The sequence below is a fragment of the Panthera onca genome, chromosome D4, assembly GCF_046562875.1.
Source record: "Panthera onca isolate mPanOnc1 chromosome D4, mPanOnc1 haplotype 2, whole genome shotgun sequence".
Taxonomy (NCBI): Eukaryota; Metazoa; Chordata; class Mammalia; order Carnivora; family Felidae; genus Panthera; species Panthera onca.
Genome location: NC_138351.1, coordinates 41,027,013 through 41,274,581, shown reverse-complemented (window position 1 = coordinate 41,274,581; position 247,569 = coordinate 41,027,013). Strand labels below are relative to the sequence as shown.

Genomic DNA, 247,569 nt, shown 5'->3' with positions numbered 1-247,569 from the left:
ACCAGTTGGGTTTGGCCAGGCTGACATACTAGCAGCAAAACAGAGAGGACGTTCTAGGCCTTTCTCCCCTGCTGCCTCCCAGCACTGGCATTGTGCCATTGGCAGTGCTTGCACCCTCCCAGGACTACGCTACGTCCAAGCGGTTCCTTTTTTATAACCTCAGCTCTCTCTGGGTTCTCGTGCTATACTCTTTCCTTGTCCTCTCACGTCCGGAGCGGAAACGGCTTTCCAGTGTGACATCATCTCTTCCATTAGCACTCCGCACACCTCTATCATCAGCCCCTTTCTTGGCGTCTTCTTGAACCATCTAGGGCAAATGCTCTTTTCCGTAGGACCTTGACTGATCAGAGGTCTCACAGAACTCGTAAAAGCGCCCGCTAGAGGAAGGTAAAGTTTTCACTGGCAGTTCCAAAGAGTGCTAGTTAAGCATAATAACGCAAGTAATAATTTCCCTGCTCCCTAAAAATTTTTCTGGAAACATTAGAAACACAGGTAGTGAGTTAGGGGTGGACTAGTCAAGCCCAAAGTGGGAGAAAAAGAGAAGCTCCTGCTGTCTGGCCATGAGCCAGAGCTGGAGTGATGGGAGGAGAGGCTCCAGCTCAACGTGAAGTTCAAAGCCTGAACTGCGACGTGAAATTGATAGGTTCCAAACGGGCCAGGGGACCTTGCATTTTCTGAGAATAATTAGAAAAGCCACAGAGCCTGCTTCCAGGGGGGAGAGGAGGAATAGCCCCAACAAATCTATTTCAAAGGGGAGTGGAAGATAGATTTACTTTATTCTGGGATACCGGGGCACGCTATTCGATACAATGCGCCCTTAGTTTCAGCGGTAGGAGCGATAGTTACAGCTCTAGAAAGGCTTGTTTGCACAGCATAGGTCACGGGGTGGAGCCCAACTGAGAGTTCAGCTGCACGCAGGCCTACCTAGCTCTGGCCTGGTTACCAAATCATTAACCTTGCCCTACTGGGATGGCAACGAACCTGTTGTCCTTATTTTAGGACCCGAGAGTCTTTTCCTTCCCGTTTCTTTGCCCTGTATCCTGTGCGAGTGTCACACCGACTTGCAGATGTGTTTATACATTTATATGCCGCCGCAGAACCAATCAGCACAACTTCCTTAGTTTAACTTTGGTCTGTACTCTCTGGTTAGAGAGAAAGAGAAGCCGAGTGCTTTTTCTGTTTAGGTGGCATGCAGAAATCCGGGATGGATTTACAGGAGAGACATGGAACCAGAGAAGCGTTACTCAGAGGAGGACTGTTGTCACCCTAATCTTACTTCACGTGGTGCCGGTGTTTTATGCCACTTTCCAGGGGATGATACTTAGCTTTTTAGGCTCTTAACTTCTATTGTTAGGGCATCCCAAGGTGTTTGGGTCTGGGAGCCTGACTCTCTTTGACCAAAACCATATATATAAACCTAAAATGCCTGTTTGTTAATTAATGAATTAATTGTTCATATATTAAGTAGATCTGTAATTATCATGACCAAATAGTTGTGTCCCTAACCGATACATTTTTTTTTTTAAATGTTGATTTATTTTTGAGAGAAAGAGAGCACAAGAGGGGGAGGAGCTGTCAGCACGGAGCCTGACACGGGGCTCAAACTCACCAACCGTGAGAGCGTGACCCGAGCTGAAGTCAGATGTTTAACCGACTGAGCCACCCAGGCGCCCCGGTACATTTTTGTCCTATTTGCAAAATCTATGTGGGAAGCCAGATTCCAGTAGGATTACTTGGTGAGCACAGAAGTGGCACAAAGGGAATCAGTTGGACGACTTGAATGGCTGATGTCACGTAGGTATGATCTATAGCAGGAGTCTGGCTGTGTCAGGTTATCTTGGTCCGTGGGCCAGGTGCCCCCTGGCCTGGCTCTGTGCTAGAGTTACCAAGTCAGAGTCGGTGTCTCTGATTCTTGTTCATGCTTCAATTCCCAACCCAACTACAACCTGACAGATCCTCTTTCTTGAGGAGTGTTAACAAAGATGCTTCAAGGTACGGTTCCCTTTTGCTGGCCTGGGAATCTCTCATTGCCTACCTCTGATATAACTCTTCATTTACATGATTATCCTCGGAGAGGGCAGATTTTCCTTTTATCTCCATCGCCTTAGAGAATCCTGATTGTGGGTCATGTCTACCACCTGTGGGTAACAGATGGGAACGTGTGATGATCTCTAAGACTAGTTCTTGCTGAGTGCAATACTTTTCCTTTAATTTAATCTCTTTTTTTTTTTTTAAAGTAAATTCTATGCCCATCGTGGGGCTCGAACTCACGACCTCGAGATCAAGAACCACATACTGACTGAACAAGCCAAGTGCCCCCGAATGCTAGTTTGGCTCCTTGGGAGTGCAGGGCAGGTACAAAATGGTAGGAGAGCCTGAAGCTGCCTGGTGAGAGAGTCATTAAAGTGATAGTCCATCAGGCCACAGATTAGATAAGAAAGGAAACAAGGCCAGGACCGGTAGGTATTTCAGAAACTCCGGCTTCTGAGCCGTTTCTCTAAATGGTTTTTGTCCTCTGCACCTCATATCAAAGGTTATTGTTTTTTAATGGTCACGTCTTGGATGGACCTAACTCTACCTCAAAAATCTAAAACTCTAAAAGCCCACACTGAGTCCACAAACCCTTATCCTTCTAGCTCTTGTTCTTTTACTTCCTTTTTTTTTTTTAAGTTTATTTATTTATTTTGAGAGAGAGAGAGAGCGTGGGAGGGCCCGGGAAAGAGGGGGAGAGAGAGAATCCCAAGCAGGCTTCACACTGATGCAAGGCTCTAACCCACGAACAGGGAGATCATGACCGGAGCTGAAAAATCAAGAGTCGGATGCTCAACCAACCGAGCCACCCAGGCACCCTTGCTCTTCTACTTCTACGACCTTTAACCCTCAACCTCGGAGGAACTCTGAAATATCTGAATCCCTCTATCTCCCCGTCCGGGCCACATTTCCTTTCTTATCTAATCTGTGGCTTTCTGCACTATCACTCTGACGACACTCTTACCTGCCAGCTCAGGCTCTCGTCTGCTATTGTCTGTACCTGCCCCGCACACCCAAGGAGCCACACCTGCTTTTGCCTGTTTGCTTCCGCACCTGGGCAGCAGAAGGAGAAACAATCAGCCGATCAGAACCACAGCAGATCAGAACCACTTTGGACGTAAACTCTTCAATCATGACTGCACCCATCTTGTAATATATGTGTATTTTTTCTTAACCTGGTGGTGGTCAGCTCCTCTTCCGTTTAGCAGGTAGAGAATTACACCCCTCTCGGCAAGGCCTCTCTCTCATTGACCCCTAAGAAAATTAATAAAAGGAAAGCTGGTTTAAAACAGAGTCAGGAGCCAGCAGGGGGCGGGGAACTCTCACGCCCCGCCACCCTTGGTTAATTGCAGACCCAATGGGAAGAGGGGTAGCTTGCGAGCTGGTACCGCTTTAGCTTCTACTTTACTATCCCAGCAGGAGGAAGAAGGTTTTATTTCCGCACCCGCAACAGCCCAGCCAATGGGATTCTGTCACAGCTCAGCCAAGGAAAGGCCCCTATACTTGGAACTCCCAGTTTATTCCAATGGACTTTTTGCCTAGAACAGCCCTCCCTGCTCCCTCCTTTTCCTCCGTAAAAGAGCAGTCCGTTCCTTACCTTTGTCCTCTGGATTTGTCTGCGGTTTTGCCACAGCTTGCTTGTCCCAGATTGCAGTTATCTGCTATTCCAAATAAACCTGTTTTTGCTGGTAAAATAACTGGCAGTTTTATTTTTAGGGTTAGCACCCAAGCTCTGCTTCCTTCCGTTTTTCTTGCATATCCACTTCATAGATAAAATAAAAGCCGTCCAATAGACACCACCTGGACTTCCCAACATAAACATTTATATGCAGCCATATATATATATATATATATATATATTTTTTTTTTTTTTTTTTTTTTCCTCCTCTCTCAGAGAAGCCGTATCTCTGCTTACAGCATTTTGAGGTTAAACTTTCCACGTGGGCTCTGATTAGGTTATGGTTTTTTAAAATCATCTGTTTACTTTCTAACCATGGCAACCCTTTTCTGCTAGCTCCTTCTTAGCCTAAAATGTGCTCAATTCGCTTTTATCTTAAAACATAAAACCATAGCCCTTCCATTCACAGTTAAGCTCCTTAATAGTCTACACTGATTCTGTCTTCATCTTACTACCATCTGTCTCTTGCCTCTAGTGTTCCAGTGAAACGATTCTGGAAAATGTTACCAGTGGCTTTCAAGTTGTAAAACTCAACGGACTCTGATTTGAACCCAGTGCAGAAGTTACCAGTGTTGGCCATGCTTTCATTAGTAAGCTTTTGTCATCCTTTTGAATGCCCATCATAGGACCCTCTTCTTCTTCTTTTTTTTTTTAATGTTTGTTTATTTTTGAGAGAGTCAGAGTGTGAGTGGGTGAGGTATAGAGAATGAGGGAGACACAGAATCCGAAGCAGGCTCCAGGCTCCGAGCTATCAGCACAGACAGGGGCTCAAACTCACAAGCTGTGAAATCACGACCCGAGCCAAAGTTGGACGCCCAACTGACTGAGCCGGCGCCCCAGGACCCTTTTCTTCTGCTGAATGATCCCTCTCATTTCTATGAGTCTTGGGGGAGGCAGATACTACATCTCACTTGGGGAGCTAAAAACAGTCATTGCCAGCGTCCTCTGCAGATAGGGCACTGCCCATGACTCAGGCTTGGTCATTCTGGTGCATCTGCCCCAGACAGTGAATCCATAGCTGAATCCATTCTTTGGCAAAGAATCTGGGTGAGCAAACTTCCCTCTGCTATTGGAGAAACATGTTGACAGCTTTCAGTTTCTCCTTGTTCAGGCAATACAAACAGTCTGGTCCTCAGAGACCGCAACTGTTGTAGCCTCCCCCAACCAATTCTGTGGTGTAATTTGTGGTTACGATTCTTATTGCATAGACTCTGGGTCCTCCAGGTGATTCAGTGAGCTACCCAATCAGTAGCCTTACATCCCCCCCCCCCCCTTTATGTTTAAATCAACCAGAGTTGGTTTCTGCTGTTTGCAATGAAGAACTCTGACCAATACAACTTCATTTTTGAAATATCATCTTTGACCACCTTTGATGGATTAATTCTCCACTCCCATTTCCTTCTTTAACCAGCAATCATTCCAATGTATTAACATGCCTCTGCGAACTTGAATGTATTCTCATATAATATGTGGTGTTTTGTGTGTTGCTTTTCTATTTTTATTTTTTTAATGTTTATTTTTTTGACACACACACACACACACACACACACATACACACACACACACACACACAGAGTGTGTGTGAGTGGGGGAGGGGCAGAGGGAGGGAGACACAGAATCTGAAGCAGCCTCCAGGCTCTGAGCCATCAGTGCAGGACCCAGCGTGGGACTCGAACTCAGATGGTGAGATCATGACCTCAGCCGAAGCTGGACACTTCACTGACTGAGCCACCCAGTGGTCTTTTGTCAGAAACCTTTCTCTTTTCTAACTTTTTTTTTTTAAAATAAATTCTTGTTCATTTTTGAGAGAAAGAGAGAGCACTCGAGTGGCGGGGGGGGGGGGGGGGGGGGCAGGACAGAGGATCTGAAGCAGGCTCTATACTGACAGCAGGGAGCCCGGGCTCTAACTCAGAAACTGTGAGATCATGACCTGAGCTGAAGTCGGACACTCAACCGACTAGAGTCACCCAGGTGCCCCTCTTTTCTAACTTTTTAAAAAATCAGCACTAAGTTTTAAAAATCTGCGTTGTTGGGGCACCACTCCCAGAATGGTCACAAGAGTTGCCAGCAAAGGGGAGGAAAAGTTTTCCTTCACCCTCTCAGGATGCCCGAAAAAAAAACTGACAAAGACAGATTAACAGGAGGAAAGGATACACATTTGACTGGATTTTTACATGTATGTGAGAGTCTTCACAGGAGAACAAAGACCCAAAGTGGTGACTAGAGCAGGAAGCTTTTTCTACCTTTTAGACTAATAAACAATTAATTTGTGAAGAATGGACGAGACAAAGGGGTTGGGGGGCGTCTGGGTGGCTCAGTGCGGTGAGTATCCCCCTCTTGATTTCAGCTCAGGTCATGATCTCACAGGTTGTGAGTTCAAGTCCCTCACTGGGCTCTGCTGACAGCAGTGGAGCTCTGCTTGGGATTCTCCTCCCTCTCTCTACCTCTCTTCTGTGCTCTCTCTCTCTCTCAAAATAAATAAACATTAAAAAAAAAAAAAAAAGACAAAGGGGTGGGGGCCAAAAGGAGTAAGTCATGAAGAAATAACTGGAAGATAAGGATTAATTTAAAAAGATTTGTTTGGGGGCGCCTGGGTGGCTCAGTCGGTTAAGCATCTGACTTCGGCTCAGGTCATGATCTCACGGTTCGTGGGTTCCAGCCCCGAGTCTGGCTCTGTGCTGACAGCTCAGAGCCTGGAGCCTGCTTCGGATTCTGTATCTCCCTCTCTCTCTGCCCCTGCCCTGCTCACACTCTGTCTCTGTTTCTCAAAAACTGAATAAACATTAAAAAAAGTAGGGGCGCCTGGGTGGCGCAGTCGGTTAAGCGTCCGACTTCAGCCAGGTCACGATCTCGCGGTCCGTGAGTTCGAGCCCCGCGTCAGGCTCTGGGCTGATGGCTCGGAGCCTGGAGCCTGTTTCCGATTCTGTGTCTCCCTCTCTCTCTGCCCCTCCCCTGTTCATGCTCTGTCTCTCTCTGTCCCAAAAATAAATAAAAAACGTTGAAAAAAAAAAATTAAAAAAAAAAAAAAAAGTACTTAAAGCGGTTTGTTTGTACATATTTCTCAGCCCCAAATTCCCTGTGTGTGGTGATAAGAACGTCTTCCTTCTCCTAGTACAGAGAAGGCAGCTTTCACGTGGGAATTTCGTTGACCTGTTTCAAGGGACAGGGTATGTGGGTGACACCTTTCTGCATTTGCTATTTTCTCAAATTCCTTTTGCTTAAGATATTCCATATGCCATATTTTGGGGTAGCATGTCCTAAACCCCATCACTACTAACAATGTACTCATTCCTCACATTTTTGCCAATATAATATATAATATATATATTACATATAATATATAATATGCAATATATAATATATATTACATATAATATATATTACATATAATATATAATATGCAATATGTAATATATAATATGTAATATGATAATATATAATATGTAATATATATTATTATATATTATATATGTATGTATTATGTAATATATTATATTAGTATTTTTAACCTAAGTATATCTATATCTATATCTATATCTATATCTATATCTATATCTATATCTATGTCTATGTCTATATCTGTATCTATATCTATCTACATATTTTTTTAACCTAAGTATACATTTGTGAAACCACCATTTGGAGCATAGAGTTTGGAGGTGTTTTCCCTCAGCGGGATGGTGGGGGGAGCAGTGGAAGTGCCCTGAGGCAGATTCTCTGACAGCAGAGGCTTCAACAGCAGATGTATTTGAAGTGAGCCAGAGCAGAATGGAGGTAATGACTGATGCTAGTAGGGTTCCTGAAATAACTGGGACACTTTGCCAGGAGATGGTTGACACTGTGAAGATGACCTCCATTTGATTCAATTCTGGGTGGGCTGGTGGGCTGGGGAACATGTAATTCCTTTCTGCCTACCCCCAGACTATATAGCCTAAGACCTAGATCTTACACATGGAACATTTCCACGTAGAATATTTCCTGGCCAAGAGTAAGCACTCACTAAATGTTTGTTGAATAAAGAGCTACATTCTCTTGACTTATTCTCTTCTAGCTTCAAAATGAAGAGGTTTGCCTTGTGCTGAAATAATATTTGTTTTGCTTTTTACCTCAAAGTCTCAGCCAGCCCTTCATTCTAAATTTCACCACCAGGGCGCCTGGCTAGCTCAGTCAGTGAAGCAATGACTCTTGATTTCGGCTCACGTCATGACCTCATGGTTTGTGAGTGCCAGCCCTGCATCAGGCTCTGCGCTGACAACGCAGAACCTGTTTGGGATTCTCTCTCCCTCTCTCTTTCTCTCTCTCAAAATAAATAAATACATTTTTAAAAGTTTTTTTAATTAATTAATTATTTATTTTTTAATCTTTATTTTTGAGACAGAGAGCATGAGCAGGGAAGGGGTGGAGAGAGAGGGAGACACAGAATCTGAAACAGGCTCCAGGCTCTGAGCTGTCAGCACAGAGCCCGACGCGGGGCTCGAACTCACGAACTGTGAGATCATGACCTGAGCTGAAGTCGACGCTTAACCGATTGAGCCACCCAGGCGCCCCAATAAATACATTTTTAAAAAGACTTTAAAAAAATAATAATAATAATAAAAACTTCACCACCAACCTTGGCTAAGTAGTGTTCACCTTTTGATATCTCAGTTTCAATAAAACCTCCACAACTTGGTCCCCGTCTTCTCCATCCCGGTCTCATAGTACTTTATAATGTGCACCTGTGTGTACCTGCAATGTTTGAGCACAATATTGATGTCACAGGCCCCTGGGCTTTGTGAGTGGTTCCTTTAATACCTTTCCCTGAATAACACCTCTTCTACACCTCTACGCCCTCGGGATGCCTTCTCACCCTTTGAGCTCCAGATCAGATATCACCTCTATGGCACAACTTCTTCGATTACGCCAAGGCAAAATGAGTCATCTCCTTTTTGATTTCCACAGCAATTTATTCTCATGCGAATAGCCCTTACCTTAAGATGTCATAATTTTTCTCTTACCGTGTTTCTTCTGCAGTGAAGGGAGACTGTCTCATCAATAGGTGTATCTAGATCCTCATTAATTAGCACAGCGCCTGGCGCACAATACGGCTTGTGTTAGGGTTCTCCAGAGAAACAGGCCAACAAGATAGCTAAATAGATAGCTAAATTGATAGCGGGTGGATTTATTTTAAGGAATCATCGGCTCAGCTGATTGTGAAGGCTGGCAGGTCTGAAATTTGTAGGCTGGAAATTCAGGTAACAGGGATATTGCAGTCCTGAGTCTGAAATCCACAGGGCTGGCCAGCAGGCTGGAAACTCAGGCAGTGTTCCTATGTTGCAGTCTCGAGGCCGAATTGCTTCAGTCTTTGCTCTTAAGGCTCTCAAACTAATTGGATGAGACTTTCTCAAGGTAATCTGCTTTCCATAAAGCCAACTGATTATAAATGTTATTCCTATCCCAAATACCTTCCAGCAACATCTAGGTAAACCTCTGACCAGTGGGCACCATAGTCTTGCCAAGTTGAAACATGAAGTTAACCATCACAGTGCTCAATAAATTTTGCAGCAATGAGTAGATGTCTAATAAATATTCCAGAAGTTCAGAGAAGAGAACAATGGATTTCCAAACTTACAATCATCTTGACAAATAGTAGAATAATTACATTTTGTTCATCCAGCAGCTAACCATGAGAACCCTAGAGAGAGAGAGAGAGAGAGAGAATATATTTGTGAATCAGACAAATCTAGATACATGAACACATGCAATATATCCATACCAAATTACTTTTAATCTAGGTGGGGGTAGTATGGCATTAGTAAACTTTGGTCAAAGGTCTTTTTTTTTTTTTAGGGGCACCTGGGTGGCTCAGTGGGTTAAGCGTCCAACTTCAGCTCAGGTCATGATCTCACGGTTTGTGGGTTTGAGCCCCGCGTCGGGCTCTGTGCTGACAGCTCGGAGCCTGGAGCCTGCTTTGGAATCTGTGTCTCCCTCTCTCTGCCCCTCTCCCGCTTGTACCCTGTCTCTTTCTGTCTCAAAAAGAAATAAAACATTAAATTTTTTTTTCAATTATTATTATTTTTTACCTTTAATTGTTGTGGCACTAGCAAAAACACCTAAAGAGGCAAACAAGAATGCTTTGAAGTAGTTGTTTGTTCAGACAGAGAATGGCTTATTCAGGGGTGTTGTTTCCAGGGTTTGACTCAGCTGTGAGACCAGCAGGGTACAGGGGGAGCAGGACCACGGGACAGTGGTTTGGGGGTAAAGTGGTGGGAACGGGCACTCCTGTACAGAGCCTCCCTTTATAAAATGTTTCCCAGACTGGACCGTTTCCTTCAAGTGGCTCAGGAGGCGAGAGCAGAAAGATTCAGGGCTTTTGCAGGGAAAAAGTTTCCTCATTTATAAAATAGACGTACACATAATGACAAATATAAGATTGAGCTGTATGAGATTACCGCTTTGCAACCACTTTTGGTTTGCAGAAATGGCAACGTCTTTCCAATGATTCAGCCAACTCACTTAGATATGAAGTTAGAAGTAAACGGGATGTAGGTAGTTGTAGGTTAATCAATCAGTTAACTGCTGGCTACCGTCAGATTTAGGCTTGGGCTAGAGGCTGAAGCTACCCTGACCCAGGAGGGGCCAAATGTAGCCCTGAGGTTTTTAACTCAACTTCCCCTCTCCTCCCTCCCCTCCCCCCAGAGGTCCCGAGGGCAGCTCCAGCTCCTGGCTCCAGTTGGTGGAACTGCCTCTTTAACAAGACGTTGTTGTTGTTGTTGTTGTTGTTGTTGTTGTTGTTGTTTCCCCAGCCAATATCCTGGTTCAGTACACTGAATAAAAAGAATCTCAGCGACTTGAAAAAAACTGGGAGATCAGGGACAAGTGAAACTGGGAGCTCATGGATAAAAGTCCTCATTTGTTCAATAATCTTCCCTAATCTGCTATTGCCAAAGTGGAAGCAAAATTGACCGATTTTCCTACTCTCATCCCCCTATCTGCACACATAGATGGAGAAGTTAAAGGGATTGAAGTTCTCAGGGCTGACAGTAGGGGGAAAATATGAGAAGCAAAAGGGTGGGGAGATGCCCTATTTAATCAGCTCCCCAGCACTCACATCGGAATGAAATTATTACCAGTTAAATGCATAACTTGAATATTTCATTCCATTCTTCTAAAACCTCTCTTGGTGTTACTGTCCCTGCTTTACAGAGAAGGAAGCGGAAGGGAGGAGTGCTAGACATTTCTTTAAAAGGATCCCAAATAAAGTTAAGAGCGATTTCCCACCAGTGGTTAGGAATGCCCACTAGTGTGGGGATTGCTAGCTTTCAGCACATTTCTTCTCTTGAATTAAAAAATTCTCTTGTAGGGGTGCCTGGCTGGCTCAGTTAGTGGAGTGTGAGACTCTTGATCTTGGGGGTTGTAAGGTCAAGCCCCACGTGGAGTGTACAGATTACTTGAAAATAACATCTTTGGGGTACCTGACTGGCTCTGTTGGAAGAGTACGTGATTCTTGACCTCGGTGGGGTTACAGGTTCGAGCCCCACATTAGGTGTCGCGATTACTTAAAAAAATAAAATCTAAAAAAAAAAAATCTCTTGTAATAAAAAATGCCTGCTGGGGCAGTCTTGCAAAAGTACATTCTGTTTCACGTTGACGTATGTTTAGTTTCTCCAGGATACTGTGTAAGAGCTACTTCTCAGACTGACTTACCTTCTTACTGCCAGCTGCTTCTTCTGGTCTTAGACTTTTATTTATTATTTTAGAGACAGTGTGTGTGTGTGAGAGGACGAGAGGGGCAGAGGGCGAGAGAGAATCTCAAGCAGGCTCCATGCTCAGCGTGGAGCTCCTCGTGGGGCTTGATTCCATGACCTTAGGATCATGATCTGAGCCACAATCAAGAATTGGATGCCCAACTGACTGAGCCACTGAGGTGCCCCTGGACTTTTTTTTTTTCAGAGAGAGACAGAGACAGCCCAAGTAGGGGAGGGGCAGAGACAGAGGGAGAGAGAGAACCCACAAAGCCGTAAAATCATGACCTGGGCTGAAACCAAGAGTCAGACGTTTAATTGACTGAGCCACCCAGGCGCCCCTAAACTTTTTGTTTTTAATTGTCTGACTTAGATTATTTAGATTATGTTCGCAATGTCTAAAACATTCCATTTAACAAGGGCACAAAATGGAGGAAGCAACTCTTTGGCACTGAGGAGTTTAGGATCGAATCATCATGTTAGCGGTGTTGATAAATGCAAGCTGCTGGCATATCCATTTTTCCACCCAGAAAGGAAATAATAGAAATGTCTAATAGTTTGAATTGGGTTTTTATAAATGTGAAAGGAAACCAGAGTTTCCTCTCTTGTTATTTATTTATTTTGAGAAAGACAGCACGTGTGCAAGCAGAGGAGGGGCAGAGAGAGGGAGAGAGGGTCCCAAGCAGACTCCATGCTGTCAATGCAGAGCCTGGACCCACAAACCATGAGATCATGACCCGAGCCCAAATCAAGAGTTGGATGCTTAATTTGAGCCACCCAGTCTCCCTTCCTCTCTTTTTAAAAAACAGCATCTTTTGGGGCACCCGGGTAGCTCAGTTGGTTAAGCATCTGACTTCGGCTCAGGTCATGATCTCACGGGTTCGTGGATTCAAGCCCCGAGTCTGGCTCTGTGCTGACAGCTCAGAGCCTGGAGCCTGCTTCGGATTCTGTGTCTCCCTCTCTCTCTGCCCCTCCCCTGCTTGCGCTCTGTCTGTCTGTCTGTCTCTCTCTCAAAAATAAATAAACATTAAAAAAATTAAAAAACAAAACAGCATGCAGTCTCACTATGGAAACTTTGGAAGTTATGGGAAAGTCTAAGGAAGAAATAATGATTCATAATCTTTCCTCCATGAGAGAGCCACTGTGAACCTTAGTGTATGTTTCCCTTTAGGCTGGAAAAGGGATTTTTTTTCAGATGTAAAAAATCCTGATGCAAAATAATTCGATTGTGAAGTGATTGCCCAAAACTCGAGGGAGAAAGGAAACAGGCTGGGAAATTTTTTAATGCTTTCTGCCCTCGCTCTGATATAATCATTTCTCAGTAACAGAGGACAGTGTGGACTTTGAGATTGCTCCAAAATGCTTTCGGGCTCTCGCAGACATAACCTTTCCACTAGGGTTACTACATTAACCAGCAATACTGGTCCAGTGTCAACTTCATCTGATCTTTTCACAATCAGGCATTCTCCTCAATCCTTGTAGTTCAGGTCCCAGAATTTGGAATTTCACAGGGGTTTTTGGATAATTTTGATTTAAGTGCAACCGACTTCCATAAATGCTTCTCCTGGTGCAAACATTTGGGGACAGAGAAAATCAACTGAAAGATGACTTAGTAATCGAAGAGAGGCATTTTGAAGTGATTGAAGAGAGGGACCTAAGACGTGGCTGGCTCCCCTCAGTGGGTTAAGCTGGAGGCTGGAGGAGCTAATTCCTTAGAGACGTCAAGGTCACGAGGCCCCGGTGCTTCAGGACCTGATGCCAGAGGATGGCACAGAGTGGGGCCGGAGGTCCCCAGGGTTAGATCTGGGAGATAGTACGTTGGGGTTGGCTTTGGAGGGCTCCCAAGATGCCATTTGCAGTGGCAGTGGCAGTTGGGGGGGGGGGTCCTCTGGGTGACCTAACATAAGGTGGCTGTCCACAGGGGAAGACAGACAAGAGGAAGAACCCGGAGTCGGTTGCTGCATGTGAAGCTTCCTCGTGAGGAGTCCCAGAAGATCAGAGAAGAGGTGGCTGGGGGATTTCGCAAAGAAGGTTAGAGATCCTGGCTGAGGAAAAAGCACACAGCTGGTCACCAGGCGTACTCTTTAGGAGCTGCGTTTGGCTGCTGATACAAAGGTCTTCAACGACAGAGCCTTAAGCGACGTAGGCTGGAGAACTGCATGGTGCCATTCCGGCTGCGGTCTAACTCTCCACTGCACAATCTTACAAGAGCACAAGGGCTTTCTTGGTTTCAGGATGGCTTTTGCAGCTGCCTCCATCACATCTACTTGAAGGCGGGAAGGATAGGCGTATTCCTTTGCTGGGGCTACCATAACAAAGTTCCACAGACTTGGTGGCTTCAACAACAGTAATTTAGGGGCACCAGCGTGGCTCAGTCGGTTAAGCGCCCGACTTTGGCTCAGGTCATGGTCTCATGGTTCATGGGTTCGAGCCCCGTGTCGGGCTCTGTGCTGGCAGCTCAGAGCCTGGAGCCTGCTTCGGATTCTGTGTCTCCCTCTCTCCCTGCCCCTCCCCCACTCGTGCTCTGCCCGTCTCTATCAAAAATAAATAAACATTAAAAAAATTTAAAACAAAATAAAAGAAATTATTTTATCACAGTTCCGGGGGCCAGAAGTCAGAGAGCAGGGTGTGGGCAGGGTTAAGTTTCTTCTGAGGCTTCTTTTTTTGTTTATGTTTTCATTTTATTTTTGAGAGAGAGAGAGACAGTGCATGAGAGCGAGGAAGGGGCAGAGAGAGAGAGGCAGACACAGAATCTGAAGCAGGCTCCAGGCTCTGAGCTGTCGGCACAGAGCCTGATCTGGGGCTCGAACTCACAGATGGTGAGATCGTGACCTGAGCCGAAGTCAGATGCTTAACTGACTGACCCCCCCCCCCACCCCAGGTGCCCTTCTGAGGCTTCTTTCCTTGGGTTCTAGTTGACCGGCTTCTTCCTGTGTCCTCACGTGGTCCTTCCCTCTTCATCCCTCTTTGTGTCCTAATCTCCTCTTCTTCTAAAAACACCAGCCATACTGGATCAGGGGCCACCCTGACAATCCTCATTTTAACTTAATTACCATTTTAAGGCCCTATGCCCCAATACAATTTTAGGAATTAGAACTTCAACATATGAAGGGGGCACAATTCAACCCATAGTAAAGGGGAAAAGGCAAAAGGATATGTCACATCTTAGTTGATCAGCCCGCTTTAATGGGCTTTTCCTGAAGCCTCAACCCACAATCATCACATCTCACCGCTCTTCCTTGGCGAAGAGGTAGGACACGTAGTTGTCTGTACCTTGACACATCGCTGCACTTACTAAACCCGGGTGTGGCTGGTGAAGAAGAAAGGGAAATGGGTCTGTGAAGGACCTAGCCGGACAGGAGTATTGAAGTTAACGTGTCTTCATTAGTAGCCACAGACAAGGATGGGCTTGTGTCCGCCAAGAAGGCACGTCTCTTCACTACGGACATCTATTCACCAGGCGTTCATCTCGCGGCCTGCGCTAGAAGGTATGGAGCTTGGCGGCTGGCCATCCACCACAGGCCTGAGCGTCTCCCTTGGGGTGAAAGGTGCATGTCTGCGTTTGTGAGGGCACCGAGGCTCAGGCTGGGGAGAAGGGCAGCGAAGGGGAAGAGAAAGAAAAATGAACAGAAGCCTGGGAGCAGGGGAGGGAATGAAGACAAGAGGCAATGATAGGCCGTGGTGAGGAAAGAGCAGGTCCCGTCTCCAGACACCGCAGCGCCCCCCGCCCAGCGCCAACCGGGAACATTCCTGAAAGCCCGGCAAGCTTGCTGCGGAAGCCCCAGCCCTGTGACTTCTTTGGAGAAGAAGTACCCGTTTGGTCCTAACCCCCGCTTATCCACGAGCTTCCTGATTTCTGAGTCATCGATTTCCCGTGCTCCTAAAAGGTGTCGCGATGCGAAAAAATGGGCGTGATCAACACTGGGCTAAGTCTGCTCATTTCCCATCAAGGCCACTGCCCGCGCTCCCCGTGGCTCTAGTGCTTCTGCATGAGTCAGTCACTGGGGTGTAGGCTGGCAAGTGTGTTTGATTTCCGATGCAGATGTAGCCGTGCCCGCAGCTGAGGCGGGCACAGCTCCCTGGAGGGAAGGAGGGACAGCATCACCACGGTAATGAGATGACTGGCTGGGCACTGAGCTAAGCGCCTTCCTCCAGAAGGGCAGGAAGACGTTGTTCCTCCCTCTGTTCCCCGGTGAGTCATGGCTGACTTGCACAACCCCCTCCTTCCCCAGGAACAGCTGGCATCTCCTACTTAGCAGGAAAGTAAGAACGAAGGTCAAGGTGGGAAGCGATTGTTCTTCTACCAACACCGTGTAGGTTCTGTGGTTTTATCCTTCTAATTAAGATATAGGTCTCTGCTGAGGGCGTGTGTAATCTGGTTAAACTTTTTTTTAAAGAAGCTCTGGCTGGTTTTATTAAACAATTTTTTTTGCACGATTTACTTTTCACTAGTCTGCTCTGGCATGCTTCTTTTTCTCCTTCTCCTTCTTCTTCTTCAAATAGGTTTTTTAATCAATCAATTGATTTTTGAAAGATAGAACACGGGCGGGCACACGAGGGGTTGAGGGGCATAGAGAGAGGGAGACAGAATCCCAGGGTTGCACAGCACAGTCAACCTTTTAAACTTGTGTGAGAATATATGTACTTCCTAGGGGCACCTGGGTGCTCAGTCATGGCACGGTCCATGAGTTTGAGCCCTGCAGCGGGCTCTGTGCTGACAGCTCAGAGCCTGGAGCCTGCTTCAGATTCTGTGGCTCCCTCTCTTTCTGCCTCTCTCCCACTCATGATCTGTCTCTGTCTCAAAAATAAATAAAACATTAAAAAATTTTTTTAAATAAAGGGAGATTCATCAAGGAATAATTTGTGTATAGGAAAGTAGTCAGTCTATTGAATGTACCGATTGATGAGTTTTGACAAATGCATACAGTCACCTAACCACAATCAAGGTATAGAGCTGTTCCATCACCCCAACAAATTTGCTATTGCTTCTTTATTGTCAATCCCACTCCCAACTCCAGGCCCTGGCAACCACTGACCCGTTTTCCATTCTCACAGTTTTGCCTTTTCCAGAATTTCAATTAAATAGACGCACATAGGCTTTTGAAACTGGCTTCTTTTGCTCTAAAAAGAAAAAGAGATAAGGGCTGATGTTGCAGTCCGAGATCTTCAGGGCATGCTGGTGGGCAGGAGACACAAGGAGGGTCTCTGTGATTCAGTCTTAGAGCAGAATTACTTCTTCAGGAAACTCAGCCTTTATTCTTGAGACCTTCAACTGATCAGACAAGGCCCACCGCACTCAAAATCTGATTTTAAAGCAGCACCTGGGTGGCTCAGTTGGTTGGGCATCCAACTTCGGCTCAGGCCATAATCTCACAGTTTGTGAGTTCAGGCCCTGCATCAGGCTGGCTGCTGTCAACGCAAAGCCTGCTTTAGATCCTCTGTCCCCCTCTCTTTTTCCCTCCCCTGTCTCAAAAATAAATAAACATTAAATATATATATAATGATTATTAATCAATCTAAAAATATATATTTGCAATAATATCTAGACTGGTGTTTGACCAAACAACTGGGCACCATAACCTAGCCAAGGTGACTGTGAGATTAATTATCACATATGGTAAGTGTATGTTTAACTACCAAACTGTTTTCCAAAGTGGCTGCACCCTTTTCTATTCCCACCAGCAATTCATGAGTGTTCACGTGAGTGATTTTTAAAAACCTTCATTTATTCAATATGTATTACATACGTACTATTTGCCACAAGCCCTGGGGATGCAAAGAAAATAAATCAAAACTACCCTCAGGAATTTGTAAACATCCAAAGGAATATTTTCCTCCTCTAAGTATCAACCTCTGAAGGAAGTACATATATTCTTTTTTTTTAAATTTTTTTTATGTTTATTTATTTTTGAGAGAGACAGACAGACAGAGTGTGAGCAGGGAGGAGCAGAGAGAGAGGGAGACACAGAATCTGAAGCAGGCTCCAGGCTCTGAGGCATCAGCACAGAGCTCGAACTCACAACGGTGAGATCATGACCTGAGCCAAAGTCAGACACTTAAACAACTGAGCCACCCAGGTGCCCCGATGAATCTGACTTTAAGAACAATCAGTCTGGGGCACCTGGGTGGCTTAGTTGATTAAATGTCTGATTCTTGATTTCGGCTCAGGCCACGATCTCAAGGTCGTGAAATGGAGCCCCACATTGGGCTCTGCACTAACAGCATGGAGACTGCTTGCGATTCTCTCTCTCCCTCTTTCTCTGTCCCTCCCCCATTCATGCTTTCTCTCTCTCTTTCTCTCTCAAAATTAATAAACTTAAGAAAAAACAGTCTTTTTGTGGTCACTCTTATAATCTCTTATTCTGTTGAAAGACATGGTAAAGAAATTAATTCTAATACATCACTGCTTTTTCTAGGAAGGTTGAAGTGTTAGATGAGCTATAACATAAAACAAAAATTTGGGGGGGGGCGTGGACAAAAACATTCTGTGAACTAGAGATTCTCACTTATTTGAGATTTGTTTATAAATTATTTTAGAGTAGGAACATTTTATAACTATTTAATGTAGTGGAAAAAAAATATATGGATGTTAGGTTATAGTCAAGCTTAATTGCAGTTATGTTTAACAAACAGTGATTTGCTTTTAAAATAGCTTTACCCTAGTGATACCTAGTGATTTTATACTTAATAATTAATATATTTGAAGAAAATAACTAGATTGGGATGTTTGGGTGGCTCAGTTAAGCACCAGACGTTGGCTCAGGTCATGATCTCGCGGTTCGTGGGTTCCAGCCCTGAGTCGGGCTCTGTGCTGACAGCTCAGAGCCTGGAGCCTCCTGCTTCAGTTTCTGTGTCTCCCTCTCTCTCTGCCCCTACCCCACTCACTCTCTCTCTCTCAAAAATAAATAAACATTACAAAAAAATTTTAAAAGAAAATAACTAGATTGGCTATTTTCAAAAGGACAAAAAATAACGAGTGTTGGCAAGGATGCAGAAAAAAGGGAACCCTCATGCACTGTTGGTGGGAATGTATATAGTTGCCATGGAAAAAAGTATGGAAGTTTCTGAAAAAACTAAAAATAGAAATACCAAATAATTCAGCAATTCCACTTCTGGGTATTTATCCAAAGAAAACAAAAACAAAAACAATTTGAAGAGATATATGCCCTGCTATGTTCATTGCAGCATTATTTACAATAGCCAAGATATGGAAGCAGTCTCAGTGCCATCAACAGATGAATGAATAAAGAAGACATGTGAAGAGAGGGGAAAATGGGTGATGGGCATTGAGGAGGGCACTTGTTGGGATGAGCACTGGGTGTTGTATGTAAGCAATGAACCACGGGAATCTACCCCAAAAACCAAGAGCACACTTTCCACACTGTATGTTAGCCAATTTGACAATAAATCATATAAAAAAATATGTGTGAAATATTACAAGGGAATATTACTCAGCCATAGAAAGAATGAAATCTTGCCCTTTGCCACAACATAGATGGACCTCGGTGGTATTATGCTAAGTGAACAAGTCAGACAAAGACTCGTACCATGCTATTTCACTTATGTGTGGAATGTAAAAAATAAAACAAATGAATAAACAAACAAAAAACCCCAAACAGATTCATAGATACAGGAAACAAACTGTTGATTACCAGCGGGAAGAGAGTTAGGGGTGAAATAGATGAAAGGGATTAAGAGATACAAACTTCAGTTATAACGTAAAGAAGTCACAGGGATGGAGTCATGGGGTGCAGCACAGGGAATATTTATAGTCAATACTAGTGTAATCACTTTGTACTGTGATAGATGGTGAGCAGTCTTATTGTGGGGGTCATTTTACAATGTATAAGAAGATCAAGTATCTATGCTGTACACCTGAAACTAACAGGATATTGTATGTCAAATATACGTCAAGAAAAACAAGAGGAAGTAACAAGACAAGAGCAAGAAACATTCGTGGAAATATTTTTTACAGTCGTGAAAAACGGGAGATCGCCTAAGTCAATAGAAGATTGGTGATATCAATGATGTTGTATCCCCTGAAAAGCTATAGGTCTATATTTATTAACCTAGAAAAAAGACTGTGACAAAAGATTACAAAACAGAATACATGCTAGGATTTCTTTAAAAAAAAAAAAATGCATGTGAGCGTGTATACTTTGTGAGTATATTTAGAAAAAAGCTTGAAAGCCTAGAACAACAAGATGTGAAGAGTCATAAATTATTTATAGAATTACAGAGCCAAGTTTCCGTATTGTCTCATTTTAAAAATTAAAGTATTTAACTTTATAATTAGAGACAAAATTTATTTCCACTTCGTAAAAGAAAACAAGACTTGTCTACTATTCCCCCACCCATCATCAAATCATTAAAAACCTGATAATAATTATGTGGGTATCCTGGTAATGCAAAAAAAAAAAAAAAAAAAAAAAAAAAAAAAGAAAAGAAAAAGAAAATGGCTTCATTCATGTTAACATAGCGAATCCAGGTAGTTCAGCCTTTATAAATATGAAGTGTGTAGCAGTGAAAGAAAAAATTGGAGAGAGGTGCAAGTTTTCATGCCATGCAACAAACATATGTGGAAAATAATGCAATGGCTCAGTGGTAGCTCATCTCAGAAAGTGCTAGCACAACCTACTTTCTGAAAGCAATTACTGCAAATCGCTGGGCCAGGGAAACTCAACTCGTTCCATACTGAGTGACAAAAACAGCAGCAAAACTGACCAGATGCGATAACAACAAAAAATAATGACGAAAATAGTCACCAAACATTTTGCGATAAATTTTTTTTAAATATAAGAAATTGCTCCTCCTGGGGCGCCTGGGTGGCTCAGTCGGTTGAGCATCGGACTTTGGCTCAGGTCATGATCTCACAGTCAGTGAGTTCGAGCCCCGCGTCGGGCTCTGTGCTGACAGCTCGGAGCCTGGAGCCCGCTTGGAATTCTGTGTCTCCGTCTCTCTGCCCCTAACCCACTTGCGTTCTGTCTCTGTCTCTCTCAAAAAATAAACATTAAAAAAAAAAAGAAATTGCTCCTCTAAAAGAAGAGCGAAAGCAGAAATAGACGAACTTAGAAGGAGATGGTGAGGAAAAGGAGGCTATGGCCAGAAAGCAGGAGGAAATGAAATATGGGCTGGAGCTTATTCTAGAAATTTCGATATTGCTTACATTTTAATAGGTTTCATTATATTAATTTGAGGAGGAAATTATATAATTACCTCTGTAGGTGCTGAAAATAAATGCATTTGACCAAATTAAAAAACTCTGCTTGATGGAAAATACTGAATAAAATAGACATAGATAGATATTTCCTTAACATGGCAAAACAGATTGATCTCAGTTCAAAACCCAACCTCGAGCTTAATGGCAGAACTTAGAAACATTTCCAATAAAGCCAGGAACAAGATAAGGCTGTCCGTTGCCACCACTATTATGTAAGAGAGTGCCAACGATTTTAACTAAGGCACGTAGACAATAGAAAGAAATTAGAGGTATAAAAATTGGAAAGGAGAAAGTAAAGCTATCACTGTTTGCAGAGGTTATGGTTGTAAACTTGAGTAACCCAAGAGAAATGAACAAGAAACTACTCAATAAATAAGTAGGCACAAGCTTAGTAGCTTTACATATATATACACATCACAACCAGACAAAAGGAAGAAAAAGCCCATTTATAATAGCAACAGCAACAAAGTTAAAATACCTAGGAATAAACTAAACAAAAAATGTCCAAGACCCATAGGCAGAAAACTTGAAAAAATTCTTAAAGATGCAAAAGAAGGCTTGGAACCACAAATATAATTCTCCCTGAAGTAGTTTATAAATTTAATTCAGTCCCAACAAACATTTCAATAAGTTTATTTATTTTTTTAATATTTATTTCTTTTTGAGAGAGAGAAAGAGCGCGAACTGCAGAGGGGCAGAGGGGGACAGAGGATCCAAAGCGGGCTCCGTGTGGACAGCAGACAGCCCCATGTGGGGCTTGAACTCACGAACCATGAGATCATGACCTGAGCCGAAGTTGGATGCTTAACCAACTGAGCTATCCAGGCACCCTGGTTTTTTGTTGTTGTTCATTTTGTTTTTGTTTTTTTTATTGTTTTAATGTTTATTTATTTGTTTTGGAAGAAAGGGAGGAGAGAGACTCAAGTTTATTTTGTTGAAAATGTTTTAGTTTTGAAAATTAAAAAGAAATTTCTTTTTAGTGCTTATTCATTTTTGAGAGACGGAGAGAGACAGAGCGTGAGTGGGGGAGGAGCAGAGAGAGAGGGAGACACAGAATCTGAAGCAGGCTCCAGGCTCTGAGCTGTCAGCACAGAGCCTGACACGGGGCTCGAACTCACTCACTGTGAGATCATGACCTGAGCTGAAGTCCAATGCTTAAGTGACCAAGCCACCCAGGTGCCCCACAGTTTTGAAAATTTGATCCTAAATTGTATATTTAAAAAATAGTAAGGGGCGCCTGCGTGGCTCAGTCGGTTGAGCGTCCGGCTCTTCATTTTGGCTCAGGTCATGATCTCGCGGTTATGGGATGGAGCCCTGTGCTGGGTGTGCAGCCTGCTTAAGATATTCTCTCTCTCTCTCTCTCTCTCCCTCTGCCCCTCCCCTGGTTGTGCATGCACTCTCTCTCTCAAAAAAAAAAAAAAAAAAAGTAAGAAAAACCTGAAGATAAAAGCAATGATAAAAAAAATAGTAATATGGGATATTAAACATTATAAAGACTCATAATACTGGCATCTGAAAAATATGAAGTTAGCACCATACCTCACACCTTATCTCAGGATAAACTCCTGGATATAATATTTAATGGATATAATATTTAAATGTGAAAAATGAAACCATAAATGTCCTTGAAGGGAATCCTTTAAAACCTTGGGGTGAGAAAGGCCCTTTGACCTGTGACTTGAAATCCAGAAACCATAAAAGAAAAGGTGGATAAATTGATTACACAAAAGCAAAGTTTGCATGAAAATTAAAGCAAAAGCAAAAGCAAAATTATGTGACCTGAAAAGACAGACAACTGGGGCATAACATTTGCAACCCATATCATACACAAGGGACTGGTCTTCATGGTAAATAAAGAGCTCCTAGAAACCGAGAAGACAAAGACTAGGAATCCAACAGAGGAAGGAGTGAAGAATGTCAACATCTGGAAAACTGGCAGAACTCCCAAAGTTTGATACCGCGTTCTGTGGGTGCAGCTGTGTGGAAATGGCATTCCGGTATACTGCTCGTGGGAGTATAATCTGGTTCAATGCCTATGGGGGGATTTGGGAACATTTGCCAAGATGGCTAACACACACAGCCTTTGACCCAGCATTTCTACTTCTGGAACTGTATGCTACAAGTGTTCTGACCCACGGGAAGAAGACGTCTCTACAAGGATCATTATGCAGCAATCTTTGCTTAAGCAAAGGGTTGAAAAGGACCAAAGGTCTATCGGTGGCGGGCTGGCTAAACACGCGCATACATACATACATATACACATATGTCAAATAAAATGAAATGTGAAAGCAATCAGGACATTGGCTATGTGTTGATGTGCATAGAGCTGTAAAATATACTGTACATGAAGAAAAAAGGCAGAGGACACCTTTTGGAGTTAAAAAAAAAAGTGAAAAATATGACCCATATTTATATTTGTTATACATGCAGAAAGAGATTCTGTAAAGATACCTAAGAAATTGAGAAAAAACCTATGGAGGGGAGGAACCTGGGAAGATGGGGATATGGGAGGGAAACTGTGTATTTTTTTCTTTTAATTTTCTAGTTTTTGAACCATGTGACTGTATCATCTATGCAAAAACAGAAATTGAGAAATGTCTATAGTTCAGAGAAATAGAACAAATAAATTTCCTGCCACTGAATTTGAGGAAGGAAAGGATAGATTAGCAAGCCATCTGTAAAGACCTCTTTCAATGACAATAAATAGCCAATCTTCTGGCATTCTGTAGAAACAATTGGTAATACCTGCTGTAACATAAAACTCCAGGCTGTAAACTGACCATAGCAATTGCTTCCCTTATCAAAACAATGCTTTTAATGTTCTTTGAAGAAGAAGAGAGAATTTGTCCCTGTGATGTCTGAAATTTTATTTATTTATTTATTTAACTTATTTTGAGAGAAAGAGAGAGGAAGAGAGAGCACAAGTGGGGGAGGGGCAGAGAATCCCAAGCAGACTCTGTGCCATCAGCATACAGACCAATGTGGGGCTTGAACTCATGAACAGTGAGATGCTGACCCGAGCTGAGATCAAGAGTCGGGTGCTTAACTGACTAGGCCACCCCTGTATGCAGTCTTATTTTGAAGCTATAATAGTAAGAAAGTGCGATATTGGTACCAAGATGGACTGTTTGACCAACAGAATGGAATGCAAGGCTAGAAATAGATCCATTTGCATGTGACAGAGTTAGTGTCGTAGATCATCGAGCTGTCCCAGAAATATTGCTGGAATAATTCATTATGTATGTGGTAGAAAATAAGATCCTTTCACTTCACACCACAAGCAGGTAAATTGTAGATGGACTGAAGATTTCATTGTTAAGTGCAAAACTTAGACGTTAATACGGGAGAATATATTTATGTCCCACAGGGTAGTAAAGGATTTCTTAGATGAGACACAATAAGCATCAAACATACAGGAAAAGACTGAACATTTTGAATATTTTTTAAAGTTTCTATTTAGTGATTCAGCAATTCCATGCAACACCCGGTGCTCATCACAAGTGCCCTTCTTCATCCCATCACCTATTTCACTCATCCCCCTATCTCCCCCCTCTGGTAACCATCAGTTTTGAGCATTATGAATATTAAAATTACAACTTCCGGACAAAAAAGACTCAAATATGAATGAAAAGAGAAGTCACAAATAGGACAAAGATATTGAAAACTCACACACAATTGAGAAAGCGATAGATAGTATCCAGAATATGTGTTGAACTTCTACAAATCAATTAAAAAAAGGGAAAGAAATCCTATATACAAATGAGCATGCAAATAGGTGATTCCTGAAAGAGAAAGCAAGAGAAGCAAATCAATGTATGAAAAGAGGACAAGCTTCTCTTGTAAACAGGAAGTGCAAAAAAAAAAAAAAAAAAGAAAAAGACAAAACCCAAAAAACTGATACTGTTTCATAGACAACATTTTTTAAAGTTTATTTGTTTATTTATAATTTTTTTAATGGGGCGTCTGGGTGGCTCAGTCGGTTAAGTGTCCGACTTCAGCTCAGGTCACGATCTTGCGATCTCGCAGTCCATGACTTCGAGCCCCGCGTCAGGCTCTGGGCTGATGGCTTGGAGCCTGGAGCCTGCTTCCGATTCTGTGTCTCCCTCTCTCTCTGCTCCTCCCCCGTTCATGCTCTGTCTCTCTCTCTGTCTCAAAAATAAATAAACGTTAAAAAAAAATTAAAAAAAAAATGTTTATTTATTTTTGAGAGACAGAGACAGAGTGCAAGCAGGGGAGGGGCAGAGAGGGAGGGAGACAGAATCCAAAGCAGGCTCCAGGCTCTGAGCTGTCAGTACAGAGCCCGATGTGGGGCTTGAACTCACAAACCATGAGATTGTGACCTGATCGAAGTCAGACACTCAACCGACTGAGCCACCCAGACACTCCTTAAGTTTATTTATTTGTTTTGTGAGAGAGAGAGAGAGAGGGAGAGAAACTCCAAGCAGGCTCTAGGCTGACACGGGGTTCAATCTGATCATGACCTAAGCTGAAACCAAGAGTCAGATGCTTAACCAACTGAGCCACCCAGGTACCCCTCATGGGCAACACTTTCAAAGAGGCCTAATTAGACAAAAATTTTAAAGATTGGTAACTTGCATTGAAACATTAAGTATTCTCACACAGTGCTTGTGCAAATGTAAAGTTGTATGACCATTTTGGAGAGTAATTTGGCAAAGTCTAGTGAAGTTGAAGGGTTTATATATTTCAACACACACAAAAAATCCATTTCTAGGCACAAATCATAGAAAGAAACTCTCTGTGCTCAAGGACACATGTGCATAAACGTGCATTAACGGGTTGCTTGTAATCACAAAAACCTGGAAACAATCTGTAAACATTTTCATTAACAGGAAAATGGATAGATCATAATACAGTCACATAAAAGAATACTGAACAGTGATGAAATGAATGGCCTATAGCTTCATGTATCAACATGGATAAATCTCAAAACAGTGTTATGAGGGACGCAGCAAAGGCAGTCAGAATAGGAAAGTATATAGCAATCCAGGCCTCCTAAAGAAGAAAGAAAGGTCTCAGATACACAACCTAAACTTTCACCTTAAAAGGCTGGAAAAAGAACAGCAAATAAAACCCCAAATCAGGAGAAGACAGGAAATAATAAAGATTAGAGCAGAAATCAATGTTATTGAAACCAAAAAAACAAAACAAAACAAAACAACAACAAAAAACCAAACAACCAGTAGAACAGATCAATGACACCAGAAGCTGGTTCTTTGAAAGAATTAACAAAATTGATAAACCACTAGCCAGTTTGATCAAAAAGAAAAAGGAAAGGACCCAAATAAATAAAAATAGGAATGGAAGAGGAGAGATCACAACCAACACAGCAGAAATAAAAACAACAATAAGTGACAGTTATGAGCAATTATACACCAATAAAATGGGCAATCTGGAAGAAATGGACAAATTCCTAGAAACATATACACTACCAAACTGAAACAGGAAGAAATAGAAAATTTGAAAAAAAAAAAAAACAGTAAAGAAATCAAATTAGTAATCAAAAATTGGCCAAAAAACAAGAGTCCAGGGCCAAATAGCTTTCCAGAGGAATTCTACCAAACATTGAAGGAAGAGTTAACACCTATTCTCTTGAAGCTGTTCCAAAAAATAGAAATGGAAGGAAAACTTCCAAACTCATTCTATGAAGCCAGCATTACCTTGATTCCAAAACCAAAGACCCCACTAAAAAGGAGAACTATAGACCAATTTTCCTGATGAACATGGATGCAAAAATCTTCAACCAGATATTAGTCAACCGGCTCCAACAATACATTAAAAAAATTAATCACCACAACCAAGTGGGATTTATACCTGGAACGCAGGGCTGGTTCAATATCCACAAAATAATCAATGTGATTCATCACATGAATAAAAGAAAGGACAAGAACAATATGATCCTCTCAATAGATGCAGAGAATCTCAATAGATGCATTTGACAAAATACAGCATCCTTTCTTAATAAAAACCCTCATGAAAGTAGGGATAGAAGGATTATACTTCGAGATCATAAAAGCCATATACAAAAGACCCAATGCTAACAATCATCTTCAATGGGGAAAAACTGAGAGCTTTTCCCCTAAGGTTAGGAACAAGACAAGGATGTCAACTCTCACCACTGTTGTTCAACATAGTATTGGAAGTCTTAGCCTCTGCAATCAGACAACACAAACATATAAAAGGCATCCAAATTGGCCAGGAGGAGGTCAAACTTTCACTCTTCGCAGATGACATGATACTCTATATGGAAAACCCTAAAGATTCCACCAAAAAACTGCTAGGACTGATTCATGAATTCAGCAGAGTTGCAGGATATAAAATCATTGCACAGAAATCGGTTGAATTCCTATTCACCAACAATGAAGCAACAGAAACAGAAATCAAGGAACCGATCCCATTTACAGTTGCACCAAAACCCATAAAACACCTAGGAATAAATCTAACCAAAGAGGTGAAAAATCTATACACCGAAAACTATAGAAACTTATGAAAGAAACTGAAGAAGACACACAAAAAAATGGAAACATATTCCATGCTCCTGGGGAGGAAGAACAAATATTGTTAAAATGTCAATACTACCCAAAGCAATCTGCATATTCAATGCAATCCCTATCAAAATAACACCAGCATTTTTCACAGAGCTAGAACAAATAATCCTAAAATTTGTGTGGAACCAGAAAAAACCCTGAATAGCAAAAGCAATCTTGAAAAAGAAAACCAAAGCAGGAGGCATCACAATCCCAGACTTCAAGCTATACTACATAGCTGCAATCATCAAGCCAGTATGGTACTGGCACAAGAACAGACAGTCAGATCAATGAAACAGAATAGAGAACCCAGAAATGGACCCACAAACGTATGGCCAACTAATCTTTGACAAAGCAGAAAAGAATATCCAATGGAATAAAGACAGTCTCTTCAGCAATTGGTGCTGGGAAAACTGGACAGCGACATGCAGAAGAATGAACCTGGACCACTTTCTTACACCAGACACAAAAATAAACTCAAAATGGATGAAAGACCTAAACGTAAGACGGGAAGCCATCAAAAGCCTCGAGGAGAAAGCAGGCAAAAACCTCTTTGATCTTGGCCACAGCAACTTCTTACTCAACACATCTCCAGAGGCAAGGGAAACAAAAGCAAAAATGAACTCCTGGGACCTCATCAAAATAAAAAGCTTCCGTACAGCAAGGAAACAATCAGCAAAACTAAAAGGCAACCAATGGAATGGGAGAAGATATTTGCAAATGACATATCAGATAAAGGGTTAGCGTCCAAAATCTATAGATAGCTTATCAAACTCAACACCCAAAAAACAAATAATCCGGTGAAGAAATGGGCAAAAGACATGAATAGACACTTCTCCAAAGAAGACATCCAGATGGCCAACTGACACATGAAAAAATGTTCAGCATCACTCATCAGGGAAATACAAATCAAAACCACCGTGAGATACCACCTCACACCTGTCAGAATGGCTAACATTAACACCTCAGGCAACAACAGATGTTGGCAAGGATGCGGAGAAAGAGGATCTCTTTTGCATTGTTGGTGGGAATGCAAACTGGTGCAGCCACTCTGGAAAACAGTATGGAGGTTCCTCAAACAACTAAAAATAGAACTACCCTATGACCCAGCAATTGTACTACTAGGCATTTATCCACGGGATACAGGTGTGCAGTTTCGAAGGGACACATGCACCCCCATGTTTATAGCAGCACTATCAACAACAGCCAAAGTATGGAAAGAGCCCAAATGTCTATCAATAGATGAATGGATAAAGAAGATGTGGTTTATATATACAATGGAGTATTACTCGGGAATCAAAAAGAATGAAATCTTGCCATTTGCAACTACATGGATGGAACTGGAAGGTATTATGCTAAGCGAAAGTAGTCAGAGAAAGACAAATATCATAACTTCACTCATATGAGGACGTTAAGACACAGAACAAATGAACACAAGGGAAGGGAAGCAAAAATAATATAAAAACAGGGAGGGGGACAAAACATAGACTCTTAAATATGGAGAACAAACAGAGGGTTCCTGGAGGGGTTGTGGGAGGGAGGATGGGCTAAATGGGTAAGGGGCATTAAGGAATCTACCCCTGAAATCACTGTTGCACTATATGCAAACTAACTGAAATGTAAATTAAAAAAATAAATAAGAATAAACAAACAAACAAATAAATAAATAAAAAAGTGTTATGAAAATCATGTACATGTGGCACACAATACCATTTACATAAAGTTTAAAAGTTACAAAATAATACCAAACATTGTTTATGGATACATCAACAATAGTGAATATAAACAAACAAATAGTAAAAGTATAAGAACCCTCCCAAGAAGTTCAAATTTATTTTTTTTCAACTTTTTTTTTTTTTTTTTTAAATTTATTTTTGGGACAGAGAGAGACAGAGCATGAATGGGGGAGGGGCAGAGAGAGAGGGAGACACAGAATCGGAAACAGGCTCCAGGCTCCGAGCCATCAGCCCAGAGCCTGACGCGGGGCTCGAACTCACGGACCGCGAGATCGTGACCTGGCTGAAGTCGGACGCTTAACCGACTGCGCCACCCAGGCGCCCCAAGAAGTTCAAATTTATGATGGTGGTTATATTCTGTATGTTTGGAAACCTCATAAAAGGTAAGTGCATTTTTAAAAACTTTGTATAATATCTTCCTTCTAGTCCACTGTCCCTAGAAATGATCATTCCTCCTCATTTACCGATTGGGAGCCTCCCCAGCATAAGAACAGCTCGAACAACTGTTATTCCCACTGATTGATGTGTCATGAGTTGAAGTCTTTTTTGTCAACCGGGCTGCATACACTGTTCACTCTGGTTGTATTAAATCACATTGGAGAATCTATAAAGCATCCAATTTAGACCTGTCCCCAACCCCCCATGCAGACCTCCAGGGCCCCTTTATTAAAAACGCTTGGAGAAACAAATATTACATGGATTGGTTTTGCTTTTGCAAGAATGACAGATGGTTAAAATGACTTTTAAATGGGGGTACCATTGACCAATTTTTTTCCCTTCCTATTTAAGTTAACAGCTATTCTGTTTTGTAAGTGAGGCGTTTCAACTCTGGCTGCTTTTTGATAGTTACCCAAAATAGCCAAAGCTAGTTCTAACCCAGGTCAATTGAACCAGAATGTCTGAGATGGAATCAATATTGGCCTTTTTTCCCATGTCCCCTAAAAACCTCCCCCTTCCTCTTCTTCTTTCCTTTCATGGAGCTTAAGAAATAAAAATTAATGATGTATCTGAAGCTCCTTACATAACCTTCCTACTCGTATAAAGGTAACCACTATCTTGATTTTCTTTTTAATGTTTATTTTTGAGAGAGAGACAGAGCGCATGCATGCATGCACACACACATGCACACGTTTGAGTGGGGTGGGGGTGGGACAGAGGATCCAAAGCAGGCCCTGAGCTGACAGCAGAGAGCCTAATGTGGGGCTCGAACTCAAGAACTCTGAGATCATGACCTGAGCCGAAGTCGGAAGCTTAACTGACTGAACCACCCAGGCGAGCCAGGTTTCTTTTTAACTTAGATTTTTATAAGCTTTTTGGTTTATGAGACTTGTTCTCCTTTTGGCCACTCTCCAAGGACACCTTTAATGCTGCCAATTTACAGAGAAGCTGTAAAGAGACTTCTTATTTTGAGCGATGTCCATGGACAAACGATCGTTGTAATTTGGAGCTGTTGCTGCGACTAAAATTTACTTACAAACTGATTTGCTACGTGCAAATTCAACCCAGGCTAGACTTGTTATTTTGTCCTTCGTAGCTATTTTTGTGCCATAATACTTTGTAGTAGAAATGAAACTAAATGAAGGTATTTTGAGAGGAAAAAAAAAAAAAGGCTATTGAGAATTGTCGACATAGCATGGAGTTTCCCAATTCAAGTTATATCTCTGTCCTACATGGTTTATAAAAACCAAGGTGTGGTCACAGTGGGAGTGTGACACATCCTGGTTGTTCAGGGTTGTTCTAGCTCCTGTGGTGAATGGACACGCATAATTGATAGGAGGAATTGAGTTCCATGAGTAATTGATATTTGAATGAAGGAATATACAATTCTGTGTGAAATTAACCTCAAGACCCTGGACACTTTGAAAAAAGACAGTTTAGATGAAAAGCAAAGGTCTGTAGCCAACATAAATGATTGAAAGAAAACAGGGAACTTTTAAAAGGGGGATAGAAAGATGTCTATGACATTGTAGAAAGCTGCTCTCTAAGGTTCAGTGTGTTCAAACGGATGATTAATTATGAGAGTGAAAGGGTTCAAAGTATGTCACCCCCAAATATGTCACCTTTGCATATTTATTCTGAGCCGAAGACAGCTGAGAGTCAATAGATGCAGAAAAAAGCCTTCCTGTGTATAAGCAGAAACTTCTGAGAAATGAGGACTGCCCCAAATCCTCTCTCCTGGGGAAGTTTTACAGCCATCAGGGGTTGGAAAGTGGGCACCAAGATGGGCTTGCACAAACAAATCTTAGGAAAATACCCTTATCTTCCATTAGTTTCCTCATATATTTACCTTTCCACAATTTACTGCCCCTAGAAGCTAATTTTTTTTTCATTGCTTTCTCTCTTCTTCAAAAATGTATTGCCCTTTGTTACAATGGTATATAAGTGTCCAGTGCTGAGCACCTCTTTGGGGTTTTCATTCCACTTCATTCCATTCCATTCCATTCCATTTCATTCCATGACCCCTACCCATATGCATACATAATCAATCTTTTTCTCCTGTCAATCTATTTTTTTTTTTTCAGTCTAATTTGCAGGGCCCGATTTACTGAACCCAGTAGAGGGAAAAGGTATTTTTTTCCTCTCCTGCAAGAGTGAACACTAAATAATTATATGTTTAAAATGAACCGTAAGAGCTAAATGCAAAGAAACTTTTTTTTTTTTGGAAAAAAGAAAAAAAACTTTGGGAAAATATTTTCGTCAAGATTTTGACTCTCAGTTGAGTGATAAACAGAGCAGCCAAGAATATCCTTCTCTTATTTTAAAGGAAATTGGGGAAAAAAGGGGATTTTTAAAATTGCTTATTTATTTATTTATTTATTTATTTTATTTTTTAACGTTTATTTATTTTTGAGACAGGGAGAGACAGAGCATGAACGGGGGAGGGTCAGAGAGAGAGGGAGACACAGAATCTGAAACAGGCTCCAGGCTCTGAGCGGTCAGCACAGAGCCCGACGCGGGGCTCGAATTCACGGACCGCGAGATCATGACCTGAGCCGAAGTCGGCCGCTTAACCGACTAAACCACCCAGGTGCCCCTTAAATTGCTTTTTTAAACAGTAGGCAGTAAGTAGGCTTGAGTTTTCTGCCATGACCTGGAAAAAAAAGTACTGAAGTCTGTGGAAGAACACTGTTCCAAACTCCCAAGGTATCAAACTCATAGGCAGAATCCATGTTTAAAAGCAAGACTTCATCCTAGGGGCGCCTGGGTGGCTCAGTCTGTTAAGCATCCAGCTTCAGCTCAGGTCATGATCTCAAGGTTCGTGTGTTCAAGCCCCATGTTGGGCTCTGTGCTGACAGCTCAGAGCCTGGAGCCTGCTTTGGATTCTGTGTCTCCCTCTCTTTCTGCCCCTCCCCCACTTGTGCTCTCTCGCTCTCTCTCAAAAAGAAACAAACACTAAAAAGTTAAAAAAAAAAAAAAAAGAATTCATCCTGGAAGCACAGGAAATTAGACCAGACCATCTTGTCTAATTGACCCGCTTTTTTGGTGTGTGGCTCTCTGAAACTTTTTGGACCCTCCCAGGATTTTCTAAAGTCAGCTACAAGTAACTTTTGGCTATTTCCAAAATGAATAATCCTGACGTTATGAAATAAGAGACAAAATCTGAAGAGAATTACCATGAAGAAGAGTTATTACTAAAAGTATATGTGGACCAGTGATAACATTATGAGAAATGGTGCATTGTCTCCTAAAACAAACATTTTGGCTACTATTCATTGAACACTTATTGGGTGTCTACTCTATGCCACAAATTGCAAAGTTTAGAAGAGACACCCATTTGGATGTCTCTTAGCCACTAGTATGTAGTGAAACTGGTTTTGGGACTCATAGCTGCCATGACATGTAAGCCAGGACTAGGTTCCTGGCACATTCATTGCTGGATCTTGTCCCCAGTGTTTTTTGACAAACATTTCTTGTCTATGTCGGTCAGCAGTATATCTCTATCCCTGTCTCAGCAGTCGACCAATGAGCAAGAAGTCCAATGACATCAAGGGTATTTTTCTCTTCTTGCTTTACTTATCTGTTTTTCCAGATTTTTCTATAATGCAAAACATTGCTTTTGTCATAAGAAAAAGAGTCATTTTAATTTTAAGAACCGAATGAGAGAAGAGCAATGTTTAATCCACTTGACAGTGATTTGTAGGCATGAAAAGAGCCCCATGTCCAGTGAAGGAGCTGAAAAGGAGACTCTTATCACTGAGTTTTTTTTATCTGGGTTTACTTGTTTCCATAATAGCAACCAGGGCATCTAAGAGTGGGTAGGTTGACTTTTCTGTTGAATATGCACTCATTATCTTGTAAATTAAATTCCTGCCCTATTTGGCTATAGGGCACCAATGACAGGGAGAGCTGGGACGCAATAAAGAGTACCCTAAGAACAAAACAATCAAGGCCAAAATATGGAAAAGTTTGTTTAAAAATCCCTCTGTAAATAATTATACATTATGCCTCCAGTTTGTCCAAGCAAAAAGAGATTCAAAACGTTATCATGGATATTTCCCAGAATAGATGGTCCTATTGCATCTAGTTTTTTATCTGTTTATATAACTAAGAGATGATCTACTAACATCTAGTGAGTTTTATCTTGTTAAAATTTAAATTACTCCTCAACACTTTTAGTAAGTTATAAAACACTGGTTCACACTCAGCTTTTAGGGATGTTCATGAGAGAAGTAAGCATGTGGAGTTGGTTAAAGTAAATCTACTTAACTGGAATATGTTTATCTTTTAACTGTCTGCCTTTGGTGCCCATATGCCCAGGGCAAGCTGAAGTTTTTTTCTTCATTCACTCAGTGACTGTTAACCGGGAGCTTCCTAAATGCAAGATTAAATGCCTGTTGAATACTAATAATGGAGTAAGCCCTGTATTCATCATGCTCGTACATTTAAAGCAGGTCAGAAGGAATCTGATTCTGACTCAGTTTCACAAGTGTGTGACTAGACAATTTAGGACTTTTCCTAATCAAAGTGAATCATGAACCCTTAACCTCATTTGTTAAAGGCTGTGAAACAATGTCAGCTTTTTGGGGACAACTCTATAATTTACCTTTCCTTTCTTCCTTCTATAGAAAAGTGTCCTTTTTTCTCCTCATTCACACCGGATCCCTGCACTTCTGATCTCTTAATAGTAATCAGTCCAGTGAATTTTCATTTATATCCATCACACTTAACATAATACATGCTATGGGTTTCATGCTTTGGCTGATGGTGGGGTTCAAAGACAGCAGCAAACTCCACCCCAGTATCTCATACAGGTTTGGCACGTGTGATGACAAATGTAAATCAGAAATAATTGGGAGGAACAGTCAATAGGGAAGAAGGGACATCAGGGAAGAGTTCCTAGAGGAAGACTGGATTGCTATATATCAGGTTCTTATATCTGATTTTTGTAGAGATTTCAGGAAGGAGATATAAAGTACTTCAAAATTAACAAACCTCAAACTGAACTCATGAACTTCCTCCCCAAATCTGTCCTCCTGTGTTTCCCCACTGGGAGCCATCATCTCTTGTCACCTCCACCCACGTAATCATCCAAGACAGAAACCAGGGCACCAGACTCGGTTCCCTTTCTTCCTTCTCCCTGACCTACTTCAGGAACTGGAGCCAGCCTGCTGGGGTCACCATGTGAGGGTGGCACCTTGGGAGGGGATCTCCCCCTGTTTTCCCATGGTGACACATCGAGGCGGAGAGAGAGATTCTGTCAAGAGAAGTTTGCAGCTGGCAAAACAGGATTGAGCGCTGAGGCCGAGGCTCAACACAATGATGAAAACTGCAAACAAGGATTGGGGTTGTTGTCTGGGAGGTCTGCAACCAAGATAGTCTAAGGGGTGAACAGCAGGCTGAGAAGGGTGGATCATAAGTGAGATTTTAAAAAAATGTTTATTTATTTGTTTGTTTATTTGGGGGGAAGGGGCAGAGAGACAGCAGAGAGATGGAGAGAATCTCAAGCAGGCTCCTTGCTGTCAGCGCAAAGCCCAAGGCGGGGCTCGATCCCACACACTGTGAGATCATGTCCTGAGCTGAAGTCAAGTACTCTCATCCGCTCTCTTGGTTGACCATCCCCTTAATATCTACCATCACAAGGTTCTCTTAGATAGTGCTGATTGTCATCTAAACTCCAAAATGCCATGGAAAGGCTCAAATCTTCCATCAGTCTTTCATGCTTATTGTAAGAGAACTCATACCGATAGTACTGCTTATAGACCTATCCTATAGCAGCTGTTCCTATGTCACTGCATTTGCATATGCTAGTCCCTCAGTGGAATACCATTTCCATCGAAGAGCGCCTGGTGAATTCCTCCTTCTCAATCCTTTATAATCGAATACAGTTAACAACTCTCCTTGTCTTTCCTTTCTCCTTGGCATAAGATAGTTGCTTTGTCCTCCTTGTCCCAGTAGCGCCAGGCACATATTCTACAAAAGCACCTTCTACATTCTCTCTTCTTTGATAGACTGAGTTCATGAGGTCAAGAACCACCCATCTTCCTCTTGCTTGTAGTGAACCCAATTCCTGGCACATAATAAGTTCTTGATCAAGGTTTGTTGAGTAAATACTGTCTTACAATAGCTTTTTAAGCATGTGTATACTTAGTGCAAGACTAAGCTTTATCTCCTGTAACAACCCAGACACTCTCTTGATTTATTGAGTAAATATAGAGAGGGGTAGCCATGTGTTTGCTGGTCCTATTCCGTATTATTTTTCCCCCAACTTCCTTCTATGGTTATTTCATGATGCAATATTTTGTTCTGTCTAAATGATATCACATGCGGGGAGACAGATTTCCCACCCTCACCTAATAATTTGACTGGCTAAAATGGATTTCCCATTCATGTATATAGGTAAATCAGTTATTTGAAACCGTGGCTATATATAAGTCATATGAGGAACTTGAGCATTTTTAGTGCCTGGGGCCCATGTCAGACCAAATAAATCAGAACCTCTGGAGTGGATTCAGGCATGAATAAATATACGTATGCTTTATGGGGCGCCTGGGTGGCTCAGTCGGTTAAGCGTCCGACTTCGGCTCAGGTCACGATCTCGCGGTCTGTGGCTTCGAGCCCTGCGTCGGGCTCTGGGCTGATGGCTCAGAGCCTGGAGCCTGCTTCCGATTCTGTGTTTCCCTCTCTCTCTGCTCCTCCCCCGTTCATGCTGTGTCTCTCTCTGTCTGAAAAATAAATACACGTTAAAAAAAAAATTAAAAAAAAATATATGTATGCTTTTTCAGGCATCAATATTTTCAAAAAGGTTCCCAGGTGATTCCTTTTGCCAAGATGACAAAGCACTGAGTTATATCCTTTTTAGACCTTGTCATTATCCAGCTCTAAACGATCTTTTCTTAGTTAACTGCATCCAGAACACGATGGTAGAACATATCAACTGGCTCTTATTCCCAGCAAAGGTTAGCTTCTTCACTGGCTATTTTTTGCCTGAGTAGTGGCAGTCGGAGAAAATGGCAAAGGTTAGCATCTATATGTTTGGTACCTTTTTTTTTTTTTTTTTTAATTTATTTTAGAGAGAGAGTGCAAGCGGGGGAGGGGCCAGAAGGAGAGAGAAAGAGAGAGAGAGAGAGAAAGAGAATCTTAAGCAGGCTCCACTTTTCAGCATGGAGCCTGATGTGGGCTCTATCTCATGACCCTGGAATCATGACCTGAGCCAAAATCAAGAGTCAGATGCTCAATGGACTGAGCCACCCAGGTGCCCCTGTATGTTTGGTATCTTTGATGAAAGAGGAATTAAGATCAAATTTAAAAAAATGTTTATTTATTGGGAATGCAAGCTGGTGCAGCCACTCTGGAAAACAGTATGGAGGTTCCTCAAAAAACTAAAAATAGAACTACCCTATGACCCAGCAATTGCACCACTGGGCATTTATCCAAGGGATACAGGTGTGCTGTTTCGAAGGGACACATGCACCCCCATGTTTATAGAAGCACTATCAACAATAGCCAAAATGTGGAAAGAGCCCAATTGTCCATCAATGGGTGAATGGATAAAGAAGAGGTGGTTTATATATACAATGGAGTATTACTCGGCAATCGAAAAGAATGAAATCTTGCCATTTGCAACTACGTGGGTGGAACTGGAGGGTATTATGCTAAGTGAAATTAGTCAGAGAAAGACAAAAATCATATGACTTCACTCATATGAGGACTTTAAGAGACAAAACAGATGAATGTAAGGGAAGGGAAACAAAAATAATATAAAAAGAGGGAGGGGGACAAAACTGAAGAGACTCACAAATATGGAGAATAAATGGAGGGTTACTGGAGAGGTTGAAGGAGGGGGGATGGGCTAAATGGGTCGGGGGCACTAAGGAATCTACTCCTGAAATCATTGTTGCACTAGGTGCTAACTAATTTGGATGTATATTAAAAAAAAAAAAAAAGACTATGGAAAAAGTAATGGAAAAAATTACAGTCACCTGTCCAGATGCTATCACTGTGGGACTCCTAATGCCTTGTGAATGAGACACGTATCAGTATTGTCTTTGTTATAAAGCTAAAACATTTCCAACAACAACAGCAAACCATCTACTGACCACAGGATAATTATTATACCCTCTGGAGTAGTTACTGTGAAAACATGTGTGCATTTTGCTGAGAAAGCAAAAGAGGATCTTTGCCAACGCTTCTCCTATCTTTCTTTTTTTTTTTTTTTACGGCCTCAGAGCTCCACTGTGAACCTGGGGATTTTCAACTCTGCTAGCTGTGTTGGAGCAAGCAAACTGCGCTAACGAGCATTGTGCCACAGTATTTCCAGCCCTCACAAATACGAGGGCATACCTGAAGGAAATGACTGCAAGCAAGGGCTCTGAAATCAGATGGCTCGAGTTTTAAAGCTGCACTCTTTACTCGCTGGCCAAGTGACCTTGGCCAGTGTACTTAAATGACGTCTTTCTCAAAAACCTTATGGGGAAAACGGGGACAAATTAGTATGCAATTCCTTAAGGCTTTCGTGAGGATTAAATGCCATAATCTACCCAAAGTAAAAAAAACAAAACAAAACAAAACAAAACAAAAAAAAACATTATTTATTTATTTTGAAAGAGAGAGAGAGAGAGAGAGAAAGAGAGAGCATGCACAAGCAGGGGAGGGCAGAGACGGAGAGAAAGAATCCCAAGCAGGCTCCACATTCAGCATGGAGCCCAATGCCGGGCTTCATCCCAGGAGCTGTGAGATCATGGTGTGAGCTGAAATCACGAGTTGGACGCTCAGCTGACTGAGCCAAGGTGAAGGTCAAATTCGAGAAGAGTTTCAATCTACCAAATTGACCATTGATAATACTTACATGTCCCTGCTACCTGCTCACCAGTGCCTCAGACTCGGGGAGAGCAGAAGCAGTAGAGATGTGGTCTTTGTGCACCAGGAAGAGAGGTGAAGGGGAGAGAACAAATCGGGAGAAGTACTCCCGTGTTCCAGGCATGATAGTAGGCACTTCCTATGTGACGTCTCTTGTAAGCCTCATGACAACCTGGCCAGTTAGAGGAGGCTGTCATCACTTTACATATATGAAAACTGATCCTCTCAATTCCTTCATCTACAAAATGGGAATGTTAATTGTATTTACCTCCTTTCTTGAAGGTTAAATGAATTAATACCTTTTAAACCCTCAGCGTCTCTGGAACATACTAAGCACTCAATAAATGTGAGCAATTATTGTTATTGCTTAAGTTCCCCCAGATAGCAAGTGGCAAGAGAGATTAAACCCCAAGACTGTCTAATTTCAGAACTCAGGTGCTTTTCTCTCTGCCTTGCAGCCCAAGTGGGGATTTAAGAATAATGCTATGAAACTGCGGGCTAAAGTTATAGTAGACACAGCACTTAAGTATCAAAGGCAGGTAGAGGAAAGATCATGAGTTCTACACACTTGTACTCAGTGAAGGAAGCCATTGAGTGTGGGGCACAGGATGTAGGAATAAAAAGTCTTTATGTTTGGGTGGTGGCCCATGGAGGGCAAGGCAGCTTGGACGGCACCCTGGCACCCTGCGCCCCGATGCTGCAGCCTACATGCCGGCCATTAAGCATGTGGTGACGGGAGCAATAGGTAAAACTTGCCTATTGATCGGTGACACAACTAATGCATTTTCTGGAGACCACAGCCTCACCGTCTTTGACAACTGTTCTGCCAATGTTATGGTGGATGCAAAACTGGCGAATCGGGGCTTGTGGACACAGCTGGGCAAGAAGATGACAGATGACGCCCCCATCCTCTACTCAAAGGGATGTATTCTCAGTTGGCTTTTCTCTGGTGAGTCCTGCATCTTTGGAAAATGTCTGTGTACAGAGGTATCCTGAAGTGTGCCACCATTGTCTCAAGGCTCCCATCATCTCAGTTGGAACTCAATGTGATCTCAGGGGTGGTGAAGATAAGGCTGAGGAACTGAAGGCAAAGAGGCTGATTGCTGATGCCTATCTTTGAGGTTTAGCCAAGGCCAAAGACATCTGTGCTCTAAAGTACACGCAGCACTTGGCTCTCACACAGTGAGCCTCTAGATGTGTTTGATAAAGCTCTTCTTCTTCAGTGGTTCTCTCCCACCTCCTGTCAAGAAGAGGAAGAGAAGATGCCTGCTGTTGTAAATGTCCGAGACTCTCTCTTTTTTTTTGTCCTGTCCCCCTTTATCCCTTTGTACAATTTGTTCAAAACCAGCGATGTCTTCACACTCCACGCCTAGATTTTGTTACAGATTAGTTTTTCTGTAAAACCATTTTGAACCAGTGGATAATTTTAAGGCTTTGCTTATTTAAAGTGTAAGAGTTCAGGGATGCCTGTGTGGCTCAGTCGCTTCAGCATCCAAATCTTGATCTTGGCTCAGGTCACGATCTTGTGATTGTGAGATCAAGCCCCACTTTGGGCTCTGAGTTGACGGCATGGAGCCTCCTTGGGATTTTCTCTCTCCCTCTCTCTCTTTGCCTCTCCCTCTCTTACTCTTGCCCTCTCTCTTAAGAACCTTAAGAAAAATTAAAAAAATAAAATGTAAGAGTTCAAACTGTCACATCCGATTAAAATTTAGCCCTAAAGTGGATAAAAAAATCTGAATTCAAGTCCTGTCTTTGCCATGTATTAGCAAACTGACTTTAGGTTAATTATATCTGTATGCTTATTTCAATGTCTACACTTGTATAAAATGGTAATAACAATAGTACCTGTTTAATGGTTTCTTTTTTGCAAAAATGAAATATGATCATCTATATTAAAGGCTTATACTAATTAAATTATTTTTAGTTAGGTAGAGGAAAGAATTTGGGGCTAGGACTTAAGACACACAGTTTCTAGGGGCGCCTGGGTGGCTCAGTCAGTTAAGCATCCAACTCTTGATTTCGGCTCAGCTCATGATCTCACAGACATGGGACTGAGTCCTGTGTTGGGCTCCATGCCGGGTATGGAGCTTGTTTGGGGTTCTTTCTCCCTCTCCCTTTGCCCCTCCCCCACTTTCTCTCTTTCTCTTTCTCTCTGTCTCTCAAAAAAGAAAAAAAAAGGGCATACAGTTTCTAATGTTAGGTCTGCCATGACCTAGCTATGTCACTTTGAGTAAATTCCTGGACATCCTTGCTTTCAGTTTACCCATTATTACATAAGGTAGGTAGGCAAGTAGCAGCATGGTTGGCATTCAGCAAATGTTATGTCATCTCTTTCTTTCCAGTTGCTCAGAAAATGACATAATTGGAACGAGTTACTGCTTCACAACTGTGGCTGGGTGTCCCAATCATCTGCGGGCCTTAATAAAGAAAGAAATGACAAATCAGAACATGGGCATTGAGAGCCGTGAACTAGGTGATCTATGAGATTCCCTCATGGTCCAATAATTGATTACCTTTAGCTTCATGAAGAAAATAGGACTTGTGTTTAATTTTACATTATTGTTTTAGTCTCCTTTTTCTACAAATCATCGGAGTCCATTTATAACATGTAACACTAAAAGGGAAAACACGAGGATCAGGGCACCATGAAGGGTTATTGTGATGGGGAACCGCTCTCAGGCAGGGTGGCGCTTCGCACAGTGCCTGGCCCAGGTGAGGCCCTATGAACCGCAGCTGAATGGATGAATGGATGAATGGATCAACCATAGCTCTCCCCAAACTTCAGTTCATAAAATGGGTTTGGAGAAACACTGGACAGTTGACTGATGTGTTCTCTAGAACACAAGTGTCTGTGTTATTGATTAAAGGCAGCCGAAGGGAGTAGGGAATAGTGCGGGGAAGGGTTTCCAGGAGAAGGGACAATTTGGGTGGGAACTCCCGGGTTGGACTTGGAGTGTTCAAGGTAGTGGGAGATGCATCTGAGGAGGTAGTAAGGTCAGATTACAGAGGCTCTTGAAGGCTGAATAGAGAATTGTACATTTGGTGTTAGAAAGGGAAGTGTTGAAGCTTCAGTTGCTGACTTCCTGGCCATGGCCAGCTCTCCTATATTCATGAGACCATCTTGTACTTGCAAAGCAATTTTAAGGACATAACGTGCAGGAGCTGGGAAAGAGGAGACACCAGGAGGTAGCCCCATCTTTGTTTTCTTCTGGGAAAAGACAGTAAAGTATTCAGGACAGTGTTGTCCTCTGACACAGTGTGTGCCTCTAAAGGGTGTGATGAAAATTGTTAGTCATACATTCCTTCTGTGAAATCATATTGTTGACAAACCCTAATGCCCACCCCCAAGTCTTCCCAGAATCCCGGGAGCCCATCTAGCTCTCTAATGGACACTAGATCCAGGTGCCTGTCCTCCTGCAAAAAACAATTGTAAGTTATATCTTACAAGTTACAAGCTGTAACTTACAACCGAGTAATTGTAAGTTACATCAAGCAAGCTACTGGGAAGAATTTCACTGCTCTATCAGGGAACCTGTTGGGACTTGTGACAAACTTCCACCTTGGCTTGGTTGTCCTTACCTTTAGAATGGCATCTTGTAGGGGTGCCTGGGTGGCTCAATCGGTTGAGCATCCCACTTCAGCTCAGGTCATGATGTCATGGTCTGGGAGTTCAGTTGTCAGCGTAGAGCCCACTTCAGATCCCCTGTGCCCCTCTCTATCTGCCCCTCCCCTTCTCATGCTCTCTCTTTCTCAAAAATGAAGAAAACGTTTTTAAAAATGCCGTCCTTTAGTAATAATTTGTATTGCTTTAACTCCAGCTATTTTCAGATTATCCGTGTAGTCTATAGCTACACCCAAATGTACATTTAGGAGAGGATCCCCTGGGCTTTTCTCCTCCCCGTCTTGCCTCTTGGATTCCCATCAGTGTTCAAGAGCCATGAGGTCAAGGGACTGGGCTTCACTTTCCTTTGTCTGCCACTGCACCTGCCACCATGCTGGCCATCACACTTGGCCCTGACTGTGTATATAAAGCCAATCACTGCCTCCCTCCCTTGGGATGTCAAAGCAGGCTCGATTTCATGCAAAACAGACAAAACATACTGCCTTGCCTTTTGTAATGAGCCCTGAACTCTGTTTAGAGAGGGAGAGTCAATCCAAGTTATCAGCCAAATGTTTGTCCTGCAGGGTGATGGTTGTGCTTTTTCTTCTTTTTAAGAGATGGCTCAGAATGATGCTTTTCTCCAACTATTCCAAATTCCATTCAACAAATCTGTGTAAAAATCTAAGAACTGCAAAATGAATGAGTGTGTAAGTATGGGTGAGTCATATGTATGGGTGTATAGCATTCCATGTTTCCTAGTTAAGAGTTTGCAGTTGTGCTGGTATTTTGTGAGTGTGTGGGTCAGAGGGAAGATCAAAACACTTAACTGAAAAGACTCGTCTAGTCATACCACGGTCATTCTAAGCCTTAATTACAGATATAAATTGAAGTGGCACTAAACATTGTAAATCATATTCAGGGATTTTTTTTCTTTTTTTTTTAAATTTTATTTATTATTTTTTTTAAATTTACATCCAAATTAGTTAGCATGTAGTGCAACAATGATTTCAGGAGTAGATTCCTTCGTGCCTCTTACCCGTTTAGTCCATCCCCCTTCCCACAATCCTTCCAGTGACCCCCAGTTTGTTCTCCATATTTATGAGTCTCTTCTGTTTTGTCCCCCTCCCTCTTTTTATATTATTTTTGTTTCTCTTCCCTTATGTTCATCTCTTTTGTCTCTTAAAGTCCTCATATGAGTGAAGTCATATGATTTTTGTCTTTCTCTGACTACTTTCACTTAGCATAATACCCTCCAGTTCCATCCACATAGTTGCAAATGGCAAGATTTCATTCTTTTTGATAGCCAAGTAATACTCCATTGTATATATAAACCACCTCTTCTTTATCCATTCACCCATCGATGGATATTTAGGCTCTTTCCACACTTTGGCTGTTGTTGATAGTGCTGCTATAAACATGGGGGTGCATGTGTCCCTTCGAAACTGCACACCTGTATCCCGTGGATAAATGCCTAGTAGTGCAATTGCTGGGTCATAGGGTAGTTCTATTTTTAGTTGTTTGAGGAACCTCCATACTGTTTTCCAGAGTGGCTGCACCAGTTTGCATTCCCACCAACAATGCAAAAGAGATCCTCTTTCTCCGCATCCTTGCCAACATCTGTTGTTGCCTGAGGTGTTAATGTTAGCCATTCTGACAGGTGTGAGGTGGTATCTCACGGTGGTTTTGACTTGTATTTCCCTGATGAATGATGTTGAACATTTTTTCATGTGTCAGTTGGCCATCTGGATGTCTTCTTTGGAGAAGTGTCTATTCATGTCTTTTGCCCATTTCTTCACTGGATTATTTGTTTTTTGGGTGTTGAGTTTGATAAGCTATCTATAGATTTTGGACGCTAACCCTTTATCTGATATGTCATTTGCAAATATCTTCTCCCATTCCATTGGTTGCCTTTTAGTTTTGCTGATTGTTTCCTTGCTGTACGGAAGCTTTTTATTTTGATGAGGTCCCAGGAGTTCATTTTTGCTTTTGTTTCCCTTGCCTCTGGAGATGTGTTGAGTAAGAAGTTGCTGTGGCCAAGATCAAAGAGGTTTTTGCCTGCTTTCTCCTCGAGGATTTTGATGGCTTCCCGTCTTACGTTCAGGTCTTTCATCCATTTTGAGTTTATTTTTGTGTCTGGTGTAAGAAAGTGGTCCAGGTTCATTCTTCTGCATGTTGCTGTCCAGTTTTCCCAGCACCAATTGCTGAAGAGACTGTCTTTATTCCATTGTATATTCTTTCCTGCCTTGTCAAAGATTAGTTGGCCATACGTTTGTGGGTCCATTTCTGGGTTCTCTATTCTGTTTCATTGATCTGAGTGTCTGTTTTTGTGCCAAGGATTTTTTTTTTTTTCTAAAACCAGTTCAATTTGTTTCTCATATCTTTAGGAAGAGTTCTTCTTGAGGAGAAAACACAATGTGTCCTCTATTATGTTACCCTTGGTCAGTTTTTGTTATTTCTAGTACAGGCAGTCTCTACTTTTGTACATAACATACTTTTGGAAATGTGTTTGTAGTTTGAGTACCTGAAAGTCCAGTAACAGTCTCACATGTGATAAAGAGCATTTCATTCCTAGAGACCTAGAATATATCAGGTTTATGCAGGGCCTTCTTTCCTTGCAAACAGGTGACTTGTCATGAGAGAGAGGTTTCAAAGGCACCTTACTCTGGGGTGAGGTTAAGGGAAGCAGGAAGGTGAAAGGGGGTGCTGGGCTCAGTCGAAGAATGCTAGATGGACTCCCCACAGCGTGGTGGGGTGGGGGGTAAGGAGAGGAGAAAGCTCCAGGTCTCCAGATGCCAGGCACTGTGATGTATGTTGTCCCTCTAGGTAAGATAGGGACACCAGTGTGGCCATGTTAAGACCTGGAGGAGTGATGTCTCTGCTGACCTGAATGGTGACGCCACGGCTGAAACAAACAACTTTCCCCTACACCTTGCCAAAGACTGATGCCCCACAGGGACAGTGGCTTACAGATGACATCATCATGTGAGAACTTGAAATTATCATTGGCCAGCTGAAGTAGGAAGACTAAATCCAGGCATATGCTTTAGCAGTGTGAGTATATTGAAATTGAAGACAGTCGAAGGCTTCTGTCTTGGTCTGTCGGGGCTGCTACAACAAAATACCACAGACTGGTGGCTATAAACAGCAGAAATTCATTCCTCACAGTTCTGGAAGCTGGAAGTCTGAGATCAAGATGACAGCATGGTTGGGTGAGGGTCGCCTTTGGACTGTTGACTTTCGTTATATACTCACATGGTGGACAGGGCAAGTGACCTCCGTAGAGCCTCTTTTATAAATACACTAAGCTCATTTGTGAAAGTTCCTCCTCTCAAAGGCAACCCCTTCCTAACACCATCCCACTGGGTATTAGGATTTCAACATATGAATTTTGAGGAAACATAAACATTGAGACCATAGCAGCTGCCTGTAGTAGAGTTCCCTCCCATAATTAAACATCAATCTTGCTACATGTAAAGAAACACACAAGTAAACTGAAATATAATCCGTAATTTGTGACATTTTGCTTCTATAGATCCCTGGATGAAGTTGCATGGTGAAACAATTCAGAAAATAGCAACCCAAAGGTAAGTGTATCCTAGGATTTGAGGTCATTCATGGAAGGATATAGTGTCGCCGTGGTCAGTTACAGGCGTGCTTTGCTTTATGCAACAGATGTTTTCCAAGTTAGTCAATTTTTTAAATGGAATCATGTCTTTAAAGTATTAAGCATTTATTATTTAAAGGAAAGTTTTAGTGAATGCTTGCATTCTTTTCTCATCATTTCTCTTCTGGTTATTTTAATTTTCTTAAATGTTGAGTCCAGTAGCCAACTCCACAATGGCTCCCAGTGATCTTTGCCTTTTGGTTCAATCTTACTTTGTCCCTCTCACACTGAATCAGCGTTGGCCCTATTTGACTAACAGACTAAATGCAAAAGCGATGTATGTGACTTCTGAGGCTGGGTAGTAGCAGGCATTGTGTCTTCTGCCTGAATCTCTTGGACCACTGGCTTAGCAGAAAGCCAGCCCCCATGTGACAAGGACACTCAAATAGCCTTGAGGAGAGGGCAGGAACTGAGGAACTGAGGAACTGAGGCTCCCGAACAATAGTCAACATTGACTTGCCAGTCATGTGAGTGAACCCTGTCAAGGTTTCAGATAATTCCGCCCAGCTCTCATCTGATTATAACCTCATGGGACACCGAACCACAGCTGCCTCGTGAGCTCCTTCTGAGTTCCTGACTCATAGAATTGTGAGAGAAAATAAACTATTATTGTTTTATGCCACTAAATTCTGGGATGATTTGGTAATTAGTGATAAATAATTAATACATTAAGCTTCTGGAAGTAGAGGATATCTGTCTTATTCAGTTAAACCACGAAAGGTTTGTTATTTTTGTGATGGGCGATGGTTAAACTTCTTGGATCTGTGGGTTTATACTTTTCACTAACTTTGGAAAAATTTTGGTAATTTCTTCAAGTATTTTTTTCTATTCTCCCCTCCATTTCCTCTCTTTGAGTGACTCCCTTATACATATTTTAGGGTGCTTGAAGTTATCCCACAGCTCACTAATGCTCTATTTATTTACTTTTTGTCTTTTTATTTTTGTGTTTATTCTGGATTATTTCTGTTGCTGTATCTTCAAATTCATGAATATATTCTGCAGTATCTAATTTACTGTTACTACTATTTAGTTTTCATCTCAAACATTGCATTTTTCACCTTTAGAAGTTCATGTTGCATCTTTTGTTATGTCTTTAATTTTTTTTTTTAATGTTCATTTTTGAGAGACAGAGTGCGTGCAAACAGGAAAGGGGCAGGGAGAGAGAGGGACAGAGGATCCAAAGTGGGCTCTACACTGACAGCAGAGAGCTTGATGTGGGGCTTGAACTAATGATCCATGAGATCATGACCTGAGCCAAAGTCAGATGCTTAACCGACTGAGCCACCCAGGTGCCTCTTTAATGTGCTTTTGTTTGTTTGTTTCTTTTGGTTTTAAAATTTTTTAATGTTTACTTATTTTTTAAGAGAGAGAGAGAGAGAGAGAGAGAGAGAGAGAGAGAGAGTGTGTGTGTGTGTGTGTGTGTGTGTGTGTGTGAGTGGGGGAGGACAGAGAGAGAGGGAGGGAGACACAAAATCCAAAGCAGGCTCCAGGCTCTGAGCTGTCAGCACAGAGCCCAACATGGGGCTCAAACCCAGGAATCATGAGATCAGGACCTGAGCCGAACCGAAGTCAGACACCTAACCCACTGAATGAGCCAGGGGTTCCTAATGTGTCTGTTTAATATGCTTGGTCTTTACTTTCTTGGATATATGGAATATCATAATTATTGTTTTAGTGTTCTTATTTATTCATTCTTTCATATATGTCAGTTCTGAATCTGTTTCTATTGGTTGGTTTTTTTTTTTCTTCTCATACGGGTCATTTTTTCCTACTTCTCTGCATGCCTGATAATCTTCAGTTGAATGTCAGACTTTGTATCTTTAATCTTGTTGAGTGCTATATATTTTCAGATTTTTATAAATACTCTTGAGCTTTATTCTGGGACAACCGTTAAGTTACTTGGAAACATTGGTTTACTTCTGGGTCTTGCTTTTAAGCTTGGTTAAGGAGGATCAGAACAGCATTTGGTCAAGGGCTAATTTTGGCTCACTACTAAGGCAATTCCCTTCTGAGTGTTCTACTTGATGTCCTATAAATTATGCTATTTCCCACTCCTTCTGGTGGACTATTAACTCTTACTGGCACTGCATGATCTCCTAGGATCGTTCCTTCTAATCACTGATGTGCTGATGATTCATTAGCCGAGACTCAAGGGGGAATCTCCTGCAGATTTCCAGATTTCTCTCTGCCACTCTCCCTTCTCTAAGACTGCCCTGTGAGCTCCCTCTGTCTCCCTGGGATTTCATTTGCTTCCTCCATTCAGGGGGACTATTGGGCTTTATCTAATTTTTGCCCCCCTAAGCTACAGCATGGAAACTCTTTCCAGGTAGTAAATATGGGTAGTTATCAGGCTTATTGGGTTTGTGTCCTATCTCTCAGTCACTGTTATCCTGCACTGCCTGATGTACAATGTCTGAAAAAGATTGCTTCTACCCACAATTACTACGCACACTGTTTTGTTGTCATTTCAGGCAGATAGATAAATCTGAGCCTTGTTACTCCATCTTGCTGAGAAGCAGAAGTTGCTTTCTTTTATCTCTGAGATTGGCATAAATAATGGAACTGCTCCGTTGAAGCTGCAATGTCTGTGTATTTTTGTGTTTGTTGATGAGTGTGTATGACAAGGGCAAGTGATGGGGAAGGTCACAGGGATCAAGGTCATTTCTTTTAAAAATTAATCTTCAAATGTATGTTTGAAAAGCATTTTTTAATGTTTTATATTTTGATTAATTTTTGTTGTTGTTGTTTATTTATTTTTGACAGAGATAAAATGCAAACTGGGGAGGAGCAGAAAGACAGGCAGACAGCGGATCCAAAGTGGGCTCTGTGCTGAAAGTGAAGAGCCCAATGTGGGGTTTGAACTCACAAAGCATGAGCTCCTGACCTGAGCTGAAGTCAGGCGCTTAATGGACTGAGCCAGCCGGGGGCCCCGTTATTTATTTTTGAGAAAGTTACCATGAGCGGGGGAGGGACAGAGAGAGAGATGGGGACAGAGGATCTGAAGTAGCCTCTGCTAGCCCAACTAGGGTCTCGAACTCATGAATTGTGAGATCATGACCTGAGTCAAAGTTGGATGCTCAACCGACTGAGCTACCCAAGGGCCCCTGAAAAGTGTTTTCTCAAGATATGAAAATAATATATGCCTACGTAAATAATATAAATATATCACAGATAATATAATGTGAAAGTGAAGTCTCTTGAATGACTCATAACTTTATCATTCAGTCCCATCTTTAAAGAAAAACTTTTTTTATTTGAGAGAGGGGGCTGGGGGAGAGTGCAAGTGGGGAGAGGTGCAGAGGGAACGAGAGAGACAGAGAGAGAATCTTAAGCAGGTTCCACGCTCAGTGCAGAGCTTGATGTGGGACTGGATCCCACGACCCCAGGATCATGACCTGAGCAGAAATCAAGAGTTAGATGCTTAACCAACTGAGCCACCCAGGCGCCCCAAAGGGGAATTACCTCCAAATGATAAAGAGCATCTACAAAAGCCCACAGCTAAGATCATATTTCATGGTGAAAGGCTGAATGCTTTCCTTCTAAGATTGGGAACAAAGCAGTATGTCAGCTCTCACCACTCGTATTCTGCACAGTACTGGAAGTTCTGGTCACTACAGTAAGCAAGACAAACAAATAAAAGACATACAGGATAGAAAAGAAGAAATAAACCTATTTCTATTTGCAGATGACACGGTCATCTATGCAGAAAATTCCAAGGATTCTACAAAAAAACTTCTAGAACTAATGAGTGAGTTCCGCAAGGTCATAGGATACAAGATCAACACACATCTCTCAGAAGTATTTGTACATGCTAACAATGAAAAGGCAGACACCAAAATTGAAAATGCAAAACCATTTACAATTTCTCCAGAGAAAACAGATTATTTAGGAATACACTTATCAAAATGTGAACAAGATCTGTATGCTGAAAATTACAAAATTTTGATTGATTAAAAAAGTAAAAGAGGGGCGCCTGGGCAGCTCAGTCGGTTAAGCGTCCGACTTCGGCTCAGGTCACTATCTCGCGGTCCGTGAGTGTGAGCCCCGCGTGGGGCTCTGGGCTGATGGCTCAGAGCCTGGAGTCTGCTTCTGATTCTGCATCTCCCTCTCTCTCTGACCCTCCCCCGTTCATGCTCTGTCTCTCTCTGTCTCAAAATTAACTAAATGTTAAAAAAAAATTAAAAAAAAAGGTCAAAGAACACTCCCCCAAAATGGAGACATACTGTGTTATGGGTTGGCGGTGCCACCATGGTAAAGATGTTAATTCTCCTCAGATTATCTATAAATTTAATGTAATTCCTATCAAAATCCTATCAAGCTTTTTGGAGATAGAGATGAGGTTATCCCAAAATTTGTGGAAAGGCATAGGCCCCCAAATAGCTAAAACATTCTTGACAAAAAAAATCACGGGGGAGGAATCACTCTTCTTAAGGCTTACTATATATCCGCAGTAATCAAGACAATGTGATAGTGATTGGTACAGAGGCAACAAGAGAGAGAACCCAGAAACAGACCCACACAAATATATTCAACTGACAAGTGAAAAGGTACAATAGCAATTCAGTGGAGGAAGGATAGCATTTTCAACAAGCGGGTTGGAACTATGGGACATCCATGGTCAAAAAATGGAACTCTTTGGGCTCGATACGTCATTGTAAATTAATGAACTTGAAATTACTTAAAATGGCTTAATAAATGGGGGTGAAGGTATAGATAGCAATAACACCTACCTGAAACCATATACCTTGGAGCTTTTCATCTAAATCACTTCTGTGTTTTAGTTTTGGTTTTTTTTATAAAGTGCTTTTAAAGTGAATATTTCTAGGGGCACCTGGGTGCCTCAGTCGGTTGAACATCTGACTTTGGCTCAGGTCATGATCTCATAGCTCGTGGGTTCGAGCCCTCACATAGTTCGTGGGTTCGAGCTCGTGGGTGGAGCCTGCTTTGGATTCTGTGTCTTCCTCCCTCTCTGCCTCTAACCCACTTGCATTCTGTCTCTGTCTCTCTCAAAAATAAATAAACATTAAAAAAAAAAAACAAGAAAAAAGTTCAGGATCTAGGACTAGACTAGAGTTTAGAAAACTAAAGTTTTCTTAGATGATTCATGAAAGGAAAAACTGCACAATAAGAACTCATCAAAATGAAAAATTCTGTTCTGTGAACGCCCATGTGAAGAGGGTGAAAAGACAGGCTATAGAATGGGAAAAACTATTTGCAAACCACATATCCAACAAAAGACAGTATTTAAGATACTCTCGGAACCCAAGAGTAAAGATACAAACAACCCAGTTAGGAAATGGGCGATGGCATGAACAGACATTTCACCAAATAGGATATATAGAGGGCAAATAGACCCATGAAAACATGTTCAACATCACTAGCATTAGAATACAAGTAAAAACCACAATGATTTATGATTAAATAGCAAAAATTCAACCAAATAAAATTCAAGGATGTGATTAGCTATATTAATCGATATACGAATCAGGCAACATCTCATCTAGCAGATAAAAGCTAGTCCAAAGGGCTACAGAAAAGGAAAGGTTTTTATTTTATTTTTTTAACGTTTTATTTATTTTTGAGACAGGGAGAGACAGAGCATGAACAGGGGAGGGGCAGAGAGAGGGAGACACAGAATCTGAAACAGGCTCCAGGCTCTGAGCTGTCAGCACAGAGCCCGACGTGGGGCTCGAACTCACGGACCACGAGATCATGACCTGAGCTGAAGCCGGCCGCTTAACCGACTGAGCCACCCAGGCACCCCAAGGAAAGGTTTTTAAAGGTAGAGACCGAGCGGAGAAAAGAATTCATTGTTTTAGCAAGGTCTCCCCTCTAAGGGGTCTGTCAGTAAATAGTGGTGACCAGGAAGTTCCCACGTTGACTGGTTAAAGGCTACATTCCTGGGGGGTTTGAACTCTAGTTAGGGTAGATATTAAGTCTTGGTTTATCAACTTAGGTGCGGCCTTAACCTAAATGACAACATTTTGGACCTGTGGTTTTGTTTTTAATGGTAAATACCTATCAAAATGACTGACGTAAAAAATGGAGACAACTAAAATGCTGGTGAGGGTGTGAAGAAACTAGATCACTCATACATGTCTCATGGTAATGTAAAATGGCACAGCTGCTGTTTCTTTTAAAAATGTTTTTAATGTTTATTCATTTTTGAGAGACGGAGACAGAGCATGAGCGGGGAAAGGGCAGAGAGAGGGAGACACAGAATCCGAAGCAGGCTCCAGGCTCTAAGCTGTCAGCACAGAGCCCGACGCAGGGCTCGACCTCACAAACTGCAAGATCATGACCTGAGCCGAAGTTGGACGCTCAACCGACTGAGCCACCCAAGTGCCCCATAGCTGCTGTTTCTTATAAAGCTAAATATCCAATATCGGCATGACCCAACAATTGCACTCTTTGGCCTTTACCCCAGAGAAATGATAACTCATGTTCACACAAAGACCTGTGCATGAATGGTCATCGCAGCTTTATTTGTAATAGCCCAAACTGGTTGTTCTTCAACAGATGAACGGTTAAACCAACTGTAGAACATATATTCCCTGGAATACTACTTAGCAATAACAGAACAATCGATGGGTATGTGCAAGACGTTGGATGAATCATGAGGAAATGATGCTCAATGAAAAAAGCCAACCCTCCAAAATGGATCCTATATAATCCCACTCATATAACATTTTTGGAATGACAACATTTTAGAAATGGAGGACAGATTATTGGTTGTCTGGGGTTAGGGATGAGGGTTGGGGGTAATGGGCCATCGGAGGGAGGTGGGTGTAGTTATCAAGGGACAACACAAGGTATCTCTGTGGTGTTGGGGCTAACTGCTCAACTGAGTGTGGTGGTGTACCCACAAACCTACACGTGTGACAGCACTGTATGTAACAAAATAAACCAACATCTGCGAGTACAAATGAAATGAGGACCAGCTGAATAAGATCAGTGAATTCTACCAATGCCAACCATCCTGGATATGGTTTTATACTCTAGTTTTATAAAATGTTACCACTGAGGGGAACTGAGTAAAGTGCACATAGAATCTGTCTGAAAAGGGGCGACTGGGTGGCTCAGTCTGTTAAGCGTCTAACTCTTGATTTTGGCTCAGGTCATGATCTCACGGTTCATGGGTTCGAGCCCTGCATCAGGCTCCGTGCTGACAACGCGGTGCCTTCTTGTGATCCTCTCTCTGCCCCTCCCCTGCTCTCTCTCTCTCTCAAAATAAATAAATTAAAAAAAAAAGTGGGTGGCTCAGTTGGGTGAGCATCCAATTCCTTCTTTTTTTTTTTTTTCTTTTTGAGCATCCGATTCTTGATTTGGCTCAGGTTGTGATCCCATGGTCGTGGGACTGAGCCCTGGGACGGGCTCTGTGCTAAGCGTGGAGCCTGCTCGGGATTCTCTCTCTTTCCCTCTTCCCCCCACCCCACTCTCCCTTTGCTCCTCTCCCCTGTTCTCAATCACTTTCTCTTAAAAAAAAAATGTAAAAAAAACCCAAGAGGATAGTGGGAACATTACTGAAAACAGTCATGGTCTGGGCTATCAGAATGGTCCGAGTATATCAGAATAAACTTCATATTTGATAAGACAGCATTTTGCACTTTATGATATGACCCCCAACTTCTATTTTTAGGCTATCTTCCATGACATACTTAGGCAATCCCAGCCTCTTAGCCCCTCTGAACTCCTTGCCATTTCCTAAAATGCTTAGTGTATTCCAGAATAATAAAGGAAGGTGTATGGCTCAGGGCATTGATTCCCCAACCTGGCTATGTGTCAGAGTCTTACCCAGCATGGTGTAGGGATCAGGATATTTGCTCTGGCCATGTAGTCACCTAGGAACTATAATTCTAGTAGCTTATTCAAGTATTTGTCTAAACAAAGAATGTTGTCTTCTATTCTGGTGCTAGTGATTAAGATAAAGAATGTCACCTTTTTTAATTTTTTACTAGTTGTTCTCCTGCCTGGCATTTCCTGCCCCCACTTCTGCCCTTCCTCTTCTACTTCTCTCTTTTTTTTAAAAAATTTTTTGACATTTATTTATTTTTGAGAGAGACAGACAGAGCGTGAGTGGGGGAGAAGTAAAGAGATGGGGAGACACAGAATCCGAAGCAGGCTCCAGGCCCTAAGCTGTCAACACAGAACCCAACATGGGGCTCGAACTCAAGAACCATTGAGATCATGACCTGAGCCGAAGTTGGATGCTCAACCAACTGAGCCACCCAGGTGCCCCTCTCTTCTACTTCTCTTAAAGCTACTTCCTTAGTAAAGATTTCTTGCCCATTCAGCTGGATGGAATTGCTTCCTTCTTTGAAATCCCAGCACTTTTTTGTAGGTAGTTTATACTCTCTGGGCTGTATTTTGGCTATTCATTTACCAGTTTAATGTTTCCACTAGATCACAAACAATTTGGGGGCAGAGTTCATCATCCTTTAATCCTTCACACTGCTGGGTGCTGTTGAGACAGACATCAATAAAATGCTTGCTAAGTCCTTGAGGTGCTCACAACCTGGTGAGGGAGATGGCTTTGCCAGTAAATCTCCTTATCTTCCTTCCACAAGCTGTGGAGAAGCCAAAGATCAGTGTCCTGTTTCAATTTCTCCTGAGGCCCCAGTCACAGTAAGAGGCAGATTCATATCTGCAAAGATTGATCCTCTCCACACATTACTTTGTGTTTGTTACTGTTTCACTCAAGTTGCTAAGTCGCTGAAGCCAGGAACTCTCCAGAGGAATAGCTCACTTGGGGGAAGAGATGTGGAAGGTAAAATGGCTGATGGGCCAAGTTTCATCCCATCTTCGAAGTTAGCAAGTCTCCAGGGCTTTGGCACACGAAACAAAAACAACATCAAAAGAAAATGTAATACACACACACACACACACACACACACACACACCCCAAGGACAGGAAAGGAAACCATGTAAAGTGTTGCACTTTCTTTTTCCCTTTAGATTTTGCATTTACTAACGTGAATAATATAAATGTGATCAAGACACAAAGCTTTGATTAAGTTAAGAAGCCTACTGAATCTGAATTGCTCATACTATGTGTCCTTTGCCAAGTGGTGTGGGGGCTCTTTTCTGTAGTCACTTTGATGGACACACCAAAATCTCATATTTAAATGTCTATATTTTGGCCCATTTGCTAGAGCTAGTCACATGGTCCCATTAACTGGAAGGTGGCCAGTAAGCAGTCTCCCACATACCCCAAAGTAGACAAGGCCTAGATATTATTCATACTAGTAATTCTAGCACGTGACCAAACTTGTATTTTTAGATCACAGCTTACAAAAATTTTTTTGAATGTTTTTCTCTATTTTTGAGAAAGAGAGACTACACAAGTGGGGGAGGGGCAGAGAGAGAGAGGGAGACACAGAATCTGAAGCGGCTGCAGGCCCTGAGCTGTCAGCACAGATCCCCACGTAGGGCTCGAATGCGGAAACTACGAGATCATGACCTGAGCCAAACTTGGATGGCCAACCAACTGAGCCACCCAGGCGCCCCTAGATCATAACTTTGATAAGAGTTATTATAGTACCAGGTAAAATGTAATAAGCATATCTGTGTAATAGATATTTTATGTAGATTACTCTTATGTTCCTTATAACATCTGTATGACTTAATAATTGCCTTTCTATATGAAGAAATTGCAGTTTAGTTGTATTAAGTGACTTGCTAGGAGTCACAAAGCAGGGAAGCCTAGATTCTGTTTGAACCCATGTTGGACCCTGGCTGTCCATCCTATGCCAATCTACCAACCTGATGTGAAGGGTCCATTGATGAGCCAAAGAATTGGACCGAGTGAGAGCAGCTGAAAATTCAAGTTAGAAATGATGAGATGCTACTATCCAGATTCTAGGTGGGTGGAGAGAAGAAGCATGACAAAGGTGAAGTGACAGGACTCCGGGATTGATTAAATGTGGGATTGTGGGGCAGCAGTGAGTCAACGATGACTCTTGAGTGTCCTGACAGTCCGAATGGGAAGGGTTTAACATGCTATATGAAGCGTGGGAGGAGGTGTCAAGATGGCTGACAGAGCACAGGTTTGGAGCTGGGGAGGAGGTCCGCCTGGAGAGGCAGGCTTGGGAATTCTACTCTTAGATGACAGTTTATGTGTGCAGTGGATAAGATCCTCCAGAGGGCAGTCAGCATGGGATGAGAAAAGTGTCAAGACAACTTTTGGGGTGGGGTCAGGAGAGGTATGGGATCCTACAGTTCCCAGGGAAGGAAGAGAATGAAGAGTAAGTTATCACAAGGAGCAGAGCACATCTACCGGAAGGTCTCAGACCTCTGTCTCCATGACAGTATGGACTTCATCCATAAAAATTCCGTTTTATGAGAGAGTGTTCATCTTTGTTGGTTAGAGCATGTCCCTATCTAGAATTTTACCATTAGACGCACAATTTTTTTTTAGTTTTTTAATGTTTATTTATTTTTGAGAGAGAGAGAGAGAGAGACATAGCACTAGTGGGGGAGGGGCAGAGAGAGAGGGAGACAGAATCCAAAGCAGGCTCCAGGCTCCGAGCTGTCAGCACAGAGCCCGACGTGGGGCTTGAACTCACGAACTGTGAGATCATGAGCTGATCCGGTCAGACGCTTAACTGACTGAGGCACCGAGGTCCCCCTAGACATACAATTTTTTTTTTTCAAACTGGGTATTAATGAGCTCTGGTGTTCAGTTTTAATCTTGTGGCCTTTAAGAGTGGACATTCAACTGAAAAGATAAAAAAAGCAGTTGGAAACTGTGAATCTAAAGCATGAAAGAAAGAGACTATGCTATCTTTAACATCACAGGAGAGACAAAACCAGGAGAAAGACAACAATTAAGACAGTATTTCAGAATGGAATTGGGGTGGTGCTTTGTAAACTCCAAATTTCTCAACTGGTCTGAAATCCTAGTTCCTCTTCCATTTTTTACCCTTCTCTTTGCTGGGTTTTCTTAAGCATTAACTGCCCTAGGATGCCTTCCCCTACGACACCGAAGTCAATCCTCTTCAAGCTCTCTTGCTACTTGGAACTTACTTTTGGAGAATTTGCAAGGTGTGTGCACCCGGAGGCAGATTAATGTTTACACCACAAAGCTAATGAGATTTCAACTTCTGGGTCCCTCACATGCTCACGCTGCTCTCGGCTGGGAGCTGCTGACAGTTGTAGTGTGTTTCCAAGTGTGCAGGGAAAGCCGCATTGCAACCCAGAAGCATTTCTGTGAAAGCATTTCTGATAAATTGCCCAAAGAGATATCAGAAGACAGGGATCTGAATCTCCATGCCTCTAGCATTGAAAATTATTTACTTTCCCATTCTAAATACTCATATCTAATTTTATATTTCTGATTTTGTGCCCCCAATTCCTCTTTTGCTAAATCTTTATACATTTTAGGCCCACAAAACACGGATCTGCCCTGCACGTACCTGGTGACTACTAGTCCCTAGTGAGTAAATCGTCCTGATTCAAGCCCCTTATTACACCTACAGGTTCAGCAGGGTGCTTTGCTCAACATAGGCTACAATAGACGTTTGCTGAATGAATACAGGTGGCAGAATAAATCATGAGTTAAGAAAATCCCAGAGTTTGGGAGAGAGTGTGATCAGGACTCCTAAGAAACGTGACAGGCGTTGAGGCACACGAACAGCTCTGTGGTGGTGAAATGGGGATCAGAAGAAGAAAAATTCTCAGGACTTTCAATTTCGTCTGGGGAAGTTGGGCCTAGCGGATATGGTAGCTTTCTTTTCTTTTTTATTTATTTATTTTTTAAAACTTTTTTTTTAACGTTTATTTATTTTTGAGACAGAGAGAGACAGAGCATGGACAGGGGAGGGACAGAGAGAGAGGGAGACACAGAATCGGAAGCAGCCTCCAGGCTCTGAGCTGTCAGCCCAGAGCCCGATGCGGGGCTCGAACTCATGGATCGCGAGATCGTGACCTGAGCTGAAGTCGGACGCCCAACCGACTGAGCCACCCAGGTGCCCCTCTTTTCTTTTTTAAATCTCAACTGTGATATAGCAGAAGCTTCAAAAATAATTCACGCATACCTTCCCTTGACTGGCTGCGCTAAAAATTCATAGAAAGGAGACTATAGCAGAGCTAGGCTCTCTAGCATAAAATTTTACATTCTTCATTCAAGATCAGGTCAGAGATCTTCACTTTAAGAATTTTATGGGATAAGAGCTTAGATCAAGTTTTCTAAATTAAAAAAAATTTTTTTAATGTTTATTCATTTTTGAGAGACAGAGTGTGAGCGGGGGAGGGGCAGACAGAGAGGGAGACTCAGAATCCGAAGCAGGCTCCAGGCTCTGAGCTGTTAGCACAGAGCCCCATGTGGGGCTCGAACTCACCAATGGCAAGATCATGACCTGAGCTGAAGTTGTACGCTTAACCGACTGAGCCACTCAGGTGCCCCTAGATCAAGTTTTCTATTTAAGGTAGAGGACAAAGATTTTATATGAAAGGTACCTGAGAAGTGGTGTCTATCAGTTTTATGGGAGACAAAAAACTATTTTCTACTTCAAAGAAAATTCTTCAGTTTTAGTTTCTGTAACTGAGCATCATGTCTCTTGTCTTCCAATTAAGCTTTGTTTTTACAGAGATTTTACTTTTTAGGTTTTTAAAATTTCTTTTATTGTTTTCATGTAGATTTAAAAAATGGCTAGGAAGATGAAGTGAGAAGCATCAAAAAACATACATTTGAGTTGATTGTAGGTTATACTTGGGTTAGAGACAAAACTTCATCAAAGAAAATAGAATAAAATAAGATTACAAAAAATCAGCCCAAATCTTTATTCTTTATTGTTTCATCAACTTTTCATTGTCCATATTCAATTTTTTAAAATTGTTTATTTTTGACAGAAAGAGAGAGACAGACAGAATGCAAGCAGGGGAGGGACAGAGAGCGGGAGACACAGAATCCGAAACAGGCTCCAGGCTCTGAGCTGTCAGCACACATTCCGACGCGGGGCTGGAACTCACGAGCTGTGAGATCATGACCTGAGCCAAAGTAGGACGCTTAACCAACTGAGCCACCCAGGTGCCCCTCACTGTCCATATTCAAATGGTTGATAAACAAATGTCTCTAAGTGAATCCTTGTTGGCTTTGGAGTGAAAAGTAGTCTATTAGTCTGCAGACTGTTTACTCAAAATGAGTATGATGATGTTACTTTTATCTCAGATTAAAAAAAAAAGGAGTGAGGGGTGCCTGGGGGACACTTTCCTTTTTTTTTCTATTTATTTTTTTTCTTTTTTTAAGTTTCTTTTAAATTTTTTTAAATTTACATCCGAATTAGTTAGCATATAGTGCAACAATCATTTCAGGAGTAGATTCCTTAGTGCCCCTTACCCATTTAGCCCATCCGCCCTCCCACAACCCCTCCAGTAACCCTCTGTTTGTTCTCTATATTTATGAGTCTCTTCTGTTTTGTCTCCCTCCCTGTTTTTATACTATTTTTGTTTCCCTTCCCTTACGTTCATCTGTTTTGTCTCTTAAAGCCCTCATATGAGTGAAGTCATATGATTTGTGTCTTTCTCTGACTGACTAATTTCACTTAGCATAATACCCTCCAGTTCCACCCACGTAGTTGCAAATGGCAAGATTTCATTCTTTTCGATTGCCGAGTAATACTCCATTGTATATATAAACCACCTCTTCTTTATCCATTCACCCATCGATGGACATTTGGACTCTTTCCATACTTTGGACATTGTTGATAGTGCTGCTATAAACATGGGGGTGCATGTGTCCCTTCGAAACTGCACACCTGTATCCCGTGGATAAATGCCTAGTAGTGCAATTGCTGGGTCGTAGGGTAGTTCTATGTTTAGTTGTTTGAGGAACCTCCATACTGTTTTCCAGAGTGGCTGCACCAGCTTGCATTCCCAGACACTTATCATTTTTGATCAGACATTTATATTCCACAAGCACCCACTAACATTCGCTGAGCATGCACACTGTGCACTGTGAGCAGGCACTTCACTTACATTATCTGATTTACTCCATGTGCTAGATTGTGTTCTGATTTCCACCTGACAGATAAGGAAACCGAAGCGTGAAGACGTGTGGCAGAGAATGTGTTACCACCCCCATATCCATTCTCCCCTTTCTCCTCAGCAGTGGAAATGTCCAGTTTTCAGCTGGGCATAAGTACTGGAAATAGAGATTTACATTTCTCAAACACAATTTCTCCACCAGTGACAATGTTAAAATTAAGATATACCTAATACTATGTAAACATTAACGTTCTACGCCCCACTCCACGTTGGAAGGAAATAACACATCCCTTGGGAAATTAATTACCAACTGGTTTGCCCTTGCGTGAATTTGGAAGTCAGTGTATGTGGCCCTGGGATGCTTGTGCGGTTCAGTCGGTTGAGGGTCTAACTTTGTACCCAGAGAAGGTACATGTGTGGCTAAACTTTGCTTAAGCATAAGTTATACTGTTATTGGTTGTGGAGTCAACAATGAGTCACCAATATATATTAAATAAATATATGTCTTTGGAGAGAAATACATATAAAACAAAGTTATGTTTTCATCAGTTGACAAAAACGTGTGGTGAGAAACTTTCAGGACTAACCTTGTATTTCCCCTAGGAGCAACGGTTCAGTATTTGCTAATTTGGTGTTGGTCAAACTACCGCAAATAATGAGAATAAATTGTATTATTATTTATTCTAATTTTAAGTCATACAAGGACATTGTAAAATAATGTAAACAATAGAGGGATGTGTGAAAAAGAAAGCAAAAAAACACCAAATCCTACCACTCAGAAAAAACCATCAATGTTACTATTTTGATAACAATTATTTCAACTACTTCTTTTTGCATATACACACATCCTAAGTATAAGTAGGATTGTGATTCTATAATTTCTTCATTCAAATGTAAATTATAATTTTAGGATTTTCAGAAAGTTATTAAAAATATGACTCATAAACACATGGAGGGCATATGCTAAAAAATGTATCTAATTCATTAATAAGAGAATGAGTAGGAGAGTAACACAGGTTCAGAAGAGCATAATAGAAACGTTGAAAGAAAGAATATAAAATGAGGCTGATAAGTGGAATGCAAAACTGGTTAAGGTACTATTGAACAGTAACACTTTAACCTTTGGGGAAACCTTTTTTGCTGGATAGAAATTGCTTGCAACTTATCAATTGTTTATAAGCTGACATCTAACTTTACAGAGCCTGGGGACAAATCATCAGTCAAAGAAGTCAAATAAAGTCAAATAAAATAAGTCAAGTAAGTCAAATAAAGTCACAGAAAGTCTAATGCTTCTTTGACAGTATTATGACATCATGCACTAGTAAATGCAGTAAACCTTGGATTGTGAGTAACTTATTCTGCAAGTGTCCCGCAAGACGAGCAAACATTTCTAATAAGTAAATTTTAACTTGATAAATGAGCAATGTCTTGCAATATGAGTAGTAAGTGATGTTGAATGTCACATGATCACAACTGAGGCAATGGTTCTTGAAATTTGCTTTGATATACGAGTGCTTTGGATTGCAAACGTGTTTCCAGAGTGAATTATGCTCGCAAGGTTTTCTTATGTTAAGTGAAAAAATTATAATGCATTAAATATTGACCCCAATTGCCTTAAATTCTTTATTTTTATTTTTATTTTTTAGTGTTTATTTATTTTTGAGACAGAGAGACAGATCATGAACGGGGGAGGGTCAGAGAGAGAGGGAGACACAGAATCGGAAGCAGGCTCCAGGCTCTGAGCTGTCAGCACAGAGCCCGACGCGGGGCTCGAACTCACGGACTGTGAGATCTTGACCTGAGCCGAAGTCCGACGCTTAACCGAGCCGCCCAGGTGCCCCTGCCTTAAATTCTTAAAATATAATCAAGACATAGTTAACCAAACAATTTTGTTAGGGTGAAAAATGTTCCATGTCACTAAACAATATAGCGGTAAACAACAGCTGTCTAGCAGGAGGTAATGTCTCTGCATCAGCAACGTCTTTGAGGGAGGCCCCTGTTGTTGACATTCAGTAGACTTTTCAAAAGCTTTTAAATGAGATTCTGGTGTTTTAGCCATTGTTTTTGGAATTTAACTCAAGACTTTTTCTGAAACATACTTGCGGAATGCCAATATAATTTTTTCTTATGTAGACGTTGAATGAAAATGAAAATGTGTTGAGAAATATGTGTGTTCTCATAGGTTTGGTTATTTAAAACTAAGAGATAGTCTACCAGAAAAGCAGTGGAGACATGTTGGCATGGTATCTCTTTAGTGTATTCTGAAAATTCTTGTGTCCACCCCAAATTCTCCAGTAGACAATTTCTCTCCCCAGGGGCAAACAGTGTTACCTTCTGTATCCTTCCAGATTATTCTCTGCATATAGAAGTAATATGTATCTAAAGGATGCTGAATGTGATAGCTCTTGTTGCCTTTTGGTTTGGGAGGTCCCAGAGGCCTATAAAACAGTGTGTGCCAAAGGCACACTTACAGGCAAGACAGAGACTAGATCAACTCTGTGGCTCATGCAAAGGGAGCAAGTTCCTACATCTGCTCTGTGACCTTGAATTATTACCCACTTCAAGGTGATACAAGAGAAAGCTAAGAATTCCTTAGCGGTCAGTGAAGTAGTAAGAGTAAAACTGATTGGAGGAGAGGGTTGTTGCGTCCTGTGCAGCCCTCTCTCTACCCCACTCTGGCAGAAGAGAAGAGGCAGCTGGGGACTGTCCTTCTCTTCCACTCTAGCGAGGGAGTTTTCAATAAAACCACTCAGAAAGTGTGGTAGGCATGCACTGGAGCTTGGGGGGCTTAGGGTCTGGTGTCTGTCTATGGAGGTCTATGTGAAGCTTGGCTGAGGACTGATCAGGAAGGAAGGGCTTCACTGGGGACGAGCTGGGCATCCTCTGACCTAGGGACAAGTGTGTATTTCTCAGACATCATTAGATGAGGCTGATTGTAGGTTGTCGTTAATGGGATCCTCAGGTATTTTCCAAGAACATCTGGAGAGATGAAGGGTCCCCTGTCACCCCACCAAAAGAAGCAGCTTTTGTGGGAAGCACTGGGGATGAGGGAGGTTATAATCCATACTTGCAGAAGTTTTCTAAGAATCTGCCAAGGCCCCCTGGGAGAAGAAGGATCAACATTTGTGATCTGCACACAAAGAGGGCCCCTGTATTAGTCAAGTTAGAGCTTTGTCTTCTTTATTTTCTGGACCTGGAGGGTCCCCCAATTTTAAGTTTTTACTTGTTTTTATTTTTAATTGAAGTGCATTTAAAATATAATGTTGTATAAGGGTGCCTGGGTGGCTCAGTCAGTTAAGCGTCCAACTTCGGCTCAGGTCATGATTTCATGGTTTGTGAGTTGGAGCCCCACATCAGGCTTTGTGCTGACAGCTCAGAGCCTGGAAACTGCTTCGGATTCTGTGTCTCCCTCTCTCTCTGTCCCTCCTCTGCTCATGCACTGTCTCTCTCTGTCTCTCAAAAATAAATAAATGTTAAAAAATTTTTAAAAAATATAATATTGTATACATTTAAGGTGTACAACATGTTAATTGGATACATTTAAAATTTTTTTTTAATGTTTATTTATTTTTGAGAGAGAGAGAGACAGAACGTGAGCAGGGGAGGGGCAAAGAGAGAGGGAGACATAGAATCCAAAGCAGGCTCCAGGCTCTGAGCTGTCAGCACAGAATCTGACATGAGGCTCGAACCCATGAACCGTGAGATCATGACCTGAGCCGAAGTCAGGCACTTAACCAACAGTCACCCAGGTGCCCCAGATACATTTATGTATTATAATGTAATTGCCATTGTAGCAGTTGATAGTGCCTCAATCACATTATATAATTATCATTTTTTTTTAGTGGTCTGAATAATTAACTTCGCGTCTATTCTCAAGTCTGACAATTGTAATACAATATTGTTATTTGCATTCACTATACTGCGCATTAGATCCCCAGGATTTATTTAGCAGTCACTGCAAGTTTGTATCCCCCAACATCTGTCCTATGAGGGGCCCAAAAGTGTAGCTAGTGACAGAGGCGGGAAGGAAGAGTGAGAAAAAGTAAGAACGGGCTGTTTTCCTGCGTTGCAAAAGCCTGAAACGGGGTGGGAAGAAGTTTTAAGTTGAATGACATTTGGAGTTTTAGGATTATGAGGTTGGATTATAGAACATCTCTGAGTGATGTTACAAGCTACGGTGCCTGCCCCGAAGGAGCAGAAAATAACACAATCAGCAAGGAAGGGCAATGGGAGAGAGAGAATTAAGTTGCTTCCTGCTTGTACGTATCTTATCGTTTCCTGCTTGATATACCAGTCATGACTCTGGGTCAGTGAGCCCCACCTCTGCTGGCCAGTGCCCTACTCACCAGGCTGAAGCAGATACTGGGGGGGAGCGGTTGCTGCTGTTTCCTGCTCTGTTTGAGGGGGCCGGCATCCAAATCCTTAGTTTCCCACTGGAGACTAGGTCTGGGTCAGGTAGGGCAGGGGACTCAGAATAGAAGAGAACAAAGGGCTCCAGCAACTGCCGAAAGTGAAAAGAGGAAGGGAGGCTGGTTAGGTGAAACCAGTGTCAGGAAGAAAAGCCTGGATTTTTGAAGTTCCTTCTTGCTGGTCTTAGTGTGGGAGGCCGGACCCCGGTGCCAGGCTGAGACCGGGTCGAGCAACGGCTCCCTGTTGACTCAGCCAACCCGGTGGTTCCCGCTCCCATTCCCCCACTTGCAAAGGCATACGAAAGCCTTGTCAAGGCTGAGAAGGCTAATTCCTGAAGCCTGTGGTCTGTGGGTGTTGGCAGTAATGTCACCCCCTTTTTCTACACCGGGTCAAAGAGAAACAAACATGGGAACTGTGTTTTGCTAGCAACCTATCAACAAGGTCTTGTTGTGACCCGTTTAGAAAGTTCACAAGGTACACAGAACTAAATGTTTTGGCTGGCAGCGATCATGTGAAACCTGTTTATTCTTAGAATGACCTGATCCATAAGAGTCTTATATTATAAAAGATTGTGTACAGCAACAATAAAGCCGTCACTTGGGCCATCAGCCCAGGGGACCCTCCTGTTCCCAAACCGGCTTCTCTTCTCTTTTCTTTCTTACATTCCCCTACCCTCAGGACCCTGATCTCGGTGTTTGTTGCGCCGGTCGCAACATCTTAGTGCCTCTGCCTGTCCTGGCACCCACGTCACATTTGCGGATCCTTTCTCTCTGTCTCTGGATTCAGAAGACAGCTGGCATCTGGCATCTGGGACATGGCCCAGTGTAGCAAAGAGAGCCCTCTCCCCATTCACATAGTACTCACTGCGGAACAACTTGGCACAGACTTTCTGGAGGGCAATTTAGTCATAGGTCGCAGAAGCCTTGCAATATTTATACCTGCGTAAGAGTTAGGGTTAGGTTCGACTTCAAGTAACACCAAAACCCACAGTAGCTGTAACTTAAGCATTAAGATGGGAGTTTATTTCTCCCGTGTGTAAAATTCCGAGAGAATGTGGAGTGGCACTTGCCCAAGTTTCAAGGAGAATGCAGATTCTTTCTAGTATAATCATGAACCAGCATGAGACGATCCATCGTCCAGGCAGCAGGATGGAGTGTATCCAATGGAGAAAAAAGGGAAGGGTCACAGAACCCCTGTGTCTAAGGAAGGGTCCTGGAAACTGCCATGTAGCTGTTTCGCTCCCGCTTCATTGAGGAGTGTCCCCAATCACACGGCCATGCCCAACTGTAGGGGACTCCGGAAAAGGCAATGGTTCCAGATGACCAAATATCTGGCTGAGGATTGTGGAAGAAGAGTGAAAGAATATTGGGGAACAATTAACACAGTTTTGTGCCTTGCTTATTTCACTTAAATAATGTATCTTGGAGATGATTCTGGATCATTGCTTAAAGAGCTTCCTTATTCTTATGTATTTTATTTTACCTCATTGTTTGGAAGCATCGCAAAGTATTTCGCTAATCTCCTGTTGTTGGCTAGTTAGCTGTCAAGCTTGCATTATCACAAATATTGCTGCAGTGAGTAACCTTGTGCAGAGGTAGTTTTACATATAGGTGAGTATATCCATAAGATAAATTCCCAGATGTGGGCTTGTTGACATTCTGTAATTTTAGTAGATTATTGCCAAACTGTCCTTCCTAGAACTGTAACAGTGACAGCCCCGTTATCAATAATAACCCTTTACGACACGTTTTATCAAATTTTCTATCTTTGTCTATCTGATAGTTAATAAGCAACTAAAAAATTTTTTTTAATGTTCATTTTATCTTTGAGACAGAGAGAGACACAGAGCATGAACAGGGGAGGATCAGAGGAAGAGGGAGACCTAGAATCTGAAACAGGCTCCAGGCTCTGAGCTGTCAGTACAGAGCCCGACGCGGGGCTCGAACCCACAGACTGAGAGATCATCACCTGAGCCGAAGTCGGACCCTTAACCGACTGAGCCACCCAGGCGCCCCGGTCCGGCAATTTTAAAATTTAAAAGCAGTGTTACAATTAAAAATTTTTTCCATATATCTTTGCACTCTTGTCTGTTTCTACAAGGTAAGACCATAGAGAAGAATTACTGAATGCCAAGTTATGCAAAATTTTAAACTCTTTTAAAAAAATGTTTATTTATTTTTGAGAGAGAGAAAGAGAGGCAGAGTGTGAGTGAGGGAGAGGTAGAGAGCGAGGGAGAGGCAGAATCCAAAGCAGGCTCTGGGCTCTGAGCTGTCAACACAGAGCCTAACTTGGGGTTTGAACCCACCAGCTGAGATCATAACCTGAGTGGAAGTTGGATGCCCAACCGACTCAGCCACCCAGGCACCCCTAAAATTTTAAACTATCGATCCTTGTCAATTTTTTTAAGGAAGATGTGCTAATTTTCCCATTCACCACCTACAATGCTTGAAAAGAGATCCCTTAAATAGAGTATAAAGAGATAAAGTGCAGCAGTGAGGAAGATAGTTTTTAAAAGTATTTTTTCCTTCCTTCCTTCCTCCCTTCCTCCCTCCTTCCCTTCCTTCCTTCCTTCCTTCCTTCCTTCCTTCCTTTCTTTCTCTCTCTCTCCCTCCCTCCCTCACTTCTTTCTTTCTTTCTTTCTTTCTTTCTTTCTTTCTTTCTTCCTCTTTCTTTCTTTCTTTCTTTCTCTCCCTCTCTCTCTCTCTCTTTCTTTCTTCAGGCTCCATGCTAAGCGTGGAGCCCATCACAGGTGGAATCGTGACCTGAGCAGAAATCAAGTTGGTTGCTCAACCAGTTGAGTCATCCAGGGGCCCCCGTGAGGAAGATGGTTTTTAGAATCAAATATGCCAGAGTTTGAGTTGGATTCTTTTAGATCCCCTGAAGAGTATTGAATTATTATTATTGTTATTTAATGAAGCATAGTTTATACATGGTATTACTTTCATTTCAGATGTACAACACAGTGATTCAACATTTACATACATCATGAAGTAATCTCCAAGGTCACTTATGTTTTAATCGGTTGACTTGGCTAGACATGAACATAAACACTCTTTCCCCTGCAGCCAGTGGCTGCTGAAATTTCATTTCTGCTCTTTTAAGATCAGCCAGGCTGCTTGGCATTGGCCTCACATGTGCATGGCCTTGGGGGACAGTCAGAGATCGGGGCAAGAGTTCATGCCCCCAGAAGTCGGAGCTTTCCCCTCTACCCCTTCCCTTTCCTGGGTAACTCTTCTCGACTTCCAGCTGCGGTCGTGGCTCTGCACTCTGTCCTCAGCTTCTGTGAATCAGTTTGACTGTACAGACTGTCCTCTGGCTAAAACCATAAAAAAACAAGAAAGTCACAGAGTAAGTATGAGACCCCAACAGCTTCAGTGCATTTAGACCCTTCAGTGCATTCAGACCCTTCTTTGGGTCTCTCTTCAGTGCATTTAGGTAGGTTTTTTTGGGTCAAGAGTTGTTAGCCTCAGGAAGTAGTTCTCTGGACTTATTTCAGCCTTCTTTGCAGTGTGACATCTATGATTTTTATTGATTCTTTGTGCACGAACAGTGCCATTAAAGTACATTTTGAGTCCGCCAAGGGTCTATGTCCCCAAAGGCCTGGAATTGCCTGATGATGACAAAACTAACAGCCCATATGGTGGGAGGCGGGTGGCAGGGGAGCTCACAGATTTCTGGGACATGTTCGTGGTACTGAGGCAGATTTGGGGTATTTAAGCCTTTCCTAATTGCCTCCAGGCAATGGTTATATCCCTGAAAAATACCTTTCAGCAAAGGGCCTTCACATGGTATATCCCACTCAGTAGTGACTTGGGACCAGTCATCGAGAGCCTCAGTTTTCTCATGTGTAACGTAAGCCCTGCCTACCTCACAGGACTGTCATCAAAGTGCTTAGGAGACGAGAGAGCAGTTGAGACCTGCAGAAATAATACTGTGCTGCCTCTGACCTTAGATGCACAGCTGAGGTGCTCAGAGGATCCCAGGCTACACCTGAGAGCCATCACCCTGAAGCCCACCCTTTCTATCTTTCTTTCTCCTTCCCTTCCCTTCCTCCCTCCCTCCCTTCCTTCCTTCCATTTATTTATTTATTTGTTTGAAGGATAATTGACATATGTTATCCTATTACTTTCAGGTATACATCGTAGTGACTTGATATATATTTTTTTAATGTTTATTTATTTTGAGAGAGAGAGGGAGAGAGAGAATGTGAGCTGGGGTGGGGAGGTGCAGCGAGAGGGAGAGAGAGAGAAATCCCAAGCTGGCTCCACACTGTCGGGGTACAGCCTTATGTGGGGCTTGATCTCACGAACTATGAGAACATGACTGAGCTGAAATCAATAACGGATGCTTCACCAACTGAGCCACCCAGGCGCCCCATGACTTGATATTTTTTATACATTACGGAGTGATCCCCACTGTAAGTCTAGTTACCATCTGTCACCATACAAAGTCGTGTTACTGACTACGGGAGCCTGCTTTTCAATGTTTAAATGTGTTTCCAGATAAAGCTGTCTGTTGGGAAACCAACGGGAAATTCCAAGTCAGCTGGAAACATCAAAGAGACAGTATACAGGCAGTACCAAGTATATCGAATAGCATAAATGATTTCACCTGCAAAGTCTTTTTCTTCCCAGAAGCACATTAGCTGGTATGGCACGGTGAGGGAAATTACTTGCGATAGTTGGGAATTTGGGAACGTGGAAAATGACCTACTTGGCTCCTTCCACTCACCACCCACACTCCATCATAACTGAAGGTCAAGGATGGCTTCTTTCAGTCCAGCTACTAGAATTCCAGCATTTATGTACTTTAACACCCTATTCTGTATTTGACATGCCCAAAAAACGTGCAAGAATTGAAGTGCATTGTTCAAAGGTTACAAATCCAGGTCTCAAGGAGCTAGGAGATGAGGCTTTACCGCAGGTGGTCTGACATCTGGGTGGGAGTCAGGCTCACTTGGAACAGTGACTGGCTTTTTTTTCCCTAATTTTTTAAAATGTTTATTTATTTTTGAGAGAGAGAGAGAGAGAGAGAGCAAGTGGGGGAGAGGCAGAGAGAGAAGGAGGCACAGAATCGGAAGCAGGCTCCAGGATCCGAACTGTCAGCACCGAACCTGACACGGGGCTCGAACCCACGATCTGTGAGATCATGACCGGAAGCGAAGTTCGACGCTTAACGACTGAGCCACCCATGCCCCCGAGCATCTACCTTTTTTTTGCACCTGTCAACTAGGATTAAATAAATAAGTAAATAATATAAATAAAAAACAAAAATAAAAATAAAATGTGTGAAAAATGATATGAAAGTGGTTTTATTGAATCCCATGGAAAATAAAGGGATATTCTTACCACCTAGACTTTGTAGTTGTGGGAAGATTATCAAGGAGAAAACTGTCACAGCCTTTCATTTAGATGGCATGTTAATGTTAGACCTTGTGTCCTAAGTAGCAGCAAAAAGCACTTTCCTAGTTTCTCATCCTGAACTCTTGGGCGGGCAGGGGGCGGGGGGGGGGGGGGGCTCTATCTGGCGGTTAGGCTGCTTGTGCCCAAAGGACTCATGCTGCTTACCACAATTTAGAACAGTGGTTCTCAAGGCATGGTTCTTGAATTAGCAGCAGCAGCAGCAGCAGCAGCAAACGGGCCCCACCCTGTGCCTAGATACTCAGAGACTGGCGGTTGGGCCAGCAATCTGTGTTTTAACAAGCCCTCCAGACAATTCTGTTGCATGCTCAAGTTTAAGAATCACTGCTTTTGAGACACTTAGAGCTAATTACTATAGTGCTGAGTCAAAACTGATTTCAGAATATAGATGTTGCTACATGTAAGTCTTAAAAAAATTTTCCAAGGCGTATTTTTTTGAGAGACAGAGAATGAAAGAGAGAGTGAGGGAGAGAGAGAGAGAGCATGAGCACAAGTGGGGGAGGGGCAGAGAGAGGGAGACCCAGAATCTGAAGCAGGCTCCGGGCTCTGAGCTGTCAGCACAGGCTCCCCACTGCATGTAAGCCTTATGGAGAAGGTTTGTGTCTGTGACTCCTCCTCTAGGTGAGTGTAGGAACCGCCTGGTATAAACCCAAAGGGCCCAATGAGAAGTGTTGCAAATGCTGGGCCTAAAAGAGGCTGTGAGGGCAGAATTGAAGATGGTCAAAGATAATGGCTGGTTTACTAAAGCTATGCGTGAAATACAAAGAGAAGGTCACTAAACAAAGATGCTAGTATCCTTCAGAACGTGGAAAATTTTTGGACTTCCAGGACAAAGACTCCAGCAATGTGAAGGGAGATACGCCAGAAAAGAAGGCCCAACATTGCCCAGAGAAAGAGGACTTGGGGGAGGTATCCTCAGGAGGGAAGGCGTACCTGGGCTGCAAAACTGCTCCAAGCCCACCTGTCCGAGCCCACACCAACTGGAAGTTACAAATGCTTTAGCTAGATGAGTGCGAAGGTATGTGCAGCATCTAATAACACTTTGAATTAGACACATGTACGTTTAGATTTAGGTTTGTTTGCATATCACAGAAAACTCAGTACAATGGTAGCTTAAACAAGATAATAACGGATTTATCGTTCACGTAACGTAAATGTGGGATTGGTACTTTTGGGGCAGCTCCACTGTTATCAGGAATCCAGACTCCTTTTGTCTTTTTATTCCACCATGCTAATTTTTGGCTTCCATTCTCAAGGTATGGTTCAATAGGACAGCAGGAGCTCCAACCCTCACATCTCTCTTCCGGGCTGTGGGAAGGAGGAGAGGCAGAAGGGGGAAAGGGCACATGCCTTTGTTGAGTCATTTCCCTCAATTTAGTTTAATAATTTAATTTAATTTCTTAAAGTTTATTTATTTTTTTGGAGAGAGACAGAGACAGCACAAGCGGGGGAGGGACAGAGAGAGCGTGAGAGAGAGAGAAAATCCCAAGCAGGCTTCGTCCTGCCAGTGTGGAGCTCAATGTGGGGCTCAAACCCACAAAGCCATGAGATCATGACCTGAGCTGAAACTAAGAGTCAGACACTTAACTGATTGAGCCACCCAGGCGCCCAGAGTCATTTCCCTTTAAATACCTTTCCTCATCTGAAAAAAATGTGATTGAGGTGCCTGGGTAGCTCAGTCGGTTAAGCGTCCAACTTTGGTTCAGGTCATGATCTTGCAGTTTGTGGGTTCGAGCCCCGCATTGGGCTCTGTGCTGACAGCTGGGAAGCTGGAGCCTGCTTCGGATTCTGTGTCTCCCTCTCTCTCTGCCCCTCCTCCATTCACGTTCTCTCTGTCTCTCAAAAATAAATAAATATTAAAAAAAATTTAAAAATGAGATTAATATAATTTAAAGAGACATAGGGAAAATAAATAGGAAGATGATTGGAAAGATTTTAGAAACATAAAAATATATAATGTATAAATATGTATTTATATTTACATATATATATTTAAAACAAAGAACTGATAAACTGGTAAACTGAATGTTGACCCAGCTCCAAAATGCCTAGAATAGGGATATTCTTAAGGGATATTTCAGCCTCCACTAAATGATGAGTTTTCTTCCCCTAGCATTTAAGCCTCTCCCAGAGACATGAATTAATCCCTTTTAGGTCATGGAGGGAACTCTAAATGCTTATATAATTTTGAAAAAATGAGTTGACATCAGAGACAGTTATCATGCTTTGCACATTATCCTAAGAAAAATAGTATTTACTTTTTGTATTTCACGTAATTTGCCATCTTTCATGTCCCTCATTATTACTGGTTCTGTCCTCTTTACAAAAACTTACTATGCTATAGCATTGGCTTTATGAGGCCTAAACAAAATGCTCTGTGTACTATGAGCTTTTTTATACTTTCATTTATTCACTCAATAACCATACATTAAGTATCTGTTTTAAGTTTTGGGCACTGGGGTTTTATTATAAACACAAAACACAGGGTTCCTTTCCTGATGGGAGTTTACATTACAGTGTCTGTGTGGAGGCGTTGCTCTTGAGGGAGATAGACCAAGAACACATAAACAAATGAGCAAGATAGTTCAGATAGGAAAAAGTGCTATAGTTAGGAGGACATGGGAGCGTGTAATTGAGAGGGAGAGGCTATGTTAGAAGGGAAAGTTCTCCTCGAGGAGCTAAGATATGAATGTAAGACAAAGCCGTTAACAAATGTGCAATTTACAATGAGCACCTATTTCGTGGTTACGGTCATCTAAAAATTTTTGTTTCTAAACAAAATTCCCACTACACAAATGATGAAGATACAACTTCTTTTTAAATCAAGTATCAACAAAAAAATGCTCCATCTGTTAATGCCAAAGATAAGATTGTGAACAATATTAGAATTATTTTGAAATCCAAACAGCTGTCAGTAGGTGTGCCTTCAAAAAAAAAAAAAAAAAATCAAGCACTTGCTCTTGTTTAATCTCTATATTAGTTACTTTTAGGAAATGAAATATTTGAGTATCTCACTTGACTGTTAAGAGTACAATGTTATCAGCAAACTGGCAATGAATTCTGTGGCAAAAATGAATCCATTCTGGTTTTTGAAAGAATCTGTTTTATATTTGTGACTCATGATCTTGTAGAATCCTACATGTGCAGAGAAAGTTGGCATCTGCCAGGAGCAAAGCAAATTTGATTAGATGTTCCAGTGGCTAGAACATATTCATTTAGTGTTTACAACTGGCTTCCTTAGAAATATGAGTGTTGCTTATCTAGTGACGTGAATTTAAAACATACAGAGCCTTGAGCACTGGGTGTTATATGTAAGTGATGAATCACCAAATTCTACTCCTGAAACAATTACATTACATGTTAACTAACCTGGTTTCAAATAAAATTAAAAAATAAAAATAAAAAACAAAAAAAACCCCAAATGATTCCATTGGAACAATGTATGTTAAGCATAGAAAACCTCTAAGAATATACATTAAAATGTTAACTGTTTAAAAAAAAAAACATACAGATTTGATCCCTGATTTTTTTTTTTTTTTTTTTTAACGTTTATTTATCTTCGAGACAGAGAGAGACAGAGCATGAGCAGGGGAGGGGCAGAGAGAGAGGGAAACACAGAATCTGAAACAGGCTCCAGGCTCTGAGCTGTCAGCACAGAGCCTGACGCGGGGCTCAAACTCACGGACCGTGAGATCATGACCTGAGCCGAAGTCGGACGCTTAACCGACCAAGCCACTCAGGCGCCCCTGATCCCTGATTTTTTAAGAAAACCCACCAAACTTTATAAGAATAGATTTCCTAAAAAATTGGACTTGATTCTCATCATAACATCAACATACTACAAATCTAGAGCCAAGTTTTTTGTATCTCTTCAAAATTTGACATGAAATTTGTAAGACAATAACAAAGCATATGGGAGAGGGAGAAGCCACCAATGAGATGGTTTCACGTCAAAAAGATGTGATATTAATTTAGGAACCAATGAACTTTAAAAAGTGGAATCATGTGTGAGTAATAGAGTAGAATCTGGACCCAGACGGGAAATCTAGCCTCAGAAAGTGAAGCATAAACAGAAAAGAGGGTGGAGGGGAGGAGGAATGGAAATTTTCAGGCATATTGGAATTAAAAGACTTTTAGTTCCCTTCTAGCCCATATATTTGATTCTAAGAGCACCCAAAGAATGTGTTAACCAGGGGCAGCTGGGTGGCTCAGTCAGGCATCCTATTCTTGATTTTGGCTCAGGTCATAATCTCAGGGCCAAGGGATTGGGCCCTGGATCGTCTTGTTCAGAGTCTGCTTAAGATTCTCTTTCTTCTTCTCCCTCTGCTCCTCCCCTGCTGGCTCGCTCTCTCTAAAAAATAAATAATTTTTTTTTTTTTTTTTTTTTTTTTTAGAGAAGGTGTTGGGGCTCCCGGGTGGTTCAGTCAGTTAAGTGTCCAACTTTGGCTCAGATCATGGGAGTTTGAGTCTTGCCTCTAGCTCTGTGATGACAGCTTGGAACCTGCTTCAGATTCTGTATCTCCCTCTCTATCAAAAATGAATAAACATTAAAAAAAAAAAGAGAGAAGATGACCAGTTAAAAAAATGACCTTATTGAGAATACAGATAACCATAAAATTTACCCATAAGCATACAATTCAATGATTTGTAGAAAATTCAGAGTTGTGCAACCATCAGGACAATCTAACCTATTTTTTTCATTGTTCATGGGATAGAAACCATTGTAGAGCAAGTTTCAAGGATGCAAAGGGGATTTATTGAAAACGTGTAATAGACATGTGTGGGCAGTTGGTTTACTGAAACAAATAAGGAGAGAGGGAGAGTGGCTGGAGGCAGTACAGAACAATGGTTAACAGCTACCCCTTGAAGTCACACTGCTGGAGCTCAGATGCAGGCATCCTTGTTTGCTTTAAAGCTGTTTGACCTCAAGTTACTTAACTCTCTGAGCCTCAATTTATTTATCTGTAGTATACTAGTACCTACTTCATGGGGTTATGAAGGATAAATGAGATAATATGTATGAGGTGCTCGGCATAGTCCTGACCTATAGTAAGTACTCAACAAATGTTAGCTATTTTTATGATTATCACTGGATGACCATGGCCTTTCATGAACCAGACACAAAAGACCACATACTCTATGATTCAATTTATATGAAATTCTAGCAAAGTCAAAACGATGGTGATAGAAAGTAGAGCAGTGGTTGCCAGAGGCCATGGAGGGGGGAGGGGGCATGAATGACAGCAAAGGAGCACAGGGAACTTTTGGGATGGTGTTTTGTAAACATTTTTCATGGAATTAAACTTGGCGAATTTGTGTGTAAAACAAAGCAGACAAAAAATACCCCAACCCTAAAAAATGTAGCTTTTAATTTTCTAGTTGGATAGTTTCATTACTACATGTTAGAAGCAAGAATGAATTTGTAAACTCAGCCAGCAAGTATTTGTTGGGTACCTATTATGTGCAAGGCACTATTCTAGTGCTGAGGATACAGCCTTGAAGTGGACAGCATCTCAACCCTCATACAGCTTACAGTTCAAGCATGAATTAGATACATGTGTTTGGGGCCACAAAAGTCAGTGTGGGATGTTATGCGGACATAATCGAGACAGGGGAGTAGGAGGAGGGGTAGAGGAGCTCCAAATTATATAAATATCTGTTCCGTGGATTTTCCTTTATTTTTGAAACATACACAGAAGTAAACACAGCGTGCCTCTATCTGACGTAGTGTTTGGGCACGTGGCGTGACAGAGGCCTCTGGGCGACAGGTGATCTTGAGTGACCCAGGGCTGCCCCCTGGTCCCCATTATCTGTGAGTCTCACGTGGCGACGCAAGCGGACTGGCATCGGCCCACGGACCAGGTGGACGCTTCCACCGACCTGTAGAGTAGCGCGCCCTCGACCTCGTCAACTAGGCGCTCTCTTGCCTCCAGGCTACCAAGAGACCCATCTTCTCCCGCCCTCACGCCTCGGCAGAGCTCGCCATGCTGGGCCCCGGCAAGCACCCGCCCAGAACGTGGGCCAAACCACCGAAGTCTCAGCCTGCGGGATGACTCCGCCCACCAAGTGACCCTACCCACGGGTGACCCCGCCCACTCGGGGGGCGGAGACTCGTTGCGGGAACCTGGTTAACTTTTCAGTTTGAGTCGCGTGGGGGGGCGGGGCGAGGCCTGCGGGGGGCGGAGCTTGCGGCGAGGCGGGCCGCTTGGCGCCGGCTAGGGCAATGGATGCTCTGCTGGTCTGCGGGCGCCGGGGGCGGGGAAAGCACTCGCTCTGCTGGGCGCTGGCCCCGCCCGCGACCCGGCGGGAGCCCGGGGCCGCCCCCTTCCTCCCTCACTGGCGCTGGGCTGAGTCCCGAGTCGAGAAACCTCGCAGGCTCTGAGCTCCCTGTCTGGGTTTTGGGTGGCTGCAGCCTGAGGAGGAACATGGCGCTCGTAGGCAACGGAGCAGAGCTGGAGGCGGACGAGGTACTGGCTGGTGGGGGTGCGGGTACTGTCCCTGGAGTCCGGGAGGGATGAGCGAGCCCGGCAGGGACGGCCAGGGTCCGCCCCTTTGGTCCCCAGTCTGGGACAGGCAGCCTCCGGTTCGGAGGAAGGAGCAGGGGCTGCGGGGTGGGGGGGGGGGGGGGAAAGGGCACCCGGCCTGGGAGGTCTTTCCCTGCGGCCGCGAGGAGGGCGCTCGGATCGGAGGCGCTGCGGAGTTTGGGGCGCCGGCACCGCGGGGTCGTGGGATAGAGGACACCACGCCGGGTCGGCGGGTGGTTGGGTGCGAGTGCGCGGGAGCGCGGGACTCGCAGCCCTGGGCGGTTCTGAGACTGTTCAGGAGCGCCTGGGCTTTTTGAGGTCTGACCCTGAAGTCCCGATACTGGCCCTCGGGGTTTGTGGAATCTCACTTCTGTGGAAGTTTCCAGGTGGCAGAACCGAAAGGCTTCAGTCAGTGACAGGAGGAGGACAGGCGGGGGAAGGAGCCCCAGGGGTGTTTGCACCAGCGGACAGGGCACGGGCTGCCGAGGGGCCGGAGGGCTGCAGGACCGGAGCAGCAGCCCAGGAACTGGTGCTTTCTCCGCAGTCTACAGGGCACGGGCCTTTCCCACGCAGGTCCGCCGTGGCGGTGGTGGACGGGAGAGAACCGACTCCGGCCTCTTCACTTCTCCACCGTATTTAAATAGCCATTTCCTCCGGTGGCGGGCGCGCGGGGGTCTGAGCACCCTTTGGCGCGCGCGCTGGACCTGTTGATTTATTGATTGTTCCTTTCAGCCGCACTTGGCAGTTCCGGAGAGACGCTCCCTCTTGCGCTGGAAGTTGAGGCCGGCAGCAGCACCCACATTTGCTGCTGCTGCTGCCATTTTACCTGACTTGAATTTTACAAGTGGCTGCTGGAGGAGGTTTAGTTTCAAATGATGCAATAGTGGAAGATCTGGAGGAGGCGGGTTAAAATTCCAGTCCCATCTCTTTAATGTTGGAAAACTCCTGACAACGAATTGTGTTCTCAGTGTAGCCCTTAATATAAAAACGAAACAAAAACCAAACTACAGCTCCTTTACACGACTGACCGGCAAGAGGACAAGCCGGGTCATTGAGAACCTTCCTTACAGCCAGTCCCTTGCAATGAGGACCCCCAAGACCACAAAACAATGAGCCACAATTTGCTAAGTTGCATGTATTTATTGTTGAAACTTTTAAACTACACATAAAGGCAAGTGATGAAATAGCATATTTGTTGCTATTTTCATCCATGACAACCTTTCTTTATTTATAGCTTTAGGCTGTCTTTTTGGTATGACCTAGAGCCTCCTGTTTTTCTTTCCTCCTTAGTTCTTTTCTTTAATCAAGGTAGTAACACTTTCATGGTGCTTTGGCCATACATACACTCCCTTCCTCAAAAGTTTTTATGGCTGTCTGTTATATATTAAGTATTTATATATCTGGCATGCAAGTCCCTGGCAAAATGATCTAAATGTGATGTTCCAGCCTGTTCCCAACTGCTTCCCTTTGTATAACCAGTTAATTTGATCAGTGTTATGCCCATATTATAGATGAGGAAGCAAGACTGGAAGGAGATAGTAAATATGGAGTGAATTTTTGAATCCCTAGTCTGCTAGTCTAAAAAGATTTGGTAGTCTTAGGGCTATAGAATTGTCTAGACCAGAGCATTGTTGAGAAAGAAAGGGGATGCTATTAATAATTAACACTTGGACAGTAGGTGTGAATTGGGACTGTCCTGGGCTTATAGAAATACACAGCCATCCTAGCTATGCCCACTGCCTACAAGACGGACCGAAGTGTTAAGATACTCTAGCTAGGGAGGAGGACTCTAGTTCTGTGGGGGAAGTTAGGTCTCAGAACAGCAGAGAGCTTGGCACACAGCTTCTTGGTAAATACACATTTGTTAAATGAATGAATAAAAGCAGAAATGATGTTTCTTAATAACTTCTCATTATTTGCTTTATTTTTCTTTTTTTAAATTCAGTGACTATTAGGCTCCTGTTAACATGTAACATACTATGTTGGTCCTAGGAGTTGAACAAAGTATAAACAAATTTTTTTGTTCCTGCCAAATTCACATTTATCCCTCACAGTACCCCATTTCTATTGGTATAAATTTTGCAAACATTAAAAAAAATGCTTATTTATTTTTGGCGGTGCCTGGGTGGCTCAGTCAGTTGAGTGTCCGACATCGGCTCAGGTCATGATCTCATAGTTCATGGGTTCGAGCCCCGTGTCGGGCTCTGTGATGACGGATCAGAGCCTGGAGCCTGCTTCGGATTGTGTGTCTCCCTCTCTCTCTGCCCCTCTCCTGTTCGTGCTTTGTCTCTCTCTCAAAAATAACTACACATTAAAAAAAAAATGTTTTTTTAGTTTTGCGGGGGAGGGGCAGAGAGAGAGGGAGACACACAATCCGAAGCAGGTAGAGCTGTCAGCACAGAGCCGGCTGTGGGGCTTGAACTCACGTACGGTAAGATCATGACCTGAGCCGAAGTCGGAGGCTCGACCGACTGAGCCACCCAGGCCCCCAAATTTTGCAAACATTTATTGAACATTTGCTCTGTGCTGAAACTTGGTAGGTGCCTTAGAAAGAGAAGACACCGTTTTAGCTCTCTAGGGTTCTCTGTCTAGGTAGGGAGATAGGACATGTGTATAAGAACTCCAGAATAGAGCTCAAGGCAGTGTAAGCAAGTAGGAAGTAGTGCATTGTGGACTGGGTACCCTTGACTTCCTTGTAGAAAGTCCCTAACATTTCATTGGCCTGAGCACTCTACCATGTCTACACGGAGTGAACAAGACCTGGCTCCTCAGTTTTACTGGGTGTGTGAAACTAAAATGGCTTATTTCAGCCGGGGGAGCTTTTTAAACACTTTAATATACATTTTGATAGGCTTTGTGGCTATTATCTTATATCCTAGGGAAGTAGAAGGGGGCCGTGCGGTGTAGTTGGAAAAGTAGCTAGGAATTAGACGAACTGGGCTCTCTGTCAGTAATTTGCCCGCTAGCCATGTATTCAGTATGTGTGCAGACATCTGCCCGCAGATACAACGGGGCACCAGACTGATAAGGTTTCTATCTACAACTTAGTGATTTCATTGAGTAAGTCTCATTTTCTTAGGGTTCTTTTAAGTTTCCTCATCTGAAGAAGGTGGGGCTGGATGAACCCTAAGTGTTCTTCCATTTCTAGAAGTCTATACTTTTGTGGGGGGGATGCTCCTTTTTGGGAGGAGAGCTAATAAAATGGGACTTCCTTTTCTTTCAGAGTTTCTCAGGAGATGATGGTGGTAGAGAAACTGTCATGGTGGCTGGGGGATGGAGTGTTTTCTTTGGTAAACTGGTGTTTCTTGTTGTTGTTGTTTTTCCATTTAGTTGCTAAGAGGATAAATGTGGGAACACAGAAGTTAGGGCTTGCAACCTCAAGGGTGGCAGAAATGGGTTCTGGAGGGAGGCAAAAACATCTTAGATATTACAATGGTTTTATGGCCCTTCAGAGCTTGATCAACAATATCTTATTACTTAGCATTAAAATTTCTTTCCTTGAGTTTTCTTGGGTATTACGTAAGCAACGTCCACATCAAGTTCATGACAGATATACAGTATGTATGCAAGGTCAGTACTATAAACCTACGACAAATAGATGGGAAGGACTGGAGAACTTTGTATCAGTTACTTGATCTTTAAGTTCTGTCTCTCCTGGTGACCTCCTCCTATGTACAGGCCACCCATTGGCTGCCTTGTGGATGTTGCTTATGTTTGGCCCTGAGTGCTTTCATGAATGACTTGGTATCTGAAAATTAAATAGGAACAGGTTATATTTTATTATTTAATCCTATTAAAGTTATTCAGTCCATCAGTAGTTGTCAGGTACTAAAAAAAGAACATATCAGTAGTATTTGAATGAATATCTGCAGCTACTTAAGTTAAAAATTCTTTTCTTCTGTGAAACAAAATTTCACTAAAAATAACTTTTTTTTAAGTTTCCATTTTTATTTTTTATTTAAGTAATTTCTACACCCAGTGTGGAGCTCGAACTCACAACCCTGAGATCAAGAGTCACATACTCTTCTAACTGAGCCAGCCAGGCACTCCCCAAAATAACTTCTTTAAAAAGTGATTTTTAAAAAAAATTTTTTTTTTTTAACATTTATTTATTTTTGAGACAGAGAGAGACAGAGCATGAACGGGGGAGGGGCAGAGAGAGAGGGAGACACAGAATCTGAAACAGGCTCCAGGCTCTGAGCTGTCAGCACAGAGCCCGACGCGGGGCTCGAACTCGCATACTGCGAGATCGTGACCTGAGCCGAAGTCGGACACTTAACCGACTGAGCCACCCAGGCGCCCCCAAAAAAAGTGATTTTTAAGAAGACAAATTTTCAATTGTTTTACCTTTGAAAAATAGCAGTTTTGAATGTCTGTTAAAAATTTGGTTGCATTGATATTGTTATGTAGAAGTTGGAAATTTGCATATGTAATCTGATACATTAAAAGCCACTCAGCAAATACAGTTATAAAGTTAAATGTTAATAGTTTTAAAATTTTCAATTTAACTTAAAATATTTATTTTAACTTAAAATATTTATTTAGGTATTCCAAATCCATTGTTGAGTAAAAAAGAAGAAACTTTATACTGGCTTTTTTAATGTATGAAGCACATATACATCTCAGCGTTATTAAACTTTTGGTGGGTATGGTTAGGAAAAATTGTCTAAAAGGGCTCCTTAAGAGGGCTATATGGAAAAAAGTGAGAAACACCTGTTGAAGAAAGAAACGGCTAATGTGGCAGGTGCTTTTGTGGCCTGCCTTTTTGGCTCAGGGTTTCTGAGATCTAATTCTAACTTAGAAAATTTATCTTTGGAATTTTAGATGAAGTTTAGATAAGATTGATTGCTACAGTTTTTTAAAGAATCAGATTCATTTTTTTTTTAAGTTTATTATTTTAAGAGCAAGAGAGAGAGTGCATGCATGCCAGCTGGGGAGGGACAGAGAGAGAGAGAGCGAGAAAGAGAGAGAGAGAGAGAGAGAGAGAGAGAGAGAGTGAATCCCAAGCAGGCCCCACACTGTTAATGGAGCCCAATGCAGGAGCCCAATGCAGGGCTCAAACCCACGACCTGTGAGATCATGACATGATCCGAAATCAAGTCGGACGCTTAACCCAATAAGCCACCCAGGTGCCCAAGAATCAGATTCATTCTTTTATTCCCCCAGTGTTCACTGAGTACGTCTCAGGTGCTAACAGTCTGTACGTGCTGGAGGTACCCACTAAGATAAGACAGCATTATTGCCTTTGAGGAACATACGCTCTTAGCAAAAGACACAGTCGTGCAAGTAACTAGTTCTGTCTTTGGATCAAGGTAGGTTTTAGGTAGAAGGGTCATGTAATTTATTGTCCGTAGCAGGGCAGTATGAGAGTAAATGGGATGCTTTTAGTAATTACCCTAGGACAACAGGTGCAACACAGGGATGCCACCCTAGTTTAGGGGCTGACAGAGACTTTAAGATAAAGGGATAGATAGCATTTGAACTGGGTCATGAATGGTGAGCAGGCTTGTGCCCGGCAGAGCAAGTGAGATATGGCGCAGGCTTTGTGGAAGTTGAGATGGGCAGGAATGAGAGCACACCTGGGTTCAGCAGGGCCCCCAGCCAGCGGGAGGGAGAGCCAGTGAGGGCTGAGACCACAGAGGCCAGCCTGGATCATGTGGTACCGCATCTGGAGCATCATGCTAAGTGTGGGTGAAATCTCCTGAAAAATGGGAATCTGGAAGGTTTTTTAGCCAGGTAAGGTTATTTATTTTAGGAAGAAGAATCTGGTGAAGTTAATGCAGCCAGATTGTGGAAGTGGCGGCAGGAAGGGCGAGAGGCTTGTTGCAAGAGTTAATGTGGGAGGAGGTAAGGACAAAAGTGGAGCAGAGGCCACGGTCTTTGAAAGAAGAGGCCAGATGTGAGGGAGAACATGGAGGAGGAATTGTCTTGGGGGCCTTTTCCCCAGTTTGAGGGTCAGCGGATGGGGAGGGGTGGGGAGCTGTTCAGTGATAATTCTGGGTTCCTTGTGTGGCTGGGCTGTGGTGCTGTTAACACACGAGGGGTGGGTATAGAGGACAGGGATGGGGAGTACCTCACGTAGATTATGCTCACCTTTGTGGCTTGCTATGACTTTCTTTTTTTTTAATGTTTAGTTACTTAATTTGAGAGACAGCACGAGTCAGGGAGGGGCAAAGAGATAGAGAGAGAGAGAGAGAGAGAGAGAGAGAGAGAGAGAAGAGAGAGGATCCCATACAGTCTCCGTGCTGTCAGCACAGAACCTCACCCGGGGCTTGATCTCACAAACAGTGAGATCATGACCTAAGCCGAAATCAAGAGTCAGACACTTAACCGACTGAGCCACCCAGGCACCCCTCACTGTGACTTTTCATTACTGAGGGACTGTTTATGAGTGCGTGAATTTGGGCAGGGCTGAGAAAGGGTGTTTACAAATTGGTTCTGCAGATTAGTGGGAGGTAAAAATAGCATCAGCTTATGCCATCGGCCTCCACTTCCTCCTCAGGTTAACCAACCGGCAGTTTTCCTGATTTGTTCAACCTTGAGTCTCTTGAAATCCCGTCTCTTCTTGGAATGCCACCTTCTCAGTGAAACTTGCCTTCACTTTCTCTTCCCCGTCCCTTCGTACCTGGATACCCGCTTCCTTCCTCTCAAGTCCAGTAGCACAGGTATGCTCTTTCTAGGCAGGTCTCCGGTCTTCCTGGGGTTAGCTGTTTGCCTTCTTGGCTTAGTTCCCTGCCCACGGGTGCTGTTACTAATTATCGACGGTGTGAATCTGATAGTGTGAATTCTGTGAGGCTCATGGTTTCCACCTAACCATTTGTTGACATCTTCTCAGGCCCGAGTGTTGGGGGACCCGGTGGCCATCTCAGGTGGGTCTCCTGAAGTCACTGTGTGCTCACTTTCCAGAAGATGAGTATCTGGAGACTGCCCAGTGCTTGTGAGGCTTTCTGGGGAGAGCTTTCTGTTGGTCCCCGACTGTGTCAGAACTTTCTTCCCACTCCTTGCTTAGTGGATATTGGTCCTCCACCCTGGCCAGTTGGCCATATTGGTTGGGTCACCACACCTCTCTAAAGGGACTCCTCAAGTGTCGAATGCCTGAAGGTTCAAATGCCATTATGCTACTTATGCTCTTTATTTAAAGACTGTGGCTGTGTAGTAAAGTGCTTCCCTGCTGAGATCCTTGGACATGTCCCCTTAGTATTGCTGATATTATGCTGACATATACATAGGGCCTACATATTTTAAAATATTTTAATGAAATAATGTGACATATATGTATTTGTTGGGTCTGATTGCAACTAGTAAGTAAGAATTATTCAGTCTAATTTGATGTGTTGAATATTGCACTAGGTGCTGTAGAGGCAAACACAGCTCCAGCTCTAAGTTGGGGTCTAGTAGGGAATGGGAGCTGGTGTACAGACAAATAGATGTAATACTCTGTGCTGAGACCATAAAGGAGGATTGCCAGGGTGCTTTGGGAACACAGAAGGAGGGCACCTCATCCTAAAGGGAGGATGGGTAGTCAGGGATGGTCTCCTTGAGGAGGCCATCTCTTAGAAAATCTGGATCTTACAGGATGAATAGGGGTTAACCATGAGGAGAGAGTGGGTAACGAGGGGAATTCTTGAAGTGTGTCCCAGGGAGAGGGAACAGCAGGCATAAGGTATAGAGGTGGGGGGAGAGTCGGTGGTGCTCCGGGTGGCAGAGAATGAGTCTGGAAGGGTAGGATGGGCCGTCCGATTCTTCCATGCCAAATTGTGGGTATTACCATGTGCATTTAAGGGTTTAAGCTAAGGAGAGTTGTGGAGAGACCAATGCTGTAGGTGGCTTTGTCTGGCAGTGCGTGGAGGCTGATTGGAGGGAGACAGGACCCCAGGTGGAGAGGCAGGTGCTTTTCTGGTGTTTTGTTTGTCAGTGACCGTTATAGCCCTCTGAAGGCCCACCGTATGCAGGTGTAGCTAAGCACTGGGATAACATGGTGGGTAAGATAAGGAGCAGACACTTGAGAATGTGGGCCCAAACACACAACTCTAACTTGGAGTAGGGGAGAGGCCAGACAGAGTGTAAGTACCCTGGCGCTCCTAGGAAGAGGAGAGGACACTCACAGGGCAGTCATCAGGATGTCATGCCCCCACCCGCAAGCAGCTGACTTGGTTTCCTGACCTAGTCTTTACTACCCAGCTGTGTGATGGAAGAGCAAGTCCCTTTAACCCTTTTGGGCTTTGGTTTCCTCACAGGTAACGTGAAAGAGTTGACACTGACCATCTATTTCTGAAGTGCTTTTGAGCTTTGACATCGATGATCTAGATGGTGGTTTTGATCTGGATATTGAGGGGTGGATTTCAGCAGGCAGCAGCGGGACAGCTCACACCTTCATTCCTTGAAGCGGAGGGAGCCGCAGAGGAAACAGGCTTGGGCATGGATGAAGCATGACAGAGGCCATTGCGTGCAAGCGGGGGGCCTGCAGGGGCTGTGTGGCCGAGGCAGGAGGGCAGTGCTGTGTGTGTTGCTGCAGTGCTCAGCTAGGGAGCTGGGGTCTGTCTTTTTCTATTTTCTTCTTTGACAGTGGGGAGACACATGTATCCTCCTGTATTCGGGGAATGTGTTTCCTTCTCTTCTCCCCTCCCCTCTGCTCCCCTCGGCTCCCCCCCCCCCCCCCCCCCGCCTTTTTATAAAGGAAGCAGTGAGGATTCTATTTCTTGGTTTTGCTTTGTCCTTTCTCAACTTGTTTTGGAAGTTTTAAACAAATGACTGTCCACTGCAATGCAGTGGTTAAGGAGGCAGACAAGCCAGACATGCCAGTAATTCCATAGACTTACGTTTCATCACATAGACTCTTACTCTTGGCTGAGTTCGGAGATGCAGAACCACATGGCGCACCACTGCTCTCTCTCCCCGCTTCCTTGGACTGCTCCGTCCCAGAGTTCTGGGGTTCCTGGTCTTTTTTCAACTCACGAGCGCAGTCCTTCCATTCAGAACTAAAGGAAACAAACCTCAGATTCTCACATCATTTCTCAGGCCAAAGAGGGTATGATCTTTCTGGAAGGCGGAGGGCAAGACAGATGACAGGGTGAGAGATTCCTCAAGAGAGGGGAATGAGGTCTAACTGCAAAGCCTCTCCCAGGAGCACTCATTGTGCAGAATCACTGGCTGAGGGCCCAGGATACTGCCCAGGAGCACTCCCTGTGCACGGCAGTATCGAGCTTCTGAAGAGGGCCAGCTCTGGTTCAGATCCTGGCTTCCCATTTGCTGTGTGACCTCGGGCATGTATTTAACCTGTCTGATGCTCTTCATTTATAAAACGAGAATAATGGTACCTACCCGTAAGGGTGCTGATGAGGCTGAAGTAAGGGTCTACTTCACAAAGCGCTTGGCATATAGCATTTTCAGAATTACTCTGAAAGCGGTAGTTCTCTTTTCCTTTTGCTTACCTTAAGATGTTGCTGCCACTGCCTACTACTTAGGGGTTTGGTGAAGAATCTGTGTGTTCAGATATATTTTTACCTTATTTTTGCAGCCAACTGAGAGGGAAACTCTCTAAGCATGCATTCAAGAAACAGGAAGTGACTGGCCCAGGGTCCCTCAACTCACTTAGGCATGGAATTGGCATTAGAAGTCAAGTGCTCTAACTCTACATTCAGTGCCCTTCCCACTAGGTCAGAGGGTGGCGGACTTAGAAGGACAAATGTACTCTGCCCCCTTCCTTCCTGTCTTTGTCAATAAAGTTATATTGGGACACAGCCCTGTCTGGTTGTGTAGGGGTTGCCCGTGACTGCTTTCACTAAACTGCAGAGTTGAATAGTTGGGGCACAGACTGTATGACCCACGTGGCCTGAATATTTGTCAATTCTTTACGGAAAAATTTTGCTGACCTTTGTACTAGGTGATTTCAGGGCCTATACGTAAGTTGTTTATAATGTGTTATAAGCCTTTTGAATTCAATTTGCTTGTTTTCTTAATATTCCTATAAGCATCAAAAACTAGGAAAAAATAGGAATGTATTTGACACATCCCATGAAGTGGTACGGTACACGTTCTGGAGTTAGACGGACACGAGTTTGAACTCCTCCTCCATGTACTGCCTTGGATAAATTAAGCTTCGGTTTCATCTGTGAAATGAAGATAATAAAACTTACTTCAGTGGGTTATTGTGGAGATTAAAGTCCTATAAAGGGCTTAGCGTATGGGGCACAAACGTTGGCTCTTGGCTCTTTTGTTATTGAGGCTGCACGTGTGGATGCTTGACATTATTTTCCCAACTGTGTAAGAAACTGGCTTTGTGAGGGTCGGCCCATCCAGGCTCCGGCACAACCCCTGTCCAGCAGTTGGATTCCTTTAGGATAGATGCATGTACCTCTCAGGCTACTCCCAGGACTCCAGGCCGGTCAGTTCTGCGTTTATAGTCCTCACCCTTTCCTCCCCTGAGGTGGTGGGGGGAAGTCACTTAACCACAAAAGAGAATGGGAAACAGAGGCTCAAAGCAGAAAAGTGTGGATATTTGTCAGGAAGGCATTGGTACTCTCACTCATATTTTGAAAATGGCTTTTCCCTATTGACACACAGTGGTATATATAGTAACCTTTGGTTTTTCTAGACATTATGCTGTGCAGGACCATCCCCTCTTTAACACTGGTGAATGTCGTGGCATTGTTACAGTCTTTTCAGGTAGCATCTAGATGTTAACAGGAGACCGTGACCTGTAAAAGGTATGCTTGTGTTCAGTTACTTGGTGTAAGAGGTTAAATTAAAAGGTAAAGGAGGGGACAGTGTGTGTGCACTCCTGGTGTGGAGGGGCTCTAGGGTTCTTGCTCAACCCCAAAGCAATGTGCCATGTCAGACTGTTCTTCCTAAAGTTCAAGTCCTACTTAAAATCTGTTCACAGCTTCTCATTGCCTTCGAAGTATTTTTTTTTTAATCTTTATTTATTTTTGAGACAGAGAGGGAGAGACCGAGCGTGAGCAGGGGAGGGGCAGAGAGAGCGGGAGACACAGAATCTGAAGCAGGCTCCAGGCTCTGCACTGTCAGCACAGAGCCTGATGCAAGGCTTGAACTCACAAGCTGTGTGATCATGACCCGAGCCGAAGTCGGAGGCTTAACCGACTGAGCCACCCAGGCACCCCTGCCTTTAAGGTATCATGCAAACACCTTAGCATGACATATAAGGCCTTCCCTAGAATCTAGCTAATTGGTTCTCACACTTTAGTGTGCATACATCACCAGGTTAGGGGAGTGGGTGATTTGTTAAGATGCACATTCCTACGCTCCCCCACATGAGCCATTCCTATTCAGCAGGTTGGGGCGGGGGTGGCTCCCAGATGTTTGCATTCTTTTTTTTTTTTTTTTTTTTTTTTTAAATTTTTTTTTTCAACGTTTTTTATTTATTTTTGGGACAGAGAGAGACAGAGCATGAACGGGGGAGGGTCAGAGAGAGAGGGAGACACAGTATCGGAAACAGGCTCCAGGCTCCGAGCCATCAGCCCAGAGCCTGACGCGGGGCTCGAACTCACGGACCGCGAGATCGTGACCTGGCTGAAGTCGGAGGCTTAACCGACTGCGCCACCCAGGCGCCCCAGATGTTTGCATTCTTAACCGGACTAATATCAGCCATGCTGAAGTGCTTGTAGTTCCCCTTCCATGCCCCAGCTCCCAGGTCAGTCCTTTCTCACTTCCCAGCTTTGAATATGCCATTTCATCACCTGGCCAGTTCTGCTTCATCATTGAAGACTTGGGGACACCTCTCCTCCTCCAGCCTTCTTAGATATTCCCTCCTTCTGTCCTGTGGAGGTGCTTAATAACTATGCAGCATTCCTGGCTGCCTCGAAGACGAGATAATCCTTATTTGGCATATGTGCCACGACATCTGGCAGGGATGGGATGTAGACGCTCCCTTGTTCCAAAAGGAAAGGGTGGTCCTTCTCTAGAGCAGAAAAGGAATTCCCTTCAGGGGTTTCTAGCAATGAGATGTTTTTATCTTCTCAACCAGGAAGGAGAATTCGCCTCCATATCTATTAGCCTTATTTCAGTACACTTGAAAATCAAAACAGCTTTATTGAGGGGTGTAAATACATACCATAAAATTGACTCCTTTTTAAGTGTACAATTCAGTGATTGTTAGGAAGTTTACAGAATTGTTCATAGATCACTACAGTCCAGTTTTTTTTTTTTTTTAAATTGAGGCATAATTGGTGTAAAACATTATATTTGTTTTAGGTGTACAACATAATGATTTGATATTTGTATATATTGCAAAATGATCATCGTAGTGAGCCTAGTTAACATCTGTCACCATACATAATTACATTATTTTTCTTGTAATAAGAACTTTTAAGATCTATTCTCTTAGCAACATTCTGATATGCAACATGTTATTATTAGACATAGTCACCATGCTGTACCTCACATCCCCAGGACTTACTTATTTTTTAACTGGAAGTTTGTACTTTTGACCCCCCCGTCATCCATTTTGCCCACCCCCCCCAACACAATCCAATTTAAGAACATTTCCACACCCCATAAAGATTCTTGTACCCGTTTGCTCTCACCTCAATACACTTTTAATTAAAATAATTGAAAAACTTAAAATTGCTAGGAGAAAACAAAATTTCCCAGGCAGAAATAAAAATGAGATGCCATTATATATCAGAGGGATAATGCACAAGTGTTAGGCATCAAAAAACAGGACTGGAGAGCAAGGTGTATTTGGGTCAGTGCTTGATTTGGCTTTTACACTATCAATATCATCAGAAGAGAGGTTCGAGGGCTACATGTAATTCGTGTCCAAATGAATAATTTGTCCCATTTGCAAGAAAGCAGATGTGTAGTGTACATGGGTAAAGGTTTTTCCTGATTTTCTAGTTTATTTCCCAAGGCAGATTTCTACCCAGTATGCTTAGCTTTTTATCCAATATGTTTAGTTCTTGCTAGAGGAATAAACAAGCAATTGCATTTCTAAGCCATTCGCAGTAGAATGAAAGGGGCTGTCACCACAGCTGAAGTCTCAAGTGGGACGAAGAATCAAATGAAATCAGCCTCTTTTTAAGCATCCCTGAAATTTCGATTTGTTGTGTGTCTTCTCAGGAAGGCACGTGAGAGAGAAAGTAGAAGGAACGTGGGTGGGCTTACAGGTTAGCAGACACGGGTTGAGTTCTGCCACTTGCTGGCAGTGTGACCAGGGGCACGTTACTTAATCTGATTCTCTGTGAGTTTCAGTCTCTCATTAGTCAAATGGGATTCTACTGCCCATCTTAGAGGTACCAGGTGCAACCCTGGCACCTCACCCAGGGCCTGTCATAATATAAATACTTAGTTGCAGCCATTAATTTGAATAGCATCTGTGTATAGATTTCATTTTTTTTTAATTAAAAAAAAAATTTTTTTTAACATTTATTTATTTTTGAGACAGAGAGAGACAGAGCATGATCGGGGGAGGGTCAGAGAGAGAGGGAGACCCAGAATCCGAAACAGGCTCCAGGCTCTGAGCGGTCAGCACAGAGCCTGACACGGGGCTCGAACTCACGGACCACGAGATCGTGACCTGAGCTGAAGTCAAACGCTCAACCGACCGAGCCACCCAGGTGCCCCAGTTTTGTTTGGTTTTTATTTTAAAATTCAAACAGTGGTAAATGTCCTTATGGAGAACTTGCCTAAGCCAGGTAACCAAGGGCAAGGCAGGTGGAACCATAGTTTCCTCACTCCTGCAGCGGGGCTGAGTGAAATAGCATGCGGTCTGGCTGGGGTAGATAGGGAGCATTCACAAAATGAGGATGACTGGAGTTTATTCACACACTTGATGCTTTTAGAAGCTTGAGGTGTTCACATTTGTAACAGTTTGCTTATTTAGTAATAATAGCATATGTGTGTATGTGGTATTTCTCCCGGCTTTTCCAAATAGAAACCATTGAGATTCATGGAATTCATTTTCATCAAAGAATAAATTTTTTTTTTCATAAATAGATGAGATGACTTTACTAAGATGTGAGGCTCCACAAATCAAAATGTATCTAATTATTGGGGCGCCTGGGTGGCTCAGTCGGTTGAGTGACTTTGGCTCAGGTCATTGATCTCACAGTTCGTGAGTTCAAGCCCTGTATTCAACTCCCTGCCCTCTGTGTGGAGCCCACTTTGGATCTTCTGTCCCTCTATCTCTGCCCTTCCCCCACTTGTGCTCTCTCTGAAAAAAAAAAAAAAATAAACATTTTAAAAAATGTATCCAATTATAGTTGACATTTAAAAAAATAGAGCTACTAGCTTAGAAAGGATCGAAGAATCATTTTCTTCTTTTTTTTTCTACACTTTATTTTTTAAAATTTATTTTTTACATCCAAATTAGTTAGCATATAGTGCAACAATGATTTCAGGAGGAGATTCCTTAGTGCCCCTTACCCATTTAGCCCATCCCCCCTCCCACAACCTCTCCAGCAACCCTCAGTTTGTTCTCCATATTTAAGAGTCTCTTCTGTTTTGTCCCCCTCCCTGTTTTTATATTCTTTTTGCTTCCCTTCCCTTGTGTTCATCTGTTTTGTATCTTAAAGTCTTCATATGTCGTTCTCTGACTGACTGATTTCGCTTAGCATGATACCTTCTGGTTCCATCCATGTACTTGGAAATGGCAAGATTTCATTCTTTTCGACTGCCGAGTAATACTCCATTGTATATATAAACCACCTCTTCTTTATCCATTCACCCATCGATGGACATTTGGGCTCTTCCCATACTTTGGCTATTGTTGATAGTGCTGCTATAAACATTGGGGTGCATGTGCCCCTTCCAAACAGCATAATTGTATCTCTTGGATAAATACCTAGTTGTGCAATTGCTGGGTCATTGGGTAGTTCTATTTTTAATTTTTTGAGGAACCTCTATACTGTTTTCCAGAGTAGCCGCACCAGTTTGCATTCCCAAGGAATCATTTCTTCTTCTTAAGGCTTACTTGTTTTTACCCCCCTTTGTAGTTTGTGGAGGAGGAGGTTATATCTGAATTTGGCTAAGAGTCAGAACTTCAGGTCTGTATATCTGGGGAAGCAGGTTTCATAGGACAGTAGATTAGGCTCCCCTCAGGGATGTGTGACATGTTCGAATGAACTCCTGTCTCTTTATTGGAGACCACGGAGCATTCCATTTCAGTTGTGGCAATTTGGAGAAAATCGTCCTGTCTGTAATTATTTCAAACACAAAGACAAGGCTTTGGGGGAAACAAAACAGTATTGCTTGACCAAAACAACCCTCCCTGTGCCTCATCTGATTCTCCATCTCTGTTCCCTTCCCCAAGTTTCCCCTTCTTTTACTCCCACATTTCTTTCATAATCTAGTCCTGTTGAAACTCACTCTAGAACATGACTCCTTACTGTAGCCTGCCCGTTCTCTCCATCCACACTACCACTATGGGTTTCTCATGCCCTCACTTCTCAGAGAGCATCCTAACTGGTCTCCTGGCTTCCTGTGCCTTCTGCTGTCTGTTCCAGTCTGCAGCCCACATGCTCATTCACAGACACGGATACATGTTACTCCCTTCCTTAAAACTTTAAGCTTTCTGTAGCATTTGGAATAAAATGCTTGCTCCTTCCCGTGGTCTATGTGGTCTGCCTTTTGCTTTCCTCCTCTGGCTCATCTGCTGTTCTCCCCGTTGTCCGTCCCTGTGTTGTAGCCATCCTGGCTTCCAGCAGATCTGCTAAACGTACCCTGTCCTTTCCCACTATGGTGCTCTTGCATGTTTCCTCAGCCTGGCAGACTTCAGCCAGGTCTTCACATGACCAGCTCCTTCTTAACTTTCCGTCCTCACTTTAAAGATCAGGTTCCAAGTGTGGCTTTCCTGAGGCTCTGTCTTCAAAGCAGCCTTTCTCTTTTCTCTATCATGCATCCTTTTTATTTCCTCTTTGATATGATCACAGTGGGTATTATCTTGTTTATTTTTTTCTCTGTCATCTGTCTGACTCCATCGGGTTTCAGGGCAGGAAGCAGAAATTGCCGTAGGTCATTTAAGTAAGATGAGTTTAGGAAGGGAAATAGGTGTTTACAAAATGCACAGAGAGGCTGAAGGAGCAGCTCTAGGCTGAGCCTCCAGGGAATGACCTCCGTCCCATCCAGAGCTGACCTGACTGCTTAGGGGAGGTGCTCCTATTCCCTGGCTGATTCTAGAGCCAGATGTTCAAGGCACTTTGCAGTAGCTGTCATTCAGGGATCAGGAAGCCAGAATAGAGAAGCTTCCGTTGTCCCTGCTTTTTTATACAGGGAACTGGAAACTGGATGCTGGAGCACTGCTTTTGAAACTACCTCGGCTTTGTCACTCCTGTTTGACAGCAGAAAAGGCCAGAAAGGGGCAGGAAAATGGCCTTAGCCTTCTGGATCTTGTACAGGGGAATCTTAGTGGGTGTAGCTTCATTTTCACCCAGAGTCGGTCCACTTCCTCTGCAGTAAATCTTCAAGGCTTGCAGGAACTCCTGTCTCTGAATTATACTGAAGTTCTTCAAATGTCAGTTATGACTCGAGCAAAACTCTATTACGATTGATTTCTTCTGTTATTTCTAGGTGCTTTTCAGCTTCTTAATTTTGGCAGTTCTTTGTTTTCAGGTTGGCTGCATATGTTTTGCAAGTTTTCAGTACAGATAGCTCTCTCAATTAAAAAAAAGTGATTTAAAAAAAAAGAAGAAGGCGTTAGGGGCTTTAGGGTAGTTCAGTCGGTTGAGCGTCCAACTTCGGCTCAGGTCATGATCTTGCGGTCACTGAGTTCGAGCCCCTCTCAGGCTCTGTGCTGACAGCTCGGAGCCTGGAACCTGCTTCAGATTCTGTGTTTCCCTCTGTCTCTGCTCCTCCCCCACCGCACTCTGACTCTGTCTCTCAAAAATGAATAAATGTTAAAAAATTTTTTAAGGGGTGCCTGGGTGGCTCAGTCGATTAAGCGGCTGACTTCGGTTCAGGTCATGATCTCGCGGTCCGTGAGTTCGAGCCCCGCATCGGGCTCTGTGCTGACAGCTCAGAGCCTGGATCCTGTTTCGGATTGTGTCTCCCTCTCTCTGACCCTCCCCCATTCATGCTCTGTCTCTCTCTGTCTCAAAAATAAATAAACGTTAAAAAAAAAAATTAAAAAAAAATTTTTTTTAAAAAGAAATAAAGAGACTTAGTTTTAGAGTTTAGACGTCTGTTACTGTGATATAAATGCTGATGGTCTTTTCAGTTCCCCTCCGAGTATTTGGAGCAATGAGTAAATGGCTAAGAATTGGTAATGAAACGGCTTCAGGTGGCAGCAAATGAAGCAGACCTTTAATATTCTCGTTGTAATAAAGCCAATTTTGTAACGTACATTGGTGTGTAAGTCACTGGCTACATACCTCATTTTTGTTAGGAGGATCAGAACAATGATTGCATCTTATTGCTAAAATTTTCATGTGCCTTAATCTTGTAAAATTCCTTGGCAAAATAGAATTCTCATAATAAGCAAGTTCTAGGTATTAGATAGAATATGCTCAGAGGGGATAAAGAGTGAGAAATTTAAAAGTTGCCCAGGCCAAACTGGGGACAATTTAAGCCAGTAATGTGTGTAGGCATTTTATTTTTATTTTTAAAAAATGTGTTTGTTCTTGAATGAGGGAGAGTGAGTAGGGGAAGGGCAGAGAGAGAGAGAGAGAGAGAGAGAGAGAGAGAGAGAGAATCCCAAGCAGACTTCGCATTGTCAGTGTGGAGCCTGATGCAGGGCTTGAACTTAGGCACTGTGCCATCATGCCCTGAGCCAAAACCAACAATCGGACGCTTGACCGACTAAGCTACCCAGGCGCCCCTGTGTATAGGCATTTTAAATAACGGGACTCCTTGAGCCTATATTGATGATAAGTAGATAGATAAATGGGGATATGGGAGGACTTTCACTGTCAGTAAAAGGAGGGAGTGCTGGAGTTGGAAAATCAGTCTTCAGCTATCATTAGTAAACATGGAGTCAGGCAGCTATCACCAGTGTGCTAAATCTAGGGGCAAATTTGGATGGGGGGCATATTTACACGATCTTACACTGTCTTACCACAAACTCCTTATTAATTGCAAGACAAAAATAATAAGCATGTAGTTGAGAAGTCAGACAACACCTTGGCCAGGTGATCCAAATTACTGTAACTAGTGGGGGCAGATGAATATGTGTGCCTCCAGACACAAATGACCTGGCAAGGACACAGTGTCCCTTGTGTAGTAGCCTAACCTGTATCTATCTAATCATGAGGAAACATCAGAGAAACTTTAAATAAGGAAGGTTCTATTTACAAAAAAAGGAGGGGAGTGCTGTGCTCTCCAAAAATGTCAATGTCATAAAAGACAAAGGTTGTGAAAATGTTCTAGATTAAAGGAGGTGAAGGAGACATGACAGCTAGATAGATCTGCACTGCAAGGGAAAAAATGTCAAAAAGGAGAATTGTTGGGTCAACTGACACAATTGGAATATGGACAGTAGTTTTAGGTAGTTAAATTTATTGAAGTGCATGACTGTACCGTGGTTTCATAAGAGACTATCCTTATTTTTAAGAAATACACACTAAAGTATTTACAGCAAAGGGGCCACAATATATGTAATTTAGTCTCAAATGGTTCAGAAAAAAATTAGTGGCTAGGTACCTAAGTAGAAAAGATGGACAAGGGAGGTAGAAGGGAGAGGGGAGAGCAGATTATAAAGCAAATGGGGTAAAATGTTAATAATAGATGAATCTGAATAAAGGGCACACAGGTGTTCTTTTTACTATTCTTATTCTGGTAACTTCTTTAAGTTTAAAATTATTTCTAAATAAAGAATTAAAAAAAAAAATGTTGTCTAGGGACTGAAAGTGCTGCTTACTTATCCTGGGCATGGAAGCATGCAGGTTATAAAACAAATTAGTTGAAATGTCATGTTACTTTACCTTGCAGGAGTTTTTTTCTAGGAATGTTGAATCTGCTTATCTCAAAGTAATACTTTAAGCTTTTTAAAATTGTTCTGATTGTTCATTTTTTACATTATATAGATAATACATAAAAGCATTCTTGTTGTAAAAGATCTAAGTGATGCAAAAGTCAAAGCGTGATCTTTCCATTGACCATTCCCTGCTTTCTCCTTCTCAGAGGAAATCAGCATTGAGTTTTTATGAATATATTCCCTATGTCTTTCCAAGGACTAGGCTTTTCATTTAATATTTCGTTTTTTAAATGTTTTATTTATTTTTGAGAGAGAGAGAGTGAGAGAGCGCATGCAAGCGAACACGAGTGGGGGAGGGGCAGAGAAAGAGGGAGACACAGAATCCGAAGCAGGCTCCAGGCTCTGAGCTGTCAGCACAGAGCCCGATGCAGGGCTTGAACTCATCAACTGCGAGAGCATGACCTGAGCCGAAGTCGGACCCTTTCCCGACTGAGCCACCCAGGCACCCCTTCATTTAATATTTCTTAGAGATATTTCCATGGTTTGTTTTATTCTTTATATAATGACTGAAGATAATTGGGTAATGTAATGGTGCTGTAATTTATTTTACTATTTCTGTGTAGAAGATCATTTAGGTAGTGTCTAACTTTTTCCCAATATAATATGTTCCATAACAGATGGATTCTTGTGTGTGTGTATGAATGTTCTAATAGCATAGATTCCTACAAGTAGTATTGCTATCCATGTATATGCATTTAAGTTTTAAAATAGATACTGTAAGACTGACTTCTATATAGACTGTAGCAAAGGTATGTGTTTGCTTTCCAGCATCTCTCTGTCAAGTGTGGATATTATCAGTCTTGTATATTCTTGTCAATCATATGGGCATACTGCTACTACTTTTTAGGTGCACATTTCTAAGTTTATTGGCTATTGGATTTCTTCTTCACTGAACAGTACTTTTCACACCCTTTATTGAGTGTTTTGGTTGTTTGTCTCTCATTGACCTGTAAGAGAGTTCTTTATGTATTATGAATAATACTTTTTTGTCTGGTAAAGGTGCCTTAAATATTTTTTCCTAGCCATATGCTTGTCTTGGAAGTTTAAAAACTTTATATAGCCCTATCTTTTACTTTTTTCTTTATGATTTCTGGGTTTTGTCTTAGAAAGATTGTCCTTGTTTCAAGATTAAAAAAAAATATTCTTCATTTATCTCGTGTGTGTGTGTGTGTGCGTGTACTTAATCTATATGGAAACTTGTATATGGGTTTAATTTTATTTTTGTCCTAAGAGGTAACCAATTTCCTTAGCATCACTTATTATAATTCATCACTTATATATAATTCTTCTTTCTTCAATTGAAAGATTTAACTGAATCATAAAATAAATATGTATATATATGTGTGTGTGTATATACATATATATGTATGTATATGTATATGTATATGTACATATACATATATCTTCCTGTGCCAACTCCACAGCTTTAATTTGGCAAGGAAAATTCCGTTTTCCTTTCAGATAAATTTGAAACCACTTGTAAGATTACTGGGCATGATGGATAGGAGCTCAGGCTATGGAGTCAGGTAGGCCTGCGTGTAAACCATTTATTAGCTCTGGGATGATAATTACACCTCTTTTAGAGAAACACTGTCTGGTTTATATGAGACAATATATTAAGATGCAAAGCGTAACACTTGGTGTATAAACATGCGAAATACTTTATATATTCTCATAGTGACATTTGATGTGTTCAGTAACCGTAGGATAGCTTATTAATCAGAATAACCTTTACTTTTTGACTTAAGAAACTAGTGCGTGCGCGCGCACACACACACACACACACACACACACACACACACACACACAGGTGAGCAAAATTTCTATCTACAGTGATACTTGAAGTGTAAACACATGCGTTTGTGCATTCCTGGACCACTCATTTGTTTCTTTATTCTTTCAAGTAGTAGTTTCGACACAGTTGCCATGTGTATGCCTTGTGCCTGGTTGGTATTATGGATATGCCTCAGGGAACGTGTGGCCTGGAGGGAACTCAGACACAAAACAAACGACCATGTACCTAAGTTTGCAAGTGAGATCTATGGTGTGGAAAGAAGTTGTATCTCCATAGCTTTGTTTCGGTTTGATGAGGGTCATTTTGTCAAATAGCTCAGTTTGTGGAATTTGCAAAATTTGTTTCTCAAGGAGTTTTAAAGGTTTTAATGACAGTGCATAAAATCACAGATTCTGAAGTTGAACTTTGTGGGTTCAGATCCCAGTTCTGTCAGGTCCATGCTTTGTGACCCTGAGCAAGTTATTTAACCTCTCTGTGTCCCAGTTTCATCATCTGTAAAGTGGAGATCACACTAAGCCACTTCAGAGGGCTGCTAAGAAGAACAAATGAGTTAATACATGTAAAAGCATTTAGAGCAGCGCCTGGTACAATGAAGAGTACTGCAGAACTGACACCATTATTATGATAGCCTTATGATATCAGCATCCACATTTCAACACTTCGTATGGAAATTTTTTATATTAGGTCGTTCTCCAAATCTTTAAAGAACCAACTTTATGGAGGTATAATTTGCATGCACTAAGATGCATCCATACTAAATGTACAGGGTAAATTTCATAATTGTGTACACCCATTTAACCACCACTATAATTGAGGTCTTGAACATTTGCATCAGCCCCAAATGCCTCTGCTTCCTGGTGCTCCTTTGCAGTTATTTCAGATTCTTTTTAATGCATTAGTTTTACCAGATTTTTAGTATTTTTCTTTTACATGTTTAGGATTTTAAATTAAAAAAATTTTTTTTTGATGTGTAATGTATATTACATTCAAGATGCTATTTAAATGATCTGTACTAATTCATTCTGGCAGCCTCTCCTTTCTGCTAGTTTTGAGTAAGTTTACATATTTAATTGTTTCTTGTTAGAAGCCAAAATGTCAGCATTTCACTTATGATGGGATCGATTCAGTTATTGTCTTAGAATGTGAAGTTTATTTCTCGACATTACACAAATGTGCAGGTAGGCATTTAGCTTCTTGCTGAAAATTTCTTGCTGTTGAGAGGGAAATGTTGGTGGGAGTGAAGGAGAATTTAGTCCAATTTAGTCCAGTTCTCCAATTTAGAGAAGTGAATATATTGGAGTTTTAGCCTCGTCTCCCTTAGAATGTCCCAAGAGAACAGATTAACAGTTTCAGCATCTCTGCTTTGCTAGCCCCTATAATTCTCATGAGAGTAGATACCCGCAGAGGGAAGGTGCTGTCTGAGTGGTCCAGTATTTGGTCACGTATAACTTTTCCCTGCAGTAATAACAACAAAAGTAATAATTTAACGAGAGCTGGCATTACCAAGTACTTATGGACAAGACACCAAGCTAAACTTTACATACAGCTTATGTAATTCTTTCAACCCCACATGTTTGGTATTATTGCTATTCCCATTTTACAATGATGAATATGAATCTTAGTGAATCTAAGTCGCTCCCTTATGGCCACACATAGTTAATAAGTGATGGACTCTGTACAGCTCATATTCTTAGCATTACTTCCCTCTTCAATTTGAAGCTTAAGGCTTTGGGTTTTGGTAAATTACCCCTACCATTTTATAGATTTTTCACATCGGTGTCTTACTCTACCTTCAAAATATCCAATGGGACAGGTAAGGAAATTTGATGTTTCATCCAGTTGTGTAAATATAGGCAAACTTTTTTTGGTGAAAGGCCAGATAGTATTTTCAGCTTTGTAGATCATTTGGTTTCACTTGCAACTACTCAGCTGTGAAGTTGTAACAGGAAAGCAGCCATACACAGTATGTAAATGATTGAGTGTGGTAGCGTTCCAATAAAACTTTATTTACAAAAATAGGCGGCAGGCTGGATTTGGTGCATGGGTTTGCTGTGGTGGCCTGATCTGTTTGGGGACACCAGGACATGTCAGCCAGAGGGAGGTAGAACCAGGTTTCTTCGTGCCAAGGGTTGTGCTACCCAACTGCCCTGGCTGCAGCAAACCGTGCCACTCACCAGTGCCTTTAGGAGATACAAGTCCCAACGATAATAGCGGTTATGACTAATATTTTGTATGCAGTCATTGTTGTACATGCTTTCGCTGTGTCATTTAATCCACGGACAATCCAGTGAGGTGGGAAACTGAGGCACAAAGAAGGACGATAGCTTGCCCAAGGCCTCAAAGCTAGTGTGTGGAGAAAGCGGGATTTGAACCTCTTGAGCTCAAGTACTCCTTCCTCCTCTCTCATGAATTTTGGGTTTTCTTAGTTTGAGGGCTCCTTTGAAGCCTTACTCTTCAGGAGCTGCCTCTTCTGAGTACTTATCTTAAGTGACAAGATTCTGTGGCCTACTTTAAGGCATTTTACGTAAAAAAAATTTTTTTTTAATCTTTTTAAAAATATTTATTTTTGAGAGCGAGACAGAGCATGAGTGGGAGAGGGGCAGAGAGAGAGGGAGACACAGAATCTGAAGGAGGCTCCAGGCTCTGAGCTGTCATGTCAGCACAGGGCCCTGTGTGGGGCTCGAACTCAGGAGGTGTGAGATCATGACCTGAGCTGAAGTTGTACATTTAACTGACTGAGCCCCCTGTGTGCCCCTTAAGGCATCTACTTTGGAGCAGAGCTACACAGGAGATGCTAACTCTGCCATAGCTGGGAAGTTTGGGGGTCCAGCAAGATGATGTAAGAGGTTTCATTTGGCTCATCCGTAGGCTGCCCTTGAGACTTTTCAGCTGTAGAAACACTTTAATGATAAGAAAAAACATTGTTTATTATGGTCTGTGATCTCGGTTAAATCTCACAACAGTGCTATAAGTGAAGTGGTATTATAACGATTGTACAGATGGAAAAACTGAGGCTTAGCTATGGGATATTGGGTACATTAATTAAATCTCTTGGTCTTAGTTTCCTCATTTGGATGTAGTAATAGTCTTATTTCACAGGGTTGTTATGAAGATTAAATGAGCTAATGCACATCAAGGATTTAGATCAGTGCTTGGCACTCGGTGTTGTTACCTGTTGTTATGAGAACACAGTAGAGGTGAACTGCTCACTTTTTATGATTGTCTGTAAATTAGAAATAAGCATCCAAGAGCCCAGTGTGGTGCCTGGATGTTGTTGGTAAATGGAATTGACGGTTATTTCTTCATAGGAAGAAGCTGTGGTTTCTGTGTCCCTTTTAATTTTAAAGTACCTCTGCTAGTGATGGTCTCAAAATGAGACAGTTGAAAATGTCAAAACTCAGCCTTTTGGTTCTGTTTGCTGCTGTTTGTTTTGTGTAAAATTATTCCTTTGCACAAATCGCATGTCCTAAATATTATCCTGTTGACAGTAGATCCGGTGGGGTTTGCACCAGAGGACTGGAGCGCTTGACATGTTAAGTGGTTGGCAAGGTTCCTTTTACAGCCGTAAAAATAGTAGCTGAGTAGACGGTGTACAGGCGAGTAAAATAATTTCCTCATTTATGTTAAATAAATTTAATAATACACAGTTGTGAAAAACATATTTTGCTTATGTCCTCTTAATTGCACACATACACCACTCCTCTATGAGAGTCTATCCAAAGTCATGTGTACTCTGTCATATACTGGTAATTTACAGGATTTGTTCAGTGTAAATTTTGACTATATACACAGTTTTCCCCTTGAATGCTCACCTTAGAGTTTAACCCCTGTCTTAGCTGTAACTCAGCTCCATAGTTCTAACAAAATGCAGAAAAGGAACTTCTTTTCCCCCTTCATAAGGTTAGCTCTTTCTGTTTTGTTTTGTTTTGTTTTTTTGGTAACACCCTCCTCCATGTGTTGGAAAACTAGAGCCATGCTGTCCAGTTCAGTTGTTGTTTGTGAGAGTGACATCTGGTGGTTTCTTTTTAATTCTCATCATGGTTTCTGTGTGCTTGGCTAGAAGTCCTTAGAAATTCCAGAGAATCATTGTGTGAGCCGCTTTGCTTGATACTTAACACACTAACTAGCTATTGAGTTACTGCCACTGATTCGGCTCAAACTTTGAAAAGCCCGGCATTCCTTTTAGATGCAGTCTCTCTGACTGCCAGCCTTCCCTGAGGGATTTTATTTTAGCATGTATAATGGATGAACAGCTGCTTTATTGGGGAAGGTTTCTGTTTAATTCACAGAAGCTAGGATTTTGAGTAAGGGATGATATCTGTGCCATCATCTCTGCCTTACTCATGAGGAAGCTTGAACCCTGAGAGGTTGGGTGTATTGGCCAAAGTCACACTGTGTTGGCCAAGGTCACTCTGCTCCCCAGTGAGCTGAGGTCCTGAGCTCTGTGCCCTTAAGTTATGTTAATCATGTTGGGTAACACACTGAATTACTGAATTAAGAAGGATCTGGGCATCAAAGGAGGTGAGGTGAAGGCATTTTAAGATGGGAGAAGTAAAGGCAGTTAACGTTTTTGAGCACCTATTTGCTATAGATATTCCCAGATACATTTTTTTTTGTCTCTCTTCCAAAAGAGGGTGCAGAATCTTTAGCGTGACAGGGTTATCGAGGAAATCCAGGGAGGGATCCCAGTCTGTCTCTATGAGTCTGCTGATTCATTCCATATCTGAGAATTTAGTATCCTGTGGCATTGTATTTATTGATTCTGTGTTGAGTCGGACCTGTACGTGCGTTATCTCGCTAGCATCCTTGCAACAGTTCCGGGCAGGTGATTGGAATCCCCATTCTACAGGTGGGGAAGTGGAAGGATTGACAGGGTGAGAACAGGCCCAAATGTAACTTCCAGGCCTAAATGTGTGTTTTCCACCTTACTGTGGTGGAAATGTACTACATCGCCCCTGTGATGCTTGAGTGAGTGATTGAATAAAACCTTACTCATCGGCATGTAAGAGTTGTTAAGTGAAAATGTGCTTAATTTATTTTTGTGTTCCAAGTAATTCTTCCTATGGAATTGTTACTCTATATCCCAGTTTTCACCATCAGATCTGTGATTTTTGGTAAATGTGAAACTTAAAAAAAAAAGGACAGAACTTGTGGGGTGGTATCAGAGTACTTTTTTGGCATGAGAGGAATGGAGAGCCATATTAATTGACCATATTTACTGTACTCAGTGTGAGATTATTTTCAATGTCAGGTGACAAATGTGTAAAAAAAAAAAACTTTTAAGGCCCAACTTTTTTTCTTCTGGCAGCTGATTTATTGTTTGTATTATTAAAAATTTTAAAAACTCTATTTTTGAATAATCTTTGAAAACCTACAATTTTTACTTTGTGTATCCCCCCAAATCAAGTTTTACAAACCTTCTGGGCAGGTTCAGAAGGTGAACTCTCTCGTGTTGTTGTTGTTGTTGTTGTTGTTGTTGTTTTTTAATCTGTTCTATTGGAGAATTATGTTCATAGTCTGGTCTTCTGAAACCATGGGTAGGTCACATTTTGTTCGCTGCAAAGGCCAGGTGGGAACTTGGAATATGAGTGTGTGTATGGGACCCAATTGCTTTCCTTCTCTTTGATGAAGAGCCCTGTGGGTCAGATAAGGTTTCACAGAGAACTTGCTTTGATGTTAATCCTCTAATGCGAGTGTGAGTGGTGTTTGCGCCCTTCGTACCCAGTAAATGGGATGCTGAAGCTGGGCTTTACATTTGGCTTCAGAGGGTTTCAGGGCATCGCCGCTCCCTCACACAATATGAAATTTTAAAAAATGTAGCCTTGCATATAAAACACAGCTGGCGGTAACCCTCAGAATCCAATGGGGGAGTTTAAATGCTCTGGCAGGCTATGGGCTCCTCTTTGAGCCTGACAAAGGTAAGGAGAGAAATGGATAGCAAGTGTGAGCAGAATGAAAAATTATTGCTGGGAGATGAGCCCAGGGTTTATATGTTTTTTAAAAAAGGTCTTTGCCCAGCCTTTCTTCTAAAAGTCACCTCATTAACACACCAAAAAGATGTTTTTTTAGTGAATTAACCCTAATTTAGAAAAATCAATGCTTTGTTGATGTTATAGTGGGCAATGATGTCACTTCAGTTTATGTATTTCTCATGATTCCTGTAGCAATGTGCCCCTTCTCCTTTCATGTGTGAAAAGATGTACATCTAGTACCTGAGAAATCCTGGTACACCACTATGATAATGATAAATTCTAACATCTGATGTCAGTCCTGTGTCCCATTTTGAACATCTTGTTTTTTAATTAAGTTAAATTAAATTCTATTTTAATCAGAGTATAGTTTACATACAGTATTATATTAGTTTTAGGTGTACAATATAGTGATTCAACAACCATTTTGAATATCTTAATTATCTTCATACTCATTTTGAATATCATTCAGGGGTGAATGTCAGGCCCAGGAATGTTTGCGGTCCTTGGGATCCCAATATCCGTGGGTATAAATCCCCGCCCTAGTCCCGGGGGAGGTTGGGGCATCCTTTTCATGTCTCATCTCCCTGGGAATGGTCCAGATGTGCCTCAGAGCCAGGGGCAGAATCTGTGACCTGTCAGAGTTGTTGGCAGCTCTGGGGTTCTTTGAGTCCATGGTACCAAACACACAGCTTCATTGGTCAATAGAAGGGAACATTGGGTGAAAGCTCCAGTGAGGAGGGTCTGGTGTTATGGGGTGGGGGGTGAGGGGCTCCCACTGAGGAGGAAGGTGTCTACAGAGCCCCATCAAACCTTGTCATCCCTCTCTGAAGAACAGCAGCTCGATGAGAACATGGTAACATCAGCTCACAGACCGGTGAAGTCATCCGTATGAAAGACGGAAAAATGGTGACAGAGGCAGAGGAGGAGGAAGAGGTAAGGGAGAGAGGGAGAGACCTAGAGAAGTGACTCAGCCTTTTGGATTTGTGGTATCTAGTTTTCATTTCCATCATGTTTCTTCCTACTTCTTGCAGTAATAGTTGCCACGCACTCCTTTTCACACTGCAAAATGAAGTAAAATTCAGATGGAGAGTCTTGAAAGGTTGTAAATCCGTTTGGTCTCTTTGGAAGTTAGTATAGAGTATTTACATTACTACTTTTAATAGCTTATTTGGCCGTGCCCCACTAGGGATAAACAGAATGTAAACGTTTTCATTAGTATCTTCATTATTTAAGATTCTTAAATGGACATTTGTTAAGAACTTGCTGCTACTTACATGCACTTGGATGTATTTTTGCTACCCAGAATATGACAAATATAACAAATTAAGATGAAAATTGCTTAAAAAGCCTTAGTAGTTGATGTAGCACCCCCAGCAACCCCCTCCACACCCTCCGCCCCCCAAACCCTCTGTTCCCATGACCAGGGTTCTCCATCTGAGGACAGGGGGAAAGTTTCAGGCTCCCCACCTAGCAGGAGCGGGCCCGGGAGTGCTAGCCTTGCCTCCAGAAGGCCCTCCAGGGAATCCTTCATGTACAGAGTCAGTCCATTTGCTGAATTGCAAAATGAAACCGCTCAAGGTAAGGACCTTTCCTCTCCAGACAAGGGTACTCAGCCAGCCAGTCAGCCAACGGTTATTTGCTAAGAGTCAGTGAAGTGCAAAGTACCGTGCTAGGTTCTAAAGTGGATTTAAAAGCAGTATGATGGCCCTTGACTCCAGCCAGGGAGGCAAGATAGGCTCTGGGAAGAGCCAGGTACCGTGCTGAGGCAATGTGTGATCAGGAGCCAGGTGTGGCTCACGTAAGTGTTTGTTACACTACACCCAAGGGTAATTGCTCCTAAAGGTTCGCCCAGCGTGGCCATGGGGGAGGCAAATGAGGTAGCCTTCAAGGAAGAAACTAAACACAGGCGCTTTCTGTGAGCACATCATGTTTGTCAGCGGGGTGATCTTTCCTCTCTTAACTGTCATTAAACTTGAAGGACTCTGGATGCTTCCCTGACTGTGTGTGTTTCAGCTGGGGTCCACCTCGTGAGCCTACCCAGGCCTGGGAAGTTTAAGGGAAACAGCTTGTGGTGATCACTGGGGGAATAAGAACCAGCTCTGGAGAAGCACTGGGAAGTTGGTGAGTGGAGAAGCAAAGAGACTACAGGTAGAGCGGTCTCATTACACTCGGTGGAGAATATACGCGAGCGTACTTAGTGCTGGGTGGGAGGCCGTTGATGATAAGCAGTCTGTGCAGACCTAGTGCCGGACCTGGGATCTAGATGGGAGTCCACGGAGGAAAGGAGCTCCGTGACAGCAGAGGCAGCAGAGGGACAGAATTTGAACCGGATGTCGGGACCTAGAGAGAAAGAAGGAAAAAGAAGCCATTGGCCCCTGGGTATGTGCTGCGGGAGGTACGGGAGACTTCTCTGACTTCTATCTTCTCCCCCATGGAATCCACATCAGTTCCCCCAAGGATCTGGGAGACCATATTTGCAGGTACCTAGGGAGAGAGTGTGTTGTCAGTGTTCACGTCAAAGTATAATTTCCACAAATTACAAATACAATTCCCAGAATGATATAAAATGAACATGTCCAAAGTTTTATTTGACCCATCCGTGGAGGAAACCACTGGGATGGTAAACTGATTAAAAGAATATTTGTGGAACTGGGTATTTATAAAGCAATGTTAGATTAAGATTACTAGGTTATACATAAAACTGGGTAGCATCCTACAGGGTAGTAAAACTATAGTCTTTAAGGTTTTACTACCACTCAGAAATCTAGAAGTTAACATGTAACTTCATGGTATTTGAGTTCTAATCAGATAGTAAATAGCAAAGTCAAACGCAAGTATATTCTCCTAGAGAATGAGCTAATCCCTGGGAGGGCCTGCTCAACCATGCTGCTGTATGACCTTGAGAAGATATGCTGTCCCCTCCTCTCCCACCCCCTTGCAACTTCTGCCCGGGTGCCTTAATATCAAGTTGTGGATGGTTTTAACAGTAAAGAAATACTTTGGAGTTAAAGATCTGAGCTTGAATCCCAATTCCTTTACTTACCAGCTGTGTCATATGGGTCAGGTAATTACCTAGGATTTACCCCGATTTACTTGATGTAAATTGGGAGGAGCAAGTGAGATAACTTTTGTAAAATGCCTGGCACATGATATGTGCTCAATCTTGGTTCTCTTTACCCTTCCTCTTTTCCAAATGAAAACATTTCACCTTTTGTCTGGCCTTCATAGACCTCGCTCTCTCTCCCTCTCCCTCTCTCCCTGTCTTTCCTCTAGTTTATTAGAATAATACTCTAGAACTCTGGTGCATTTTCTCCATTCCTAATAGAGATAGTCTATTCAATTTTCATTATTCATCTAAATGGAAAAAAAATAGAAATTTACGTTCTTTTTTTCTTTTTTTTTAATTAAAAAAATTTCCACAGCTTCTGGGGTGCCTGGGTGGTGCAGTTGGCTAAGTGTCCGACTCTTGATTTCAGGTCAGGTCACGATCTCAGTTTGTGAGTTCGAGCCCCACATCGGCCTCTGCACTGATGGTGCAGATCCTCCTTGGGATTCTGTCTCTCCTTCTCTCTGCCCCTCCCCTGCTTGTGCTCTCTCACGCACATGTGTTCTCTCTCTCTCTCTCTGTCTCAAATAAATGTAAATTTCCACAGCTTCTGTGTTGAGATGTAGTTAACATTTAGCATTTTGTCAGTTTAAAGTGTACAATGCAGTGATGTGATATATGTACATTTGTGAAATGATTACCATAATAATAACGCATCCACCACCTCACCGAGTTATGCTTTTCTCTGTGCTGGTGAGAACTTTTAAGATCTATTCTCCTAGCAACTTCCAGATACACAAGGCAGTATCGTTAACTATGGCCCCATGTTGTACAGCGTCCTTTATTTAGAGAACGCTCTGCTTATGACAAAATGGAGAGATGTTACTTAAGTGAAGATGATTTCTTGTGTGAGATTCTTATTTTTTCTTCTTCTGAGGGAGTATTTCTTGCATAAGACTAAAAGCCTCATCTCCTTTTAAATTGAGAGCTGGCTCCCTGAGTTGTCCTTCCTTAAGGGAACTCGGGAAGTCTTTCAGTGTGTGCTGCGTGCCCTGCTTTGGGTTGAGGTTCACGAGCAGGGGACAGTACGCGGTAGCCTTCCAGGCGTGTGATCTCTGCATTCCCCCTTCCTTGGTCAAAATCGGCCCGGGTGGGGTTGACCACACCAGACGGACTGTGAGCTGGTATCTGGTACAGGCTGTGGACCATCACAGCCGGATTGGTGTTCCTGGAGAGCAGAGTTTCTCCCTTCTTCACGGTCTCTTGATGATAAACGGTGTGCTGACAGGTGAGACGTTGTGCTGTGATTCAAAATGACAACATCTGTGATACCAACAGCCTCCACAGACTTTTGATTTGGAGAAAGGAGTCTGCTTCTAAATGGGGATTTTTTAATGGAGGCCAGAGAAGCATCTTTTTACTTTTGGCTTAGGTGCCTTTGCTTCAGGACTAGTTCATTTCTCTTCTGGTAGTTAATTGATGAGCTTCCGCTTTTGCTCCAGGAGAGTGTGGTTAAGTTTGACTTGCGGTTGACTCTACCTCCCTCCCAGTGTGGATTAGCGGGTTGGGGAATCCAGAGTCTGACCTTCTGCCACTACTTGCAACGTTGCATCTTCTTAGTATTTACACGTTTTTCCCCCCCCCCCCCTTTCCTGCCTAAATGTAGAGCTCAGGTAGCCCTCTTTCCTCATTTCTGCATCAGAGCTCTAAATGAGGTGATGTGATCAGTGCCTTGACAGTCCGAACTCCGTTTACGCACTCGTTAGGCAACATGTATTTGTTGAGCAGCTACTGTGCCCAGCCCTGGTGATTTTTCTGTAGACGTGATAAATAAGAACCTGCCCTGATGGAGGCAGCCTGTAACCGAGTAAGTAAACAAATGATCGCAGATTATGATAAATGTAATGAGTGAAATAAATCAGATGATGAGAAACTATGAGCTGCTATTCTTAGTAATTTTAATCAGGGTCATTAGAGACAGTCTCTTTGTGAGCTGAAAACTGAAGGATGGGAATGCGTCAGCCACGGGAAGAGTCGAGCAAAGAGCCTTCTGGGAAGGAGAGAACAATGAAGAGAGATGTAGGAGGGGTTTGGCTTGTTCAAGGACCACAAAGACAGGCCTGCACATGAAATGGAGGGAGCCAGGGTGCAGGTGGGTAGAGAGGTGGCCAGAGGGAGGTAGAGTTGCTCAAGGCTCTGTTGATCATGGGAAGGAGTTTGGTTGATTCTAAGTACAATAAAGCTTGTAAAAAGGTCTACGACAGTGGGATGGCAAGAGCTTATTAAAGGAAGAGAAAGAAAAGAATATAGTTGTGTGGAGGCTCGATTGGAGGGTATCAAGTGTAGGAGTGGGGAGACCAGTGAAGTCCTTGTGCTCGGATTATGGTGATGGTGGCGTGGATGCAGGGAGAAAGATGCTTTGACAATTGGACTAGATGGGCCCCTGGGTGGCTCAGTCCGTTAAACATGCGACCCTTGATTTTGGCTCAGGTCATGATCTCACGGTTCATGAGATTGAGCCCCAAGTCAGGCTCTGTGCTGACAGTGTGGAGCCTGCTTGGGATTCTCTCTCTTCCTCTCTCTCTCTGCCCCTCCATGGCTTGCTCTCTCTCTCAGAATAAATAAGTAAACTTAAAAAAGAAAATTGGACTGGGTTATGTTGGGTCCCACGTATTTGGATGAGGAGCCTGGTTTGATTTTTGTAAGCTTTATATGTATGTACATTTGTGAGTGGATGTGTATTTGTGAGTGTGTGTGTATGACTGAGTTTATGAGTGTGTTAGTGTGTATGAGTGTGAGGTGTGTGTGTGTGTGTACACGCCTGCACTTGGGTTTTTCTGCTGTTGTAGCTTTTGAACGGGCAGACCAGTGGCATGAAGGAAAGGGCTGTCTTTTGTGGACACATTAACTGGGGGAGAAAAGGTGATGGCAGGAAGACCAGCTAGAAGGTTCATGAAGCTAGATGTGAAAGGAAGGTCCGGGGGATGCTAACAGCCACGGAGCAAGAAAAGACGAAATTGGGCAAGTCCAGTTTGTTTTATTCTGCGTGTGGTATGAATGAGACTGAGGAAGGAGACACAACGCTGTTAAAGAAATCACACTCTTCAAACTGGTCCCATTTGATTGCTAGTTTTACTAGTCTTAATTATTTAAAAAAAAGATTAACCCTCACCTAAATTCAGTTGCTTGATTTCTCTAGAAGACAGTCCCTTAGTGGGAGTTGAGTGACTCTACTGCATCCCATCCCAGCCACCCGCTGCCCCTGCATATACACACATAGTCTTGATTCTTGAGAAACTCACTGTATTTTTTGTTCCCCTCCAGGACATCTTTGAAGATGCATTGGAAACCATCTCTATGTAAGTAGTAACACAATAAGAAGTATGTAGTAAATAAAACTGGACGGTTTTCTTATATAAAATGTAAATATTTCATTCTGACTTTTTTGGGGGAGTTGTGACTACTGCCAGAAAGAAATACTTCTCTGTAATTCAAGAGTTAGGATGTATTTATTAATACGTAAGAAAGGATCTGTCTAGGGGCACCTGGGTGGCTCAGTCAGTTAAGTGCCTGACTTCGGCTCAGGTCATGATCTCACAGTTCGTGATTTCAAGCCCCACATCGGGCTCTGTACTGACAGCTCAGAGCCTGGAGCCTGCTTTGGAGTCTGTGTCTCCCTCTCTGTCTCTCTGACCCTCCCCAGCTCACACTGTCTCTCTCTCTCTCAAAAATAAATAAACATTAAAAAAAACAAAAAAGGATCTGTCTAAAGTTACTAGCAAGTATATTTTTGAGTATTATTTCTTATAACCTTAATTAAACTAAAATAAAAAATTGTTTTCCAAAAAATTTAATTTTGTTTATACCTAACCTTTTATATCTTGCCCATATTTTTTTTACACGAGTAACCTCATATTGCAGAATTTTGCTTTTGGTTTGCACTTAATTTTATTGCAAGCATTTCCTGTGAGTTTACATAGTTTTTGTAATGATTTTATATGCTATCCTATTAGATCAAGTGGAACACCACAATTACTCATTTCTCCACTGTTAGACATTTAGATTATTAACCAATTTAAAAACTTAAAACTAGGTAATGAATATTTTCATGTATTTCGCTTTGTCATATTGTTGAATTACCTCCAAAGATTCTGTGAAGATGAACTTCACAGATCTAGGATTACTGGATTACAAGGGATGGAGATTTTTATTGCTCTTTATACAATATATTTCAAATTGCCTTTCTGCATTAACCAGCTCAGGCCACCGTAACAAAGCGACACAGACTGGGTGGCTTACACAATAGAAATGTATTTTCTCATAGCTCTGGAGGCTGGAAGTCTGAGCTCAGGGTGCCGACACAGTCAGGTTCCAGTGAGAACACTCCTCCTGGCTCGTAGGTGGCTGCTTTCTCTTGATGTCTTCACACAACAGACAGACAGACAGACAGACAGACGTCTCCTATATAGGTACTAATCCCATCACGAGAGTACTGCTCTCAGGACCCTGTATACACCTAATTATCTCCCATAGGCCTCATCTGCAAACACCATCACGTTGGAGGTAAGGGCTTCAACAGCTGTATTTGGGGGACGCAGTTTAGTCCGTAGCACTTTCAAAAGGGTTTTATCAGTTTATGTGGCCACCAATACTGTGTAAGTGAAGCGGTTTCTTTTGACTAGACTTTCCATAGAGCATCATCACCACTGGGTACTGTTTGAAATGGTTTTGTTAGTCAGATATTATCTAACAGCTTATGTTTTTAAACTTTTTCTTTAGTGCTCGCTTCGGCAGCACATATACTAAACTTTATTACCATTGTTCACGTTGCAGTTCCTTTTATATGAATTCTAGTTTTCTTTCACATGCTTAACTTTTTTTTCTCACTGTTTCTCTTATGTAACTTATGACCTGTAAAACATATATACTCTTTAATTTTCTGTTATATTTGCTTCAGATATCTCCCCAGTTGTTTTTTCTTTATGTTAGTTAAACATTTTTTATGTTGTCCAAATGTTTTAATGTTTATACTATTGAATGTTTGTTTATGTGGTTTAAAAAGAAAAAAACTGACTTGTGATTAGGACTGAAAAAAAATAACCTCTTTATTTTGGAACAATTACTGTGAAGACGGTACAGAGAATATTTGAAAATGACTTGAATTGTTAATGTATATTGCAAATTCTAGAGCAACCACTAAAAAAAAAAAAGAGATATATGTAAGAAAGGAGATAAAATGAAATTATATAAAATAATTAAAATCACAGAAGGCAGAAAAAGAGTAAAAAACAAAAATATGAACAAAGAACAAGGGCAACAAATAGGAAACCAAAGAATACCGTAGGTATTAATCCAACTATATCAATAATCACTTTGAGTATCAGTGGTGTATATATGCCAATTAAAAGACCAAGATTGCCAGCATGGATCGAAAAGTATGTATCAATGACTTTAAACATAAAGACACATCTAGATTAAAAGTAAATGGATGGAGGGGCACCTGGGTGGCTCAGCTGGTTTAGCATCTGACTTCGGCTCAGGTCATGATCTCACGTTTCGTGGGTTCAAGCTTGGTGTTGGGCTCTGAGCTGACAGCTCGGAGCCTGGAGCCTGCTTTAGATTCTGTGTCTGTCTGCCTCTCTCTCTCTCTCTCTCTCCCCCCCCACTTGTTCTCTCTCTCTCTCTCTCTCTCTCTCAAAAATAAACATTAAAGCAAAGTAAATGGATGGAGAAAAATATACCATGCTGACTCTAATCAAAAGAAAGCAGGAGTAGCTCTATTAATTTCAGACAGAACAGGCTTCAAAGTAAGGAAAGTTATTACAGATAAAGGACATTACATAATGATAGAAGGATCCATTCTCCAGGAAGACATAACAGTTCTTTTTTTTTTTTTAATTTTTTAAAAATGTTTATTTATTTTTGAGAGAGACAGAGACAGAATGTGAGTGGGTCAGGGACAGAAAGAGAGGGAGACACAGAATCGGAAGCAGGCTCCAGGCTCTGAGCTGTCAGCACAGAGCCTGATGTGGGGCTCGAACTCAAACTGTGAGATCATGACCTGAGCCGAAGTCAGATGCTCAACCGACTGAGCCACCCCGGCGCCCCAACATAACAGTTCTTAATGTGTGTGTATGCATCTAACAACAGAGCATCAAAGTACATGAGCAAAAACTAACAGATGTGGCTGTTATCGTAATTGATGACTTCAACACACTTGTCAGAAATGGACAGATCCAGCTGGCTGAAAATGAGTAAGGAAATAGTTGAACTAAAAACAAAAAGCAAACAAAAACCCCTGAACTTAACCCAACTGTATTTAATTTAGACCCCTGCGTCGTGCCAACCCTAAAATTGCTAACCTACCCTTCCAACACCATTTGCTGTCTGTGAAAGAAAGAAAATTTATGTATGATGCTTCCTTTGTGAAATAGTAAATTCATTAGAATAATGGTGCTCTGTTTCTGGGCTTTCTGTTTTGTTCCTTTGATCTGTATGTCCGTGTTTGCATAAAAATTACTCATTCATTCAACTGTTTCAGGTGTTTCATTGTTAGTATGACTGGTTCTTAGAACAGCAGTATCCCAACAATGACCCTGTGATGGAGATGTTTTTGATTCGTCACTATCAGAAACGTTTTGTGTACTTTTAAAACGTGTGTGTGTGTGTGTGTGTGTGTGTGTGTGTGTGGCTGCTCCTACTGTCAACTGTGTTATAATTTTTCACATCCTGAAAACAATAGTTTTTTTTTTTTTAATGTTTTTATTAATTTATTTTTGAGACAGAGACAGAGCATGAGCAGGGGAGGGGCATAGAGAGAGGGAGACACAGAATCTAAAGCAGGCTCGAGGCTCTGAGCTGTCAGCACAGAGCCTCATAAGGGGTTCGAACTCATGGACTGCGAGATCATGACCTGAGCTGAAGTCGGATGCTCCACCAACTGAGCTACCCAGGCGCCCCTGAAAACAATAGTTGTTGTTTTTTTTTTTTTTTTTTTTTTTTTTTTTAATACTACCTCACTTCCTAAGTTTCTCACATTTTATTTTCCATTCATTGCCTCTTTCAGGCTCTTTTCAGCTATATACATCTGCCATCATTTCCTGTTTCTTTTTTTTCTTAGAGAGAGAGAGAGAGAGAGAGAGAGAGAGAGAGAGAATATATCTCAAGGAAGCGCTTCGCCCAGCACAGAGCCCGACATAGGGCTTAATCTCGCAACTGTGAGATCATGACCTGAAATCAAGAGTCAGACACTTAACTTAGCCACTCGTGCACCCTTCTTTTTTCTTTTAATTTTTACTTCCCTGTCCTGCTCACGTTAGCAAACTTGCAGGTTTAACCATTTTAGAATTTATCTTGTTCTTTTAGATTGCTGGTCTGCATTGTTTCTTGTGTCCCTTAAGACTGTCTCTTTAACAGTTTTGTGTTTCCTTTTCAATGTTGCCAAAATGTCCCTCCCTGGTACATGTTCTTGTAAGTAGCAACATATTATAGTAATGTATCACCAAATGCATTATACTAATACAGTACATTATCTCATAGAGAGCCTCACCTCCTTGACATAGAGTCCAAAGCCAGAATGCGTAGCCAAAGTAGATATTAGAGTTCACGTTCTAATAATCTTGCCTTTTGCTTGTAGTAGTGGCCTCCATCCAGAGTCTGTTTATAATTAATTTTTACCTGATTCTAATAAATTTTGCTTTTTGGCATAATTTTGCCAGAGCTCTGGAAGGTGTTGTGAGGGGGGTAGTTTAGAAGTCAGTTTGTTGATAGTGACAAAAAATGGCAGTGAAAGAAGAAAGAAAATATGGCATATGGTCATGGAACTCCAGAGCACAGCCACCTGGTTTTACTTTTCTTAGGTATTCAAAACGAGATGTCCCTTTCTGGAGAGACAGGCCCTCAGATTTGGTAGGCTAACCTGAGTTTCATTCCCAGCCTGCCACTTACTGCCTGAGAGGCCTGGGACTAGCTTCTCTGAGTGTCAGTTTCTTTCATCCTTGCCTACATTTATTGGGAAGATAAAATAAAATTCATTTAAATGCGGTAATGGGAGTAAAGCACATAGTAGGTGCTCAGCAAATATCGGTACCTTACTATTTCCCCCACCCTCAACCCTGATTTGCTGTTCGGTCTCCAGTGAGAAAATCATGTTCATAATTCTGTCTCTGAGACATTGGGAAAAGGTTAAATTTAATCTAGTACGTTCCATTTAAAAAGGTGGAGTGTCACATATTGGGTCACATATGTTGAGGAAATTTTAGAATGAGTAGAAATGTTTTAAAATGACATTTTGAAAGTTAGTAGGATAGACTTCATTCGCAGGGAAACCTCACTTGGATGGATCCTTTTATTTCCTCAACATAGAGTGTGGTGTTTCTGTACCCAGGTCTCCTGCATTACTGATCTTTTTTGAAATAAAAAAAAATATTGCGGAAGTAGTCCACTATTCGATCCTTTTCTTTTAGCAGATTATTTTCCCTGTGATTACAAATATGAGTTAATTGTAAACAATTCTTCAGTTTTTTTTGTATGCGAACTTTTAGTTATTTCAGTTTTTCTTGAATTTGTGATGCCATGACATTCCTTCTGCGACCTTCTAGCCGTTAAGCTCAGTAGAGCTCTTTTCCCGCCTGCTGAGTGAACCACATGTTTTGTTTTATGTTTCTAGTGCCAACAGTGATGCTTCAACTTCTCTGTAGCAAGAGATGGTCCCCATGCCAACCTGATGATTAATTTATTCCTGTGAATATTTTTGCCCGAATTTCCAGTGAACAGATGCAGGCTAAGAGATGAGAGAGGCCTTCAATTATTTCCACAAAAGAAAACTATTTTCTGCTCTCCTTTTCTGCTTAATGGATTTACCACCACAGACTTAGATTTTCCTGCTTCCGAATCTTTGTGGTAACAACTGCGTTATTTTAACTGACTCTGTTGGGAAGTTACTAGGTTTGCAAACTGTTAGATCATACAAACATCTCCACCGTTTAGAACTGAAGGGAAAATGAGAGGCTTTTTTTCCCCTTTAACTGTTAGTGACACATCAAAGAGGTCCTTTTTAAAAATTAGAATTGTGGGGGCGCCTGGGTGGCTCGGTCGGTTAAGTGTCCGACTTCGGCTCACGTCATGATCTCACAGTCCATGAGTTCGAGCCCCGCGTCGGGCTCTGTGCTGACCACTCAGAGCCTGGAGCCTGTTTCAGATTCTGTGTCTCCCTCTCTCTCTGCCCCTTCCCTGTTCATGCTCTGTCTCTCTCTGTCTCAGAAATAAATAAACGTTAAAAAAAAAAAATTAAAAAAAATAAATAAAAAAAATAACAATTAGAATTGTGTATGAACTTCCCGACCTGCTGGGCGTAAGGAGCTGACCTCTCAGGGAGGGACTGTCAGTTAGACCCATGTTCTGATCCATAGGAATATGCCAGGGGTTTAGCCGTGCTGCAGTCTCTCGCCTCCTGATTGAGCAGTTCCCTGCTGGCATGTGCCTCGTGGTTCTCTGATGACCAGCATTCTTCTCTCCCAGTGTTGGTGCACAGCTGTCGTCTCTGACAATACAGTGGTGGGTGCAAGAAGGGTCTGTGTGTAAATTGACTGCAATGTGGCACGTGAAGAATAAATAGAATGTTTCAGGTTCCAGAAGAGAGCGAGAGCTAGCTCTCTTCTGGTTGGGAGGCGGAAGCCTGGCACTGGCGTTGAGTTTCGAGGGATGCCAGGGTTACCTGACACACCTGTGGACACAACGAGGTCGGGTCACCGAGGATCCCTGGCCTCTGTCAAGTGGAGACCGTGGATGAACCACATGGGATCACTGCGACTTGGTAGTGCTTTTGATGAACCTCCTTCTCATAAAAACCACTAGTGGGCAATGAAACAACCGTCTGATTAACTGGAGGGCCCAGGTCAGGTACTAGTTAATTAAGACTTTCTTTTTTATTCAAAGACGGTGAGAACAGGTGCAGGTTTAATATGTTCTCAGCAGTGATCTCTTATATTCCATAGCCTCGTATTACCTTTTTGAATTTATCCTTACCGAGAAATCTGTATGTGTTGAATCGAGTCCTGAGACCGTGTGAATGCAGTGGCGATGGATGTGTTTATGTGCAAGAACTGTGAATTTTTATCCTTACCTCCAGACATTGAAGTAGGCAGACATTTTTAACCAAGTGGTAAGAAGCTTATGGTGGAAATAAAAATATTCTGTAGCATAGCATTTTAAGGGACTTTTTCCTTCTTCCTTCTTTACACCTTTTCTTTTGAACTGTAAATTGTAGATTATAATGAGATAAAGTTTTTAAGCCCATTTTGTTGTTTTTTTTTTTTTTTTTTTTTTATGAGGTTGGCTCCACTACTTATTATACAATAGTTTGCTCTGTTTTAAGGTCATTTTGGGTGAAAGTCAGCAAATGCTAGCCGCAGAACATCTAGTTAATGTTTTTCTTCATAGTGGTTAAATTATAAATAGTAACTCCAGGCAGAGTCGGATTTCCTTTCGTTTTTCTCTGATTTTCTTTGGCCCAACTCTCCCGTCTGGGTGATCTAATTATTGCTCAAATTGGGAGAGGGACTCTTTCCATACCCCCACACCTGGTTTTTTTCAACCAGGTTGACTATTACCTTATTAGACCTAAGATGGCATTTATGTCATTATCTTATATGCCACTGAGGAAGAAAACACAAGAATTTTACAGGAGACCTTGCATAAGGGAAGGAAAAAATAAACCTGTAATGCAGGAGGACATGGTAAGGAAAATTGTGTATTTCAGTTTTGGTACTAGGTAGGGAGGGAAAAGAAAAACCTCTCATGAGATTCTCTGCCCGGATCATTTCTTTTTTAAACAGCCCCATTACAATGCTAATTTGTATCCCATAAAATTCCTGTTTTAAGTATATAACTCAATTAAGTGTCATATAATTATAGAAGTATACCACCATCATTATAATCTAATTGTAAAGCACTTTATATAACCTGAATAGACACCTGTGCCCCCTTTACAGTCACGGCCCATTCCTGCCCCCACACCTAGGCAATCACTAATCTAATTTCTGTCTCTAGATTTGTCTCTATAGATGCTTCATATAAACAGAATCACACATACATGTTCTTTGGTGTTTGGATTTTGAAACTCCTTCATGTTGTACCATGTCAGTATTTCATTCTTTTTTATGGCCGAATAATATTCAGATGTATGGATATTCCCTGTATTATTTATCCATTCACAAGTTGATGGACATTCAGATTGTTTCTAGTTGTTGGCTACAGTAAATAATGCCATGAATAACTGTGTACAAGTCTCTTGCGGACATATTTTTGCAGTTCTCTGGCATGACTATCTAGGAGTGGAATTGATGGGTTCTGTGGTATGCCCATGTTTACCTTTTTAACGCTCTTAATTTGAATAGCAAGCTAGTTTGTGGTCTGAATATTAGTTATCAGTATGGCCCAAACGACTTCAAGCAGGTGATTTCATTTTAAGTGGATCAGCTTGGTGGTGCCCTCAAGTGATTGGCCGAAGCAAATGTACATCCTCTCTCTGAGAACTTTGATCTAGGCCAGTCAGAGCTGCTGTTGGGTCAGCAGGGTGGCTCAGTCAGTTAAGCACCTGACTCTGGGTTTCGACTCAGGTCATGATCTCATGGTTTGTGGGTTTGAGCCCCGTGTCCGGCTGTGTGCTGAGTGTGGAGCCCGCTTGGGATTCTCTCTCCCTCTTTCTCTGTTGCTCCCCCACTCATTCTCTCTCTCACTCTCTCTCTCAATAAATAAATAAACTTACAGAAAATTTTTTTGAAATAGTTGCTGTCAATTTTAAGATGCATCCTGGTTTCAGGCATATTATGTGATGAAAATTTATGTGTCAGAGTTAATGAAATACAATAAATGGAAATAAAATTCCCCCCAGAAGCCCAGACTGAGCAGTATCCTTAGTGTCTTTCCCCTGTGTTGTTACTACTTGAATTGCCCTTCTTTGCATTTTCTTTTGTACTGTTAGGTGTCCTTTAATGGCCTGTTATTATATTGGGAACTTCCAAGATGAGTGTATATGTACATTTTCAGTTAAGGTACATACATTCTTTTTTTTTTTTTTTTTTAATGTTTATTTATTTTTGAGAGAGAGAGACAGAGCATGAGTGGGGGGGAGGGGCAGAGAGAGAGGGAGACACAGAATCCGAAGCAGGCTCCAGGCTCTGAGCTGTCAGCACAGAGCCTGACACGGGGCTCTAACCCATGAACCGTGAGATCATGACCTGAGCTGAAGTTGGATGCTTAACCGACTGAGCCACCCAGGTGCCCCAAGGTACATATATTCTGTAAAAGCTCCCTTTCACTCTGAGGAGGATTGACAGGATGTCATAGCTTAAAGGAAAGCTTCTTAAGCATCCCTTTGGTCCATTTGTCTTCATCTTACCAAGGAGGCCCAGGGGCCAGGGGAAGACTTGGTGTTCTTATGGCAGAATGACTGAATGATGAACCCCTGTGGTTGCCACTGTGGTTGCCCCTTCCTCAGACTCAGGAGCCTTTCTGTCACTCAAACCAGCTAGCAATGCCCAGGTTGTGTTTGAAAGCCAGAGGCACACTGCTCCCAGTGCTGCGTTCCTCACCTCCTTCATCATTGCCCTTCTCGACATGGCAACTGCTCTGTGATGCTCTGTCTGGGATGATTTTGATGGATATAATGGGAAATAGGTCCAGTCATTGCTTATGTGATCCCTCGGATGTTTCACAGACACCTTAGTTTACATGTTGCAGACTGAACTCGTGATGGTCACCTGCCTTCTCCATCCGAAACCTTCTCCTCTCCTTGTCTCCTATCTTCTTTCACTTGGTCAAACCAGATACTTGGGAGACATCTTTGGTTTCTCTTTCCCGTAACTTCCGTGATTCCAGGTCTGATGATGTTTACCTCCAAATTTATTTCCCGTCTGTTCACCCCTTGCTCCCTCTCCTTTCTGTTTCATTAGCTCCAGGTAGTCTCAGGTTTGCCTGAATTACTTTAAGAGCCTCCTCCTGTGTTTTCTTGCTTCCCTTATTCTCTGTCCTTCCACCTTCCCAACTACACTCCGCTCATTCTCCACACAGAGGCCAAAGTTACCTGGTTTTTAAAAGAAATGAATTTCAAACAAAGTGGAGAGGATAGTAAACTGAACTCACCTGTGCTCATCACGTACCTTTAACAGTTGTGAACCCAAGGCCAATTTATTTCATCTCTAATCCACCCCTGGGTTATTTGGAATCACATTCTAGAAATTATCACTTATTTCTACTTTTAAGTATCCCAGTATGTACTTCCTAAAAACAAAGATGTTCTCTTACATAATTATTGTTAGGATTTTAAGCCAGGAAATTAACATTGATGCAGAACTGTTATCTAATCTGTATGCCTTATATGGTATCCTTTAATCGACATTTTAGTACATAAGGTAAAATTAGGTCTCTTTTTAAAAGCATCATGAGACTATTGCCTCACCTAAAAAAACTGACTATTCATCAAAGATACTGTCAGTGTTCAGATTTCCCTAACAGCATGTTTGTTTGAATTGGGACAGAGTGATCCTTTTAGACATGAAATTGTATGATGTCACTCCCTTGCTAAGCGTCCGTCCATGAGTGTACATGTCTCTGAGGATGAAGTGCCCAGTCTGCCTCAGTCCACAAGGCTTGACGTGGTCAGGCCGCCACACACAGATGGAAACCTGGTCCAGGGCAATCCTTGCCCTCATTCACTGCCTTCTAGCCACAAGCCCCTTTCCAGTTTTAGACTGAGCAAGCCCTCCACTGCCCTAGATTTGAGCCGGTGTCTCAGATTGGAGTGACTTCCTCCTAATCCTCCCTGGGCTTCCTCCTGGCCATCCTTAGTTGTCAGCTTGAATGTCTTACTACCTTTCTTAATGACTCCAACTAAATAGGTTACTCCTCCCCCACTTCCCTGTTTTTTTGTCATCCTGTTTGTCTCTCTCATTTCATTTGTCATGTTGTAGTTCATTGTTGCCTGCTTTCGACCGTCTGTTTCCTTTTTGACCTAAGTTCCATGAGGATGGGACTGGTCTGTTCTGCTCCTCATGGTGTGCCCTGTACCTAACACCATGCTTGGCGTGTAGTAAATGCTCAATTTGTATTTGTTGATTTAATGAATTTCTTGAATTAATGTATTAATTGGAAAATGTAGATGAGTATTCAAAGTAGAGTGCAAGGAGTTTTAGTGCATTAAAAAAATCCCATCATCATTTATTGAGAACTTACCAGCTACTGGGCACAACGATAATTGCTGTAATCGTTCAGAGGGAGAGTGAGTTAAAGGAGTTTTGGGGATGTGTATGTTTCTTTTTTAATGATGATTAATTACAGCTGGTTGGTTGCTCAACCCAAATAAGTACATAATTAGGTAATGTCCAATTGTTTGGGCATAGTGAGCATTATCCAGGATGGTTGGTGTCTCTGCCATTTCTCAACTAGGGGCTGACTCACTTCTCTTCTGAAGTGTATGTAAATGAGCTCAAAATGCTTAGGGGTATAGGGAGCTGGACTGCCTTTTGTTAACTTTCTACCATCTTTTATTTGCCTTGTTTTCTGATACCTTCATCCATCTCGATAAAAATAGCCTCCTAAAATGACTAATAAAACACTCAGAATGCAGATACTTCAGAACTTTGCCTTTGAAAAAAATTTTTTAAGCGTTTATTTTTGAGAGAGAGAGAGAGAGAGAGAGAGAGAGAGAGAGAGCATGAACACGGGAAGAACAGAGAGAGAGGGAGACACAGAATCCAAAGCAGGCTCCAGGCTCAGAGCTGTCAGCACAGAGCCTGATGTGGGACTCAAACTCACGGACTGTGAGATCATGACCTGAGCAGAAGTTGGATGCTTAGGCACCCAGGCTCCCCGAGAACTTTGCCTTTTGAAATGTGTCAGACGTCTCCACTGCTTACGTGCTGAAAATTAATCAGTCTCTCTGGTTTTCCCTCTCTCCCCTTCTTCCCACTGCATGTTTGTAGAGCATCATGGGTAGAACTCCTCAAAGGGGGAGTGATATTTGCATTGGGTACATTTATGTATCATGTGCAGTTGAGTATAATGTATGATACACATTTAATATACAGTCTAAAGACTTAGCCACTAACAAATCTAAAGGTCTCTGAAACTGCTTAAAACTGAAGAGGTTCTGGGGATTTGTGTATGATTTTTATTGTCATGTAAAGTGACTTTTGTGTTATTTATTTTATTTTTATTGTCCAGAGTGAAAGTATTCAGATCAGCAGGGAGTATCTTTTTACCTGTAAGCAGAATGTTACAGCTAGAACTCAAAATGTGTTAAAGCTCCATGTAACTCTGGTGAATTAACATTTTTTAGAGGTATACGTATAGTTTTATCTCCCCTGTAGGCAATACAGTTATGAGCTTTTAGTTTCTATTTTGGTAGTAAGAATGTTTTCTATAAGGGTAGCTTGACTTTATCTTTATGCAGTTAAAAAAAACAAAACTGTGTGTGTGTGTGTGTTAAGTTCTATATGTCAGATCCCCCATTTATTTAAGAGATTCTTTGTCATTTAAAGTTTGCCTGCAATTTAAAAGAAATTACACTAATAACGTATTATTTGCTTTGATTAAAATAATTCCTTGTAGTTACTACAAGAAAATTAATTCCAAGATCAACTCTTTAAAGCATGTATATTTTGAAAGAGCATTTTCAATGTCCCAGTGCAATTTTATTGTTTAAATACATAGATGGATTCTTATATTTTCAGAACTTAGTCACTAATATAGTATAAGGATGCATTTTCAGACAAGTCAGTGTAAGTAAAAAAAATATTCGGTAATGTATGTCTTTAACCTATGAAGGCATTTACTTGAATGCATTTTATAAAACAGCAACGTGTAGAGTGGATATAGTGTGACCTCCATGTCAGTTAATTAATGTACAATGTCACATTGGGAGCACGGCTGTTTTTGTAAAACCAGTGTTGCTGACAATTAGAAGAAATTTTGATAGAACTATTTTCATGCTGCCTCACAAAGGCTACTTCAAGACATAAAAGCATTTTTCAAAAAAGTGAAAAAGTAAAGAAGACATTTAGTTAACTCTCACAGATATTTGAGAAATAAAGAGCAGCTGCTACCCTTGACTGTTTCCCCATTTTCCCATTTCCAAGATGTACCTTATCAGACCAAGGATAAGGGGAACATGCCTGGTTTGGATAACTTAACAAATGTTTGCCAAGCACATTCTCTACATTAGGCGGTTGGTTAGTTTGTGCGGTCAGACTCGATGTAGGGAACGTGGGTATAGGTGGGGGCGTCCAGGAAGTTTCCAGTCTCCCTCCTTCACATCATCTGTTCTCTGTCCGAGTTTTGGTGTTGATGCTAGTACAGAGGCTGAAGTATGGAGGGACATGGTGTGGGGACGTACATATAGCCTCACATGGTTCTTCGTAATAAAGAAAAGCATTGGGGGTTTTATCCTTTAACTATTCAAAGCAAGTGAGGGCAAGTGATTCTGTATTCTCTAGGTTGGAAAGTATGTTTTAAGCCTGACATAGGAAAAGAGGGATAGTTTTGACCAATATGACAAAACCCTCATAAACTCAGTTAAAGAGAATTAACTGGGAAATTATTTTGAGCGCATATGGAAGAGGGTTAATCCCAAAAAACAAAACAAGAAAGAAAACATTTTGATGGCACACATTGCAGAGGGATGTTACTGAAACAGAAGAAATACAGGTCTTCAAGGCTACTGTGTTTGTTTTCTGTGGCTACTGTAACACTGTAGGTACTGTAACCACAAACAGTGGTTTAAACAATAGATGTTTATTTTCTTAGAGTTCTGCAGGTCAGAAGTCTGAAATGGCTTCTCACTGAATCAAACCCATGGTATGGCCATGACTCTGCTCCCTGAGAGACTGCAGGAGAGAATCCATTTTATCGCCTACGTCCAGCCTCTATGGGTGCATTTCTTGTGTCACTTGGCTCACGGTCCTTTCCTCCAACTTGAAAGTCAGCTAGTTTCAAATTGCTCTGCTTCCAACAGTCACAACATCTGCCTTCTATGTCAGATAGATCTCTGCCTCCCTGTTACAAAGATACGTGTGATTGCTTTTGGAGCACTCTCGGTTAATCCAGGATAATCTCCCCATCTGAAGATCTTTAATTTCATTACACCTGCAAAATCTCTTTTCTCATGTAAGGTAACATTCACAGGTTCTGGGGATTAGGACCTGGACCTCTTTGGGGACCATTATTGGGTTTAACACAGCTAAAAATAGCACATCTGGTTGAACAATACACACACCCAATTATTTTGTTTGGGTTTGGATATCTGAACATGATGGGATTATAGGGTATTTATAATTTCCAAAAAAATCCCTTAGGGGCACCTGGGTGGCACAGTCAGTTGAGCGTCCGACTTTGGCTCAGGTCATGATCTCATGGTTCATGGGTTTGAGCCCCGCATCAGGTTCTCTGCTGTCAGTGCAGAGCCCGCTTCAGAGCCTCTGTTCCCCTCTCTCTGTCCCTCCCCAACTTGTGTGCTCGCTCGCTCTCTCTCAGAAATAAACAATGAGAGGTGCCTGGGTGGCTCAGTCGGTTAAACGTCCGACTTCAGCTCAGGTCATGATCTTGCAGTCCATGAGTTCAAGCCCCGCGTCGGGCTCTGTGCTGACAGCTCAGAGCCTGGAGCCTGTTTGGAATTCTGTGTCTCCCTCTCTCTGACCCTCCCCTGTTCATGCTCTGTCTCTCTCTGTCTCAAAAATAAATAAACGTTAAAAAAAAAAAAATATAACAAAAAGAAAAAAAAGAAATAATGAAAAAAAAGTTTAGGTTTACAGAAAAGTCAAGAGGATAGTACAGAGAATTTCCATATACCCTACACCCAGTTTTCTCCCATTAGCGACATCTCAACATTGGTATCATAACTTATTTTAATGAGTGAACCAGTGTTAATACAGTATCACTAACTAAAGTCCATACTTTAGTCAGATTTACGTAGTTTTTTTTTTTTTTTTAATTTTTTTTTTTAACGTTTATTTTTGAGACAGAGAGACAGAGCATGGACGGGGGAGGGGCAGAGAGAGAGGGAGACACAGAATCTGAAGCAGGCTCCAGGCTCTGAGCCATCAGCCCAGAGCCCGACGCGGGGCTCGAACTCACGGACCGCAAGATCGTGACCTGAGCTGAAGTCAGACGCTTAACCGACTGAGCCACCCAGGTGCCCCAGATTTACGTAGTTTTTACAAAATTGGTTGTGATGATTTTTCAGACTTTTCTTTCTTTTTGATGACCTTTGGCATTTTTGAGGAGTATTTGCAGGATGGCCCGCATTGGAATTTGTTTGGTGGTTTTCTCATGGTGAAACTGGGGTTATGGATTTTTGGGAGGAGGACTACAGAGATAAAGTGTCATTTTTATCATATCATTTCAAGGGTACATGCGATCAACATGATTTATCAGTATTGATGTTGACCTTGATCACCTAGAGAATGACATAATTTGTTTGGATGGGTGGTGTTTTGTTTTTTTCCTTAGAATGCATCATTACGGTCACGTCAGATTCACGTCAAATTGTTATTTCTTCTCAAAGGAGTCTTTTAGCTTTTATGAGATTTTGAGCATAGCTACATTAATTTTACATTGAAGATTTAAAAAAAAAGTTTATTATTTAGAGAGAGGACACGAGCAGGGGAAGGGTGGAGAGAAAGAACCACAAGCAGACTCCACACCACCAGCACAGAGCTCAAACCCACAAACCATGAGATCATGACCTGAGCTGAAACCAAGAGTCGGATGCTCAACTGACTGAGCCACCCAGATTCTGCTACACTGAAAATTTCTTAGAAACGTGGTAACTCACAATTTTAGGGATGTCTGAAATTACCTGGGTGGTTTGCTTTTTGTGATTTCTCAAAGATGATGTTCAGATTCACGCTAGATCCATTATTTTCTTAGCTGTTGCACATTATTCACAAAAATATAGCTGGACTTAAATCTTCTGGTATAGGAAAACAGAATATTAGGTAAAAAGATATTCATGTTGATGGGAAAATGTAGGTGTGAAATACACTGTACTTACTAATAATTCTATAGTTGGGCTTGCCACTCCTGGAGAAACCCTGACCTCCGCAAGACCAAGTCTCTTGAATGTTTTTCTAAGGTGTCTTGTAGTTGTCCTGTGAACACAGTACCTGACACACATGTTATCATTTGCTGCATATCTGGCTTCCCTGCTGGACCGAGAGCTCCAAAGAGCAGGGACCATGTGTGTTCTCACTACTGGGTCCCCTGTGCCTGGCACATAGCAGGCATACAGTATATGTTGACTGTCAGTGCATACGTTAACTCTTTTGAGCACTTTTAGGAACGGGTCACATGTATGGGTAAATAATCATAACATAAAGCCATGTGGAAAAGGTAGTAGGTAAATACATGTAAAACAATAGTATTAAAACCGTATATGTATATATAGGGAGGAAAAAGACTAGAAATAAATATTACAAAATATTAACAATGGTCATCTGTGGGTTATGAGATTATGGCTGTGATTATTTCTTCTTTGTTTTCCATTTCTTTAAAAGGAGTTTATTATTTTATAATCAGGAAATACCTGATACTTTTGTAATCAGTGGAAATGGGGAGCCCATCATGAAAAATGGTTCAATTCTAATATGTGAAAGGGCACCTAAAGCAAGACAAGAAAGTTGCAAAGTCACTGGCCATCTCTAAGCCTACATTTTTTTTTTCTTAGTTTCATCAGAACCAGGTCAAATATTGTTTAATATTAATTTTAAAATGCCATTTAGAGCTACACTGGCGTGACTGTTATGTCATATGTGTATTTCACTGTGCTAATTTAACTTTTGTACATTTAACCCGTTAAGATTAAAAACCTCAGAGAAATTGATTTTTCCTTACTTTAGTGTTTTAAAAGAGTTCATGGGATACAGAAGTTAACTCTAACCTGGGAATATCTGCCTGCTCTTAACATTTTCTTTAAGATGAAAAACAGAATTCATTTTATTCCTCAACTGGCCCTGGATGGAGATGAATCCTTGGATTAGGTGAAAAATCATTAAGAGACCCAGGAGGATTGATAAATCCTTGCCATTTGTGTTTGTCTTGCTGTTGCTCTAGGATAATTGCACGGTGATGGATCAGAATTAGGCTGCAGCGGGGACTGGGGGAAAAATCTCCCGGCATTCCTTCCCGCGGAAGCGTCAGCCACGGCTGCGAGTGTAGCTGCCACTTTAACTGACATGTCTTAAATTCTGCTCTGGGAAGCTCGGGATGCTGTCTGCCCCCCTCCGCAACTCCTTTTCTTATGACCGTTAATTGAGAGTCTCACTGGAGACCAAGAAATAAAAGAGAAACTGAGGATTTTTGTTGGCCTTTAAATTGAGGAGTGTCTCTTCTTTTTGTTTGCCTTAAAAAATCTGGTAGAAGAGAGGGAAAGGCATCTCCTCAGTGGGGCTAGATTCATTCCTCCAAAGTTACAGCTGCTCTGAATCTGTGAGTATGTTGCATTTTTAAAGCTGTTCCTGGGGGTATGAGTGCAATGTTCTGTTTAGATCTGCGAGGATTCAATTTAAGGAAAGCCATGAAAATTAAAAAAACAGTTAAATCTCATCGGAGACCTGCAATTTTTGTTAGTTGACCTTGTCTTTATCGAAGGCTTCGTGTCAAGCCTGCCAGGACGCACCCCCCTACCCTCCTTTTTTCGGGCTTCCTGAGGGTGAGTGCTGAAATGGGAGAAAATAGTGAATCTTGCTGCTGCAGAGGATGTGGTCTTCCCGGGGTGCTGTGGCTGGTTTTAGTGCTGCTGCAAGGTGTGCACGGGGCTGCAGAACAATGGAAGGATGACGACGGCTCACTTTGGATTCACTGTGCTTGTCTTATGGCCGTTGCTGGCTTCATGATAGGGTTTTGTTTCGTTAGGGTGATTAAAACCTTACAGAAAGATTAAATACGCTGGCATGCTCTCAGGGTAGCGTGGGTTGATCGAGACTTTACCTCTCACTGTGAAGCACTGCCTTAGCTTCCCCCTGTCTCTCTGGTAGTAGATTACAGGGAATGGGAGTTACCAAAAAGTGACCTTTGCATGACTACCCCTTTTCTAATTGTGCGTTTGAATTGGTGCCATTTTTTTTCTGATGACGTAGATTCTTTAGCCTAAACATCTGTCCTTAGTCATTGTGTCCCACTTTCCCCCTTTGGAATTTACTGGAGGCTAGAACTGTACCCTTGGAGAATTATTACTGGATGAATTTTGAACGTTTTGTAAAGGTAGAGCTTAAGTTGTGGTTGCCATCCAGACCCCATAGGTTCTCGATTTGTCTTTGTTAAATGAAAAGTCTTATTATTTCAGGGATTCATATCATTTGGTTACTGATCTCATTCCTTTACCATAAAATCACATTAGCTGAAGCAGTACCTAAAAGTTGATTTGTTCACAGATCAGTAGTCAAAATAGTTTTAAACACTAACTGATAATAGTGAGATTTGTAGATGTAGAACACATTTGACTTAGGGTGACATATTGTATGAGCTTTGTGGGTATCGGTATTTTGGTTGATTTCCTGCAGTATAAAATAAATCAAGGATTTTGAAAAAGAAACTGTACCACCCAGAGATCAAACATCTGCTGTTTTTATTTTTAAACATTTTGTTATACCTAAATGTAGCAACTTTGAATTTAATTAGGAAGGATTCCTAAAAATAGGAAATTCTGCCTTTTCTAGACTTGTAAAGAACTTGCTTGCTTGCATACATGCATGCATTTGTTTGTTTATTCACTCATTCAACAAACATTTATGTTTATTGCAAAGTCCTTGCCAGGCTCTGGGGATATGATGGTGAACAAGGTATTATATCTGCCCTCATGGAGCAGATATTTTTAGCAGGGGAGGGGGTCATTCAAAAACTACCTTATTATTTCATTTCAACTGTGGTATTATTCAACTTCTAGGTGGTTTGTGGCCAGATGTGTGTAGGACATACAAATACTTGCAACTAACTCTGCCCCAGATCTTCTGAAGCCACAGATCCTTGGTGGACTTGAGCTGGAAAGAGATTTTGAAAATAATTTAATTAGTTCAACAAGCATGTGACAGGTGCTGTGTAAGTGCTGGTTTCAGATCAGTAAATAAGAAATGGTCCCTGCTTTGGAGGCAGTCAGGTAGTCAGGCAGTCTAGGTCTAGAGTGAGGGGAAGGGGAATTGGTTACGTGAGTATATCTTAGAATGTTATTGATTCATTAATTCCATAAATATTTATTGGATGTCTGCTGTGATGTTGGGTGCTGTCACAGGAACCGTGCTGGACACAGGGATGGAGTGGAGGGTATGGAAGATATGCCCTCTGCCCTCTGGAAACTCTTAAAGGGCCGTGGTGGAGAAATGATAGGGTGCTGTGAGCATACACGGGATGGGGGCCAGGGCTTCCTTCTCCTTTACTGAGCATCTGCAGGGGGCCAGCCACAAGTTGGTGCTCTGTGTACATTAATCTTCCCTCCCATCCTATAAACTACGCAACTGTTTCTGCTGTAAGAAACATGAAATCCCAGGTACAGAGAGCTTAAATAATTTGCTTGAGGCCACACAGGAAGGAAGTGGAGGAATTAGAACTTGATTTAAAATCTCTGCCCCTTCTGAGGGTCTCCAAACTGCTCACCAGGTTTCCCTGGTGATCGTGGGCAACTAGGTTTATGGACCATTCTGATACTGCTGCCTCAATTTACAGATGGGTAGGGAGTGAGAATGAGATCACATGAAGAGGGCCAGTAACCAGATTTCCTAGCCGGCCTTTATTTCATTATTGTATCAGAAGATACTAAGAAACCGAAAGCAGAATTAAAAGCAATGAACAGACCAAAACGAGTAAAACAATGAATTGTTCAAGTAAGAACAAAACAAAAATAACAGTAAAGGCCTGAACCTGTAAAGATGTTTGGCTGGCCTTGGCTTTGAAGAAGAGTCCCTGCCAGACCCGGACCTGCCTTCCCTGACAGCCCTGGGCTCCCTGTGCTATCTGATGGCCTGATGGTTACTTGTGAGTGAACTAGTTGGGACTTTTTTTTTTTTAACAGAAAAAATATCTTGGCTTATGAATGTTCATTTGGGCACTTAGAGTTTATTGGGGGATACAGATAAGAAACTGTCGTTAGTTCAAAAAAAAAAAAAAAAAGAGAAAAAGGAAAACGAAACTGTCATTGAGACGAAGTAGGATAAATAAATGCTGTGGTGCAGAGAAGATCAGGGTTCTGTGGGAGCAAAGATAAGGAGTGACTAACCCAACCTGGGGTGATGGGCAGGAGTCTGGACAGAGGCTGGCCTGATAGGGCTTTCTGAAAGAGGCCATGTCTGAATTGAGGCAGGTATTGGTAGATTCTGGGCATGATCGACTGGGTATAGCAGGAGGGTTTATTAAGTACGAAGGCCCTGAGATATGAGAGACCGTTAAAGGAGAGGCAAAACTTTCTCCTCTACCCTCTTAGTTTTATTGCCTGGGCCCTGCAAATTAAATGGACAAAAGACAGATGAGGAAGAGAGAAAAAAGTTTACTTTGTGTACACACAAAACGTGCCTTAGGGGGTGGTTAGAATTTGGGACTTCTATATTATCTTAACAAAGGATGATAAAGTGTGGAGAAGAAGCTAGATAAAAGAAGGAGGGGTTTTAGGCTTCAGGATGAGGGTTAAATTGTAGGAAGGTGACTAGGAAATCTGTGGTAAATAAGAATTGTTTAGTAAGGTCTCTTGTGCAGATAAGAGTCCTCTCAGGTGATAAGATTCATCTCCGAAGTAATTCTCTTCCTCATGTGAGAGAGGCAAACATCTTTACCAAAGGGAATTTCTGCCCTGCTTTTAGACCAAAATGGGGAGGGCGAGAGCCAATTGACTTCAGCTCAAAACAATCTTTATGTCAAAGTGACATATTTTGGGGTGATGTAGTCTCATCCCTTTCACGATGATCTCTTCGGATTTATCGAGAAGCTTGGGAGTCCTGCAATTCTGGTGATGATAGGCTGGTCAGAGGAAGACTGATGCCAAAGGTATCTTGCCGAGGAGCTGTGGCAAGGGCAGTGACAAACCACCGAGGTGTCTTCATTGTGAGGACTGCATGGATCGTGTTTGGAGTGGATGGCCTCGACACGGTATGAGGCAGGGGTGGGGTTGGGAGAGCGGGCCTCAATCCCATGATATGAGACCTCTCTCTCCTGGTTCCAACACTCTGGCCAAAGTTAATAATTTAGGGCTTAATAGGCTTTTATGGCTTAGGCTGAGAATTTGAAGTGTGTGTGTGTGTGTGTGTGTGTGTGTGTATACATATTCATGCATGTAGATATATACACACAGATAGATACATATCAGTTATTGTATAGAAGATATGATTTCCAACCCAGTGATGTATAAACAAACTTACTGGAAATCCCCACTTAACAACGCACTTACAGCTCGTATGGTGTTTAATTCCCGCCCCCCCCCTTTTTTTTTTTTGCATCAGACTTCTCATTTGATTAGCAGAAAGCTTGAGGCCTGTCATGAGGTAGAGCATTTTGAGAACCAAGTGGTTTCTTGAACCTTTTTGCTCCGTCATCCACTAAGATATCTTAGTGGAGAAGAGATGAACTAGACTCTTCTAAAAACGTCCTGTTTCAGGGGCACCTGGGTGGCTCAGTCGGTTAAGTGTCTGCCTCTTGGTTTCGGCTCAGGTCACGATCTCAGTGTTTGTGAGTTGGAGCTCCGCATTGGGCTCCACGTTGACAGTGCGAAGCCTGCCTTGGGATTGTCTGTCTCTCTCTCTGTCCCTTCCCTGTTCGTGCTCTGTCTCTCTTTCTAAATAAAGAAACTTAAAAAAAAAAAAAGTGTCCTGTTTCAGTCCCAGTACCCATGGTAAGTCTGTCTTTGTGTCTCTGATGACAGACAACTGTGCTAATTGCAGTCTCCTTTTATAGACAAGGAAGATGAGGTGCCCCTTGAAGCCCTTGTACCTAAGGGATACCCTTAGCCATAGGTTGATTTGGGGGGTAGGCAGCCCTCTCCTTGTCTCTCTTTTCTTTTCTTTTCTTTTCTTTTCTTTTCTTTTCTTTTCTTTTCTCTCTTTCTTCCTTAAAATAAAGCCACAGTGCATTCCTGGAGACGTTGTGTCATCAAAATTGATTGGTTGATTTTGTGTGTGTGTGCCTTATGCCCAGAGGTTTGCCTAACATTTTGCATGTGCTTTCCACTTTTTAACACCACATTTACACTTCTGTCTTTGGTTCAGATTGGGAAGGACAAACTGCATATATGGGCAGATTCTGTGAACATGAGTTTGATCTGACTTTCAGGCATGGTTTACTTTTCTTTTGATATTTCGTCAGTCCACAGGTGTGGAAAGTGTTTAGTGACCATTCAAGTAGTATGAATGGATCTCTTTGGTGATTGTTTTGTATTTGTGTTGGGTTATAAAATATCTTATTTCAAGTGCTTGTATTTTAGAAGGCTGGGAAGTATGGGAACAAGACTCAAATTTCTCTCATACTTTGGGATTATAGTCAGTTTCTTTTTGAGTACCGGGTGGGGCAGAATTTGAGCATTTCTGTGATCCAGCAAATCGGGCCCTAATCTATAGCATTTATGTGTCATCACCCCTCCTTAATATTAAGTTAGATGTTTTTGTTTGTTTGCTTTTAAAGGAATAGCATCCCTGTATACCAAAACCTATTTGTGTACCTGCTTGATATCACAGGCTGGATGTATACAGCACACTATGAAAAGAGCCACACATTGAAAAGTTAAAGAAAATTAAACTTTATTTTTTAAAATGTTTGTTAGAGCGCGCGCGCGCATGCAAGCAGGGGAGGGGCAGAGAGAGAGGGAGAGAAAGAATCCAAGCAGGCTCTGTGCTGTTAGAGGAGAGCTGACGCAGGGCTCGATCTCACAAATTTTGAGATCGTGACCCGAGCTGAAACCACGAGTCAGACACTTAACCTACCGAGCCGCCACCCAGATACCCCAGAAAATTAACCTTTAATTACTTGACTATCTACATGCTTCCCCTTCTGGTTTGTTTGTCTTACCTAATGTTTACCGAAAACTACTTGTTTGTGAATGAAGGACTCCCAGGATAACATATTCAAGGGTATTTTCCATGACCTACATGTGTGATGTAAAATATAAGGTATTGAGACTGTATTTGGCACAAGGGTGTTAATATACAATCAGTACAAATGTCATGTATTCATCAAAACCTCAGTGAATATCTCTTTGCTAAGACACAGGATTTCTGTCCTTAAAAAGCTCATATCTACCTACCACAGCTGACAGTGAAGTAATAATCATACTGTGATGAGTTTTAAATTCTGAGCCAGGAACCAAGAGGAGAGACACATTATGTAGCCTGGAAAAACAAAAAAAAGGCTTTTAGGTAGCCATTTCTTTCCCGTTCCTCATGGATTGTGAGCCAAATGAAAGTAAAACTTTCTTAGTGTTGCTTTTTTGTTTTTTTAAATGTTTATTTATTTGTTTTGAGAGAGAGAGGGAATCCCAAGCAGGCTCTGTGCTGTCAGTGCAGAGCCTGATGCGTGGCTCGATGCCACGACCTGAGCGGAAATCCAGAGTCGGACCTTCAACCGACTGAACCATCCGGGCGCCCTTTTAGCATTGCTTTTTAAAAATTTGTTGTAGGGGCGCCCGGGTGGCTCAGTCGGTTGAGCGCCGACTTCGGCTCAGGTCACGATCTCGCGGTCTGTGAGTTCGAGCCCCGCATCGGGCCCCTCTGCTGACAGCTCAGAGCCTGGAGCCTGTTTCAGATTCTGTGTCTCTCTCTCTCTGACCCTCCCCCATTCATGCTCTGTCTCTCTCTGTCTCAAAAATAAATAAACGTTAAAAAAAAAAAATTAAAAATTTGTTGTAGTTTGTAACGTTTTAGAAGAAATGATGAACAGCCCTCCCCTGCCCCATGCAGCGTCACACGGAAGACCTGCGTTTACTCTGCATCTTGAAAATATCTGCATGCCTACTTTGAGAAAATGAAACTGGCAGAGCGTTGCTTAAGTAACACGGCTGCAGGAAACACCCAGCTGCCGAGTAGCAGGAGTGCAGTGGTCTGTCTAATGGGAAGTTCCTGGCCCCAGTCACTTAAGTCACTTAACTCTTTAACCAACATCAGCACCACACTTATGTGGTTTTTCAGCTTAAAACGTGGTTTCACAAAATGGACTGCGTTTCCTCATAACGCCTGCGTGAGGCAGAAAGGGTACTGTCGTCCCTCCCCTGGCTTTTTGTCGGTGCGAATGCTCTTTTTGTTCTGTTTTGTTTGTTGCTCCCAGTTTCTTCTTCCCTGTGACAAAATACACCTAACATAGACCTTCCCGTCTCCACCCCTTGTTCAGTGGCGCGAAGTACGTTCACGCGGTCGTGCTGCCATCGCCGCCATCCTTCGCCAGAAGTCTTTCATCCTGTAAAGTGGGAACTCGGTACCCCTTGAACAGCAGCTCCCCACTGCCCTCCCCAGCCCCTGGCAACCACCTTTCTGCTTTCTGTGATTGGTATCCCTTCGCTGTCTTTTGCACATGAGGACACTGGAATCCATAGAGGTGGTGAATGGTCCAGGGTGTCACGGCTTGCAGGTGACTTGCACATCTGGGGCAGAAACCCAGCGTTCAGCCTCGTGCCCCAGCATGCTTCTCCTGAGTCACATGACGGGGCGGTGAGAAAGGGTGACTAATAATAGATTAGGTACTAGCTTTCTGTTAGAAAGAAGAAAACCCTCCAATAAGGGTTTTGGTTGTTTTTTTAATTAAAAACCAGCAAAATGACATTGTAGCTGCCTAGATCTCTTGCCAATCTGACATTCCATTGCTGTTTGTTTTAAATAATGCAAAGGAGTACCATTTGCTTTGCTTAAGGAAAGAATCTGCAAAGATACAGGCTCTGGTTTTAGTTTCCAGCTCTGTCCCATTTGCCGAGTCTGTGAGCAGGAAAAACGGCATTTGTTGGGAGCAGTTTGTTCCCCCCCCCCCCCCCCCCCCCGAAGAAACCCTAAGTGCTGCTGTCCTCTTTCTTAGTGAGCAGGGTCTGAGGCATGCTTTATATTTTACATGAAAATGAACTTTTGTTCTTTTCAACTGTTCTCATTTTGCTCTGGAATTCACATCCCCAGTGAGGACAGAAAAAAAAAAACAAAAAACATTAAGTTGTCAGTGAAAGAGCACATCCTCTGTTCACATTTCAAATAGTCTCTTTTGGAGTGACTCTGATTTTTTTCTGGGGGGGGGAGTAGTGGGAGAGGTAAGTGCCCAGTCCAGTAAAAATTTAAACTCTGCATCAGGCCTGTATCTTCCTCCTCAAAGGTTCCCCTTGCCTCTCCTTCCCAGCAGCACCTGAGTGCAGGAACACGATCTGTGGGGACAGAGCCCTACTCTGGCTATTGCCCTTCGGTTAATAGTCTCATCTAAGTGGATGTTTTTGCATTAACCTCTGGCCTTTTGCTCCCTTTGCCCAAGCACCTGTGATGGCCGGATCTGTTGGTGTACCCGTGACCCCGAGGGCTTGGCATTCCTCACTGGCATTGGCTGGTCCCCAGGTGCCCAAGGTCTATGGCCACCCTCATTTGACCCTGTCTTTGTCCTTTGCTCCAGAGTCATGCTCTGCTGTCTTTTAAAAACATTATTTTGCAGTACATTCAAACTTCTCAAAAGAGTATGAGAATGACACAGAGAACTTTTATATACCCCTCCCCCATTTTTCACAGTTTGCCACATTTGTTTGATTATTCTTTTTCTGTATGCACATTACTATATGTTGTTCTGAGTCATTTGGGAGTAGGATGCGGTCCAGAGAGGGTGGTCTAGAAGGGGGAATCGGAACCTTCTCCACGTGAGCGAGGGAGGGAATGTTTGTTCTTTCCTTTTCTCTGCTTTCCTCCAGCTCTGCTTGTTCCTGAGTTAAGCTGCTCTGCTTTCAGAACTGGCTTTGAGTCCTTTCTTTCCCTGGCTGTCGGCTCCTGGTTGCATTTCCAGTTGTTGGTCCTTTTAGAACAGTGTGGTTCTCAGGCCAGATGTGGTTGTTGGGAGCAGATGCCAGTACTGCCGACCTCCACGCGCTTGTCTCTTTATTCAGGTAGGCAGAGTCCCCACTGGCATGGCAGGTTGGCCTGGGGGACACAGCAGACAGCTTGCTGACATGAACACAGGCTTTTTAGTTGGACTGTTGATCCAAATTTAGGCACTCTTAAGCAGGATAAAAACAACGTGACTTAGCAACATGGTAGCAAAACGTTGTAAGTTATTTAAAGTCTATATTTTCAGATATCATCTTTGAGATCATGAACTGTATGACTTTTATGTGTCTAACACCTGATAGAATGCTTGCAGCGTGGTGCTCCCAGATGTTTATGTGTGAAAATTAAATTTTAGTTTACTGAATGGAACCCTTTCATTTAGCGCATTACTTTTTTAGTTTTTATTTTTATTTTTTTTTAATGTTTATTTATTTGAAGGGGGGAGGCAGAGAGAGAAAGAGAATGAGAATCTCAAGCAGGCTCTGCACTGTCAGCACGGAGCCTGATATGGGGCTTGAACTCACGAACCATGAGATCACGACCTGAGCTGAAATCAAGAGTTGGACTCTTAACCGCCCGAGCCACCCAGGGACCCGGTGGATTACTGTTTCAGATTGTGGTCCATTCCCTGCTTCCTTTTCCAGCTTGCTTGCTTGCTTTATTAATTAATTGATTTTTGCTGAGTTGGTTACCTTGTTTTTTTGTCTTAATCCCGGTTTCTGATAAAAATGTAAAATTAGGGTGAAAGGAAGTACCTTTCCAGTGAATCTATTTTAACGGACCTTCCACTTCCATATTTCTTATTAGGCTAAGGGGACACTTGGCATATACCTTGCTGACACCCACACAGGCCCTGTGGACTGCATTTTTCAGAGCCGCCAAAGATGGAAATAGGGCTGATATCGAGAACCCCTGATAGCATCTGCTGATTTCCATCCGTGAGAGCCAGTTCCCTTCAATAAAGGAATAAACCCATTTTCAGCCAATAGGTAGATACATTAAAAATCAGGTGGAAATCATAAATGTATATATAAAATAATAAGTTTGAAAACAATTTGGGAATATTGTATTACAGGTATTTTAAGTTCAGAACTTTAAAATAGCACTGGAGTGTGTTATCAATGTAGGGAATAGAAAAGGTAAAATTAGAAAAACTGCAACATTTAAGTCCTGCCTTTTTCAAAGTAGTGAAAATTTGGAAGGGTTCTAAGAGATGTAAAATTACATTAGAAACACATTGGGTAGTGATGCATTCTAACTTCCTCACTTGGAAAGGGCTAAAAATAATACACTCTTCTTATATATTTTTCCGGAGAACTGTTGTAAGCTATGTGTGATATAAAAGGGGTGATCAGAAGGTGTTTCCTTAAATTAATATTTAAATGTCCCCTTCATGAATTTGAACTTAAATTGCTCAAAATATATACTTTTTTCCCAATTACTAAAAATAGCTCATGATCATTTTTGAAAACTTGAAAAAAGTAAGAAAAGCATGAAGAATATAAAAAATCACCCAAGCCCTACACATAATATGAAAGAACGTGAACAGTTGTGATTGAGGGAGCCTTTGTGCTAAGTCTCAGCGAGGATTATTTAGGGGCAGATTATTTAGCTTATCAATTCATTAATACCTGATTTATTAGAATCATTGTATTCTTTGTTGGTGCTTGCCCTTTGGCCTCTTCCAGCTTTTTAGATCTTCCCTCTACAGGAACAGGGCTCTAGTGCAGAGTGAATGTTGACATCCCTTTGCCTTGACTCTGTAACACTGGCGACGGGTCTGGGATTGAGGTTGCCAGTACGGCATATTTGGGGCACCCGTTGATTTCTGGGCTGTTCTTGCTATACTAGCTGCAGCTGCCGTACCTCTCTTCTTCTTTAATATCCGGCAATGAGAGTGGCTGTTTGGAAGGAATCCTCCACTGGGCAGAATTTGGTCTGGTGAGCGGTTTTCTTTAGTAAGAAACACAAGCTGATCATATGGTCCAAAATGGTAAGCAGTAGATTTCCTGGAAACCTGGTGGTGACGTCCACTGGAGTTTTGTGTTTATGGCTCCAGTGGACATGGTCCAGACTGTAAATTATATAAATGGTGCCTCCAAGAGAGTAACATTTGGCCTGTTTGCTTTCCTTCCTTTTCTCCCCCAAAGAGAGGAAAAAACATGAAGGATATGAAGTGTGTTTTTATTAGTTTTTGAAAATTTTATTTCTTTTTTATCCTTCCTTTGAAAATGGCATATCTTTTATTTCACTGTTCTGGAACATAGCACATTGCGTTGGCTTTACTGGAGAAATTAAATTTGAATCGATTCTGCTAATTATGATTTGAATGAGAGGAAAAAATTATAAAGAAGTAGCTGTAAGCTTTTCATTTGAAAATAGTTTTACCTAGTGATTAAAAATTACAGCAGTATGAAACTCAATAATAAAAAGACAAATAGCCCATTTAAAAAATGGCCAAAGAACCTGAATAGACATTTCTCCAAAGATATACAAATGGCCATTAAGTAGCTAAAAGATGCTCAACGTCCTTAGTCATTAGGTAAATGCAAGTCAAAACCACAATGAGATACTGTCACACCCACTAAGATAGACAATTTTAATAAGTGTTGGACAAGATGTGGAGAAATTGGAACTTCCCTACATTGCTGGTAAGAATGTAAAATCACATAGTCACTTGGAAAAATGGTCTGACAGTTCTTCAGAATGTCAAACATTAACTTACAATACGACTCAGCAGTTGTCTTCATAGGCGTATACTCAAGAGAAATGAAATATATGTCTACATTAGAACTTGTTCATGAATTTTAATAACATTATTCAAAATATCCCCAAAGCAGAAATAACACATATATCCATAAACTAATGAAACAGTAAACAAAATGTGTTATATCCATACAATGCAATGTTATTTGGCAATAAAAAGGAATGATGTACAGATATATCAACATGTATCTTGAAGACATTATGCTGAATGGAAAAGCCAGTCATGAGAGACCACATATTGTATAATTCCATTAATATGAAATGTCCAGACCAAGAAAAATCTGCTCATATTGAAAGCAGATGGGTGACTGCCTAAAACAAGAGATGGAGGGGGAAATGTGGAGTGACAGCTAATGGATGGACAGAGTTTCTTTCGAGTGACAAAATACAGATTGTGGTGATAGTTGCACACCTCTAAGAACATACTAAAAGCCATTGATTGTATGCTTTAAATGGGAGAATTGTATGGTCTGTGAATTTATATCTCAGTGAAGCTGTTTAAAAACTTAAAAAAAAAATAAAGCAGTAAAATCAGGGCAAGAGAAGGACAAATGTTCCAACATACTCATCCCTGTAATTGAGATATAATGTATTGTTTTTCCTAGGCTCTGTCAACCTAATCACAGTATTTTTCACCAGCTGAAAATACATTTCTTTTAACTTCTGAATATAATACCTTGCATAGGAGTAGAACAGACAAGTCATTCTATTTGGTTAAATTGTTTTTTTAATCTTTCTTATTTTTTAAGTAATGCAACGTGGGGCTTGCCCTCATGACCTTGATATCAAGAGTTGCATGCTCTACTGACTGAGCCAGCCAGGTGCCCCTTGGTTAAATTTTTTTTTTTTTTTAATTTTTTTTAATGTTTATTTATTATTGAGAGACAGAGCCAGAGTATGAGCAGGGGAGGGCAGAGAGAGGAGGAGACAGAATCTGAAGCAGGCTCCAGGCTCAGAGCTGTCAGCACAGAGCCCGACGGCGGGGCTCCAACTCTCAAACCGCAAGATCATGACCTGAGTAGAAGAAGTCGGACGCTTAACCGCCTGAGCCACCCAGGCACCCCTAAATTTTTAACAATTGTGCTCACTTTGGTGGTACAGATTATAAAACTGAAGTGATCTAAGGATCGTTTTGCATGGAGGATATCTGAACATCAGAGCAGTGTTCCATATAATAGAAACCTTTAGTAAAGGAAATAAGATCAGACCTGAATAAATGTGTATAGATGTGGAAATGTAGTATTGTAGAGATAGTGTTTAAAAAAAAAAACAAAAAACCAAAATTCAGGGGCGCCTGGGTGACTCAGTTGGTTCAGCGTCCATTTTCTGCTCAGGTCACGATGTCTTAGTTCATGAGTTCCAGCCCCACATCGGGCTCTGTGCTGGCAGCTCAGAGCCTGGAGCCTGTTTGGGATTTTGTGTCTCCCTCTCTCCGCACCTCCCCCACTCATGCTTGCACGCGCTCTCTCTCAGAAATAAATAAACATTAAAAAAATAAAAACACAAAAACCCCCAAAATTCAACCCAGTAAATTTGAAGATCTAATTGGCTTCATTAAGAGATTGATGAATTGGGCAGCATCCCATCTAGCAAGTAGAGGAGTTGTAAGAAAAGGGAAGGTTTTTATAGGGAGAAGGTGGGGGCCAGAAAGTTATTACCAAAGAAAAGGATTGTTCCAGATGAGATTTCTCTCCCTTAGGAGGAATAGCGACAGGTCTTATCATGCAGATGACCTCATCTTCCTCTGGGGGATGGGGAATGCCCTTCTGGCCACTCAGTGAGGCAGACTCATTGGCCCCAGATGGGGAAATTTCCTGACCGACTGGTTAAGACTGCCTTTCTGGGGGAGGTTGAATCTAGAGTTGGATAGAAATATTCCTTGGTGCACCTGTTACTGCTCCAAGAGCGTTGAGAGGATGTGTGCTCTTCCTTTTGTGTTATTTCCAAGCCAAGAGTAGCTGAAGGATGAGTTATTCATTGGTGTTGGGATAATTGCCTATCCATGTGGGAAACAATTAAATTTAGCTCTCACTGTATGCAAAAGATTCCAGATATACTCCTGTCATTTTCTCTCTGTATTGGAAGCATTTATCATAAAAAAAGAAGAAAATAGGTTCTTGATGAAATATGATGTAGTGTAGGTGAGTGAATTAGGTCTACATCAAAAAATAGCGTTGAATAAAAAAATGAGTTTGTAGCGTGATATACTTACTGGGATATTAGTACAAATTTTAAAATACTGTAGAGTTTCTGGGACTTCATGGACATGTATACAAAAACATAAAGGACTAGAAGGATCTAATCTAAACTTTTATACCTCTGAATATGTGAATAAAATCTAACATTATTAATAATTAAGTTCTGCTAAATTCAAGTCTATCGTGTCTGGTGAAGACACTGTAATTGTAACTCTCAAACATGCAGCATTTACCTGGCATAGCAGGCTTGAATTTAGCAGAACTTAATAAATTTCAGTGTTTTATATATATATGGTATGTCATATATTGTCAAATCACTGGGGCAAAAGATGTGGTCTTTTAAAAATTATCTTGGGAAAAATGCCAAAGATTAAAAAATACACAGCACTCTCTTGTACTATATATTCAAATTATATAAATAGATCAAAAAATTGAATATTAAAAGGTAATAGCACTGGTAAAATTATGGTATATAATGTTTATGGAGGGAGGTTGTTTCTAAGTATGCCCTCAAAATCAGAAATGTTAAAGGAAAATAATTAGTTTTCATTAAATAAAAATTTCAAAATTTGAAATTGAGGAGAATTTTGTAATTAAAACTGAAGGTAAATGGTACAGTAATTTCAGAGACCATGTTTTGCTGGCCCTTGTAAATAAATCTGTAATAGAACAGATGGGCAAGAGTGGTCCAAATGGATAGATGACCTTTTGAATAGATCTTTTTTCTTTTTGCTCCTAAGCAGAGGTAGCTGTCACTGCCCTAGAGTCTGGTTTATGTAAGTGCTCAGTGCTTCCTCTGTTCTGGTGAAATAGTCTTGTGATGGAAAATAACCAGCCTAAAGTACATTTCTTCCTAGCTGTGGGGTTTTCTTTTCTCCTACCACCCACATCCAACCACCTTTGTAAGAAGAACCTTGATTTTCCCCTAACCTGATGTATAAAATTTTGGGAACTTGATATATTCAAGACAAGATGAATGTTGAATATAAAATATTACAAGGCATTGGGAGGTCTGAAAGGTGGGCTATAATCAAACTCCACTTAACTGAGGGCATTGCACATCTTAGAATTAAAAAAAAAAATAAAGCTTTCCTAAAAGGGCAGTCAATAGCCCTTTTCTCTCTAGGCTTGGGTACAGTTAAGAACGGAAGCAGGAGGCTGGTGATTCTATTACAATACGGGCGTTGGGGGCGGGGGAGCTTATTCTTACTCCATGAAAATTTCCTTTTCTAGCATGGCCCCGCCTCCATGTGTCTGTGGTGGGAGCCCTGGGTTGATGAAATGGCCTAAGCATCTGCCAACCAGATCAGTCTCCACCTCCTGAATGTTACTGTAGAACTCTGTGGTGTATATATAATGAGAAATGAAGCTGTTTTTAAAAAGAGGATCCCTAACAAAACACACGCTCTTTAACTCAAGAATTTATCCTCAGGAAACGATCAGGCAAGTCAGTAAAGAGCTTATTACAATATTGTTTGTAATCGCAAAACATCGGGAGCAATTTACATGCCCCCAAAATAAGGGGCAGGTAACAAATTATGTTACAGTAACTATAAGAAAAGATTCAGGATAAATTAAACATACAATGAAGGAAACTAGAATATATCACCCCAAAATATGCCTGTTTGACCTGTAAATCATTTTGAGCTGAAGGCAATCTAGAAGGAGCAAACACTGTAATAGCTCTCCCTTTTCTGCCTAAAGGCTGGAAATAAATTATCCTTTTACTGGAGAAAGACATTTGTATCTGCAAGCCTTTGAAAGTGACCCTTATCTTCCTAGTTACTTCATCGTTTTCTACCCCTACCCCAGGCCCTTTGTCTTGCCAATTTTTCACAGATTTGAAAACTTCCTGCTGGTCTTCATTCTCTTGTGAAGGCCCTCACATACTTATACCAGTTCAACAAAATTTATATGCTTTTCTCCTGATAATCAGTCTTTGTCCGTTTTATCTTCAGACCCAGCCGGGGACTCTAAGAGGGTCAGAGAAAAGTTTTTCCTTCCTTTCAATAATATTCCATTTATTTTTATGGAAAAAAAAATTTTTTTTAAACATTTATTCATTTTTTGAGAGACAGAGAGACAGAGCCTGACCGGGGGAGGGGCAGAGAGAGAGAGAGAGAGAGAGAGAGAGAACACAGAATCTGAAGGAGGCTCCAGGCTCTGAACTGACAGCACAGAGCCCGACATGGGGCTTGGACTCAGGGACCATGAGATCATGACCGTGAGATCATGAGCCAAAGTTGGACACTTAACCAACTGAGCCACCCAGGTGCCCCTCAATAATATTCCATTAATAAAATATAAAAATATCTGTATAGATTTACTTGGGAAAAGTTCTGGAAGGATATTTATATACAAGATACAATGTTGTCTTGTTGTCTTTGGGTGGAGAGCTTTGGGGGAGCCGATTTTGGTTGATTTTTTTGTGTGTGTGTACTAGGAAAAAAAAAGGTTATTTTATTGGTGCTGTGTTTCAGGAATGTTCACCATGTAACAGTAGATAGATTTTTGTTACTTGATTTTCCGAATTGATTAGAAATGGAGGTGAGATGTACTAAATAATTGGAGGGCTTATGTTGTATACTTGAATTTATGTGGTCTTTTCCTGTAAGACAAAGAAATAAAAACCTCATTCTGCTTTTTTTATTAATAGGTTTTCTCGCACAGATATGGCAGCAAGCAGCCAACCCTTTGCATCACTTGACACAAAACAGTCCACTGGACGGCACGGATCATCTAACGTGAACAGGTCAGGAAGAGGTGCAGGTGTTTTAGGGATGTTGGGAGAGCGGTCCAAGCCGTTGGTGAATTGTAATGTTGATGTTAGAACAGGGCTTTGTGTTTTGCTGACTGATGTCCATTTGACAAATTAGGAGGGGCAGACGGAGCTGCCAAGGGACTCTGAAGAGGTGGCCCTGTCAAAGCAAAAGGAGCACAACTAAATGACAACATTTGGGGCATAGCTCTCTTTTGAGTCTCTTTTATTTAAACAAGTTTTAGATCATTAATTTCACATATAAAATAATATAACCACATTGCCAGGCATTGAAGAAAATGGAAGAAAGGAGAAACAGCCACCGTAAATATGACCTCTTAAACACAGACTGTTATTTTGGTGTATTTCATTCTAGTCTTTTTCCTCAGCATGTATCTTTTTTTTTCTTTTCTTTTCTTTTCTTTTCTTTTCTTTTCTTTTCTCTTTTCTCTTTTCTCTTTTCTCTTTTCTCTTTTCCTTCCCTTCCCTTCCCTTCCCTCCCCCTCCCCCTCCCCCTCCCCCTCCCCTTCCTTTTCCTTTTCCTCCCTTCCTCTTCCCCTCCCCCTCCCCTTCCTTTTCCTTTTCCTCCCTTCCTCTTCCCCTCCCCCTCCCCTTCCTTTTCCTTTTCCTCCCTTCCTCTTCCCCTCCCCCTCCCCTTCCTTTTCCTTTTCCTCCCTTCCTCTTCCCCTCCCCCTCCCCTTCCTTTTCCTTTCCCTCCCTTCCTCTTCCCCTCCCCCTCCCCCTTCCCCCCTCTCCTCTCTTTTCTTTTCTGTGTAATGTTTACTTATTTTGAGAGAGAGAGTGAGAGAGCTTGAGTGCACACAAGTAGGGGAGGGGCAGAGGGAGAGGGAGAGAGAGAGAGAATCCCAAGCATGTTCCTTGCTGTCAGCACAGAGCCCAACGCGGGGGTTGAACTCACCAACTGTGAGATCATGACCTGAGCTGAAATCAGGAGTTGGAAGCTTAGCCTACTGAGCCACCCAGGCACCCCCTGGGCATATACTTTTTGATATGGATGCAACCATAGGGTTTTCATTGAATATTGTAGTATGATTATTTTTCTACTTAATATTCTTATAACCTTGGCTTAAGGAGCATTTTAAGAAATGTTGAATATAGAAAATTCAGGAAATATAGAAAAGCACAAAGGAGAAAATAAAATGTGTATTACCATCACTGTAACTTTTTTGTGTTTTGGTACTATTTCTTTTTTTCTTCATGTATAGAGATACTGATTTTTTATTAATTGGGATCATATTAAATATCCTATTTAGTAACCTCGTTTTTATTTTATTATTATTTTTTGCCCTGCCCCTCCACCTTTTTTTTGTAGTCTGCCTTTTTTTTTTTTTTTAATTTTATTTTTCCCTAATCTCTATACCCAATGTGGGGTTTGAACTCATAACCCTGAGATCTAGCGTCACATGCTTCACTGACTGAACCAGCCTGGTGACCTGCTTTTTGAAAGTTAATATATCATGGCATTTTTCCTGTCCATTAATATTTTTTGTAATAATTTCACATTGAATTGCTAAGTAATGTTTTCTTTTCCTGCCTATTCTCCAATTAATGTAACTAATTGTTTCTTTTTCAAAATGTATGTTGTTCCTTTATCATTTATGATCATTTATTGAGGCAACCCTGTTAAAGCTATGCTTTAGTACCACGAGAAAGTGCTTTTTATCTGTCCTTACAGGTTTATTGAACTTTAAGTTGTACAGTAGATCTTTAGCATTTCAGAGTCTGCCTTTGAAATCTCAGCTATTTGTGAGTGTGTTCGTAACACTCCTGAAGTTGGCAGCCTGTCGCAAGACTCGGCTCTCACCGTACAGAGATGGGGTGCAATAATTTGAAGATTGATGAATGGAAATGAGGTTGAAAATAACTTCCGAGGATCTTTAGGCATTTATTTTTCACATTACTCTTTCATTCCATATGTCCCTGCTTATGGAAATCTGAGCTTTCTTTAGAAGTAGGAGTTTTCTCCCTCAGAGTTAACCTCTAAGTCATCTGATAGTTTCCTAGGTAACTACTGCATCAACATTTATAGGTCTTCCTTGACTTATGATGGGCTTATGTTCTAATAAACCCACTGTAAATCAAAAATCCATTTAATACACCTATCCTGTCGAACATCATAGCTTAGTCTCGCCTACCTTAAATGTGCTCAGAACACCTACATTAGCCAGCCTGCTGCTAGAAACGTAACTGAGGTGGGATTTTGTTTTCATGTTTGAAGGCATGAATTTGGAGAGGTTGGTGGCATGGAAATTCGATTTTAAGTACTTTTAAATAAATCATCATACTGCTCATTTACTTGCCAAAATATTTTCCTGTTAAAAGTTGTTACACAAAACATTTTGGAGAGGGCTCTGATTTTAAAGAGCAAAACTTCTGTCAGTCATAAATAACTAACAGGTAATTTTTAATAAAGGGTAAAATCATAATGATTATACAAACATAAAAACGAACGCATGTTAAAGATTTTGCTTAACTCATTAATCAGTGAGGGAGCTAGGCAGATGTTATAATAGATTCAAAGGAGAAATCAAAACAGCACAAATTTATATGGACTTAAGGAACGTTGAAATTAATGTCCGAAGTCAGCAAAACTAACTCCTTACAGGAAGGAGAAAAGGTCATTGAACCTGCCTACTGAGTTTACATGTCTGTAGACAACAGTTACTTTGCATTGCTATCAGTTACTTATGATTTACAGAGTTGCGATGCAACACTAAAAAAACACTGATTAAAAAATGGTTGGAGGACCCGAATAGATATTTTTGCAAAAAGATATACAGATGACCAAGACACATGAAAAGATGCTAAACATCACTAATCATCAGGGAAATGCAAATCAAAACCACAGTGAGGTATCAGTTATACTTGTCAGAATGCCTAAAAAAAGGCGGGGGTGGCGGGGGGGGGGTGGGGGAGAAGAAATAGTAAGTGTTGGCCAGGATGTGGAGAAACGGGAACCCTTGTGCATTGTTGCTGGGAATGTAAAACGGTATAGCCACTGTGGAAAACAGTATGGAAGTTCCTCAAAAAAGTGAAAGTAGAAATACCATATGATTCACTACTGGGTATTTACCTAAAGAAAACGAAAACACTAATTCAAAAAGGTATATGCACCCCTATGTTTATTGCAGCATTATTTACAATAGCCAACATATGGAAGCAGCCTAAGTGTCCACAGATTAATGGATAGAGAAGATGGTGTATATATGTACTATGGAATATTACTCAGCCATAAAAAGGTTGAGATCTTGCCATTTCCAACAACACAGATAGACCTGGAGGGTATAATGTTAAGTGCAATAAATCAGATTGAGAAAGACAAATATCATGAGTTCACTTACATGTGGAGTCTAAAAAACAAGTGAATAAACAAAAAAAATGCAGATTCAGACTCATAAATAAAGAAAACAAACTAATGGTTGGCTAGAGGGAAGGGGCATGGGTGAATGGGCAAAATGGGTGAAAGAGAGTGGGAGGTACAGGCTTCCACTTAGGGAACAAATAAGTCATGGGCATAAAAGGCACAGCATAGGGAATATAGTTTATGATATTATAATAGCATTGTATGGTGACAGCTGGTAGCTACACTTGTGAGCAGTTAGCATAACTATAGAGAAGTTGAATCACAGTGTTGTATACCTGAAACTAATGTAACATTGTGTGTTGACTATACTCAAATTAAAAAAGAAAACACAAAGGGCCTGGGTGGTTCAGTCGGTTAAGCATCCGACTTAGTCTTAGGTCATGATCTCGTGGTTTGTGGGTTTGAGCCCCACATCCGGCTCTTTGGTGACAGCTTGGAGCTTGGAGCCTGCTTCGGATTGTGTTTCCCTCTCTCTCTGCCCCTCCCCTGCTTGCGTGCATGCACTCGTCCTCTCTCTCTCTCTCTCTCTCTCTCTCTCTCTCTCTCTCAGAAATAAAATAAACATTGAAAAAAAAAAACTAAAAAAGAAAATACAATGTGCAGAGTTGCAAGACAGTTCCTATAGAATCAAAAGCAATCTGAAGGAGTCTCTTCTACGGTCTAGATGATAATCAGTTTTCCACTGAAGCACATTTTTTCCCCCTGCATAATCAAACTAAAACATAATAACTTTCCCTGTCCTATGAATCAAGGTAGTTCCCACCCTTGTGGTCTTTGTGAGGGCTATCAGCCTTATTTGTTGATTTATTCCATCCTCATGACATTTTCACGAAGGTGGTGGTATTCCCATTTTACAGATAAGGAAGGCTTTAGAAGGTTTCAGAAGGGTTAGAATCCCAGTCTTTCTTTCTCCAAAGGGTACACACACACACACACACACACACACACACACACACACACACACCCGCAACAACTTCTAATAGTAAAAGCTATTGAAATGCTATGTATTTTTTTCTTGATCCTTAGGTCAACATCAGTGAAGGTGGATCTCAAGTGTGGCCTAGAAGAATGTTCAGTGGCATTGAACTTATTTCTGAGTAACAAATTCACGGATGCCTTAGAGTTGCTTCGACCATGGTAATTAACTTAATTTCTTTTAGATAAAATACATTTTTACAGACGTTTCTGATGAGTCTTTGATATAGTGCTTGTCAGGCAGCATATCTGCATTGCCACCTGAATATTTCTAAGCTAATTTGGTTGAGACGCCTTACTTTTGGTCAGTTTTAATATCCAGTTAAAAAAAAAATCTGTTTTTTTCCAAATTTAATCAGTAGAAAGTTTCTGATTCTCATATTTTAATTTCTATATGTGTTCAAATATTGTTGTCTCATATAGTTTTGTGGAGTTTCATTTTGCTCTTTCCAGTGAGATACTTTAATGGATATGCCTCTAAAGCTTAAATACCTTTGACAGAAGTTCCCTTTGAAATGGGGATGGGAAAAATTAGAATATACTAATCTCAAATGTTAAAAACTTTTCTTTAAAAGAAATTTAAGATAATAAAAAATGTTATTTGGACTCCCTATTTATGTGATAAATAAGTTAAGCAGTTTAATTTCAGTTGATAATACCTGTTAATTGTTCAAATGTGGCAGCAAAACCTGTGCTTAGCCCGTTTACTAGGTGTCACCTTGAGCACTGTCCCCAACTCCACAGTGTGACTGTAGCTGGACAGGAGTAATCATACCTTGTGCCTTCAAACGCAACACTTAACTTGGATGAAACTTAGACCTTCTAATAACAGTTTTCTAGAAGGTTGCTCGGGTACAACAGCGGAAATCTCCTTTCTTTGGTCGGTAGAGTAATGTGATTCTGATCATGGACCTTCAGTCCTCCTACACTCATTGTGGTGAGTGTTGCATAATGTATAGAATTGCCGAATCGCTATATTGCACACCTAAAACTAAAATGACATTGTGTGTCACTACCTACTTCAATAAAGAAAATGAAATTACCTCCCTAGAAGCTGGTGTGGTAGTTCTATTAAGATGTAGAAGAGCTGTGATCACATAGTATTTCAGGGGTTAGGACCAGAGGATAAAAGAGATGCTACAGCCCGAGAAAATGGCCCAGTGTTGTCTCCAACACTGTCCACCCTGCCTGTCTCCTGCCTCGTTTCCCTCTGTCCTTCCCAGACCCTCAGACTTCTTTCTCTGTCCATCTTCTGTCTCTGCTTCCTGGTCTTCCTCCTCTTTGCCTGCCTACCTTTTTCTGTTTGTCTCTCCTCTCTCAGCCTGCCTGCCTGGCTGTCTCCTTCACTTTTTATTCACACAAGACCCCACTCTCCTGTGCCTCAGACACCCCAGCTGGTGGTAACATGGAATGACAAGAAGTGATTGAGTATTTTATTTAGTCAAGATTCTCTCATCTTGATGCATGTTTCACCGTTAAACATAGGTTTTCCCACTTGCATACTTTTTTTTTTTTCCCTCTTGGAGCTTTTGGTTTAAAATGCGAGGTTTGGGGCGCCTGGATGGCTCAGTTGGTTAAGCATCCGACTTCGGCTCAGGTCATGATCTCGTGGTCCATGAGTTCGAGCCCCGCGTCAGGCTCTGTGCTGACAGCTCAGAGCCTGGAGCCTGTTTCAGATTCTGTGTCTCCCTCTCTCTGACCCTCCCCTGTTCATGCTGTCTCTCCCTGTCTCAAAAATAAAATAAACATTAAAAAAAAAATTAAAAAAAAATGCGAGGTTTAAGACCACAATAAATGATTAACTTTGGGCTGCTGTTACCCTTTGTGGTCTTTTGAACAGCCAGTGACCTTGCTATTCAGGACAAACTGCAAATTACCGAAGGATGTTTAGAGTATTTCCATGAGGGAAAAGAAGAATGTGGCTTGTGTTTATTTTGCATAGCAGCGGGCTGTGGTGGATTATATTTGAATTAAAAACAAAACTGCGCATTAATATTTCAAGTCTTGTAAATAACTAATTGAGTCTTGTAAATAACACGATGAGAAGTTTTGAGAAAAGAGATGGTAAGGTTTTCACAGTCTGAGAGTCTGGGATGTGTCATACCTTAAGACTAATTAATGCCCGTCAGAGTCTAAGCAGTTCTTCCTGATAATTTAGTAATTTGAATTATCAAGAACTTTATTCAGGAACTGTGGATAATGGGATTAGATTACATACGAAGTCTAGAATGTACTTTTGTCTGGGCCCTTTGTGGCCAACCTAATTTATTGCAAAAGTCTTGCTTCCCTTTGGCCTCCAGCTGGGAGTGGAGATGAACTGGTTTTAAAAATGGGTCTTTATCTTTCAAAAAATATATCAGAATCTCTCTGTCCCAAAATACATTTCCAGTGGCCTGTATTTTAGTACTTCTGTCAGCACTAAAGATAGGAAGTAGATTCCCGGTGTTTGGGAAAAATTGATTTGCTTTGAAATGTTTTCTACTAAAAGAGTCCACAGGCTGCCCCCTTGTGCTGAAATGGGGAAAAACAATTGTCAGCTTCTGCTTCAACCTGGAACATTCAGTGCTGCCTGCGTGGGCGTAATTTGCAAAGTCCTTGATACTTGAGTTTTGTTTTTTTTTTTTTTTTTGGGACGTGTCTTTCACAGTCTATATTATTTCAGTGATTATGGTGAAGGAGTAAAATTTATCGCTATACAAGTCATGATATGTTTTTACTAGGATTTCTTCTGGTCAGTATCAGACAAGACCTGAATGCTCTTAAACTGCATTGAAACGTATTAATTCCTTTTTTTTTTTTTTTTTTGCCCCCCAGGGCTAAGGAGAGTATGTACCATGCCTTGGGCTACAGTACTATTGTGGTGTTGCAGGCCGTCCTGACCTTCGAGCAACAGGACATCCAAAATGGCATTTCTGCCATGAAGGATGCATTACAGACCTGCCAAAAGTATGAACCGAGTAATTAAATACTTGAGATGCAACTACAAACCTTTATGTCTGTGTGACAGAGTGAGTGTCACACTCTGATGGAAAGCTGTTTGGAGGTGGCCACAATTGTAGTAAGGGACTTGTACTTCCAAGCCTCCTGGCCTCACGTAGTTGTATCTAATAGAGTTGAAAGTTCCTGTTGGGAATTATAGAAGATTCTTGTTTGGCCAAGCAGTTGGCATCTGTGCCTCCACGGGTTCCCCCCCGCCTTTTTTTTTTTTCCCATTGGTAACTTCAGTCACAGCAAGCATCTCCCAAGGGTCTCCGTGGCGCAGACGAATTCAGCTCCTGCCTGCCAAGCCAGGCCAAGCAAGGAACTCTCTTTTTTTATATGGGCGGATGCTGCCTATTCGGAAGGGAGAGTTTTATTTGTCTAAAAGGACATACCTGGACACTTCTGGTTGGTGAAAATGAGATGGACTTTCAGTTTTATTTTAATCTTTGCTCTGTGTGTATAGCAAGACCCCAGCAACAGCTGTTAACCAGCACTGGTGACACTTAATGTGAAACTATATCCTCATGTAATTATGTTGCAACCCTGCAAATGAAGAGTTTCCCAATATCACACTCTAAGTCGATTCTTAACCTGTGGGTGCCTCTTACCAGAGAAATACTGATTTCAGCATCGTGCAGGTGCTTAGCAGGGCTAGTGTTCATTGTGTTGTGCGAGTTTGTCCACTCACGTGTCCAGTAAGTGTGGATGGAGTGCCCACAGGAGATCGGCTCAGGGCTGGGTGCCGGGTACACAGTGTTGAAAAGGGTGCTCTCTGCCCTTTAGGGTTTAGAGTTTGAGGTTTGCAGTTCCTCCTTGGTAACTCTTTGGTATGACTGAGACTGAAATGAATGTCCAATGAAAGTGAACTCGGCCTGATTTATTATTATTTTTTCTTTCTATTTCCCACCGCCCTTCTACTTTTTCTCCACAGATACAGGAAAAAATGCACAGTTGTGGAATCGTTCTCAAGTCTTCTTTCTAGGGGCTCATTGGAACAGCTGACTGAAGGTGAGACTCATTTAAAAGATTAATGTTTCCCTGTCTTGGGAAGGTTAAAACGTGATCATACTCCTAAAATTCAATACTTAAGCATATAATGTAAAGTAAATGGAGTATCTTTTTCTCTTTCCCACCATAACTCACCCTGCAGGAGTGACCACTGTTAATAGTTGGGTTAATGGCTCAAGATTACCCACCTAGCGGAGCGAGGTTCCACCTGCCTTTTTGTAAGCCACAGCTCTTTCCGTTGTACCTCACACATTTTCTTGTAGGCTTGTAGTAAAGGGAACAGAGTGTTCATGTATGGCTGAGAGAGACATCTTGAAAATAGATGGTGCTGCGTTCTTACCTTTTTATAATGTCTTTGACATGACACTTCAGAAAATCTGGAATAAGGTAGGAGGTTACTTCTTCCTGATTATTAAAAAAATAAAACAAATGAGAAGATGCTACTATACACCTATTAGAATGTCCATAATCTGAAACATCAAAAACACCATGGTTGATGAGAATGCAAAATTGTATAGCTACTTTAGGGGAGACAGTTTGGCAATTTCTTACAAAACTGTACATGCTTTGTTTGGCCTTACAAACCAGTAATCAGTCTCCTCAATATTTACACAATGGAGCTGAAGACTTAGGACCAGCACAAAAATCTGCACGTAGATGTTTACAGCATCTTTATTTGTAATTGCCAAGACTTGTAAGCAACCAAGATGTCTTTCAGTAGGTGAATGGCTAAATAAACTGTGGTGCATGTAGACAAATGGACGATTAATTAGTGCTAAAAAGAAATGAACTATCAAGGCACAGAAAGACATAGAGCAACTTTAAATACATATTACTAAGTGAAAGACGCCAATCTGAAAGGGCTACGTGCTGGATGATTGCAAGCATATAACATTCTAGAAAAGGCAAAACTGTAGAGACAGTGAAAAGATCAGTGGTTGCCTGGGGATGGGGTGTAGGGATGAATAGGTAGATGGAGCACAGAGGATTTTTAGGGCAGTGAAAAAACTTTGTATGATATCATGATGATGGGTACATGCCTTTATACATTTGTCCAAACCCATAGAATGTACAACACCAAGAATGAGCTCTAATGTAAACTGTGGACTTTGGGTAATTATGATGTGTGAATGGAGGTTCATCAGTCGTACCACTCTGGTGGGGGATGTTGATAACGGGGGAGGTAATGCATGCATGGGGCAAGGGATACATGGGAAATTTCTGTACCTTCCCTTCAGTTTTTCTGTGAATCAAACACTGCTTTAAAGAATAAAGTCTTAATTAGAAAATAATAAAAATAAATGAGCTTGTGACTATAGCATATTCTGAAAAACAGGTTAATTTAGACTTGTACATCCAAAGCCATGTTTAATTAACATTTTAATGCAGGCTGAAGATATTTCCTTCAGTAGACTAAGGAATTTATGATTCAGAGATGTTCTGGTAAGGTACCTATTCATAAATGCCAAATGGCTAATTTTGAGAACTGAGGAATATAAATCAAACAGAGTGAAGGAACAAGACTTTTATAAATTAAGTTGCATTTTATTCCTAATGAGTTTGGCTGTCACTGCAACCCAAACAGACTTTGTGTTCAAGGAGGCATGTCAAAACATTGTAGCTTTAGTATGTGATTTGTTTTTCCTCTTGGTAATTTTCATTTACATCCTTCAGTGGCTGGTTGTCTGCAGGAGTCAGTATATTTAATTAAACTTTTCGTGGGTTTAACATGGAACACACCCATTCTTCTCTCGTGCCTGGCGTATTGCCCTGAATGTTTTTCAGATTTCCTTTGAAAATAGATATGTACATGCAGTACTTAGGATGGGAAAGGGATTTAACATGAAGGATACTTACGTATAGTCTACAGAGTTCAAATTTTCTTGACCTTTCAGCTCTGTCTTCTCATTATGTCCTTGAGCTGCTCTTAGATTTGTCCATTTTTAACTTCACCCTGATACGTCTAATCCTTTGGATGCTCATACCTCTGCACGGACTCAGCGTTGCCTACTGAATCAAGCCCAGCCTCTGACGCTTAAGGTTGTCCATAATTCAGCCCCGACTTACCTTTCCGGACTCATTTCACACTCCTGCCTTTACACACCTTGTGCTCTCACCGGGCCTTCCCCGCACATGCCCAAGCCAGCAATCTGGGGTACTGAGTAGGCTTTCAAAGTGGGAAATTCCAAACTGTTCCCACTTTGTTACAAATGTACATAGAAAGAAGAGGAAATTCAGGTGACTGTAAAAATCGAAGACTGCTTTTATTCCTCTGAACGCTGAGTAAATCCAGAGGGCCAAGGGTAGTAATCGTAGCGAAAGTAGCAAACAAAAATGGAGCGCTTACTCTGAATAGTGAGCTCTGCTTGCAGCACCTCACTTGATTCTTCAGCTGTGAAGTAGAGACATTATGAGCTGGACTTTATAAATGAGGTAATGGACGGGGGGTGGGCGGGATGACCAGCAGAGAGAGGAGGGATGACCCGAGGGAGAGGTGAGCTGACCGGAGATGAGGAGGGATGACCGGCAGGGAGAGGAGGGATGACCCGAGGGAGAGGAGGGATGACCGGCAGGGAGAGGAGGGATGACCCGCAGGGAGAGGAGGGATGACCGGCAGGGAGAGGAGGGATGACCCGCAGGGAGAGGAGGGATGACCACCAGGAAGAGGAGGGATACCTAGTACACGGCAGAACCTTTCCCCTAGCCCAGGCTGTTAAATACGCCAAGCTTGTTTCCTTAAGTAAAATGCCAGTTTGCATCCCATGGATAAAACAGGAAGCTGCTGATTTTGTTTACCCAAAAACGCAAAGGTTTCTCTCCTACCCTAATCTCTGCAAGTACAAGGTATTGTTTAGGAAGATGGGCCATGTGTTTTGGGGCACTCCATCTGTCCCTGGGATATGCATAGCTTTACACAGTCCTTTTTGTGAGTGCCTTGTTCCTGTGCTAGATCTCTCCATGATCAAAATAGCCTGACGTGGTGCTGATGCTGACTCTTTTTATATCACGTCATGACTTGGCACTCAGGGCCGTACTTTTTTGCAGAACTCCAGAGAATTGCGCTCTCTCTTTAAGGTAATTATGTGTCTGATCATCACCATGACTATCATACCTTCGTATTTTGGAAGCTAGGATTCACAAACAGAAGATTGTTTTTTCAATCTTTATAACTGTGTTAAATTTACGTGTTAGTGTTAAATAATTTTCTTTTTAAGTGCTTTTAAACTTTGGTTTCCTGTTGTGAGCTGAGTTTGGGGCTCTGGCACCAAGTGCCTGACTCGTTGGAGTTCTATTTGAATGGGGCCAAAGATGACTTCCTTAAATCATTTGACACATTCTAGAAAAATCTTGCTGAGGGTCTGAGAACTGAGGTCATCATCCTCCTTTTGTGGAAGTACCAGAACAAGCGAGATTTTTGTGTCTCCCTTGGGTTCATTGATCTATCAGTCTTTTCTGAAATCTCAGAGCAATGACTGTGGACATAGGATTTTCCTTAATATAATTTTATTTGTTTTTAATAGAGGAAATGCATGCCGAAATCTGTTATGCCGAGTGTCTCCTACAGAAAGCAGCACTCACGTTTGTGCAGGTAATGAATGTTTGGCTTAGAATCAGTATTTCTGGGGAAGCCTGCCAGCACTACATAGAAAAAATGTGGCTCATTCTATGTCAGTGCTTCAGTTCTTTTGACTCAGAGTTGTAACAGAAGATACTTGCCGTTCTGATAAACTTGGGCTGAAAAAAGACCCCAGGGAGCTTTGTTCCTACACAAATGCCCTTAGAGTCTGTTTTGAATTTCAGTCTGTTGGGAACCACTGCCTTGTAAAGAAACTGTTTTGCAACCACCACACCTACTTTCTGGTTGCTTCTCTAGATGAGAAGCGTGAGATTATCCGTCTTTGCTTTTCCTAATGGTGAGGGCTACACGCGGGATGGCCTGGGCAGAAGACACATCTTCATCCTTGGCCATTCCCTTCTTTACACCAGCTGCTTCAGCAAAGCTCAGGTATGCATGCACTGAGCGCTAGGCTTTTCTATATAACTTTGGATTTTATTTTTCCCCTTTCTATTCTCATTCCCCTTTCTTACTTTTATTTCTTCCTATGGAAGAGTAGATTTAAAAAGTTCTAAACCAAACAATGAATACCTTTCTTTTGCGACATTTTAATTTTATCTCTAAGAACTGTTACAGCCAGTACCTTGCCTAACATTTTATTTTCCACTGCTTGGATTTAACCTCATGGCACCATGGGTGGCAGTGATGGATACAGTGGGGTAGAGGTGGGGTCAACATTGTAAGGGGGAAGAAATGCAATTGTAAAATTGAAAATCTTACTCAATTACAATGTTTTACATTGTATTAAGAGTTGCTTTTCTTTTTTTTCACTCCCCTCCCCTCCCCTCCCCTTCCCTTTCTCTTCCCTTTCCCTTTCCCTTTCCCTTTCCCTTTCCCTTTCCCTTTCCCTTTCCCTTTCCCTTTCCCTTCCCTCCTCCCTCCCCTCCTCTCTCCTCCCCTCCCCTCCCCTCCCCTCCCCTCTCTCTTCCCTTCCCCTTCCCTTCCCTTCCCTTTCCCTTCCCTTCCATTTCCCTTCCCTTCCATTTCCCTCCCCTCCCCTCCCCTCCCCTCCTTTTTCCCTTTCTCTTCCCTTCCCTTCCCTCCCTTCCCTCCCTCCCCTCCCCACCCCTCCCCTCCCCTCCCCTCCCTCTTCCCTTTCCCTTCCCTTTCCCTTCCCTTCCCTTCCCTTCCCTTCCCTTCCCTTCCCTTCCCTCCCCACCCCTCCCCACCCCACCCCTTCCCTTTCTCTTCTCTTCCCTTTCTCTTCCCTTTCCTCCCCTCCCTCTTCCCTTTCTCTTCCCTTCCCTTTCTCTTCCCTTCCCTTTCTCTTCCCTTCCCTTTCTCTTTCTCTTTCCTCTCCTCTCCTCCCCTCCCCTCCCCTTTCCTCTCTCTCCTTTCTCTTCCTGGAGGCTTACCCCTTAAGTTGGGTTCTGGTTTAGTAAAATTGAATCAGTCTGGTCTATGACCCTGTTTTCTAAAACCCTACGTATTCTGAAGGCTGGTTGAAAACTGCATTCTTACTGCTTCAGTGAACATAATGCTGGTCACGGAGGTCCCCAGTTTTTCTGATTGTTTCCAAATGGGGATTTGCCAATCAAATCTGGGAGTTGCAGGCTTATTTTATTTGTGGGGACTTGTAACTAAACATCCGGCAGATATGCAGGCCTCTTCCCTCCTCCTCATGCCTCCATATCCAGTTTAATGGTCATGCTTCTCTTACCATGCTTCCCCTTCCTTCTCTGATTGTTCTAGTGGGCTTGTTCGTCAGCTCTCCTCTAGACTGCATGGCAACCTAGCGACCCTCTGGCTCTAATTTCTCTTATCCTCAGCTCATTGTCCATTGTGCAGCCGTGTCCCCTCTCAGAGACGAGAATCTCACCTTGTCATCTCTCTGCTTTAGCATCTCGTAGCTCTCACCGACTGTGGCAGTGGTTCCGTATCAGAATATCAGAAGTGGGGGAGGTTTCAAACTAAACTGGTGTCTTCTCGCAAATTCCCTATGCCCCCCCCCCCCCTTACCATGTGCTCAGATGCTATTGGCAGGTATGTATGACGCATACTGAGTGGCATGGGTAGAGGTAGCTTTGTTACTCCTTGGTTTTGCGGTCTTTGCAGTAGCTTCTGCAGCAGCGCTGGGTGACGTAAACACAGATGGCCAAGTACACGCCATGATCTTTAACGCCTCCTTGCCTTTCTACTTCAGTTTCCCTTTGCTTGCGAAGCTCACATCTGGTTTGCCTTCCTTCCTCTGGCCCCATCCTAATCATTTTTTGTGCCTTAAGCGCCTGTTGCTTTCAGGAAATTTTATGGGCCTCTCCATGCCCCCCTCCCCTACTTTGTGCTCTCATGACCTCCTGTGCATATCTCTGCCCAGGTGCCCGACTCTAGCCCTTAGCGCCTTTTATTGCTCTTGACTGGTTTTGCATTCAGATGGCAGGTGTAAAACAGGCATTCAGTCAATGTTTTTGGTGAATCATGAAATGAAATATTATTATTGGAGGCAGAGTTTAAAGTGGTTTGAGAAATTCTTTCCTGGCCAGTATTGGAACTTGTGTAAGCATAAGGCTCCTTAAAATGAGAAGATGAACATTTATGTTGCATGGTGAATTTTGTACTTATCAGTGCTTATAATAATTTGAATGTCAAAGGTTTAATAATTAATGAAACTTATATACTAAAATAAGTTTTTCTCTTGCTTCGGAAGGATGCTGAAGTGCACAGTGAATCAATACCAGAGCAGCTTTCCATTATCAATAGGCTAGGAAAACATCGTCCACGGAAATGGGAAACATGGGAACTGTCTCCAGTAGCTCCATCTGTTGACTAACGTCCTTTAAGCAGTTTTGGATATAATTTGTTAAGAGATTCTCTTAGAATCCTGGAATGTTGACCCTGAAGATGACATTCAGTTAGGCCCCCTGCCTCGATTTTATGGTTGATGACCATGAGGCAAGGAGAAGTGAAGTGATTTTTTTTCCCACCAAACAAAATTGCATATTAGTGCCAATCAGTTTAGAATCCAGATCAATAATTTTTGTTTTGGAAATATGTATTAGTGAAATTTACAATGTTAAACAGATTGAATGCTAAAGTACCCTGCCAAAGAAGAACCATCATTCCATTTACTGGAGTATGATGGATTGGAAAGTTGGCCCTTAAGGCATACCCCTTAAATCAGCCGTTTGGATTCTGTTGAGCCCAGAAGAAAATTGCACAGTAGATGATGTTTATTACAGTAGATTTGAACTAACTTATTTTGCCCCTAATTGCTAAGGATTACTTCCTTAATTACTTATTTGAAGTGTTGCAAAGATTTTTGAAATGTTTTCTTTTTATTGCCATCTAACGTGGAAGACCAATTACAGAAAAGCATTTCAAATGTAAAGCAAGAGGAATGTTTCTTTTTAAAAAAATTTTTTTTTTAACGTTTATTTATTTTTGAGACAGAGACAGAGCATGAACGGGGGAGGGTCAGAGAGAGGGAGACACAGAATCCGAAACAGGCTCCAGGCTCCGAGCTGTCAGCACAGAGCCCGACGCGGGGCTTGAACTCACGGACCGTGAGATCATGACCTGAGCCGAAGTCGGCCGCTCACCGACTGAGCCACCCAGGCGCCCCGCAAGAGGAATGTTTCAATTTAAAGATTATGTCCTCAAAAGATAGGGAGGGTTTTGTTCTAATCAAACAAATACCCAGATGTGAGGACAGTGTAAGAATCTTTTGCTAAGTGATCTAATTACTTCATTGAATTGTTTTCAGGATGAAAATATGATCAACTTCATCAAAGGTGGACTGAAAATTAGGACAAGTTACCAAATATATAAGTAAGTTAAAAATTAAGATCTCATTATTTATTTATTTATTTATTTATTTATTTATTTTTTAAGATCTCATTTTTAAATGATTCTTATACTATGTCCCCTTTGTACTTTAAAAAATTCTCATTAAGTACGACTAGGTTTTTTTTTTATTTGGTGTTGGTGAAAATGCACTTGATTTTTTGGCTTACTGAGTATGTATTCAGTGCTATAGGACAACAGAGTTTAAGTTTAAATACAATTTTGAGAAAAATAGCTGAAAAAAAAAGTGCTACTAACACAATTTCTAATTACATAATCTTAGTTTCTCTCTCCTAAAATCAATTTATAGATTTAAAATTACAGGTATGTCTTTGGTCCAGACTAGAGCAGTGCCCTGCTTGGTAAAGTTTTCTGCAGTGATTTAAATAGTCAATGGAGGTGGGCCATAGTGTTGTTCATATGTTCTGTATCCTTACTGACTTTTATCTAGTTGTTCTATCATTTGTTCATGGAGTAAAAATCTCCAACTTTGATTCTGGAGTCACCCATTTCTCTTGTTAGTTCTGTCAGTGTTTAGAACCTTGGTTATTAGATTGATGTGTGTTTTAATTGTTTTGTCTTTCTAATGAATTAAACTTCAAATTTTTTTTTTAATGTCTATTTGTTTTTCTTTTTTTTTTTTTTTTTAATTTTTTTTTTTTTAACGTTTATTTATTTTTGAGACAGAGAGAGACAGAGCATGAACGGGGAGGGTCAGAGAGAGAGGGAGACACAGAATCTGAAACAGGCTCCAGGCTCTGAGCACTCAGCACAGAGCCTGACGCGGGGCTCGAACTCACGGACCGCGAGATCGTGACCTGAGCCGAAGTCGGACGCTCAACCGACTGAGCCACCCAGGCGCCCCAATGTCTATTTGTTTTTGAGAGGGGGGCGGGCAGAGAGAGTGATGGAGACACAGAATCCGAAGCAGGCTCTAGGCTCCAAGCTGTCAGCACAGAGCCTGATGCGGCGCTTGAACCCACAAGCTGTGAGATCATGAGCTGAGCTGAAGTCAGATGCTTAACCGATGAGCCACCCAGGCACCCCTTAAACTCTTAATTGTTATGAAATGTCTCTACTTAACTCCTTATGATTATTTCTTGTCTTGAAGTCTGTTTCATCTGATATTAATGTATTTATTCATGCTTTTTTTAATAATTAGTGTTTACATGTCATATATTCTTTTATTTTAAGCCTATCTGTTTTAATATTTAAATTGCATTTCTTATAGAGGCTTGTAGCTGGATCTTGCTTTTTTACTCAATGTAACAAATGATATGTTTGTACTTGTGGCTACCATTTTTTTTTTTTTTCTCTTGCCTTATTTGGTTTTCCCAGTTCTTTTTTGCCTTTCTTTGCTTTCATAAAAATTTAAAAATATATATTCCAGTGTAATCAACCCCTCTATTGTTTTCTTAGCTATAGCCCTCTTTAATTTTTTAAAGGTTGCTCTAGTGATTATAAAATCCTTCTTACCTTACAACGGTCAACTTAGAGTTAATATCGCACTGTTGCCCATAAAACATAAGAACTTTGTGGAAGTATAATTTCATTTGCCACTTGTCTTTTATACTATTCTTATGATAGTACACTTACATATATTATAAACCTCACGATGCAGTGTCACACTTTTTCTTTAAACTATGATATCTTACAGATTTTTCTATTTACTCATATATATAGTTACCATTTTTGGTATTCTTCATTTGTTTCTGTATACTTTTGGACTGAAGAATTCCTTTTAATATTTCTTGTACTACATGTCTGCTTTCAATAATTCTCTCCATTTTCATTTATCTGAAAACGTCTTCATTTTTGAAGGCTATTTTTGCTTAGTACAGTATTCTGGGTTACAAGGTTTTCTTTTTTCTTCTTTCACCACTTTTAAACTGTCAGTCCATTGTATTATGGCCTCTGTTGTTTCTGATCAGAAGTCAGCTGTTGTATGTATTACCGGTCCCTGTCTGTAATGTATCATTTCTTCTGACTGCTTTGAAGACTCTTGTGCCTTTGGTTCTCAGTAGTTTGCAACGTGTTTAAGTGTGCTTTGAGAAATTGTGGCCATTATTTCTACAAATATTTTTTTATGCTCCATTTTCACTGTTTTCCTCTTCTTTTAAGGTCCAATTACACATATTAGTCAGTCTGATTTTGTTCAACAAGTCACTGTGGTACTGTTTATTGAAAAGTATGGTTTTTTGTTTTTTGTTTTTTTGGATTGGCTCTCTGGGTCATCCTGGAGTCAGTTTTTATTGCTTGCTTTTTCTCTTGACCATATGTCATATCATTTTGTGTCTTCTCTTGACAACAGTATTTAAATTGTGCACTAGGTATTGATTCATTATAGAGACTCTGGATTCTATTATCTTCTTGGAAGAGTGCTGATACTTGTTCTAGGAATCATGAATTTGACTAGACTTAGACTCCAAACTCTTGACTCTCTGCAAGAAGGTAGCACCTGAAGTCATGGCTCCTTTATTTCTTCTGTCTTGCTCTTGCTTTTGCTTTTCTTTGGAGTCTCTCCAGTATTCCAATAGTTCATGGGTCCAACAAGAATTTGATCTTGGTTTTTTCCTCCTGTGTGGTTCTCCCCTATCTGAAAATTTTTCCATTGCCTCACAGCCACTCTGGCAGTCTTGAACTCTGTACTCTGACTTTTTAAGGCAATAGGACTGTGTGGCTTTCTGTATCAGTTGTAGGCACCCCATATTGAGTGGACTGGAGAGTACTTTCAGCTGACTAGCCATGTAAACGTGAAGTCCATATGAGAATTGTTCTCATCTTTCAAAGGCTGATTCTTCTCCAGTTTTCTCCTACTTTTTGTTTTCACTTTCCAGTGCCTGAAAATACATTTTAAATATATATTTAAGGGGCGCCTGGGGGCTCAGTCGGTTAAGCATCTGACTCTTGGTTTCAGCTCAGGTTATGATCTCACGATTTGTGGGTTTGAGCCTTGTATCTGGCTCTGTTTGGGATTCTCTCTCCCTCACTATCTGCCCCTCCCCCGCTCACTTTCTTTGTCTTTCTTTCAAAAATAAATACACTTAAAAAATATTTAAATTCTAAAGTTTATCATTGTTATCTGTGAGACAGTTATTCTAGTACAAGCTAGTGTGTGTGTCATTACTAGGAGCAGATCCCCATTAGTGCAGAACCAAGATTTAGTGTTTTAAGAGATACTTTCACACAAAGTGATTTAATAAAATTATATTCCATTCAAAATCGTATAGGTGGGGCAGAAATTTTGGGAATTGACATTTTGTTTTTAGTTTTCCTCTTGAAATACTTTTTATTTTTTATTTTTATTTTTTTAATTTTATTTTTTTTAATTCTTTTTTTTAACGTTTATTTATTTTTGAGACAGAGAGAGAGCATGAATGTGGGGGGGAGGGTCAGAGAGAGAGGGAGAGGGAGTAGGCTCCAGGCTCCGAGCTGTCAGCACAGGGCCCGATGCGGGGCTCGAACTCGTGAACCACGAGATCATGACCTGAGCCCAAGTTGGACACTTAACCGACTGAGCCACCCGGGCGCCCCTGAAATACTTTTTAGATGATACAAAAGAATGTTAAAGAGCTAATTGCTTTTCTAGTCATAAAAACTTAAAAAACTGAATGAATTCAAGTAGTCTTTTTAAAAAAATAGTTTTTTAATGTTTAGTTTTGAGGGAGAGAGAGAGAGAGAGACAGAGCCAGAACATGAGCAGGGGAGGGCAGAGACAGAGGGAGACACAGAATCTGAAGCAGCTTCCAGGCTCTGAGCTGTCAGCAGAGGTTGATGTGGGGCGTGAACCCACAAACAGCGAAATCATGACCTGAGCTGAAGTTGGACGCTTAACAGACTGAGTCACCCAGGTGTCCCAATTCAAGTAGTCTTAAAATGGCACAAACATATATATCAATGGAATGGAACAGATAGAGTTTTGAAACAGACTCTGTGTGTGTATGTGTGTGTGTGCATGCATGTATTTTTGCATACACAGACATTAACCTGGGAATTGAAAATATGTGACATTCATATATATATATATATATATATACGCACATTCATATATATATGAATGTATGTATGTATGTCTTTCAAAACAGTGGGAAAAGATGAATACTTTAACAAATGGTTTGGGGAAAATTGGTTCTTCATTTTGGAAAAAAAATATAAAAATAAATTCCATGTGAATTTAATATTAAGATATATTAAAATTTTTTTAAATGTTTATTTTTGAGAGAAAGAGAGACAGAGCGTGAGCAGCGAGGGGCAGAGAGAGAGGGAGACACAGAATCTAAAGCAGGCTCCAGGCTCTGAGCTGTCAGCATAGAGCCCAATGTGGGGCTCAAATTCATGAGCTGTGAGATCAAGACCTGAGTTGAAGTTAGACACTTAACTGACTGAGCCACCCAGGATCCCCAATATTAAAATATTTTTATTTATTTATTTATTTACTTACTTACTTATTTATTTATTTATTTATTTATTATTTTAAGGATATTTAAAATTTTTGTTGATGTTTATTTATTTTTGAGGGAGTGAGAGAGCATGAGTTGGGGAGGGGCAGAGAGAGAGGGAGAGACAGAACCAGAAGCAGGCTCCAGGCCCTGAGCTGTCAGCACAGAGCCCGATGCGGGGTTCGAACTCACAGACTGTGAGATCATGGCCTGAGCTGAAGTCGGATGTTTAACCAACTGAGCCACCCAGGTGCCCCTAAAATATTTTTAAAAGAGTACTAGTGAAAATAGGAAAGTATTTTTTGTAGTCCTAAAGCACTAAAGCCTTTAAACTTTTATTAAAAATTTTTTCACTTTGAAATAACTTCAGAATTTTTACAAAGAATTTTTATGTGTTCTTCATTCAGATTCACAGATGTTAATATATTTTTTAAAGAAAAACATTTTTTAATGTGTATTTAATTTTGAGAGAGAGAGAGAGAGAGAGAGAACACAAGTAGGGGAGGGGCAGAGAGAGAGGGAGACACAGAATCTGAAGCAGGCTCCAGGCTCTGAGCTGTCAGCACAGAGCCCTAAACGTGGCTTGAACCCACAAACCTTGAAATCATGACCTGAACCGAAGTTGGACGCTTAACCGACTGAGCCACCCAGACGCCCCACAAATGTTAACATCTTTTAGAACTGCAGTATAATTATTAAATTCAGGAAACTAACATGGGTACTAACATTTACCCAGATTCCTCTAATTGTCCTATCAGTGTCCTTTTTCTGGTCTAGAACTGAATCCGAGATCAGAGATGTTGCATGTAGTTGTTATGTTTCTTTAGTCTTTTTTAATCTGAAAGAGTCCCTTAGTCTGTCTTTATTTTTATGACCTTGATATTTTTGAAGGATACTGGGCAGTTATTTTGTAGAACATCTTTCAGTGGGGACTTATCTAATATTTCTTATGATTAAATGCAGATTTTGCATTTATGGCAAGAATACCATGTAAGTGATAGTGTGTCCTTTGTAGTGCATCATATCAGTAGATACATGATGTCAATTTCAGAAGCTTTTCTGAGTGTGACATAAAATCAGGAACCATAAAAGACTGACTTGACCAAATAGATGTTTAAATTTTCGTCAGGGCAAACTATACCACAATAAAATATGCCAATGGAAATGTGATCCAAAGACTCAGGGCAGATGACAGTGTGAGGAGCTCATAAGTTGGTGGGAATCTAAGTTGATACAATTTTTTTGGAGGATGTTTGACAGTATGTATCAAAATTAAGAAAGTGTATTGCCTTTGATCTCAGAAGTCCCTTTTCTAAGGATTTATCCTAAGGACAGTTGTGATAGATTAACTATAGTTATGGTACTTGATGTAGGAAAAGTACTTAATGAATGTATAAGCACACTTGTAGCAGCACTGTTTATAATATGGAAAATTTGGAAACAAATGTTTAACAATAAGAATCTGGTTAAATAAGTTATTCCATAGAATAGAATAATATGCTCTTGTTAAAAAATAAGGTAGCTCTCATGCATTTTCATGGAAAATCAGCAATATAACCTATATAACGTATATGCTATATGATCCCATTTGTGGTTTTTAAATATCGCATTCTCACTAACACATAAAACTTCCTAGAAAGTTATGTACCAGGCTGTTAACAGTGACCATCTCTCTGCGGGATAGTCATGTGGAGGCACTCACACCTTCTCCACGTATTTGGAAATTTTGTAACAAGCATCTATTATCAGAAAATACAACATTTATATTATTATCAAAGAAGAAAAGAACTCTGACCATTGTTTCTGCCTCTTGCCATCCTACCCATATTTTGATGTTTGAGTTTTTAACGCATGTGCCTGAGCTTATAATTATATTCTTACATAATGAAATTATATGCTTCCTGTCATTTTGAAATTTCCTCTTTCACTTCATGTCACAAAATATTAGGTCATTAAATATTTTTAGTTCATCATGGATTTTAATGGCTATATAGCATACCATTATGTGGGTATACCATATGTGTGTATGTATAAAGATATACACTCATGTGACTGTCTTCTTAATTCATTTTCTGTTTTTGCCTATTTAGTTTGTTTATACATTTTCATTATAAATAGTAATACAGTATCTCTCCTTATAGGTAAAGTTTTGTGTGTATCCATGCTATTTCCTTAGAATAAAATTGGATTTATTGGGTCAAAGGTATGCATGTGTTTAAGATTTTTGATTTATATTGCAAAATCATTCTGAAAAATAATTAGGTCGACAAACTTTTTCTAAAAGGGCTAGATGGTAAATATGTTAGGCTTGAGAGTCCTAAGATCTCTGTTGTAACTACTCAATTCTAAGACTGTAGAGTATAAGCAGCCATAGACAAAAAATGCATGAATGGGCATGCTTAGGTTCCAATAGCTTGCCAATCTCTGTACTATAACCACCTTTTACCAAAGCAGATGAATATGTCTATTTGTTTTTGTCTTTGCCAACACTGGTTTTCCATTAAAAAAAAATTAAAATAGTGCTTTATTATCACAAAAGCAGAATACATATTGAGGAAAATGGGAGAATGTAGATGAACAAATATTAACACACACACCCCATATTCTTTTCACCAGTAATAATGGCTGCTAGTATGTTAGTATGTATTCTTTCAGAATTTTTCCTATACAAATGTAAAGATATATGTACTTTTTATTTTTTTATCTTTTAAATGTATTTTTTAATGTGCGTACTCTTTTGTAACCTGCTTTTTCCTTTTCTTAAAAAGCTTTATATATTTAAGTAATCTCTATACCCAGTGTGTGGCTTGAACTCATGACCTTGAGATCAAGAGTTGCACAGTCTTATGACTGAGCCAGCGAGGTGCCCCATAACCTTCTCTTTTACTTTTCGATGTCAATAAATCTTCATTTCGTGTAATAATCTACCTTCACATTTTACTAGTTGGCCCCAAATTTCTTTTACTGCTGGTGTGTCTGTATCAGGATGCAACCCACGACTGTCTACTGCATACTGTGTTTATGTCCATTACGTCTCTTTTATTCTGGAACAGTCTTTCTATTCATGATGGTTGTTGAAAAGCCCAAGCCACTTGTCCTGCAGAATGTCCCATGGATTTGTTTGATGGCTTTTTCGAGTTTCCATTCAGGTTGTTCTTTGTCTTAGTCAGCTCAGGCTGCCAGAACAAAATGCCACAGACTGGGTGGCTTAAACAATAGAATTTTATTTTCTTGAAGTTCTGGAGGTTGGAAGTCCAAGATCAGGGTGCCAGCATGATCTGATTCTGGAGAGAGCTCTCTTTCTGGCTTGCAGGCCAGACAGCCAGGCCATCTTCTCTCTTGGCCCTCACATGGCCAAGAGAGAGATAACCTCTCTCTTCTTTTTCTTCTATGACCACCAGTCTTACCAGACTAGGACCCCATCCTTTAATTAAGGATTTTTAGACCTCCTAAAAATTCCTGTCTTCAAATATCCTAACACTGGGGCATAGAGCTTCAACATAGGAATTTGGAGGTGAGGTGGGGGGAGGGGTACATAACTAATTCACTCCACAGCCTTCTAGCTCCTTTTATTTCCTGTAAACTGGAAATGAGATCTGTAGGCTTACTGGATTCCAGTTAAATAAATTTGGCTAGAATATATCATAAATGAAGTTGTATGCTTCATAGTTACATCACACAAGGTGATACATAATATCTGGTTATTTCTTACTACCTTTTAAAAATTTATTTGTCAATTTGGTAAGCAATTCCTGTTCATTACCAACTTTTACATCTTTATCATTGTTTCATTTAAAAAAAATTTTTTTTTTAATGTTTATTTATTTTTTTTGAGACAGAGAGAGACAGAGCATGAACAGGGGAGGGTCAGAGAGAGGGGGAGACACAGAATCGGAAGAAGGCTCCAGGCTCTGAGCTGTCAGCACAGAGCCCGATGCGGGGCTCGAACTCACGGACTGTGAGATCATGACCCGAGCCGAAGTCGGACGCTTAACCGACTGAGCCACCCAGGCGCCCCTATCATTGTTTTAATTTGCACTTCTCGGATTAAGTATTTGCCTTTTGAACATGTGAAAGGGAGGGGGGAAGTGCTTAGAAAAGAAATTAATATGAGAAACCTAAAAGATTTGCTTGGACGGAATAGGAAAAAAAGACAGATGTGCAATTTTGATGGAACTTGCTGTCCTTCCTCAGTCTTCCTACTGGCAAGCTCTAGAATTTATTTGGTCTGAGATCATGGTGATCACACTGAAATTCACATCTTTTTGGCGGTAGCATCTCAGTCCTTCGGTGGAAAGTAGGGTTGCTGAAGTGCGCACAGCAGCCGAGGGATGGAGCACATCTAGGAAGGCTTCCGTGCAATATTGCTGGAGAGCTGTGAGGTCACAGCCCTGTGGTCCTGTGGCTCTGGAGTCATGCTCGCTCACATTCCATCTCTGTCTTGCTTTCAGCCCAGAAAGATGGGTCCTGATAAACAGTGTAGAAATGGGTGTGTCCGTTTTTCCTTAATGACTATTCCCCAAGTGGCCTTCAGGTTAAACTCAGCACAGCTGCCTCCATTTAAAAGTTGTCTAGTATTTCGGTTAATGACAATTACTTTATCGTGCATAAGTGGGAAAGCTGACTTAACGTGAATTTGCAGAGTCCTAGTAAACTTATGCAATAACATTTTTTCTTCAATCTAGAGAATGTCTTTCTATCCTGCATGTAATTCAGAAGAACAAAGTTGAGCAGCAGTTCTTCTATGAGTTTGAAGGGGGTGTCAAGCTTGGAATAGGTGCCTTTAATTTGGTAAGTAAATAATTATAAAGCCACCAGAAGCCTTTGTAAAAGAACCTAAGATGTTCAGCGCCTTCTCTCCTGCGCGTGAACCTCTACCTGGGTTTGGTTGACAAGTAGCTAGAGTGCGATCCATTTTTCTGTGTTGTGACCCAGTGGCGACTTTGGCCAGTATGTGTGGTAATGTTCTGCACATGCTCAGAGTCGTTTTGGATTGTACAATAGGGGAAGCGTGCAGCACTTGAATGGGTTAGTAACAGTTTTGGTAAGAAGGAGCTTGGAATCTGGTTCCATTTTCACATCAGAAATACTGTTACTTTAGCAATGGTGGCTCTGGAATTGGAAATAGGTGAGGCAGCAGTGATATACCTTGAGGAGCGATTATGATGCTGTGAGGGAGACAAAGAGTTTGAGTAGATATTGTCAAATTGTAATATATTATTTAGGGATTTTGATATTTGTCAAGGTTTGATTAGAATTGATGAGAAAGTCAAGGGGTAAAGGAAATAGTACACGTGAGTATGTATGTCACCATGGCCTCTTTGTTCATGAGCCCATTGGTCGATGATGGGGGTGCCTGGAGAAAGAGGCTGACTGGTCTCTGTAGAACAGGTCATCTTATTCATCTGGTTATGAAAATCCTCCTCTGCTCAGGTCAGGCTTTGGTGAACATTTACATGGGACACAAACATCTTCCCTTTTTTTTTTTTGCTCATTCAGAGAGGACTGTACTCCTCCCTAGACCTTTTTGTCATTAATTTCCCAGTGATACTGCTTCCAAATCCTTGAACGTCCAGCTAACTCTTTGGCTTCAGCCTGTGAGTCTGTACAGAATTGCGCATGTGGCCATCTCTCCTTCCAAGCAAAGGGAACTAACAGGTGCACCGCTCGAAGTCCTGCACTGGCTGGCTTGTGCCTCCCCACTGCTCCTCAGGGTGGTTCTAGAAAGGGACCGCAGGACCGTGCTATTCACTTTTGGGTGATGCGCACATGTTATATGGAGTTCAGCAAACTTGCTTTCTGGGAAAGGAGGTTAAGAGAAACCTTATTTGGAAGTGGGCCCTGAGGGAGTGCCTTCTCACCGCTTCATCATTCGACATAAAAAGAGCATGTATTCTTTAGAGTGTCTGGAAAAGGCCAGGGTTTTGTTTGTTCATTTTGTGTTGTTTTTAAATTTTTTAGGTTCATTTTCTTCGCTAAATGAAATTAATTCACAGGTAGTGATTACTGTATGTGCAATATGTGATGATTGAGATATGTACAGTGGTTTAAAGTTGGATCTAGTTTTTCATATAACTGAATTATTAAAACTTAAAGTTGTTTGGAGGTGAACATTTCTCTATAGTTAGATACACTAACAAATAAGTATGCTTGTATTTTTTTTTTTTTCTTGCAGATGCTCTCCCTTTTACCAGCACGGATTATCAGACTACTAGAATTTATAGGATTTTCTGGAAACAGGGTACAAATTTAATTTTATCTTAATTTTGACAGGGAAGATGCAAACATTATTTGTTGGATATGAAGGAATGCAATACATCCTCATAACTAGCGTGACAATTATTGGCAATTTGTTTGCAGGATAGTAAAGAGCCACTGGGGTCTTGATCATACTTTTCAGAAGTCGAGATGGTTTTTCTATTGAAAGTTAAAATTTTTGATCTTTGTTACCTAAATTCTGGAATTCAAAGTTATGTTTTACTAAGGTTGCTGCTTGCTGGACTTTAGTAGTCTTGTGTGGTTAGAATATGCTTCTTTCACATTTCAGCAACCCTAGAGTGTTCTGTAAAACCAGGAAATTAGGCTAGATTTCCATGTCTCACATTTTATGATTCACACGGATCAAGTATAGTTGTAGTATTTTGGGTTTCTTTGTACTTTTACAAGTTTCATGACAAAACTAAGGAAATTTGTTTTCCATGAGTTTAATTCATTATGTTGTTGTTGTTGTTGTTGTTGTTTCTTCTTCTTCTTCTTCTTCTTCTTCTTCTTCTTCTTCTTCTTCTTTTTAAGTTTACTTAATTATTTTGAAAGACAAAGAAAGAGGGGAGGGACGGAGAAAGAGAGAATCCCAGGCAGGCTCCGCACTGCCAGCGTGAAGCCTGATGTGGGGCTTGAGCTCACGAACCCATGACCTGAGCTGAAACCAAGAGTTGGATGCTCAGCTGACTGAGCCACCCAGGCGCCCCTCCCTTGTTCATTATATTTCCATGTGCTTGCTTCGTAGTGTATGACATTTATTAAATGTAATACTCAATATGATATTACCAGGGTTGTCTTATTGCAAAAGCTGTCCCTGTTAGTAAAGAGGGCAGGTTTTGAGAACTATATGGGAACCAGTATAAGAAACTACTGGTTTTTTTCCCCCAAACAGGCCTTGTACTTTTTTGTTTCTGTGCTTCTGCTGGTCTCTATTTTGGATGTCCTCCCTAGCCACCATCCTTCCAAATAATGTTCTCTTGAGATCCTCTCCATCCGTTAGGTTTGAGAGAAATGTCAGCTGTTCTCAAACTTTCCCTTATTCTCTCCCAGTGAGGCTCAAGTATTCCTAACCCAGAATCATTTACTTACCCACCTTTTTTATGGCACTCACAATATGTTAATACAATTGTGTGTTCACGTAGCATTTTGATGGAAAGATCTTTGACGACAAAACTGTATTTGTTCATGCCAACCATAATGCCTTGCACTTAGATCCTCAATATGTTTTAATAAATCAATATTTTTATAGGAGAAATACAACATTTCTATGAGATGAGCACTGCCTTTATCCTCTCCCTAGAATCACATAGTAGAAAGAATTTGTGAGATTATCTTAACGCCAGTTTAAAATGTGAAGTTTACTTCTAGTTAGGCATTACCCCTTTCTAAGCTCTTAAAAAATAAAGCTTGCTTTCACGGAGTGGGGAGATAGGTGAACACTCGGTAGTGTCTGAATATGATTTTTCAGTCATGCACTGTCCTTCTGAAACGCTTTTACTTCCCACAGGAGTTGGGGCTCCTGCAGTTACAGGAAGGCGCGTCAGGAAGAAGCATGCGGTCCCCACTGTGCTGCTTAACTATTCTAGCTTTCCACACTTATATCTCCCTGATACTTGGTAAGGACTGTGCCACATTTTATGTCATTGAAAGCTGATTACCTCTCGTCTGAGTAAGTAAAACATTGAGGTTGTACCCTTGGTCCAACCAGCATAATAGTTGATTATACTTCAGTTAAAAAAATTAGAAAAAATATCACTAAAAGCTAGTAGTTTATATCTGCTTACTTTTTTTCTCTTTTTCAGTAAAACTGGAAAATAGTGACATTTGTCATATAACATTTGGCAGAGGAGGTGGATGAAGGGTTTCTTTCACTGAATTTTTTTATCTGTTTTCCTTAAAAAGTTCTATAAAGTTTGCTTAAGGTGATCTATTTTAACATATTCGTATTAGATTTCTTTTTGCATAGAAGATTAAATGTTTGCCTAAGATAAGTTAATATTGCTATTAAAACCAGAAAGCCCAAATAGGACTCAAAGACAGCTCCTTCCATTCTTAAGAATTAGCCTGTGCCAGAGCTTTCTTAAAGTGAAGTCAGAGATGGGACTTGTCTTATTTTATTTCCCAAATGCAAAATTGCCAAATTAGCAGTTTTTATCTTTTCCACGAATAGGTGTTTGCTAGATCTTAATGAAATTTGGAGAATTACTTATAAGTATCTACCCTGTTTCGTGAAGACTGAGGCTTTTCCTGTTGAATTTCTAGGTACAGGAGAAGTGAATGTTCTGGAAGCAGAGAGTCTCCTTGCACCCTTCCTCCAGCAGTTTCCAAATGTATGCTTAGAATTTCAAGTGCATGTTTCAACCATGACCAGTCAAGCAGGGCTGACCACTGATTGGTCTGTCTTCTTCCTTTCTCCGCAGGGCTCCCTCATGTTGTTTTATCATGCCCGGATAGAGCTGCTGAAGGGAAATGTGGAAGAGGTAATTTATTTTGGGAGAATAACTTGGGGAGTTGTCTGTAAGGTGGAGTTGCATTAGACTCATTCTATATAAGTAGATTCAGCTGTATGCACTAGGCAGAAATAGAGAAAAAATATGTTATTTTCTATGCCCGATTTTAATTTGGTATATGCATCTACTGTATATAAATTACTCAATATAGTCTATACTTACACTTTAAGTACATGAGGCAGTTCAGGGTAGACTATGCGAAGTACAGGTGGGCACATTTAAGAGGTTTTCAAACAATGTCATCAGTTTCTGTATTACATATTGACTTTGGAAGCTAGCCCCTGCATAACATACAACTTCTCCTTCACTATATGGTACATACTCCTCATCAAAGGAAAGTAGTTACTGACTCTCTTGAAGAAGAAGAGTGTGGAGCTTTTCATATAAATATACTCACAAATAATTTTCTTCCACGCCAGTGAGGTCAAACGTACGCATTTTTCTTTGATTTGTTTTTTTTTCTACTTACAATGAGTCTTGGATTTCTTTCCAGGTCAGTATATCTCAATCTTCTTCATTCTTTTTGATGGCTGGATTTTATTCCATGAGATGGAAATATGATACTTAGTAAAGCAGTCCACTACTAATAGACATTTGGCTACTATAAATAATGCTCTTGTAACCATCATCATGTATATGTTTCCGTGCACAGGTGTATTTATATAAGATAGATTCTGATAATCAGGATTCCAAAGTCAAAGATGTTTGCATTTTAATAAATTTAGCCAAATTGCCCTTCTAACTTAAGGTTATTCCATTTAAACTCCTATAAAGATATGAAAAAACTTGTTTCTTGTGCACTTTGGCAACTCTGGACATTATCTGTTTTGCTTTTGCCCATGTCATGGCCAAAATATGATAGTTTAATTTTTAAATTTGTATTTTTCAGTTTACAATTTTTTTCATATGTATGCTTGTCACTTGTATATCTTTTTCTCTGATTTACCCATTCATATCTTTGACTGTTTTCCCATTGAGTGGTCTTTTTCTTCAGGATTTTATAAAATTGTTGTATGCTAAGGGTTAGTTCTTGGCCAGTTGTGGATATAGTGATATCTTCTCCCAGTCTGCCTTTAACTTTGTTTAAGGTATATTTTAACTTCTGGAAGTTCTGACTTTTATTTTCAGCTTTTTTGTAAAGGACTTCTGCATTTTATAGCTTACTTGGGAAGGAATGTCACTACTCCCACATTATAAAGTTCCACAGCCGCCTCAGGAAGCTAAATCAAGAAAGAGGCAGAACTTAATTGTATCATGGCATGTAGGGAAAGGAACATATATCATCACATTGAGTGGCTTAATGAGTTATGCTTTTGTTCTTTTTGTACAAAGTGATTTATGTATTTTTCCATTAGGTTATTACCTCCTTGTGTAATATCTGGATGATCAGCTTTATGCAATTGACTTATAGGCACAAGAGATACTTCGAAAATGCATTTCAGTTCAAGAAGAATGGAAACAGTTTCACCATCTCTGTTACTGGGAGCTGATGTGGATTTATGTGTTTCAACAAAACTGGATGGAGGCATATTACTATTCTGATCTGCTTTGCAAAGAAAGTAAATGGTCCAAGGTAAAGTGCTATGCTTTCATTGATGTTACCTGTTTGCTAATAAGTGTCCAGGATAATTTTTATTTAGGACTGTTTGTTCAGTAGTATGACATTAACATTATTTTCTCAACTTAGAGGTTTGTTGGAGGAAATAGGCATTAAGTACCTACTGTTTATGAGCACTATCCCTCGGCACTACATGCTCTAAAAGCCATCCAAACAGTCCTTTTCAACGAAGAAGCTTTACCTCTGAGGATGAAGTGCACTTACATTGAAAAGTTATTACATATCAATAACCTTTGATAATTTTTCTGTAAATTTTATGATGCCCTTATGACAAAGCTCTTCTTTTCTTCTTTTTTTAAATGTTCATTTATTTCTGAGAGAGAGAGAGAAAGAGACAGAGCGCAAGCAGGGGAGGGGCAGAGAGAGAGGGAGACACAGAATCCAAAGCAGGCTCCAGGCTCTGAGCTGTCAGCACAGAGCCCAATGCGGGGTTCGAACTCACAAACTGGGAGATCGTGACCTGAGCTGAAGTCGGATGTTTAACTGACTGAGCCGCTCAGGCACCCCAAAGCTTTTCATAATTAAAATTAATTCTGATCTATTTGTGGGAAGTTGGGAGAAACGAGGTGCATATTTCTTGTTCATTCTGTGATCTTTCTCGCCCATGAACATGACAGTTGTATAATAGGAAAATGGTCAAAATTAACTGAAAGGTGTTACTGTCAATAGGAACAGCAGTATAAGACTTCATTTCCTTTTATTTCTTTGATGGCTTTTTAAGTATTACATCTAGACAGTTTGCAGGTCGTTCCTGACTTGCAAGATAGAAATGTCACATACCTAGAGATGCCCTATAACCAGCTGCTTTTCTTCTTTTCCTGAAGGCAACATACGTATTCTTGAAAGCTGCAATTTTGAGTATGCTTCCAGAGGAGGATGTCGTAGCAACTAAAGAGGATATAGTAATCTTATTCAGGTAAGCAGGGCACCGTTGCTGTAACGGGGATCCCGAACACCTCTTTCTTTTCCCCTAAGTGCCCTCCCATGCGTTACCTTCATGTTTTCTTTAATTTCTACTCATTCGATGCAGGGACCCTTAAAACCATATTCATAGAAGGTCTTTTGTGAGCTAATCTGTTTAACTTTGTTTAGCTAAGTATCCATAAATCATCTGTAATCTTACTTTTGAGCACCTTCTGTATGAAGGATACCGTGTGAGGTGCTGAATAAACAGGCGTGGCTCCTGTCCTTGGGTTATGATCTGCTAGTGGAACCAGACATCGATGAAATAGTCACGCAAATAACTACAAACTTACAATACCTGAGTAATTTTTTTCTTCCTACTCTTCTTGCCATCCCATCTTAGTAGCTCTGTAGACTCATCCTGTTTTATCCAGCTGTTACATGTTGATGTCTTAGAGCCTCACTCAACCTTAGGAAATATCAGCCAGGCCAAGTTTACATCCCTAGTTCAGATTTCCTGACTGAGCTCCAGACCTATATATCCAGTTTCCATTTGCCCCCTTCACTTGGACATGTGAAAGCATTTTCAACTCACCATGTTCTGTCTTCCTGAGCAAACCTGGTGTGGTGACTGAGACCACAGTTAGCAAGCCAGAAGCTGATAATAACTTGCATCGCCACCAGGACCCGCTATCCCCGGCCCATCCCCCAATGGGAGGAGAAGTGTATATAAGAGGGTAGAGGCGCGACGAGTGAGGTGGTGTCTGAAGGTGGAGGAGGAGCTGCTGGGGCAGCAGGGACTTGCAGTGATACAGTTTCAGACGAGGGGAACAGAAACCAGAGATGACCCTGCTACAGGAAGGAGCACTGCACATTAAAGAGCTAACCGCTGGGTGTTGTATGGAAACCAATGTGACAATAAATTTCATATTAAAAAAAATGAAGAGCCAAAAGGTGATATTTGATAGGACATTATGCTACATTTTATGTACACTTGACCCTCGAACAACATGAATTTGAACTGTGTGGGTCCACCTACACGCAGGTTTTTTCTTTTTTTCTTTCTTTTTTTTTTTTAATAAATACAGTATAATACTGATACTGTATTTTCTCTTATGATTTGCTTAGATTTTCTTTAGCCTACTTTATTGTTAGAATATGGTATTAATACATACAACATAGAAAATATGAGTTAACCAATTGTTTGTTATCAATAAGGCTTCTGGTCAACAGAAGGCTATTAGTAGTTAAACTTTGGGGGAGTCAAAAAGTTAGGGATTTAAAAAAAATTTTTTATTGTTTATTCTTGAGAGAGAGAGAGCATGTGTGCGCAAGCAGGGGAGGGGCAGAGAGAGGGGGTGACACAGAATCCGAAGCAGGCTCCAGGCTCTGAGCTGTCAGCCCAGAGCCCGACATGGGGCTCGATCCCACAAACCATGAGATCATAAACTGAGTCGAAGTTGGACGCTTAACCAACTGAGCCATCCAGGAGCCCCAATTATATGTGGATTTTTGACTCTGTGGGGGTCGGTGCCTTTAACCACCCCCCATGTTGTTCAAGGGTCAGCTGTATATAGGTCAAAAGAAAAGAAAGGTCAAGCGTGACTCAAAATACATCTCACAACACACAATATTCCATTTAAACACAAGACAGAGGGACAGGATCCTCGGTAACCCTAGCAGGGGCTGATAACGTACTCGAGTAGAGGTGGAAGTCAGACTGGAGGTGGCTGAAGAGTGAATGGGACATAGGGAAATGTAGAGTTGAGTATAAATGCATCCCTGGATAATTCTGACTATGAAGGGGAGGGGAGAGAGAGCGTTGGTAGTTGGAGGGAGATATCATGACAGAGAATGTTTTAATGGGAGAGTTGTGAGCATTCTTAGAAACCACTGGGAAAGATCCAAGTGAAGAAGAGAAGTTACACATACAAGCAAGAAATGGGATACTTGATATTTGTAAGTTTGCTGAAAAGGCAGGAGGAGTTCGAATCCAAAGCACTGATGGCATGGTTGGTTTTATTTAGGAGGAGGACCAGGTCCTCTACTGGATCAGAAGGGAGGAAGCCCAGGATAGGTGCAGAGGCAGGCAAGCCTACACAAGGCAGGCAAGCTTGTGTAATATGCAAGGAAGGGTTCTCCATCTCCTAACTTGTGTCTTTCTTTACAAAGGAGGAGTCAGGGTCATCTATTGAAAGAGGGAGGAGTGGGCTGGAGGTGCGAGGGGGATGGAGAGTGTTCGGAATCAATTGTTGCAGAGAGCGGGACAGTGAGGTGGTGAGAGAAACACTGTAGCAGGAATGGCAGGTAGCACAAGGGCCCATCTGAAGGCGGTGCTGATGAATTGACGGAGATACCCGTCAGCTCTCACTGCAGGTGCAGGGAAGAGGCACACTGAACATCATCCAGAGCTGGGTTTTTGCCAGGTGAGTGTAGCGACTAGGCAGAGGCCAAGGGAGTTTAGGTCTGAGGCCATTGAGTGCGGCCGTAAAGGACAGGGCGATCTAAGCAGGCATATGGAGGAACAGGGAGAGAGAGGGAGACTGCGGACAGGGAGAAAGTTGAAGGGCAAGTAGACTGAAAGTCTTACTAGAGCAGCCAAGTTAGAGTGAAGAGAAGGGTATTCAGAGTGGTGTGCTTGGGTTTGTGCTTTGAGTAGAAAAGTTGCAGGTGACGAAGTGGTGTAAGATACAACTGCGGGGCCCGCTGGCTCTGGTAGAGGGGAGGAGATGAGCCCTGGAGATGAGAAAGTTAAGGAACAGAGAAGCCCTGCTACATCTTCAGACATAATTAACGACAAAACCTTTTACATGGAGTACTGCGTTCTGTGCCCACGTTATGAGAAATAGCATCTTAGCCGAACCGTCAGACTTGTCAGAGCAGATTTGAAGATACGACTAGGACCGCTTTTTTATCTTCTTTTTGAAAGCTCTCTTTGAACATAGGACCATGTATGCTAACTGTAGAATCAACCTCAGTGGAAGGCGTGGTATGAAAAACGCCACCTCTTACTGGTACAATGCGTGTCCTTGTTTCCCACAAACAACAAAAGGAATGGAATGGAATATTAAGATACAATGAAGTCTTTTAAGTCTCTCTTATTTCTTCCACCTCAGAGTGAATTTTCTTCATATCAAAGTAATTTCTGTGCAACATGTAATCAGTCTCATTTTCAGGAGAAAGCTCGAGGTCTGCTGTATGACAGCATCTAATTTGTCAGGACAGTGAGAGGAGAGTTGCCCAAATGAGCGTTTTCTTCATACAGCCTGTGCAGTGTTCAAACCTTGCGGTCTCCTGTGCAGTACACGCTCCTGTCCTCCGCCCTCGGCCCCCGCCTCACATTTCCACCGCTTCTTCCACTGATGTGACCGAACATCAATCCAATCATGAGCATTCTGCCTTAAAATTCCTATCCCCAAATTGTGCCCAGAAATAACTGAACACAATCTTGTCCTCTTATTGTAGTGTTTTGTCTCTTGTTTCATCTTTTCTTTCAGTGATGTAATTGGATATTTCGCTGAGCAGCAGCCTGTTGGATGCACTTATAAATTTGTGTGTAAGAAAGTGCTCTGGGAACATGGGGTCTCTCCATCCTATGCTCATTTTTATGGGCTTGCGAATTTCGCAATTGGGATTCCTTAGACTTTTAAGAGGAAGTTTGTAAACGTGGTGCACGACCTTAGCTGATTATTTTCAAAATAACCAGTGTTTGGTAAACTTTTGCTCAGGGTACATTAGTCGACGGCTGTGTTTGAGGCATATTATCTTACAGATCTGTGCCATAGCAAATAGGTAGGAATAGGTAAGAATAGATAGGAATAGGAAATGTACCGTGCACACTTTTCCTTTCCCTGGGCATCCACAGTGTAAGTAAATACTTGGGACTCTTTCCTGCTTACTTATGAAGATTGCCAATTTTATATCTAGATTTCTTTGATTGTGTTTGATAGATTAAGACATGAGCTAAGTTAACTAGAGGGAAGTGTGTGTCAATCAGTGGTTCTCACATTTTTTTTTAACTTCATTTATTTATTTTGAGAGGGAGCGAGAGCACGCAAGAGCTCATATGCATATGAGTGAGTGGGGGAGGGGCAGGGAGAGAGGGAGAGAGAGAATCCCAAGCTGGCTCTGCCCTGTCAGCATGGAGGCCAAGGTGGGGGGCGGGGGGGGGGGGGGCTCAGTCTCACGACCATGAGCTCATGACCTAAGCCCGAACCAAGAGATGGACGCTCAACTGACCGCGCCACCAAGGGGCCCCCAGTGGTTCTCGCGTTTGAGCACACATCCAAATCACCCGGAGGACTCACCGGCCTCTGGATTTCTGGGTGCAGCTCTGGGGTCATCGATCTTAGGTCTGTGGTGGAGTCTGAAAATTTGCATCTGGAACAAATTTCCAGATACTGCCGATGCTGCCGTTCTGGGGAGCACAGCGTGGAAACTGCGGGTGTCAGTAACGTATGTGTTCTAATGACCTGTTGCTGGGGTTGGGGTTGGGCTCTTTGCAGACAGGTGGAGAGCCTGAAGCAGAGAATTGCGGGGAAATCCATCCCCACTGAGAAGTTTGCTGTGAGGAAGTCTCGACGTTACTCCTCTTCATTGCCTGCACCTGTGAAGCTCGTCTTGCCCGCCCTGGTATCTGCCTTTATTTTATTTCCTGTTTGTGTTTTAGAAATAAATTGTCTGTCGTAGCAGCAGGGAGCATACCTAACTTTTGCTGTGAAGTTTAACTCAATTAAAAGCCACTGTAAGGGTGTTTCTAAGGCGAAGATTTATAAATTATTAAAAATGGAATAATCATAAAAATTATAGCTAATGTTTTTTGACCAGTTGGTATGTTCTAGGCATTATGGTATTTTAAAAATATATCACTTTAGGGGCATCTGGGTGGCTCAGTTTGTAAAGCATCTGACTTCGGCTCAGGTCATGAGTTTGAGCCCTGCATCGGGCTCTGTGCTGACAGCTCAGAGTTTGGAACCTGCTTCGGATTCTGTGTCTCCCTCTCTTTCTGCCCCTCCCCTGCTCGCACTCTGTCTCTGTTGCTCAAAAATAAACATTAAAATAATTAAAAAAATATATATCATTTAATATTTTTTGAAAGCCTATTTTAAAAAATGTATCCTTTAATTCTTATAGTAACCATAAGGGTACTTTCTCTTTATAGCCCCATTTTATAGATAAGGAAATTGAGGCAGAGACGTGAGTCAGCTTAATTGAAGTTGAGTTGAATTCTAATGCAAGCCACGTATATGCTTCTGCCTTTTCTAGCAGCCACATTAAAAATTAAAAGGTAAAAATTTAAAAATTAAAATAATTTTAAGAATATATTTTGTTTAACCCAGTATATATAAAATGTTGCTGTTTGAGCACGTAACCAATAAAAACTTAATGAGATATTTCTTTTCTGTTGTTCTAATTATTTGAAATCTAGTGTGTATTTTACTCTTAAGGCACATGTCAGGTTGGAATAGCCACACTTCCGTGCTCAAGTGCCCTAATTGGTTGGAGGCTGTTGTATTCAGCAGTGAAGTTTGGAGCTCACATTCTTTTTTTTTTTTTTTGCTGGGTCTTTGCTTTATTTTAATTCATCAGACAACTGAAGTTAAACAGATCTTGTTTTGTACCATCTTTTGTATGACATATACTCCCTTTTGTATTTTTTTTTTTCAATATATGAAGTTTGTTGTCAAATTGGTTTCCATACAACACCCAGTGCTCATCCCAACAGGTGCCCTCCTCAATACCCATCACCCACCCTGCCCTCCCTCCCACCCCCCATCAACCCTCAGTTTGTTCTCAGTTTTTAGGAGTCTCTTATGCTTTGGCTCTCTCCCACTCTAACCTCTTTTTTTTTTCCCCTTCCCCTCCCCCATGGACTTCTGTTAAGTTTCTCAGGATCCACATAAGAGTGAAAACATATGGTATCTGTCTTTCTCTGTAGGCTTATTTCACTTAGCATCACACTCTCCAGTTCCGTCCACGTTGCTACAAAGGGCCATATTTCATTCTTTCTCATTGCCACGTAGTACTCCATTGTGTATATAAACCACAATTTCTTTATCCATTCATCAGTTGATGGACATTTAAGCACTTTCCATAATTTGGCTATTGTTGAGAGTGCTTCTATAAACATTGGGGTACAAGTTGGAGCTCACATTGTTAATTGTTACGCTGTTTAGGCTAGGCTTCATGAAAGCATAATTTCAACTTAAATTTTCTTAATGGAGATTTCTTTAAAAAGTCCTGAATATTTCAAATTATTCTGGCTCTTTGGGGCTTTGGTTTTACGTAGGTGTCACATACCATAGAAAAGCCGTTACGTGCAAGCTGACATCTGTAGTCCTCCTTTGGGGTTTCCTGACTTACTTTGTGTGTGTGTGTGTGTGTGTGTGTGTGTGTGTGTGCATGGTCATATAATTCTCTGGAAATATTTCTAGAAATGGAATTCCTGGTTGAAGGGTGTATGCATTTACTATTTAACATTGCCACATTGCCCTCCAGAAAGGCTGTACTGGTTTAAATTTCTACCAACAGTGTTTTGCTCTTTTAATTTGCATTTGCCTGTTGGTGTGGTTGAGCATCTTTTCATGTGCTGATTCATTTTTATTTCTTCTTTTGTGACTTGTTCATATACTAATGTAAGTTTTCATTAGTTTTTTTGTCATCGACTCATAGGAGCTCTTTCTATAGTCTGTGAAAAAGAGCACTGCAGCCCCCAGCAGGTGTCAGAGAGGAGCTAGCCTGTACCTAGTTCCCAGGTCCACGTATTCTCCGCTTAAGATATCTCTGAGATCACCACTGTCAGACCAGGTTATTCTGTGCCTGTGATGGAGTGAGACAAAAATACCACTTTACAATCCTATCTGAGCATAGATAAAAACAGGAACACCATGCAAATCACAAAAATGACCAAACATCCCCCTTTCCAGCTAACACGGGAGCCTGCTGCTGGTTGACCATATACAGCTTTTAGATCTGTTCCTGATTGATTTCTATCAAGTGATTTGCATTGGGAATTTTTTTCTTTGTGTCATAGAACTTTTGCAAGAACTTTCTAAAGCATAATAGTCCTTTCTGTGCCCTACAGCCTAGATGCTGGTGTGTACATAACTATAGCCTGCTTTGATCATTAAGGGTTTTAAGGAAGGGTAACTCACTGTACTTCTTTCTGCAGGTTTAAGGGGGTAGAATTGGTTTGAATTTGTGGTAACTAGGAATCTCACCGAATTGCCATTTTTCATAAAATCTCAAATATGAGCTTGCCTTCTTCCTCCTCCTCCTCCTCCTCCTCCCTCCTCCTCCTCCTCTTCTTCTTCTTCTTTTAAGTTTATTTATTTTGAGAGAGTGTGTGAGCAGGGGACAGACACACACACACACACACACAGAGAGAGAGAGAGAGAGAGAGAGAGAGAGAGAGAGAGAATCTCAAGCAGGCTCTGCGCCCTCAGCTCAGAGCCTGACATGGTACTCAAACTCACAAACCATGAGATCATGGCCTGAGCCGAAACCAAAAGTCGGATGCTTAATGGACTGAGCCACCCAGGTGCCCCTTTCTGATAAAAGAGCCTATTGATAAAAACAAAATTAAAAAAATCATCACATAACTATTCCGTTAAGTATTAAGTTGAGGTCTTAACATTGTTAGCAACAAGAAACTGTTAGGAAAAAAAAAAAAAAATGGAGTGTTATGATCTTAGTTTTCAGTGCCATAGAGTAGAGATAACTTTGTTGTCACTCAAATGTGTTTTCCTCATTTCCACTACTTCCCTGTGAGAAGCTGTTCAAACAATATCTTTATCATATTTTAAAATTCATTTATCTCTAAAAAGATACTAATTATCTTGCTTATTTCAGACCCTTAAAAATATGAACTGTACTACCAGGAAAGTTAGAAAAATATTTTCAAGCAAAAGCATATTTGCTTTTGGTCCAAAAACATTCTCATCTGTTAGCCTATGAAATGTAATTTGCAATGAGAAATCATTAGTTTACATTTTCGGTGCTGTCATTCAGCCATATGGCCTTTAAATGAATGCATTTTCTGCATATTGGATTGCATTGCTGGACTGTCACATGTTTTTAATGATATAAAAGAGCCATTAAAATATTTTCTGTGTTCATTCCCAGTGAAGTCCTTGGAAACATTTTATGTAAACAATTGGCAGATATTTTAAAATGTTTCCCTTTACTTAAATATAACAACAAAAATTTATAGCAAATAACAATTGTTTATAGTATCAGTTAAAAGTATTCTATTTATTTCTGTATTTGTAACCTATTATCTGCCAAAAGAACTGAATACCAGGAGATGCTTAAATGAATGAGTACATTTTTTCAGTAAAAACCTAATATACTATATATATTGAATTACTTCACGGTATAAAAGGGAAAAAGGCATATCATAAAACAAGAAAAGGGGAAATTATATGCACTATACTCCATATGAGGAAAGCTAAGGAGAATGATCTCAGAATGTTGTCTTGAGATCTCTAGCAACCAAGGAAGTAGTTTCTTTGTTGTAAAGGACATTGAATAACCTCACATAATTGCGAATGGTTTTTCATTCTTCCTCATTAGGAAATGATGTATGTCTGGAATGGTTTTCCAATAGTGAGCAAGAGAAAAGATCTTTCTGAAAATCTGTTGGTAACTGTTGAAAAGGCTGAGGCTGCTTTACAAAATGAAAGTAAGTATGAAAAGCAAAGCCGGAAATCTTTTCTTTTCTTTCCTTTTCTTTTCTCTTCTTTCTTTCTTTCTTTCTTTCTTTCTTTCTTTCTTTCTTTCTTTCTTTCTTTCTTTCTTTTTTTATAACCACTTTCCTGTCCTTTCCCTGTGCACATCTGCCCATGTTAATTTGTATGCATCACAAGGACATAGCACTTGGGCTGCAAGGGTCTGGGTGATTGCAGTCAGAAGAGGGGAAGAATGACACACATTGCAATGTGGACGAGCCTTGGGGGTACGGGGGCTAAAGGAAAGATGCCAGTTGCAGAAGACAGCATATTGCATGACTCCATTTATATGAAATATTGAGAACAGGTAAATCTATAAAGACAGAAAGTGGACTAGTGGTTGCCTAGGGATGGGAGAACTGGTGTGTGTGTGTGTGTGTGTGTGTGTGTATGTGTGTGAGAGAGAGAGAGAGAGAGAGATAGTTGAAGGGTATGGCATTTCTTTTTGGAGTGTTGAAAATGTTCGAAGATTGTGGTATTGCTTGCACAACTCTATGATATACTCAAAACCAGTGAACTGTGTGCTTCAAACAGGTGAATTGGACCGTATGTGAATTGTATCTGAATACGTCCGTACCTGAAAAAGATGAACAATTATTTTGAGCTTTAGAGCAGCACAAGGCACAAGTGTACTTCTGGTTTTAGTTTGTGACGTTCCATGCCTCCTTTTGCTCTGTGATGAGTGTTATGTTTTTGCAGACACAGAGATTGTTTTCAAGTTGAACTTTTATCACAATTTAATTTTTCTAGTGATAGCTGTTGGTTGTACCGGAGGCCCCTCTCCAGTTTGCTGAAAGCTCCATTTCCTGGAAGCAGCTGGCATAGTAGAAGGGGAATCAGGCCATCTGGGTTTACAGTCCCAGCTCTGCGGCTGTGAGACTCTGGAAGGCATACCTCATCATTCTAGGCCTCTGGCTTCTTTTAAAATGGGATGATGATATTCCAAGATACCCAGATGATATCCAAAGTTTTCTTGTTCTGACATTGCCTGATTTGTTATCTTAAATAGAGGCTTTATCTTTTGATGAATGATTCTATTAAATGGCAGCCTTTGTAAGTGTTGCTCCTGAACCTCCTAATCGTTCAGGTATTATCCCAAGATAACGGTCTTATCCTTTGGAATGTTCTTTTTTTTTTTTTTTTTAAGTTTATTTATTTATTTTGAGAGAGAGAGTGGAAGCACGAGTGGGGGAAGGGCAGAGAAGGAGAGGGAGAGAGAGAGAATCCCAAGCAGGCTCTGCACTGTCAGCGCAGGGCCTGATAGGAGCTTGAACTCAAGAACCGTGAGATCATGACCTCAGTTGAAGTCGGCTGCTTAATGGACTGAGCCACCCAGGTGCCTCTCCTTTGGAGTGTTCTGACCACAGAAGTAACGTGAAAACTTCCATGGTGATAAACATGGCAAAGGGCATAGAAGTTCAAGAAAAGTCAGAGAAAATTATAACAGTTAACTCCCATTTCATAACTGGAAAAAGATGGGCACTAATGGAGTGGTTAGCCCCATACTGAATATATTCTCCACATGGGGAATTAAATATTGAACATAGCTCCAGGGATGAGGACCTCATTTGGATCATTTTTGTATTTGGAGCAACAGAATGAGGTTGAAATGTTAAATGAGATTTTCTTTATGGTTAAAAAATTAAGCACATAATTTTGATTGATAGACGTAGGTGAAAAAAGTCACCCCTACTTTTGCTACTATAACACAATTAATTTAGGATTTTAGTTTGTCCCATCCTAGCCTTAGTTTTATAGTTGGAACCGTAGTGTGCCTGGATGTGTACTAATTTACTTTTTTTTGCACTTAATATACCATAAACTTTTAAAAATTGAGGTATAATTGGCATATTACGTTGTGTGAATGTCAGATGTGTCCCATAATGATTCAGTACTGTGGACTGTAATGCAACACTATAAGTCTAGTTAACATTTGTTACCATACACAGCTACAAAAAAAATTTTTTGTGTGTGTTGAGAACTTTTTTTTTAATGTTTATTTATTTTTGAGAGAGACAGAGACAGAATGCGAGTGGCTTAGGGGCAGAGAGGGAGGGAGACACAGAAGCAGAAGCAGGCTCCAGGCTCCGAGCTGTCAGCACAGAGCCCGACGCAGGGCTCGAACTCACGAGCTGTGAGATCATGACCTGAGCCGAAGTCGGGCGCTCAACCTACTGAGCCACCCAGGCACCCCTGTGTTGAGAACTTTTAAGGTCTGTTCTCTTAGCAACTTTCAAATATGCAAGTATTATTAACTATAGTTACCATGTACATTATAGTCCCATGATTTATGTATTTTATAATGGGAAGTTAATACCTTTGACCCTCTTAACCCATTTCTCCCACCTCCCATGCCCCACCCCTGGCAACCGCCAATTTATGAGCTTGTTTTTATTTTGTTTGTTGTTTGTTTTATTTATTTAAGAAAAAAAAGTTAAAAAAAATTTTTAATGTTTTATTTACTTTTGAGATAGAGACAGAGTATGAGTTGGGGAGAGGCAGAGAGAGAGGGAGACACAGAATCCGAAGCAGGCTCCAGGCTCCGAGCTGTCAGCCCAGAGCCCGATGCGGGGCCCAAACTCACACACTGCGAGATCTTAACCTGAGCTGAAGTCGGACGCTCAACCGACTGAGCCACTCAGGTGCCCCAAGAAAAAAATTTTTTTAATGTTTATTTATTTTTGAGAGAGAGAGAGAGAGAGAGAGGCAGAGCTCGAGTAGGGGAGAGGCAGAAAGAGAGGGAGACAGAATCCAAAGCAGGCTCCAGGCTCCTAGCCTGTCAGCACAGAGCCTGATGCAGAGCTTGAACTCGTGAACCATGACATCGTGACCTGAGCCGAAGTCAGACACTTAACTGACTGAGCCACCCAGGGGCCCTTGTTTGTTTTAGAGTCCACATATAAGTGAGATGTATGGTATTTGTATTTCTCTGACTGACTTATCACGCTATTTAGCAAAATGCCCTCAAGGTCAATCCGTGTTGTTGCAAAACGGCAAGATATTGTATTTATTTATTGAGAGAATATTGAGATGAGAGAGAGAGTGCGCATGCCATGAGCATGCGCACAAGTGAGGGAGGGACAAAGGGAGAGAGAGAGAGGGAGGGATGAAGGGAGAGAGAGGGAGGGATGAAGGCAGAGAGAGAGAGAGAGAGAGAGAGAGAGAGAGAATGAATCCCAAGCAGGCTCCATTCCCAGCATGGAGCCTGACATGGGGCTCAATCTCATGAACTGTGAGATCATGATCTGAGCCGAAATCAAGAGTTGGAAGCTTAACCGACTGAGCCACCTGGTGCCCTGAGATTTTATTTTTTATGGCTAAATAATATTCCACTGTATGTGTCTACAACATTTTCTTTATCCATTCTTCCATCGATGGCTTCTATATTTTGGCTATTGTAAATAATGCTGCAATAAATATGAGGGTGCAAATACCTTTTCAAGTTAGTGTTTTCACTTTCTTTGGATAAATACCCAGAAGTGGAATGTTCAAAGATTGTGGTATTGGTTGCACAACTCTATAATATACTCAAAACCAGTGAACTGTGTGCTTCAAATGGGTGAATTGGACCGTATGTGAATTGTATCTGAATACGTCCGTACCTGAAAAAGATGAACAATCAGTCGAGCTTTAGAGCAGCGCAAGATACAAGTATACTTCTGGTTTTAGTTTGTGACTTTCCATGCTTCCTTTTGCTCTGTGATGACTGTTATGTTTTTGCAGACACAGAAGATTGTTTTCTCTTAGACTTTTAAGTTGTTGTTAAATGGCTCTTAGAATAATTTCAAAAGCTTCATAGCCCTGCATGGAGCTAACATAGCATAATTTAATCAGCTCTTTGGTATTGTTGGGCATTTTGGCTGATTTTTCCATATTTAAATTAATTCTAGGAGTGCCTGGCTGGCTCAGTTGGTTAAGCCTCTGACTTCAGCTCAGGTCATGATTTCGCGGTTCATGAGTTTGAGCCCCTCATCGGGCTCTGTGCTGACAGCTCAGCCTGGAGCCTGCTTCGGATTCTGTGTCTCCCTCTCTCTCTGCCCCTCCCCTGTTCGCACTCTGCCTCTCTCTCTCTCTCTCTCTCTCTCAAAAATAAACATTAAAAAAAATTTTTTTTTAATTAATTCTAACTTTAGATTGACATCATAAGGAGAAGAAATATAAGAGTGAAAGCTGAATCAGTGGCCTGATTTGGTAACAAGGTCAAGGTTTCAGGCAGGATAGTTGAGGAAGCCCATAGAATAAAAAGCAGTGATGTTCTGAGGTCACAGACAATACCCCATCCACTTACCACAAAGAGCTATTCTGCAAATATAAACTGGTAATCACGGGAGATGAGATAAATGGAATGATCTACTCCACTGTCCACACAAAGGTCATTTGCTGATGGAGGGTGAGTGATACCATTTCCCATATTAAAGGAAGAGTTTTTATAAAGAACCATGGTTCCTTTTCTCTTCTTTTTTCCTCCCCCTTACCGAAAAGTTTTAACACAAAAGCCCCTTATGAGCTGGAGGTTAGATAGAGTGGCTGAAATACTTAGGTATTTATCTTCATGGACTGATGATTCTTTGTCATTTCTGGGCCCCATGGAAACAAGTGGATGAAAAGACTCAAGAAACTGGGATCAAAAAGAGAAATCCAAAGTTTGTACTATTTAACAGAGAACCAAAGGAGCATATGTAGAAGTACAGACTTACAGACTCACTATGTGGACGTTTTAGACTTCCTCTGTATGTTCTAGATGTTCCGTCACAAATATATTTTCTACTTAGTTTCTATATATAGAGTTGTATTAAACTTGTTTACTATTGTTTTCACAATTACATGTTTACATCCTTTTAATTTTGTTACTAAATTTTTTAATGTTTATTTATTTTTTAGAGAGAGAGAGAGAGAGAGAGAGAGTGCAAGCAGGGGAGAGGCAGAGAGAGAGGCAGACACAGAATCTGCAGCAGGCTCCAGGCTCTGAGCTGTCAGCACAGAGCCCTATGCAGGGCTCGAACTCGAGGACTGTGAGATCATGACCTGAGCCGAAGTTGGACACTTAACCAACTGAGCCACCCAGGCGCCCCTCCATGTGACCCATTTTTAACTGTACAGTTCAGTAACGTTAAGTATATTCACATAGTTGTGCAACAAGCCTCCAGAACTTCTCAATACCCATTAAAAATAACTCCGTTTCCCTCTCCCCATAGCCTGTGGCAACCACACTTTTTGTTATGATGAATTTGACTACTCTAGGTTGCTTGTATGATGGAATCCTACATTATTTGTCCTTTTGGGACTGGCCTATTTCACTTAGCATAATAGGCCTCAGCATATATCCATGTTGTAGCATGTGTGAGAATTTCCCCTTTTCAAGGCTGCGTAATACTCCATTGACCGTACACATCACATTTTGTACGTTTGGATTGCTTCCACTTTTTGGATGTTACAAATAATACTTCTATGAGCATGGGTCTGCAAATATTTTTTTGAGATTGCTTTCAGTTCTTGTAGATATATGCCTAGAAGTAGAATTGCTGGATCATATGGCATTTCTATTTTAAATTTTTTGAGGAATTGCCACATTGTTTTCTCTAGTGGCTGCACCATTTTGTATTCCCCCCCAGCAGTCTGCAAGGTTCCAATTTCTTTATATCTTCCCAATACTTGTAATTTATGGGGTTTTTTTTGGTGGCTGTTTCCTTGTTTTTTTTCTTTTTTCTTTTCTTTTTTTTTTTTTTGGCAGTAGCCATACTAATGAGTGTGAGATGATCTTTACTCTTCAACGTGAAAGAATTCAAAAAGGAAAAATATTTCTTTTTTTATTAAAATGTTTTTTAAATGTTTATTTTATATTTGAGAGAGAGAGCACGAGCATGAGCAGTGGAGGGCAGAGAGAGAGGGAGACACAGAATCTAAAGCAGGCTTCAGGCTCCAAGCTGTCAGCACAGAGCCCGATGCGGGGCTCAAACCCATGAACTGTGAGATCATGACCTGAGCTGAAGTTGGATGCCACCCAGGAGTCCAGAAAAATACTTCATTTTGATTTGAGTGTTATGTCAACATAAAGTTACATCATTTTGAAATTTAGATGAAATGAAACCACATGAAAGTTCACCTTAAAAAATGAGATTTCACAAAATGCACCTTTGTAACATCCATTTGGGCTTTTAAACAAATTTTAGTATTCATTTTTGTTCAACTAATTTGTCTACTTTAAATTAACTTGCTCATTTGAATACTCTTAGATTTTCCATATTTGTTATAGAATTATGATAGGCTAAGAAAACATTGTTCCTGCCAGTAGGGGAGTTATCTAGGATTAAAGCCCACGTATCTACAAACCAATTGGGAAAATGGGTATGTTTTTAATAAGTGCATATGTAAAAACCAGGAGGCGAAGGAAAACCTCTTTTTATTAAATGGAGACATTGGTAGACTATCCCCCCATACCGCCCCCAGAAAAGTAGACCAGCTCGTTTCTTGTGTTTTCCCATAAACAAAAGGGTTTTGGTTCAGTACAGTGAATTCTGATACTTGAATGTCTATCCTTTGTAGTACCACGAGAGCCTGGGACCTTTATATAGTAAGAAGGCCTGAGGGACTACTGAGTTTTTCTCTATTTGAGCAGTCTCTTCAGCCTTTACCTCAAAGCTTATTTGGTCCCTTACTAGTTGGGGGACAGATTTAAAGGAGTTAATATTATGTATCAGACTATGCATGTGCAGTACAATAGAGGTTTAGAAAACCAGACTGTTCTCTCCATTCGTTCCTTACTCTTTTTATGATCCGTTGAGATGATGGGCTTAGAGATATTTAAGCAGGGCTAGGGGAAGCTCAGACAGATGCACCGTACTTTGTACAATTCTCTTTTTGTATGTGTTCCCTCTGGGTTAAAAAAAAAAAAAAAAGTTTTCCTTCCTGAAGATTATCTTTGCCAGATTTTAGACATGAAATTTATGATAATTTCTTCCAGGTCCATTGTTTTATGCAGGAAAATGACCAGAGTTCCATCTCTGCTCCCTCTTCCTCCCCAGTAGTGACCTTTCAGTAATTAAGCTCTTATCTTTCAGAGCAAGGGGAAAAAGATCCAAAATTGAAAAAAAAAAAATGAAGTTGTAAAACTGAGGTGTTGGGAATCGAATGTGTTTCTGCTTCTCTTCCTCTTGGCAAGTGTCTCTGAAGTAAAAGATGACAGAGGGTACAGTTGGTGTTCTCGTCTGACAATGCAGTTACGAAAGGCTGGTTATGGATGCAAAGGGAAGGATAAGGTTTAATAAGAGAAAAACACTTGTTAACACGCGTGGAGTCAGTGTCTGCTATTAATTCCGTTAGTGTTCCATTGGAAATCTAACTGAACTCATCATGTAGCCAGAAGTTGGTAGAGTAGTTCTGCTTTGACTACTTGCTTTGTGGAATTATATAGCAAACATGATCAGGGTTACATAAAAGGGAAAATGCTACTCGATGGCTTTTCACTTTCTAAATCTATTCTTAAATTTTTCCTTTGGTGCATTTCAGCTGGTTTCTAAAAAGTTCAGTGTGAATATTTTTGTAGTTTCGGCTTCAAGCTTTCTTTTTCCTCAGCCTGCCCTCTGCTTTATTAAGTTAAGCAGATCTTTTGTGATGAAAATGTGCTTTGGCAGCATTATTGGATATTTTTCTTGGAATATAAAATGGAAATTGTGTGTTGAAATGTTCATCTGTGAACTTGCCCATGAGGTTGAGAATCATGATAAAGCATTCCTATTTTAAGGGAAAATAATCATCTGACAGTGTTCTGTGGTGAGGAAATAGTGGTTTTGCTAAGGTTTTTGGAGGAATGTGGTGTTTTTGAGCCCATTTTCCGTATCCTTAATTCATGATCTAAATAAAAGCTAAGTGTGGCTTTACTGGTACTTCAATTTTCCAGCAAGATTTGCTGTTCCTCAGCAAAACCATCACTCACTGAGCACTAGAATTTTATAAGACAAACTTTCAAAAATGCTAATACAGAACTCAATAGAATGCATAAAAATGATACTAAAAACTAGCATCCAGTATGGTCCCTAAGGGTTCGGTTCTAGGCCTGGGAAGATATTGCTTCTTGTATGTATATTTCAGTGAGCATCCATGCTTAGAAGCATGGATATGTTTGTGTGTGGGGGGAGGGTGGGTAGGGGTTGAAAAATAGTCCTTAATTTTAATAGGAAAGGTAATGTGATATTGATACCTGTGATTTTTCTTGGTGAATGAACTATCAGAGCTTAGAAGCGAGAGGTGAGTGTCAGCTGTTTTTAGCACCTAGAGGTAAAGTGATCCCCTTCCAGTTAGTTGAGTAGCATCATTAACCTCCCATAAACAAGCAGTTTACTAACTAAAACACCAGCGTGTGTTGGTGCACCTGCCTGGCTCAGTTGGAGGCATGTGCGATTCTTAATTTTGGGGTCATGAGTTCGAGCCCCATATGGGGTATAAAGATTACTTAAATAAATAAAACTTAAAAAAAAAAAACCACACAAACAAATCCCCAAGCCACACCAGCGTGTGTTAATGGTGATTTCTGAGGTTTGTACTGGAAGCAGGAGGATCTCAATATGAGGACTCCCAGGCCTCACTGGTTTGGTTGACTGCCCCTCCAGTCCCCTGTGTTTGTTGTCACAGCTGAGCATGTAAATTAGCAGTGTGTCTTTGGAATGACTTAGTTGCAGTAACTTGCAAAACCCCCGAATTCCGAAGTGGTAAATGTGAAATGGCTACCTTTGTCAGATTGATGGCATGCATAATATGATTCCTTTTGTTTAACATTCTGTAGCCTTGCACTGTAGGAAGGCAAAGGGTCGTTTTCAAAAGGGAAAACGTGGTGAAAGAAAAACCTTCACATTAGCCTCAAGCAGTTGCAAGTTTTGTGAGGGTTTTAGGTAACTTACATGCACTTCAGAACCATTTTGTCTAATTTTATGACATAATTTCCCCCCAAAAGAACATAACCTGGGAGAATTGATAAGTTGTAAACAGAATGATCTGGAGAGGGCATTCTACTTCCTGAATTTTTAATGGGTGGGAAGCCATCTGCTTCTCCATATGGAAGTGTTATCCGCTTATGCGTGAAGCCAGCACAGTTAGACGCCAGAACCACAGGACGAGGCAGGCTCCTTGCTCCTCACTGCTTTACCTTTTATAGGATTAATAAAGCTCTTGCTTCATTTAGAGTTCAGGTTTCCTATTGTTACATCTAAGGTTACATAACTCCAAGAATGAGCACCTAAAAAAAGATTTTTTTTTTATAATATGTATTTTTTTAGGATCTCAAATATTTTTTTAAAGTTGATTTATTTTGAGAGAGAGAGAGTAAGCAAGCATATGTGTGTATGTATGTTGGGGAGGGGCAGGGAGAGGGAGAGAGAAATCCAAGCAGGCCCCTTGCTAACAGTGCAGAACCCAACGTGGAGCTCGAATCCAGGAACTGTGCAATCATGACCTGAACCTAAACTAAGAGTTGGAACCAGCCACCCAGGCACCCCTGAGAAAAGATTTTTAAGTGGATAGAGTGAACCCCTTAGTAAATTGGTGTATTAATGTAGTAAACTCTCTATTCTTTTAATTTAAAATATTTTCATTGTATTTTATTAAGTGAAACATAACAAGTGCTAAAAATACTTCCCTTGTGTTTAAATGATACCTCTGAGGAATACCTGCCTGGGTGGCTCATTCGGCTAAACTTCCAACTCTTGCTATCGACTCAGGTCGTAATCTCTCGGTTTGTGAGTTTGAACCCCACGCTGGGCTCCATGCTGACAGCAGGGATCCTGCTTGTGATTCTCTCCCTCTCCCTCTCTCCACCCCTCCCCCACTGGTGCTTACTCTCTCTCAAAATAAACAAATTTGAAAGAAAGATCCCTCTGAAACCAAATAGCTATTAGTTCTGCCTCTTAATTACGATTGTTAAGTGTTTCTCCTTTTGTGTGTGATTTCTGCTTGTTTTGCTTTAAGGTTTGAGCGACTACTCTGTGGACGACGAGTGCCTGGTGAAGCTGCTGAAAGGGTGCTGCCTGAAGAACTTGCAGCGGCCCTTGCAGGCGGAGCTGTGCTTCAACCACGTCATCCAAAGGTACCGACAGACAAGGAAGCCAAGCGGCGTGCGCACCGTGGTTTCCAGGAAGTTGCTGTGAGACAGTGATGGGTTATCTCCTGCTGCTAACATTTCCCTCGGTGTTCCCAGGGAGAGAATCCAGTAGTGTTCTCTTTGTCCTTGGAGAGCAAAGCTATAGACCAAGAAGAACATGGCTGTATGCATTTCCACTGGGTAGTTTAAGCAGAACCCTAAGTTCTGTGAAAACTAAACGCTGTTTTATACGAGAATGTAGGAGGACTGGTCAGGACAGGTGTTCTGATAAGAGGGGAGCGACCATGTCTTTCCCAAATAAGTAATATACTGCTTTAAGGAAACATGTTAAAGAAGTATTCCTTGAGTTCTATTTTACTCGTGTTCCTGTAAGGATCAAAAGGATGACCCATTTGTGCTATGTGTTACGTTTATCGAATCTATAGTGAATTGTTGGCTCACGTGTTTTGTAATTTTGGATCGTGAGCCCCCTCTTTGGGGTTTTGTCTTGAGACGCCTCTGAGGCTAGGATTGAAGAGGAGTTTCTCTAAAGTGATTTTGCTTTTATTTCTGCCAGATGCCCTCAAAGCAGTTTCAGCCCAGGCCCACTTTCATGTTAATATCATTGCTTAGAGGTCCTTGGATCATTTGGGCCATGTAAATTTGTTTTTTGTTTTTTTTTAATGTTTATTTTTGAGAGAGAGAGAGAGAGAGAGAGAGAGAAAGAGAATGTGCGAGGGAGGGGCAGAGAGAGAGAGAGACGGAGACACAGAATCCGAAGCAGGCTCCAGACTCTGAGCTGTCAGCACAGAGCTTGACGTGGGGCTGGAACTCATGAGCCATGAGATCATGACCTGAGCCGCAGATGCTCAACCTACTGAGCCACCCAGGCACCCCAGGGCCATGTAAATTTGAATTGCAAATTCATGTAGGGGCAGGCCTATTGGTTATTAATTTCCCAAGGAATGTGTTTTTTTCCTTCCAACCTGGAGTGCAGGCCAAGGAGCCAACTTCCCTTGTCTTCCTACTATGCCGGGGAGTGGGTTTTTCCAATCTGCCCTTTCTCTGATGGAGTATGGCCCCTGATTTATACAGAGGACTCAGTCTCTGCTCGTATGTGGGCATAAGGCCTCATCTCCCTCATGGACATTGAGATACAAAGCCCTGGTTGATTAAGGCTGAAGCATATCCCAATACTGCTTTGACATCATCCACACACTTAGAGTTCTGACTTTTTTTGTTGTTGTTAGTTTGAGAGTCTTTTCTATGTTCTTGTGAGCCTAGCTATGCATTTGGAAGGGCGTTACTTATATATATTTTTTATTGCTTCCAGATGTTTTATGGTCAGATTTCATAATATTGCTGAAAACAGAAGTGTTGACAACTTCTTTATTGACTTTTTTTAGCCTTATAAAACTTCACTGTATAAAATAATACAATGTTCTTATATCTAAATGGAATCATTTCCTGAACCTGTTCATCTTTTTTAGGAGGATGACCTTGTGTTTTCCAGGGTTAATCTTTGAAGATCTGCATACATTCATATTCCTCAGGGGTGTAAACAACGCTTAGTGCTGGATTTAGATTAAGGATTAAAATAAAAGTTTAATATATTCAAAGCATATTACTTATTGGTATAGTTTGTTAAGTTCTTAGACTTTATAATGACAGTTCTGTCTGGTAATAGGCTTAGTGCTGCACCTGTTTTCTGAGGAATGGGGAAAGTACATGCATTGAAAGGGAACAAGTCGTCTCTTCTGTTAAGACTTAATCACTTTTCATTCATTCTTTTAGTGAAAAGCTACTGAAGTATGACCACTACCTAGTGCCATTTACTCTGTTTGAGTTGGCCTTTTTGTACAAAAGCCAAGGGGAAATTGACAAGGCCATAAAGACCCTAGAAACTGCAAGGTAAGTGGTGATGGCAGCTTTTCCTGCTTGCTGTAGAGTCTGGAATGTCAATACCAGTATAACAGCAGCAGTAATGTTATATACTTAGAGGTTAAAACCTTAATGAAAACTTAGTAATGATGTTACGCTCATGTGTTTTGCTGTAGTTGTGCTATTTCTAACCTTTTTGACTCTGTGACTATTTACAAATATTGTGATTGTGGGAATCTGTATGACAGATTTCGTTGTTTTTTTTTTTTTTTTAAGTTTTATTTATTTTGAGAGAGAGACAGTGAGTGTATATGCATGTGCGAGTATGGGAGGGGCAGAACGAGAGGGAGAGAGGGAATCCAAGCAGGCTTCAGTGTGGAGCCTGATGTGGGGTTTCAGACTCACAAACTATGAGATCATGACCTGAGCTGAAATCAAGAATTAGATGCCTAACCTACTGAGCCACTGAGGCACCCCTATATGACCGATTCTAACTTATTCTCTTTTGTATTGGGGTTGGCAAACTCTATAAAGGGCCAGATAATAAGTATTTTTGGTTTTACAAAAAATTAAGGTCTCATTGCAACTACTCAACTGTATATGAAAGCAGTCATAGAAGATAATATGTAAATAAATGGGTGTGTCTGGATTTGGCCATTATTTTGGTCATGATTTGCTGACCCTTGGTATATTCAGCCATATCTCTCATTTCCTTGAAGAGCCAGTGATTTGAAGAATCCCTCGGAAGCTCTCCCTGGCTCTCTTTTCCTTTTGTCTACTGTGGTAATTTCAAAGCACTTTCATTTCTGCTAGACAATGGCTCTCAGACTTGTGATCATGGCTCACTTAGCAGAGAAAAAACCCCTGTGGTCTGTTTGACCACAAACCTCTTGAATGCTTCTTACAGTGGAGAAAGAATGACATAATAGCTTTAGGCTATAAACAGCTTAGTGATTCATTGGTTTGTTCATTTACTCAAGTTCAGCAAGTATTCACTGAGCACTTATTTTGTGCCGGACACTAGTAAAGGCTCTAGACAGACAACTATACATAAGCAGGCAACTTACTTAGAGGGAGATGTTGAATAAACAAATAAATAAGAAAAATAGCAATGGTACATGCTTTGCTGAGATTTACAATATGGTACAGAGTCCCTGGGTATTACTTTAGATTGGGTTGAGTCTGGGAGGTTTCCTCGAGGAGGTGATGTTGTAGTTGAGATTCGCATAATTAAAGCCAGTCTTGAGAAGATCGGTCACCAGAAGACTGGGTGGGGAGCATTCCTGGCCGAAGCCACAGCTAGGAAACCTCTAAACTGGGGGGTTGAGCCACTAGGTAGTAAACGATACTTTTTACTGAAATGAGATATACTTAGAAGAGCAGGTTCTGGGAGAGGAGAAAACATACTTCTGTTTGGACCATGGTATTTTGAAGTGCTTGTTAGGTGTCTGTGTGGAGATGGTGAGTTGGCAGTACAAGCATGGAGTTCAGTGCAAACGTCAAGGCCAAGTGTAGAGATTTCAAAGTCACCAGCACAAGAGACAGTGATATTTGAAGCCACGATACTTGATGAAACCATTTTGGGAAAATTATAAAGCTAGAGAAAGAGGTCCAGCACAGCGCCTTGGGATACGCCATCATTTTAGAGATTAAACAATAAGATTCAGAAGAAGTGGCCAGTGAGTAAGGAAGACATCCAGGAAAGCCAAGCGAGCAAAGTGTTCCAAAGAGAAGACAGTGGTCAGTTGTGATCAGGGCTGCTGAGAGGCCAGGCAAGCTGAGTCCAGAGAACTTGGCAGCATGAAGATCAAGTGACTTTGACCAGTGAGGGGAGTAAATGGAGTCAGCTGCTTCAGGCCATTTTCAGGATGTTTTGCTGTGAATAAAGCACAGTAATGAGGAAGAAGCTTTGGGGGCATCATGGAGCTGAGAGAGGCTGCTACTGCTGCTGCCTTTTTTTTTTTTTTTTAAAGGGTGATATCTGAGTGAGTCACTTTTAAAGCTAATTTGTTGAGAGTGAGAATGACTCATATTTCAGCTGACATGTATGTATCTTCAAATCTAGCTATTGGAAAATTAGAGACTATAATTACTGTCGTTCAAAGTATCCGTTATTTGGACACACTTGGTGTTACCTAAGGAATGCACAGTAAGACAAATTTATAATGATGAAAATAAGACTGGTAAGTCACCACTAAACGGGAAGACCATCAGCAATCAAAAGTCACCACCAGCTCAAGCCAGTGCTGATGATGCCTCTGTAAACAGACTTCCCGGACATTTTGGGACTGTCAGCTGTCTGCACTTTCCCTTATGTAGTTGGAGCTTCGCAGAGTTGCCAAAGTTAGTGACCAGACCTTTAGGAAACTATCCAGTTACATCCTTTGGTAAACTCTAGTAAGATGTTGATTCAGTTTATGAATAATAACCCATATTGTGAATAAATAATAACCCTAATCACGGTTACCATTAAGTAGTTCTTAGACCTGTGTGCAATGAAGAGCTATAGAAAGAAATGACTGCCACTGAAAGGAAGGAGTTACAGCTTGCCCATGGACCAGGGCGGTGTGTGAAAGTAGGAGCCCAAAGTCGAAGCCATTCTGTTGTGCTGATTCTTAGCAATCCTAGCAGACAGAAGTGACCATGAATCATCTAATAAACAGAGTTGTCAGCGAATCCGTGGATTCTTATGGCCCCTTCTGACCTTGTCACACAATAATTATTGGCCAAACCATTGTTACTTGCCTGTGGAGAATAGGAGTAATTGTGGTGTCACCACATCATGTGGCTGTCTTTGTTGTAGTTGTTGCATGAGCGTTTCAGAATGATTTTTTTTTTTTTTTTTGAGGGGGTGGGGAAGTGGTGATTGATGACGTTCACCTGAGGCTGCCTTAAAAATTCCTGGTTTAGAAAAGGAGCTCAACTATTTAGGAATAATAGTTCACAGAATTTACAAAACCCTCTTCATAAGCTTCTTGCCTCGTTTGTCAATGGCTTGCTCATTAAATAGAACCTTGCTACTCAAAGTATGACTTTCAAATCACTGCCAGGAGACTTCTAGAAATATAGACTATTGCCATCCTCCTTCCCCCACAGGATCAGAATCTACATTTCCCCAAGATCTGCTGTTAATGCCTATTCAAGTTTGGAAGCAAATAAGTAATGAAGATGAGAAGAAGGGGAGATGGTAGTATTGCCCTTGGATATGAAGGAATTTTGACATTACAATTTTATTGTTATTGTCTTTAGAAACAACTACAAAGATTACTCCATGGAGTCCAGACTACACTTTCGAATTCAGGCAGCTCTTCACCTGTGGAAAAAAACTTCCTCAGATTGATCAGAACATGAAGGATGGAATTTTCCCTCAGCACCGGCATCTGCTGTAGATCAGGCCTTTCATTAAAGTGGAAAAGTGATCTTGCGAATGAGAGACAAAAAACTAATTTTATTGTCAATATTTTCTATCATCTCTGTGGTTTACTGTTGATCTGTGTCTGTGTGTTTTTTTTTCCTATGAAACGATGTTCAATATCGAGTACTGTCTAGAAAATTCTTATATTTTGCCTCTCCGAAAAGAATTTCATATTAGATTTGAATTGGAGAGTGAAGAAGTCTTTTAAAGGACTCACAAAATAATGAAGTCTAATTAGATTATTTATTTTTTTAATGTGGTAATTAATGTTTAAGTAGCAAATGGCTTATAAGTTGAGCCATTTTTAGGTTTGTTGGTCAGAGATATTTTGTTGCTTAGTATTTAAATGTAAGAGGGGAAATAAAAATCACCTACATTCAAAAAAGATTAACAATAACCTGAAGTGTCCTGAATAAGACAAGCAATGGGTGTGAATAGGGACAGGATAATGTCCTTAATAGGATGAAGGGAACTATATCTAGAAAAGATGGTGACATATTAGGTTTTGTTTTGTTTTTTATTCTTCATGTATGTTAAAGGTAGTGACATTTTTGAGAGACTACCCTTTTTTTTTGAATGTACTTAAGTCTGTTATAATAACAAAATTCAAAAAACTAAAGGGAAGATAAGTCATATTTTAGAAATTATCCTCAACCTTAGCAATGAGAGTCTACAATACATATGTTGGTTATTTTTGTCTATAGGAAGTAAATTTCCTGCTGCTTTAAACGATATGTAAAATATCAATAATTTTTATACTTGTGATGTTGGTGAGTGAGATCTAATTTTCTAATCTCTCTAGCACTGTGATGGTTCCTTGTAAATATCCGGACTGTGCTTCGTCCTTGAACTAGGAAACACAATCAGGACAGGATGCAGCGGAGAGCCTGGCTCTGCTACTGATTAGCAGTCATTGGGGTGACCTTTAGGGAGCCCCCTGCTCTCTGAATCAGTGTATTTTCCTCATCTGTGAAATGGCAAAAGCACAGATGTCTTTCTAGGTCTCTCTCAGTTTTATAACGGTCAGTCTGTGTATTAGGTATTTTCAGCAAACAATGTCAAACTGTTCAGCCCAAACTATTTCCACAAAGTATGTGTCCTATTTTGCAGTCATCACTGTCTGCCCCCACTTCCGCCATTTGTATGTACTGGGGCTAATAACAAGATGGCATCCAGGGCGAGGAAAGACAATTCATGGATCCATAGATCAGGGTTTTGTCCTATTTCTATTCTGTGTTGAAGAATAACTTACATGGAAGCTGGAAGCCTCTGCAGTTTAACAGAAACAGCCCCAGATTGGGAGTCAGGAGCCCGTCTCTGTTAGTCCGTTGTTCCTTGACATGGAGCAAGTCTCATCCTTTCTGGGACTCAGTCTCCCCAGTGGGGATAGCAGCGCAGTGCTTGGTGCTTGCGACGGCTCGATTAGATAATGCATATGATGGCTTTTTGTAAACTGTGAGAGGCTATGGGTTGCTGTAATAATTCTGATTTTTATGCACTGATTACAATATCAACACAAAAGTATTGGCCGAGTTTGTGGTCTCTGATGTAAAATGAAAGAAATGTGTGAAATTCAGACACCTTTAAATTTATTCATGTGTCTGGCATAACCCAGATTATGAACTTGCTCGTTACTGTTTGTTTCCTGCTACGTAATTCTGTACCTAGCAGGTATTTGGTCTTGTTTTCTTATAAGGTACTAATTCTTGACCAATGCTGAGGCTGTCTTTCCGACGGAAAATGATTAATATAACTTGAGTCAGAGTACTAGCCCTTCAGGAGCATGTTGGTAGCTGTCCTGTGTTATTAATACGAATTACATAGCTTTACTTGGGGTCCAGGCGAGAGGAAATGGAATGAACTGCTATTATAATGTCAGCAGTGGAAAATATGTTTAATAATTATTTTGTATATACTTGAGAAGTAGTTTATAAATCCTTTTGAAGAGCTTTGGTAGCATTATTTTTTTAAAGTATAAACTCCCATATTATATTGTTTTTGTGAGAAGCTGCAGGTCACAGCCAATGTCAGTGAAGACTTCTCTTTCTGGTGTAATATAAAAAAATATATAAGTTAATATTGGTTATTTTTATTTTATTTTAATTCTTCACTGCCAAACAACTGTAAAAGAAATTCCTAGCTCCTGTTAAAATTTTTTCCCTTGTTATTTTTGTTTCTTATTTTGTTTATATTTTTCCTTCCTATTCTTTTTATGGTTATCTGGTAATGTGGATAGTGTATCCAATGAATGTTTAAGTGTTGTACTATCATTAATGCTACAAATATTTACCTGTTTCCCGTCCTGTTTAAGATGCCATGGTGGCATCAGTTTCATGTTACATCAGCTAATACTGCATTTTTGGAGTTATTTTGGATTCAGGGTGCTTTGTGAAGAATGAGTGCTGAAGTGACAATATTTTATCTAATGTTTTGAGGGGCATATGTGATGGGTTTGGGCTGCCAATGTGTCTGACAGTTTGTGCAATTTGTGTAGTTTTTGGTATAATTTTCTTTCTTCCTTTTCTCTAAATGGAGAGCCAGGGTTCTGATTAGTGCTGTATACATTTAAGACTCAAGTAGAGGTTATGCTTTGTAGGATTGGTGACAAGGAAGGCGTGATTTCCGCTTGATAATTAATGGAAGATTAACTTCATCAACTCTTACATGGACATGTATTTTAATGTGTCTGTGCTTCTTGTGGATACAGGGTCTCAAGGTACATAGGAAAAGGAAGGTCGTCGATTCTGTTTCTTCTACACGTGGGGTAGAAACTGTAGGGAGATGAATTTCCAAATAATCAGCACCAAGGAAGATTTTTAATCATTGAAGCAATCTGTCACTATAACTATCTCTTTTGCAAAGGAGGAAGTTTAGCAGAGCTATGTGTCATTCCTACTTGGCCTGGAAACTTATGGTTGAACTTAGAGGTCACTCTAATGAGTCTTTGATGAGAGCTTCAAATCAGTGCGATGTGTATATAAAGAAGGCGGCTTCCCCCCTTTTGAAGGCTAATGGGTCTTTCTTCTCTTGAAGCTACTTGTAGATGTAGTTACATTGTGGTAGGGACTAATGGTCCCTACAGTCATCATGATTCTACTTCTCATCCTTCCTTTTAAAGTAGGTCTCCTAATGTTTTGCAATAATGGTTTTTCTTCCTTTGGACACACTGAAAATAATAATTACAAAAAGGTCTTTGTGACTAACTTGAAAAATTTCTGGAGTTACTCTGATTAATTCTTTATTGATTTCCATTTTTACATATGTGTTTTTTCTCTTAGTTATTCTCTCCATATTTACAAATCATAAATTCAAATGCATTTAGTTAAAATGAGTTAAGGAGGATGCCAGCGATCGTTTAGATGCCCTAAGATATTATAATTCATAGGGCCTGGGATGAATCTTGGGAAATGATCTCCTCCCCTCACTCAACTTCTGGATAGTGGTGTTTCTCCTTCAGTCCTGCTCTGTCTGGCATAGTAACCACTGGCCACGTGGGACTATTGAGCACTCAAAACGTGGCTAGTGGCTTGTGTTGGAATGATGCTGAGTGTTGGGGAGTGCTCCTCTATACATGCTGTGGTTCTGTTTAAAGTAAAGGCCTCCCAAGGGCATGCTTCCTGGAGTTCTGGCTTTCCCTTGCTGTCTACTGTGATCACCCAATCACTACAGTTACATTTTCAGTTCTGGCTCAAATATATGTATATATACATCTGTGGGGTTTGCTTTTTCTGTTCAAGTGCCCATAAACTTTCATCTCATCATAGATCAGGGTCATCTTTGATCCTTCTCCACGCTCTCAGAGCTCCATAAATACTACATCGAGACCATATTTTTAACATTATTCTTTTAATCCGATTTTAGAGACATTCCTTCTTTTTTCAGATGCAGTAGCACAAGCCATTCGAGTTGTGCTCACCTTTGCGATGTTAGTAGATTTTATGATTAAAATAACATTTTCTAAGGTTAACATTATTCTGAAAAATGTGGTGGCCTTTTCAATCCCTGTATATTATTAGTGTTTCAACATTGACTCAGCTATGCTAATATGACCATTTAAGGAATATTAGGCACTAGTTACTCACTTAGAGAATAATTTGGCAGATAGTTTATTTAAAGTTATATATTTTATGGGGCACCTGGGTGGCTCAGTCGGTTAAGCAGCCGACTTCAGCTCAGGTCATTATCTCGCAAGCTGTGGGTTCAAGCCCCGTGTCAGGCTCTGTGCCGACAGCTCAGAGCCTGGAGCCTGCTTCAGATTCTGTGTCTCCCTCTCTCTCTGCCCCTCCCCTGATTGCTCTCTGTCTCTCTGTCTCTCTGTCTCTCTGTCTCTCTCCCCAAAATAATAAACATTAAAAAAAGAATTTTAAGTTCTATATTTTAAGACTTTTACTGCCTATTATTAATATTTTTAATGTGTATGTTTATTTAAGTGTTACGTATTCACATACCTGACATATTTTTAATCTCTTTAGACATGTCTAGATCAGATGGGTAGATCAATAGAAAATAGCTTATAAATACTAAATAGACAATATTTTATCCTGCTCTTTCAGAAAGGGTGAAGGATTTCCTCCAGATTGTCTCCCCTCCTCCAGACCAGTTATTCACATATTGTTCCTTTTGTATTATATTGCTTATTGTGAAACCTCATTCCTGCTTCCCCATTGTTGGTAGTTTTATCTTTTTCCCTCTGCTGTTAGAATTCATCGTGAGAGCAAATACCCTCTCTGTCGAGCAGTTGCTATCTGATTTTGATGGCATTGAAGTCCATTCCAGTCTGTTTATAACTTCAAAACTATAGAAAGAAATGATGCGGGGACTATTTTTGTGGGTTCAGAAGGCTGAGCAGGTTCTTGGCCTGATCTATCCCAGAGGGGTGTGTGGATCTAACTTCGGAGGAAGCCCGAGCCCCATTTTGTCCAGTTTACAAATGTATCAGCACAGCAGTACTGTATGTAGTACGACCCTGCCTGGACCTTACAGTATCCACCTCACTGTATTTAATGCCTACAGATCAGATATTTAATAGGAAATCTCAAGGTACTTTATAATACCAAACTTCATGAAGTAAAACTTGTTGCATATTAATATACAATACACCTTGTAGGTTAATCCAGTAGTTCTTAGAAACATACAATTTAAATGATGAATGTAAGGGATGCTGGCATATCCCAGTGGGAGCTTTTGTTTTATTGCTGCTTAGTATTTTCTAGTAAATTTGTTTTAATTATTGGTAGTCTGTTTGCCATCACTTAGGAAAAAAAAAAAAAAGTTCGTCTCAGTGTAACAGAACTGATAGAGAAATTGGATACAACGGACATGTTAAAGAATATTGCTTATCGTTTTAGTTTTAAAGCAGTTAGGTTATTTTGAAATGCTGGAAGTTCTTCCTCAATGTGAAGGGATGACATTCCCTGCTTGGGAAATCATAGAGACATATTAATTCCTTCTTATATTTATTGGAACCAAGTGTCCGGGTTAGTAAACGAGTTTAAACAATTTTCATTAATTACTTCTTTTTTTTTTTTTTTTACCTGAAATGATTTTATTCTTCATAGTAGACAGTTGCTTTCTATACAGTGATTTATTTTTTTAAGAAAAGATTTTACATGAAAAAAGACATTATGGTAAACAGTATAAATCTTAGGGTATTGATTTAATGGTTGAAGAAAACAGTAGCGTTGGGTACGGTTTTTTTCTTTTTTTCTTTTTTTTAAATATGAAACTTATTGTCAAATTGGTTTCCATACAACACCCAGTGCTCATAGCGTTGGGTCTTTGATTTGCAAAAGGAGAACACGTGTTCCACTGATATGTGCTGTCCGGAAAAATTACTTCATTCTTACCAGCACGTCGCATTCTCAGCTTGTCTAAAGGGGAAAATTTTATAAGGAAGTAGCTCATTCCTTATTATTTTTTCCCTTTGCTAACTGTTGACATCCAAACACCTGAAGGAATTACAGCTGAGGCAATCATATGCTAGCGTTTTAAATATTTGTTTGCAGATATTCATAGAACTCTTGAATTTTTTGGTGTAAGTTGCTAAATCAGATGTAAAGGTAAAATATATATTTAATAAGTGAGAAGTATTATTTTATTACTGAAATTTATTTCTAAAGCAAATTTATTTTGTAGGTATTTCACTGAGGAAATTTTACTTTGCCTTAAAACACAAACAAAATCAACCTGTCTTGTGCTCTGCTTACCTAAGAACCCTTAATGTTACCTTGATATGTAGATCGATTTTTAAATTCTTGGAAAATGTGTATTTTTCACTTTTATTTGGATTAAACAAAAATAGTTAGAGGTCATAGACTTTGTAAATCAGTGTATGCTATGGTTTCTTGTTGAATCATCTAAACTACCCGTACGTACTTTATAATTCAATGTTTTATTAGTAAAAATTGCCAACATTTTATCTCCCTCTTTCTCTTCTCATTACACTTGAACTTAGTTTCCTATCTTTTCCATTCCCAGTGGTCACAGTTTTACAGAGCAAAACATTTTTAGAAATTGAAGATGTGTGAGTTCTATGTAAGATGAATGTGTGAGTAGCATCCATCTGCTGGTCAAATAGACATTGGATCTGGTACCAGAAAATGAAATAGATTGTGGCTATAAAAGCATTTTATCAATATAAGTCAGGCAGAAAGAAGAAAACTGTGAACCCCTGGTATTTTTCATGTAAACACTGTGTTCCCAATGAGTATTTGCTTGCCGATTCTGTTAATGTTATCACCCGTGGCTTGTAAGCTAATGCTGATATGACATCTACATTTTCAACATGAAGACAACAGTTCCTGTAGCATATTTTTAACATTAAGACATTTTTGAAAACAGATGTCATCTTCGAAGTTGTATTTTTAAGTGCAAATAAATCCTCCCAACTTGAAAGTCAACACGCTCTATTTCTCGTTCCTCAGTATTACAGAACACTCTGCGTTACTAGATGCATGTTTGAATTACCAGGTACTCTCGGAATTCTATATTCTCATTGCTGCAACTGGCCTACCTACAACATGCAATTGAATTGTGATACCGTCTTTTACGTACCTTTCGTTTGATGAAGTTACAGTCTCATTATGGTTGGTCTACGGGTAAAAGCTGTACACAACACCTGTTGTTGGTCTTTAATTGTAGCATGATGTACACTTAGAGTTTTCTTTCTTGATAAGACTTTTTAGAACCGTTTCAGGCAAATTGGAAGGTCTCTCTTTCTGCCATGTTCTTGGCTGAGCACGAGACATGAAGGGAGAAATGGGATGGTACGGTTGTCTTGAGGGAGGATTACCTTGTCTTTCATCTTTTTTTATCATCTGTTTCATAGTTGGGAGATTCAGATTGGCTGCTGATACGTTAGTTTAAGGAGGAATCGTTAGCATTCAGTGTAACACAGTGGAGAAGAATTGGTCTCTGAGAATCAGGAGGTCTGTATTTGAGGCTGAATTTGGCTGGGTAATGGCATGTGATCCTCCTCTCCAGCAACTTAACTTCTCTGAGCTTTGCCTAACCCCACCATTAAATGGGGACAATTTCACTACCTCCTTTGGCGAGAAGGTGTGAAAGAACCACAAAGGGCTGATCTAGTGTAAAATGCTTTCTTCTACTCCTTTAGATGAGTTAGGGTAAGTTAATATCTGTCACAACATAGGGTAAGTTAATATCTGTGACAACATAGGTGTTCCTGCCAGTGGGTGGCTTTTCTTGTGATTCAGTAACCCAAGTTCATTGTCTTGGGGCTCTGTTGCCTTCAATCCATGGCTGGTAAGGTCACTCTGTCCTTTTGCATCAAGCTGCTGAAGCTGGAGGGTTGTGAGAGGGGGGTGGCGCACATGATCTGTTCACATTCCATTGGCTCGAGCTCAGTCACCTTGCTTCACCTAGTGACAAAAGAGGCAGAAAAATGTAATCTGCAGTCTCAGGGTAAAAGAGAAAATGGGTATCGCCAGCAGTTGGCATGTCTCTGCCACATTCCCATTTGGGCTGGATCCACCGTGGTTCTCCTAGCGTGGCCCATGCTTTCACATTTGTCTTTTTTTGTCCTTTGATGTATGGGATTTTACAAAGTCGGGAATGCATTCGTTACAACTCTGGATGGGAATAAAATCAGCTTGAGCTAGTTTAAAACCAACAATTCTAGGAAGCATATAATACATGGGTAAAGGGTATCTCAGGGAACCCGGGGGCAGGAATGTGAGAGATCTTCAGGAAGTATTTGAATTCGGACTAAAAAGCTTTAGAGATCATTTTTGCTTTGTCTCCTATGCATCTACTTCCTTCTCAGCAGATGAACCTCTGCCAGTGGTCCATGGGCTGCACGATGAGAGGAACATGACTACGGCAAAGGCTTGTGTTTCTGTCATGTGCCATCTCTGCTTCAGGCCAGCGAGGGATCCACTCCACACCGTCCTCACGCGGGGCCCTGGGCTGCCGCAGTCTCCACCCTCCGCCATGAGAGTGGGAAGAGAGCAGGGTATATGGGAATTGGCTCTTTTTTTTGCTTCTAGTTTTGTTTAAATTCCAGTTGGTTAACATACAGTGTAACCTGTATGTTTATGTTTCTATGAGTTGGCTCTTAAAGCATCCACCTGAAAGTGACACATAGTTCATGTTCAAAGCATATCTTAGAACTTTACTTAACTTCAGCTGGGCAGGAAAGCACAATGCTCTCATGTGCCTGGAAGAAGTGCCAGAAATAGTTGGTGAACAGCACTAATGACCGCCACAGTCCAGATACTTGGTCTGTTCTCCTTCCTTCACAGAAAATACACTCATTGCTGCCTGAAGGGAGATAATCCCCACATCCCATCCAATCGTGGCATCTCATGACATGCCCTGCCGTCTGTTTCAAGTCCAAATGTAGTTCCAATTCATCGGGATACCATGAACTAAAATGTTTTTTGCCCTCTACACACAACTTACATACCGGTTGAGCAGAGGCAGGATAACCCCAATAGAGACTCCCACTCTGACTGTGAAAAGTGAAGCATGGGAAACACATAACAAACATTGGTCTGTTACAAAATCCCGCATTTTGAGTCTCCCTATCTGGGGAGTGGAGAATGCTTTTTGATTAGGCCTTCATCTCATTTCCTGGGAGTATCGCCCTTGTCTGTTTTCTGTGACATCTGGTTTCGCTTTCTGAGAGGTTCTTTATTTTCCGTGATTTCCTTGTCCACATCTCAAGTGGTTATCAGGGAAATTGCCCTCCTTAGGAACTGAGCAACTTTCTCAGTCCTTTTCTTGCCTCGTGATGAGGCCAAAGGATCTTTTTTCTTTTTTTAAGTTTATTTATTTTGAGAGGGAGGGAGAGGAGAGAGAGGGCAAGCATGGGGAGGGGCAGAGAGAGAGGAGGGGAGAGAGAGAATCCCAAGCAGGCTCTGCACTGGCAGCACAGAACCCAATGCGGGGCTTGAACTCAGGAGCCGTGAGATCATGACCTGAGCCCAAACCGAGTCAGATGCTTACCCCCGCGGAGCCAGCCAGGTGTCCTGTGGCCAAAGGATCATTTTAAGTTGCAGAAGTTCCCATCCCTTTCAGGGAAGGTATAATTCTCTAAAGAATTAAGTCTGTTTTTTTGGTGGTTGGTTGTTTTTTCCTGTTTTTGTTTATTTGTTGTGTTTTGGTTTTTTTTGTTTTGTTTTGGTCGATTTGATGCTGCAGCATGTACCAGATGATCACACCACAGTATATCCAAGAGATCGTTTTCATTCCCATGTCCAACCTCCCTTGACTTAATTGATAAACTTAATAATATTGACTTGAGTCAATACCATCTCTGGGGTAAATTTCTACATTTAGGGCCAGGGTATGCTATGGTAGCAACCCCGTGTCTCAACAGTTTAAAATAACAGTACTTTAGGGGCGCCTGGGTGGCTCAGTTGGTTGAGCGTCCGACTTCAGCTCAGGTCACTATCTCGCGGTCCATGAGTTCGAGCCCCGTGTCGGGCTCTGGGCTGATGGCTCAGAGCCTGGAGCCTGCTTCCGATTCTGTGTCTCCCTCTCTCTCTGCCCCTCCCCTGTTCATGCTCTGTCTCTCTCTGTCTCAAAAAAACAAACAAACAAAAATATGTCAAATGCCTTTATTGAAGTATAATTCAGATACGGTCAAGTGTACTCCTTTTAAATATACAAGGCTACATTTAGCGTATACTTTTGTGCAAGCACTGTCACAGTCAAGCTTTGAACACCGCCTTCACCTTGAAAAGTTTCCTCTTGCCTGTTTGCTATCAGTCCCCACACTGCATCCCCTGACCCCAGGCAAACACTGACCTTTTGTCTCCATAGTCTTACCTTTAACACACAATTTATATAAGCGGAACTGCACAATATAGGGTGTGTGGTTTCTGGCTTCTTTCACTTAACATGATGTTTTGACGTTCATCCATGTTGTTGGATATATTTGTAGTTCTTTTTTGTTGTAGGATTGTTTTCCATGGTACGGAGATACTCTATGTTGGTTATCCACTCACTAGTTGATGGACATTGGAGTTTTCTAGGTTTGGGCTTTCATGAATAACACCACTGTGAACCTGTATATACAAGGCTTTGTGTGGACATGTTTTCATATCTATTGGGTAGATACCAGGAGTGGAATTCCTGGGTCACAAGTAAGAATATGTTTAACTTTTTAGAAAACATCCTTTCTTCCAGATGGTCTGTACCATTTTGCCTTCCCACCCTCAGTGTATGAGAATTCCCATTCCACATCCTCTATACTTGACGTCATCGGTCTATAACTGTCCAGTAGGTGGTGTCTCATTGGGGTTTTGATGCATCTTGTTTTTTAAAGCTGAGATAGAATTCACATAAAGTTGGCTATTTTAAAGTACAAAATTCAGTGTATACAATTCAGTATATTTTTTAGTGTAGCCACTGTGTCATACAGCCATCACCACCATCAAGTCCAGAACATTTTCATCGCTCTGAAAGAAGCCCTGTACCCCATTAGTGGTCAGTTCTCATTCCTTCCTGCTCCCACCTCCTGGCAGTCAGTAATCTAACTTCGGTCCTCGTGGATTTGCCTTTTCCTGACATTTCACAGGAATGGAACCATGTAATATACGGCCTTTTGGTTTTGGCTTCTTTTATTTAGCATAATGGTTTTTTTAAATGTTTATTTATTTATTTTGAGAGAGGGAGAGAAGGAGAGAGAGCGAGAGGGAGAGCAGGGGAAGGGCCGAGAGAGACTCCCAAGCAGGCTCTGCGCTGTCAGCACACGACCCGATGTGGAGCTCAGACTCACGAACTGTGAGATCATGACCGGAGCCGAAATCAAGAGTCAACTGCTTAAGCCACCAAGCCACCCCGGCACCCAAGCATAATGTTTTCAAGTTTTATCCACGATGTAGCATGTAACTATACGTTATTTCTTTTTATGGCTGAATAACATTCCATTGTATCCACATTGTTTACTAGCCGAGGGACATTTAGGGTATTTCCACTTTTAGGCTATCAAGAATCATGCTCTTGTGAACATTCATGTATGAGGTTTTACGCAAACATGTGGTTTCAGTTTTCTTAGGCACATACCTAGAAGTGGAACTGCTGGGTCATATAGTAATTGTACATTTAACTGTTTTGAGGAACTGCCAAACTGTTCCCAAAGTAGCCATACCTTATAAAGTTACCGTAACCAACCTCTGAGAGTTCCAGTTTCTTCACATCCTCACTGACGCCTTAACTGATTTTTGAGTATAGCCATCCCAGTGGGGGTGAAGCGGTATCTTGTCACAACTTTGATTTGCACATCGCTATTGTCTACTGATGTTGGGCATCTTTTCATATGTTTATTAACTAGTTAGACATCTTTGGAGAGAAGCATCCGCCTGATTTCTTTACTCATTTGAAAATTTCATCATTGGTCTCTATTATTTAGTTGTAAGAGATCTTTGTTTATCCTGGATACTAGACCTTTATCAGATACAGGTGTGCCTTGTTTTATACCACGTCCCTTCGTAGACACTACGAATAAATACATTGATATATTGCGCTTCATAGATACCGCGTCTTTTACAAGTTGAATTGTGGCAACCCTACATCGAGGGTCTGTCTGCGCCATTTTCCCGCCACTGTTTGTTCACGTGGTGTTTCTGTGTCACGTTTTGGTAATCCTCTCAATATTTCAAACATTTTCATCATTATTACGTTTTTCATGGTGATCTGTAACTATGCTTGCTTTAATGTTACTGTGGTGATTGTTTTGGGGTGCTGCAAACCCACCCATATAAGACAACAAACTTAATAAATGTTGTGTGTGCTCTGGCTGCTCCACCTACCAGTCGTTCTCTGTCTCTCTCCCTCTCCTCAGGCCTCCCTGTTACCTGATGCGCGATAACGTTGAAACAGGGCCAATTAATAACCCTACGGTGACCTCTAAGTGTTCAAGTGGAAAGGAGCGTCACACGTCTCTCACTTTAAATCAATAGCTAAAAATGATTAAGCTTAGGAAGGCATGTCAAAAGCCAAGACAGACTGGAAGCTAGGCCTCTTGTGCCAAACAGGTAGCTAAGTTGTGAATGCAAAGGAGAAGTTCGTGAAGGAAGTGAAGAATGCTACTCCTGTGAACACACGGGTGATAAGAAAATGACATGGTCCCGCTACGGATGTGGGGGGAAATTTTAGTGGTCTGGAGAGAAGAGCAGACCCGCCACAACATTCCCTTACACCAAAGCCTAATCCAGAGCAAGGGCTTAGCTCTCTTCAATTCTGTGAAGGCTGAGAGAGGTGAGGAGGCCACAGAAGAAAAGCTTGAAGCTAGCAGAGGCTGGTGCCTAAGGTTTAAGGAAAGAAGCCGTCTCCATAACATACAAGTGCAAGGTGAAAGGGCAGGAGGAGCTGCAGCAAGTTATCCAGAAGATCTAGCTAAATAATTACTGAAAGTGACCACACCGAATAGATTTTCAGTGTAGACAAAGCCGCCTGTTAGAAGAAGGTGCCATCTAGGACTTTTGCAGCTACAGAGAAATCGATGCCTGGCTTCAAAGTTTCAAAGGAGTGGCTGATTCTCTTGCTAGGGCTAATGTAGCTGGTGACTTTAAGTGAAAACCAGTGCTCCTTTTCCATTATGAAAATCCAGGGGCCCTTAACAATTATGCAAAAGCTACCCTTCCTATACTCTATAAATGGAACAACGGAGTCTGGATGACAGCACGTCTGTTTATAACATGGTTTACTGAATATTGTATGCACATTGTTGAGACCTACTGCTCAGAAAAAAAAAAAAAGTCCTCTCAAAATATTACCCCTCACTGACAGTCCACCCGGTCACCCGAGAGCTCTGATGGAGACGTACAATGAGATGTACGTATGTTGCTCTCATGTTCATACAACATCCACTTTGCAGCCTATGGATCAAGGCGTCACTTTGACTTTTAAGAAATCTATTTCGTAAGGTGATAGGTGTCCTGGGAGGTGATTCCTCTGATGGATCTGGGCAAAGCAAATTGAGAACCCAGAGAGGAACCACCATTCTAGATGCCACTGAGAGCGTTCAGGATTCGTGGAAAGAGATCAAAATACCAACATGCACAGGAGTTTAGAAGAAGTGGATTGCAACTCGCAGGGATGACTGGGGTGTTCAAGATTTCCGTGGAGGATGTAACTGCAGGTACAGTAGAAATAGCAAGGGAACTTGAATAATTACAAGTGAGGCCTAGAGATGTTCCGAATTGATGCAGTTTCACAGTAAAACTTTACAGGCTGAGGAGTTGCTTCCTACGGAGGAGCCAAGAAAGCGGTTCCTTGAGCTGGAACCTACTCCTGGTGGCGACGCTGTGAAGACTGTTGAAATGACAACAAAGGATTTAGGACATCATGTAAACTTGGTCAGGCAGCCGCAGGGTTGGAGAGGGCGGTCTTCAATTTTGAAAGTTCTGTGAGTAAAATACTATCAAACAGCATTGTATGCCTCAGAGAAATTGTCCATGCAAGGAAGAGCCCACGGAGGAGGCAGACGTCACTGTTGTTTTATTTCAAGAAACCGCCACAGCCGCTTCATCCTTCAGCAGCCCCCACCCTGACCAGCAGCCATCGAGGCCAGACCCTCCACCAGCAATTATGAGTCTGAAAGCTCATGATGGTTAGCATTTTTCAGCAAATATGTTTTTGAATTAAAAAAACAAAAAGCATATCTTTTGAGAGAGCGTGAGCAAGGGAGGGGCAGAGAGAGCGTGGGGGACAGAGGACCCGAAGTGGGCTGTGCTCTGAAAGCAGCAAGCCCGATGTGGGGCTCAAACTCATGAACCGCGACACCATGACCTGACTCAAAGTCGGACCCTTAACTGACTGAGCCACCCAGGCGCCTCGTCAACCAGATATTTTTAATGAGGGTATACACATTGCTTTTTTAGACATAATGCTATTGCCCGCTTAAGAGACTGCAGTGTAGTGTAAAACGTATCTTCTATGTGCCCTGGGAACCAAAGAATTGAGTTGACTTATTGCAGTGGTCTGGAACTGAATCTGCGAGATCTACGGTGGGGGTGTATGTGGTTTGCAAGTATTTTCTCCCATTCTATGAATTGTCTTTTCATTTGTTTGATCGTGCCCTTTTGACACCCAGATGAGGTACAGTTTATCTCCTTTTCCTTTTTTTTTTTTTTTTTTTTTTTGTTTTTGTTTTTGTTTGTGATTTTGGTGTCCTATCTGAGAAACCATTGCCTAATTCAGGGTCACATAGACTTCTAGGTTTTCTTCTAAGAGTTTTATTTTATTTACTTATCTATTTATCTATCTATTTATTTACTCGAGAGAGAGAGAGTGAGTGAGAGCGTGAGGCGGGGAGGGGCAGAGGGAAAGAGAGAATCTTAAGCAGGCTCCACACCCAGTGCAGAGCCTGACACAGGGCTCAGTCCCATGATCCCGGGATCATGACCTGAGCTGCAATCAAGAGTCAGACGCTCAACTGACTGAGCCACCCAGGCGCCCCTCTTCTAAGAGTTTTAGAATTTCAGCGCTTACATTTGGATCTTTGATCTGTTTTGAGTTGGTTCTTGTATATTGTGTGAAGCAGGGGCTCCATTCTTTCGCCTGTGAGTGTGCAGTTGTCCCATCCCATCACCATTTGCTAAAAAGTACACTGGCTTTTATAAAAGCGTTTACCCCGATTTTTCACATGCATCATTTCCATTCAGGTTGTGTTGTTCTAAGCACGTGGTTATGCCTGGCTTCTAGGGGACAGGTAAGTACATGTCTACCACATGTGTCCACAGTTCCTAGTTTATATGTTACATTTCCAGCCACACAGAGATGACTGGCTCTCTCCATACAGGTTCCAAGTCCTTGTGGGGGGAAGGTGGGTTACTGGCCTCGCTTGGGAGAGGTTCTGACCCCCCCCCACCTCACACAGCTGTGACCGAGGAGGGAACGGGCTCATTTGGACCAGAAGCTTATCCCCATTGACTGGTGAGTGGGATAGTTAAGGGGAAGGGATCATTATGAAGCCAGACCTACTTGACTTTGTCTAACTCAAATATTGTCTGTAAGTTTGAATCTAATTCTGAGTTAGGTTATTTGAAAATTGATCTACAAGTATGTGTTCCCTGATTGTACTTCTGTTTAGCAAATAATTTATCGAGTTCCTGCTATTTCCTCTAGTCACTGTTCCAGACACTTGGTAAATATTAGTGAATAAAACAGATTTCTGCCTTCATGGATCTTCTATTCTAGTGCGATGAGGCAAACAATAAATGTGATAACTAAGTTATATAATATGGGGGTTGGCAACTTAAAGGCAGCAGGCCAGCTGTCAATTTTTGTAAATAAAGTGTCACTAGAAATGGCCATGCCCATTTGTGTGCGTATTACCTATGGCCGCTTTGCCACTACAATGGCAGATTTGGGTACAGATCTTCCTTGGCTTACAGTGGGGTTGCACCCAGTGAACCCATTGTAAGTTGAAAACAGCCTAGGTCAGAAATGCATTTAACCCACCTAACCTGCTGAACATCATAGCTTAGCCTAGCCCGCCTTAAACATGGCAGGAACCCTTGCGTCAGCCTAGAGTTGAGCAAAAATCATCTAACACAAAACACTACTTTCTAATCACGTGTTGAACATCTTATGTAATGAATTGTGTACTGAAAGTGGAAAACACAGCGGCTCATGGGTGCCGAGTGGTTGTAAGTTACTGGTCGCTTACCCTCGTGGTTGGGCAGCTGACTGGGATCTGTGGCCCTCTGTCACCGCCCAGCATCACAAGAGAGTATCCTACTGCGTAGGGCTAGCCTGCGAAGAGCTCAGAATTCAAAATTCCAAGTACAGTTTCAACTGAATGCTCATTGCTTTTGTACCATTGTAAACTCAAAAACTTGCAAATCCAACTATTCGAAGTGGGGGACTGTCTGTAGTTGCACAAGAGACCTCTAGGCCCACAGACTTAAAGTATTTATTATCTGGCCTTTAAGAAAACATTCACTGACCCTCTGTATGGAAGGTAGAAGGCGATCTGCACAATGCAAAAAAAAAAAAAAATAGAGCCAAGTAAAGGGAACTGGGAATGTTGAGGAAGGGAGAGGGTCAGTTGCAATTTTATTTATTTATTTATTTATTTATTTTAAAAATGTTTAAAATTATTATTTACTTATCATGAGAGAGACAGAGACAACAGGAGCAAGGGAGGGGCAGAGAGGAAGAGGGAGACAGAGTGAGAATCCCAAGCAGGCCCCGCGCTGTCAGCACAGCGCCTGATGTGGGGCTTGAACCCACGAAACTGCGAGATCATGACCTGAGCCCAAACCGAGAGTCAGATGCTTAACTGACTGAGCCACCCAGACGCCCCTCAGTTGCAATTTTAAATGAGAGGGTCAGAGTCGGCCCCATTGAGAAGGTGACATTAGAGCAAAGACTTGGCAAAGGGGAAGGGGCCAACTAGATATCTGAGGGAGGAGCATTTCAGGCAGAAAACAAAAGGCAGCACCATTAAGAAAGGAGCCTGCCAAATGCAATCACAGAACGAGGAGCAGACAGTGTGGCTGAGCCGGAGTGAGTCAAGGATGATAGTAGGAGATGGGTCAGATGGATGTCCAGGCCTGTGCAGGGCCAAGATTTTACTCTATTTGCAAGCTGACAAGTTGAGCCTGCACAGTTTTGCAGATTCTGGCAGAAGGTGTGAGACTTCCTTGTTACTCATGGCACGGCGGGCTGCCTGCCAGCAGCAGATTTGCTTCGGTTCCCCTTGCCCTCCAAGTCCCAGGGAGGCCATGTGAGGCCCCCGGGTGGACATAACATGCCTGGTGAGTTTGCGTCACGGCTGGGGTGCCCCGTGTCTCCTATTGGACTGCAGGCGAACCTGCCTCCCCGTTACATGGAGGGATAGTGAGTAAGCCTGTGCTCTGCTCTGGAAGGAGATGCTGTACTTTCCAAAGCTGCTTGCTATCCAAACACTCTTGAAAAGATTGTCTGGAGCAAAGGGTTTCTTCTCGCAAGATGAGCAGAAAAGCCGGAGACCCGTGGGGAATTGCCAGTGGTGGGTTTATAAGGGGCCTTCATGAGGTAAAGGAGCCATTTTAAGAACTCTGGCTCTTACCCTGATGGAAATGAGGGGCCACTGCAGAGTTTTTGGCAAAGGAGGGATGTGAGCTGACTTATGATTTGAAAAGACTACCCTGGCTGCCGCTTTGAGAACAGGGTGAGGGGCATAAGGGCCACAGCAGAGAGACAAGAGGCCACTGCTGTGATCCAGACAAGAGGTGATGGTGGCTCAGTCCAGAGTGTGATGGGTTGGGTTTGCCCCGCGTTGACTGGAAGGATAGTTGCATCAGCTGGGATGTGGGAAGGTGACAGACGAAGCAGATTTGGGGGGATACTCAGAAATCAGTTGGGGACAGAATGAATTCGAGATGCCTATTAGACATCTTGATATCGACGGGCAGTTGGATAGGTGACTCTGGAATTTGGGAGAGAGGTTTGGGTTGAGAAAACAAATTGGGAGCCATGTGACCAGAGACTTTTATAAGGAGGGTTCAGGGAGTGCCCGTGGTATTTCATCAGTAATTATCACTTGGGGTGAATTACACGCTCTGCTCACCCTCAAAGCTAAATCGAGCCTGTTGGGGTCCGGATCGAATACAATTTAATACAGATCAGTAATATTAAGGACAAACTTAAAAGTGAGCTCTTCCAGTAAAACAGGACCTTTATCTTTTGTGCAGCCTCTCGTTTATCTTAAAGGGGCAGAGTGGCATTTGAGCTTTAAAGGGGGAGGAAAGAAAAGCCACACATAAAATCTGAAAGTCTAATTAAGAAAATTTGACAATGTTAAACAAGAAGCAGCTGTGAGGGGGAAGATTTGTGTGCATTTTTAGCCCCTTTTGAAAGCCTCAGATTGTCTCTGGAGCAGAATGGAGCAAATTGTCACAAATCTTGTTTTCTGAGAAACCAGTTATATCAACATTATGGCATGCTACCGCCACAGCCAGCATGCCAAAAATAACATGAAGAGAAATGACTGCAAATCTATTTAGGATTAAGCCAGTAATTATTGTGTTTGTGATCATTTCTAAGAATTGTTCCTACCCAAATATTAAATGGAAATTAAGAAGAGCTCGTTCTAGCCCTGAAAGTTTCCATTTTATTTTTCTCCTTTTCTTCACTTAATGCTTCATGTTAGTAAACTATTAATAGGTTTAAACAAAACACTTCTGTGTTGCGACTAAAAGTAGAGTCATTTTAATGATATTTTGCCGACTTTGTATTTCCTCTTCATTGAAAGAGGAAATGCTTTTTCTTTTGTATTTGTGTCTGAAGTTATTTATAACATTAAGGCTTCTTAAAATTCAGATTTAAAGTGATCTTTTGAAGTCCCAAGGCAGTGCGTATTTTCTTTTTTCCCTCCAGTATCAAATAAATATTAATTTGGCAAAGCATTGATTTGGTGAACCGTCAGTGAGCATGGAGATAAGAGTAGCAAAAATGGAGCTGATGTAGGGGGTAGAGCTAAATCTTCCGTCTTTTGTCCACAAAATGGCTTCTCTGAAAAGAGAAGGGAATCCTTTATTACAGTTTTTTAAAACAGAAAGCAGTTTTTAAAGAAATGATTGCAGCATAATTATTTCAACAACAGTATAATAATGCATATGTAACTATATAAAACATATTATAATAGGTATACTAACATATAAGCATATTAAATACTATAAGCATATACTTACTAAATTTATAATAACATCCTTAGCACTTCTTGCAAATGCTAAGGAATCTACCTTTACTTAGTATCCATCCACTTCTCCCACTGTCTTTATACTGCCCCGTACAAGTTAGATCCATCAGCAGTAAATGTAAATAGAAATGTTGATAGTGCTTGTAAATGTTTATACTGCTCATTAATCTAGCAGGCAATGTGTATATTCTGATATTCTGACATTCCAGTGCCTTGGGAGAATCTTTTTTTCCTAATCTTTGTCAGGGATTTATGTGCAACTTTTAGCCTGGAAGAACAGGAAACATTCCTCCTCCGCCGTTTCTCAATCCGGTGATCCTCCGAAGGCCAAGTTAGGCAAAGTGTGACCCCAAGAGGGGACTTACTGTGTGCCTCCAGGATGCCTCCCTCATCTTTTTAGATGGGTTCTGTGTCCCTATACTTCCTTTACTCAAACACATCAAAGTGTTTGAGTAAAGTGTCTAAGTGTCTGAGATTTTGATTAACAGAATCCGTGTCACCGTTGGGTGATATTGTTGTGTAGAATTTGAGGACCAAGGGAACACAAATCCCAGTAATTGATGTTAGAACCCTGTGTCTGCTGTTGGCTATCAAGCAACAAGTCATTGCCAGTCCCAGAATCTCATTGACTTAGAGGCCATTTTTGTGGCTCTTAATAAACATCAAGCCACAGGGAAGTACAAGTTCAATGACTGTCTCGTCTTTCCTTCTAGATAAACTCTCTTGTTCCATGGTCCTTACAGTGGCTTTCCATTAATAGTTACGTTCAGTTTCCATTTCTCCTTCAAGTGATCCCTGGAAGTCTTCCAGAATCTTAGGAAGCATCAGATCTTTGATTTCACCTTTTCCTTTCTCACCTGTTTCACCATAAAGTTGGTTTCTTGATTTATTTGAGCAATCTTCTGCCCTCCGAAGGGAGGGTGGTTCGTAGAGCTTAGTTCAAAGGGAAAAGTCTTCTCTTCCAAGAACAGCAATTTCTTTCTCCAGGTGGCCTCTCGCAGACAGCCAGCTAGCTACCAACTGTCTTCTCATTACTGCCTTTTGTTGGCTCTCCCGTGAATGTTGTGAGCAATCTCCAACTCTCCAGCTGCTCTTAGCTCTTCTGGCAGTAGCCCTTCCTGGGGGAGAACCTGGAGGTGAAGCTAAGGCTGCTTTCTTTCCTGTCTTTATTAGACATGTAGCTACAGAATAGATAGTTTATGGTTAGAGTTGGTGATGGCACTCAGGGTAGGCTTCCAAGTTGTCTCCTGGGCTTCCTTGTCCTGGGTTGTGGCTCAGACATTTATTTAATAAGAGCCCTAAGAACTGGATTTCATAGGACAGAGATTGTTTATGAAGGAAGTCATGCTTCCGGTCGTTACGGGGTGTGAATGATAGAAGGGAAGCTAGGAGCTTTCTAGGGCCTTTCATCCCTTCCTCAAGTCTCTGGGTTTAGACTCTAACTCATGTCTAATGTTGATGGTTGATGATTGCAATGGCTGTTATTGTTGTGTTATTAAGGAAATGTATGCTTTTCTTCTCTACAATGTATTTTGTTTTGTGGTACTGAATCATTCAAATAATGCTGAATATTGGATGACCGGACACCTACTGAGACAAGAAGGGTTTTATTTTGTTTTGTTTTATTTTGTATTTTTTAATGTTTATTTATTTTTGAGAGAGAGAGACATAGCATGAGTAGGGGAGGGGCAGAGAGAGAGAGAGAGAGAGAGAGAGACAGACAGACAGACATAGAGTCTGAAGCAGGCTCCAGGCTCCCAGCTGTCAGCACAGAGCCCGATGTGGGGCTTGAATCTACAAACCGCAAGATCATGACCTGAGCCAAAGTTGGACGCTTAATTGACTGAGCCACCCAGGCACCTTGAGACAAGAAGGATTTTAAACTGTAGATAGTTATGCAGCATCAAAAGAATGAAAATAGCTATTTACAAAAGAAAACACAGGTGCCAAAAGTGAAATGTTAAGAAAAGAATAGAAAGTCTACAGCTAGGACATTTCATTCTTGATTTGGGGAAGGGCCATCATGTAACATTTCTGGCAGTTGCCTTTGGACATAGCTGTTTGTATCTTAGTTCCAAGGCTTCTTTTCTGAATAGGCCTTACTCAGAGAACGCAGATCAGCAGATATAAGTTAAATGAAACAAATTGTGCCATCATCGGCCTCTACTCCTGGACTCCTTGAGGACTCCTGCCAGTGAGACTTCAGGCAGGTTGCCCAGCGGCAAGGACCAGAGTGTGAGTCGGTTATTTCAGGGTGCCCCAGGGGAAGGCTGGGGGGCTCCTTCAGAGCGGGACAGGTGAGGGGTCCTCATGGCACTTATGTAGAGTGGCTGAGTTTTCATAGGGCAGACCACCAAGGACACGAATACTCGACCAGTCCTCTCAAAACCCAGTTTCACTGCTAAGTGAACAAAATTAAACTCACTGCACTTTAACAAACTTGAGTTATCTCTAATACCTTTTTTTTTCTTTTTGTATATGAAAGCCTATAGACTTAAAGCAATTCAGAAGACAGCCTGTTGGCCAAAGGGAAAATATCTCCATTGCCAAGTAGCATTTTCTTGGAGTTCCAAGGCTCCACAGGAGACTTTTTCCCCCCCGTTAAGCTCCCTACAATCGAAAATATGTATACATGCATGTGTTCTTGTGTCTGCCTGTATACACATGCACACACTGACGTGGGGTCTGCCTTATGCAGAAATATGGCAATTATTTCATGGCGATTGAATGGGCTGCCCCGTGGCTTTCCCACTTCTCACTTTTCTACCTGTCTTAAGGCTTCATGAAGCTCATCTCTTGGGAGGAGCCTGAAAAACTCCTGCAGAGGCAGCAGGCTCAGGCAGGCACCTCAGTCCATTTCTGCTGTGCTCCAGTTGGAGCAAAACACTAAGCACTCGTTTCCTACTTCAACATTGACATAGATTTGATCTGACATAGATTTGATGGCTACCTCCTGGTCCGTGGCATGATTACTGTTCTACCAAGAATTTGCTTTGGGGACTTTGAGGACTTCTGTACTCTTCTGCAAGCAGCCTGGGTAAAGCAGGGACATCCAGTGTGTAGAATATGTAGAATGGCCAGAAAGAGACGCTTAGAAGGCTCCTTCAAGCTTGATAGATGACTGAGTCCGAGTAGAGAAGGAGGGGTGGCGTGGGAAGGCAGTCTCCTCTCTAGGACAGTAGTCCTCGCACAATAGATTTCTCAGGTGCAGTGAAGAGGCTGTGTGGGCTGTTATGGGAATAGCTGAGGAGACAAACCCCTTACTGGTTCGCTCATGGCTGTTTGTTGCTAATTGAATATCAGTTGGGGTTAATAGCATTCTAGGTATTTTTTTAAACATATACGTGTTTTTATTTTATTTACTTATTATGTAACAATTTTTTCAATTCCTGTGAGTTAACATATGGTGTTTATCAGTTGCAGGTATACAATACAGTGATTCAACAATACCATACCACACCTGGAGCTCCTTAATCCCCATCACCTATTTCATCCATTCCGCCCCCCCCCCCCATACCTATAAGTTTGTTTTCTATAGTTAAGAGTCTGTTTCTTGGTTTGCCTCTCTCTCTCCCCATCTCTTCCTCTCTCCCTTTTTCCAGTATTCTTGGTACTTTAAGAAAAAAAAAAGATACAGACTACAGGAAACCAGGTGCTTACAAAATCATTAGAATGGTTGGACAAGCAGGTTTGAGGCTGGGCATCCAGGAATGACTCCAGAACATGAGAAGAAGTGACTCACCAGGGGGCAGAATCAGCAAAGTGGAACGTTAAAAGGCTACCTTGAGTTAAAAATCATGCTGTGTAGCTTAATCCTGGTACCAGGAGGTCACCTGCTCTTTAGCTTTGGTATACAGAATGCTGCCACAGAAAAATCCCTTGTCTCTACAACCTCTACAACCCAAATTGCGGGCAGGCGAGTCTCCCTCACTTCTGCCTTCAAGCCTCCTGTTGGGACATCGAACTGAATTTATGCTGGTAGCAGCAAGGGTATCTGGGAAATGTAGTTTTGGCTGTCAGGTGTCTTAGCTCCGGAAGGCCCACTAGAAGGAGGTTAGGATGGATCTGACTAACAGTTCTCCAGAACTTGAAACACATCGAACTGTGGATAGGCCTGCTCAACCTGGCAGCAGCTTCAGCTTCCTTTCCAGGTGAAACGATGTGAGCTCAGTGGAATGTTCTGCGTGCGTGTGCCTGCTGTGGTTTACAGCTGGGGAGACGGGAGGGATGGAGGTCAAGGCAATAGCTGTTATGAAGATGGCTGGCTAAGAGGCCATGAGAAACCCCTTAGGGCTTGTGGGTGATTTCAGTGACTTCCGGCTTATTTCTCTACGTTGGAGGGCCCCATCCTCCAGTGCTCTTTCTGGTAGCCGCTTTGAGGGAGAAGCATGGACACATAGTTGAGGCGGAGGGTATTTGCTGACTAACTTCTTTTCCAGAAGTGTTGGTGGCTACTGTCATTGTGTGGGCTTTGTCATAGGTGCTAGAGTAGAGAGCTGGGGAATGGGTACTCCTGGGACCTGCAGTTCCCTCTGGTGATACTGGTGGCTTCAGGACCAGCCTCCAGCAAAATAAATGTATGAGCAGTGGTGGGTGGCCTGTGGGTGGTGAGGGGGCTTAGTGGTCCTGAAGAGCCCACTCAGAGAAGGTGAGTGTTTATGGATCGGCTTCTCCCAGCACCCCGATATTCCCTGTGGCAGTTAAGTCTCTGCCCTGGTCTCATCAAGAGGGTCCCTTCCTGGCCGGACTAGGGGCAGCCACCTTTATTCAAGATCATGGCAATGCCTGCCTGCTTTAAAATCTCCTGGGTCTTCCTCTTTGTGTGAGACACAAGTCCAGGTTCCTTCTGTGATTATCAAGGCCTTATTTGATCTGGACTCTGCTAAGTTCGATTTCATCTTCTTCCATTCTCCCTTGCTCACTTTGTCCCAGCTGTACTCGCCTTCTTGTTCCTTCCATGTGCTAACTTATGTTTACCCGAGAGCTTTTGCCTTCACCATTTGCTGTGCTTGGAGTGGTCCTCCTTCAGGTGTTTGCTTGGCTAACTTCCTCTTCAACGGAGTCCTCTTCACCTTCTCAGAGGTTAGAGCTCTGTAGTTATTCCCTTCACAAGAAATGGATGAGTCCTATGTGAGGGAAGTCACAGCATCTTAGTGGGGGACGTATGTGGCAGAAGATTTAAATAAAAGAAGAGAGATATCATGTTTGTGGGTTGAGAGATGAGATATTGCAAAGGACATCAGTCAGTTTTCCCGAGTTAATTTCCCACTTCCAATCAAAATACCAGCAGCGAGGCAAAGTGATTGTAACGTTGATAGGGAAGAGTAAGCAGACAATAATAGTTGAGAAATTAAGAAAGGAAGAATTAAAAGTGACTTGCTCTATGAACTAATAAGACAGATGTAAGGCTACTAAAATGGAGAATGGTTGGTATTTGCAAAACAAGTGACAGGACAGTAGAGAACACTAGTGCTAAAACCAATCTTTGTATATATAGAAATTTAAACATAAGAGCAAAAGTCAAAAAGTGCAGGGTGCCTGGGTGGCTCAGTGGGTTGGGCGTCTGACTTTGGCTCAGGTCGTGATCTTGATTTGTGAGTTCGAGCCCCACACTGGGCTCTGTGTTGACAGCTTAGAGCCTAGAGCCTGCTTCAGATTCTGTATCTCCCTCTCTCTCTACCCCTTCCTGCCCTCAAATATAAATAAACATTAAAAAAATTGGGGCGCCTGGGTGGCTGAGTCACTCAGGCATCCAACAATGGCTCAGGTCATGATCTCATGGTTTGTGAGTTCAAGCCCCATGTCGGGCTCTGTGCTGACAGCTCAGAGCCTAGAGCCTGCTTCAGAATCTGTGTCTCCCTCTGTTTCTGCCCCACCCCTCCTGCTCATGCTCTCTCTCTCTCTCTCTCAAGAATAAACATAAATTTTTTTTTAATTAAAAAAAATCAGTGGGAAAGACGTTATGAAACAAAAATATTGCAGTTTCACTCCTAAGTATATGTCCGAGAGAATTAAAAACATATGCCCATGCAGAAACCTGTGCATGAATTATAAACATTATCTAGTCAAAAAGCATTACTTAGTCAAAAAGTAGGAACAATTCAAATGTCCATCAAGTGATGATTGGATAAAATGTGGATACAGTGATTTATTACTCAAAAAAGGAATGAAGTACTAATACATAGACAAATTTCGAAAATATTCTAGTAAGTGCAAGAAGCCTGACACAAACCACATAGGGCATGATTCTATTATGAAATGTCCAGACAGAAAGTAGCTTAGTTGCTAGAGGCTAGAGAAAGGGTGGATGGGGGCGGGTGGGCGGTGTCTCCAAAAGGGTACATACAGGGTGTCTTTTGGGGGGTGAAAATGTTTTGAAATTATAGTGGTTACAGTTGCATAACTTTGGGGATATACTAAAAACCACTGAATTGTACACTTTAAAAGGGTAAATTTTGTGTTATGTGAATTATATCTCAAAAAGTATTGGGGAAATTGATTATGCAGATCCGTACACCAAGTTAGAGCCATACATCAAAATAAATCATAAATAAACTAAATAGATACATCGAATGTACACAAATACCAAACTGCTTGAAGTATTACCCAACTTGTACACATAAAAGGCGGAAACTGGAAGGCAAACATCACTAGGTTTCACCACGTAAAAATGAAAAGCTTTTGTATGCCAGCACACATCCTAAAATCAAAAAGTAATAATCTGAAATGTTTTTCATAAATGTGGCAAGCATAAGATTAATAGCCTTAAGGTTTTAAAATCTCAATAATGGTTACAAGAAAAATTCTAAGACGCCAGCAGAAGAATAAATGGACACAGGCAATACACAAAAGAAGAAATAACTTCTTTTGGTTTCACCAATAACATGTGACAAGTGCAAGGCAACATTTAAATGGTGAGGTACTCTTTTCCTCTGCCACATTAACAGTGCCTCCGTTTCTCAGATAAAGTGATGTTTTTCTCATCCCCAGCATCGGAAACAAAACGTGAGTCAAATTTACAACCAAGTTGTGAAACAGGAGATACACCTGTGTGGATGCTGTGTGGGTGTGCACCATATGCTATTTGTTTAAAAAGAAAAAAAAGCCCAATGTGCATTTTTTCTACCTCTTAGATTTAATTATTAAAAATTAACTGGACAGAAACTAGAATTTTCTTTTTAAAAATCCTGACAGAGTATTCGCTTTTCATCAAATTTAATGCAGTCGTCCTCTCTCTGTCTCCCACACTTTCTCGCCTTTTCAGTTACTCACCACCAACCACGGTCCGGATGCACATGATCCTCCTTCTGACATGTCAGGAGAAGGTCATTGGTAGCCCGATGCTGTGTCATAGTGCCTGTCACTCACCTCACTTCATCTCATGACGTGGGCACTCAGCATCTCAGATCACCACAAGAAGCCTGAGTACTCGGCTATATGATGTTTAAAAACATTTTTTTTAACATTTATTTATTTTTGAGAGAAAGAGAGCACACGAGTGGGAGAGGAGCAGAGAGAGAGGGAGACATAGAATCCAGAGCAGGCTCCTGGCTCTGAGCCGTCAGCACAGAGCCCAACGCGGGGCTCAAACCCATGAGCCGTAAGATCATGACTTGAGCTGAAGTCGGACTTAACCAACTGAGCCACGCACGTGCCCCTGCGATACGATATTTTGAGAGAGAGACCACATTCCCATAGCTTTTATTACGGTATATTGTTATGATTCTTCTATTAGTTATTATTGTTAGTCTCTTACTGTGCCTCATTTTATGAATAAAATTTTATCAGCATGCACATATAGGAAAAAACATCATGTATATAGGGTGTGGTACTCTTCATGGTTTCAGTCATCCACCGGGAGGACTATCGTATATGTTAGCAAGGGTATAACGTAATTGGATTGATTATAATACTTATATATTTTTTTCTCATAAAATCAGAGACTATTACCTAGAAGAAATGCTAAAGCTTGACAGTACTCTCAATATTTTTAGGGTTCTTATTTTTTTTCTTTCTTATGTTGGCAGTCAAGTATCCATATGAGACGTTTAAAAATTTTTTTTTCTAAAGTTTATTTTTATTTATTTTGAGAGACAGAGAGAAGAGGGAGAGAATAAGCAGGGGAGGGGCAGAGAGAGAGGGAGACAGAGTCCCAAATAGGCTCCGTGCTGTCAGCACAGAGCTCAATGCGGGGCTCAGACCCACGAACCGTGAGATCATGACCTGAGCAGAAACCAAGAGTCGGACGCTTAACCAACTGAGCCACCCAGGTATCCCATACATGACATATTTTTAACAGAGACAACAAAGAGGCAAAGTCCCCATTTTCCAGCCATCTTCAGGCTCAGTGGGCATGGAGGAGTAGTGTTGGATTTACTAATGCAGAATTTCAAGCTAATTGAGATGTACCACACTGCTTTCTCTCTGCTCTCCTCCCTCTGTGAGATTCACCCCCAGTCATGCCCGCTGAGACTCAAAAAATTTGGGGATAGTTCTACACTGTCTTAACAGCAATTCAGAAAATACTTTTCCTTTACGTGGGAGACATTAAGTTATGCAGAAAGATTGTATTATCTGATTTGAACACTGTCTCATCCTGAACGGCCTGTGTGTGTCACCGTAAAAGCAGCTCTTCGGTGCCACGGCCGAAATTCCAGAGTTCGTCCTGACCTGCCCGATTCTGAGAAAGCGGTTCTGGGAAGATGCTGTGAACCTCAGCACCAAGTTTGGGCAAAGCAAGGAGCAGTCTTTTGTCTGTTCCTTATTCTTGCTGTCTAGCTAAGGCTGCAACAGGATAATAAGGCCATTCTATCAGAAAACTGCACTAATTAGCTGCAATTTCTCAACATCTTTGGACTGCTTCTGAACACTAATTACTGGGAACCAGGGAGTGTAAGAGAATATACACCCCGCGGATATGTAGTTAACACACACACCTCTCACAGGCGCTGAGGGGACAGGCTGCTTAATTTCCCCAAAGAGGATGCACTGGGTTTTCCCCTCCCCATCTTTTAAGTTTTTCTTTTTTAACAGCTTTGTTAATTTAGGTTAAGTGGTTTGGTTGTCATGGAAACCAGTATTCCTCTCAGGCTGATTGTGTCAAAGGCATCATTAATCTGTTTTCTCAACTGCCTCTTCCTCATCCATCTAATTGCAGCACCCCCTCCCGCCCCCCACTTTGGATGACATCATTTTGGACATTTTTAGGACACCATATGTGAGATTCAGCACAACTTATTTTCTATTCAGATTCCATATCACTTGGTTAATTGTCATATTCCCACCCAGAGGAAGAAGATGGCTCTCCTACGTGGGGCACGTGGCGTCCCCACAGGTGAGGTTGAAAGCCACTTGGTTTAGTGCACCTCAGGCACAATGTAGCATCCCAAATAAAGAAGGCTTTTGACACTTTGCCTCTCCCACACCGTCTCTTCTCCTGGGATCTTGTCTTAAGATTCTAAGTCACTGTTTGTGGTGGACTGGGAACTGTGATGTTTGAAAGAGTAAAGAATGTGGCCTGCTGGAACCTTCCAGAAAGAGTCGAGGATGGTTTAGGTAACAGTATGGCCAGCATCCTCCTAGGATGGCCTTGAACTGGCGAGAGAATATGGAGCATAGTAAGTATATTGTCCGTTCCCGTCAGAAAATGGTCCTGCTGCAAAAAGCTGTGGTTTGTGTCCTTTTGCCGTGTCGTCCATTTGACAACTCTGACCAACAAGGTAAAAGCAGTGTGACAGTGGTTATTTGTTTCCTGCAGCTCTGATCCACAGAGTAATTCTCAACTGATTTGTTCTGTTCTACCTTGATCAGTGGGCAAGATTCTTCCTGCACACCTTCATCTCTGTGCAAGCTTTCCACATTCTCCACCCATTATTATTATGAGCACATGAGCATCAAGGACGTTTTGGCTGTGTGGGGGGCCCAGGTGAGTGGGGGGACAGCATCTGAGGACAGGTCAGCACGTGGACCACCCACTCTGCTCCCAGGTCCTCTCAATGGGAGAATTTTAAGAATTATTGGCCTCACTGGGGCACCTGGGTGGCTCAGGCAGTTAAGTGTCCCACTTTGGCTGAGGTCACGATCTCACGGTTCATGAGTTTGAGCCCCAACATGGGCTCTGGGCTGACAGGTCAGAGTTTGGAGACTGCTATGGATTCTGTGTCTCCCTTTCTCTCTGCCCCTCCCCTGCTCGCCCTCTGTCTCTGTCTCTCAGGAAATGAATAAACATTAAAAAAAAAAAAATAATAATTATTGGCCTTACCATCTTTCTCTTGGGAAAGCCAAATCTCATTTTTCTCTATAGTTTGCTACTGTTTTTATGGAGGTGGTACTGAATAGCTGGGAAATAATGTTTATGTACATTGCACATGTAGTCATAGAGCAATCATGTATTAGGATTTATTGCATATAAATCATATATAAGGATAATTTTTCCCTTCTTATTTCATAACAGATACAAATTATATTCCCAATGCTTTTTTTGTGCGACCTTCTTGATTCTAAATGTTAATCTTCTTATCTCTGTTCTTTAGGTAGAATTCGTTGTTTCTTCCTGTGTTACCTGGTATTTTTCATGGAGACATTATAGCATGCATATCATTTAATTATAGTTCATTTGAAAGTATGTCTCTTTCAAACAAGTTATTTGGATCACATTCCTTATCTGTATGCCCAGCAGAGTGGCTGACACATATCATTTAGTCCCATCATATGTTAAATAAATGTTGACTTAAGGTCAAAACAGTTTTGATTTATAGCCATATCAGTTTACAATAGGAAAAAAATGCCCATTGGTCTTGATTGTCAACAATGGTGGTAGAACGGATCTGATTTTTGTGTTACCTGTCTTAGAAACATTTGTGGTTTTTTTTTTAAGTTTATTTATTTATTTTGAGGTGGAGGGAGGAGCAGAGAGCGAGGGAGAGAGAATCCCAAGCAGACTCCATGCTGTCCTCACAGAGCCAAATGCAAGGCTCAGTCTCACTAACAGTAAGATCATGACCTGCGCTGAAATCGAGCAGATGTGTACCTGACTGAGCCACACAGGCACCCCACATTTCTGATTTTGGTCAGAGGAGTGAAGCGTTGTGTAAGAAAACAGCACAAAACACGTTGGTGTTTATCATAGTCTATTTGGACTGCTGTAACAGAATATTATAGGCAGGGTGGCTTATAAACAACAGAAATTCATTTCTCATAGTTCTGGAGGTTGGGAAGTTCAAGATCAAGATGGCAGCGGACTTAGTGAGTGCCTGCTTCCTGATTCATAGACAGCCATCTTTTTGTTGTGTCCTCACCAGGAGGGAGAGACAAGGGAGCCCTTTGGGGTCTCTTTTATAAGGGCACTGATCCCATTCATGAGGGTTCCACTCTCATGACCTAAGAACCCCTCAATGGTACTATCTCCAAATACCATCACACTGGGGATTAGATTTCAACATAAGAATTTTAGGGGGACATGTTCAGTCTATAGCAGTGGGTAAGATTTATGCTTCTGCAATTCTAAGTTAAACAGACTTGGTGACACCAGCATGGATGTAAAGCAGGAAAGAGGGTCTAGAATGAGCCTAACTTTCCGGCTTAGGTGTTGGGGAGGAAGTTGGCAATACTGGAGAGAACAGTCTGTAGGGTGAGACAGGGAAGATGGGTGAGCAAACTTGAATGCATTCAGTCTGACTCCAAACAAACATCGGTACAGAACTGAATTGGGCCTTTCCGAGTTACAAAGAAACCCTTAAGTTATATTTGTCTCAGATGGCTGAGTCTTTAATGCAACTACATGGAAGCAAAGTGTCCAATCTCGTTCCAGCTGAAAAGCCAGCTCTATCAGCACTATTGAGCATCAGAGATAAATAAGGAAAATAGGCAACAAGAGTACTAAGGAATTAGTGCAGTTTGAAAAGCAATTCAGAATTGTAAGAAAGATTTGATACGTTAATTATGAGAAACCAGGACTCCTTTTGTGCCTTGGAAATCACCCAAGTTACCTCTGTGACTTTTTTTTTCCAGTAGCTTAGGTAAATTATTTTATTTTATTTTATTTTATTTTATTTTATTTTATTTATTTTTTAATTTACATCCAAGTTAGTTAGCATATAGTGCAATAATGATTTCAGGAGTAAATTCCTTACTACCCCTTGCCCATTCAGCCCATCCCCTCTCCCACAACCCCTCCAGTAACACTCTGTTCTCCATATTTAAGAGTTTCTTAGGTTTTGCCCCCCTCCTGTTTTTATATTATTTTTGCTTCCCTTCCCTTATGTTCATCTGTTCTGTGTCTTAAAGTCCTCATATGAATGAAGTCATATGATATTTGTCTTTCTCTGCCTAACTAATTTCGCTTAGTACAATACCTTCTAGTTCCATCCACGTAGTTGCAAATGGCAATATTTCATTCTTTTCAATTGCAAGTAATACTCCATTGTATATATATACCACATCTTCTTTATCCATTCATCCATCGATGGACATTTGGGCTCTTTCCATACTTTGGCTATTGCTGATAGTGCTGCTATAAACATTGGGGTGCATGTTTCCCTTTGAAACAGCACACCTGTGTCCCATGGATAAATGCCTAGTAGTGTAATTGCTGGGTCATCAGGTAGTTTTAATTTTTGAGGAACCTCCACACTGTTTTCCAGAGTGGCTGCACCAGTTTGCATTCCCACCAACAGTGCAAAAGAGATTCTCTCTCTCTGCATCCTTGCCAACATCTATTGGTAATAGCCATTCTGACAGGTGTGAGGTGGTATCTCATTGTGGTTTTGATTTGTATTTCTCTGATGATGAGTGATGTTGAGTATTTTCTTATGTGTCGGTTGGCCATCTGGATGTCTTCTTTGGAGAAGTGTCTATTCATGTCGTTTGCCCACTTCTTCACTGGATTATTTATTTTTTGGGTGTTGAGTTTGATAATTTCTTTATAGATTTTGGATACTAACCCTTTGTCTGATATGTCATTTGCAAATATCTTCTCCCATTCTGTCGGTTGCCTTTTAGTTTTGCTGATTGTTTCCTTCACTGTGCAGAAGCTTTTTATTTTGATGAGGTCCCAATAGTTCATTTTTGCTTTTGTTTCCCTTGGCTCAAGAGAAGTGTTGAATAAGAAGTTGCTGCAGCCTAGGTCAAAGAGGTTTTTGCCTGCTTTCTCCTCTAGGATTTTGATGGCTTCCCCTCTTACGTTTAGGTCTTTCGTCCATTTTGAGTGTATTTTTGTGTATGGTGTAAGAAAGTGATCCAGGTTCATTTTTCTGCATGTTGCTGGCCAGTTTTCCCAGCACCACTTGCTGAAGAGACTGTATTTATTCCATTGGCTATTCTTTCCTGCCAGCCAGATCCAACAAACATTAAAAAAATTATTCACCACGACCAAGTGGGAGTTATACCTGGGATGAAGGGCTGGTTCAATATCCTCAAAACAATCAATGTGACTCATCACATCAATAAAAGAAAGGACAAGAACCATATGATCCTCCCAATAGATGCAGAGAAAGCATTTGACAAAATACAGCATCCTTTCTTGATAAAAACCCTCAAGAAAGTAGGGGTAGAAGGATCATACCTTGAGATCATAAAAGCCGCATATGAAAGACCCAATGCTAATATCATCCTCAATGGGGAAACTGAGAGCTTTCCCCCTAAGTTTAGGAAAGACAGGGATGTCCACTCTTGCCACCGTTATTCAATGTAGTATTTGAAGTCTTACCCTCAGCAATCAGACGACACAGACATGTAAAGGGTATCCAAATTGGCCAGGAGGAGGTCAAACTTTCACTCTTCGCAGATGACATGATATTCTATATGGAAAACCCAAAAGACTCCACCAAAAAACTGCTAGAACTGATCCATGAATTCAGCAAAGTTGCAGGATATAAAATCAATTGCACACAAATCAGTTGCGTTCCTATACACCAACAATGGAGCAACAGAAAGAGAAATCGAGGAATCGATCCCGTTTACAATTGCACCAAAACCCATAAAATACCTAGGAATAATTCTAACCAAAGAGGTGAAAAACCTATATGCTGAAAACTATAGAAAGCTTATGAAAGAAATTGAAGAAGACACCAAAAAATGGAAAAATATTCCATGCTCCTGGGTAGGAAGAACAAATATTGTTAAACTATCAGTACTAGCCAAAGCAATCTACATATTAAATGCAATCGCTATCAAAATAACACCAGCGTTTTTCACAGAGCTAGAACAAACAATCCTAAAATTTGTACGGAGCCAGAAAAGACCCCGAATAGCCAAAGCAATCTTGAAAAAGAAAACCAAAGCAGGAGGCATCACAATCCCGGACTTCAAGCTATACTCCAAAGCTGTAATCATCAAGACAGTATGGTACTGGCTCAAGAACAGACACTCAGATCAATGGAACAGAATAGAGAACCCAGAAAGGGATCCACAAACGTATGGCCAACTAATCTTTGATTTTTTTTCTTAATTAAAGAAAAATTAGGTTCACAAGAGGGCCAGGAAACCAAGGGTTTTCACCTCTGTCCACTTCTCTCTCCATTGTTTTCCCTTTCTTCATGCTTTATGGCCTCTCTTTGCATACTCTACGTTCCTCTCTCTCTTGGCCAGTGGTGTCTGTATCTTCTTAGACCCTGACTCCTCAAAACTTCGTCATGTACAGGGCCCTCTTTGGCTTTCTTTCTACCTCATGGGATACTCAGCCTTCATCTCTCTGGATAAACAGTGTTATTTTTTGTTCTCCCAGTCCCACAATTCTTTTCTTTTTTAATATTTATTTATTTGAGAGAGAGAGAGAATGAGAGAGAGAACGTGAGCTGGTGAGGGGCAGAGAGAGGGAGACACAGAATCTGAAGGAGGCTCCAGGCTCTGAGCTGTCAGCACAGAGCCCGACCCGGGGCTCGAACCCACAGACTGTGAGATCATGACGCGAGCGAAGTTGGGCGCTTAACCGACTGAGCCACCCAGGTGCCCCTCCCGGTCCCACACTTCTTAGGAGAGAATGCCATTGTCTGTTTCATTTTTTAAAGTCGCAGTGCGTGGGCAGGGTCACTGGCAGGTGTGCGGGTGAGGCATAGTGCAGAAAACAAATCTCACTTAAAACATCACCTGGAGACATGCTGTGATCCTTGCAATCCCAATAATTGGATATTTCCCTAGCTACTTCCCCTGTAGAAAGGACTTACATCACAATAGTGCTTTTGTCATAATTTTTTATATAGTGAGCAGAATAAGCCCTGAGTGGAGGTTGTTCATTCTTAACATTTCTGGATTCCTTTTCCAGAACTCATGTAATACTTTTATGTTGTCACCAAATATTTATTGCTTACAATCCAGGCCTTATTTCCTGCCTGACTTAGGTGCAGTAGGATGTAGAAGCCACCAGGTGTCAGTGTTGCAGGTAACATTTCAAATTCCCCAGGTTGCATCTGATCCTGCCGGTGCAAATATTTTAGTAACAGGGGACATGCTCCGAGGAATCCCATAGACTGTCCCTCCTGCCAGGAAGCCGCAGTGAACGGGTGAGTTGGCAGTTTACCTTTAATTATTTTCAGAGAAAGAACGTTTCTAGAACACCCATTTCTGATGGCCACTTGCAAAGACAGTCACCAAAACGAGCTTGCCTCTGAGGTCCTTACCCGTGGAACATCTATGAATCTGAGATTCTGAAGCCAAATGGCTGTGGTCTCTGCCTGCCACTCACCCTTTGTGTGCTTTTGCTTTTGTCAAGATCGAATCGTTTTCGTGAATGGTGTATTATTCTTCAAAATAGCAGAATCCCGAATAGAAATGTTAAGAAACCCTCAAGGGATGGTAAAGGTTTGCTGTGTATGCAGATGACTTCCCTTGCTTGGCTCAGGGGGCTGAGGCTAAGGGGCTGAGGGCTTCAGCTGCTCAGCGCGGCCACCTCTTTGCCGGCTTCAGTTTAACTCAACTCTGGGATGGTCACGTTAGTGTGGAAGGTGGGCATTAAGTGTTTGTGGGGTCACATCCCTTCTCACCAGGTACTCCTTCGTACGTTGTCTTTTGCTCTTTCTCTTTTCTTCTTTCTTGTCCTGTGTTCTCCTCAGTTTCCCTTGCCCCACTCAATTGTTCTTTCATCTTTGCCCATCTTTCTCGGTGCCTCTGAAGGCATGTCTTAGCAGCTTCCGGAGAAACTGGTGCTCGGGGTCGTTAAGCATCTGACTTTGGCTCAGGTCGTGATCTCACGATCCATGGGTTCGAACCCCACTTCTCACTCTCTCTCTTTCTCTCTCTCCCTCTCCCCACCCCCCCCTTTCTTTCTGCCCCCTGCTCACTTGTATCCTCTCTCTCTCTCTCAAAAAAAAAAAAAAGAAAAAAGAAAAGAAAAGAAAAGAGATTGGTACTCCAGAAGGGGTGGTTCTGGAGCTGTTTCTTGTCTGTTCTCCTAATACGCTAGACCACAGGCAGAGAAGTCCCAGCTAGTGAAAACGGTTGGCCGATGAGGAAAGTAGAATCTAAGAGTACCATTGGATGGACACATAGGCAAAGAGGCATGGCTGACCCAGGCCAGTGCTTCTCAAAGTGGGTTCCGTGGAACACCGCTCCTCAAGCTGTGGCCCCGAAAAAGCAGTTCCTCCCACCAGGAATCTGAGCAATGCCGCAGCCCCAATCCTCTTTTGGGGAGGTTTACAACAGTATAAAGATGCCAATATGCATTCCGGCAAGGAAACTAGTTTAACTGTTCTCAGCCCTCTCTAATTTGACCCAGAACCCATTTGCTGGTGTCGCTGATCGTGTGCACCACCTGCACGTGGGCCCCTGCGGGGTGTACTTCGGGGACTATTCCCGCTGTGGGAAAGTTCTGCAAGTCCTCTCTTAGCAAGGAAGTTAAAATTGAATGCTGCTCCTGGAATAGGCTCCAGCTTTGATTTGATTTTCGTATTCCGAGATGGCATATTTAAAGCAAATAGAATAATATACTATAGGCGATATAACTTTTCTATGATGTCATTTGCATTCCTAAAAATAAACACTGAATCACTGCCAAAATTGTAAGACTTTCTTCTCTTTGGAGGAATTTTCACTGCTTGAATTCATTACAGCTTTAGATCATTTAGTTTAATATTTATCGAGTGCTCACTGAATGAATGCCCAGTGCTGTCTGACGGATGCAAAGACAAGGCGCAGTTCTTGCTCCAAAGGAAACCTAGGGAGGATCTTACGGTAATCTTCTATTACTTAACTCTTATACTCTGCTGTTTTTGACACTTCTTCAATGAGATGTCACTCATGGTGTGCTTACCGTGGTGCCTAGAATAGGGTAAGCTTTAAGTAAGTTATGGTAGGCGTTATTAGCTGTTTAGTTAAATGCTTTGAGTTGAAGAGAACGTTACGGATAATTTCTAATTTCAAATTTCTTCTCCTTGTTGCTTAGGAACACTAAACACAAAACACAGATAGGTGGCTTTTGATCTTGTGGTCCAGGTTCTCTTTAGAATGTGTAACATTGTGCCCTAGAACTGTACAAAGCACCCCTTCACACCCCTACCTCCGTCTTCCCTAAACTCAGACAATGCGCCTGCTTTTGCGGGGGGGGCGGGGGGTGGTGGGGGGGATCTCTACAATCACCTCATTTGCCATAGTTCCATTGGCATCGAAACCAAGTGGAAGTTTGGTTTTATTGTTGGGGATGGGTCAGTGGAGTGACCCAAGCAGATCAGACTTTCCCTCACTCTGTCACTTGGGCTCACCACCTCTCCAAGGTAATCAGTGCTGTTTTCTCAGGTTTCGCTTGAGTTCAAGATCCAGGTTATGCCATTTCACAAGTATACTGTCCTTTTGCATTGACGGTGGATATGGGGTTCCCCTCATCTGGGCTTATACAAGACATAAACAATGACCTCATCCCCTTGCCTCTCTCATCGTTGTGCCCTCAAGTCTAGAAGCAGGATAAGAGTAAGTGAGGGTCCTCGAAGACTGTGCTTACGGGCCCGTACCAAGCCTCCCACCCTGGTGCACTCTGATATTTAACCACAGCATACACCTGGAAGCTATGGCTCAGGATTCCTGGTCTTTCCAGGAGATAGCCCTCCATATCAGTCTTGTTGGAACCAAAGGCGATCATTGTTTTCTTGCTGCTTTTTGGTCGAAAGTCAGAGAAAGCCGATGAATGCTTATTGGATAATTGCCCTCTTTATGTTGCCCCTTGAAATAATGTAACTTCTTAGAAATGGTCTCTTCTTTGAGAAGAAACATTTGTAAGACGTTGGCAACTTCTTTGTAGATAGATGTATGATTCCAAAAAGGCATAGTCCCACTTGGGACAAAAGCCAACTTCCAGTATCAGTTGAAGTTTAGCTTATGCACAGGTTGAACAAATTCTAAATATAATTTAAGAAAAATTCTTTTCAAACCTTCTCCTCGATTTATGGACCTTATAAATATGACTGTGGGAAGATAGCACGTAGGATTTGGGGATTTATTTTGTGTGTTTGCCATGAGGATGAAATAGAGTTTTGGAATTATTGAGGCCAGACGCAAAGGGAAATTAAATAAGCTCTGTGGATGAAAAGATATTTTTTAAAAGTGCCCTATAAGACATATCAGGTAATAAAGCACCAGGGCCAGATGGATACACAGCTGTATTGTACAGAACATTCAGTCATAAATTACTTCCAGTTTTAGAAGAGGTTTATAAACATGCTCCAGGAACCAAAGAAACTTCTCCTTGTTTTAGTTTTGCTGGCAAGAAAAAAGAAATGCACGGGCTATAAACTTAATTTTATTCCTTAACTCTAAGTAAAAAGCTATGACTGTTAGATTTATAAAGCTATTAAGCAGTACATTTGCCTGGATCAAGTGGATTTATTCTATGGAAGTTTTCTGGCAAATAATGTTTACTATTTAGTTAATATTACAAATACAGTACCAGATAATTGAAACATAGGTATGGATAAAGCCTTTACCTAGTGAATTGATGAGCTGAATAAAAGCACTCATTTCAGAGAAATGGTCATAGAAGGTTTTTTGTAGAAATTTCAGGCAGAATAAATATGACTTTCTCATTTTTAGGAATATATCCTTAGAATAATCATGTCTCTATTAAACTAATATCATACTTCTTAAGGCATAGTTTGAAATAGCAGAAAAGCCATAAAAGACCTTTATGCCCAACACCAGGCTTAGGAAATTATGGGACCTTCATGCAATGGATACTATGCAGTTATTGCAAATGATTTAGAATATTTCATACCAGAAAGATGGCCATCATATTTTAAGTGGGAACCATGGGCCAAAGCAGTCTTTGTGGTCAAGCGGTTCGGCTCCGGTGTGAGAGCAGGAGAGACGCAACAGGCAAGGCAAGGGCTCCCATTTGCTTCTTGGAAGCCTCATGTCTCACAGCAGTTAATTTTTTTTAAAGTTTATTTTGAGAGAGAGAGAGCACATGCAAGAGTGTGAGCAAGTGGGGGGGGCGGGGGAAGTGGGGGCTGAGAGAGAAGGAAAGAGAGAATCCCAAGCAGCGCCCAACGCAGGGCTAGATCTCATGGGCACTGAGATAATGACCTGAGCCGAAATCAAGAGTTGGACACTTAACCCACTGAGCCACACAGGTGCCCTGCCAATTTTTTTTTTTTTTTTTTTTTTTAATAACAGCTTGATAGGCTTCTATGGCCTCTAAGGGATGTTCCAGTTACAAGAATCACCACACTCAGGGGTACCTACAGCTCCCTTTTCTGATCAAGTATTTAAAGCTCATTTCCAGTCTTCCCTGATCCAGATGAATTTTACCAGCCAAGGGTCATCTTAATCATTAAGCAACATGGCTTAATGCTATAGACTAAATAGCTGTGTCATCCCCTCCCCCCAAATCATATATTGAAATCCTGTCCCCGAGATGATGCCTTGGGGAGAGGAGATTAGGTTATGCAGGCAGAGCCCTCATGCATGGAAGTAATTCCCTTGTAAAAGAAGACTGAGAAAGCTCCCTTGTTCCCTCCCCGACGTGAGGTTACAGCAAGGTGGTTTAGGAAGTGAGCCCTCATCAGACTCTGCTAGTACCTTAATCTTGGACTTTCCAGCCTCCAGAACTGTCAGAAACGAGTTTCTATTGTTTATAAGCAACTCAGTCCAGGCTATCTTTGTTATAGAAGCCTGAATGGACTGACACTTAGTGTCACAGTTAACCTTCCACCTGTTGAGGATTCAGGTGTTTAGGTGGTCAGTTTAAGACAGTGAGCCAAACTGAGGGTGACAGTCCAACCTCAACCTTTATTTACTCAGTGCAAGCAAGACACCAAAAGAGGCACCTGCCTCCCAGTGTTGTATCTCCCTCATGGAGGGAGACTCCTTATCTTTATCAGGTCTCCAGAAGGTAGAGCTAGAATGTTAACTGAAGGGCCAATTTTCATAGATAAGGACTATTAACCCTTTGACTATAGTATTTGTTATATTAACCCTTTTCATTTACTTTCTGGGTCTTTTGTCCCTTTGGATTGCAGTTACTTTCATGTGTCTTTGTCTTTTATTTGTTCAGTGACTTGGCTGGAAGTTTCTGTGCTCTGGGGTAAAGCCTCTGATGTTGCATCTCACAGGGTACAGCTATGGGGATAACCAAAGATATGGTGGGATGACAGTAGCGTTAGCAGGGCTTGCGTTGACTGTCTCTTTCCCTCATCTCTCTAAAAGTCTGGCCACCTCTGCTGGTATCCCACCCAGCTATTAGGCTTCTCTGATTTCTCGCTGGGTGGCTCTATTGCTTTGAACTACGCCCTGGGGCATAAATTGCTTGACAATTTTATCTAATTAAATTTGGGTCCTTTTTCAGGAGGAAAACTCTTCGAGGCCAGTCTTTGAGCTTTGTTTTGATCCCAGGAGGCTTATTTTTAGCTGTCTTTTTCCTTAGTTCTCTGTTAAACTTCCACTGGTCTACAATTTAGCTTATTATTCTTCTGAAGTCACCAGTCTCATCTTAATTGCTTATCTCCAAAATCTCCACTGTTTCAATAGTGCCCTTTGGCTTAAACTTCCCTGTACCCTGTTCCAAATAAAATCATTCCTTTAAGGAGAGATTCAAAGCTGTCTGTGTTTATGGCTTGTCTCTCACAGTGGGCAAAATCTATGTTCAACTGTTGACATCTTGGGGCAGGGACATGGTCCACTTCTCTCAGAATGACATCCCTGATGGATGAGCAGTGTGTTGCATGGGCAAGTAGCCTGTGGTCTTCTCGGCTTGCCTCTCCTGACATGGAATCTGACCATGAATGAGCTGAGATCAAGGGGATTTGGGTCCTAGTGTTGTCAGCCTGTCATGCCTGGGATAGGGCTTCTGCCCCATGATTTGAGGGTGATAGAAGGTAGCCTGGGAGCTCTTAGCTATTCTTGCCTGGGGTAGAACCTCTGCAACATGAATGTTGTGCGGGTATGAGACATGCTGATGGCCTGGTTCTCCTGGAGAGATGCTGTGGCCCCGAGCTGAGAGCTGGGGGAAATGGAAACCCTGTGTCCTAGGCTGCACCAGCTGGATTACTGCTTCCATCGTGCTGATCTGGGCTAAGGGGAGATGCCACCAATTCTTGTTATTCTTACTGAGATTTAGTAGATTTTCGTTGAGTAAATATTTCTTTTAAAAAATTGTTTAAGTTCATTTATTTATTTTGAGAAGGAGAGAGCACATGCAGGGTAGGGACAGAGAGAGAGGGAGAGAGACTCCCAAGCAGTCTCTGTGCTGACAGAGCTCAGAGCCCGACATGGGGCTCAAACTCATGAACCATGAGATCATGACCTGAGCCGACATCAAGCGTTGGATACTTAACTGACTGAGCCACCCCTCAGGTGGCTTGAGTACCCCTTGAGTAACTCACTAAGTGCTGTATGCTTTTAGGAGAATTTCTAGAGACTTAAAATAAAAGTAAATCTTTACTAGTTATGGTTGTTTTGCTGGGTAGAAGGTTTGCAAATCTCCTCACACTGTTCTCCTAGAAATCTATTCCCCCTTGGGGAAGAAAAAAAAAAGAGGTTAGAGTGGGAAAGACCCAAAGCATAAGAGACTCTTAAAAACTGAGAACAAACTGTGGGTTGATGGGGGGTGGGAGGGAGGGGAGGGTGGGTGATGGGTATTGAGGAGGGCACCTTTTGGGATGAGCACTGGGTGTTGTATGGAAACCAATTTGGCAATAAATTTCATATATTGAAAAAAAAAAGAAATCTATTCCCCCTTCTTGTTTATAATTTACATGTGTCTCAAGGACCATTAGCCCTATGTCATTTCACTAATAGTATGCATTTATTAAAAGGATGGTAAAATATATAATCCATCTATTGATGGTCATCTCTGGATGAGGAATTATGTTGATTTAAGTCCTCCAAATATTTTATTTTATTTTATTTATTTATTTTTTTAACGTTTATTTATTTTTGAGACAGAGAGAGACAGAGCATGAACGGGGGAGGGGCAGAGAGAGAGGGAGACACAGAATCGGAAACAGGCTCCAGGCTCTGAGCCATCAGCCCAGAGCCTGACGTGGGGCTCGAACTCACGGACCGCGAGATCGTGACCTGAGCTGAAGTCGGATGCTTAACCGACTGAGCCACCCAGGCACCCCATGTCCTCCAAATATTTTAAAATTATTTTGCTCATGTATATATTTTGCCTCAAACATTTTTTTTTTGAAATAAGAAAGAAAAGCTTTTAATGAAAGAAGCAAGTAAATACAAATTATTTTTCTCTTGATGGCTGGGAAGGAAAGAGGTACCACAGGCATGCAGCCGGTTCTCCCTTTTACTGAGAGACTCTCTGTACAGAAAGAAGACTTGGTCAAATCTCTTTATAAACACGTTAATGACAGATTTCTTGGCAGACACACTAATGGCATTCTCTGATGGGAGAGTCCTTAATTGTGGAATATTTTTAGCATTGCAGAATATACCTGGCCAAAAATTGATCATGGCAAACAGACCAGGAATCTGGTTTTATGGGGTATGGCTTCCTGGAAGAAGTCACATAAGCTATTGTTGGGGGAGGTCATGGAGAAGGCATGACTGCTGGTTGACCCTCCAGCTGGCCCCGGGGCAATCAGAGGCTCATTGCTCCCTCCCCCGTCCTTGGAGTGTTGGTTCTGCTCACCGTTCCCAGAGCTGGAGCCATTTTAAGGACACAGCCTCAAGAGAGATCATCTGGCCTGAATATGTGACTGAACCCAATGAAGACCTCTGTAAAAACTTTAAAGACTGGCAGCCGAGTGTGGAGACCTACTCTTCTTGTCATCACTCAAGACAAGCCTTGTAAGTTAAGTTCCCCTTGCTTACTAAACCTGCCTTCTATCCATCTAGGGTGGTCGGCCTCTTTCTTCAGTCTCTCCTCACCCTCCATATACTAGGGCCAGCTTGAGAGCCACAGCTATGTAACTATAGGAATAAAGAAGACGTTTTATGATAGAGATAGCTTTCTGTGTGTGAAAGCAATGATTGCATATGTTAAATATTGGCAAACGACACAAGAGAGGACTTAGCAAGCTGAATCACAGGTCCCGAATCCCTCCTTGATGTTCCGTAAAGCCTCAGAAAGGGTAACGTCTCTGATTCTGGTGAGTCTGATCTGAGTATCCAATCCTTTGTGTTATTTCAGAGGCAAAATAAGAAAAACAGCGTCTTTCTTAGGATCCCTTGTGAGTTTCAACCCTTTACTGAAATGGTCTTAGAAATCACTGAACTCTTTCCAGGTAAATAATCAGTTAAATTCAGAAGAATCAGGGAGTGTCCACTCACCACCAGCACTGCTATTTATAACATAAATTAGGTGTATTTTATCAAACAATTGGGCAATGCAGCTTCAGGTCCGAACCCCCCCCCCCCCCCCCCCCCCCCCCACCGAAAACCAGTTTGCTCTAATTTGGCAGTTCACTGAAATAGTTTTCTGGGAATTGATTTTTAGTGAATTGGACAGCTTCCAGGCGATATGATTAAAAAATAAAAATATTTACGCCCGTTCCTCTGGCATTTCCATGGTGCCTGAGTATAAAGAGAAATTATTGAGAGTTGTGGGAAGTGAATACCCTTTTCCCCAATTATGAGAAATTTCATGTTTTTGATCTGTTATGTGCCTTTTTTTTTTGATCCCACATAATGAAAGATTTTACTTTATGTGTTAAACTTATACACCCATTGGAGAAAATATGAAAAAATAGAGAAAACATATAGATAGATAGATAGATAGATAGATAGATGTGTGTGGATATCTATCTATATCTATCTATCTATCTATCTATCTATCTATCTATCTATATCTATCTCATTTTTGAGAGAGAGCATGAATGAGGGAGAGGCAGAGAGGGAGGGACACAGGATCCAAAGTGGGTTCTGTGCTGATGCAGGGCTTGAACTCTCAAGCCATGAGATCATGACCAGAACTGAAGTCTAATGCTCAACTGACTGAGCCACCCAGGTGCCTTGAGAAAACATATATTTAAAGTTTTAATTGTAATTCCAGTTAGTTAACACGGTGTAATATTGGTTTCCGGAGTACGATGTAGTGATTCAACCCTTCCACACATCACTTGGTAGGTGTCCATCGCGACAGGTGCACTTCTTAATCCCCATCACCTGTTTAACCCATCCCCCCACCCACCTCCCTTCTAGTAACCATTGGTTTGTTCTGTATAATCAAGAGAGTCTGTTTTGGGGCTTGCCTCTCTCTCTTTTTCCCCCCATGCTCATTTGTTTTGTTTCTTAAATTCCACTTATGAGTGAAATCACATGGTATTTGTCTTTCTTTGACTGACTTATTTCACTTAGCATAATACTCTCTAGCTCCATCTACGTTGTTGCAAATGGCAAGATTTCATTCATTTTTTGTGGCTCAGTAATATTCCATTGTGTGTGTGTGTGTGTGTGTGTGTGTGTGTGTGTGTGTGTGAATATATATAAACATATATATAAATATATATGTGAACATATATAAAAATATAAATATAAATACACACACACGTATACACACACCACCCCTTCTTTATTCATTCATCAGTGGACACTTGGGCTGCTTCCATATCTTGGCTATTGTAAATAATGCTGCTATCACTTTGAATTAGTGTTTTTGTATTCTTTAGGTAAATACCTAGTAGTGCCATTGCTGGGTCGTGGGGTAGTTCTATTTTTAATTTTGTGAGGAACCTCCATCCTGTTTTCCACAGTGACTGCACCAGTTTGCATTCCCACCAACAGTGCCAGAGGGTTTTTCTCCACATCCTCACCAACATGGGTTTCTTGTGTTGTTGATTTTAGCCATTCTGACTGTGAGGTGATATTGCATGTAGTTTTTGTTGTTGTTGGTGGTGGTGGTGGCTTTTATTTATTTATTTTGACATTGAGAGAGTGGGGCAAGAAGAGGAAAGAGAGAATCCCAAGCAGACTCTGCACTATTAGCCCAGAGCCCAATGTGGGGCTCAAATTCACAAACCGTGAGATCACGATCTGAGCCCAAGAGTCAGGTGCTTAACTGACTGACCCACCCAGGTGCCCTCCCTCTTTTTTTTTTACTGGCTGCTTGGAGTTTATTTTCTACTGGGTCCAAGGCACACAGTTACAGGGTGTCAGGAAGGCTTGTGTGCCACTTGGATGGTAGAGTGGGATTCTCTCAACTTCCTTTTTGGTGTTTTGCTGTTTTGATATTGTCTCTGTTTGTGGCAGCCTACTGAGTTTATAGGAGGGGCTCTGATGAGCTTAGCACCTCTTGAATCCTGGTGGTGGCCATTCAGGATTGGGGCCCGGTGTTGGCTTTGCCAGGCTGGCCACGAGGCTGCTTCTTCATGGCTTCTAGGACCAAGTCACAGGTGATTGTGTTGCTGAAGGCCTGAGGAGATTCCAAGGGTTCTAGGGACTCAAACACTGTAGACATGAATAGGAGAGTGGACTTCCCAAAAAAGAAGCTTGCCCACCAGTGACCCATGGGGAGACTGGGGTGGTGAGGGGCAGTACACTCTGTACTCCCCAAGAACCATTACTGGACATGGAACTCAGGCAGTACTGGTAACAGTCATGGGTGGCCATGAACAAGCCGCTGGAGGGGATGGCTGTTTGTGGGCTGGTGGAAACCCTGGCAGTGACCCCTCACAGCCCTCAGTGCACAATCATGAATGGGGGAGGGGACGCTAGGCCACAGAAACCATTTGCAGAGACTGTTGAAGACAGTTCCACGACTGAGGCAGGGGCAGGGTCCACATCGTAGTTTTGGTTTGTATTTCTCTGATGATGAGTGATGTTGAGCATCTTCTCATGTGTCTGTTGGCCCTCTGGATGTCTTCTTTGGAGATATGTCTGTTCATGTCTTCTGCCCATTTTTAATTGCAGTACTTGTTTTTTGGGTGTTGAATTGTATCAGTTTTTTCTGTATTTTGGATACTAACCCTTTATCAGATATGTCATTTGCAAATCTCTTCTCCCATTCAGTAGGTTGCCTTTTAGTTTTGTTGATTATTTCCTTTGCTGTGTAGGACCTTTTCATTTTGATGAAGTCCCAGCAGTTTATTTTTGGTTTCAGTGCCCTTGCCTAAGGAGACATATCTAGAAAGTTGCTCCAGCCAGTGTCAGAGAAATTATTGCCTGTGTTGTCTTCTAGGATTTTTATGGTTTCAGGTCTCACAGTTAGGTCTTTAATACATTTTGAATTTATTTTTGTGTGTGCTGTAAGAAAGTGGTCCAGTTTCATTCTTTTGCATGTAGCTGTCCACTTGTTCCTGCACCATTTGTTAAAGAGACTGTCCTTTCCCATTGGATATTCATTCCTCCTTTGTTGAAGATTAATTGAGCATACAAATATGGGTTGATTTCTGGGTTTTTTAATTCTGTTCCATTGATCTGTTTCTTTTTGTGCCAGTACCTTACTGTTTTGATGACTACAGCTTTGTAATACATTTTGAAGTCTGGAATTGTGATGCTTTCAGCTTCACTTTTCTTTTTCAAGATTACTTGGGCTATTCGGGGGGTCTTTTGTGGATCCATACAAATTTTAGGATTGTTCTAGTTCTGTGAAAAAGGCTGATGGTGGTTTGTTTTTTTTTTAATTTTTTTTTTAACGTTTATTTATTTTTGAGACAGAGAGAGACAGAGCATGAACAGGGGAGGGGCAGAGAGAGAGGGAGACACAGAATCGGAAGCAGGCTCCAGGCTCTGAGCTGTCAGCACAGAGCCCGACGCGGGGCTCGAACTCACGGACCGCGAGATCGTGACCTGAGCTGAAGTCGGACGCTCAAACGACCAAGCCACCCAGGCGCCCCAAGGCTGATGGTGTTTTGATAGGGATTGCACTGAATGTGTAGATTGCTTTCGATAGTGTAGACATTTTAACAATATTTGTTCTTGAGATCCATGAGCCTGGACTGTTTTTCCATTTCTCTGTGTCATCTTCACAGAAAACCAACCAGTTTGAATACATTTTAATACATTTTCTCCATCTTTTCTATACGTGCATAGGTTTTTCTCACATGTTTGTAAATCATTCTGAACATAGTTAAAAACATTTTACTATTCCATTTAGGTCAAATACTCACTTAAGTTTATTTAAAAAAATTAAGCCTGATAGGGGCACCTGGGTGCCTCAGTTGGTTAAGTGTCTGACTCTTGATCTTGGCTCAGGTCGTGATCTCACGGTTTGTGGGATTGGGCCCCACATCAGGCTCTGTGCTGGCAGTGTGGAGCCTGCTTGGGATTCTCTGTCCTTCTCTTTTTCCACCCCTACCCCCTTGCACCCCACCCCTCATAATAAGCACAAATAAAACTTGAAAAATTTAAGCCAGATATCTCTCTGAATCACCCAATTACTCAAATGGACAGAGTCATCAGAAACTCACCAAATTGCTTGTTTTGTTTCTGCCTGATATACACTGGTTCTGTGAACATAATAGAGGGCTTAGAAGAGAGACAACATTCCCTTTAGTTAGGGGTAACACTTTAATGAAATGTACAAAAGGAACCTGATTAAGAGACATTAGCTCTCAGGTGCGTTTACCTGTCCCTTGGTAAGTCATGTAATTTCCATGACAATTTCCCAGGTGTGATGAGGTTTTGGCTATGGTATCACTATCGTCATTTCTAAGTGGAATAGCCAACAGCCATGGAAAGGCATTACCCCGTGTTTCAGGGGCTTTCCATCCTATGTAAAATACTGCTCTCACCTATAGAATTCTGTGTGGAAGAATGGACAGTCGCCAATAACAAATGCATTGTATTCAAAAATATTTTTTGGTTAATACAGTTTGGATTGGAACACATTTTCCCATGTAAATGATGTTAAACATAATGGTTCAATTTCCAGCCAGATGACTAAGAAAGAGTTCTAATAGTATTATGAGTTTTTATTTGCTTCTGTGTTATGATGAATCCTGTGTTCTACCTGGAATCCAAAAGTTCAGTGACACATCACATATAAATAGCATATGCCAATTCTAGTCTTTAAATGCAAATCTTTCCTTTTCCTCTTCTGCCTCACTGTCCACACTCCAGCATAAAAGCAGAGAGGATTAATAATATCAAAAATAATATCAGCTAGCATTTATTGTAGGCATACTATGTTCTAGTCATTGCACTGAGCACATTCTGTGTATTTTATTATTTAACTCCCACTAGTTTCCCCATTTCATGCCTAGGACTAAGAAATTCAAGTGACTTGTCCAGAGAAAAAGAGCTGTTAAAAGGTGGAACCTGGCCTGAGGACTCCAAACCGTCTCCTGCCTACCCCCAGGAAGGACACCCTCTGCAGCCATATTGGCCAAATGTTGTTTCCTTGGTAAGAATCCCCTTACATACCTTCCTCCACCCTTGGACTAGCTCAGTTATCCCTGTTTAGGCTCTCACAGCCTTGAATTTAGAGTACTCGTGACTTTTATACTAGCATTTGTGTAGTTATGTAATTAATGTCTCCATGCTCCACTAGATGGTGAGTGCCATGAGGAAAGGGACCATATCTGTCTTCACCTTTGTTCCCACGCCCGGAACATGGCCGGGTCTCTATTAATATATTCAGAACAAAAAAATGAAGTAGAAGTGAGAACATTACTTTTATGGGAGCAGAGAAGGAGGTGCATGTGTGGGCAGAATCCAGGCTTCAGTGTCTTGGGGGCAGGGTTGGGCCTCTAATATTGATGATCTAGGGGGGTAGCCACAGGTGCTGTAGCTCTTAATGCTGGGGGGCCCAGGATGTTATTAGGATCACTATTTTACCTGTCAGAACATTATGTCAACCTTCAGTCTCAATAATTGCCTTTGAGAGAATTTCCAAAGAGTTTGCCATCTGTACGGTAGTTTCTCACAGAGTTCTGTTTCCATAATCCATTGGTTCTTTAAATTTTATTTATTTATTTATTTTGCATTTGTCCAGCCTTATTGAGGTGTAATTGACAAATACCAATATGTGAATTTAAGTTATAGAGCATGTTGATTTGATACATGTATATACTGTGAAATGATTACCTCAGTGTTTTTTTTTTAATGTTTGATTTATTTTAGAGAGAGAGAGAGAAGGGAAGTGGGGAGGGGCAGAGAGAGAAGGGACAGAGGATCTGAAGTTGGCTCGGTGCTGACAGCAGTGAGCCCCGTGTGGGCTTGAACTTGAACTCATAAACCTTGAGGTCATGACCTAAGCCTAAACTACCCAGGTGCCAACTCTCCCCCTCCCCCCACCCCCTGTTCTTAATTGAGAGTCATTTGCCAAGGCCTTGATAATACCTCCAGGGGTATTGCCCTCGGTATTAAGTCTCATTCCTGCAAGTTCCCAGTGCAAACACTCTTCTACAGCCGGTCTCATCTCCTCACGGGACGCTGTCCTCCTCTGAGCTTTCCTCACCCCCCTGCCTGCCTCCAAACCAGTTCCACTTCCCATGCTCGTTCCCTTTGCTAAACCCTAGTGACCCCGCAAGGCCCTGTAAGTACCTTCTCCAGACAAAGCCTTTCCAGTCCGACCCTCCCGTACCCGTATCTGTATCTGCTAAGTCGGTGCCATGCCCTCTTCTTGCCTCCTTTTGGCAAAGAAATCTCGCCAGACGGCGGGACTGTCTGCTTTTTCCTGACTCCCCCATCGTTCCCCACCCCCACCCCCTTGACGCTGGCTGTAGTACTGCTTGTTCTTCGGTAGGTGGCACCCTTCACAAACAGAATTCCGGCGGTTTTGTTGTTTTGCTCTACAGGAGAGTGTCCCTAATGAGAGGCACAGATGCCCCGGAGCAGCTACCTCAGCTGATCTTGTTCACTAATTAGAAACATTTGCTTCCTTGGAGTCACAAAAATGTTCCCACTATTATTCTGTTTTGTGAGGGGAAACAATGTGGGTTGTTATTTAAGCGATTCCATTTTCCAGCCCTCGTGTGCTTAGAAGACCAGAAGATACCAAAACAAAGCCCTTCTTGATTATTTTTTGTTTTCAGAGAATAAGGGAGAAATCATGATTCTTCTTCCAATTTTCGTATGGAATTTTTCTTCTCATAAGATGATGACAATATTAAAATTTTGTAGGGGGATCTTTATCATGAAAAACAATTAGAAGGGGAGAATGTTTTTAAAAACACAACGATAGACTGCTAATTGGAAAGAAAAACATCAAAAACTGGG

At 41.6% G+C, this 247,569-nt stretch overlaps 1 protein-coding gene, 1 long non-coding RNA gene and 2 pseudogenes across 3 annotated transcripts in view; 3 read left to right on the top strand and 1 right to left on the bottom strand.

Moving 5' to 3' along the window:
- The first annotated feature begins 38,722 nt into the window (after positions 1-38,722).
- Positions 38,723-39,497, top strand: LOC132674278 (ras-related C3 botulinum toxin substrate 1 pseudogene; annotated as a pseudogene).
- A 36,035-nt stretch (positions 39,498-75,532) lies between these two features.
- On the top strand, positions 75,533-204,778 carry TTC39B (tetratricopeptide repeat domain 39B). Its single transcript, XM_078436791.2, is given in 21 exon segments — positions 75,533-75,574; positions 75,576-75,776; positions 108,896-108,930; positions 142,207-142,302; positions 146,720-146,830; positions 149,483-149,614; positions 150,582-150,658; positions 154,180-154,247; positions 157,975-158,039; positions 167,179-167,284; positions 168,669-168,734; positions 170,262-170,370; positions 171,017-171,084; positions 171,175-171,234; positions 172,676-172,837; positions 173,707-173,798; positions 178,291-178,417; positions 182,360-182,468; positions 192,472-192,589; positions 194,378-194,494; positions 197,714-204,778. Coding segments are annotated over 21 exon segments (2,052 nt in total). The 3' UTR covers positions 197,805-204,778.
- Positions 204,779-240,034: 35,256 nt separating this feature from the next.
- Positions 240,035-247,569, top strand: part of LOC144614063 (uncharacterized) — a 46,000-nt gene continuing 38,465 nt past the window's right edge. For both annotated transcript variants that reach the window (XR_013551594.2, XR_013551593.2), the window contains exons 1-2: positions 240,035-240,258; positions 245,593-245,752. This is a non-coding gene — a long non-coding RNA (uncharacterized LOC144614063). The remainder of the gene's footprint in view (positions 240,259-245,592; positions 245,753-247,569) is intronic.
- LOC144614076 (pancreatic progenitor cell differentiation and proliferation factor pseudogene) lies at positions 242,624-245,472 on the bottom strand (annotated as a pseudogene).